Genomic DNA, 288,358 nt, shown 5'->3' with positions numbered 1-288,358 from the left:
AAGTCTGCAACACTTTGCAAATTGTTCTTGCTGGAGGTTGTACAATAACAGTGCCATTACTCAAAAAAGAAACCTATCCAAGAATATTATGTTAGACACAGGTCAGATCTCTCCACCCACAACAATATTCCAAGGGAAAAAAAAAAAAAAAAAAGAGGAAAATAAATTGTTAAACACAAGCTGGAGATGACATTGAAAAATTTACTCTTAACTATGTATATTTTTATGGAGAAAGGTTATCTATCCATCCATCATCACATACTGGTACAGGAAAGAGCCTTTGTGTATTCAGATATTTGTATCTTGCATGTGTAGTTCAAGAGAAAAAATACTCATATAGATGCACAGCTGTCTTTTCTCTCCCCTTCAGGTGCCCATCAAAACCACCGCATAATTACATTTTAAATAATAATTTAAGTATTAATTTATATAATAAATACTATTCTAATAATCTATATTAGGGGGACAGGAACAGAAGTGTCTATTTTTCTCCAGCAACAGTTCAAGGAGTCTCAAGCAACTAGTTCAAGTGTAAAAAACTCTATTATGCCAGACCAAGCCCAACTATATGTCTTGTTTTCCCCAGCTCTATAGCAGAGACAATAAACTTGCCTTTGTCTCAAGAATACGTGGGGATCTAGAGGGGAAAATATTGATGACATAGGGACATTATCTATGAAATAGGAATAAGGTTAACAATAAGGTGAGTTCATATATAAAACTTTCTATGGGATTGCAAAAAGACCAGGCTGCCCTCCATTTGGAAAATCATGTCTATATTCTCCCCATAGTGCAACCTCGATCCCTCACAAAGCATCATTTTTCCATCAGAGCTCAGTAATTTTAGAGTGGAACATTAAAGAAAAAAGATGGTTGTTTCTAAAAGCCACTCGTTGGATACTTCACAAAAACTGCGTGACCACACTCACTGCATTTACCCTGTTTTCCAGTATTTTGGCCAGTTGAATGCAACAAAAACCAAAACCCATATGAAAATTATATTTTGGGGGGGGCATTTTGCAATTTACGTTTACACAGAATCATAAAATTACAGAATAATTTGGGTTGGAAGGGACCTTCACAGCTCCCCCAGTGCCACCCCTGCCATGAGCAGGGACATCTTCACCAGCTCAGGTTGCTCAGAGCCCTGTCCAGCCTGGCCTTGAAATTCTCCCTTGCCCCTCTGCCTCAGACTACCAAACACCAATTAAATCCTTCACATGCAAGAGCAGAACGAGGATTCAGCACAGCCACCCCCCTGGAATGGGTGTTTCTCCAGTGGCTCTTGCAGAGAAGCTGCTGCTTTGGCCTGTCCAGTCCATGGGAAGCAGCTGTTGCCTCAAGGCCACACCAAGCCAGGACTTCCTGTTCCTGGGTGTGCAGCAAGTTCACAGAGCTCTGGAAAGGGGATGGGGTTGGAAAACCATAGATTTATAGAATCATTTAGGTTGGAAAAGACCTTTAAGATCATCAAGTCCAACTGTTAACCCAACACTGCCAAGTCCACCACTAACCCAGGTCTCTAAGAACCTCATCTTGGCATCTTTCAAACCCCTCCAGGGATGGTGACTCCACCACTGCCCTGGGCAGCCTGTTCCAATGCCCCACAACCTTTTCCAGGAAGAAATATTTCCTAATATCCAACCTCAACCTCCCCTGGCGCAACTTGAGGCCGTTTCCTCTGCTCCTGGCGCTTGTTCCTGGGGAGCAGAGCCCGACCCCCCCTGGCTCCAAGCTCCTTTCAGGCAGTTCAGAGATCAGAAGGTCTCCCCTCAGCTCCTGTTCTCCAGCTGAACCCCCCAAGTCCCTCAGCCGCTCCATCACACTTGTGCTCCAGCCCCTCACCAGCTCTGTTCCCTTCTCTCACCTTGCTCCAGCTGGGATCTGATGCCTTGCATGTCTGGAAAAAGACCCAACCCCTAGAAAGCCATTGGCTTTGGCTGCTGGGGATGGAAGGTGTAAGAAGGAGCCAGGGCTTGGAGGTGTCCCTGCATGTGTCTCACCCTCTGGGGTGGAGCCAGAACATCTGAAAATATAAGCCTATAATCACATGTGCCCGGGGGCTGGGTGAGACATCCCTTCCGTGCCATTACCTAAAGCCATCACCAATAAGCAGGGTGTAGGGAGCCCTCGTGGAGCATTAGTGGTTGGGTTGCTCCTGAAGAGACTCTGAGACCCCACAAAACCCATGACAGCTATTACAGATCCCCTCTAGAATCAGGGCAGGGAAACATCAGCCTCTAGGCACCCATCTACTTCAGCTCTGCACTTTGTGTGAGTTCCTACACACTTTAAAGCATTTTGAAGTCCCCGTGAGGGGCTATGGATTCAATGAGGTTTTTCTGCCTCACTGGGTTGGGTCAGAACCAGGTCCCAGGTCTTCAGAGGAGTTTCTGAGTTTTCCACAAGGTTTCAACAACATTCATTTCCTTCCAGTCAGTTTTTCCCAGTCCTTTCTGCCTTTCATACATTTCCAGGCTCTGCAGCCTCATAAAACTTCACGGGAGAATGTTTCTGCTTGGTTGGCACGAGCAGGAAATTACTGTCATTTTTCACTTCTTCAGCCCGAGGAGGTGTTCACCGGGCCCGTCACTTGTGGCCAGTTGCACACTGGCCCTTCCAGCACCATCCCAAGAGAGGTCTCAGTGCCGACACAGAAAAGCCAAGCTCTTTATTTTGACTGGCACTGGGAACACAACATGGGCATTTCAACAACACAATATCTCCAGCTGACCCCTCTGCAGCATCCCATCGGTGCAGTGAAGGCTGGAGAACCCCCCCAGCCACCTCTAAAAGTTAGCAGTGACCTAGATGTATGTGTTTATCTTAATTTTGGATGTAACACCCCCGCTGTTGTGTGAGCATTAGCTACCTCTGTGCTTTGACATTTCCCTGATGGATCTGGACCACAACGTCCCTGAGCAGGACTCCTTTAGACTTGTGTGTACAGGGAGAGTTAACAGAGACCTTTGTGGCACAACATAAATACAACAGCAGGACCTGCAAGTGTCCATCAAGCTCTGTCTTCTTCCTTCATCATTTAAGAGGAATGATAACAGGCAAAGGCCAACATGTTGGGTGGAGAACCTCCTCTCTTTGCTAAATGCATAGTTTTGTTATTTTTGTGGGTGGAAGGGCAGGGGCTGGAAGATGCAATTCTTGGGCCAAGCTCCAGGACACACTGAACAGTTGGGAAAAGCCCCGTTCTCCTTGACTGTGCAGTAGCTCCTCATGCCACGTTTCTTGGTATTTTACCCAGGACAGCCTTCAAACTTCTACCTGGTGAACTGCACCCCTTCTTTGTGGCAGGACGAGTCTGCCGTGCTCAGCTATCTGCACATGATAGCTGTCAGCCCATTTCTCCAGCCTGTCCAGGACCACCTTTTGAGGGTCTCTACTCAAGTCTGGTGCCATCCAAAAGCTTGCTGAGAATGGACTCCATCCAGGTTATCAGTGATGACATTCAACATCATCAATGTCAGTATTGATCGCTGAGGGACACCACTAGTTATTGTCTGCCATCTGGACTTGGCACCACTATCACAACTCTCTGAGATGTTTGCACCAGAGCTAGTTGCTCCCTTCTTTACCCCAGTAAGAACTAGAACCACAGAACAGAGGTTAGAAAGACCTCTGGAGGTTGTGGTCCACCCTCTGCTCACAGCAGGACCAACTCCACTGTCAGCTCAGGTTGCTCAGCCTCACCTCTATCCTGCAAGTTCACCTCTGTCTTGCTCTCACACAAAATCCCTTCATTTAGAGAGCAAACCGTGACTTCCACGGCAAAGTGTGTCCCCAGATGATCACCCCATACCTCCTAACCCCGAGCTGTGAAGGCAGGGAAAGACATATAACATGGTCTGTGGATAAATCTGATGTTCAAACAGCTTGTTCCACTGTTCCCAGGTTGTTCAGCAACATTATCCTCTTTAATTCCTAAATTCTGCCCATGTGCAGATGCACACCTGTAATAATAAAGAACCAAGGTTGCAAGTGCTCCGTGCATGGTTTTAATGTAGTAATAATCCCTGCAGCCTGAGAGATTGATATGCCAGGAGACACAAGGATTTCTGATTTTTAAACAGAAACAAGGAGAACAATCCCAGGGCTGTTCCAGTGCCTGAATTCAAGGGGAACCCTCAACCCCAGAGCCAGGGCTGCAAAAGTTTCATTCATCGAGAAACTTGCAAAGGATTTGATAAAGGATCTGAAGTATGGAGAACACTTTCCCCCTCGCTTATTTACTGTTTCACCATTTTCTCAGCCACCTGCATCCTCTTTCTCATTCTTCTTTCACATTTAGACTTCAAACTCTTTGGGGAAGGGGTTGTTTCTCCTCTGCGCATCTATGTTAAAGTCTCCACAGTGATGAAACAAAATGGAATATGAGGAACAAATTGTTGCCCTGAGGGTGGCGAGAGCCTGTCCCAGGTTGGCCAGAGAGGTGATGGATGAACCATCCCTGGAGACATCCCAGGCCAGGCTGGACGGGGCTCTGAGCAACCTGAGCTGGTGAAGATGTCCCTGCTCATGGCAGGGGTGGCACTGGATGAGCTTTGAAGGTCCCTTCCAGCCCAGATTATTCTATGATTCTGTGTTTCCATGATTGTTTTCACTGAATATGCCATGTAGATGAGATTTGAGAGATGCATATGATTAACAAGCATGAAACACTAAATCATACCATCCCAAATACTGCTGGAAAAGAGCTCTTGGAGCAAATATCACCCCCCAGCCCCAGAGTCTGGCCACACAGCCACCATCCAGCCAGGTGGGCCTTGCACTGCCTGTCTGCTTGGCACAGCACAAGGACAGAAGGCAAAACCGGTTTCTTTTCAGCAAAGGAAGATATTTCTGCTTGCTTTGGTGACTTTGCAGCTAATAATTTCCATATGTTTAACTATCCTTTGCAAACATCACTCCGACCTGGCTGCACAGCTTGCTTCCCCACTGGTTCCATCCTCATCCTTGTTCAGGAACCAGCCCTGAGAGCAGCTCAGCAACTAGGACTCACGTTGTTTCACCATCTCCTCCGTATCATTCAGGCCGTGCCCTGGGCCAAGCTCAGGCAGGATCCTGGTTAATCCAGACAGGCACCTTTTTGACTCTCGTGCTGGACTTTCCTGGCAGGCAGGGAGTTGGGGCCAGCCAGGAAAGGAAAGTTTCTAAGTATAAAACCCAAAGCGTCCTCAGCCTCGCAAAAGTGTCACAGAGGCAAGTGGTTGACCCGAACTATTTATAAACGGAGACTCAATGGAAACACGATGGAGCTGAACCAAATTCCTGTTTCCAACCCGTTGCTCTCCCCACAGGCGACTGTCACCTGAGCGGTGTGACACCAGCTAGCGTCCTTGTCTTGACTTCCCCAGAGTCAGGGTCTAAACTACAGCTGGGTGCACAAACCGCACTCCTCACCTGAATAGCAGGTCCTGGATTCCCCAAGGTATGTGGATGGTGGTCTGCAGAAAGGTGGAGATGTCAGCATGTGGCGCATACAAAGAGAAAGCTTGGCTGATCCTGTTGGGAAGAGCTTTGCCCTGTGAAGGGCTCCAATGATTTTGCTGAGGGACATAAGAGGGTGGACACTCACCCTCAATTTTTCACCCCAATAGCCATAGGGAAGGCAGACAACAAGAACAATGTGTTGGTTGTGTGTGGGAAATGCTCTGGCTCAGGAGAACCAAAAGCTCTGCAAGGTGGTAGCAAACCTCCATGTTTTTTTTTCCACCTGGGCTGAGAGGTGCAAGAGTTGTGGAGCACAAATCTTATGGAGAGTGGCTGAGGGACCTGGGATGGTTTAGCCTGGAGAAAAGGAGGCTGAGGGGAGACTTTCTCACTCTCTACAGCTACTTGAAAGGAGGTTGTAGCATGGAGGGGGTTGGTCTCTTCTCCAAGTAACAAATGATAGGATGAGAGGAAATGGCCTCAAGTTGCACCAGGGAAGGTTCAGATTGAATCTTGGGAAAAATTTCTTCACAGAAAGGGTTGGGGAGCAGTGGAACAGGCTGCCCAGGGCAGTGGTAGATTCACCATCCCTAGAGGTGTTTAAAAGATGTATAGATGAGGTTCTTATGGACATGGTTTAGTGCTAGAGTTAGGTTATAGTTGGACTCAATCTTGAGGGTCTCTTCAAACCAAAATGGTTCTATGATTCTATGATAAGACAAGGAGGGACGCAGCACCTGGATCATTGCCACCCTCTGGCACAGCAGGACTCCACATTTAGCTCACCCCGCTCCTCAAATGAGCAGCAGCTCCTCAGGCAGCGAGTGCCACCCAGGAGGAACCTCCATAGTGCCACCTTCATCTATTCTGAGTCATCAGAAACAGTCTGGAATGTGAAGATCTATGTCTCTAGGTTGGGCAGGTTTCTGTTCCTTCCTTGAAGGCATTTTAAAGAGCAAACCTTGCAAGACTATCTCGCCTATGGATCCATCCCTTGCCAAACCCCACAGCAGCCTCTTGCTCCCCAAATCCTAGAAGGAGGCTAGATACGGCCATCAGGAAGAGCCCCATCCCCTTCTAGATGAAGGAAGAACAAGGTCCTCCACCTCAGCTGCTGCTTCTAGACACTTTTGCACCACAAACACAAGCCTGTAGGAAAAGGAATCGTGTGACATTTGTCATAGCAAAAAGCATTCAAGAGCAGCAGACCATGGCAAGGAATTGTGTTCAAGTCCAGTGGTTAACAGCTTTCTTTGCAGAGCTCACGGCTGACCCTCCACAGAAGGTCCCATGCTTTAGAAGGAAACGTTACCAGATTTGTTCTTGTGCCATTGCTCTCCTCTTGCAAGTGGTAATCCTACTTTTATCACGTGTTCTTCTCACAGGAGCTATATAGGACGCTACGCTTCCAGTGATGAGCAAATTAATTGGCTTTAAGATGTGTAAAATTTAAAAACCACCAAGGGAGGAAAGAATAGCAACCTTATCCTGAGATTTTTATTGAATTCTTAGGGAATTAGGGATATGTGTGATTTGGATGAACAAAAACATGGAGCCGGAAAGGAGTTTGGGAGCCTGTGTAGACCACCCTCAGGATCACGCTGGTACAGGACTTATCTCAGGAAGGGCGTAGCTCAGGCTGGGGTCTGATGGGCTGGAGAAAAGCCATGGGGGAAAGGACCTGGGACAACAAAGACCAACCATGCTGTGGGTGGTGGTGGCAGGAGCGGAGCCAGCAAGACCAGGGAAGTGATACTCCCTCCCCAGTTAGCACTTGTCAAACTGGCACTGGGACCAGTTTGGACTCCCCAGTACCAAGCAGATGGTGAGAGAACCCCCGCTCCCAACACCCTGGCCCGGGACCCCCCTGACCCCCCCACCTCCACCAACCCAGTCTGGTCTCTGGCTGTCCATGGTGGCCGTGGCTTTCTCGGGGGCAGGGGGTGGTGGAGGCCGTGGGCGGTGGGTGAGGAGGGGGCAGCCAGGCGGGCTGGGGGTTGTGGCTGAGGAAGCCCAGTAGGGACTGAAGCTCCCGGGGGCACAGGCCATGGAGGTGATGGGGCTGATGCTGCTCTGTGGCTCTCGGGGGTTCGCAGCTTGGAGAACGTGGCCAGAGCGTCGGGGAAGTTGGGCGGCATGGCCGGTGTGTTGCTGGGGGTGCACATCTGCGGGGGTGTCAGATCGGCCATGGATGGTTTTTGGAGTCCCAATCTGCCAACCTCCCCATCACTGAAGATCTGGCTGCATCCCGCACCAGGGGACGCTCGAAGCCAAGCTCTGGCGGGTATTGGGGTACCCAGCGCTGCAGGGTCTGGGTGGCACCCCCAGAACGTGGGGGCTGCCTGGGGAGGATCTCCAGCCCAGGCAGGGCCAGCTCGGGCTGCGAAGAACAGTTTGGACCATCCAGGGTGTTCAGAGCGCTGGGGTGCAGCGGGTTTGGGGAGGGGACACTGCTCTGATGCCAGCTGCCCCGGGCAGGGAGCAGCAGGGACAAGGTGATGCAATGAGGACCAGCACGATGGGTGGGGAGAGTTTTGGGGTCCCACAGGACCCTCTTCACCCAGCTCCCTGTCCCCTGCTCCACTTCGCACCCCGTTAGGACACAGAAAGTCAGGCAGGGCCCCCGGGACACGAGGCGCTGGCCGGGCCCCTCGCGGTTCCCGGCACGGCCCCTGCTTTCTGAGCACTGAGCTGAATTTAGTGCCCTCCCCACCTCCCCCCCGGACAGACCCGGCCCTTTTTGAGGCCAATCTTGCCAAAAACCCCTGGAGCTCACGATGAAAATGAGAAGTTAAATGATTCCTCACAACACCATTCAACACAAGAACCGAGAGGTTTTTGACACCTGCTTCCTTGTAGGTGTCCTACTGAGCACTAGCACAAAGCCAAGAGTGTTGCTCAGCAGCACCAACCACGTCTGCCAGGAATTAATCTTCAACATGAACCAGGGGCAGCAGAAGGCAATCACCAGCACCACAGACAGCAAAGGAGAAGTCTGCAAGATCCCATAAGGCTGGAATAGACTGTTGGCATCTGCTCTCCACTGCAAAACCGGAGGAGAGCGTAGAGGGAAAAGAAATGAAAGTCATTGACAGTGAAAAATGCGTGGCGAAACACAGGAGGTTCTGACACAAGAAGACCCTCCCAGGAGCAAGCCATGACTTCTGGAGCCAGCATCTCTGGCCCGGGATGAACGCTTGCCCATTGCAGTGCGGCCACTTGGGGTGCAAAACTGGGGTTTGAGAGGGGCTGTTGCCCCCCGGTGTCTTGCTCTGCCTGGAGATGTCTGTGCAGAGGTCCCTGGACAGGACGCCTCTTCCTCAGTCAGCGCTGGCAAAAACCATCTGGGGACACGCTCCGTCCTCTGGAACTCTTCCTTGAGTGACTCGCAGCTCACGTGTGACAGCGCTGCTCCAAACTTGGCCATCTCTAAGGACCGGCTTTCTTTGGGATGTGGGGTTCACTCTCAGAGGAATCATGGCAGCCCTGCTTTCTGTGTTGGGGTCTCCCTTTCAGCTATGGAGCAGCTTCAGTTCGCAGTGCAAAAGGATCTTGCAATGGCTGTGTAGCTAGCAGCAGTGTTTCTGAAGCATCAGAGGAGATGTCAGAGCCATGAGGCTGAGGGACGGGACTCCCAGCACGAGATTGCCCGTGTTTCAAAAGGGAGGCAGCCGTGCAGGCTGGAGAACCTCTCTCACAGCTCCATCCCCAGCAAAGAGCTGTCTCTAGAGCAGTTTGTGCTGCTTACAGGCAAGATCAGCCTTTGCATTTGAACCACCTTCTTGCAGAGGTGGCAGGAAACATCCTCTGGTTTATGTCGTTCTAGCTGCAAAGGCCAGGGCAGTGTTCATGAGGGAGCAAGCGATGAGCACATTTCCTGGTCAGCAGCCGCTGGCTCACGCCAACAGTCAAGAGAGGCAGAAGAAATCCCTTCAGAACAGCTCCCTCTCAAAAGACATCCTTCTGCTTGATGAACCGCAGGGAAAGGCATCCTAAACCAGGCACTTTGACCTTGTTTTCAGCCCAGGTTCCCAGGTGCTGGTGCACTCGTGAGCCAGTCGCTGCACATCTGCCACCAAGGGGAATCGCCTCCGAGGCCAACTGTGCCGTGGGGAAAGGAAAGGGTGAAACGTCGGGAGAGTTTGATTTAGTGCACAACACGGATAAAGCCATTCTCTCTGCAATTAAAACTGAGGGTATTTAATTGAGTGAAATGAGATTTCATTCCCCATGACCTGTCTGATTGCACTTCGAATGTGGGCACGGGCTGCAGTGACCTGCCACAGCATTTGAGGTGTCACCAGCTGCATTGTAGGCGGTAAAGTGGGAAAGGCAGGAGGGAGCCTCAGCATCTCCCATCCCGTGGATAACTTCATCACAAAGGACCAGGGCGGCGCCCGCTGGCTCCTGGGGCGGCTGTTGCCGGGCAACAGAGACACTATATTGTCCCCTGTCACCTGTGCCCCTCGCCCATTTGGTCACTGGCCGTGGTGGGATCACTTGCCGTGGTGGGATCACTGTGGTGGTGGACTCATTTTGGCAGTTGGATCGCTTTCGTGGTGGGATCGCTATTGGTGGTTGCATCACTTTTGGTGGTAGGATCGCTACTGGTGGTTGAACCACTTCTGGTGGTTGAACTGCTGTTGGTGGTTTTATCACTTTCGGAACTTGGATCTGTTTGGCGACTGGATCACTTTCATCACTCGGATTGCTTTTGGCACTTGGATCTGTTTGGTGACTGGATCACTTTCTGTGGCAAGAAGGAGGAGGAGAAAGGCTGCTGGCTGCCCATCCCTCTAACATCATCTCCAGACAGAAGAGCTCCCGTCTTCCCACATCCAGTTCAGTGTTTTCGGGCAGAGCAGCAGTGATGGCCACACGTGGACTGCTGGAGATGCTGAACGCCGCCATGGGGACACCCCATTTGGGGGTTGTCGACTTGGTGGCACTGCACAAATTGCTGGAGGCCATCATCGGGCAGCTGGGCCAGCAGGAGCTGTCTGTCCTGGAGCCAGGGCAGAGCCTGACCCCCGGCCTGGCAAAGGACCAGGACAGCAAGGCCCAGCCTGGCCAGGAGAAGGAGGAGGACGGAGCCCTGGGCACAGGGCAGCACCTCTGGAAACCAAAGAAGCAGCTGGATGAGAAGGACACGCTGGACGGGACCGGGAGCAACTCCGAGGTCTCCTCCGTGGCCAAGGAGGCCATGCCAAAAACAACGGAAGAGGAGGAGAGAGATGTCTCCAAGGTAGATGCTCTTGCTGGTCCCTGGGTGCTCCCCCACGAGACGCCCCCTCCTCCGGGCTCCGCGCTGCCGTCGTGCCGCCCTCAGCCCAAGGGCTGGGTTAAGCCCGAGCTCCCGCGGCAGAGCACAGCGGGGCCCAGGTCCCCAGGGACCCTCCCCTGGGCTCACCCCCCACCCGCTCTCCCAGAAAAGGGCTTCGCTCCAGGACCTGTGGGAGGAGATCAGCAAGTTTAAGGAGGCGCATTCTGGCCTGGAACAGGACGTGCGGGCCATGCAGCAGGCCATGCAGGAGGCGCATTCTGGCCTGGAACAGGACATCCAGGAAGTGAAGGAGGCACATGTCGGTCTGGCAGAGGACATGCATGCCCTGCAGGAGGCGCATTCCGGCCTGGCTGAGGACATCCAGGAGATCCAGGAGACGCTTGGCCTGGTGAGTATCCCCTGGTGCCCCGGGAGGGAGCTGGGCCCTCGTCCCTCCCCGCTCCTGCTGCCCTGTCACACTGTGCCCCTGCCCCACGGCCACTGGTGTCAGCAGCGTGAAGGGCAGCAGGAGGGAAGATGGGAAGGGTGTCCCAGGAGTTGCTAAGGCACTTTTGAACTAGAGAGCCCTCAAAACAGAACCATGGGAGGGGCAGGAGGGGAGATAAAGCTCTGCCCATGCAATTCAGCCGCGGCCCCCAGGCACAGCCCTGCCCGGTGTCCCTCTGCCTCGTGCCCCAGTTCACTCGGGGATACTCTTTAAATCCTGCTCCCACATCTGAGCGGGTGTCCCTCTCCTCGCCCAGCTCCAGGGGAAGCCCCGGGACGCTGCCGGGCTGCGCAGGGACAGGAGGCAGCTGCGTCCCCCGCTCCCTCGAGGACACCAGCCCTCCTGCCTCGGGGCACAGCCTGTGGGCTGGGGTGCTGGGCAGTGATACTGGGGGTTCCATCCCAGGGGATCCCATCCCTCTGGTTCCATGGCCGGGCTGACCCCGTGATCCCTTTGCATTTGGGCTCTCGTTTTCAACACGAGTCTGGCCGTGCAAGATGGTGGTTTGGGGACGGGGACTGGGGACATGGCAGGGGGTTCTGGGGTCTGTCCTCACAGCTGCCCAGCTGCCAGTAAACCTGCTGCCTTTTGCCTCTTCTTCCCAGGAGGGCGGTGGGGGCCAGTCTGCCCCCGCTGAGCCCACCCAGGTGGCCACGGACAGCCAGGCCAGGAGGAGCTCCACACTGGGGCCAAAGGGACGTGGGACACAGCCTGGGATGGAGACCAGCAAGGGGACTGCAGGGTCTGGCTCCCCGAGGATGCAAGCAGGGACACAGGGGCAACCAGCGACCCCTGTGAAGTTGTCAGGCGCTCCCTCCATTCACACGAGGTCTATTGATGCCAGCGCCACCACCCCAGGGATGCAGCCAGGATCCCCGGGCACCCAGGCCAGCACCTCCCTGGGGACACAGCCAGGGGCCCCTGATGCCCAGGCCAGCACCGCGGGGATGCAGGCAGGATCCCCGGCCACCCAGGCCACCACCCCTGGGGTGCAGCCTGGGTCCTCCAGCTCCAAAGCCACCATCCCAGGGGATGCCCAAGAGCCGGCCAAGCCCTGGGGCTCCACCAGCACCTCCAGCTACGAGTCGGAGATGCGGGAGGTACTGTCACAGGTTGGGCAGCTCGGCCAGCTCTGCACTGGTCTGAAGGAACAGGTGGAGCAGCTTAAATCTACCAAAGCAGAAAGCGCAGATCTTGAGAACGTGCGCCGGCTCTTCCCAAAGGGAGGTGAGAGCACGGGGGGGCTGGCGGGGGTTGTTTGGTGTGGGGACACCCTGGGTCAGGGGCTCGTCATGCTCAGAGCCTGGCCCCACGGGTGAGACCCCCTCACCGACAGCACATCCCCTTGCACCACGTCCCTCTAGGCCGGCAGAGCATCACCAGCATCCTGGCCGACCTCAGGTGCCAGGTGTCCTTCCTGCAGGACATGACCAGGGCCCTCCACGGGGAGGAGGAGAAGGTGAGCCGGCAGCAGTCCCCGAGGGGCTGTGGGGACACCAGTTTGGGCAGGGAGGGGGCAGCTGAAGGCTCCCCGTGCCAGAATGACACAGGGGGCTGTGCCCTCACCCCCCCCACTGCCGTTCCCAGATCAGCAAGGTGGAGGATGCTCCCAGAAAGACGAGGGGGTCTGGAGCTGGTAGGAAAGCAGACGGCGGCGGCAAGATGACCCAACAGCCACGGTAAAAGGATGGGAGAGGGTTTCCTACCTGCAGGGCTGTGAGGGAGCCTGGGGTCTGGGAGCATCCCAGTTTGGGGGCCGAGGGACACCCCCACGAAGGCTAAGCCTGCCCCTGCCCCTGTCTCGCTGTCCAGGCCCAAGGGACAGAAGGTCAAGGCAGAGCGCAAGGAGTTGGAGAAGCAGCAGGAGCCGACCCAGGCCGAGCTGGAGCAGTTTGCGGCCAAGTACGTGAATAACTTGGTGATGGAGACAGCACAGCAGCTGCAGGCAGAGGTGAGGCCCGGGGGCAGCGCTCCCAGCCCCTGCTGGCTTGGGGCAGGTCCTGGCGGGGTCCCGGCCACGTCCCCTGGCTGGATGGGGCCATGGAGCCTCCACGGCACCTGGCCTTGTGGGCGGCATCCAGCCCAGCTCAGAGCTGATTCCTCCTCCCCTGCCAGCAGGTGGACGAGCTGAGGACGACGGCGCAGAGCGGGGGACACGAACACGCAGGGTGCCACGTCTGCAGCCCGGACACCAGGGTGCTGCTGGGGAAACTCCTCCAGCGCTGCAAGAAGCTCGAGGAGCAGGTGGAGTCCCTGGTCCAGAAGGCGGGCAGCAAGGTGGAGAGTCATCCGAAGTGGAGGAGACAGGTAAGGAGATGTGGTGTAGGGGGCTTGAGCTGCCAGGACCCCTCAGACATTTCTGCTTTGCTGTAACGTGGGGGAGCCCCTCGCTGCCCCCCTAATTGGCTTGTGAGAGTCAGCAGCACGGAAGGGAACTAAAGCCTTGGAGCAAATGTCCTGCTTGAACTGAGAGCCCGTGGCCACCAGCCAAAATACCCTGGGTCTGTCCCCGCGGGGCAGCCGCCCCCTTGCTCAGCACCACCTTGTCCTCTTAGTCCCTGCAGCAGGACGAGCAACTCAAGTGCCTCCAGGCCAGCATCATGCAGCTACAAAAGGACTATGAGAAGTTGAGCTCGGCCCTTGCAAACCTCCAGCAGGATCGCCAGGTTTCTGATGGGGTGGGGAGGCAGGGGTGCTCGGCTGGCCGGGGGGCAGCTCCGACCCTGCCGTGGCATCACGGGCTGCTGTCTGCCTTGGAAGGCTCTGTCCCAGGCCCTGGGGAGGCTGGAGAAGAAGCAAGCAGACAAGGAGCAGCTGCTGGTGCTGGGAATCGATGAGGTACGGGCTCGAGGGGCCCTGGTGCCAGCCAAGGGTGTACCGGGCAGGGTGACAAACACCCCTTGTCCCTTGGGTGCTGGCTGGCAGAACCAGCCAGGGGGAGGGAGGATTTCCAGCCTGGCTGCGGGTCCCTTGCCAGGTCCCTCTGTGGCCCCGAGTCCCTTCGGCTGGTGGGACCAACCCCACGGGGGTGATGGGGTGAACAGGACCACGTAGCCACTTCTCCCTCTCCCGTTGTCCCTGCATCCTGTCCCCACCGCTCTCCTGCCTTTCCCCGTTGCTAGAAAGCAGACAAAGCTGCCCTGGCTGACAAAGTCAGTCGCAGCCAGCTTGAGGCGTGCGAGGAGCGGCTAAACAAGATGATGGAGGAGGTGACGAGCCGGGTGACGGGCCAGGAGAAGGGCTGGCACCAGTTCCAGCGAGAGCTGCAGAGACAGATGGACTGCAAGGTGAGGGCTCGTCCCCTCCACGCAGAAGTGGCACCTTGGGGCCTGGCAGCCGAAGGCAGCATTCTTGCCAGGGTCCCCCCTCCCGGCTGTGCCCCAGGGGACCGCCATGTCCCATCCTGGGGTAGCTGGCTGAGGGTGTCACCCGTCCACAGCTGGACCGCCGGGAGCTGGGGGCGTTCCGGCAGCAGCAGGAGGAGCGGTGGAAGAGCCTCAGCGGGCAGCTCCAGGAGAAGGCGCTGCAGGCAGAGCGTGACGATGCCGCTGGGATTAGGAAGTGAGTGTGATGGGGACAGTGGTGGCTTTGTCAGTGCTGGCCCTGTTCCTGATGGTTGTCCCAGCTCGTGCCGGTGTGGTACCTGGCATGGGAGCCATGTGGGCAGCGCCCCTGGGGATGCTGAGCAAGTGGCTGTGCCTTGTGCTCCTGCCAGCTGCAGCTTCCCAGCGATAGAGGCGGCACAATGAGGGGGCACGTGTGGGAGGAGCCCTCCTGAACCAGTCTTGGGGGGTGGGTGCAGAGGCTTTTTGTGGCAGGTGTGCAGGTGGGGCTGTGCCCCCCAGGAGCTCCCCAGCCCTTTTCTCCCCACTCCAGGCAGCTGCTGCCCGGTTTCCATTGCCTGTCCTGCGACCGGCCCCTCAACATGCTGGCACCTGGACCGTGAGTAACTGCCCCCCGAACAGGGAGCACCCCCCGACCCCTCCCTGGCATCGAGTGACACATGGGGTGACACCTGCCGGGCCCTGAGCACCCCCATGTCCTGTCCCACAGGGAGCGGACGGGCGAGTGCAGATACCCCACTGTTCCGCGGAGCTGCGGGGGCCAACACACCGTCACGCCCCCGCGCTTCCAGCCCCAACCGCCCAGCACCCCACGGCCATCCAAACCCAGTGCCCGCAGCCCCAACAAGGTAGGGATGACGGAGGTGGGGAGGGGGATGCTGAGCCTGCGGGGGGATCCATCCGTGCCTCAGTTTCCCCGGGGAGAGCTGGCTGGGGGAGGGTTGCTGGGGGATGCGGAACGGGGCCCCGTGTTTGGGTCACACGCTCTCCCCTTCCCAGAAGGACGCGATGCAGCTGTCGGGCCAGGACGGCACTGATGGGAACCAGCAGGACGAGCAGCTCTCCGTGATGGGGGGCTCTGAGCTGCCCACAATGCCAAGGGCCACCCCAGAGACCTCGACCTCCAGGAACCGGCCAAGTATGGCCCTGTCAGGGCACCGGGGGGCAGAGGACACCCTGCTGTCTGGGGGGATGGGTCTGTGCCCACAGCTGGGCGGGGTGGGAGGGGGGTCTGGGGTCTGGGCTGGGCTGTGGGGGCAGTACTGGCTGCTGGGGCAGCCGGTCCTCGTGGTGGAGCTGGAGGGAGCTGGGGGCACATGGGGGGTGGTGCTGGGCAGTGTGGGACAACAGCCTGTGTGCTTCAAGGTGGGGGCAGGACCCTGTTGGTGGGTGTCTGTGGCTGACCCTGCCCCTCGCCCCCAGGCACCCGCTCCTCGCTGAGATCAGCCGTGCTGCAGCACCTACCGGTCTCGTCTCCCAGACGCTTCACCCTGGCACCGAAGCTGCTGCCCCCCATCCAGCCCCCCCGCAATGAATCAAGCCCCTGACAGCCGGGCAGGACGGGGGTCCCGGCCCCGGTCCCACCGCCCCGGGCGCTGAGCAGGCAGCGGCTGCAATAAATGGCGATGGGAAACCAAGCACCGGTGTGGTCTGAGTGGGGGTCCCTGGGGCAGGATGGCAGAAAGCCCCGCTGTGTTTGCTTTTTCAGGAGAAAAATAAGTGCTAAAAAGGCGCTTTGGGGGTGCCCAGGTGGATCCAGTTGGTATCCAGGCCCCCCCAGAAGGAGCACGGGGAGCAAACCAGTGGGCACCAGGGCAGAGCCAGCAGAGGCCCATCCTGCCCCCGGGTGGGGCTGAGGTGTCCATGGGCTTCAGAAACACCCCTGGGACTAACTGGGGGGACGGGGTGAGGGGGGAACCAGGGGGCTGTGCAAGAAGCCGGGCTGGCTGTCGGCAGCCGGAGGAGGGGAGCGCTTTGCGCTTTGCTCTGGGTCGGGGGATCCAGCACTGGGGGGACGCAGCAGCTTCGTGCCCCGCCCCGGGGTGCCCACGGCCGCCATGTCGCAGTGCTTTGCAGTCGCAGGAAAGCACCGGGCAGCTCTAGTTGATGGACGCTCTGGTCATGCCCACACCCCCCGGCTGACAGACGGGGCCCTCGTTTAATGAAACGCCTCGGACCAGAGAAGCTTCTAGAGCACTGACCATATACGGGCCCAGCTCGGATTCCCTTGGGCTTTAAAAGGAGCCTATGGGAGCTTCTGGCAGTTTGTGTGCAGGGCTGTGGGGCAGAGGGTTGTCCTCAGACAACCTCATCCAGTCAGCTGATCGGAGCCAGCCCAGCGAGAGCCGGAGCCGGCGGGGTTTCATCCGACCACGAGGTTCAGCCGAGATTAGGAAGCTCAGAGGGAAACGTACAGGGACAGCGTGATTCCCGGCGAGTCCCGATCCCCGCAGCCCCGGCAGCCATTGCGAGAGAGCGGCTGACGTGGCGGGGGGCGTTCCCACGGTGACGGTGACCGCACCCCCTCCTCTTGCCTTGAAAAAGCCTTTGGGAGGGCAGCGACTAGTCGCTGCCCACCAGGTGTAGAGAGGAGCAACCAGCTTGTGTAGCGGGTGAGTCCCACCCACACTGTGCTGCAGCAGCGGGGGTGGTAGCTTGTGCAGCAGGGTGCAGAGAGCACTTGTCGCTTGTCAGCCCCTCTAACTTATTGCCAGCATCCCAGATTGCTGACAACCATGGTCGCTTCCAGGAGGAGAGCTTGTCTCAAACAGACTGTGGCTACGCAGACTGAGGAGGTTCTGTCCCGAATGGTGGCTGTTCAGGTCTCCGGCTGCAGGGAGTACCAGAGCCTGCTGCTGCCGGGGGAGGGAGGCCAGCTCTCCACCTGTGTGAGGTGTGAGCAGGTGCAAGATCTGCTCGACATGGTTGTGAAACTTAAGGAGGAGGTTGAGATGCTGAGGACCATCAGGAGTGGGAAAGGGAGATTGACTGGTGGAATAACACCCTGACGTGCCAGTCGGAGAGGTCCCAGGGAGGTACCCCCCAAAAGGAGATGGACCTCCTGCCCTCTCGGACAGAGGCGAAGTCCTGAGACGGCCCCACCCCGTTGCTGTCAGACAGAGGTGGGGGACCTAAAAGACGATGAGGGTTGGAAGTGTATTCCAGTTCGGCATGACGGGCAGCCCCCCTCCCTGCCTGCTTTGTCCCCCCAGGTGCCCCTCTGTAATAGGTTTGAGGCCCTGGATCTTGAAGAAGAGGTAGGTGAGGAGGTGGTGCCAAGCCTGCCTACAAGATCACATAGGAAGAGGCGGTTGACTTCACAACTTAAGACTGCCTCTGATAAGAAAGAAAGAAGGGTGATTGTAATAGGAAATTCCCTTCTGAAAGGAACAGAGGGCCAAATATGCATGGTTGACCCTCATCTTAGGGAAGTTTGTAGTCTACCTGGAGCCCGAATCAAGGATATCGCTAGAGAGCTCCCCAAAGTGGTGCACCCCACAGACTACTACCCGCTGCTGGTCTTACAGACAGATGGGGAGGAAGCTGCTTCCCGTAGTCTGAGGGGAATGGAGAATGACTTCAAGGTCTTGGGAAGGATGGTGAAAGACTCAGGGGCTCAAGTGATCTTCTCTTCACTCCTTCCATCTTCAAGGGACGATGTGGGATGCAATAGGAAAATTCAGTCTCTTAATAGTTGGCTCCAAGACTGGTGCTACAGGCAGGGCTTTGGATTTTTTTATGATGGTTGGTTTTATAAGACACCAGTCCGGACAGTGTCACGCGGGAAAGGTTTATCTCGCAGGGGCAAAAGGATGCTGGGGCAGGAATTAGCTGGGCTCATTTGGAGAGCTTTAAACTAGGCTCCAAGGGGGATGGGGTTGTAGCTGGGCTTGTCCCAGTGGGGCAGCATTCTAAAACTGATGAGGACCGGGTGGCCTCCTATGCCCCTAGGGAGAAATTGGTGTGCTCTGCTCGCTCTCTGAAATGCCTGTACACCAATGCGCGCAGCATGGGGAATAAGCAGGAGGAGTTAGAATCCTGTGTTTGGTCGGGAGATTATGATCTGGTGGCAATTACAGAAACATGGTGGGACAGTTCACATGACTGGAATGTGGTCATGGATGGCTATGCCCTTTTCAGGAAAGACAGGCCAGCCAGGCGTGGTGGTGGAGTTGCTCTCTATGTGAGAGAGCAGCTACAATGTACTAAATTCTGCCCAGGAGCGGATGAGGAGCGAGTTGAGAGTGTATGGGTCAGGATCAAGGGACAGGCTGGCAGGGGTGACACTGTTGTGGCGTCTGTTACAGGCCACCAGATCAGGCTGAGGAAGTTGACGAGGCCTTCTATGGGCAGCTGAGAGTGGCCTCACAGTCACAGGCCCTGGTTGTTGTGGGGGATTTTAACTTCCCTGATGTTTGCTGGAAGGACCATTCAGCCAGCCAGCCGCAGTCCAGGAGGTTCCTCCAGTGCATTGATGATAACTTCCTCATGCAGATGGTGGAGGAGCCGACTAGGAGAGGTGCACTGCTGGATCTCATCCTCACTAACAAGGAGGGTCTGGTCGAAGCAGTAAAGGTTGAGGGCTGCCTGGGCTGCAGCGACCACGAGATGGTGGAGTTCAGCATCTTGTGTGGCAGGAACAGAATAGCAAGTGGAATTGCAACCCTGGACTTTAGCAGGGCTAACTTTGGCCTTTTCAAGCAATTGCTGGGGGAAATCCCATGGGCAAGACTGCTTGAAGGAAAAGGGGCCCAAGATAGCTGGATTGCATTCAGAGATTGCTTCTTCCACGCTCAGGATCAGAGCATCCCCACACGTAGGAAGTCAAGGAAGGGAGCCAGGAGGCCTGCGTGGTTGAATAGGGATCTGTTGGTTATGCTCAAGCAGCAGAGGAGAGTTTACAGGTCATGGAAGCAGGGGCTGGCCACTTGGGAAGAATATAAGGCTGCTGTTAGAGGATGTAGGAAGGCAGCTAGAATAGCCAAGGCCTCCTTAGAATTACAGCTGGTGAGAGGGGTCAAGGACAGCAAAAAGAACTTTTTCAAATACATAGCAGATAAAACTAACACCAGGGGCAATGTAGGCCCACTGATGGATGGGGTGGGTGCTCTGGTGGCAGAAGATACAGAGAAGGCAGAACTACTGAATGCCTTCTTTGTCTCTGTCTACTCTGCTGGAGGCTGTCCTGGGGAGCCCTGTACCCCTGAGACCCCGGATGAAGCCAGGTCAATGGAGGAGTTTGCTTTAGTTGATGAGGACTGGGTTAGGGAGCAATTAAATAGTCTGGACATCCATAAATCCGTGGGTCCAGATGGGATGCATCCGCGGGTGCTGAGGGAGCTGGCTGAAGTCATTGCTGGACCGCTCTCCATCATCTTTGCCAAGTCTTGGGAAACGGGGGAGGTGCCCGAGGACTGGAGGAAAGCAAATGTCACTCCAGTCTTCAAAAAGGGCAGGAAGGAGGACCCGGGTAATTATAGACCGGTCAGCCTCACCTCTGTCCCTGGGAAAGTAATGGAACAGCTTATCCTTGGTGCCATCTCAAGGCATATGAAGGATAAGAGGGTTATTAGGGGCAGTCAACATGGCTTTACCAAGGGTAAGTCACACTTGACCAACCTCATAGCCTTTTATGAGAATGTAACAAGGTGGATGGATGATGGCAGAGCGGTGGATGTGGTCTACCTTGACTTCAGTAAAGCCTTTGACACAGTCTCCCACAGCATCCTCACAGCGAAGTTGAGGAGGTGTGGTCTAGACAATAGAGTAGTGAGGTGGGTTGCAAACTGGCTTAAGGAGAGAAGCCAGAGAGTGGTAGTCAATGGTGCGGAGTCTAGTTGGAGGCCAGTATCTAGTGCAGTGCCTCAGGGGTCAGTACTGGGGCCAATATTATTCAATATATTCATTAACGATTTAGACGAGGGAATAGAGTGTACTATCAGCAAGTTTGCTGATGACACTAAGCTGGGAGGAGTGGCTGACACGCCAGAAGGCTGTGCTGCCATTCAGCGGGACCTGGACAGGCTGGAGAGTTGGGCGGGGAATAACCTGATGAAATTTAACAAGGGAAAGTGTAGAGTCCTGCATCTGGGCAGGAACAACCCCATGTTCCAGTATAGGTTGGGAAACTACATATTAGAGAGCAGTGTAGGGGAAAGGGACCTGGGGCTCCTGGTGGACAACAGGATGACCATGAGCCAGCACTGTGCCCTTGTGGCCAGGAAGGCCAATGGCATCCTGGGGTGTATTAGAAGGGGGCTGGCTAGTAGATAGAGAGAGGTCCTCCTTCCCCTCTACTCTGCCCTGGTGAGACCACATCTGGAATATTGTGTCCAGTTCTGGGCCCCTCTGTTCCAGCAGGACAGGGAACTGCTGGAGAGGGTCCAGCGTAGGGCAACAAAGATGATTAAGGGAGTGGAGCATCTCCCTTATGAAGAAAGGCTGAGGGAGCTGGGTCTCTTTAGTTTGGAGAAGAGGAGACTTAGGGGGGACCTCATTAATATTTATAAATATATAAAGGGTGAGTGCCATGAGGATGGAGCCAGGCTCTTCTCGGGGGCAAACAATGATAGGACAAGGGGTAATGGGATCAAGCTGGAGCACAAGAGGTTCCGCTTAAATTTGAGAAAAAACTTCTTCTCAGTGAGGGTGGCAGAGCCTGGCCCAGGCTGCCCAGGGAGGTTGTGGAGTCTCCTTCTGTGCAGACATTCAAAACCCGCCTGGACAAGTTCCTGTGCGACCTCACCTGGGCGTTCCTGCTCCAGCAGGGGGGTTGGACTAGATGATCTTTTGAGGTCCCTTCCAATCCCAAACATACTGTGATACTGTGATACTGTAATAGGGAACAGAGAACAGGGAAAATGGTTTACTCACGTCTGGGAGTCCTAAAGCAGGGGCTGACATCAAAGCCTTTAAGTTCTTAAAGGCTCGTGTGGCTTGAGATCGAGGGGTGGGCTTCACTATGGACACTGTTGTGCTGCAATTAAACAAGACAAATGGTTAAAGCTGCTGTGGGATGGAGGGTGGTGGTTTCAGTACAAATCTGGGCAGGCCTGGCAGATTGACTGGATCACACTCCCGCAAACCTGCCAGGGTAAACACGATGTGCTGACAATGGTGGAAGCAACCACCGGATGGCTGGAAAGATGCCCGGTACCCGATGCCACTGCCCGGAGCACTGTCCTGGGCCGTGGACAGCAAGGCTGTGCTCACAAAGCACCCAGAAAGAGCTGAGTCTCACAGTGCGACTCATTTCTGAAACAAGCTCAGACACGTGAGCCAGAGCGTGGCACCGCGTGGGTGGATCACGTCCCCTGCCGTGCACCAGCCTCTGGGGAATGGAGCCGTAAACTGGGCTCCTAAAATACACATGAAGGACAGTGGGTGGTGGAACCCTGAACAATGGGGTTTCCCTTGAGCAGTTGTACCCGGTTGGTGCACACCAGAGGATCCATCAATGGCTCCCGGCCTGCCCGGTCAGAACCGCATGAGCTGGGGAGGGGATCAGTCCCCGTGCTGTGTATGGAGCATGGGGCAGCTGGGGTTTAAAAAGTGGGGGTTTCTTTAAATTATTTTTCTTATTTTTGCATTAATAATAAACCTTCAACCTGTCTTGGTTGTATTTTTGTTTTCTTTTTATAAGCAAGATTGATTTGAAGCCTAAAAACCCCCCCAGCTCCCCCGTCCCCTGGGAAGGGCTGGGAGTGGCAGCGGCAGTGACGGGGGGGACATCACCTTGTAAAATCCCCCTGGGCCCTGGGGGTGTTGAGGGAGGGAGGATGGGGTGGCGGGTCCCCGGGGGGGCTGTGCAAGAAGCCGGGCTGATTTCGGGAGCCGGAGGAGGGGAGTGCTTTGGGGGCTTCATCAGGGGTCTGGGACATGCAGAGGCAGGGGGCCCAGCGGCTGTGTGCCCCCAATCCAGGGTGCCCCCATAGCCATGACCTGGGTGCCGACAGCTGCCTCCGGCCATTGATTTCTTCGTCATTTGCGTCCCCTTCGCTCTCCCGCCCCGCTGCAGCGATGCTGGTGGGAGGGGGCATTAAGAAACCCCCCCCACCCAGCACCCATCCCTGTGCTGCTGCTCCTTCTCTCTAGATTTATATACATTAAATATATATTTTTTAAAAATGAGGGGAGAAAAGACCATCTAGAGGCTCTCAAGGGCCAGTGCCCTCCCCAGCAGTGTGTGCCCCCCACCCTAGAAATAATACCTAGAAAATTCTTCCAGTGCGATTCTCAGGGGAGCCCCTGCCCCAACACCCTGGCCCGGGACCCAAACTGTTCTATGATTCTATGCGAGAGAGACATGTCCTGGTAGGAGATGCTCATTGATGGGAATAGAGTCAACAGCCCAAGTTAGAACATAGGAAAGAAAAAGCTTTTCCCCATGCAGGTGGTCAAACAATGGAAAAGGAGTCCGAGTGGGGGATCTCCATCTTTGAAGATACTCAAAACTCTCCAGAAAAAAATAAAAACAACCTGAGCAACCTTAGATCAAACTCCCAAAGTCAGCCCTTCCAGTCCTGGCTGCTCTACGTGTCTTTGTCTGTTCTCACACTCTTCAGTAGCAGAGATTAAAGTCTCCCTGTATCACCTTCTCTAACATTTTCTACTTCTATAGTTCTAAAATTTTTCTTGAGATATCCCAAGTGCACATTTCCAATATCTGCACGTATTTCTTCTCTCCACATGACAGCTGATGTGTGGAAATGAGAGCTTTCCTACTCTCTCCTATGCATCCCATCTTGCTGATGCTTTGTAAGAGATGCATCATTTTTTGTGTGTAACAGCATCGTCTCTGGTTTTTGCTCCACCTGTGATGGGGAACCCATCACCCTTTCCAACCTTTCCAATCACTCAGTCATGGAGCCTCTTCGCATTTCCTCTTTGGGACTCAGCAACATTTTTCCCCTCGTCTTATTGGAAAAACAGCTTCAAATTCCACTGGTAGTTTGAAAATCCCAGCTGAGACCCATCGGACGGAGAGAGCTGTATGTGTTTTTATAAGGTATCAGTTTCATTAAGGGGAGGAGGTGGAAGCAGAAGAGATGCTGTCCATGTGCCAGATGGGCATCGACAAGTCCCAGGCCAAGTTCACACCTCATCATAACAGCTTATTAACTGGCAGGTCAAGAGCTTGAGTAGTAACCCCGCGGTGTTGCAACCCTCATGTAGACATGGGAAGATGGGGAGATACGTCCCGCTCATGGAGGTAATCAGGGTATCTAAAGTCTTATCTGCTTGTGGAGTTTATCCTGGCCGATCATGGGCTGTTTGGGTAAGATGCTGTGCGGATTTTTCTCTTGCTCTTTAGAAGAGGCAACAGCTTATGTTCCAAAAAATACTCCGATATTTGCTTAGCCATAGGATTGTTGGTTTATCCACTGCTTTTTAACGAGCTTCCCTTGAGAGCAGCACCAATACCCTGTTTGGAAGCTGTGCAGGGCAGGGGCGTCCCCCTCCAGTCCCAAGTAACAAAGACGGATAAGGCATCACTGCACCGCACAGAAAATACAGCTCTGCTTCAGCTCCAGAACCATTTTGGCATGACTTGTTAACTTGGATTTTATCTGCAAACGTTTTCAGTCTGATACTGCTGGGAATCCTGATTTTTCCGAGACTTACCAACAGGAAATCCCTGAGCCGGAGGGTTTAACTGTAATGAACTTATTGTATATTCAAGCACTGAATGTCAATTTGGATTACGATGTCAAAAATAAGCACAGAGAGCATGCAACCGTACCCTGGGGTCACCTGTCAGGAACTTCAGACTGAAACTGGCCAGATATAGACCAGCACAGCCTTGATTTATTCTTTTCCTTGTGCAAATGCAACAGCTAAGACTGAATGAACCTACTGCATCTTGGAGATGAGCCCCCTCCTCCTCTCCCCAGCACCTTCTTCCACTTTGCACGGGGCTTCCTTGCCTGGGGATGCTTCATTAGGGGCTGCCCAAAGAGCTCAGGACTAGTCAGATGCATGGGGAGGTTAAATCCCTCTATTAGTGTGTGTCTGAATCACTGCCACTTGTGTCATTCTGGGACCCCCAAGTCCCAGGCACAATCAGGATTCATATCCTCGCAGACACTCAGCACAGGCAGGTGAAGACAAGCTCTTGCTCCCCAACCTTGGGCTAAAGATACAGAGAAATTAATCTGGAGGATGGGATGCGAGAGGAGAGGTTCACAGGGGCAGGAGGGATAATTTACACCTTTCTTTCCAGGCACGTGGCCACAGCCCCGCTCCTGTTCAGTGGCTGCAGGCAACTTCTGCCTGGGTTTCCAAGGTCCTGCACCTGGGTCGGGGCAACCCCAGTGTCAATCCAGGCTGGGGATGGAGGGATGGAGAGCAGCCCCCAGGAGAAGGACTCGGTGTGCTGGGGGTGAAAGATTGGCCATGAGCCGGCAACGTGCGCTTGCAGCCCAGAAATCCACCCGTGTCCTGGGCTGCATCCCCAGCAGCGTGAGCAGCAGGTGCAGGGAGGGGATTCTGCCCCTCTGCTCCGCTCTGGTGAGACCCCCCTGCAGTGCTGGTCCAGCTCTGGGTCCTCAGCACAGGACACACATGGACCTGCTGGAGAGGGGCCAGAGGAGCCACAGGAATGATGCGAGGCTGGAACAGCTCTGCTGGGAGGACAGGCTGAGAGAGTTGTGGTGTTCAGCTGGAGAACAGAAGCACCTGGGGAGACCTTAGTGCAGCCTTTCCGGACTTAAAAGGGGCCGAGAAGAAAAATGGGGACAGACTTTTCAGTTGCGATAGAACAAGGGGTTATGGTTTTAAACTAAAAGAGGGGAGATTCAGGCCAGACGTGAGGAAGAAACTGTTGCCCCTGAGCTTGGTGAGAGCCTGTCCCAGGTTGGCCAGAGAGGTGGTGGATGAACCATCCCTGGAGACATCCCAGGCCAGGCTGGATGGGGCTCTGAGCAACCTGAGCTGGTGAAGATGTCCCTGCTCATGGTGGGGGTGGCACTGGATGAGCTTTAAAGGTCCCTTACAACCCAATTATTCTATAATACTATCCATCCTTCCCCCTTTTCTCTACAGGCAGAAGCAGGAAGGCACGACTAGAAAACTGGGGATCTACATTAGTTTCTCATGCTCCATGCCAAGCACTCTGGAGTCAGAATTGATCTTCTTCTGCTGACCATTGCTCACTGCAACCACAGAGTAGCAACCATGGGGCGTGCAGAGCAGGTGGCATGGGCTCACCCCACCTACCACGGGGATGCCGAGAGGACGTTTAAATCCCAGGTCCAACCCATGTTCTGGCTTTTAAAGTCACTCCAAAATACAAGTTAAAATTCAGTTGCAAATACACACCTTCTCTAAATAAACAGCTTTGCTAAAGCTTCCATTAGCCAGGAACTCATGTTATTACCTGCAGCCTTGGTGTTCTCCCCATTGCATGAGATTTCCCTCTAAATCCTTCGCTGGGTGGAGAAGATCCTTGGAAAAAAGGAAGACAAAGTTAAGTTCTTCCAAACAAAGGCCAAGGAACCAGAGCCTTGAAATAAACAAATACATTTTCATTCATAAACCCAGGTCTCTGCTCTTCCCCCCATAAAGCTCTGACCAGTTTGCTGTGATGTTGTCAATGAGATTAGACCTTTATTTGCCTTGAGGAAATGTTGAGCTTCCTCTCCCTTCCACGTGCACACACACAAGCACCTGGGAGACCATGGCCATGAGACCTAGGGCAGTCATCAAGGTCAGGGATGGGGTTTGCAGGGCGCTTGAAGCCTCTTTTCCTCCCTGCAGTTGTTCAGCCACATGAGGAGCCTGTCATCTCCATCCATCCATCCATCCCTCCAGCCAGCCAGCCATCCCCCGCTCCCTCCCTCTGGCTTCCTGTGACCATTGACTGCTTGTGTGGTTTGTATTCCTGAGTCCCTAATTCAACCCACTCTCACAAACTACACCAGCACCAAAATGAAAGTAAAGGATATTGAGTCAGACTAAACCCACTACCTGATTTACATGCTTTTGTTTTTTTTTTTCTTGGGAAGAAGGTAGATCATAGAATCTATTTGGGTGGAAAAGGCCCTCGAGATCATGGAGCCCAACTGTTACCCCAGCCCTGGCACTAACCCATGTCCCTGAGAACCTCATCTCTGTGTCTGTTCAACCCTCCAGGGACAGTGACTCCACCACTGCCCTGGGCAGCCTGTTCCAATACCCGACAGCCTTTTAATGAAAGTGATGGAAAGACATGGATCTCCTCTGCTTTGGCAGGTAGAGAAGGGTCGATGGCATCTCCTTTATTCATTCACCTTATACCAAAAAATCACAGCACAGGCAGAGGTTTCTGCCTTCAGAGATGCTCGGCCATGAAAAACGCTGCTCTACTCTGCTTGACAAATACTCGCTTGAGGCAGCGACACTTTTTGTTACCGCTGGAAGCTTTGCTTTGCAGAGCAAGCCCGTGCTAATCAGCCCATGTACTCCGGTGCCTGATATCTGGCTAACGTCAGGGCAGGGAGGATTAAAGTTTCCCTCTCCGGTCGTCTGCAGTTCCCAGCAAAGCTGACAGCATCTTGGACTTCTCACCCAGGACAAATCCTACCCCGGTTTAGCAAGTCTCCTCTGTGGATGACGGCGCAGCCAAACAACCGCTCCGCGTTGTCACACCACGCGCTGTTGACAAAGTTATCGCTATAAAAACAAGCCGGAGCCAAGTCAACCGGGGCCCTCCGCCTACTCCAGCATGAGAGCATTTCCTGCTAGCACGGGGGAAAAGGTTATTAAAGATACACGTGGAGGCAAAAGTAAAGGTTGTTGCCACAGGTTGTGGAGCTGCACTTGCTGTATATCAATGTTGAGGGTCTCAGGAATCACAGAATCATAGAATAGTTTGGGTTTGAAAGGACCATCCAAGCTCCCCCAGTGCCCGCCCTGCCATGAGCAGGGACATCTTCACCAGCTCAGGTTGCTCAGAGCCCCGTCCAGCCTGGCCTGGGATGTCTCCAGGGATGGTTCATCCACCACCTCTCTGGCCAACCTGGGACAGGCTCTCACCACCCTCAGGGCAACAATTTCCTCCTCATGTCCGGCCTGAATCTCCCTCCTTTAGTTTAAAACCATCACCCCTTGTTCTATCGCAACAGGCCTTGCTAAAAAAATCTGTCGCCATCTTTCTTACAGGCCCTTTTTAACTACTTTTAAGTAAAGTGGTCTGTAAAAGGAAGGCTCCATCTGGTAGAAAATGAGCATGAAATCCAAAGGCTAGATGTTAAACCTAGATTTAGGCAGATGATAAAAAGATACAACAAGAACATGGCTGAATGTGCTTGAGCACAACTGGAAATTAAACTACGAGAATCTGTGGTTGCAGAGACGGGTTTTTAACGGCCTATTTAATGCTCTGAATATTCCTTACCTTTTCCTGACCATCCTCTTTGCTATGAAGGATTTCCACCCTTTTCTGAAATACTGTGGCTTAAACAGCAAATAATACACTATAAAACTATAAGTAAAACTCTGTGGCCCATTCTGTGTAACCGGGCAGGCAAGACTGGACTGAAAACTCAGGCCGGGCTGTTGGCACACACTCTTGTAGCAAATGCAGATGGGAAGTGGAAACACGTGTGGTGTTACATGGACTTTAAACACCCTTTCCACAGAAGATCTATGAAGCAGAACATCTCAGCACCTCTTTTCCGTTGTCCACATGCCGCTGGATCTCCTTGTTCAGCAGTTGCCCTACACATGTATTATCTGCTTTTCACAACCATGATACTCATTTCTCACCCCAGCACGAAATCTATAATTTCAGCTGATGGGAATGTGTTTAAACCTTGCTGGTGGCTTGTGGTTTGGCAAACATCAGGTAGATCCGTTATTAAGATCTGCTGGTGGGTCCCAGCAACTGCAGTGCTTGCAATTAACTGGGTTGCAAACGCCAGTTTTACAGCGCTGCTAATGGCAGGAAGAAAGGGAAAGGTGGCAGACATCAGCAAATGAAGACCTACAGAATCCATAGGGCACTCTCTCCTTTCAAGGCTATTTGAAGGTATCTGAAGTAAATTAACCTCTTTTAGAAACAAATTAATTCATTTTTTTTATTACAAATGTAACCTAGAAATAGAAAATAAGGAAAATATTCAGAAAGCCACAGCTATCGTTCTGCCTGCCAACACTGTTTTAAACAAGGGGTTCCTGGACTGCAGGAAAACACCATCCTGTTGTTTTGGTCCTTCCCTCACACAAGAATCACACAGAATCACGGAATTGACTGGGTTGGAAAAGACCTCAGAGATCATCCAGTCCAACCCTTGGTCCAACTCCAGTCCATTGACTAGATCATGGCACTAAGTGCCATGTCCAATCTCAGCTTAAAAACCTCCAGGGCCGGTGAGTCCAGCACCTCCCTGGGCAGCCATTCCAATGCCTGACCACTCTCTCTGCAAAGAATTGCTTTCTAATCTCCAGCCTCAATTTCCCCTGGCAGAGTTGAAGCCCATGGCCCCTTGTCCTATTGCTGATGCCTGGGAGAAGAGACCAATCCCCACCTGGCTAGAACTGCCCTTCAGGTAGTTCTAGAGAGTGCTGAGCTCACCTCTAAGCCTCCTCTTCTCCAGACTAAACAAGCCCAGCTCCCTCAGCCTCTCCCCATAGGGCTTGTGCTCAAGTCCCTTCCCCAGTCTTGTTGCTCTTCTCTTATCTGCACTGAATATATGAAAAAAACAGCGTTGTAACCAGGATTTTGGTTTTGAGGTGAAGGAACAGGATGTTAACCCTGTGCAGATATCGTGACAGAGCATCTCTGCCTGCTGCCAAAGTCTGGCATTCGGCATTTCAGAGGAATCCCCAACACACTTCTGGACCTGAGTAAAACCTCTGATGGGGCTCTGAGCAACCTGAGCTGGTGAAGATGTCCCTGCTCATGGCTGCGGTTGGACTGGATGAGCTTTGAAGGACCCTTCAACCCAAGCTATGCTATGATTCTATGAAAACTAGCAATTGCAAAGCTAAAAGCCCTTCCAGACCCAGAGCCGTAGCTGGCCCAGGGATCTTTTAAAACCAGGCTTATTTAATTTCACCTCTCTAAGGGACAGGTGTTAAGCTAGGGCTGGAAGCACAGTGGTCCATTGACAGGAATCCTCAACATCCTCAGGTCAGGCATCAAAACACAGAAGAACTTTGTACAAACCAAGTTAGACAGAGGTGAATCTAGATTCATATAAGAGTTTAGGGTGATTGGACCTTCAAAGCCCATCCAGTGCCACCCCTGCCATGACAGGGACATCTTCACCAGCTCAGGTTGCTCAGAGCCCCGTCCAGCCTGGCCTGGGATGTCTCCAGGGATGGTTCATCCACCACCTCTCTGGCCAACCTGGGACAGGCTCTCACCACCCTCAGGGCAACAATTTCTTACATCTATGCTGAATCTCCCTGCTTTAGTTTAAAACCATCTCCCCTAGTCCTATCACAATAGGCACCTCTCAAAAGAAGCTGAAGAGATAGATTTGTGCTGCAGAGCTTCACTGAGGAATGGCAAAGAAGTCCATGCACGTCCTTTGTTAGGAGATACCCTACAAGGAAAAGGGAGATTTTCATCCCAAAAGTGCCCCCTTTGCTTGTAGCATGTGCAAGTCTGCGCTGAAGACAGAAGCACTTGGCACTGGCAGCAATGGATTGTGCAGCTCTAGGGACGTCGCCTTCCCAAGCAGAGGAGCCCAAGAAGACTCGCAAGCAGAACAGTCCGCTGAAAGGTAGAGCTGGGATTAAAATCTAGGTAGGCGCGGGTACCCCAACCAACACACCATGCTGCTCTGATCTGCTCCTGCTGTGAGAAGGAAGACAAAGAGAGAAACTTCTCCTCAGCGGCTGGACCTATTCTCCCCTTCCTGTCCATGGGCACAGACCCCACACCCCAGCCAACGTGGCTGGCGGAAGCACAATAGCTGGGCTGGCAGGTTTCCACCTAAACCTACTGTGTGTTCGAGCTGAACAGCTTTTTGTGCAAACGGCACTTAAGTGACTGAATTACCTTATTATGCTATTTAAAACTACACGGGCATGTTATATGAAATGAATTTATATTTATATGAATTTTTTAGGCAGCTGAGACTGTTCTGTGCTGCTAGATCTGTTTATAGCAGCATTAACGTGCTACAGCGGTTCAGGAGTTGCCCATGGTTGATGACTGAGACAGCCCAGAAGGCCAAATCACATCCCGGGCTGCATCCCCAGCAGCGTGAGCAGCAGGTGGAGGGAGGGGATTCTGCCCCTCTGCTCCGCTCTGGTGAGACCCCCCTGCAGTGCTGGTCCAGCTCTGGGTCCTCAGCACAGGATATACATGGACCTGCTGGAGAGGGGCCAGAGGAGCCACAGAAATGATGCGAGGCTGGAACAGCTCTGCTGGGAGGACAGGCTGAGAGAGTTGGGGTGTTCAGCTGGAGAAGAGAAGCTCCACAGAGACCTTAGTGCGGCCTTTCTGGACTGAAAATGGGCCAAGAAGAAAAATGGGGACAGACTTTTTAGTTGCGATAGAACAAGGGGTGATGGTTTTAAACTAAAAGAGGGGAGATTCAGGCCAGACGTGAGGAAGAAACTGTTGTCCCTGAGGGTGGTGAGAGCCTGTCCCAGGTTGCTCAGAGAGGTGGTGGATGAACCATCCCTGGAGACATCCCAGGCCAGGCTGGACGGGGCTCTGAGCAACCTGAGCTGGTGAAGATGTCCCTGCTCATGGCAGGGGTGGCACTGGGTGAGCTCGTAAGGTCCCTTCAACCCAAACCATTCTATGAATCTGTCCCTGCTAAAACCAAGACAACACAGTCCAAAACGGATAGGACTGTTTTAGAAGCTGAAATTCAGAATTTCAAGTGCAAATTTAACAAAACAGCTCATTGCGAGTAACATCATGTAGTCAGATTGAAGAGTCCAACAGATTAAATATCAAGCTAGTCAATGCAGCTCATACAGGACAAACTTCATCAGCAGCTGAGCTGGAAAAAAATTTTCATATTATTTAATGAAAATTGTACAACAATGTTGCATTTAGAAAATAAGCTGATATCAAAAGAAACAGCAACTAAAAGTCTTAAGTTAGATATTTTTTTGTTTTCCTGGAAAATGATAGTCCTCTTTTCACCTGGGGTTAGAAGATCTTGCTGCAGACAGGAGGGACTGCTGCCCAGAGCTACCAGCGACACCAGATCAAGTGCAAATACTTCCATCAAAACCCACAAGCCAAGGAGAAATCTCTGGCCACTCGAAAGGTGACAAAAAGAGGTACAAAGGAGCCCAAGGTTTATCTAAATCTGTCTAGCAGCACATCCAGCTACATTTCAGTACAAACCTTCTTCTTTCAGAGCTTATTCTTTAACGCACATTTCAATAACGCCGTTCAGTGTCGCAAAACAGCTTCAAGTAAAACTTCCCTCCTGTACCTTCCCACTTCAGCTCCAGGACGACGCAGTTGGTATCTTGGCATTCTGCTTTCTGCTGACAGACAGATTGGGTGGGAGAGAATTAAACACCACAACAAAAAGAGCCTATTGCTCCGATGATTCCTGGAGAGTCCCCGTAGCTCTTGGCATTCCACTGCTTCCCACCAGCGACTCCGTGTCATGGACGTTCTCCTCCCAAAACTCGTGCAGCAGATTCCTGTTCAAGGGGAACATATAGATATATATATATATGTTTTAGGCAGACATATGTTGCTTATTAGCAACATGGAAGGTGCTAGAAGAGCAGCGATGCCTCCCCAATGATGGAACACGGTGTCGAGGGTTTAGATTGTGGGTTGACAATAAAACCGTGGCAGATGTATTGTTAGCCCCCTCTTCCCCCTTTCTAGCCCCTCCTTCTCCCCCTTTCCCACTCAGCACAGGCGATCGGGAGGGAAAGAAGGACAGAGAGAAGAGAGTTGGAAAAATTAAAAATGTTTTACTAATGCTACTAATAAGAATAGAGAAAATAACACAAAATATACAAAACCAATCCTTGAAAGGCTCAGCAACTGCAGAGCCGGCACCCGAAGTCCTGGACTGGACTCTGAAGCCAACCGGAGCTGGATTCAGTCTGTCACTAGGCCTCAGTTCACAGGGACGACTAGCAAGGTCCTCTCCTAATGTTGGCTGTAAGGAAAAGGGAAAAGGGACGAGATCCTCGTGATCTCCCACTTTTATATGAAGTATTCACGTGAATGGGATGTTATACACAGTTGGTCAGTTTCTTGGTCACCTGTTTCTCATTGCCTCTCTCGCGAGATGTGAATCTGTGTTTATCAATAAGTTTGCATTCCATTGCTATGTTTACCAAAACATGTATCTGGTTCTCCAGGAAAATGCAGCTGATATGAAGCTTTAGCTGACAGGCAAATTCACTAAAAGAGAAACTTGGTTTTTATCAAAACCGGGACACACGGCATTTTCCACTATCCACCGAAGTTCTGCAAGCCCAGCTGTCTCCCAGCCCCACCGTACGCTGTTTTTCCAGCTGCGTGCCAGCTTTTTGGAAGGAACATGAAAAATAACTGTGGTACCATCCCGTGTGAAATGGGATTTTTACTAATGAGGCAGCCAGGTCTTCCAGCAAAAACCCTCTCGCCCAAATATTCACATTTGGGTCAATATGGGCTCGATGAACAATAAAGCCAAAGAGGTTTTGGGGCTGAGGAGAAAAATTGTGGTTCAAATCAGGCTTGTAAAGAAAACAAACACAAAAGAGCCATTGAGAGAAGAGACATAAGTTGAGAGATAACTAATCAGTTTTATTTTATAAATACAGATGAGCTTTCCCGCAATTACCAACATAGTTTTAACGTGTCATTTACTATGGGATATTCTGGTTTCGCTTATTTTAAATACCTGGCCAAGCAAGGATAAGCCAATGCTGTTGTGCTCGCTACAAAAATATCGTGGGATACGATCTTCCAAAACTAATATACTCAACAATCTTAGGAATTCCTAGTGAGGGGAAAAGATTGCAATGAAATGTTTTCCGCGCTCGAAGACATTTGCAGACATTTAACAGTGTCACAGCTGTGCAGGAACTGAAAGGCTCTTGACAGTTTAAAGCAAGCTGTGATTTATCATCTCACCTTCAAACCTACTATTTGTTTCTCTCCCGCTACGCTATTTTCAAAGTAATTTACAGGGGGGAAAAGATAATAATCACAAAAATGAAAGCCATGATGTGGCTGCAGTCTGTACAATCCTCACAGCAATGAGTTTGTCAATGGTTTAATTAGCCCTATGATGCCGTCCCTCTTCACCGGGGAAGAGAAACTCGGGGACAATTTAAGGCCTCCTAAAGATACATCCATAGAAAGGCCATCAAAGCAGCTTTGTGCGACGGATGCAGAAACCAAACATCGTGTTTGACACATCGACAAGTACGGGGATCAAACAGGAGCAGCAACACATCAGGGAGGAAAACCAGAGTTCATTTGGTCGGGTGCAACCTGAGAAAACGTGCAACGAGTGAAAAACAATAATCCAAAATCCCGCTGATGCTCTACAAACCTAATTTAATGTGTCGCGTAATTGCACCGAGACGCTCCGTGTTTGCTCTACGGAACACAGCGATTTCGCAGCTACTCTTTGGGTTGCTTTGAAAAGTCACCACCGCACACAAACTAATGCTTTTCTGTTATAGAAAAGGAGATTTTCTACCAACAGGTCTGCATTGCTTCAACGTGCCAGAGCCCATGCCGCGGGGTGCACAACGTGCCCTAATTTCACCTAAAATGACGCTATCAGAAGGCGGTAAGATAGAGCACCTTATGCTTACTTTATTAATAAACGCTTGTACTTTGAGGTGTTCATTTTTCGCTTTCTACGCCAAAACACAGCGATAATTTCCTACCTATCTCTTCTCAAAAGATGCTGCAGCATTTCCTTTAGGGAAACTTTTGATGAGGTTGGAACAGAGGAGCTTATTCAGGTGAGAAGATCCTCCTGAACGTGCCCAATTTAGCACCTGGAATCATGTTCAATACACCTTATAGAATTGAGATCTCCGCTTCCAAGTGTTTCCATCTAATACATCGTCCTGGGACAGACCAAAAATAGTGAAAGGCTGTAGAGAAGCTCGATCCCACAACTTGACTGTAGACAGGTTAAAAGCGAACAGAAGAAACGTGAATATAATTTTAATACAATCATTAAGGTGTTACCTGGAAAAAATGCGTATTCTAGCACAGTGCTGTTATGCATACTGGTTCTCGCATACACGCCTCATTTTGATAGCTGAGATTACACATAACCACGGTTTAAAAAGTTAATTTAGGCTTAGCCTTATGGTGAAGTTAGGAAAAAAAGACTAGGTCATTGGTTCAAAATAAAAGCATAGACCAGGGAGGAAAAATAAAAAGCCAGGCATGATGAAGTGGGTTTTTTTTTATTCTGCTATATATTTTTATATTTCAGAGCTCATGACCGAGCCCGAATTCGTGGGTATAAAATATAGAAAGCAAGAGCAATGCAATCCAAACTGAAACAAATACCAGGAATCACAACACAGGCTGTAAATTGCTTTCCCATTGGTGCAGCCGAATACGCACCCTCAGTGAACTGCCAGTCGCTCTTCCTTCAATGTACAGATGATTAAAATGATATTAATTTAGATTAATAATGCCAGGTGCCTCTGCTTGACAGAGGGGGAAGTGATTCCCACAGATTCGCCTAATTCCAAAGCGTAAACTGCGCTTTCAGGCTGGGTTTTTAGGGAGACGTTGTCCCCATTAAGACACATTGGGAGGTGGCAGCTGAACCCCGCTTGGGTAGTGAATTCGTTAGGTCTCTACTAATGAGGTTTGTGCCCAACAAGTGGGGAATGGTCAGGCTGAGATTTTTATGCAAAACCTAAAGAGGCAATTTTAGTTCCTTAATAGGAACAGTGAGTATGGAGGGAGAAGAAAGGTATTTTCTCATTAATTAAGGAAACTGCTCATTCTCTGGCACGTTTACACCAACTGAAGACCCATCAGTGAAACTAGAACTTGAAAAGCTACAGAGAGTAGCCGAGAGAAAACTCTCCAACTATAACAAATTCATGGTATTTCTGTAACGCTGACTACATTGCTCAAACAAACACAGGAGTACATGGGAGAAGGGAAAGAACTCTTACCATAAATGTATTTTTAAATTAACTTTTTCTTTCTTCTGAGAAGATTAAAATAAATTTAACTCTAAATAATAATTAAGAAATTAATTCATAGGGGGGCCTTATCACCTGATCAGCACTAGAAGGTGTTTCCCGGAAAGTCTTTTATAAATGGATTCCAAAACCAATTTCTGAGAGATTATAAATACCAAACATAAGAGGACTGGAAGCAGAATCAAAATTTACCTGGGCTGTGAATATACCATAATCCTGTGTTACCGTGCTCAAGTCCATTTGTTTAACACCATAGGAATAGCTTTAGCTTTTTTTTTTAATATATATAATTAATATAAAGAATAAGTGCAATTTTATCTCTATTCCAGATCACCCATTTCTCCTCAATGTCTCACTTGTCCGAACTTTTACGCGGCCTGCGGAAGCTGGACATGTTTTCGTTCAGTGCATAGATCCTTCGGGAGAACTCCTCGAACTCCCCTAGGACTTGTTCGTCACACTCCACCGCCACGGCGTGTTCCACCGGGATGGAATTAAAGTCTTCGAGTTGATCTCCCGCGCTGAAGCCCGTCGCTTCCATCCCCATGATCTCCTCCGCTTGCTCCACGGTGCAGCAAAGGACGGGCCCGAGGGAGGGACGGAACTCGCAGGGTTGCTCGGCGCTCGCTGTTCCGGAGCACTCACCGTTTATTGCACTCGTATGTCCCAGGAAAGACTCCTGCCGGTCTTGGGTGTTGCTTAAGCTCCCGTTTTCTCCATTTAAACTCCCGCACAAGTCCTCGCTGCCTTTCTTGGCGTTTCCTTTCGAGGAGTCCATAGAGGTATCCAATGAGGACGATATCGGCGCGGGTTTTTTATCCACCTCTCCGACACGGGTTGTGATGGCAACAGGCTGCGTTAAAGCGGAGTTGTAACTAGGAGGAGGAGTTTTGTACTCGAGTCTTTCGTTTCCCGTGCTGGCACGTTTTCGGAGTCCTTTATCCGGAGAAGGGAGGCCACTGGAAAAGCCGACATCCAATCTGCCGAAGCTCGAGCTCTGTCTCTTTGGAACGGGAATTGCGCTGGATGTGTGGTGTCGATCGCTGTAAAAGAAGGGAAGGATAAATCACAGCTCACGAGCAACACAGATGTTTAACCAAAGGCTGAAGCAATTATTTTATCACAACTCCGGGCTCCGTTTGGCCAACTACTTGTATCCTAAAGCGCTAAAACCCCAAATGTGTTTAATGCTGTATGAAGTCCAGAACACACCCCAGAGGACGGCTTTACTGAAAACCTGTACGATCGTGGAGGAACATTTACAAAGCTCCATGGTTTGAAGAGTCAATCACCCAAGAAGCCACCACATTATGTTAATTTGTACTGTTAACACCGTTTTATAGGACCAAGCTGCACTTTATGAATTATTACTGTTGACCGTATATTTATGTATTTATGGCCTGTACTAGGCCATCATAAACTCTTCAAAAGTGAGTAATAATGGCCGAATCCTCCAAGAGCAACTTCTTCCACCGTGGACTTTCTCGACAGCTGCACAAAGGAGAAAAGTCACACTAACTTTGCCATTTGCAGAGGATTATTTTTGCCAGATCTTCTGTTTTTCTGTGCCAATCATTCCAAAACAATTTGGACAAATGTCAGCCTTGGTTTCTGGAGGACGTGAACTAAGCGAGCTTAATTTTCAAGTCTGACTTTACTATTTAACACAGTTCCACAGACCTTTCATACTGTCTCAGGGTCTATAATTTAGAACGTCCAATTTATATCATCTGGGGTGCGTTATGTGAATTTTCCTTCATCGGCTTAATCCCTACCCAAATATAATCACCAACCTATATGCAAATAGTCCATTGCATGTTAACTTAAGCAACTGGTTCATTTTCCTTCCAGATTTAAAAACACAGCTATTACTGATCTACTGAATATATAACTCCAAGATAAGACTGCTGTCACAGTACGAGTCTCCTTCATTAATTGCATTTAAAAGAAACTCCTTCTGCTCAAGGCCTGATAGATTTTGGGATGTATCTTGTGGGACAAAATCTTGGAATAGCAGTTATGAGTAATCTCTAGTGTGGATCTTTTTCCATATTATCTTTCTTCTGTTTTTTGCTCCCCTTTGTAAATAGGATGAGCTACATTGCAAAAAGTCCCTCTGTGAAAAATAAGCATCCTAAAGGGAAATAAGCACTGCAAACCGGCAGCAAAATTATCAACTTTCTTCTTGGATTTCAACCATTTCTGACTATTTTTAATGCAAACCCTGCACGGAATTCACAGCTTTTTTGCAAAGGTTTGGAGCATTCTTAACAGAGGTGACAAAACAGAGAGCAGTATGTGCCACAGATGCCAATAAGTGCTGTATATGTTGTCCAGCCCTCGAGTCCTTTCCTGACCAAATACTTTAACCAACCCCCACACAGCCAAGCATTTATTTTTAAAACGGTGTAATATGGAAAATCAGAGGCAGGACACTTGTGAATTTATGCAATGTGCACTGCAGACATATTGGGGATGGTCTGTTTCCCCCCTTGGTTCCCCCAGCTTAGTGTTTCAGCCTTAATTTAGAAAATAAATGAATACTCAGTATTATTTATTTGATTAGATTCTGTTTATCTTAAGCCTTAGACAAGAAACTTTTTCATATTACCTCTAGGTTTGTTGAATCTTCCTTAAGAAAAAACACAAGAAACAGAGTGCTATGTTGGCAGCTTTAAAAGCAAAATGCAGCAAAACAAGGAATTTTACTCCATATCAAGTTATTAGAAGCCTTACAAATAAATGGCAAGTTGTCAGTATTTACCTCAATTCCAAGTGCATATATTCACAAAGCCAAATGAGATTCAAGACATTTCTTTGGGTCCAAGGGCTCATCATCCTATGTTCGTGTGAACTAAGTCCTCACAGACAAGTAACAACCGATTACTGCAGATCACTGTTCTAATTACAATTAAGTAGTTGGTGCTTCTCAGTACAAGGCATTTAAGGTTTTGCTGCCCTTCCCATACCAGATACAGAGATGGTGCAGACCTGAACTATCTCCCTTCTACAGAATAGGATAGCACGTAACAGTGAGTTTGCAGATGACACCAAGTTGGGTGGAGTGTTGATGTGCTGGAGGGTGGGAAGGCCATACAGAGGGGTCTGGCCCGGCTGGATCAATGGGCTGAGGCCAATTGTCTGAGGTTCACCAAGGCCAAGTGCCGGGTCCTGCCCTGGGGTCACAGCAACCCCAGGCAGCGCTACAGGCTCGGGGAAGAGCGGCTGGAAAGTGCCCGGCGGAAAAGGAGCTGGGGGTGTTGGTGCCAGCGGCTGAACATGAGCCAGCGTGTGCCCAGGTGGCCAAGAGGCCACCAGCATCCTGGCTGGTACCAGCACTGGTGTGGCCAGCAGGCCCAGGGCAGTGACCGGTCCTGTGCTGGGACCTGGGGAGGCCAAGCCACCAATCCTGGGGGCAGTTTTAGGTCCCTCATGCCAAGAAAGGCCTTGAGGTGCTGGAGCGAGTTGAGAGAAGAGAACGGAGCTGGTGAGGGGCTGGAGCACAAGTGTGATGGGAGCGGCTGAGGGACTTGGGGGGTTCAGCTGGAGAACAGGAGCTGAGGGGAGACCTTCTGATCTCTGAACTGCCTGAAAGGAGCTTGGAGCCAGGGGGGGTCGGGCTCTGCTCCCCAGGAACAAGCGCCAGGAGCAGAGGAAACGGCCTAAAGTTGCGCCAGGGGAGGTTGAGGTTGGATGTGGGGAACAATTTCTTCCCCAAAGGGCTGTGGGGCATTGGAACAGGCTGCCCAGGGCAGTGCTGGAGTCACCATCCCTGGAGGGTTGAACAGACACTGAGATGAGGTTCTCGGGGACACGGGGTAGAGGTGGACTTGATGATTTTAAAGGTCTTTTCCAACCTAAACAATTCTGTGATTCTATACCACGGTGATTTGCATGTCTTACCCATGAAATGTGCCATGATGCATGTCACACCTTGAGGCACAGAATCAAGGCAAGCCGAGGCTACATGCAATGCAAGTGGGCAGGAAAGGTTTCCCTCCTCCCCTCTTCCTTCCAAATCCCAGCCCAAAGCACAGCCTGGGACCAGACTTGCTGCTAAGAGGTGTCTAAGCCTGCCATGAGTCTTGAGGAGTACAAGGGGGAGCCTCAAGACAAGAGAGCTATGAGGTTTGTGCTACAGGGGCCCTGTGCTGATCCATCACCTCGTGCCTCTAAATGCAGGAGGCTCAAGAAGAGAGAGAGAGAGGCAAAGAGGAGAGACAGGTTCTGCGCTCAGTGTAGTGTTTTCGGTTGGGAAAAAAAAACAATAAAAAGCAAAAAAACCCCTGTTGGTGAAGTTTGCTTTGTTGTGTTTGAACTGTATTGTCAATTCAAGATCCAACAAAGGGCAACACCTTTGCTTTTTTGCAGCTCTAGAATGAGCTGTGTAAGATAACACACCTAAGTCTAGACTTATTTGTCACATCAATTGTCTGTACTATTAATATAATTTAAAATAGTGAGCAGGTATGCAATTCAAAAGGGAGGCAGGGGGAGAGAGAGAAGCCATTCTCATGCAAGTTCCTTTTCAAACTCAAAGGTGACTTATTGCCATCCCTTTCCAAAAGAAACAGGCTATTCCCAGAACTGATTCCAGTATTACATCCCCTGCAGCAGGAAAGATAAAAACCAATCTATTTGGTTTCTATCAAGACGTTAGTGATGAGTCAAACAGCAATGTATTCCCACTGAACTGGAACCCAGGAGGGCTGCAGATTCCGAAGAAATAGCCCTACATATCTGAAATAAAAAGCGAGACTAGGAACAGACAGAATAACACAAATTGTACAGGCAAAAAGGGATAACTTTTTTCCCCACGTACAACAGATGGCAGATGCATCCTGTTAGTTCTGTCCTTTGACGCCAAAGCATTGGATCTGCAACACCCTGTGGAGCAGTGAGGGCTTCCTATCTCCTGGTCTGGGCACAACGACAAGAAGGGTTGATAGGAAATTCTGACGCTTCTCTGGACTTTATTCCACCATCCACAGCTCTGGGACAGGCATTAAAGAGATTAAAATCTAATCCAGGAAACAATTTCAAGCTGTACCTTGTGGATCTAAGTACAGACAAACGTTTCTCAAAACAACCACAATGATATCTACTCTTTATACAATATTTTAGTGATAAAAGCTCTTGCCTGAAATGTAAGCAGTCAGAGAGGGTCCAGACAAGTTATAAACACAGCGGCCTGAACATCAGCCTGCAGATGGGTTTGGAGTGGGTCTTCCCATTGAATATCTCACCTGGCAGCACAAGATGCAAGATCTCACAAGAGTAAGAGCTATCCCAGAGGAGGAGGATGTGCAGGGATGCAGGATGTTTGCTTTATGTCAAGCCATCCTAGATTTAATCCTTGCTCCTGAAGGTGCCAGAGACACACCAATGTGCAAAACACAAGTAATTCTTGGAGAGATCAAACCCATGGCAAAGCCTCTTCACCGTAAGAATGAATAATACCCATCATCAATCTTATTTGTTGTGTTGGACTGTGCTTCAAACTTGCTCAAATTCATTACATTTAGACCAGACTCTTTGAAGAGCGAAGTCTTAAGTATAGCATAAGACTGTCTAACTGGCAAATGAGAAATTACTGAACAATTTAGGCACGACAGCAACTTTTCTATGAAGTAGAAGAAGAAATTTAAGTGTCTGAGTAAACAAACGTGAAAATCGTGGTGTCTAATTAGCTCGAGAAAAGCAGCTTTATAAACCGTTCCGGTGGGCACGTAAATTTAAGTTCCTCCTAAAAAGAAACATGCCTAAATTCCTTTGTAAATCTAGGCCTTACAGGCAAGCGGGTGAGAAATTAATTAGTTTGCAGGACCAGGAGAGTTTTAAAAGAGCTTGTTATGACAAGGCTGTTCAAGCTAACACGTTATGTATGCCTGAACAATACCTCTTTAGTGCAGCGGCCAAAACAAATCTTCCCTTCCTTAGTAAGTTGAACTGGCAGAATGATCTATACTAAGTGATCTAACAGCCTAAAGGCAGCAGCAATACAAAGCTAATCTCCTGCGTCTACAAAATAACTTCCCGGTTTAATAGAGTACATAAGGGCTGCCCCACAGAGCAGTAAAGCAGGAACGATCTTCATTTATCATGCATTCAAACTAATGAATTGAAACAAAAAAGCGCTTGCAGCCAGGTTCCTTAAATTGTATGCAATGAAATGGACCTCGCTTAAGACGGCAAAACCAGGTTTTAAGCTGCTGGAGACACACGTGGGCAGATTTCTGAAACCGCCCATTGCTGCCAACAAATGTTAATAGGATGGGTTTAGCTTCAGCTGGGAATAAATAAAGGGGTAACAGCCCAAATGTGAGAAAGCAGGAATGAAGTCAAGTGAATGGCTTAACTGCTTATTGAATATTATCTAAGGCATTTAGATAGAAGTAAATACGGAGATGAACCATCTATGAGTTCATTGCGAGGCTCCTTCCATGGACTCTGGAGAAGTAAAATGAGCATTGGAGAGCAGGGTGGGTGACACCCTATTGAGAGACATTTATGATCAGTGGGACAGTCACCCTCTGGAGATGCCTCCTCGTGACCATAGGACAAACCTTGGCAACCAGTTCAGGCTGAGTGCCCAGTGTCTAGAAGGCAAACGTGAGAAGATGAACACCTCTGGGTATAATTTTCAATAATATTTTAAAGATTTCTTGAATATTTTCAATATTCAAGAAGCGTTTTGACAACACCCTCAGACACATGGTGAGAATTTTGGGGTTGTCCCATTGCAGGGACAGAAGTTGGACTCGATGATCCTTGTGGGTCCCTTCCAACTCAGGACATTCTGTGATTTTAAGCAGAATGATGGTCATAGTCTTGTAGGCAAGTAAAATAGAAATAAAACAGCTGTAGGTGCAATGGGTTAAGCAGTTGAGTCAAGGGATCTTTATCTGTTCCACCACCTCCCTTCAGGTGAGGATGAGAAGTCACACTGAGGTTTTGGTTCAAAAGTAATGTTTACAGAGCTCAGAAATAGAAAGTTGGTAATTAATCTTCACGAAAACATTCAGCTGAGGGAAGGTTTCTATTCCTTTTGCATCTTCCTTGAGGAAAAGGCTGCAGCGTTACCAGAATTCATAGCACTGCATTCAAGGCACAGCCCGGAGAAAGAGATGCTTTATCAGCTTCACAGCTCACAGAATTAAAATATATGTGTGTGTGTATATATATATATATATATATATATATAAAAAATCAAGTCACATGAGAAAACCATCACCCAACTGCCCAGAAACTTTAGAGATTGTAAGTTTTTGTCACCAGTGAAATGAGTTTGGCTCACAGGAGCATTGCCCTTTACTCTAAGGTGCAACCTTAACTTGCATTACTGAGGGTTGAGCTGGTTCAGCTTCCAGCCACAATGACTCGGTTGATCTTCTGAGACGGCGAACAGATGTGGACACCTGTCCAGAAAGAAAGGCCTGCGACTAGCGAAGTATAAAACCCGATTTGATGAACTGTCATCAGGCATTAATGACTTGCAGTCATCAAGTTGGTTTAGAGTAGAAATGGTTACGTATATGACTAAACTGCTATCAGGGAGAAGCTTTTCTAAATTAAAAAAAAGAAGACAGACCTCAGATTTATTGAATATTATAGATAAGAGAATTACATCACCACCAACCTATATGTTTCAATTGTATCCAAATCTCAAAAGCCAACTCATGGCTCAACTCAACTCAGCTCAACTCAACTTCAGCTCTAAGTTTTGCTGGCAGCAAAACTACAAAGTAGCTGTTTTTTTCCTCAAAATATTAGTTTTGACTAGTTAATAATTAGCCCATTTGGGCATTCTTACAGACCTAAGTCATGAGACGCAGACTGCGTGATGTAAACAGGCGATTGAAGTTGGACACAAACATTTTTGAAGTTATTTTCTTAGCAAACAGATTCTGGTTGTAATCTGCTGTTCCTTCAGTCGGATTCACTTGTGATTATTTAATCTGCCTGCAAAGGGGCTCAGAGAAACTGTAAAGCAGGATGAGAGACAGAACACAATTCACAGGCTCAAATATGTATCTTTTCCTCCCCACAAAACGTTTCCTCCGAGGAACATTACTGGATCACAGCTGGTCAAAATACTAAATCTTGATTGTCTGGCCAAAAGCCAAAATCCACAGCTCTGGCTCTTTGGTATGAGAATACTCTAAAAAAAAAAAAATAATAATAATAACTTAAACACCATTTGATCTTTTTTTTGTTGCAAACTATGACCTCATGGCAGTAAGAACGCGAAATGAAGGTGTTTAAGTTGGTTTACGGCCATCTGAAATGTTTGAAGCTCCAAGCGCAGCTCGGAGCCAATATCATGTCAACCGCGCTAAAAAGCAATGAGGGTTTCTCACCTTCTTAGAGATTACTGGTTAAATAACGCACGATAGCGACAGGGCTGCAAAAGGGAGGCTGCCAATACGAAGTTAAGGTAAAATTGCGTCTGTTGGCAGCTAAAAAATTCTGACACACGCTTTAAAATATAAAAAAAGCCTTCATAAATTAAGCTACCAGAGCTTTCTTAACTCAAACATTAAGTTATAGGCTCCTTTTGAATCTAGCAGTCTATGAATCAGGACATACCTTCGAAACATGAATTTAAGCCTTGGCATGCAAGTATTTTTGGGTAAATCTTTTAAATGCTGGCTCAAAATGATGCTTCCCTGACTATAGAAAAGACTTTCTAAAGGAATATCTCATATTTGCCAGCGTTAGATAAACATTTTCTAATCTATTCACTTATCAAGTTTGCAGCGTGCTATTTAATTGCCATTAACAATCACACATACTACCCCCCTAAAGTTACATAGAGTAAATTAAGGCGAAGAACAGGAAAGAAAATGAAAGAGTCTTGATTTAACGCAACCGCGATCTGAAGAGCCTGACTTGCGAAAGATAAATCTGAACATGCAAAAGGAATAAAAGTACGTTCAAAATCTACAGATTACATGTAAGTAAAGATTTGGTGTCTCTCAAGAGCTGCAATAAACTGCACAGTGAAAAGAATTGAAGAGGAAAAACTGCACGAGCCCTTTTGCATCAGCAAGAGCTAATCTTAAAAATGAGCTGCTTGTCTGGAAGCCACTGAGACCCTGGGACTAAAGAGCTGGAAATGGAGAGAATTATTCCCAGAAGGAAACAGAAAAGATTTGGGGGAGGACAACTGGGATGGTCTAAATCAACAACAACTTTGGCTCATCATCTTTCACCTTGAAAGTCAACATCCTGATTTGATATCAGAAAAATATGTGTTTTTTTGCAGTTCTGTAGCTTCCATAACAGTGTGTGCAGGAACTGGCTGATCCGCCTTGAATTTTGTCGACATAAAATACAAATAATATTTTGCAGTAGGGGGCAAGGGGGAGAAAAAGTAAACACAGCAGAATATAGGTGCCAGGAGAGATATGAAGAGGGAAGCAGAGCTTGTAGACCTGCGGGGCTGTGGCAATAAATCAGGCGTGTTGGGATGTGAAAACACGTATTAATCATGTTAAGTGTCATGCCTGAGAAACCAAAACAACACAAATCTCACCAGGCAGAGGGATCCAGCGGCAACGCAATTAAATAGGGATGTAAAAGCACTGGACTGCACAGACCATCTGCTGGTCCAAGAGCTGCCCCACAGCTCCAGAGACAACTACGGAGTCTCAGGAACGCCCAAAGATAACATTTTTAAGGCAAAATCGCTCTGATAAAAGTATGAAATAGGTGGCGTCTTCTACAAAAGCTGTGGGTTTTTTTTTTAGTTTGCTTGTTCTTAATTTGAAGGGGTAAAGAAACTAATTTGTACTCAAATCTAAACTGATGCTTATAGAAAAGGTTAAGCTTGAAATAATGACATATTTCAGTTTTTCTGAATAACGAGTGGACTCAATGCCATTCCAGGCTGCAGGGAGATATAGATGTCTCTAAATAAAAGCAAAAATGAGGATGACACATGGGCCAGACATTAAAACCAGTCCTATTCAAACTAAAAATAAGTATAGTGTAAGTGTTGCTTTTTACCGGTGTGATTAAGAGCTGACAGAACTTTGATTCAGCAAAACCCAGCTACAGTGCTAAGAAATGAAAACTGAACACCAGCAACAAGAAAAGCAACCAAACCAGGCGGTGCAAGTCAATCTGTAGCTAAGAAAACCCATCACCGCCTCACGTTCCTGCAAACAAAGGATAACCTGGAAATGCTTTACTGATCACGGTCTGTGGCAAAGGGTATCGGCTGACTCACCTACAGCCTCCTGAACACACAAAAAAATCCTTCAAATCTTCATTTTAGCAGCTTTTATCCTCGCTTAAATATATGCATATTATCCACAAGACTATGGGCATGGATATTCCGCGGTGTGTGCTCGACTGCAATGCCCAATTATGAAAGTCTAGCCAGTTTTCCCCTTGAGCTGGACTCCCTGCAAAGCCTCATTGCCATTTACATTATTAGCAAGTACTAAGAAGCATTGTTTAGAATCATTAGTCTTTAAAAAGAAGAAAAAAGTTAAAAATGAACAACTATTCATACAAGTTTTGGAGGCGAGAAGGAAATGAGGCATAGAGATTCATGGTGGGGGGAGAAGGAGGGAATGTGATACTCCCAGAGAACTGTGCTTAATATCCCTACATGTTTTGAAATATTATCCAGTCTTGTTAATGACTGTGTATCACCTATAGGAATAAAGAAAACCCTGATTGTATGATGGTAAAACCTTTAAGGTGTAACTAAAGGTTCTATTATCAGTTCTTCAAAGCCAGCGCCCAGGTTTTGAAAAGAATTCCCATTTAACACATCCCAGAATGATCTACTTGGGCTTACTCAAGCCTGAAGGACACATCCACAATGTGTAACCACTGATGAGTACACACCAGTGTTCCAGAAGTGTCCTGGTTTTGTTAAAAACAAGACCGGTTCTCTTTTAGTGACTTTTCTTCCAGCTCAGTTCTTCTAGGTGGCTGCACTTTGCTGAGTTTTACCTGCATATTTTTCCTAGGATGCTGCACTCGGTGCTCATAAGAGACCAAGGGAATGCTGAAGAAGCTCGTGTTTAGATTTATTACTATGGTAGCCAAGAAACACTGATAAGTTTCCGCACGTTCTGTTGTGAGAGGGGCGTGTTTGAGGAGGGGTGGATGGCACAGGAGACTAGAACTGACCAACAGAAGTATTCCATCCCATAATCATCATACCCCCTATATAAGAGGGTGATCACAGGGTCACTCTCTCTTCGCCCATGGGCGGCATCTGGAGAGGCCCCTGTCTGTCTGTCTGTCTGTCTGTGATCCTCAGGCCCTGCATCCTGCACCCAGGTTCCGCTTTGCTGTGCAGTCCCGCCCGGGACTGCCGGGGCCTGCGCTGCAGCTGCTGGAGCCGCCAGCTCCGCACCCCCAGCTCTGCTGCTGAGTGACGCCAACTCCGCATCCAGCATGAGAGACTGGCTTTGTATACTTTGTATATGTATTCTTCATTTATTAGTAGCATTAGTAAAACCCCTTAAAACTCTCCAACTTGAAGTCTAAGTCTCTCTTCCTTTCCCCTTATCTTTCTTATCATCTTTCCGATCTAAGGGAAGGGGTGGCGGGAGGTAAAGGGGATAACAGGGAGCGTCTGCCATGGTTTATTGCCGCCTTGCCTTAAGCCTTGATAAGAAGTCACAGTTTAGGTATTTTTGGTATTTTCAGGTTTGTTCGGGGGACCACACGTCATCTCAGGACTTCTCCTTGCCAGCGATGGACCACGAAAACTCACAGTAATATTTTCCCGAAGAAGAAAGCTTTTCTTTACGCATCTTGCTAAGGGATAAAAAGAAAAGCAGGGAGAATCTTTTCAGCTGAAATTACTGAGAGAATAAACCTGAACACAGGACTGAGCTTCTTTTTCTCAGGGCCCGTTTTCTTCCACTGTTTTGTTGGCCGGGTTGAATTTCCATCAGACAACACATTTTATAGTCTTGTTCAAAGATGACACTTTTTCTACTCCTGTATTTGTTTTCCTTTGCCAAGACCCCCCACCCAAAATTGATTTGGACACTAGCTTCGAGTTCACATGGATCAGCATTTCTGTGCGAGGAATGAAAGATAAAGCAGAAGAGAGACATAGAAATAATGGTTGGAAAAAGTTGTAGCATGATGTTGTCCCACAGAACTGTCACCACTGTTACCCACTGAATTTTTGCCCCCAAGGTTTGATATATTGAGCTGTTCTGCTTTGAGGCGCTAACCCTGTTTGAAGCCCACTCTTATAATTTTCAAATGGAGCAGTTACAAAAAGCCTGCTTTTCTATTTTTTGCATAAAATGGTGTGTGATCATGTACTGTCATTAGAATTGACGTGGGGTTCTTCCTATGTTCTGAATACTGCAGGAAAAAAGAGACTCTTAGAGCTCAGTAAACAAGCAAAATGCAGCACTAAGAACACTACTGGACTAATATAATCCTCTAAAGCGGCAGAAATGGGGATGGAAGTCTATACATCAGCAGAGATGGTCCACTCCCTTAATCATCTTTGTTGCCCTGCACTGGACTCTCTCCAGCAGTTCATGAGATGAGGTTACACAGGAAGGTGTCCAGGTGGGTTTGAATGTCTGCAGAGAAGGAGACTCCACAACCTCCCTGGGCAGCCTGGGCCAGGCTCTGCCACCCTCACCATGAAGAAATATCTTCTCAAATTTAAGTGGAACCTCCTGTGTTCCAGTTTGAACCCATTACCCCTTGTCCTATCACTGGTTGTCACCAAGAAGAGCCTGGCTCCATCCTCCTGACACTCACCCTTTAGATATCTGTAAACATGAATGAGTCACCCCTCAGTGTCCTCTTGTCCAGCTCCAGAGCCCCAGCTCCCTCAGCCTTTCCTCACCCGGGAGATGCTCCACTCCCTTCAGCATCTTGGTGGCTGCGCTGGACTCTCTCCAGCAGTTCCCTGTCCTGCTGGAACTGAGGGGCCACAACTGGACACAATATTCCAGGTGTGGTCTCCCCAGGGCAGAGCAGAGGGGCAGGAGAACCTCTCTGATCTACTGACCACCCCCCTTCTCATCCACCCCAGGTACCATTGGCCTTCCTGGCCACAAGGGCCCAGTGCTGGCTCATGGTCATCCTGCTGTCCCCAGGACCCCCAGGTCCCTTTCCCCTACACTGCTCTCCAACAGGTCATTCCCCAACTTATACTGGAACCTGGGGTTGTTCCTGCCCAGATCCAAGACTCTACACTTGCCCTTGTTCTATTGCATTACATTTCTCCCTGCCCAACTCTCCAGCCTGTCCAGGTCTCTGGATGGCAGCACAGCCTCTGGTGTGTCAGCCACTCCTCCCACATCAGCAGAGTCTATATCCATCACCAGAGCATCTGGCAGCAAAACCTGGTGGCATCACCTCAGATCGGATGATTTTTTCAATACTTTTGAGTATCCAGGGCACCCACATGGGGACCACACAAGAACTGTGTATCTTTGAAGCCATGAATAATCAACCTAGGGATCCTAAAATGGTACAATATTATGTTTGGGTGGGATTCAGGCACCTGAAGAATGAAGATGAGAATGAAGAACGAAATAATTGCTTAGGAGGCTGCACGAGAGCACACAATTCAAATAACATAAATTAAAAACCGAGAACACAAAGTATCTAACACCTGCAGAAATACACGTGTTAGTGAATCACCTTCCACATTTCTAAACTATCTCACTAGGTTTAAGAGAACTGGTCAAGCCTCGTGCTTATTCTACTGCGGCAAGATAAGCCTAAACTAACTTTAGTCTTATAACATAGAAACCGGTTTGCTTTGTTTTTCTGCACAGTGGAGAGTGAGTCTGGATCCTCCGGAGTGAATCAGAGTAGAAGCATCACAAATTTCCCTGGAAGGTCACTACAACCTTTAGTTACTCATTAATGTAGTTTCCCATTTAGCAACACCACTCAGCATACAACAACTATTTTCATTATACTCAAATTGTGTTGATTATAACTCACAGATCCCCACACAGCTCACCTGAATTATACATTTAAAGCAAATGGGAAGCCAGGTACTGACCAGACTAAGGCATCTTCTGCAGAAGGAAATAGTAGAATATTGTGGACATTTACATGGTCTGTATTTTGGGAAAGCCACAAACGTGCTTAACTCTTGTGAAGAGAGAAAAATACTTACATCTTATTTTTTTTGTAACATTCACCTCTTTCTTTTTAATTACCAAAAAAATAACTTACCATCTAACCATAAGCCCAAGCTCCATGAAGTTTTTCAGGTTGGGAAGAGTTTGCCTTAGATCTGGAGTACTCAGGCCGTGCTGATATCTAAGCTACAAGAAGAGAAAATAACTAAAATTAGCAGAGCTTTCCAAATCCCAGAATTCAGTGAATATAACATTATGAATATATACATTATTAATTTGTTAGTTTTTGAAAGAAAGTGTAGGATAATCAAGCAGCTCCAAGAGGTCTGTTCCCCTTAAGGAAATGTTCCATTTAACACTCATAACCTCGTATGAGCAAAACCCACCCAAGAACAGGGACACAATCATCAGTCAATCTGACTGTTAAACCTCATTACGATTTTCCATTTCCAATCTGTAACAGGAAAGCTTAATAAAAATACACACTCAAATTCAACACAACGTTCTATATTCACCGATTCAAAATATATATTTGTGTGCAAGCGCCACGTGTCATCCATAGTGTATTAATGTATGTTGGAATCACATTATTACAGCAATATCAGTTAGTAAATATATATACTGTCACACAACAGATCTAAATCTGTATTCCTTATGTATTTAAACTGCTGCTATTATTGTCATAATTAAACCCAGAATTCACATACGATGCCACGTAGCTAAGAGAAAGGCTTCAAATATTGACTTATTTTAACCCAGTATTAAGTCCTGTGTGGGCACAAACATAAATGAAAAGATTAAACACAGACTCTACACAAACCGCAACTTGTTTTTACCCTCAGATTATCAAATTAAGTACGCGTCACATAACTGTCGCTGCCGGTAATTATAAATTACTTATTTAAGAAGTCTCCAAGATAAAAATACCTCTGAAGAAAACGGCACATGGGAGGGAAGTCGTGTTTCTTTCGAGGTTTAATCTCAAAACTTCATGAAAAATTTGCAGAGAAATTTATCCCCTTGGGGTGGTTAAAATGTGAAAGAAAAATTTCACAGAATCACAAAATCATACAGAATGGACTGGGTTGGAAAAGACCTCAGAGATCATCCAGTCCAACCCTTGGTCCAACTCCAGTCCATTGACTAGATCATGGCACTAAGTGCCATGTCCAATCTCAGTTTAAAAACCTCCAGGGTCGGTGAGTCCAGCACCTCCCTGGGCAGCCATTCCAATGCCTGACCACTCTCTCTGCAAAGAATTGCTTTCTCATCTCCAGCCTCAATTTCCCCTGGCAGAGTTGAAGCCCATGCCCCCTTGTCCTATTGCTGACTGCCTGGGAGAAGAGCCCAATCCCCACCTGGCTAGAACTGCCCTTCAGGTAGTTCTAGAGAGCGCTGAGCTCACCTCTAAGCCTCCTCTTCTCCAGACTAAACAAGCCCAGCTCCCTCAGCCTAAATTCCAATATCTTTAAGATTATTGGGATGAAGCGATTCTCAGATGTTAACACCCCCTAGAAGTCAGAGCTGGACTCTGATATACACACACAGTGATCACACTAATTTGATACTGATAGAGCCACTTGCTGAAATACGGAACGATCCCACTCAAAGCTAAAATCGTGGGGTTTGGTTTGTATCTTTTTTTGGTCTCTTTTTTAAAAATTATGTTTATTATTTAGAATCACACACCTGTTTCCAGAATTCATGACGGGAAGGTGTAGGAATCCTCTAACTTAGAAAAACTCTTGACTTTTCCCAAACAAATGGACCAATCAGTTTTCCACAGAAAAAGACTCGTGAAATTGGGAATGATTTCTGTGCTTGTCTGAGTTTTCAAAACAAAATCTGCTTTGGAAGAAAATCATCCTCAGCACTGCACTGTACAACAGGAGGCCATTTATTACACGGTTTATTATTTCCATATGGACATGGTCAAGTCATACGGAGGGCTTGGCTTCATATTTTCTGCTACAATGACAGAACCTGGATTAAGACAGCCATACAATATAAATTATGAAACGATCACCACATTCTCCTGATGGGATTATGGTGGATTTGGTTAATCAAAGAACCAGCCTGCGGCTAAAGGAATAAAAAAGAGAACGAAAATATCAAACCCATGACATTTGTTCCTCCTACTACAATCAAATGTTCATGGAATAGCCCTTTTTAGAGTTATCCTTAAATTCTAAAGTTTCAAAGCATGAAAAGATTTGGATTAAGGGATCTCTGTGTTTCGAGCAGCCAAGATCTGAGGAATGCACGTGAGAGACCTGTATAGAAACATGAGCATTTCTGCTAAAACACATTTTCATATTGCAAAGAGTGGAGATGAACAGCAAGTAAAGATCTGAAACTGCATTATATTTTGGATTTGTAATAACTTAAAGTAAAATTGCTTTATGTCAAGGTTTAAGGCAAGGTGGCAATAAAGCGTGGCAGACGCTCCCTGTTATCCCCTTTACCTCCTGCCACCCCTTCCCTTAGATCGGAAAGATGATAAGAAAGATAAGGGGAAAGGAAGAGAGACTTAGACTTCAAGTTGGAGAGTTTTAAGGGGTTTTACTAATGCTACTAATAAATGAAGAATACATATACAAAGTGTACAAAGCCAGTCTCTCATGCTGGATGCGGAGTTGGCGTCACTCAGCAGCAGAGCTGGGGGTGCGGAGCTGGCGGCTCCAGCAGCTGCAGCGCAGGCCCCGGCAGTCCCGGGCGGGACTGCACAGCAAAGCGGAACCTGGGTGCAGGATGCAGGGCCTGTGGATCACAGACAGACAGACAGACAGACGGGGGCCTCTCCAGATGCCGCCCATGGGCGAAGAGAGAGAGTGACCCTGTGATCACCCTCTTATATAGGGGGTATGATGATTATGGGATGGAATACTTCTGTTGGTCATTTCTAGTCACCTGTGCCATCCACCCCTCCTCAAACACGCCCCTCTCACAACAGAACCTGGGGAAACTTATCAGTCTTCCTTAGCTACCATAGTAATAAATCTAAACACGAGCTTCTTCAGCATTCCCTTGGTCTCTTATGAGCACCGAGTGCAGCATCCTAGGAAAAATATGCAGGTAAAACTCAGCAAAGTGCAGCCACCTAGAAGAACTCAGCTGGAAGAAAAGTCACTAAAAGAGAACCGATCTTGTTTTTAACAAAACCAGGACACTTTATGTGTCTGTATCAATAGAAGTTGACGATGTATTCACAGAACAAAACTACAGGTAATTGCAGGAGCTGCCTTCTAATGACAGAAAAAGAAATTATTAAAAAAAAATAAATAAAAAATGAGTTGAAGCATCAAAGCCAGAAGTTACTTCCCAGGTTTTAGTCCAGTTCCAAAATCATCTCCTCATTAACGCAACAAGGTTGGTATTTTTTTTTGTGGTTTTTTTTGGGTAGGTTTCTTTTTATTTTGTGTTTTGGTTTGGGTTTTTTTGCTTGCTTTTAACCATAAAGCATTTCTTACTCACTTCTCCTTAAGGTCAATATTTTTTAACAGCCAACACCACACAGACAGGGAAGGTTATTCCACCTCATCCAATAAACAGCAAGACACTGAACATCACTCACCGTTCACCTGGGGCCTGTTACAGCAGGATTCATGCTAATGCCCTTTAACATCAAAATCAATTTTAAAAAGAGAAAATAATATAGGGAGAGCACAGCGGCTTTGCTCCAATGAATTAAAAAGAGCTTAAATATAGAGCTTATTATTATTGAAGATGTAAAGAAGGAAAAGGCAAGAGGAGGGGAATGAAACACGATGTCTGGGTAGGAAAACAAAAGCAGAACGAGGTGATCATTGTAATGTCTTAATTCTCCTAAAAAAAACAGTTCATGTTTCAATCGTCGCTACCAAACGTCACCCATCTCCACCAGGCTAAATTTCCAAAGGGACCACGTTATCACTTGCAAAAGCAGCATTTTATTTAAAGATTAGGTTGTTCCTTCAGGATATTACGCCCAAAGAAAACGTGCCTGTTTTAATTTCAGCACAAAAAGCGTCCAAGATCTGTGTTCACATTTATGACTGCGTGTTCTCCACGGGACTGTGAGTAAATCATTAATGATGTTCGAGTAATAAAACATTAATTGCCATTTCCTTACTAATATTTAGCTCCTATATCCAGCTTTGTTTTCCCAAGTGCTGTGTGAAATGTTACTCGATTGAACAAAAACACATATTAAAAGGTGAACTGGAAAACAAATAAGCTAAAGACATCAGAGACTTCAGACAGGAGTCTTTTCTCACACCAGTTACAGGCAACACTTACTCCAAAGAAACAAGATGCAGCAGATGAGATGCATCATATTTTATGAATAGTTCAAGACAGAACAACTTATGGGTGCTGACATGTAAAGAATAAAAAATCTCACTTTGCAATTTCTTTCAATTACACAAATCAATTCCTGCTTTTGTAAAAGCTGAGTTTTAGTTTGTTTTAAGACAAGTTCAGGTAGTATCTGTACAGAAGATTCCGAAGAAAGAGAAGATTAAACTATATTAAGACCAGCCTATCATACTAGTGGGTATTTTATATCATCTTATATTTGCTATTTATTACAACATCATAGAAAACAACACATGTTGAAACAAGCTGCATTTAAAACAAGTTCTCAGAGTGAAGAGTAGATTTATACTTAAAACTTGTATTAGGTTTCCAATAAGAGGTTTAAACACAATTTCCATCAAAGACTAAGAAAACTGCTCTAGCTCATGCAACCACAGCATTAGCTCTAGGTGAGGCACGGCAAATAAATTAATGTTAATGCACAGAAGCCCAGAATGTCAGGGATTGGAAGTGACCTGGAAAGCTCATGCAGTGCAATCCCCCCATGGAGCAGGAACACCCAGATGAGGTTACACAGGAAGGTGTCCAGGCGGGTTGGAATGTCTGCACAGAAGGAGACTCCACAACCTCCCTGGGCAGCCTGGGCCAGGCTCTGCCACCCTCACTGAGAAGAAGTTCCTTCTCATATTTAAGTGGAAACTCTTGTGTTCCAGTTTGAAGCTATTACCCCTTGTCTTATCGCTGGTTGTCACCGAGAAGAGCCTGGCTCCATCCTCCTGACACTCACCCTTTATACATCTGTAAACATTAATGAGGTCACCCCTCAGTCTCCTCTTGTCCAGCTCCAGAGCCCCAGCTCCCTCAGCCTTTCCTCACACGGGAGATGCTCCACTCCCTTCAGCATCTTGGTGGCTGCGCTGGACTCTCTCCAGCAGTTCCCTGTCCTGCTGGAACTGAGGGGCCACAACTGGACACAATATTCCAGCTGTGGTCTCACCACATTCATAATAAGCCAGGCATAATTGGTTTAGGCTCTTAAGAGAAATAGAAAATTCAGTTGCTCCCGTTTCTACCTGCATTTCCTTCTGTGCAATGGTCTGAAGTTCTATTTGAAGGAAGTTTTCTGGCCTCAGCTCCATGCTGAACATCTCTAAACATCCAAGCATCTTGCAGGTCATTTGTTTTGTCAACCCGACTGTTACACTTCATTAAAGCAATGTCAGACAACAGAAAAGCTCACCGCGTTCCTAAAGGTAACAATTCCGTGATAAAACATTAATTCTTTACATTGTGACGAGTTTAGCTACCTCATTTGTTAACTAATTAAAATACAAACCTGCAAAGGTTCAGTTTCTCTCTGATAAAGAGACAGGTATTATTAAAGGTTTTTCAAACAAGTTGGCTTACAAAGGCACCATTTAGCTATCTATTTCTAGATAATATCAGATTCCACCCAAAACCAAAATTAGGGCTTTTGCCTCTTCAGAAAAATAACAATATGCTGCATTTACGTGCAAAGAACAATAGCCCATTTCCTATACTAATTCCTGTAGCAGTATTTAATGACTAATGGTACACAAACATATACATTTAATTCTAGCCAGAAACCACAGAATAGCTGGTCTATATTTTTGGAGGGGGGGAGCTCAGAATGACTCCAGTTGCGAACTCATCTGTTCATCATTTACCATTTTGTTTTCCCAGCCATATCCATCTTGTTTGAAGACGTGGCAGCAGTCTCAGAGCTCAGCCTACGTTAATAGAATTCAAAACACTGCCACTTCACGACACGTTATGCATATTATGTTATACATACATACATGTTATGCATATTCAGTGTAGTCGAGTCTACACCGAAACCTCCATCATTTTCGCACTTTCCTTGGTCTCTGTTGCAGGCAACTGCTCCTTGATGTTGTATCTATACAAGAGGTGGACGCAACCTCTGTGCAGGCTCATGTTAAGGCAATTCAAGAGCAATCTTAACTTGTTCTTTGGAGGTTTTTCTTGATGGCATCAAGCATTTAAAAGGCCATCTGCTGCGCAAATGTGAAAAGCCGCAAACAAAAATGGAAGCAAAAGCGTTCTTTCAATCAAGTTTGCAGCATTGGTGAGAGGCCAAGCTTTTACATAAGGTTTTCGGAGGATGGCAAGCGCTGGGACAGCAAAATAAAATACAGGTTTTAATAAAATGACATAGTTAATTGTTTTACAAGATCCTGGATGACTTTTCAGAGTGCGAAGGAGCACTGGCTGGGATTCAGATGACTAAGCACTGCAATAATGAAAACAGAAAGTGTTGTTATAATGCCTGTTGCTATATAAACAACCTTGGGGGATCAGTGAAATAATGCCTGCTGCTATATAAACAACTGTGTGTGTTTATACCTTTTGGGGGAAATTATACAATTTTACATTATTTGCACTCTTAATACGTTTCTTGCCTTTGTTTTATTAAAGCTAGCGAGTTGTTCTCGCCCTGAAGACCTACATGAGTTTACCGAAAAACCCTTAAACTTCATTAGTAAATCTCACTGTGGTATCAATTAGATGATAATGATTAGATGTGGTATCTTTAGATGGCGTATCTCAAAATTAAACATTAAAAATGCACTTTCATTTTTCATATTTAAAAGACTGTCATGGTATACAACTAGCAGAGTTTGGAATTAAATGTAAGCAAAGATTTTATATATGTGTGTATATATATATATTTTAAGGCTTCTTGGGGAAGTAGGGGAGGATAAAAAGCAACGTAGCAAGTGCTGTGATTATAACAAACCTTCACGTCCTCAATTTTGCTGTCAGAAGGAGAAAATATATAGGACTGCCACAGGAGCGACAGCCCCCATCCAAACGCAAGGAACTGCTCAAATACACAGCTATTTTTATGGAAACGCTGACTTCGACCTCCATACACCAACGCCTGCCTCCCTGTCCCAAGCGGATTTCAATGCTGTTCAGAGGTCCACCCTGGAAAGCAGATGTTTACTTTGCAATTCTTCTAAGAGCGCTAAACTAGGAAGAAAAACAAGTTACAGCGACATCGTTGAAGACCCGTGTCCTTCATTAATCCACTGGGCACCCATGTTAAAGTTCCTCGAGCTGCCCCAGCGTGCTTAAATAAGGCTTTATTGAAACCATCTTAAAGGCCTCCCAGCACAATTATGATTTAGCGATAATAATTAAGGCACACAAACAGCGATCAAAACACTAACAGGAGATAACAGCTCCGCTTCATGCTGCCGCTCCACAGGCTGCTTACAATTAATACTGTTATTTTTAAAACATGCTTAGTCTAAAACAGCCCGATTTCTCCTGATTTACAAAACAGAGGTTGTTATCAATATATTTTGATCACTAACAGTCGAGACGCTGCAAAATCACTGCTCCAAGACCATCAATACTACAGTTAGGAAACATTGATCTCTACGTTATGGCCAAGTGTCTGCAGAAATTAGGTTGGTCTGGAGCTCCGATTCGGTTCTTACAAACTGCATCAAATTCATATGGTCACTTTTTCTCAGTCCCTGGATCTTCCTACCCCAACACAGCCTCTCTCCTCTCCCTCTCCTCTCCCTCTCTCCTCCTCTCCTCTCCTCTCCTCTCCTCTCCTCTCCTCTCCTCTCCTCTCCTCTCCTCTCCTCTCCTCTCCTCTCCTCTCCTCTCCTCTCCTCTCTCCTCCTCTCCTCTCCTCTCCTCTCCTCTCCTCTCCTCTCCTCTCTCCTCCTCTCCTCTCCTCTCCTCTCCTCTCCTCTCCTCTCCTCTCCTCTCCTCTCCTCTCCTCTCCTCTCCTCTCCTCTCTCCTTCCTCTCCTCTCCTCTCCTCTCCTCTCCTCTCCTCTCCTCTCCTCTCCTCTCCTCTCCTCCTCTCCTCTCCTCTCCTCTCCTCTCCTCTCCTCTCCTCTCCTCTCCCCTCCCCTCCCCTCCCCTCCCCTCCCCTCCCCTCCCCTCCCCTCCCCTCCCCTCCCCTCCCCTCCCCTCCCCTCCCCTCCCCTCCCCTCCCCTCCCCTCCCCTCCCCTCCCCTCCCCTCCCCTCCCCTCCCCTCCCCTCCCCTCCCCTCCCCTCCCCTCCCCTCCCCTCCCCTCCCCTCCCCTCCTGGCGAATTTTAGTTCACATCCATCTGAAAGGCAAGGGAAATTCATCCATGAAATTTAAGTACGTGAATGATTCAGAAGTGAGCAGGGAAACTACATTCCCTTCTGATAACAGATCAAGTTCCCTTCTACCTTCTTTGATTTCCCTTAGAACTGTATTAAGCTGCTTCTTCCCCTCGCATCCACCAAAATATAAAGTTGGATCATTATTCAAACACAGCAGCAGCCTGGACGTCAACGCTCGGCAACTTGTAATATTCTGCCAAACATTTAAAAATGAGAAGAAAACTACTTCATAAAACCGAGACGTGATAATAGGCAATATTGAATACTGGATTTTGGTTTCACAGCAATAGTGTTTATTGGAGATAGACCACAAGAAAATAAGGAAATAGGAGTACGTGTTTGAGCACATGCACAACACACTGTAGAACTAAACATTTAGATGAGCCAAAAGCCGCGTTTCCTCCAGGACTCTCTCGCTCGTATTTGTGAAACCCTTCCTGAGAGTCAACACAATTCCCCTCCGGAGGGGCCTCCAACATGAGAATTCGTTGTTCGAGCCTGGTGTCCCAGTAAGGATATGGGAAACCATCATCAAAGACAGGCTTACATAAGTAAACTATTCCTATAAAATCCAGTGGTTAGTGGGTTCGTTATAAAAATAACATATATGGGCCCCCTTGCCCATAAAGGTGCCTCTCATATACTGTGACTGTTTTATAGAAAACAACATTAAAAAAAAAAGCAATTTAGGAGATAGAGCAGTTGCTGGCTTCAGAAAAGCTTCCCCAGCGAAGCGCTCAGATTAACTAAAACCACGTTTACTGTTAATCTTGCTGCATTAGAGCTTGATGAGATGAAACTTTACAGCGTAACCTTTCCAGGTTCAGGCCAAAACTTCTTAAAACACCTCGCTATCACCAAATGATGCTTATTGGATTATAAGACACGGGCACACTTACTTCCTATGACCTCATCCATCCCGAACTTTTGTAGTAGAATAATTACACCAAGCACAGAACAAAAAGTCAGATGCACGAAAGCCAGAAGGAGAAAGACAAGTCACATTTTGTACCGACAACTTAAAGGTGATGTTTCCTTTATGTGTTTATCTCCTGAGGAGTGCACAGGTAGGTACAGAGAAATCACCCACCTTGTGCTGGCTGGAAATCAGAGTGAACACAGAACAGAGCCCAAATTTCATCAGGCTACATGGCCATATTGGGGCTATTTCATCAGTTGTTGGGGTGGACGAACATCCACACTCACCAGTATTAAGCCTGTGAACTCCTCGCTGCTAATGATGAGGTTTTGATGATAGTTGAGAGCAATACAAGAAACATTCAAATCATTTTTTTTGGAAATTTGCATAGGGTGCTACTCAACTCCTCCTCCATTTATTCAATACCTCCGCATTTTGATAAATCAACTCCAAAACCCGGCAATTTTTACACCTGGCATCCATCCAGCTTTACCTCGTACTTTACGATGTTGCAGGATCGTTTCAGTGAGCACAAACAACACAGAGTTTTGCAGCTATTTGTTCTTTTATGCCATTTTGGGAAAGTCCTTGTTTTAAAAATGGGTGAAATGGAGCTTTTGGCAGTTTTTCTAAAGCATTTATCCACTTTTGTGACACCTGCTCCTTCAAGAGAAAAGGTTCTTGCTTTGTGAAAGCATTACTCAAAAAGCACGTGATTCAGCCCATGCTACAGAGATTAAATGTAGGAAGAATATGAGGATTTTCAGCTCCCAGCCCCATGTTCTACCTATGCTGGTAGGTATCTGTATCAAAAATAGCATGGCCAGCAGGACAAGGGAAGTGATCCTTCCCCTGTACTCTGCATTGGGGAGGCCACACCTGGAGTATTGTGTTCAGTTCTGGGCCCCTCAGCTCAGGAAAGAGATTGAAGTGCTGGAGCGGGTCCAGAGAAGAGCAACAAGACTGGGGAAGGGACTTGAACACAAGCCCTATGGGGAGAGGCTGAGAGAACTGGGCTTGTTTAGTCTGGAGAAGAGGAGGCTTAGGGGTGAGCTCAGCACTCTCTAGAACTACCTGAAGGGCAGTTCTAGCCAGGTGGGGATTGGTCTCTTCTCCCAGGCAGTCAGCAATAGGACAACGGGCCATGGGCTTCAACTCTGCCAGGGGAAATTGAGGCTGGAGATGAGAAAGCAATTCTTTGCAGAGAGAGTGGTCAGGCATTGGAATGGCTGCCCAGGGAGGTGCTGGACTCACCGGCCCTGGAGGTTTTTAAACTGAGATTGGACATGGCACTTAGTGCCATGATCTAGTCAATGGACTGGAGTTGGACCAAGGGTTGGACTGGATGATCTCTGAGGTCTTTTCCAACCCAGTCCATTCTGTGATTCCGTAACCATTATTGGGCAAAGGAGATTGATTTCTAAAAAAGACTAAATTTTGAATCAAATGGGGAAACCTCTCATTCACGGAGTATAGAATCAGTATTTTTAACTAAGACTTGTTTTGTATTAGGATAACAGCCTAATTCAGTGAACACCAAATGGCACTAAAGCACATTAATACTGAAATTCTTTTCTCGTATGATGGACGATATTTCAAACTTAAAAGCTGAGGTCAGGGAGCATTAAACCATGGTCTGTTCAGCAATGGCAACCCTGAAAACAAACTAGCAATCTATATCTGCTAAATTGAACCAGAGCTAGTTTTTTTTCTATTTACACAATATTAACTTGAAAAATATCTACATGAATTACACACGAGGTGAGCAAAAAAAAAAGATACAATAATAGCTCCGTTAGTGTTTCCAGTCTCTTGAAAAACAAAATACTTTAAAGCTCTGGATTTCCAAGCATTTTGGACTGATCAAAAAGTAAATGAGCCAATACATATCAGACACTTTTACTCCTTTTGCTGGAGAACAACTTGCTCTAAACTTTGACCACAGGATATAATAAGCCTGAAAGGCATTTATGGATGATTAAGCAGCTATCATACCCAGAGCTTTCAAAACAGGATTTGTGACCTGATGTGCCAAATCTTGTGCATAGAAGAATGAGACACTCTGCCTCATGGAGCACAAAACATACATATTAAACTACACCACAGAAGAATAAGGGATGTGGGTGGATAAGTGACAACAACAGCAGCTCAGGGAAAGAAGAAATCACAGCGTGTCACTTCCTTAACGCTAATGACACATAAGAACAATCCCAGGTTCCAGTATAAGTTGGGGAATGACCTATTAGAGAGCAGTGTAGGGGAAAGGGACCTGGGGGTCCTGGGGACAGCAGGGTGACCATGAGCCAGCACTGGGCCCTTGTGGCCAGGAAGCCAATGGTACCTGGGGTGGGTTAGAAGGGGGTGGTCAGTAGGTCAGAGAGGTTCTCCTGCCCCTCTGCTCTGCCCTGGGGAGACCACACCTGGAATATTGTGTCCAGTTGTGGCCCCTCAGTTCCAGCAGGACAGGGAACTGCTGCAGAGAGTCCAGCGCAGCCACCAAGATGCTGAAGGGAGTGGAGCATCTCCCGTGTGAGGAAAGGCTGAGGGAGCTGGGGCTCTGGAGCTGGACAAGAGGACACTGAGGTGTGACTTCATTAATGTTTACAGATATCTAAAGGGTGAGTGTCAGGAGGATGGAGCCAGGCTCTTCTCGGTGACAACCAATGATAGGACAAGGGGCAATGGGTTCAAACTGAAACACAAAAGGTTCCACTTAAATTTGAGAAGAAACTTGTTCCCGGTGAGGGTGGCAGAGCCTGGCCCAGGCTGCCCAGGGAGGTTGTGGAGTCTCCTTCTCTGCAGACATTCCAACCCGCCTGGACACCTTCCTGTGTAACCTCATCTGGGTGTTCCTGCTCCATGGGGGGATTGCGCTGGATGAGCTTTCCAGGTCCCTTCCAATCCCTGACATTCTGGGATTCTGTGGGGTTTCGGGAAACAATATGCATTTTAGCATGACGTTTTTTTTCCCCACAACAACATGGCAGAAAGTGAGAAAGCTCCTGAAGGATGAGAAAGACTCAGCAATGAGGTTCACGGATTTCACAGGTGTTAACAGTTTATGTCTGAAAGTCAGGCTTTGTCTGCAGAGCACACACCCTACTCGTTAGGAAAAACTATACACCACATCTTTTTCTGACACTAACACACTGTGCCACGGCTTGATAACAGACTTCCCACTTGCCTATCTCTTCCAATTTCAAAATGTAGTGCTTATATATACTACAAAGCAGTTTAACTTGGCAAATCACACGTGTTTATGTCAGCTTAACTATATCAGGAACCCATTTTCCTTTTGATTACTACATTTTGGTTCTATTTTAAACACATACTCGTTTTTTTTTTAAATTTAGCAGGCTGACGAGTGAACGCGCAGAGATGATGACAGCTACACAGTACACAAGTGATCTAAGGCACATAGCATGCTTGTGGGGGGTGCTCCCCAAAATTAGTTTGGAGAAAGGACTCCAGGCACAGCTGGTGGTACCACCTCTTCTATTCCACCCTATTCCCCATGCTGTTCACCCCACCCTCATCTGCTCCGGACTCCGCTGCAACCCGAGCAAGAAGCACCACCTCCAACGCTGCCTGGGTTCAACCTGCAAGTCATGGAATCATAGAATAGCTTGGGTTGGAAGGACCTTCCAAACTCATCCAGTCCAACCCCTACCATGAGCAGGGACATCTTCACCAGCTCAGGTTGCTCAGAGCCCCGTCCAGCCTGGCTGGGATGTCTCCAGGAATGGCATCAATCCAGGCTGGGGATGGAGAGCAGCCCCCAGGAGAAGGACTTGGGGGTGCTGGGGGGTGAAAGATTGGCCATGAGCCGGCAATGTGTGCTTGCAGCCCAGAAATCCACCCGTGTCCTGGGCTGCATCCCCAGCAGCGTGAGCAGCAGGTGCAGGGAGGGGATTCTGCCCCTCTGCTCCGCTCTGGTGAGACTCCCCTGCAGTGCTGGTCCAGCTCTGGGTCCTCAGCACAGGACACACATGGACCTGCTGGAGAGGGGCCAGAGGAGCCACAGGAATGATGCGAGGCTGAAACAGCTCTGCTGGGAGGACAGGCTGAGAGAGTTGGGGTGTTCAGCTGGAGAACAGAAGCTCCAAGGAGACCTTAGTACGGCCTTTCCGGACTTAAAAGGGGCCGATCAGAAAGATGGGGACAGACTTTTGAGCAGGGCCTGTTGTGATAGGACAAGGGGTGATGGTTTTAAACTAAAGGAGGGGAGATTTAGGCCAGACATGAGAAAGAAATGCTTTACAGGGGGGGTGGTGAGAGCCTGTCCCAGGTTGGCCAGAGAGGTGGTAGATGAACCATCCCTGGAGACATCCCAGGCCAGGCTGGACGGGGTTCTGAGCAACCTGAGCTGGTGAAGATGTCCCTGCTCATGGCAGGGGTGGCACTGGGGGAGCTTGGAAGGTCCCTTCCAACACAAACCATTCTGTGATTCTACAGTGCAGTGATCAGTACAGGCTGGAGAGCCAAGATCTGCCCCTCCACAAGTTAACATTGGCCTTTGCTGCTGGGTACTAATTGCCTATGGGCAAGGACAGGCAGGCTTACATCTGAATGAAAGAGTGACTGTTGTTATAGCTTATCCAGTCTCATTTCAACCTATTTTATCTTGGCATGGGTGATAGGAAAGGAAAAAAAGCAAGCTTTCCAACAAATTTGCAGAAAACATACGTAAATTCCCCAATTCTAAATGATCTGGCTGGGTATCAGCCCATTGCTACCCTGGGAGACTCTCAGGAATGAAACCTCTCCTAAAAGCTTTTGGCTTTATGCAGCTGGAGAAGGTACTTTGTGGTTTTTCAGGTGCAGTCCCTTCCTCTTCACGTTAAAATGAATGCTTGGCACTTCACGAGATGAGGACTCGACTCTGGCTTCAACCTGTGCTCTTTCAAGAACACTTTTCCCTCTGCAGTTAAACTGGCCCCAAATTCAGACAGTGCATTCTTTCTGAACGGTACATTTTATGATCTGAGCTTAGGGGCCTCATAAAAGATGTAGTGTGCAAGTCACAGTATCTTACGCTCAAAGGGTCATAACCACCGCATCCACACCGATACCCACAGAACTCTTAAAGACACTTCTGCTCCGTAGTGTTTATTGCCAAAGCAAATTTCTAGCCCTGACATTTCTGCCGGTCAACTTCCCACGGAAAAGTTTAATAGTTTCTATTATAAAGTTGATTTTCTCACATGTTCGATAGTCTAATAGAGCCAGAAACTGAACATCTTGCCTCACTTCACATTTAAGAGCTGAATTTCAGCTCAGTTTCTTATACATTGCACTAGTACATAAACATTCAACTTTTATTCCATGCAGCTATTAGAAAGATATCACTATGACTGCAACTAAAATATGTCAAGAAGTATTTTGTTTTTCTTCCGTGCTTCTGGGAATGTTTCTTACCTCACGCACTAAACGAGTAACTGAACCAAAAAGCGCCATTCCCAGGAGAGCAGCAGGGGCTGATCAACATCTCTAGCAGGTTACACAAAGGATGTAAATGTTTTCTGCCACCATGTGGTCACAATAATTCTGGACAAAAGATTGTTGTGAGCGATTCCTTTTTGTATCAAACAGCGAAGTTCATCTGTTGCTAATGACTCTCAGATGAAAGCTGAGTGATCCTTCAGCCAGGGCTGAGTAAACCATGCCATTGTGAATAAGAATATCAGACTAACATCACTCAACAGTTGTCTGACAAAACAAATCAAGGCTGGATCGGAAGTGAAGCTTTGCCTTGTCAGGCGATTGTGAGCACGCATTTGATGTGAACAGAAAAAAAATCCTTAATTTATGCAGTGTAACAAATTGGAAAGATTTCACAAAAGCTGGAAGCGATGCCTGCGAAGGTCTGCTCTGCCTGACACCAACTGCAGAGCCACCAGCGATGAACTGGGGTACGATTAGACACATTCACTCCTTAGCTTCTGGCCCTGGGGAATTAAAGAGTTGTAAATCAGCCCAAATTCATTTGATACCCAGTTTTGCAAGTCTCCTTTCCACTGCCAGTAATTTAGGCAAGGACAGAACGTCGCTATTTCTGATGCCATGTCCGTCAAAGCCAGATGGAGATGGTGACCAAGGTCACGGCAGCAACAAGACTCAAAGGGTCTCACAGCAACCATAGTTCTGGCTTATGGTTCTATAGGGAAGCTGGGTTGAGTCTAAATAAGAAATCCAGAAGAGACAAATTAACTTCCACCCCTTTCAGTGGCTTGCAGAAATACCACATCATTTGATACTTAGAGCTGCAAATAAGTTGACTGTCCCAAGCAAGAACATACCTGCAATAAATCCCCATCTGGTCAGGACCAGAAGAAATTACCTATACAGCTATAAATCAATTGTTTCTTCTCCAAGCAATTTTGCAATTGGATGAGGAATAGCGGCTGTCAAGAGACAACCTCTTGAATGCCTAAAGGAATTGGAAGTTTCGTGAACGTGATGCTCATGCTCTCTTCAACAGCTACACATCATATATATATGGGTTGGAAATAATAACCAAAAAAGGAAAGAAACCATGTAATATCACCTCGTATACAACTTTGGGCCAGGTGTTCTCCAGGAGTGACACTGCGTGTTCACTAAGGACCCACCTCAAGGAGGATGGTCCCTAAAATAATCCCTTAATCATCTCTTCATATGCAGTGAAGAACCTACATTGAAGTCAGGGCCAAGCAATCAAGGCTCTGGGAATGAAGGAGACAACAAAACCAGCTTCTTTCTTTCTTTCTACAGGCCTGAGATATGAAACTCAAAGGCACTTAATTCTCACCTGCCCACACTCTAAAGTCATAAAAATTTGAAGAGCTGAAAGGAAAAAACCTGGAGCACCAAGACCACTGTTGAAGGACTTGCGAGAGCTTGGCTTAGCAAGGTCCAAGTCTATGGCTTAGCTGGGCTGCGTGCCACATGTATTACACGTTCAGAGTGATAAGAACTCTCTGAGACATGTCACCTCACCCACGCCGTGTGTTTGCTTATCACCCACAAAAAATAACCCCTCACAAAGCTTCGGCCCATTCCTAATATTCATCCACCATAAGGAGGTTTTCACGGTGTAATCTCAGCTCCTCAACTGTGAAAACTAATGCAAAACTTCATTTAATTCTCCTACTAAAGCCTCATTTTCCTCAGATACTCCACACACATCCATAATTCAGCATCTGTGGAGTTTGTGGGGCCAGTGACCTACCGGGTAATCTCCCTGTGCCTCGTGCTTTTGGGAGCTGAGCAATTCACTCCCATTTTTAGCAACTGTATTGTGCTTTACCTTTGATAATGCTCTGGAACAACAGTGATTCTTTTTGTTGTTGAAATTATTAGACATAAGTCAGTAATTTCCCTTCGAAAAAAATAACACATTTGTATATTTGTTAGAGTCAAAAAGCCGAAATCTTAACTGGAAATTTATGGTCTTACTTAATATTAGCCAACATAAAAAGCTACTCTGCAAAGGGAGGGATTCAATTTTACAAACAGAAAATATGGGGATTGAAACAATTTGTGCTCACGTACAGATGGAAGTTATTATGAACTCTCGGAATTAACACACATTGTTTTGACTTCGGAATGTAACAGCAAAGCATGTTTCTCCAAATAAATGCTCTACCAAGCTAGCGCTGAGCTGCTTCTAATTCCAGTTGAATTCTCCCGAGTGCAAGATGTGGTTTTCATTGTTATTATCCTGCTGTTTTACAAAACAATACCACTTTATCTCTGGAAGAGTTTTAATTTCAGTCATTTCACTTAATGTCGACCCAGTCTGACTTTTTCCGCACTCAGGTTTCTCCTTGACACCAGAACTCCAGGTAATCTTGAAAGGACACAAAAAGAACAACAAAAAAACCAAAACCACATATAAAAAGCTGTGAAAGCAGGGAAGCTTCTACAAATCCTTTCAAGTATTTAAGTTGATACAAGTTTTTCTGGGCTCTCTGTTTCTCACCCACAGTGATCGAGACTTGCATGAATCACTTGAGTAAGGTGATGGAGACCCAAGTTCTTTATGTTCCAGTAGAGTCAGCACAGATTCATAGAATCTTTTCGGTTGGAAGAGACCCTCAGGATCATCGAGTCCAACCATAACCTCACTCTAGCACTAAACCACGTCCCTAAGAACCTCGTCTAAACACCTTTTAAACCCCCCTCCAGGGAAGGTGACTCCACTGTTACACCTCCAGTCTTCCCACGGCACCCAGAGGGAATTAAGCAAGTGAACCTCATTAATCAAAACCATAATAAACGGCAGGACTGGTTCCTTGAATTAAGGCCAACACCTCACAGGTTGTGATGGTCCAGAGATAAGGAAGAGGCAGCTGCTCATTCTCTGTCCAAACTTAATTATTTTCAAGCATTGACATGAACTACGTGTATCTGGAAACTTTTCTTCAAGCAGCCGTAAGATCTTCTAAAAGCTGCTTAAATGCAACAGTTCCAGCCTCCAAAGGAACACACAAAGGATTCAAACAATCTCAGGTTTTTAGATCAAGTCAGCCCCTGAGTACAGAACTTTTGTGATGTGTTTCTGCACGTTATCTACCTGTTCTGCTTTCACAATGGAATTTCCTCTTGGCAGGACTATAAAAAGCTGCAATATTTGACCAAGGATATCAAAACAAAGGTGACTACAACAGTCTATACGGACTTCAGTAACACTTTCCTGATTAAATAAGTAGTAGAAGCGCCCAAAAAATTCCGATTTACTTTTATTATGTTTTTATACTCAACGGCACACAATCTCAAGCATTAACATGTGAACCACTGGTGTTGTACAAACCACTTCAAAGTTTGGCCATTGACGACTCCAGCTTGTACCAGCACCAGCGACCTCATGTAAATTTGGAAACTTTCTTTATACAAATACGTACTTAAAGTCTTCATTTACTTTTATGAGTTTAAACACATGCCGGCGAGTTCAGAAACCAACTGCAAAGGCTTGGAAGGCAATGTGGGTGAGTGACCATGTGTTCCACTGTACGTAGTCATTTAGAAATAAGACAAGAGCAGAAGCCAAACGAGAGATTTCGGCAGGTCTAATGGGGGTAACACCTCAGAGACAAGTCAAAGAGAAACACAGGAAAACAAGCAAAGTGGTGACAGTTGCTACAAAGATACTACAGGTACAAGTGCCAACTAACCTGGGCTACAGACATAATGGAAAAGCGACCAACTTGGGCTCAATGAAGAATTCATGATTTCAATCAAGAAAGAAGCACAGAGCAGTTGCATGAAATATCTGAGCAGCAAACTCCAGAATAGGAACAAAACCATGAAAGGCTGAAAAGCAAAACGAGCAGCATCACGACCCACAAATTACAGAATGAACTAATGTATTTATATAAGTAGAGATTAGGAAAGCATCAATTTGATAGTTATTGAGAGAGAAAGCTATCAAAGCATTTGAAGTAAAGAGTATTTAATCCCTTTTTCTCACTAGTCTTCCCTACCAAAGTCAAGTGTGAAGAACTGGCTGCCATTACTAATACCAGCAACAAAGAGTCACAGTCTAAGTTACATTAACAGCTTGGTTAAGTGAATTTCCAAGATTAGCCGGACTTGATTAACTTCCTCTTAAGATATTTTAGCCTTTAAGTATTTCAGAGCCATTGGAGGTTATCTTCCAAAATACACTGAGCTCGGGCAAGATACCAGAAGTCTGGAAAATGGTAAATGCAATCCAAGCTTAAAAAACAAACAACACAAAAAGACCCAGAAGCTTCACTTCAATTTGGGGTAGGGAATGGGGAGAAAGTGGTGGAAGACAGAACTGGAAAAACAAACCAAGTGACTAGAAATGAAGCATTAAAAACGATCCGATTTTTTGGGAATAAAAACTGTCAGACTAAACTAATTTCAAGCCTTACAAACAGGTTAGAAACCGAAATGTCATATTTCTGTTGGAATTTAAATAAATCTCTTGGCACTCCGTGGTGTAATATGCTCGCAAGCATGGGGGAAATGGGATATTGATGAGGTATGAATGAATACAGAGCAAGGAAATACTCTTTGGGTGCAGTTAAACAATAGTTCACTGCTGTAAATAGACGTGCTAGTGAAGCGGGAACCTGTCTGGGTTTAGGCTTCACTCCAGTTCAAAACTTAAACTGAGTGAGCTGGGTAGAGAATAAGCTCAAATGTGGATTGCACAAAGCTGAGAATAAATTCTCCACCTTTGGTTTCCCATCTTCTAGTTAAATCACCAAATCAGAAACAAGATTAAGAACAAAAAGGTGTGTCTTTAAGGACACATTTGAGGTATAACAAGTGAAACGTTGATTAAATGAGTGACCTGCACAAATTCAGAGTGGACTATTTTGTTGCTGTGCAGAAGAGACTTGGGATTGCTGGTTGTACTGAACCACAAAATTCACTGGTTTTGGTTGTTAAGAGGAATATAATGAACTGGAAAAAAACCTACAAGACCTATGAAGCATTTTTCCCATCCTGCTCAGTGTTTTGCAGGCACCAGTTGCACACTGTACACAGTTTTGGGCACTGCACTTCAAGAAAGATGTGGATTCAAATGGAGAACGGGAGATAACGAGCATGCTCAGAAATTAAGACATGACCCATGAGATAACACTTTAGAAAGAAGTTGTCATCTTTCAACGCTTAAAAGTTTGCAAAGAGGAAGATAATTAAATGAAAAGATTATTATAACCTGATGATCATAATAGATTATTATGACCCGCCCTAGGAAGAGGCAACAGTTGAAATCTCAAATACACATTTGTAAAGTTGTAAAAAGTTAAAACAACTTCTCATGCATGTGTCAAAATAAAGGATGATATTTAGAATACATAAAAGCAATGAAGTAAGGAAGATTAGAGGATTCCTTTTTTTAATACAAAGTCACACATGGGCAAGACTTTAGATTTTCCAGCTTGTTATGCTGGAACATCCTAACTATAGAGCTACAGCAAGATTTAAGACACAGCGCTGAGAATGACACGAATGAATCTTCAAGTGTGGCAGAATAAAGAGAAGAGAAAACATTGTGCACACTGTTTGGAAAATTATAAGACTCCATAGCATTTATTTGAAAGGGAAAAGATTCATCATTAGCTGGTACGCTCTTCTCCAAGCACAATGAGAGAAAGTCTCAATCACAAGGCAATAAGCGAAGACAATGATCTGAAGAACATCTCTACGAGTTCACAGGTGTTGAGAGCAGCATCACAAGACAGCAAATGCACATTAATACCACATGGACACTGAGCAGATCGTACATACTCATTAAAAAGATCCCCGTGTACCAACCTGTGCTATATTTTTGTTGAGAAGATATACTCCGTATTCAAACTGAAGCTTCTCCCCTCCTTTTGGATATAAAGGAAATCTGATGGGAAAGAGAAAAAAAAACAACATTTAAGGTGAAATTATTCAAGGAAATGCCAAAAAGCTACATGCTCCTTTTCTGAGGAGTTACAGATTTAAAAAGCCTCCTTGCTGACTTCCCCCAGGAACACCCCCAACAATTCCCTTTTGCAGCCTTTTAAAATCAGATGACAAAATTCAGCTAATGAATTGCATCAAGTATTTTAGGTTTATAAAGATGCTTTGTGACTCTTCCAGTGCTGCGACATTCCTCTCACTAAGTGAAGCATGTTTTAAGAAGCGTACAGCATAATGCCAGATCCCAATGCTATCCCGTTGTTTTCAGCTATTTGCATTTGGTTAGCTCGTTTCCAAAGAGAAATTATCTTTCAAGAGAGGTGTTCTCTTTTGATATAAAATGTTATCTTGTGATTCGAAGTGCGCTGTTCTCTTCACACACAGACAACATTTGCAGAACATTTAAATGGTACAAGTGGTTTCTTTCCTTACAAGAAGCTCCACACAAGCACCAAAGCCTCAAGTCATTTCCAGCATCGCAGGTCATTACAGCCCTTGCAAATATTCTGCCTGAGGTCAGAGAAGCAAAACTTTACTCACTGAAATTGTTTGACAATCTGCATTAAAAGAATACAATTTTATGTGTATGTTCTAGGAATCTTTGCTTAAGTTCTCAAACAGTTTTAACATTTGTACGCTGCATTCCTGAGGATTGTCTTTTAACTCTTCTTTACCATCAAGAGGTGATGGGGTCATCACGGTCAACGCAGTAATCTTAGTGCAATCTAAAAACTTACGTTTATGGGAACGCCACCATGAAATGAGCTTTTACTTTTGCAAGAACCGTATGTTCTGTAGCCCCTAATCAAGATGCTGAGCGCATTATCCGCACAAAACCCACATTACATCAGAAAGCCAAGTCTCCCTCAAATATAAGATAACAAATATAGGAGATCAATATCTACTAGAAACAACACACATTCTAGAGGGGTGATTACGCAAAGTGTATTTTATCATCAATCAGCCCCACAGTAGAGTACATTTGCAACTTTTAAGGAGAATTATATAGCGCCATTAAAGCTAAAAGGTGAACAGGTCACCGTCAGAGCAGATTGTATATGAAGCCATCAGCTTCAAGTTTTATGCTATTTTCAAACTCACTAGGTCACTTCAAGTTGAGGAATATAAAAATTGCTGTGAATAGCGTATATCGAGCTCACCTTGCTTAATAGATCTATAAATTCAACTAGTTCCCCATGCAAGAAAAGCTTTCAAAACGAACATGTGCTACAGAAATTCCACCAAGCATTATTCTAAGTGTAAAATAGTAATCAAAAGGAATTCCTGGCAATATCTACAATTACACTACACTAGAGCAGGACTTTGATTTAAAGGATACCTTTACAATTAGCAGTATAAAACTAACTCAAGCTTGACAATAAAAGCGCCATTAGGAACACAAGCCATGTTTCACAAGGAGATGGTATTTCATTAAGTACCATGTATTCTATCATTAGACACAGAGCTTTTCAATATATACAGCACAGAAAAGAGGATAAAAACTGGTTTATGGTGCTCGCTACCATCTCTCACACACAGTTTCTTTCAAGTGGTAAAGATCATGCTTTTCTGCTTATTACGTCGGTCCTGCTTATCTGCTAATATTCACATTTCTGACTTCTAACGTCCATTAATTCATCTTGAAAGACTCTAAACTATGTACATCCTCGTGTCAGCTTCCATAACATCATCATTCACATGAAAGTCTTGAAAAACGTCAGCGGATGTCTTTGTGTGTGCATATTTATGACCCGGAGAAAAATGTTACCCACTTTGATGTTTCTTTCTTTGCGCGTTATCTCACTTGCCCATTACGCCTGGTCAGAAGGAATAATGTTAAAGAAGAGGGACCATGACATTTTACATCGTGTTTCATTGAGTATAATCGAATGCAACTTGAACTGCTGACTCCCTATGCGAAATTCTTCTTGCCCGCTCCTTAGAAAAGCACGACTGTGAGCTCAACCTCTCACTTGGGCACGCTGCAAAAATGTTAACTCCGCTGTGTATGGTTTTAGTTTTATTTGCTCCAAAAATACATTTGAAAACTACTATTTTAGTATTTTTATAATCACAAAGCACTCAATAAAATTTAAAACGGCATCCGCCTGCCCATTCTAGTCCAACATGTGCCTTCCTTGTTTCCATTCTTGCTGATACATTTGGGAAAAATATCATCAAATAATATCATCAAATCGCTTAAAGCAGAACGCAGATACTTACACTACGATGACAAATTTAAAGGAATAAGTGTGTTATGCTTATTGGAAAGAATAAAAGAAAACAAACAACAAGCTACAGGTGGTCTACCTTGACTTAAGTAAAGCATTTTACACAGTGTCCCACAGCATCCTCACAGCTGAACTGAGGGAGTGCGGTCTGGATGAGCGGGGAGTGAGGTGACTGTGAACTGGCTGAAGGGAAGAAGCCAGAGAGTCGTGGTCAATGGGCAGAGTCCAGTTGAGGCCTGGATCTAGTGCAGTGCCTCAGGGGGCAGTGCTGGGGCCGCTGTTATTCAATATATTCATCAGTGACTTGGATGAGGGAATAGAGTGACTGTCAGCAAGTTGCTAATGGCAACAAGCTGGGAGGAGTGGCTGACACACCAGAGGCTGTGCTGCCATCAGAGACCTGGACAGGCTGGAGAGTTGAGCGTGGAGAACTATAATGCAACATAACAAGGGCAAGTGTAGAGTCTTGTAGGGGGCAGGAACAACCCCAGATTCCACTATAAGCTGGAGAACGACCTGTTGGAGAGCAGCGTAGGGGAAAGGGACCTGGGGACAGCAGGATGAGCATGAGCCAGCACTGGGCCCTTGTGGCCAGGAAGCCAATGGTACATGGGGTGGGTTAGAAAGGGGGTGGTCAGTAGGTCAGAGAGGTTCTCCTGCCCCTCTGCTCTGCCCTGGGGAGACCACACCTGGAATATTGTGTCCAGTTGTGGCCCCTCAGTTCCAGCAGGACAGGGAACTGCTGGAGAGAGTCCAGCGCAGCCACCAAGATGCTGAAGGGAGTGGAGCATCTCCCGTGTGAGGAAAGGCTGGGGGAGCTGGGGCTCTGGAGCTGGACAAGAGGACACTGAGGGGGGACTCATTCATGGGGATCAATATGGAAAGGGGGAGTGTCAGGAGGATGGAGCCAGGCTCTTCTCGGTGACAACCAGTGATAGGACGAGGGGCAATGGGGACAAACTGGAACACAAAAGGTTCCACTTAAATATGAGAAGAAACTTCTTCCTGGTGAGGGTGGCAGAGCCTGGCCCAGGCTGCCCAGGGAGGTTGTGGAGTCTCCTTCTCTGCAGACATTCCAACCCGCCTGGACACCTTCCTGTGTAACCTCATCTGGGTGTTCCTGCTCCATGGGGGGATTGCACTGGATGAGCTTTGAGGTCCTTTCCAATACCCAACACTCTGTGATTCTGTGTTGTGTAAGCATAAGAAGAAATCGTCTGAGAGAACTCACCAAGTTGTAGGAAACTTGTTCTGAGTAAACTCAGAGCAGAACACTTACACACTGTAAGGAAACCACACACACACCTACTGTTAGCAGGCAGGAGTTATGAATAAATCTACTCTGTGAGGCTCCAAGTGTACCCTTGTAAAAATACATTGATAATTATGACTATGGAATATTACTTTTCAATTGTGTGTAGCCTTCTTAAACACAGCCCTAATACTGTAGATATTTTATTTCTATATAAAAAGATCACAGTGCTCAGCTGACACACAGCAGTAATAATTTTAACAGTGACTCATAAAGAAGATCTTAGTTCAGAGAACATTAATTTGATGCAGGAAAAAAACACATTTAGTAACTTATAACAGGTTAACCCCATTTAGAATTGTTTCTCCACCTCGTGTTTCCACTGTACTCAAAGCTATTCTTGCTTCACTTAAGACATCTGATATGTCAGCAAACATGCTCAAATTTAAATAAAGTCCCACTCTTAATTCAGAAGGTGGAGAACACTGTGTATAAGCGATCCAAAACTGCACACCAGATTGATTTTAACCAGATGGTCAATCTGTGCCTTGAAGATCTAGGATAACATAAAGAGGATTCTCGATCTTAAAAACTCACGTTTGTTTTGGAAGTTTTCTGTTTTGCTTATTTAATCCCAAAGGTCTGTAACAAATGCAAAGTTTTTATTAATTTCTTTGAGTCGTGTGTTCTGTTTTATAGGATTCACTGGGATATAAGTCAGAGGACCAGCGTTACCCAACTGTACCACGCTGCAGGAACAGAGGTAAATCCCTAATAAACCGCAAAACATACATATACATGACATTTTCAGATGCACAGCTCAGACTTCCTTTCATGGTATATCGCTTTGGACAAAACTTGTCGTCTTCTACTTGTGATATCACAACGACAACAGTTTCTTCCATAGTGAACCAGAACATCATCGTGTTTGGAGCCACAATGCACACACGGGGCTTCGAACATTAATACGTTCAAGACTACAGTTTTCCCAGTCTCACACAAAGAGGTTTTGATTGCCATTTCTCATGGGAGACAGCATATGTGTACATACACGTATATGTATATATATAAAAAAGTCAGTTACAAGGCACTCTTTATCATCTCTGAATAATTAGAATAGAGATGGCAACTCGTCTGCCTCCACCTTACCTCTGTCCCATCTCTCCTGCTTGGAGAGTTCCCAAGAATAAGCATCTTCTCTTTACCTGTGATCTTAATTTCAACAAGTCAACATCGACTGCTTTATTTCAGCCTAACCGCTGTTAATTACTGTCACGCTTCCTAAACAGACCTCAGCTCTTCAGCTTAAACCTGGACCAAGAAAAACTGGCACGGAAGTTGGATATTAACAGCTGATCAAGAAACTCTTTATCTTCCATCAAAGGCACCTAATATTAAAATTGGATACTATTCTCAGTACCGAAATCTTCCATTTAATGCAACTGGATGCCACTAACCACAGAGCAATTCAACAATGAACTGTTGGGTTTTTGAAGTACATAGGGCAATTGATTTTCAGTCTCTTTACACGAGAGGTTTTGATCGTAGAATAATTTTGGTTGGAAAAGCCCCTCAAGATCATAGAGTCCAACTGTTAACACACCCCTGGTACTGCCCCATGTCTCTGAGAACCTCATCTATGCGTCTTTTAAACCCCTCCAGGGATGGTGACTCCAGCACTGCCCTGGACAGCCTGTTCCAATGGCCCACAGCCCTTTGGGGAAGAAATTGTTCCCCACATCCAACCTCAACCTCCCCTGGCGCAACTTGAGGTTGTTTCCTCTGGTCCTGGCGCTTGTTCCTGGGGAGTGGAGCCCAACACCCTCCATACTACAACCTCCTTTAAGGTAGCTGATCATAAACAACAAGTAAGCAAACAAGTATGAGCAGGTCAAGGCTTAGGGTACCGCTGATCTACATAACCAAACATATCTATGTGTGAGAAACTCAAATGAGACCAGCAAATTAAAGCGTGCACTCGAATATCTGAATACAGACCAGTGCAAGGCTAAGAGGAAGAATCTCTAATTTCCTTGTAAACTGCTCAGGCAAACAGGGGGGGGAAAGGAAGAAACCCCAGCTAAAAGGGGCAGCTAAGTGAAGTGTCAACATCGGTGTTATTTTACGCTGTAGACTCCATGTCAAAGTTTCTAGGGTACTAAGCCTCATTAAATCCTCCCAGAAGGGTCGTGAAAAGGGAAAAGCGAGGCGAAGGTTATGTGCTTTGTTCACATAAACTCTGCTGGGGAAAAGTAACCCCAAATCAGCCTTTTAAATAAAAAACAGGGCAGAAAGCTGACCTTTCCTCCAAGTGAAAACTATACAACCAGCACCCGACTGTCAACAATGGAATTACATTTTGAGTTCTTCAAGGATCTCACTACACTTCAACAAATGCAAAATTTTATAATAGTCAGTTTGAATTTGCAAAAGAAGCATCATGCTGATGGGTATCAAGCTTATGGGTACCCAGCTACACCACCAACAGGACTTGGAGGAAGCTGGTATGTTGGAAACAGCCTTTAGTGAGATTTTGTTTCTTCCTAATGTTATTTAGTCAAGTAGCGCAAATCTCAGACATAACAAGCACACGGCTACACCTCAAACTGAAACAAAAAGCATAATCTTAGTACAGTAAATCATATGTTTAAGGTTATGAAGAACGTAGACACAGTACTCAACTGTCAACTCTGAACTGTCAAATCTTTCTGTAAAAAAATAGATGCATTTCCAGTCAATATGGAAAACTAATGGTGGCTGGTTGACAGGATTTCCACTCCAGCTGAATCATTGAGATGCGAACAGCTCAACAGAAATAGGCTTAAATCAAGGCAAATTTCAATTTTCAGTTCAAGATGTATTCTGGAATGCATCTAAAATCACTTGTGGTCTGGGGGAAGAAGGGGATGAGCACACGGGAGTTTCAATGACCACCTTTGCCAGCTCCAGGGGCCTGAGGACATTTCTATGGGCGCTACGACCCCTCTGCAACAATCCGATCCCAAAGCTGCGGCATGTCCTGTGTCCCACCAGACATCACTCCATGTTGCTGTTCATCACACACAAGCAGATCATCTCAAAATCATAAATCTAAAGGCACAAAGAAATCAAATGCATCCTCTCCACGGTAAGTTCAAACCACCTCGTACCTCAAAGCTATGGTAACATTTCCCTCTAAATGAACGTCATCCCTTCCTTGGGTTAGAAGATTGTCAGATTTACTTTCCAGTCTTGATTTAAGCTTTATTTTTTATGATTCAAGGTATAATATAACAAAGGAACTACACTTATGTCCCACTGAAAACACCTGAGAAATTTCATGGGTAGAGACAAACAGAATCACAGAATCCACTGGGTTGGAAAAGACCTCAGAGATCATCAAGTCCAACCCTTGGTCCAACTCCAGTCCTCTTGCAATGATTTTTCTTTTTGATATTTACACTTTAAGGTGAGATGCCTCCAGTTTGGATCAATGAGGTTTGGTGCTTTTCTTTCTTATAAAAAGTATTAGTTCTTAATAAAATAAAGGGTTTTAACCCCTCTCTTACTGACTTTCGAATATATGGACTGAACCACTGGTTTGGATAAGGCAGCACAGGCAGGAACCACAACTGCTCACTAATACTAATGTATTTAAAGATAAAAAAGAATTGGCTATAGAAAAAAGGCCTTTATGTTGTCCACAGATATGGGTTCTGGAAAGCCAGAGCTCTGTTTCAAAGCTAAAAATATGATAAGCCTAATTTCTGTGTTTTAAGCGTTAGATCATCCTTCTTACACCTCAGAAATTAATAGACAACTCTAAGCACTAAGAACTTCTTTTCACGGTCCCACCTCTTCCAGTTGACCCGAGACAAGAACTTATCAGCCACCAAGATCTCATTTGATTTTATATCCTCAGCTAATCCTTCGCTGGTTTACAGAGTAACTGCAGTGTTTGATGAGCCTGCAGTAAATCACCACAGGACTCTGGGTTCAGTCAGATGGTAACTGTTAGGAAAAGCTGAAAGAATCCTTATTCCATACATTTAATTCAGACCTCAAGTATCTCTTATGAATTCAAGTCCAAACACATTTACTGTTGTGTTCTGTGATTTATGAACTCCTCTCTATCAAGAAAAATCACATATGTACTAATATATCGGTGGCCAATTTTTATTGTCTGTAGCCGCCTGTCTTTAATACAAACTATTTTTAAAGCTTAAGAAATTGCTTCATTTTTAACTGCTTTCACCTGCTTCTACTTTGGTATTACCCCATATGTTTTAAATCTTTTATTCTCTTTTCTGTTCAGATTTCTGCTATATCCCAAATTATATTAAAGTCTCAAAGTTTAATCTCTCCTTCAGAAAGATCTTTAGGGAAGAAGTCAGTAAAATAATGATTTTTACACATCAAATCTAACTGGTTTCCACAGGCTGAAGTGCAGCACAGTGTAAATAGCATATGGCAAATGTAAGTAAAATTCCAAATTCAGTTGCGAATTGTGTTAGATAACCTTAGTTTTCAAAGGGATGCAAAAATACAAGGACCGCTAATATTTGTTGCTTTGCAAGCTAAATTAACAACAAAGACATTTATGTTTTAAGGACACTGAATTACCACTGAAAATCAGACACTTAGGCCAGAGACTAAATGAAGGCGCTACCACCGTATTTGCACCATATTTGTGTCCTCCTGACTGCTTCCTGCCCAACCGCATCCACCGAATTTATCAGAGAACAAATTTGACGTGGGTTTTTCCTTCACTTTTAATTTTCAAGGACAGTCAGCAGAAAGGCCGCAGGGAGATGACGCCGGAGCAGCCTTGGCAGAATGCAGCTGAAACCCAATTATTCACTGTTATACAGATAAAGAACCGATGTGATTTCTGTGGCTGTAACAGTGACTGGTGTGATAGCAGAGACTCATCCATCAGATTGCACAACACTACTGAAAAATGAGGCCATTTAAAAAACAATGATTTTCAAGCTTAAGCCCATGGATTGAACACTCTATACGAGGACAGAACTAAACAGCCTAATCCAGATAAGATAACGACCTGAAAAAGTCACAAGTTCTTGCTTGATGTGACTGAAGTATGAGGCGTGTACAAGAAGACGGTTTAAATATTTACTGAAGTTTGAGTTATTTCAACCTCACCCCCTTTTCGGGGGCTGAAGGAAGGCAGGCAGGGGAAGAAGGAATTAGTATTTTCCCTCCAACCCAACCATGGCCTGTTTGCTCATTGTAAAGGAATGTTGCATCCAAAGGAGAAAGCTTGTATTATTTAAAAGTACTGGGACCAGGCTTGGGGCTGTGACTGTCTCCCCAGGGAGGTGTCACAACCCCAAGCCTGACAGTGTTCAAGAAGAGACTGGACATCGTCCTCAGACACACGGTGTGAACTGTGGGGTTGTCCTGTGCAAGGACACAAGTTGGACCTGGTGATCCTTGTGGGCCCCTTCCAGCTCAGGACATTCTATGATTCCATAGGAGAAGAAAGCAAACTCTGCAAGCCTTTTAAGTGAGAAGGACTACCATTGTCCAGCCAGTTCACTTGACACCGCTATTCCCCAGGACATTTGAATAAAGAATTAGGAAAAGCAGCCTGCTAAAGAGCCACAAGCACAAAAACCCCCAGCACTTCATAGAATCATTTCAGTTGGAAAAGACCTTTAAGGTCATCAAGTCCAACCATTAACCCACACCTGGCACTACCCCACATCCCTGAGAACCTCATCTCCCTATCTGTTCAACCCCTCCAGGGATGGTGACTCCAGCACTGCCCTGGGCAGCCTGTTCCAATGCCCCACAGCCCTTTCCAGGATGAAATTGTTCCCCACATCCAACCTCAACCTCCCCTGGCGCAACTTGAGGCCGTTTCCTCTGCTCCTGGCGCTTGTTCCTGCGGAGCAGAGCCCGACCCCCCTGGCTCCAAGCTCCTTTCAGGCAGTTCAGAGATCAGAAGGTCTCCCCTCAGCTCCTGTTCTCCAGCTGAACCCCCCAGGTCCCTCAGCCGCTCCCATCACACTTGTGCTCCAACCCCTCACCAGCTCCGTTCCCTTCTCTCAACTCGCTCCAGCACCTCAAGGCCTTTCTTGCTGTGAGGGGCCCAAAACTGCCCCCAGGATTCGAGGTTTGGCCTCCCCAGTGCCCAGTCCTGGAGGAAACCTCTTAGCACTCTACCAGAAGACCAAGGCACAAGAAGCTTCGGCTTCAAAAACTCTTTAATTCTCAGATAAGCTGTGCCATGGTTACATCAGCTTCAGAGCAGAGACTGACACAGATCTTAAGTAGTAGATGCAAACAGCTGAGTGCTTGTTAGAAGGAACACAACTAAAATAACAGTACAAAACTACCTTCACCACCAGATTTCTCCATTACAGAGATGCAACACAGAGCACTTTACATCCCTTTTAGATCAAGCTACCAGTTGATGGTGGAGGCCACAAATTGACCTTAGGGTGACTACCGGAATATGAGGAACAGCTAATTAGTCTGCCAGCAATCAGCATGATTGGAAAAAATTTAAACAAAAAAGTAAGAAGTCCACCTGGTAAGCAACGCTGAAATCAAATTAAAAAGCAGAAAAAAGACGATTACAAGTGTGCATTTTGCTTTGCGAGAGATGAGATTAAGACATGGATATGAATCACAAGCCACAAGTGAATTCAGATTTGATTACTATATGTTTTTCAGTTCCTACTTGAGAGAAAAAGCTACACTTGTAAAACAAACTTGATGACAAAAATACAGTCTGCCAGGGGAAAAAAAAGCATATCCTCATTCAAGCTTTACACGACACAAAGATAATTAGTTTACTGGGAAAGGAAAACATATTGGCAGCTTAACTTTCTGAAACGTATTTTCAAAATGCCTATCTGAATAGCTCAACAAGAAGATAATCGAAAGCAGAAGGGCTGCCATCTTTCTATTAAGTGTAACTGCTGTGACCTTGCTCTTGGAGAATATACAATAGCTTCAATATGTATGGGCTGTATAGAAAAAAAAAGACCCAGATTATGAAAGTCGGGCAGTTCGTGATAAGACAAGTCGCCAATTTATATCATTCAGCAAATAACGTTTTCAAACACCTCAAAAAAAAGAGTTAGCAATCCACAGAACAAGCAACACTGATGTATTTTTGTAGATTGTGCGTTTCTGTGAAGTATTTCAGCTTGAATTCAAGGCTTGCTAAATCCACGCTGTGGTGGATATCGCAAGGCAAGGACCATTTGTAAGGACAGGGCAGACGACTTCGTTATCACCACTGTAAATCTCCCTGCCACCGAAGATCGTTTTTACAACTTTATACAGGTCAAGTCGCCGCTTCTTGAAAAATGAAGTAATGTTTTGAAAAGTAATCTCGTCAGGAGTCTAGTGTTCCAATGGGAGTAAATTAAGAGCAGTGTGTCTTCACAGAAACATTTCTCAGCTGTAGATGTCTGGGGTCAGCGGTCTCATCTACTGCAGTAAACCAAATCTGCTTTTTCAGATGGGACAGGAGCATGTAAAAGCGTCTAGTTACCAGAAATAGTATTAAAGGTATCTAAATTTATTAAAGAACACCCGATCTAATTATTAATCTACGCACAGTAATATTTGCTGACTCAATGAAGGCAAAAGCATTATTTCGGTGATGAAGAATAAAAGCCTGGATTCCAGCTAAATATCCTCAAGAATGTGGAACGTAAAAATACAGTTCAAGATAAGTTCAGGGCAAACAGCGTTCTTTGAGCAATATAGTCGAACATTTAACACACACTCAATCTACCGCAAAGAATCAACTTTGCTTTGACAGCTATTAGATTTCTCAACAAACCATCTCCCTCCATCTGATTTAAGTTTGCCAAGATTTCTTCCCAAAGCAGCCATTTCATTATCTCAGCTGAAGTACCGAATATGATTAAAAACCTCTCGACTAAGTTGGAAGATGTTAATGTCAGTAAAAGTATATTCTTGACTTGCATGTGTCACGGTTTTGCAGACTGCTTTGTTGCAAGAAGCTTATCTATTACCAGGCAACAAAGCAACAACCACCTTCAGTGGTAGTAAGTTTACTACAGCTGAAACTCTGATTTTCCTCTTCACGGTAATGAGAAAAACTTTTAGACTACACTCATTCAACAGGTAGTTTCCAAATGCTCCAAAATTATCTATATGTCTGGTCAGCAACACTTATTTCTACTCACTTGCAAATCCAGCTTGCCACACTTAAAAGAACTGAAAGACAATGCATCAGTAAAAGTAATTTGGAAGCGATCTTGTAGCAGAACTGGTTTCGATATAAACTTTGCTTTACTCACAGACCTGAGAAACGAAACTTAGTTCATAACTCATGCTGTCAGTAACTCAGATTGCATGACTTAATGCTGCACAAACCTCACTCAATACAATGGAAGTTTCCTTTATCAGTGCAAATGAGTGTGTCTGAAATAGAATCATAGAATCATTTCACTGTGCCCTTGTGGCCAGGAAGGCCAATGGTACCTGGGGTGGGTTAGAAGGGGGTGGTCAGTAGGTCAGAGAGGTTCTCCTGCCCCTCTGCTCTGCCCTGGGGAGACCACACCTGGAATATTGTGGCCAGTTGTGGCCCCTCAGTTCCAGCAGGACAGGGAACTGCTGGAGAGAGTCCAGCGCAGCCACCAAGATGCTGAAGGGAGTGGAGCATCTCCCGTGTGAGGAAAGGCTGAGGGAGCTGGGGCTCTGGAGCCTGGAGGAGACTGAGGGGTGACCTCATTTACGGTGACCAATATGGAAAGGGTGAGTGTCAGGAGGATGGAGCCAGGCCCTTCTCAGTGACAACCAATGATAGGACAAGGGGTAATGGGTTCAAACTGGAACACAAAAGGTTCCACTTAAATTTGAGAAGAAACTTCTCAGTGAGGGTGGCAGAGCCTGGCCCAGGCTGCCCAGGGGGGTTGTGGAGTCTCCTTCTCTGCAGACATTCCAACCCGCCTGGACACCTTCCTGTGTAACCTCATCTGGGTGTTCCTGCTCCATGGGGGGATTGCACTGGATGAGCTTTTGAAGTCCCTTCCAATCCCTCACATTCTGCGATTCTGTGATTTCAGTTGGAAGTGGCCCTCAGGGTCATCGAGTCCAACCATATCCTAACTCTAGCATTAAACCACATCCCTGAGAACCTCGTCTAAATGCCTTTTAAACACTTTCAGGGATGGTGACTCCAGCACTGCCCTGGGCAGCCTGTTCCAATGCCCCACAGCCCTTTGGGGAAGAAATTGTTCCCACATCCAACCTCAACCTCCCCTGGCGCAACTTGAGGCCGTTTCCTCTGCTCCTGGCGCTTGTTCCTGGGGAGCAGAGCCCGACCCCCCTGGCTCCAAGCTCCTTTCAGGCAGTTCAGAGATCAGAATTTCTCCCCTCAGCTCCTGTTCTCCAGCTGAACACCCCAAGTCCCTCAGCCGCTCCCATCACACTTGTGCTCCAGCCCCTCACCAGCTTTGTCTCTTCAATGTCCTTCTTATGATAAGGAGCCCAAAACTGAACACAGGATTCCAGGTTTGGGCTCACCAGTGCTGAGTACAGTGGCACAACCACTTCTCTAGTCCTGCTATTTCTCGAAACCATCGTTTCCACTTCCAGTTCTTGAAAAAACTTTTAAGAGATGTGATATGAACGAAAATACAAACATACGACAGAAATAATTGCTCTGCATGTGCATTTCACTGGTACAGACACATGAGGGTACCAGAAATGTGATTAAACTCCAGTGAATGTTATTTTTCTTAAATGCGTATAGATAGTTCCATGCTGCCTAATGTCATTTGATTAAATGTGTGTTCTATTAAATATTCAAAAAGCGGGTTGTAGAAACATCCTGTGAAGTTTCCTTATAAAAAGCAGCAACTGAGCATAACTTCGAGTCAACAGAGACGCCAAAAGAATCCCAAAGAGATGGGGTAATGCGCTTTACTGTGGTGCCTTTAAAATTAACAAGGAGACTGATACGATTTCAAAAGATTCAGTAGCTTCCAGCCAGCAAAATGCAGACATTTAATTTGCGAGATGTTTAGTTTGTATCGGCATTGAAAGAAAAGAGCTGAGAATTATCTAAGAAAGACGACAACAGCAACAAAACCAACGCGGTCAATGGCACAAAGTACAACTCACCCCAGGCAAAATAATCCTCATTTTGCTCTAAACTGGAAGATATTCTTTATTTAAAAATCTAGGCGAAGACTAAGAGAAGCATTAAGCGCGGGGCTTGACAGATAGTGTCAGAATGTACCATAAATTGTTTAATTTCAGCTTTCTTACTATGTTTATGAGGATGTGATGAAGTGTGAGGTTTCAGTTCCACAAGAACACGTCAAAGGAATTTAGGTGGTTTATTCAACAACAAAGTTTGTTACTAGAGACAAAAACATGCTGCTGTCTTCAATTGTTCAAATTTGGGAGTTATATAATCCATCATTTGCTTTCAAATCTTTTAGATTCAGAACTTTTGAGGTTTCAGAACTTTTCTCTCTACAGATTTGATGTAGTCTGGAGGTGCTGAAATGCACCATTGAATAAGTGCCTTAATGGGATACTTAGTGAAAATTATACTCTGGCCTTCGCTTTGTGGTTCAGAAAGTCATAAAAGCAGATTTATGGGAGAAAACTTACAGCCTTTTAGCAGCATCACAACTATTTTATGGAATGCAGGAAGAGAACAGCCATTGAATAGATTATAAGTAATAATATCTCTACCATTACAAAGTTGACCATATATTAAACACCACTGGCCATTATTCTATGCATCATTTTACCTTCAGTAATGCGGCCAGATAAGTGCCACATTCTCACCACAGCCTCCTATAATAACTGAAGCAGACAAAATTGCATAGTCCTACAAAAGCCTTGAGATTTAAGTGACCAGGATCATCCAACTAAACAAACCTGAAGCAGATAAAGTATTTCCCAAGCTTTCTGAAAGCTCTCAACATATTTAACCAGCTTCTTATAAGGGCTTTAAAAAGCTGGTAAAGAAACGTGAAAGTGAAGTAACACATTTATGCAGTATAACATTAAAAACAAACGTGTACTTATTAAATTGCTTTCAGGTGAAAACATCAACTATTCCCCCAAAGCGCAATGTTTATAAACTCTTCATATGGATCTCAGGGCAACCCTACAGTTCAAAAAACACCCCAAAAACTACAAAGCCAAGTAAAATGTTTAACCTAGTCAAAAATCATGATGTTATGTGTTAAAATAAAGACTGTGTATAGAGAAAGTCTCATAGTAATTACCCAACAGTTTATATTGGAGTTTGAAAGCTGCTAAAGGACAGGTCATTGAAATCAAGAGATTTAATAATGCCTGCTAATTGCTACGTGCAATTCAGTCAGGAGCAGGTGAGAAACATGAGCTATTAGTTCAGAAAGAAAACTGCAAGTTAAGACATTTGAGGTTTTCTATAGCAACCAAAGCCCTTTGAGAGGCGGTAGGATTGACTTTGCAATAGCTGGGAAGAGAATATCTCAGGCAGGAGCTAATCCTGAAAAAATCTCACTGAACACAGGTAAACGGCCCAACAGGGATTCATCTACTTAGTGAAACTTTCTCCATTTCAGAAACCTATTGTGAAATAAAGTATTAAGTCATGAGGGTTTGGACGGCCGTGGCTTGAAGGGCTAAACCTTCCAATCTGTCTCAGACAACAGGAAATTGGTTTAATCTTTATACAACCCACACAGGCAGCTCTACAGCTCAGAAATCTGTTTTCCAGATATAAATGTTCTAGTTTGCTGCTCTTCTGAAATGGATGCGCAGCTAAACTGAGGGAGTGCGGTCTGGATGAGCGGGGAGTGAGGTGACTGTGAACTGGCTGAAGGGAAGAAGCCAGAGAGTCGTGGTCAATGGGGCAGAGTCCAGTTGAGGCCTGGATCTAGTGCAGTGCCTCAGGGGCAGTGCTGGGGCCGCTGTTATTCAATATATTCATCAATGACTTGGACGAGGGAATAGAGTGACTGTCAGCAACTTTGCTGGTGACACCAAGCTGGGAGGAGTGGCTGACACGCCAGAGGCTGTGCTGCCATCAGAGACCTGGACAGGCTGGAGAGTTGGGCGGGGAGAAATGTAATGAACTAGAACAAGGGCAAGTGTAGAGTCTTGAATCTGGGCAGAAACAACCCCAGGTTCCAGTATAAGTTGGGGAACAGGCTATTAGATAGTAGTGTAGGGGAAAGGGACCTGGGGGTCCTGGTGGACAGCAGGGTGACCATGAGCCAGCACTGGGCCCTTGTGGCCAGGAAGGCCAATGGTACCTGGGGTGGATGAGAAGGGGGTGGTCGGTAGGTCAGAGAGGTTCTCCTGCCCCTCTGCTCTGCCCTGGGGAGACCACACCTGGAATATTGTGTCCAGTTGTGGCCCCTCAGTTCCAGCAGGACAGGGAACTGCTGGAGAGAGTCCAGCGCAGCCACCAAGATGCTGAAGGGAGTGGAGCATCTCCCGTGTGAGGAAAGGCTGAGGGAGCTGGGGCTCTGGAGCTGGACAAGAGGAGACTGAGGAGCAACTCATTCATGTTTACAAATATATGAAGGGTGAGTGTCAGGACGATGGAGCCAGGCCCTTCTCAGTGACAACCAATGATAGGACAAGGGATAATGGGTTCAAACTGGAACACAAAAGTTTTCCACTTAAATTTGAGAAGAAGCTTCTTCTCAGTGAGGGTGTCAGAGCCTGGCCCAGGCTGCCCAGGGAGGTTGTGGAGTCTCCTTCTCTGCAGACATTCCAACCCGCCTGGACACCTTCCTGTGTAACCTCATCTGGGTGTTCCTGCTCCATGGGGGGATTGCACTGGATGAGCTTTCCAGGTCCCTTCCAACCCCTCACATTCTGGGATTCTGTGAAGGTGTGTGATCATACGCTGAGAGAGCTAAAGTGAAGCAAAACAGATTAATGTTCTATTAAGCTACCCAGGATGTGTTTGGACAAGTTATTAAAATGGTATCAAAATTAATTTGTGAGACATAATTATCTCTAGTCATATTTTTTTGTGTCTAAACAGGAAGATCTCAGTGAGTTTAAATCTCAAGGCGAGTTACTTCTGCTGTACCACCATGCGTCACTGAGCTTCACAAAGAAATCAGACACTTCCAAGCATCCCAATCCTCTCTCTTATGCACAATAAGCCACTTACATCTTGATATGGACTATCAGGAATTAGTCTTAAAATATTGTGATAAAAATTCTCACATCTAATCAGTGTTTCGGTCCTTTGAATCCTTCGGTTGCAGGCTACAAAGTGAAGCTTAACCAATAACTACCACTGTTATCATATTAGCACAGACAGGTGCAAAGACACTGGGGAAATAGGCAAAATTCAGGAGAAGGAATTCTGGAAGTGGATTTAAGGCCAGCAAAAGAGTTTCTTAGTAGCACAGCAACAATAGTGTAGCTACACATTGAAAGATGATGATTACAGACCAAATGAAAAAATCTTCATTGAATATTAAGTTGATTTATAATAGGTAATAGTGTTATAGTGCTCTTCTTCTGTTGGTTAAAATCCTCTGCATTAAAAAAAAGATATTTTCTCAAGTTTATCAATGAGTAACCCCTCAGGGAAGCTACACTCACTATCTGCAGTGATACAGGGAACTGACAATTAACTAACTAAAACTTAAAGAACTAACCCTACCACACATCACTAAAGACACTTAGAGAGCTAACCCTTTAACCCACATCACTATTGCCCAGCCTTGCTTAGCTCTGTGTAACTTAATGTACGAGAAACAGGACTTCACTGACGCCTTGCAAATATAATAATCCTTGGGTGCATCCTTGGGTGAACTAGATAACAGAAACTTGGGCACAGGCCAGGAGATACGCCAGTTTTAACCAGCTCATCAGTCTGAGACCCAACCAACTCATCACACTGGACCAAAGGTGACCGTGTACAGAGAAAGAGGACCCGGGTTCACTATCACTGCGCAGCTGCAACCAGGAGGAGCTGGAGGTGGAGACTATGGAAATGGTCTCCCGGAACTCACTGTAATATGAACGGCCTTCCCAGGGACAGGTTATGAATATGTATAGGCGTTCCTAAAACTTTCATAAATATGTAACACTTTACTGCATTTAACCAAGCTCACAGCTACTGTAATTTTACACACGTATTAGGTGAAACGATTCCCCGTGTGTCCAGCGTCATAAATAAATACATACCTTCCTTATAACCTCAAGGGTTGTAAGGTCATTCCACACCTCAGCAGTTTATTCCCATAGTCAGTAGCAAAACACAAAAGGCAAATTTTCCTATAGCAGCCAAAACTTACCTATAAGACACACTATCTAAGTATTTCTAGCATTATTAGAAGCCATATCGATAGTATATGTGTGCCAATGGACGCAGAATGACAAAGCTGATCTGTGTAAGACCACAGATTTCCAACATGAGAAACTCCAACGACTGTCCCACAGCTACTGAAAAGCAGCAGAAAATAACTTTAAACTCAGTGTCGCTTCAGACTACCCGAAACTGTCCAAGGGCTGGTTTGTCTGTGGTTTTTGTTTCGTTTTAGTTTTGTGTTTGTTTTTTGGGGGGGTTTTGTTGTTTTTTAGGGTGTTTTTTTTTCAGTTCTGGTTTGTTTTGGGTTTTGCTGTTGGTTTTTTGTTTTTCCATTGACTTGTTTTGAAGAAAGTACATAAGCATATTTCCAACATACTTACTCTCGCTCTTTCTCCGTCAGTTTGTCGTTGATATTGTCTTTGATCGTAGAGCGGGAGCCCTTGTGAATTATCGGATACCTGAGTGGCACTTGTAAGAAGTAGGAGATCATGGAAACCAAGTGAGCAGTGTAGCCCAGGGCAACGGCGATGCTTCCGTCATCTTTTGCTGTCAATAACAAAAACATTTCATTATTGAATCAATTAGATCTCACTGCAAGCTCAGCACAAGTTCATCTTTATTGCTTATAGAATGATATATTTAATGAAGCTATCAGAGGTTAAGTCTGAAACAACTTTAGGCTGCTTCACAATTATTCATTCCAGTATAAGTTGGGGAATGACGTATTAGAGAGCAGCATAGGGGAAAGGGACCTGGGGGTCCTGGGGACAGCAGGATGAGCATGAGCCAGCACTGGGCCCTTGTGGCCAGGAAGGCCAATGGTACCTGGGGTGGGTTAGAAGGGGGTGGTCAGTAGGTCAGAGAGGTTCTCCTGCCCCTCTGCTCTGCCCTGGGGAGACCACACCTGGAATATTGTGTCCAGTTGTGGCCCCTCAGTTCCAGCAGCACAGGGAACTGCTGGAGAGAGTCCAGCGCAGCCACCAAGATGCTGAAGGGAGTGGAGCATCTCCCATGTGAGGAAAGGCTGAGGGAGCTGGGGCTCTGGAGCTGGACAAGAGGACACTGAGGGGGGACTCATTAATGTTTACAGAACTATAAAGGGTGAGTGTCAGGAGGATGGAGCCAGGCTCTTCTCGGTGACAACCAATGATAGGACAAGGGGCAATGGGTACAAACTGGAACACAAAAGGTTCCACTTAAATATGAGAAGAAACTTGTTCCTGGTGAGGGTGGCAGAGCCTGGCCCAGGCTGCCCAGGGAGGTTGTGGAGTCTCCTTCTGTGCAGACATTCCAACCCGCCTGGACACCTTCCTGTGTAACCTCATCTGGGTGTTCCTGCTCCATGGGGGGATTGCACTGGATGAGCTTTCCAGGTCCCTTCCAACCCCCAACATTCTGGGATTCTGTGATTCTGTGTACTGTAAAATGGGTGACGGCTCATTCTCCTTCCAATTTTACACTTTCTAAGCTAAAAGTTACTCTTCCCAACATTTGGCTCTGTGGGGGGAGGGTAAAGAGATGGGAAAAGCGAAACAAAATTCCCAAGACAAAATTAAAGCCTTAAAACTTTCTGCATTTCTGAGTGGGGTCAGGGAAAAGCTGCATTCCTCCCTAACTTTTATTCATGAGTGAGATCAGTTGGAGAGGCACCGACCCCAGGGTATGAACTCTGTTCTCTGCCAACAACTGGAAGAACTTAAATTAACCCAGTGTTTTAAAGTATCATTTTCAATTTGATATTTAAGGTTTCAACCTTAAAGCTTCACCTGCCGGGAATACACAGAGGTCTTGTGATTGAAATTACATCATTTAGCCATGTAAGGGCTTCTTCCTTTTTATTTTGCTCAATTTTTCTTCTTTGTAAGTGAACACACCAATAAAAACAAGATGACAGAGCCATCTCTTCTGAAGCACAAGGGAGTCCCAGGAGATCAACTAAACCCAGAAATCCTATAATGATGCTCAGTCACAGCTATGAAATCATGCTGCGCTCTATAAAACAAGACATGATACATGGATTTTAAAGTTACACCCCTTTCAAAAAGGGTTTTGTAGAAAAGTGTCCAACACTTGCAGCAAAACTGGCTTTTTAGGGCGTAAAACTTTTTTGATGCTTCAGATTCTTGATATTTTAAAACATACTTGTATCTACTAAGGGTTTGAATTAGGATACAAGTCAGACATTTGGTTTTCAAACTGCATGTTTCACTAAGTTGAATGCTTGTACTTCTTCCTCCTAATACAATATTTCTAGAGACTTTGATAAAGAATTAGTATCTTTTTTTTAAGGAACTAATACCAATAAACTGAAAATGGACCAAGACATGCACACGACTGATTTCTCAAGAATTACCAAACTGAGCTCATTACCCCATTTAGTGCAACCAGGAAAACAAAGCAACAGACTGATTTTTGCCATAATGACAAATTAATTATAAGGATCATCCCGCCATTATTCTAGCATCCAATATATGTGTTATTAGCACATATTAATACCTATGGGATGGCTTTAAAGAATTAAGACAACGGATTGAGGTTTTTGCCCTTGCGGAGTGAACAAGGAGTGAGCAATTCTCAAGAGGATTTTAATGAAGATCCGTAGATTAATGTATGCAGTTACCCGTACAACTGTTATACAGACAGGCATATTATATACCTGCTTCTGTAACAGGATGACTGTAGAGAGTCAAAGTAGGAGCTGACTTGTAAAATACTCCATACTGTCAGGAAGCTTTAAAACCTTATTTATGCAAGATATTTACTTGGCGAGTTCAACAGCAGCTACAGCAAACTGAGTGGGGATTCGTGCACGTTGCCCCATCACGATTTATTGACTGCAAGGAATGGAATTTTAGGTCATACACAAGTATTTGCCAGGATTTCTAAAGCACCTTTGGAATTGTGTAGTCCCAGCCCACTGCTCAGAGCGGGATCAGCGGCAGCAGATTGACCCGGAGTGTGTCCAGTTGGGTTCTGAGCATCCCCAAGGATGGAGACTCCACAGCCTCTCTGGGTCACCTCCTTCAGTATTACAGTATTGAGTCTTAGAATACAGAGGTAGTTTTCTAAGAATCAACAGTAACTTCCTTTGTACTAACTAAGCAGGAATAAATAATGCACCATTTTCATAAAATCATAGATACCAGGTTGGAAGGGACCTCAAGGATCATTTGGTCCAACATTTCTTGGCAAAAAGCACAGTCTAGACATCTTAAAAGTGTCCAATGTTGGGGAATCCACCACTTCCCTGGGGACATTATTCCAATGGTTGATTGTTCTCATAGTGAAAAATCTCCCTTTTGTGTTCAGTCAGAACCTCCCCAAGAGTAACTTGCACCCATTACCCTTCACCTTTTCCATGTGACTCCTTTTCTTCTAGTCTAGACCTTTCGGGACAGAAATTTGGATCCTAAGCCATTGCTATCAAGTTTACTTAATTGTATGAAGTTTAGAAGCTGTGTCAACTGTAACAACTAAATTAAGAATATCCAGCTACCTTGAAAGTCTTCAGAATTAGGAAGCTTGACTCCACAAACAAAGTAATCCTTTTGATCATTCTGCAAGTTTAAAATCAACAATGGAAAGTGAGAATGGAACAATAATAGAAAACAGAAAGCCACACAAAATCTGATCACAACGAAGCATTCAATGACATCCAGAGCAACTTTGACATGGCGCTTAAGTTCACATTTCATGTAATTTGGAAATCAATACAACTTTTTTAAAGAAGGAAGAATGTCATCTTAATCAATTGATTAAATAAAAGGTTTTGGAGCTTGATATTTCGACATTGGTTTATGTGCACTTTGTTAAAGTTCAGCTAGCCTACTGTCATGGTTACTTTATATAATTGTAAACAAAATGGAAAGTATTCATTAAATTATGGCTACTTTTATAGTGGAGACTATTTGAGAGATGCTGGCCTAAGTCCTCGCCCCATGAGGTTTGAAATCTAAGGATCAAATCCAAGAAAAAGCTGACAAAACAGCATGAAAGAAAAACAAGTTTCATCATAAATAAAACATGATGTTTGTTCAAAGTGTAATAAGTAAGAAGTTCATTTCCCATCAAGCAGATTTTTAGAATGCTGCAAACATACCAGATCAATAGGGTAGATATAGGATAGCTCCGACAGCAACTGCTTGCATCGAATGGTCTGCTGGGCATTTGTCTTCAAAAACAGTTCTCTTTGGGGAAAGAGATCCCAAAATCATTAGTTTCTTAAAAGCTTTAAGTAAAGACATCAAGCTATCGTATCTGGAAGCATCTTCCTAAGTACCACCTCCTCTCCCATAAAAAACTGGGTGACTCCACAAAGATAACTACAGAAGACAAAGCTAACTTTCCATTTTCCCCTGTAACTCATATGATAGGCACATTTTCACTATGACAAATATTACACTAAAAAAGACCTGAAAGCCCAATCATACTCTACAAATGCATCTCTCCTCTTCTCTTCTAGTCATACCACTGTAAATTATTACTTTAGACATCTACAAAGTGTAGCAGTGATGTCTTAACAGAAGTTTTGGGGTGACATTTAGAACAATTTGGTGCCCTGAGCCCCACTTCAAATGTCCTACTCTCATGCCTGTATTCCCTTTCCAATTGCAGAAAATATATAACTCTTTTTACCTCTTAGCAGTGCATTCCTTTCTTAATTCATGCAGCGATTCGTTATGCTCTTGAAGCTTCTGGTATTCACTCTCAAATGCATTTTCTAAATGACATGAGGAATCAGAAAAAAATTAGTATCAAGCATTTTCTTAGTTATTTTAAGTTTTAACAGTAGGTACTGACAAAAATGTTGGCAATAATCCTTCATTTTCTCTTAGATGCTTGTTTTCCATGTTTTATTGCCAAAGTGGGGAACGACAGTGCAGGAGGAGCACAAGTCTTCATGCACCATAAACCATTCACCAGCCAAACACAACCAACAAAACCTCATTTTCCTTTAACCTCTGTCCCCGTCATGTCCTCAGTAACATAGTAATTCAGTTAAGTCACCTCAGTGCTTGCACAGCTAGAACTAAATGGCAAAAACCTTAATTCTTAGTAGTAACTATTTTAGACTCAACTAGATTCAAAAGTCCCACAACAACATCAAAGATCCTTGTAGCTTGGTCACTGGTGAGCTCCAAAGAGACCATGACACAGTATTTTACTAAAGAACAAAACAAGAGTGTATCCAAACCAGCGTGGTCAGCAGGACAAGGGCAGTGATCCTTCCCCTGTACTCTGCATTGGGGAGGCCACACCTGGAGTATTGTGTTCAGTTCTGGGCCCCTCAGCTCAGGAAAGAGATTGAAGTGCTGGAGCGGGTCCAGAGAAGAGCAACAAGACTGGGGAAGGGACTTGAGCACAAGCCCTATGGGGAGAGGCTGAGGGAGCTGGGCTTGTTTAGTCTGGAGAAAAGGAGGCTTAGAGCTGAGCTCAGCACTCTCTAGAACTACCTGAAGGGCAGTTCTAGCCAGGTGGGGATTGGGCTCTTCTCCCAGGCAGTCAGCAATAGGACAAGGGGCCATGGGCTTCAACTCTGCCAGGGGAAATTGAGGCTGGAGATGAGAAAGCAATTCTTTGCAGAGAGAGTGGTCAGGCATTGGAATGGCTGCCCAGGGAGGTGCTGGACTCACCGGCCCTGGAGGTTTTTAAACTGAGATTGGACATGGCACTTAGTGCCATGATCTAGTCAATGGACTGGAGTTGGACCAAGGGTTGAACTTGATGATCTCGGAGGTCTTTTCCAACGCAGTCCATTCTGTGAACACTTTCCCAGTAAAACAAAATACTGAGAAGACTGATCACTTCACCCTTCACTTACGTAATTAGCTATTAAGAGAGATTTTTGTCTTTTAACACTTAAATGGGATCCCAGTCACAGGTACAATAACATCCCTCGTGACATTAAAATGTGCCTGCGTCAAGCCACTGTTTACTGCGTTACGGTACAGTTTTTCTGATTTTCTCATCCAATTTTAATTTAGCACAGATTTAAGGTCGCTTTAGAACGGTGTCGTGTTAAGAAGTTATCTAGAGACAGGATGCCAGAAACTGCTGACCAGAATTCAGCATAATGCAGACAGTGAAGACATCATATCTGGTTGCAAATTTCAGATAAAGACACAAGAACAAAACAACAACAGCACGTTCATTTTGGTCACCATGACCATAAGCTCGGCTACTACTCTTCTACACTTACCTCTGTCATGCAAAGTATTCTTTTCCTTATGTAACAAGGCTACTTCTTGACCAAGGGCCTTCTTCTGCCTCTCCAGTTCATTACGTAGCACCAGGATCTTCAGCTGTAAACATTCACTCTCCTTTTTCTATAGGAAGAAAAATGGTTTCATGTATAAATATATACATGGTTTTGTGCACACAGTTGTATAAAAGGGGTGATAGAAGCGGTGGGAAAAATCAGACTAGCGTATCCCAGACTAAAGGCTGAGCTCATGGATTACCACAGACAATAAATCATCAAAAACCCTAATTATTTTGCTGCTTTGGAAGGACAGAAGCTCAGCGGTGTCCCACAGTGCTGATGTATCTCCTGTCCTACGCTCAGCGACACAACCTGGGCCAGGGCAGGAATTAAGAGAGGAAGGAGAGGCGGGAAGAAGGTTTCGCGGGACAACTACACGGATACTAACAGGAGAGCGCTTGTAGCACGACGAGCGTTTGTCCCCTGGCAAAGGGTTCGGCAGCAGGAGTGAGGATGAGCAATGAGGAGTGTGTACCAAATTGAGGCAGAAAGCTGGAAATGTTGTTGGAAATGTCTGAGCTGTGCTATTAGATCCGATTCCCAGCTTCAGGGTGATGAGAAAAAGAAGGGATACAAAAAGGAAAGAACACGTAGTGGGGAGCAGATTGTGTCATTACACCCAGTTATATTGGAAGGATCCCTTCTTTAAAAGTTTTAGGATTTGTCCTGTCCCTACTCTAAATCTATTCCTGTGTTTAAAAAGAATCTGTCTGGGTTTTTCTTCTTTGGTGCATTGTCTCCACTACAACATTATGCTGCGATGTGCATAGTGAAGCAGAAATTTCTATTAGAATTGGTTTTTGTTCATTTGTTTCAAAGAAATTAGATCTACCACGTTTAATAGATCCTTATTGAAAATATCTGAATACAGATTCAAAATGAGAAAGAGAATTTACATCTCTTCAGCCCAATCAGACAGAGTTCAAAGCCTGAAGCTGAAGTCATCTACACCGTGAGCAAGTCTTGTGTAAATACCACCAGACGCTGTCGCTTCGTGTAACTCTGCCAAGCTTTCACTTCTCCAAGCAGTTAATGGAGATAATGTTACTTCAACACTGCTGCCTGAAAAAAATAAAGCCAGTTTTTGCTGAACTTTTCCTTCCACTCCGTATTTGTTTCAGTTACACGTGTACGCTCAGTCTGCTGCTTCACGATTGCAGCAGGAAACATGACTCAATGTTAAAGAATGAAACTACAGTTCACACAATTATAAACAGGAATGGAAACTCAACAGGAGTTTCCACTATTGAACAAAGGAAAAGAAAAATAGGGAATCATTTCCTTGTGCTATAGATCAAGGTTTCTAAGAAGTTGCATCGCATGTACGATCACTGTCGTTTTGGTGTTTAGTGTCCTTCATATAGTTTTGCTCACATATTTATAAAGAAAAAGCCTTTGCATGGAGGGACAAGGATACCCATTACTGAAAAAATGTGGTTCAAAACCTTTCAACAGACAAGATACCAGCAGAAGGCAAAGAAGCTCTGGGCTGGGGTCACTCCCAGGAGAATGGGGTCGACTCCTATCAACGGAGTTGACTTTGCTTCTTTATCGACAACACAACCCCGTAATGAGAGCAGGTAAACGAACTCCCATTTTATCAAACTCTTAAACCAGTTTGAGTCTTCTGGAAACTCTCAACCCATAATCTACCTTACAACAACAAAGTAACTTCACAGGTTTGCTTTGTCCTGCACAAGGCACCAAGTACATGCCAGTGAGTACCAACGTAATAAAATCACCACAAGCCACTTTCTAATGTGAACTCAGTGCTTTGGAGAGAGCTCAGCCTTTCTGGGCAGAAATTAGGAGTTAATGTCAATACACTTTTTTGGAAAGGGGAAGAGAACGGGCAAAAGAAACTGTCAAAAGCTATTGCAAGATCTAATACAATTCCTGCTTAAAATGAATGTGTCAATTGAGTGACAGCTTTTGCATGAATTCTATTCGCCCAAAGGGAGCAGGGTGCAAGAAAATATAGGCAGTAGACTCACCTCACTCTAAATCCATCACAGGTTCCTGCCAAGATTTATCTAAATCATTAACAGTTTGGTTTTCCTGTTAAACTCTTTCATGGACTGGACAATGTTTATGCTTTTATAGTACAAAAGCAATTATACAAAATAAAGGTAAAAACAGGATACGCAATCTATCAATCCGAGTAACGCGCATAAATCTAAAACCTATTACATGACACTTCTCAGATGAGTTCCCATTATGATTGACAGGTTTAAATAAAGATGAAGTGTTAACAAAACAAGCGTATGGCCAACACACACCAGCCAGGTGCTTCAGCAAGCCTGCAGGATACGGTTTTAAATAATCAGAACGTACCAGTTCGTTGCTTGTAGATGTACATCTCAGCTTTTCTTCAATCTCCCTTCCTATCTTCTGAACAGTTACCTGAGTCTGTTTAATTGCACACTGGGCTCTGTGAAGCCTGTAAGGAGAAGTTACAATTGTAGTAAATGTTCCCCACACACCTCCTAATGATGAATGTACCAGTCGTCTCAAAAGCAGCAGCAGTAATATGAGTTCGGACTGTCAGCTTCTATTTTGAAATAAAAAATTAGAAGAATCACAACTTGCATAGTTTATAAATGAGTATCCAAAGCAAACGGGGATTCTCTCAATTCGATCAAGTGCCAAGTGTCCTTTTTATTTGTTAAATTCAATAGATGGCGATAAGGCAAAGCTGTAGGTGAGAGAACCGGTAGTTATAGGGATCTCATGGAACAATTAAGTTATAACACAACGTTAAGACAGATACACACACAACAGTTACTATGAGCTTTGTGAACACACAAAAATCCAAGTATCCTTTAGATAGCACACAGCTACCCAGGCCAAGAGCACAAACCACCCTTTACCATCTCCAAATATGCTACAGGCCCTTCTGTAACAACAATATGAGTTTCTTGACTCAATCAGAAGCGTGAAAAGTTGCTGATGGTATTTCTCTGATCATTAGTCCTGGCTTCAGGGTGAAGAGGGAAACCTGATTATTTGGCATGTTTACTGAGGAAATAACGTGCAGCAGAAAGCAATGGCAAAGCCAGGTCTAAGAGAAACGTGATGTTTTTCTTCGAAAGAATTAAGATGCAGTGGAAATTAACGTCTTGATTAAATCAAATGAGAGTTGGCCTGAAGACAGATCATGTATTTAAGTCATGCAAACCCAGGCTGACTTTTCCCATTCACAGGTTGGCTATGAAGGGTTTCTCCTTTATTCTTCAGACAGCTGTGCTCCTGGGATAAGCACTTAACTAAGCTCTAGTCAGAACATGGTCAGATAATCTACCATAATAGAATAAAAAGTTTAAAAAAAGAGTGTTTTGCCAGTTAAACATAACCAAGAGGCCAAAATTAAGCATTCCTATAAAAGAGGCAGAGATTTTTAATTTTACTAAAGCAAGGCTATGAGTTTGCTGCGAGCCAAGGACCAAAGCACTGGAGCACATAGAGGAGGCGGCTCAGCTCCTTCCTTTTACATTCTCTAATCTCTTCCAGATTTCTACGCAACTGAGGCATTGCTATTTAAAGGTTTTTGGCTAATACTTTTTAATGGCCTGCATGTTTTTAATGGGCTGCAGGCAGCTAGACCAAGACAACCAGGCTACATACATACTTTGGGTATGAGTAACACCAAAGTATTAATCCTCCTCGCACCATCTCATCCCAACAGCATCCGTGATAGTTTAGTTTATTCAGCATAAGGATGGCACCTAAACCACCCAAACTCTACAAACAAAAGCAAGGAGAGGAGATTATACATGAACAAGCAGCGCTAATAATATTAAACAATTCACTAACTCACTATGATTTAGGACTTTCACATTCTACACATTTTAAGTGACTGAACTTAAAGACACCTTTAGTTCCTTCGTCCCACTGTTTCTCCTAAACGACACACTAATACATTTTTGGTTTCTATGATACTGATTCCATTTGGTTTCTTTAGAGCTTCTCATAGCATACACAGCCCACGAGCCTTTTAGGGGTAGCTGTACCCTATTTAATGCCACGTCAAGCAGCACGGGGCTGATAAAGGGTGCTGAGAGCAACTGGTCTCACCCAAGGGCTCAGTTTCATGTCCCTAATGGAGCACCGAGACCTCCTGGAAACACTTATTTCCTTGTGGGAATCACTACTTACACCTCCCACCTTTCCAAATATATCTTGAGGCTGTTGGCTCCGTAATATCTGGTTCCGCGGGTCAAAGCCAAGGTTTGCTGACCATCCCAAACCTCATTCAGAGCTCTGCAGGGGCTCAGTTTCCGACTTCAACAGTTTCCAGCCTGTCCCTTTCCAAAAGCCTGGAACATTTTCTTTCCAGACACAAGAAAGGTCTTGCCCAAAGCTAAAACTTATAGGTAAAGAGTAATAACTAAGTGCCATTTCCCTCTTCTCTCCTCTTCATGTAATTTTATACTGGAAGAACATTCTTGATTTAGTCTGTTGGGGGATTAAGAAAGAAGTTCTACAAGTCTTCACGTCACACCATGTAGGAGGCAAAATCTGACTGCTGAAAGTGCTTTGCTTATTGAAAGAGTGTTTATGAAACTGATAAATTGTTAGAATGGTTATTTGCTATGTAAGTTCCTCACAGTGATTTGATCAATACTCAGCTAACAACCTGCAAATCTTGTAATAGCTTCAAGTTCTTCTGCCCACGCCCAAGTATAAGGAACAGACATTGACTGACTTCTGTAAAATACCTTAGAATGCTTCTTTAGATAGAGATTCGCCAAACTGAAGGTATATTCCTAACCTATAAAGACTGCAATACAGAATAAGTCAGTAACCAACCATGTTTTTAATAAGAAATGGTTTTCTTTTTAAGCCAAACATCATCCAGTCATTTCTTGCAATATAAAAAAACAAAACACTATGGTTAAACTTGGCTGCCTCAATGTCAAAAAGTGCCATTAACATGGAGCCAACCAGTATCAGCAAGTTTTCTTTCTTACAACCCCAGTACGTTCACCATTGTTCCAAGAACTTTAAAATGGTAACAGTAAGATCATGACCGCAACCGAAGTTGAGCTTTCCAAGACTAAAATGTTAGGGGCTTCATGTCACAAAAGCAGCAGCTATCAAAAGACATCTTTCTCCAGCCAAAAAGAGCCCCCACTTGCACCCACATGGAAATCTTTGGTCATCCAACAACGGGAATGCAAACTAAGCCATAAGAACAGGAGCATGGAAATTCTGCCCATCATTTCTGCATGCACAAATCAGACTTTGGTGGAGGCGATGATGATCGTCCCAATGAACGGAGATCAGCAAGTTGAGGCCATAAATCTAGAGGAAAATTTATATATAATGAATGGAGAGAAACTTCAACCCTAATTGACTGCATATTGTTTCCACTCCTAGACCGAATGCAAATTCAACACTACAGCCTAAAGTTAGCCCAAGTACAATCCAGCTTCGTCTAGTAATTGACAACGATGAGCCAACCGATGGCATAATCTATGCGCGACCAGCCAACACAGGATTCTTCTCAGATTATTCAAGAACTTCTTTCATTATTTCTTATTAAAATTAGCACTTGAAGAGCTAATTCAGGGCTTGAAGAGGCCACTGGCCTGCTACCAAATTTCCTTCAGCAGTCAGGAAAGCCAAGCCAGCTACAGCAGAAACTCAAACCCTTTTTAAAGAGATGGTTTAGCCAACAGTGTCGTCATCCCGCGTCTGCAGGCTGCTCTGGTGTCTCTACAGCAGCTCCCAGCCATTGTCAGCCAGCAGCAGAGCAATACAAACGTTAAATGTGAGAGATTTATTGCTGTTGCTCGGGGCCCCGAGAGCTGCGGTGCAATTGTCCAACATCAGGTGAGCCGCATGTTGCTGCCTGGGGAAGAACTGGAAAGCAAAGGAGACGTTAAAATCCCTCACCACCCCAAAAGAGTTTAGAGGTGGAGATCCACGAAGCTGTTGTTCTACTCACGTTCTCATATCACCTGCTTTTTGATGGGGACACTAAGAGGAAGCATTCCCTCTTCCTTTGGAAATTTAAAAAGACAGTGGCTTGGATACAAAAACATGAGCCATATAAGCTATGGCCAACAAAAGCTGCATTGCTAATCAATCTACAAAGAACCAACAGGCAAAATGGCAACATCTCTGCACTTACTAGTTCCCAATACTAGTTCTAAATACCCACTGTTTGGGGAGATTTCTTCAAGGCTTTTCAAGCCTGAAACAAAATTGTTTCCTTTTCTCCCCCAAAATCCACTAAAGTTACCAAGTTTTGGATTTCCTCACCATCACAGGATTTCTCTGCAACAACATCCTTGTCCTGGTCGCAAGATCAAGCACTTTTCCTGCCTTTCCCAAGACTGCACATCGCAGTGGCCCAAAAGAACCTGACTTTACAACTTGGGAATGTGCTGTAATGATACGTTCACTCATTTTCAGCTCGCAGTAGGTTTGAGGCAGTATTCAACAATTCAGTTAAAGCACTTTCCTTTAGGACACACTGCAGTATCCTGCAACTGAGATATCCCATTGGCCACGAAGCAGTCTAGTGATTTACTAGTTTATACAGCAAGTTCACTCCTGACTGTAATCTTTAAAACACTGAAAGCTGGAGTGTCATGACAGTTGTGCCTATTAAGCCAACATATGCTTATATTTACATTAATGAAAGAGTCCCAGCTTTATTAGACATTTGATACATGATTCTGTAGTTGTATCATACACTCCAAATATCTGTTTGCTTCTATCGCACACATCTGGATTTTTCATGTAGAGGATTTTAAGCCATAAATACATCAATTAATTACAGTCACATAATACAGCTACTTCTCACAAGAGAAATAAATGCCTATGGTCTCATTTGCCAGAACAACCTTAGTTTACAATGAGACTAAATTTAAACTGAGAATTACTAGCAGGGATTTAGAAAATAGAACAGAACAGTTCTGGCAATAAGCGAGATGGAGGATCTTGGAAGTAAAATACCCAAACCTGTTATTAAAGAAAAAAAAAATCCAAGACTTTCCCATTAAATGCAGAAAAAAATATGGAATGTACACTTTACTATATCAGTCCAGGAATTAGATTATAGAGAGTGCCAGCCAGCTATAGCATATTTTTTACACAGACCCTTAAACCATCATTTGCTACATCTGCTTTCCCACAAGAAAATGTTTTCTAATTTATAATCATATACTCCCTTTCCCAATTTCCTCGGAAACCTACACCTACAATTTGTCAAAAGCAGACGCAGGGTGAGAGAAGACAGTAGGGAGTAAGGAGAGAATCAAATGTAAGTCTGACTTGTTCATTTACAGCATTAAACCTCTACAAGAGCCAGTGCTGTGAGAAACTCAAACAAGACGGTGCTGCTGAAGCACAGACACTTTCCATCCTTCTTTCAAACAGTTTTGAACTGACTTACATGGGTAAGGCTCTAATTAAGTTTGCGAATAATCAGGTCCAGGTGGATACTGCAGCACTGGATGCTTTGAGCTATTTGTAAATGGAGAAGAAAACAAAAATATACACCTATCAGGCTGGTCTTCAGCATGAGGAACATTTAAAGGAGTTCACTAGTAGACAGATAACCAATGCACAGAGGGCATGAAAAAGAGAGGAGAGTCTTAATGTGAAGCACAATTTTTTTCCAGAATCACAGAATGTCAGGGATGGGAAGGGACCTGGAAAGCTCATCCAGTGCAATCCCCCCATGGAGCAGGAACACCCAGATGAGGTTACACAGGAAGGTGTCCAGGCGGGTTGGAATGTCTGCAGAGAAGGAGACTCCACAACCCCCCTGGGCAGCCTGGGCCAGGCTCTGCCACCCTCACCCCAAACAAGTTTCTTCTCAAATTTAAGTGGAACCTCCTGTGTTCCAGTTTGCACCCATTGCCCCTTGTCCTATCATTGGTTGTCACTGAGAAGATCCTGGTTCCATCCTCCTGACACTCACCCTTTAGATACCTGTCAACATGAATGAGGTAACCCCTCAGTCTCCTCTTGTCCAGCTCCAGAGCCCCAGCTCCCTCAGCCTTTCCTCACACGGGAGATGCTCCACTCCCTTCAGCATCTTGGTGGCTGCGCTGGACTCTCTCCAGCAGTTCCCTGTCCTGCTGGAACTGAGGGGCCACAACTGGACACAATATTCCAGGTGTGGTCTCCCCAGGGCAGAGCAGAGGGGCAGGAGAACCTCTCTGACCTACTGACCACCCCCTTCTCATCCACCCCAGGTACCATTGGCTTCCTGGCCACAAGGGCCCAGTGCTGGCTCATGGTCACCCTGCTGTCCCCAGGACCCCCAGGTCCCTTTCCCCTACACTGCTCTCTAAATGAAGTCACAAAACTCGAGATGTCTCCAGTCCTCTTATTGCAATTCACGGATTTGATTTCAGCATTGAGATGGATTTATGGCTTGATTTTTTTATTCAAAGAATAAAATGGCAAATAACAAAGGATGTTTCTTTTCATTCTTCGTACTCCTGCTTATCAATTTGTGACTACAGAAATCTTGTTGCCAGGATAACAGGTAAAAATCACATTCAAGACATTGTATATAGCAGAAAGGCAAATTCCCCCGCAAATCAAATTTTTGAAGGGCTTAAATATGTAAAGATGACTCCTATGAGAAGGACAGTGACAATAGTAGAATCCAACAGCCTTTTCTGACTTTTAATTTGCCCACAAATCTTAATCTAAGTTCCAGTTCTCACTCTGAGACAGTGAACAAGGCTAAGACTGGAGTTCTCCAAACAAGTGAAAAATGAAGATGCATAAGTTTGGAGTGAACGGGCTACAGGCTCCACCAAAACAAGGGAAACAACTGTTCTCAAATCGATTGTGTTCTTCCCATTGTAGTCCATGCAACTGATAAGGTGTTTGTGATAACTGAGCACAGGCCTTACCCACAGGAGGAGAAGCACCAGTTGATATTCAGGTGACTCCAATCAAAGTTTCCTTCCAAGGGAAGTGTCATTCTGCAGCTGAAGTAGAGAAGCGAGATCTCCCACCAAAGAGATGGTGGCAATGCTCCCAGGAGTCTTCTGCACATTCTCAGTCATAGGAACATCCCCCACCCTGCCTTGGTTTTAATTACTAAAGAGATTCGAGCATTCTTCCTCAATGCAAGATATTTAATCCATCCACAGCATCATTCCTACAGCCACATCTAGGACAAAGTCGTAACAAAATATAAGGAAAAGTCCCAGTGCCACTGGTGATAAAGTCCTTCTTCTTAAATGTTCTCAGGTATCTGTTAGAAAATTTAGTTAAGTGGTATGTTCTGTTTTTCATCAACTCTAATAAAGCCAGAAAATGGAGAAGGACTGGATTATGACTTCTGATCTAATTGGACATGCCTTCATCGATAGGGTCTTTTACATGCCGTCACAAATATAGCAGGACAAAGCTATTTTTGAAGTTCTGCACAGCTCTGGGTAATCTCTCTCCTAATCAGCGCTCTGAAATTGAATTTAAGAGCTAGGAACAAGCCTATCATGCTTACGTTAAAAACTTGCCACAGTAAGGATGTTTTATTCCACATGGCATATTAGGAAAGCTGACGATAAGAGCAGCAGCACAGGAAAACTACTAACCCTCCACTTAAATTAACATACAAAAAATATCCACCTCTCTCATGCTTCATGGACTGTTTCAATCTGCTCTGACCCACGCTGCTCTCTTCTAACAGATCTGGGCAAAAGTCAGGTTTGTAAATTGATTCTTCTGCTGACGGGTTAGTCTCAGTTTCCACAACACAAGTAAAATGCCCGGGAACAGATTAGTCCGAAAGTTTGACTCCATAGATCAAAATCCCCTAAAGAAACCTCTCAAAAAAATTCAGATCCCACTTTCCACCTCCGTCGCTGCTTCCCAGGAAGACAACACCCCACAATTCCAACCCACGTGGGTTTCAGGCCAAGAGACACACTTGTTTTACTGTTTTACTGTTCATCCATTGCAGGACTGCTTATTAAAGCATACAGAGGCACTCGAGAGGTCCGATTACAGTTCATAGTTATTTATTCTGGCCTTAGGCCACCTGGGTTTTCACGTCCACAGCCAAGGGGATGCCTGCCTTGTCTTGGCTGCCTGTGCGGTACGGAAAGCCAAGTCTTCCAGGTGGAAATCTTTCCTCGTTCGAAACATCAAGCCTGGCCATCGCAGGAGAACAACCACACTTATCACTAGCAAATGGAAGTTTTAGCAGAGAAACTGATTTAAGAGCACAAGTCAGGCTAAGAGGAATCCTGCTACCCATTTCACATTGGGATGGTGTATTTGCACATCCGCTGGGTGAGGGCGATGGCAGCAGGAGTAGTAACATCAGAAATTTGAAAGTCTGCAATGTGAGCCAGCAATCTGCTTGCTGAGATACTCACAGGAAAAGCCAGAACAAGGCACTGCAAGAGCACCAAATTATTGGTGGCAGCCTTTTCCTGCCACACATATGCTACCTTCTCATAGAATCATTTTGGTTGGAAAAGACCCTCCAGATCATCAAGTCCAACCATTAACCCATCCCTGGAACTACTCCATGTCCCTGAGAACCTCAGCTCCATCTGTTCAACCCCTCCAGGGATGGTGACTCCAGCACTGCCCTGGGCAGCCTGTTCCAATGCCCAACAGCCTTTTCCAGGAACAATTGTTCCCAAGATCCAACCTCATTCTCCCCTGGCGCAACTTGAGGCCATTTCCTCTGGTCCTATTGATTGTTACTTAGGATCATAGAACGTCCTGAGTTGGAAGGGACCCACAAGGATCACTGAGTTCAACTCCTGTCCCTGCACAGGATAACCCCACAGTTCACACCATGTGTCTGAGGATGTTGTACAGTCTCTTTTTGAACCTCAGGTTGAGGCCGTGACACCTCCCTGGGGAGCCTGTTCCAGCACCCTCTGGGGGAAGAACCTTTTCCTAATGTCCAACCTAAACCCTACCTGGCACATCTTCCTGACATTTCCTTGGGTTCTGTCACCAGTCACCAGAGAGAAGAGTTCAGCACCTGTTCCTCCTCCTCCCCTTGTGAGGAAGCTGTAGCCACCATGAGCTCTCCCCTCAGTCTCCTCTTCTCCAGGCTGAAGAAACCAAGTAACTTCAGCCACTCCTCATACGGTTTCCTCTCCAAACCCTTCACCAACTTTGTAGCCTCTTCTGGACATGAAGAGAGAGAAGAGACCAACACTGTGGATGCTACAGCCTCCATTCAGAATGTGGCACTGCTCCTACTGCATGAACATCCGTAACTACAACATTTAGAAAGGTTTTGGCCACAGCTCTGAGCTGGGATCCTTCCCTGAGGAAAGAGCAAGGAAGGAAAAAGCTAGAAAAAAAAGAAGACATAACTGTGAGTTCATATTTTAAAATTCATAAAATAATATTCTTTCCTACCTCCCCTTGTGTCTCTATGTGTCTACCAGCATCCTAAAAGGAACAAGGTGGCAAAGACTAACTCTGTTTTCATACAGCCAGAACTGCAGAGGATGAAGGCTGAATCCCACCTACTGCACAGCCCCAATGGGTTCCTCCTCATGGAGATGAGGATGGAAACAGAGGATCTTCAGGGATCACAGCTTTGTGTGGCTCAGCTCTGGGTCTGTTATCAGATGTTGCACAGAAAGAAGATGACGGGAGGTTTTCGTCCTGCTTTTCTTCCTTTTTACCCTACCAAATGTTTGGGAGCCTAAAGTCTGCAATTGCTGCTTATAGCAACTATATAATGCAAAGCCTGATGCAGCTACTGCCTGTCAAGATGGGACAGTCCGGCATTCTCCAGGACTGACTTATCTTGTGCTTCTCCTTAGCTGTGAACGTACCTGAGATACACCTTAGTGCAAAGTAGTTTGAGCCCATGAAGACCTTGCTCACTCCATCATTCCCTACTCAGAGAGTTTAAGAAAAACAGCTTTGAGTTTAGCATAATTTCCACCTGTTAAAAATAGCTGCCCAAAGACAAGACTACGCTTGTCATGTGTAATTCCACTGACTCTGTAGTTCCAGAGAAACTATTAATACCTTGAGCTACTAATGAGTTTTTCAACACCACAATCGCTCCCATTGACTCTGAGCTTTTGTCTCTATTTCTTGTTTCAGAGATCAACTTGTCTAAGCTCTGTTCGTTCAGTAAGACTGCAAATAAAGACAGAAGAATTTAAACGCACAAGCAATGCATCTGCTAGAAAGCTTCCTTCCCAAGATATGCAGAGCTAAACAAAACCTGATTTTATATTACGTCCCCATGTTTTAGTCTTGGTCACTTCAGACAGTCAATTTTACCAACATCTCAAAGCTTCAGACCGCAAACACTACTTCTACTTTTGTTCTTAAATAATATCTCTTCAGTGATAAGACATGCACTGTTCTTTAAATGAACAGTTATACTACACATGGCAAATCCTGAACCAAAGCCTGTCACTTGAAGGATACCCCTGGCCTGGGGGAGATTATGAAATCTGAAGGTGATGGTCTGGGATACAAGATAATTTCTAGCAACTTGTATTTCTACTTGTCATGTACCAAGATGCCCAACATTCAACAAGTTTCTTGGAGCCCCAAACACAGAAAGTAGTAATTAGTTCCTAGTTCAGAAGTTGAGCTCCAGTCCTCCTCAAATCAGTGTCTTGTCACTGGAAATCTTGGACCATTTAAAGTCAACAAAACTGGGCCACCATTGCTGGGATGTTAAACACAGGGAAATTGTTCACTTAACTGTTATAACTTAGTTTGAAAAGTCGCGTTTGCTTGTCCAGGGCACTGCAGCCAGATTTAGTTGCTTGTCACCAGAACTGCGAGAAGCTGTTGCTTTTAATGAAGGCACAGCCTGTGCGGTGCGGTCTCTGGAGTTGCTCTGGTTTTCAAGACTTAATCCACTAGATCAGATGCACATGTGGTAGTAGCAGAGGAAGCCCTTTAACACCTAGAAGTATTATTTTAAATCAACTTCAGCCGGATTAGATATTAGCAATATTACAGCAGTTGCCTGGAGCTGGGCTTTTACTCATCTCCAGCACTCAAACTGTACCAATGTCAGACTTCGTTGTTGTTAAAAACTAAGATTAAAAAAGAAAACTACAACCAAACCATTCTCAATTTCCTCTAAATACCACAAACACACCATCCCATCTGCTAAAAGAATAATTAAACAATAGAGAAAACGGTTTTGACTGCACAGAGAAAAATATAGGGAGCAAAACTTCCAACGGGCAAGTTTCACTAGTTCTTACGTTTGTCTCCAGGCAGAATTTGGGAGGATTTCAGGCATTCACATACTTAGAGGCACAAAAGCTATTAGCAGGTCAATTGCTCCAAGTGTCGCAATTCCATGAAAAGCTGCTGCAGAATACAAGATATTACTTTTTGTATTTAGGAACTGAAGTAAAATTTTAACACAGAGGATTTTAAACCCCTTCTTTGGTGATTGCCAGCATAACCAACCTTCCCAACACCACTTAATACTGAGTCTATTTTTTTTAAGTTTAAAGAACAGAAAGGATAGAAAACTAAGAGAACACTAAATGTAAACCTATTCCCATTAGTGCTGCAAACGTGCCGAGAGCTTGATTATGGAGACACGTCCAGAACATGACCTCAGATGAATTTGGCCCATCCTGAGTGTTATGTGAAAGGTGAAACGTGTTACTGTATAACCTATTACTACCAGCTACATAATATTTAGAAAGCCTTTAAGTGACCTCTTCTCAGGAAATCTGACAACATGGCCAAGGGACAAAAACCTCACAATTTTAGCTTTCCAGTTGGGGTGGTTAATTTTTGTTAGTTAGCCCGTTTAAAACAAATGGCTGGAAGAACGTTCGTCGTTTCCATATGGTGTGAACCACATTTGCCTGAGGATCTTGTCCCTGCCCCAAAACAAGAAGGTTCGTGAGCTGCAGAGGTGCTGAGAACTTCCTTGGGTAAAGCAAAGCTGCCTGGCTATTTAATATTTTCCTTCTGCTTAATTAACTTGTAAATCCATGTAATTAAGCATCTGAGCACACAGGCATTATTTTAATCCAACACTCAAAAGTTTTTCTACTGTTCACACACTCTGGGCATTCCTAATTAATTTTTTTAATTGACATAATTTTGAGCCAAGCACGTGCTTTTCATTAAGGTCTTTTCACAAGCTTCATAAGTTTTAGCTATTCACTCAATCTGAGAAAATATATATGTATATTAAATAATTTCTTCCCCGAAAAGCAGTTTTGATAGAGATCAGTCGTTCTGCAGTTTTTCAGATATCAAGGGTTGAGTTAGAACCTGTTCACTCAGTTGGTTTTCACACTGTAGAGCTGATCACAGTCGTTATTCCACACCTGGTACCATCAGAATAACTGGGATGCTGATACAATCATCACCAGGACTTGCTTCATTTTGAGAAGTTTCATCCAAACCAGCACAAGCTGTTCTCCCTATTCAGGTGTCTCCTGAAAACATTAGGAAACCACATGTGCAGCTTGTGAATTTTTACTACGGACAAATATCACATCCTGAGAAAGCCTTCAAAATGTGGGATTTATACAACCAGATGCAAATCTTTACGGTGTAGATACCTCCCTATTCTCTTTATAGAGATGGACAGAAGCGGGCAGACAGCAATTCATTTCCTCCCAAAGTACATGTCCTGTCAAACGAATCACAACTCAAATTATGTCCATCTCTCTTCTGGTCGTAAGTGGAACATGGTCACACCAAAACTATCTTTGGAAAGAGCTGCTTACTCAAGCCTGGACTGCTGGAGGAGGTGGTCAACCAGACTGCTTGTTAGGAAGAATAAGGACAAAAAGAGACTAGAGGTTATTTTAAAAGAAATAAAAGTCATCACCAGTCTTTTGAGCAAGATATCAGAGGTAAGGAGCTGTAGAGAAAGCAAAAAAGCAGAGATAAGTGAGAGGGAATAGAAAAGATTCAGGACTACACAGAGGATTTTGCCTTAGTTCCCCAAGAACTTTCCAGCAAGGGAAGTTTTATCGGAGTTGACATCTTCATTTCTTGTCAGCTTTACCACAGTCACTGTCAGAAGAAGGAGCACAGCTCAGATCAGACAGGGCTCCAGTTGGCCAAGATCATGACCAGCTGGTACAACAGTGTTTGTTTCTGGAGCGCGACTCATACTACAAAGAAGCGCAAAGGAAACGTGAAAAAAATGCATGGACAAAATAATCAGGATGACTAGCACACGTTTTCTTCCTTCTATTAAACAAAGACTTAATATTATGTAGAATAAGAGTTCTCTTCTGAGGGAGTACGCTGGAATACAACCAGAACTTTATAACACATCCCCTGGTTGTTTTCCACTAAAAGTACGTTTAGAAAGCAGCCTTTAATTTCAATATGATTTATAGAATCAAGAAACAACGCATTTAAATTTTAAGAGAGCGTATAAAATAAAGACTTCTGAATAGGCAACCTAGAGTTAACTTTTCCTACAGAACACAGAGCTATTGCTTCATACGGGCAACAGTGACACCTACTGCTAAACTACCAAATGGATTCAACTTTAACCACACTATAAAATCAAATGTATTTTTTCAAGGCCTTTTGAAAGCATATTAAAGAACTTCTTTTCAAGGGTTTCCTTTGCAACGTATCTATTGCTATTATTGCAGAAGTGAGGTTATCAACCTGTCTTGTAAAATCTTTTAAATACAAATTCCTCAGAACCAACCTATTGACAGTGTTTAAAACCTCTATTAGATTTCCCCGCAGCTAACATTCTTGAACTATTATAATTAAAGAAATCTGAAAAAGGCCTTGTTAACCTTCACACCGGCATTTTGTGGTTTTCACCACCAGAGACGCCTCAGTAACCACCCGAAAGTACAATTATTCCACTTTCCTTACACCATACATGTGTTGAAGTACCCGGGTCCTGACTAAACAGTGGATTACAAGGAAGAATTATGCAAAAGGTAAATACAACTCAGTGGTTCAACAAAACCACACATAAAAACAACCGCATATACATTAAAGTGCATAGCTGGTTTGTTCCAACTACAGCATGATTCTACCAAGTTTGGGCAAGTCTCTTTTTTTCTGCTTTGTTCTTATTTATTTAAGTGTTAAGGTGGACTGCGAACTGGCTGAAGGGAAGAAGCGCGAGAGTCATGGTCAATGGGGCAGAGTCCAGTTGAGGCCTGGATCTGGTGCAGTGCCTCAGGGGGCAGTGCTGGGGCCGGTATTATTCAATATATTCATCAGTGACTTGGATGAGGGAATAGAGTGACTGTCAGCAAGTTTGCTGGTGACACCAAGCTGGGAGGAGTGGGTGACACGCCAGAGGCTGTGCTGCCATCAGAGACCTGGACAGGCTGGAGAGTTGGGAGGGGAAACATTTAATGAAATAGAACAAGGGCAAGTGTAGAGTCTTGAATCTGGGCAGGAACAACCCCAGGTTCCAGTATAAGTTGGGGAACGACCTGTTGGAGAGCAGTGTAGGGGAAAGGGACCTGGGGGTCCTGGGGACAGCAGGGTGACCATGAGCCAGCACTGGGCCCTTGTGGCCAGGAAGGCCAATGGTACCTGGGGTGGGTTAGAAGGGGGTGGTCAGTAGGTCAGAGAGGTTCTCCTGCCCCCCTGCTCTGCCCTGGGGAGACCACACCTGGAATATTGTGTCCAGTTGTGGCCCCTCAGTTCCAGCAGGACAGGGAACTGCTGCAGAGAGTCCAGCGCAGCCACCAAGATGCTGAAGGGAGTGGAGCATCTCCCGTGTGAGGAAAGGCTGAGGGAGCTGGGGCTCTGGAGCTTGGAGGAGAAGAGACTAAGGGGTGACCTCATTCCTGTTGATCAATATGTAAAGGGTGAGTGTCAGGAGGATGGAGCCAGGCTCTTCTCGGTGACAACCAATGATAGGACAAGGGGTAATGGGTTCAAACCGGAACACAGGAGGTTCCACTAAAATTTGAGAAGAAACATCTTCATGGTGAGGGTGGCAGATCCTGGCCCAGGCTGCCCAGGGAGGTTGTGGAGTCTCCTTCTGTGCAGACATTCGAACCCGCCTGGACACCTTCCTGTGTAACCTCATCTGGGTGTTCCTGCTCCATGGGGGGATTGCACTGGATGAGCTTTCCAGGTCCCTTCCAACCCCTGACATTCTGGGATTCTGTAATGCTGTCAAGGCCCATCTCCTTGTTACCAGCAGTTATTCGGCACTACCGAGATATCTCCTTTGTACATTCCAGTCCAGAAGGGAGTTTTTTTAATATTTTTAAAGGTTTCTTCAACACACACTAAAGAAATTACAGTAACTACATAGAATACACCTAAAGTACAGGAATATTCTCAAATAACCTTACCTAAGCAAAGAGAAGACATCGTAAGAGTTACGAACACAGTTCTGATCCACCTGGAGAAGACTGTTCTTCAGGGTACCTGAGTGATCCTTAAGGCAAAGAAAGGAGATTAATTTAAGACAAAAAATTTTTCATCTTGACTAAAAGCACACACTTTTGGTAGGAGAACAAGTGATCTTGCATTTAATGTATTTTAAATCTGTCTTCATACAGTTTTATATACGGTAGGCCGAAAGAATTTAAGGCAGCAATAACACCAAGTTCAAGCCTGGCCTACAGCAGCACTTATCTAGAAATATTTTAATAACCTATCACTTTATCTCTCTTCTAGGCATGGAGTGTGTTTTCTTGAGCTTTATCAGCACCAATTTTATGCACAGAAATAGTGAAGGACGCAATTTACAGTCCTGCCAGTCTTCAGGTTCAGAGCTGAGAGCCCATTCAGTAACGTGCCCGAGATGCACAAGATCATGAGATAAAGCTCTGTGCTCTATCCACGCTGTAATCCATTTAAAAGATCAAAGCCGCCTTAGTTTTGAATGATGTGAAGAGGTTTCTGGGAGCTACAAAGAAAACCCCTGTCATTCTTAAGTGACCTAAGTGTACATTCTGCTTCAAAACAGGAACAGAGAAGCAGCAATTCTTTACATTGTAAAGGTCAAATACCAAACTTTTCCATGTTAAGCAGAGTCACATTAAGTCTTAGAAACGCCACTAACTCAGAAATGTTTCTTCACATGATAAAGCAAATTCTAAGTAGGTCAAACCATCCAGAAACTTTATGGATTGTAGGAAAAATGTATATAGTTTTAGTGTACGAAGCAGCCCCAAGTGGTGCACATGATCAGTTAATTTTCCAACAGTGACACTCCAAATACCACAACCCCCATCTATATATTCTTTCCTGTCTCAACAGGCTCATTCCCTATAGAAGATGCCGAAATGCAGAGTTACACATGAACTAACAAAACTTTCTTAGCCACAGGCCATGCAGCAGACATCCCTTTATCACAAAAATAAGGTTCCAGCTAAATAACTGTGAGATCTATACACTACATTATGCATTATATTGCAACAGAGGCACCATATCAGCAGCTGCTTCGGCTCCTCATTTCCATTCTCAAGATGTGAAATCCCATATACTGAAATCCATATATACACCCTCTAAAAAACGCCCAAATGAAAATATCTTAATTCCTGAATGAATGAAAATGGTGGGAAAAAAAAATGCACAACTACCAGTGTCACCATTTTACACCACGAAGTTGATCTTGTTTCAAGAAATACTGTCTTTGGAAAGCAAAGTGCAAATTTTTTCAGAGAATGAGTGGCCTAGAATAACTAGTTTCAGGAGGGAAAGAATTTGGAGCAACAAGATATTTTAACCTTTTCCTTTTTCCCCCTGTACTGCAGCGTGTTGAAAGGAAATTCTCAAAGAGTCAGACACCAAGAGATTGATAAAAATTGTTCCACCCTGAAGAAACTTGCAGAATGTTGGTTATTAAAGAAGTTTGCCCTGTGGAAGGGGAGTTTATCTACTTCTCTGTCACAGCACTTACAAGATAAAGGCACCTGCATCTATAAACACACACACACACACAAAAAACAATTAAATTTAACAAGGGCAAGTGTAGAGTCTTGTATCTGGGTAGGAACAACCCCAGGTTCCAGTATAAGTTGGGGAACAACCTATTAGAGAGCAGAGTAGGGGAAAGGGACCTGGGGGTCCTGGGGACAGCAGGGTGACCATGAGCCAGCACTGGGCCCTTGTGCCCAGGAAGGCCAATGGTACCTGGGGTGGGTTAGAAGGGGGTGGTCAGTAGGTCAGAGAGGTTCTCCTGCCCCTCTGCTCTGCCCTGGGGAGACCACACCTGGAATATTGTGTCCAGTTGTGGCCCCTCAGTTCCAGCAGGACAGGGAACTGCTGGAGAGAGTCCAGTGCAGCCACCAAGATGCTGAAGGGAGTGGAGCATCTCCCGTGTGAGGAAAGGCTGAGGGAGCTGGGGCTCTGGAGCTGGACAAGAGGACACTGAGGGGTGACCTCATGAATGTTTACAGATATCTAAAGGGTGAGTGTCAGGAGGATGGAGCCAGGCTTTTCTCGGTGACAACCAATGACAGGAGAAGGGGTAATGGGTTCAAACTGGAACACAGGAGGTCCCACTTAAATTTGAGAAGAAACTTGTTCCTGGTGAGGGTGGCAGAGCCTGGCCCAGGCTGCCCAGGGGGGTTGTGGAGTCTCCTTCTGTGCAGACATTCCAACCCGCCTGGACACCTTCCTGTGTAACCTCATCTGGGTGTTCCTGCTCCATGGGGGGATTGCACTGGATGAGCTTTCCAGGTCCCTTCCAACCCCTGACATTCTGGGATTCTGTGTCTTTCTTTCCCTCCCAGTCACCTGTCCTCAGTGGGAAGGGGGGAAAGGGAGGGACTGAAGGGGGGAGAGAGAGTTAACAATACATCTGCCACAGTTTTATTGTCACCCCGCAATCAAAACCCATGACAAACACAAACCCGCAGTCTCCAACAGAAACAAATAGATTCAGAAAACTGCTAAAGGATTTGGAATCTTTTAAGTCTAGGTTGACAGCTTCCAAAAATGAACAAAAACAAAATCTCAGAAGCTCGCATCTATCTTATTCCAATATTTATCCAGTTCAAACAAATTCAAGTCGAGTGTCAGTGTACGATGATTAGAAATGATGAAATTAAGAGAGGAAACAAATGCTTCAGCAGCCCCATGCCCAAAAGGAAACAGGAAAATAAATTGGACGTGGTTGTGATGAAAGAAGTAGAATCCTGCCGAAATCTTCAAGCAGAATTGCCACATAATTTACTACAAATTAATAAGAATAAAGCTTGGACAAAAACAGAAGCTGGAAGTACAATTATGTGAAAGCCAAATGTGGTTAAGAACAAAGCAGCTATATTGGCAGCACATATTTGTATTTACAGCGAGAAGAAAAGCTGAAAACATTAGAACTATTACATAAGCACTGTCAGATACCTACAGTAAAGAAGAAACTATGTTCAGGGCTCAAAGGAACACACAAAGGCTTCTGAAACGTTATTTCCCAACTTTTTTCTTGCTTTAAGCAAAGTATCCATTGCAGCAACAAAACTGTAACCTGAATATTACCCAAAGAAAATGGTTGTTTTTTTCATTGCATATCAGCAACAGCCAAGTTACTGCTGGATAGACAGAAGAAAGGTACAATTCCAAATACCTAAATATCACCAAGGATACAGAATTTAAAGGCTTTCTGACATTCAGTAGATTAAAAAAAGTAGAGAGTCATAAACAACTTTAATGCCCTGGCTATGATTCTTCCATTCTCTACCACTCTCTACCTGAAGGGCAGTTCTAGCCAGGTGGGGACTGGTCTCTTCTCCCAGGCAGTCAGCAATAGGACAAGGGGCCATGGGCTTCAACTCTGCCAGGGGAAATTTAGGCTGGGTATTAGAAAGAAATTCTTTTCAGATAGAGTGGTCAGGCATTGGAATGGCTGCCCAGGGAGGTGCTGGACTCACCGGCCCTGGAGGTTTTTAAGCTGAGATTGGACATGGCACTTAGTGCCATGATCTAGTCAATGGACTGGAGTTGGACCAAGGGTTGGACTGGATGATCTCTGAGGTCTTTTCCAACCCAGTCCATTCTGTGATTCTGTTAAGATTAAACTATAATTGCCTTGCTTACCTAGAATTTCTCCACCAAGTAAGTTTCCTGCTTTGCTCCTTTATATGACAGGAGCTTCCTACAAAGCAAGTATTTAGAGCATAAACCTGCATTTTGAAAGTTACTTTATACTAAGTGGGCTTGAAGGTTTTATAACAGCAGCTAAAGTACATTATGTAGTGAAGCTGTAACCTTCCAGAGCTTTAATTATTTAAATTAAAAACTTAGCAATTAGAATATTCCTATGCAAGCATATTGCTCTTGCTGATTTTGTTCACCATGGAGAGATGCATTTAATCAAGAAATCTACACTTTAAATCAATAAAAATAGTTGTGACAGTCCTTAATGTTCTTGTACTAATTGAGCTTATTCTGCTACAGGAACTTTCAGGTTCCCACCCCTTTAATCACAGGTCCAGTTCAGAAAATGGGAATTTGCATTTAGTTCCAAGCAATGCCCAGAACAACGTGTTTTAAAACTCTTGAGTTCATGAAATATCACCAGAATAATTTAGTCAGTTTCCAACAGTATTCTTATTTTGGCTCATAAGTGGTCTTAATTAATGACAAAGACATTTAATACACTAATAAAGTATATTAAATTTGATTGTAACACTCCATAAATCTACTTTGGCAATTTAATTTGTAGTCTAAAGAATTACTGAAGTAACAAGAGTTATTTGGAGCGACGGGAAAAACAAAAACTAAGAGTACCATAATTTTGTCCATACTGAGACGTGCAAAAACAGAGGACACTTCCAAAATGGGCTGAAGTGTCTTTGTGCACAAGGTTTTCATTAGACTGTTAGAATGATATTTGTAAGCATCTGTTTTCATAACAAGGTTGCATGTGTCCCAGAATCACAGGATGGCTGGAGTTGAAGGGAACTCTGGAGATCATCCAGTCCAACCCACCTGCTCACGCAGGGTCACCAGAGCAGATCACACAGGATCCCAGGTGGGTTTGAATGTCTCAGAGAAGGAGACTCCACACCCGCTCTGGGCAGCCTGGACCAGGCTCTGGCACCTCACAGTAAAGAAGTTTCTCTTCATATTCAGATGGAACCTCCTGTGTGCCCATTACTCCTCATCCTCTCATTGAGCACCAGTGAACAGAGTCTGGTCCATCTTCTTGACACCCACCTTGGAAATATTTATAAACATGGATGAGATCCCCTCTCAGCTTTTCCTCTCGAGGCTGAACAGCCCCAGCTCTCTCAGTCTCTCCTCATCAGACCACTCAGCATCTTTGTGTCCCTCTGCTGGGCTTTCTCCAGTAATTCCTTGTCCTTCTTGAACTGGGGAGCCCAGAACTGGATGCAGAACTCCAGATGTGGCCTCACCAGGGCAGAGCAGAGGGGGAGGAACCTCCCTTGACCTGCTGCTCACACTCTTCCTCACACACCCCAGGTACCATTGGCCTCTTGGCCACAGGGCACATCGCTGGCTCATGGTCAACCTGGTATTGACCAGAACTCCCAGGTCCTTCTCTGCAAAGCTGCTCTCCAGCAGCTCAACCCCAACCTGTACCGGTGCCTGGGGTTGTCCCTCCTACATTTGCCCTTGTTGAACTTCATCAGGTTCTTCTCTGCCCAGTCCAGCCTGTCCAGGTCTCTGGATGGCAGCGCAGCCTCTGCTGTGTCAGCCCATCCTCCTGGTTTGGGATCGTCATCGAACTTGTGTCAGTGCAAAGAAATGAAAACTGCCATTCCATCCATGAATGATCTCGAAATACTGAGGCTTATGACTAGGATGTCTTCAAGGACTATGAAGACACACCACCACAAAGAAAAAAGCACCTCAAGGGATTACAAAAAAACCCACAAGCAAGCAGAAAAGGTATTGCGTTGCCATTTCCACTGGATCGGAGCTGAACATCTCACACCAAAAAACCCTTCCTACAGAAGATTTCAGGTGGCATTTCATAAATAATATTTAATATAACCACAAAAGTAGGGTTGTGTAAAATTCGTCATTTTTCTGTCAGTGCTGGATATTCTAAAGCAAGACCAAGTAAGAGCAGAAATAACCCTTAGTTGTAAAGAGCTGCTGAGGGTTCTTGTGCCAACTAGTTGGGCTTGAATGTCAGAAAGTCACTTAAATACAAGAGGTATGTGCTGTAAAAAAGAGATTTATGTCAAGAAACTGACAAAGAAAGCACTTGGAAACTACAGAGCCAGGTGACAAAATAAATGTCTAGCTCTTGCAGCCAGAAAGAATCCCAGAATGTCAGGGGTTGGAAGGGACCTGGAAAGCTCATGCAGTGCAATCCCCCCATGGAGCAGGAACACCCAGATGAGGTTACACAGGAAGGTGTCCAGGCGGGTTGGAATGTCTGCACAGAAGGAGACTCCACAACCTCCCTGGGCAGCCTGGGCCAGGCTCTGCCACCCTCACCAGGAAGATGTTTCTTCTCAAATTTAAGTGGAACCTCCTGTGTTCCAGTTTGTCCCCATTGCCCCTTGTCCTATCATTGGTTGTCACCGAGAAGAGCCTGGCTTCATCCTCCTGACACTCACCCTTTAGATATCTGTAAACATGAATGAGTCCCCCCTCAGTCTCCTCTTGTCCAGCTCCAGAGCCCCAGCTCCCTCAGCCTTTCCTCACACGGGAGATGCTCCACTCCCTTCAGCATCTTGGTGGCTGCGCTGGACTCTCTCCAGCAGTTCCCTGTCCTCCTGGAATTGAGGGGCCACAACTGGACACAATATTCCAGGTGTGGTCTCCCCAGGGCAGAGCAGAGGGGCAGGAGAACCTCTCTGACCTACTGACCACCCCCTTCTAACCCACCCCAGGTACCATTGGCCTTCCTGGCCACAAGGGCCCAGTGCTGGCTCATGGTCACCCTGCTGTCCCCAGGACCCCCAGGTCCCTTTCCCCTACACTGCTCTCTAACAGGTCATTCCCCAACTTACACTGGAACCTGGGGCTGTTCCTGCCCAGATACAAGACTCTACACTTGCCCTTGTTATATTTCATTAAATGTTTCCCCGCCCAACTCTCCAGCCTGTCCAGGTCTCTGATGGCAGCACAGCCTCTGGTGTGTCAGCCACTCCTCCCAGCTTCAAGAACCGGATAAATTGTAGGGAAGGACAAATGAGATTATTTGTGCTCTACATAGGCTAAGACTCTGTTTGTAATTTAGCTACAGAATGTGCACAAGAACCAAAGCAGAGACATACTTTTAGACGTTATGAGCTAGGAAGCAAGTCCTGACAATAAACAACCAGGGAAGCATTACCATCGTCGAATTCAGACCCGGATTACTAATCTTCATAATATTAATTGCAAAAATTAATCACAAAAAACTAGAATTCCATCCTGCTTCAAGAAAACTGAGTTAACAGCAGCAGGAAGCAGAGTCTGAGCTGTGTACCAAACTGCCCCAAATTTGAAGAACCATCAAAATCGCAAAGATAGTTTGGAGTTTTGCACTCAGGGCCACCCTGTCCCTTGCTCCACTCCCCCCATGTACAAACAGCTACCCGTGTTGTTAATTAATTAACCAGGCTGCAGTCAAATATTGTTTGGACAAGCATAAATAATACAGCAAAGCCTTGGGAAAAAAAACATGGGGTGAAATAGTTGCAACATAGAGTAAGTCAATAAGCTTCTCATATATAAAGAACAAATCCTGGTTTTAAAAATTAGAACCAAAACTTAATGCACTTTCATATTTGATATTAAAATTAGTCTTATCAGCCATACCATTTTCAAAATGTTCTACGTTTGAATGAAGAGTCTGCCTCAAAGAATGAAGTCAAGGCTTATTTTCAGTACCCAGGCTTTTTTTTGGACTTAAAATGCTATGCTCTAAGTCCTCCCAAAACAGCTCAGATATTCATGCAACAGAGCAAGATAACAGTTCTTATCTGTCATGTCATTTCTTCTCAAAATGAAGCATTTTAACGTTCTGAGCATCCAAGTGTGAAAATTGAAGTTTAGAAGTTGGATTTCAGCTTGTCACCAGTACTAACAAGCCAGAACAAACACGAGCCACTCTTACCTTCTGTTCAAATGAAGCTCCGTAATAACCATCATTGAGGCCAAAAATAATCTCATTTGGGTTCCTTGCGTGTATCTGTAAGAAGAGAACAAGTAATTTTACGGTCAGCTTACTAGGACTTCATACAGCAAACAAGTATAAAGCATTCTGTTGGATGGTCAAATGCAGTTTTTCAGCACCTGTAATTCTAGAAGCACATGAAACTTAAGAGAAAACTGAATTAAACCATAGAAAAAGCATTTGCTTAACAGCTTTAATAAGGGGCATGGAGTATGTTCAGTCATTCTCTCTTGAAATCAGAAACACTGGCCAGAGCATCTTTCCTACTGTTGCATTTCCAGCTGAAAACAGAAGAAAACTAAGAGGCAAGGAAACTCAAAGAGAGAGTTCTCAAGAGTAATCGGCTTTCACATGATATTATCTAAAGTGATAAGCAAAATTAGGCTTTTGTGGTCATAGTACACAAAGAATTAGTGTTCAGGAATAAAGCTAATATCCTGCTATTAATGTAAAGAATGTTATTTCAAATAAAATATGAGCCAGCAACGTGCGCTTGCAGCCCAAAAATCCACCCGTGTCCTGGGCTGCATCCCCAGCAGCGTGAGCAGCAGGTGCAGGGAGGGGATTCTGCCCCTCTGCTCCGCTCTGGTGAGACCCCCCTGCAGTGCTGGTCCAGCTCTGGGTCCTCAGCACAGGACACACATGGACCTGCTGGAGAGGGGCCAGAGGAGCCACAGAAATGATGTGAGGCTGGAACAGCTCTGCTGGGAGGACAGGCTGAGAGAGTTGGGGTGTTCAGCTGGAGAACAGAAGCTCCGGGGAGACCTTAGTGTGGCCTTTCTGGACTTAAAAGGGGTCTGTAAGAAAGATGGAGACAGACTTTTGAGCAGGGCCTGTTGTGATAGGACAAGGGGTGAAGGTTTTAAACTAAAAGGGGGGAGATTCAGGGCAGACATGAGGAAGGAATTGTTGGCCCTGAGGGTGGTGAGAGCCTGTCCCAGGTTGGCCAGAGAGGTGGTGGATGAACCATCCCTGGAGACATCCCAGGCCAGGCTGGACGGGGCTCTGAGCAACCTGAGCTGGTGAAGATGTCCCTGCTCATGGCAGGGGTGGGACAGGGTGAGCTGGGAAGGTCCTTCCAACCCAAACCATTCTGTGATTCTATGAAAGCATCATGCTTAGCAGTAAAAACCAGGGCATATTATTTGAAAGACAGCTGTTCCTTGGGAACTAGCTGGGCATCAGTCTGCTGGTGGGAGGTGGTGAGCAACCACCTTTGCACTACTTGTGTTATTTCCCCCCTGGCTTTTTTTAAACATTTTCTTGTTTTCAGTTATTAAACTGTCTTTATCTCCAGCCATAAGCTTTTCCTCACTTCTCCTCTGACTCTCTCTCAGCCCATCAGTGCAGGGGCTGCTGGCAAGGATCAATACATCATGTGAAGCCAGAGAACTCCTGCCCTATTAAGCTTCCTTCCCAGACTTGAAATATCCCAATTAAAAAAAAATAATCATTTAGGGCTAAAGAAAGAAAAACTATGATCTGTTCTAAATAGATCCTGTCAATTAATAGAGAAAAAAAAGCACTCATTGGAATTGAGACAACCTGTTTGATCCAAAAAGCACCATATTTTTTGGTGTTTTTATTATTTATGTCATATGGGATTCTTTTTGAATCACTTTTACGATAAGCTCCACAATACAGAAAACACCTCACTTTTCACCTCCCTCAAAGGGCAACTAGTAAGAGACAAATAGCAGAATTAAAACAGACCTTACAGAGTAAACTCCTTGGACTGAAGACCTTTGATGGGATGTTATTACTGAGAACAGATTAAAACTGTAATATAAATATTAAGATCTGTGTTCATTTGAGTATATGTACAATCAAACTCCTATTTCCTTGAAACAAGGTGTTACAATTTAAAGCACTAAATGCTATTTAAGAGTTAACAACGGTAAATTAAAATATTCAGCAAGTCAAGACAAAGTTCTGAAATGAACACCAATCTCTGCAATTAAATTTGAAAATAAGTCCCACCTACCAATGCATTAATTTCCTTACTGTTATATATATTTGTTTGTCCAGATGTTTTGCTTCTTTAAGTAAACAGTTGAGGAAAAAAACCATACTGTTTTCACATTACCTGCTGGCCCAAGTACTTTAACCCATCTAGGTTGACCTTCCATTCGATCAGAAGCTGAAAATGCTCCTTCTTGCCACCCCAGATCCTCACGACAAAACAAGAGACAGAGGTATCAAGACGATCAGGCATTATTCCAAAGTCCAGACTCCTCCATGTCGGATTCTGCAGGTATTCAAAGAGAGGTAAAAACAACTCAGACAAGCTGACGGTAATCCTTAAATTCACAATTCAGAAAGCAGTAAATTCCATACCAAAGATGAGAAGAACCTTAAAATAATGAAGACAAGCCATTTCGAGGTTGAAGTCATAGAATCATAGAATCATTTAGGTTGGAAGAGCCCCCCAGGATCATCAAGTCCAACCATAACCTCACTCTAGCACTAAACCATGTCCCTAAGAATGTCATCAACATGTTCTGTTGCTTCTTTATTCTGTTTCCTACAGTTAATTCCTTGGTTAAAACCCGCATGCTGTAAAGTGGCATGAAGCAGAGTGGCCTCTGCTTCCTTCCATTACAAGATGTTTAAGAATTTACTTCAGAATATACTAATAAAGTTACTGATTTGGCTAAACTGAATAAGTAGAAGTAACATCCTTTTCCAAGTTAGAACTCTGATTCTGAAAGCTAGGGTATAGCTTACATTGCAAAAGTTAAGTTTAAAACACTCATCTATTTCCCAGTAATTAAGTTGGCGTAATTTGTTAAGAGGTTTATTCACATTCTTCTCCTCCTTGACTGATGCTGATGGCAATCCTCAAACATCATCACTAAGAGCTCCTCATCACTCTAAGAGATCAGACTTGCGTCTCGGCTTTACAGAAGCAGCACACATTCAGCTCAACCTCAACAATTTATTCCATTAAAGCTGTGATTTGCAAATAGAAGGCATTCCAAGAACTTGCACTCACCTCTGATAACATCTCAACTAAGGATGTTTGAAAACTGTTTTAATTGCCCCAAGCTGCAACCAAACCAAGTCACAGAATTGTAGAATGGTTGAAGGGACCTTCCAAGCTCCCCCAGTGCCACCCCTGCCATGAGCAGGGACATCTTCACCAGCTCAGGTTGCTCAGAGCCCCGTCCAGCCTGGCCTGGGATGTCTCCAGGGATGGTTCATCCACCACCTCTCTGGCCAACCTGGGCCAGGCTCTCATCACACTCAGGGGCAATAATTTTCTCCTTATGTCTGGCCTGAATCTCTCTCTTTTAGTTTAAAACCATCACCCCTTGTCCTGTTGTAACAGACCCTGCTCAAAAGTCTGCGCCCATCAAGTCAATCCAATGTTACTAGTGCCAAGAGGCAGATACCAGCTTTTGGACTTCCGCAGGTCTTGAACAGCAGAGCGCCCAAATGCAGACATGAGAAAGTATTTTATATATATTTCCCCCCTCTCTCTTGCACACAGAAATGGGAGCTCCTCCAAAATAAAAGCAAAAAGTAGGAACCCACCATCTCATGTGAGAATGAGCCTTTCATTCTAGTGCTTAAGCAGTTTGGAACAGGCCAAGCATCTCTGAACTGGTATTAGGCAGTTTAGAACAAGATGTGTCTGAAAATAAGGGAGGGGACTTGTTACCCTGTAAGTAATACAGAAGGAATGGATTAACTGAGTTTTCCTAAGGAAAATGGATATTTGGTAGCTATTCAGGCACAAAAACACCAGATCGTTAAGATATCCACAGACTATGTAGGGAATTTCCTCAGCACATCTTTTAGTTAGATTTTTGTCATTCCATTGCGTATTTCCTTTGGTTAGATTCCCTTTTTGTTATTCCTTTTCCTGATTTAGAACTGATTTAGGCAGAACTCAACATCTGAAAGTCTCAAGGAACCTTACAGCAGCCGTCCAGTGCCTAAAAGGGACCTAAAAAAGAGCTGGAGGGCGACTTTTTACAAAGGCATGGATTGATAGGACAAGGTGTAATGGTTTTAAACTGAAGGAGAGAGATTCAGGTTAGATACAAGGAAGAAATTATTCCACATGAGGGTGGTGAGACCCTGGAACAGAGAGGTGGTGGATGAACCATCCCTGGAGACATCCCAGGCCAGGCTGGACGGGGCTCTGAGCAACCTGAGCTGGTGAAGATGTCCCTGCTCAGGGCAGGGGTGGCACTGGGGGAGCTGGGAAGGTCCTTCAACCCAAATCTTTCTAAGAACTTGTCTCTTGGACAAGTTAACAGCCTTGAGGATGCTGACAGCTTCTCCTCCATTCAGGAGGGTTTTCAAAGCATTTACAGCCTCGTGTGCTATAAAAGGTGCAGTTCTACCTTATTAATTCAGACATCAAAAAGTCTGTTTAGCAGGTTTTTAAACTCTCACCCAACACCAGCAACATCCATCTCCCACAAAGAGACCTACCCCTCCTCAGTTGTAATATACAGTTCAGTTCTGGTCTGAAGTGGAACGTTCCAGGTTCCAGTATAAGCTGAGGAATGACCTATTAGAGAGCAGTGTAGGGGAAAGGGACCTGGGGGTTCTGGGGACAGCAGGGTGACCATGAGCCAGCACTGGGCCCTTGTGGCCAGGAAGGCCAATGGTACCTGGGGTGGATGAGAACGGGGGTGGTCAGTAGGTCAGAGAGGTTCTCCTGCCCCTCTGCTCTGCCCTGGGGAGACCACACCTGGAATATTGTGTCCAGTTGTGGCCCCTCAGTTCCAGCAGGACAGGGAACTGCTGGAGAGAGTCCAGCGCAGCCACCAAGATGCTGAAGGGAGTGGAGCATCTCCCGTGTGAGGAAAGGCTGAGGGAGCTGGGGCTCTGGAGATGGACAAGAGGAGACTGAGGGGTGACCTCATTCATGGTTACAGATATAAAAAGGGTGAGTGTCAGGAGGATGGAGCCAGGCTTTTCTTGGTGACAACCAATGATAGGACAAGGGGTAATGGGTACAAACTGGAACACAGGAGGTTCCATTTAAATTTGAGAAGAAACTTCTTCCTGGTGAGGGTGGCAGAGCCTGGCCCAGGCTGCCCAGGGAGGTTGTGGAGTCTCCTTCTCTGCAGACATTCCAACCCGCCTGGACACCTTCCTGTGTAACCTCATCTGGGTGTTCCTGCTCCATGGGGGGATTGCACTGGATGAGCTTTCCAGGTCCCTTCCCAATCCTGAACATTCTGTGATTCTGTGGTTTAGAAACTCTAAAACATTTTCAAACTTCAGTTTCTTAAAGCTATTAGCTTTTCAAAGAATATACATCTCTATATATGCAGGTATACGTTCCTTAATGCTCACCTGTGCAACAAAAATATCTTCAAATAAATCAGTGGTATAGTCTGCAAAACCATTTGACTCTCCCTTTATTTGGGGTGTTGCAAGCAGTGCCTCTGCTTCTACACCAAGGTTGATAAACTGCAGAGCATGAGCTTCTAATGAATCTGTACACCCAGCAAAGTAATATAGAAGTGCTCCTCGAATAGGCAATTAGCAGACATTGAAATAAAAGCAGCTATTTCTGTTGCTAACACCAGCAAGAACAGGAAAAAAAATACAATTCTCAGATAGTGAACAAAGTTAAACCAGTAAAAACCCAGCTAACATTACTTTGCCTACTTGATGTTCTCTATATTTAGAAAAGGTTTATATTGTAAAGCTTATTCACATTAAAATGCCCTATGCTAAGAGTGTTTGGTCATGGCTGCAGAACTACCAACAGTCCATCGCTCCACAACTGTTAAAATGAACGTGCATTTCTGCTATTCAATAACTCACTATTCCAACCCTTCTGAAAAGAACCTGAAAAGGAGGAGAAGAACGTGGTGGGATGCTCCTGGCAGAACTGAATAGTAGAAATATACATCTAACAGTTATGGTATTCAGCAGATAAGTCAGTATACTGCAGTAAATACAGAATTTTCAATGGGAAAGGTTTTTTTCCGTATTGAAATAACTTACCAGAGAATTCTTGATCACCTCGCTCTTATAAAATTCTAAAGAAAAATGAGTAAAAACACATCTTTAGATTAGCTTAAACACTGATACAAATCTTAGTATTTGAAATAGAAAAAGCTAAAATAAGTAACACTCGTGAAAGGTAAATACAAGTGGGTCTAGTTTATGAGTCACAGATTCACGAGAAAGACTTTCAAATGCAGTCAGGCTGTTGACTAAAAGTACTCATTCACACTTTATTATTGGCAGTAATTATTTCAATTCAGCATTTCGTCTTTATACCCAATATAATCCTCAAGATTTACTGAGGCCTTTATTTCTGGGGGAAAAAAAAGTGTGCCCCAGTGCTTTGCAATATTGGGATCAGGTCTGCAACGTGCCTGGTTTGTCACAGAACATCTTCCTGGAGGAGCACAGCACAAATAAACTAATTGCTCCGCTTTCCTGAAGAGCAAGGGTGACCTGTTCCAGATGATTAGAAAGTGAATGGTCAAATTACCTCATCAACATGCCAGGAACCCTGTATTTAAATGGAAACACGCAACTGCTGACATCACAGGCTGTGGCTTTCCCAGCCAAAAATAAGAGCTTAAAGTCTTTAGGTAGAAAGCTCTGGAAGCTGGAATACAGATTTTTGTACAATGTCTCAGTCTCTTGGAGTCCAAGGATAAAGTTTTGATGGAGTGCAGCACAGTCCTATGCACTAAATGCTGCAGAAATAGTCACCAGTTACAGGGTCACCAGCCACCACAAGAAAATCCAGAAAGCGAGCTCAAGTTATATATCCTTATCATTCTAAAAGAGCAGCCTTAAAAAAAGGTTTAACCATACCAGCTGAAAATAAAAATTAGGAGAAAAATAATTTACCTGCAAAGCTTCAACTGTTGATCGTATCAAAAGGAGCACAAAAATATATTTTAATAACAACTCTACACAATGAAGAACTACACATTGTAGTGGAAAGCAAAGCACTGAAGAGAAATAAGACCCAACACGCAAACACAGTTCTCAAAAGCAGAACAGATGCCTGGATGCTTCTTGTCATTGGTTGACAATTCTATTTTTTGAACACTTTGACAGGAGTAAATGCTTGGTTTTGCACTGTAAATAACTGGTATAGACAGAGTGGAATGCTCTCCCTCATACAAATCAATTAAAGCTCCAAACGTTTTCAAGTTTCTTAAGCGGCTGGTGGGGCAAGAGAAGAGCAACAACAAAAAGAGGCTGATTTAAGGAAAACTACCAGATCTGCCACCTCTTTTGCTGCCTTGTCTGCTGACACTGAAAGCTTTTTATGAACTCTGAAAAATAAAGAGGTTTTTTCCACTGTTAGTATACAGGATGCAAATAAGGCAGCAGGCTGTCAATGCAAAAAAAGGACAGAGATCTCGCAACATAAGAATTCAATGATTAACTAGTAAAAAGAGTTGATAGCGAGCATGGTTTACCTTTGTATATCTTGGCATTATCGCACAAGTGAAGAGTGAAGTATGTATCCAAGAGGCGATAACCATTCTTATTGATTATGTTACGGGCAGCGATATTCCGAAGATGACGAAGCCGGCGCTAAAAATGAGAAAAAAACCTAAATAATTAGAAACGTTTCTTCGATTGAAATGGAACTTTTATAAAAGCATTTTAATGATTTTCAAAGCAAAAAAGAAAATTCTCACCAAAAGCTCAATTTTCTTTGGCAAAAAGCTAGTGTGAACAAGTATTCGGCAAAGCTGTAGGAAACTGGCCGGACAAGTAACAACGAACAGCTACAAGCTCAGATTAAGCACCACTGATACCCAAAATTAAATATCCGTGTCCTTTTGTCTTGGATTGAATACACTGCAATATGTCACTGAACTTGAGTTTAAGTGAAATCATCCAACTGCAACGCTATGTTAGTTTGCTACTATATGGTATCTTGAACAAAAAAAAATCAAGAGATTTAATCAATCCCCACACAACAGCCAAATAGCTTTAATAGCTGTGGCTAAAATTCTCAGCTTCAAAGCATCCTACACCCTTTGTCTTACACAAATACTAAATATTACTGAAACAAAGAAATAAACTTAACAGCAGAGTAAATTATACTGTTAAGCGGCATTCTGTATTTTATCAGCACTGGGGAACACTGGGGATCATCCTCCATAAGAGCTACAGCACTGGGTGCTCTTGTATTGCTCATATTCACATGATTATTACATATTCATGACAATTTTTGAAAATTCTGACATACAATACACCTAAGAAATAATTGATGATAGTTATAATTGTTTAGTTTACTTACAACACATCTATTAATTATTAGTTAAATATAAACTAAGCACAATGCTTCTATACGATGTATCACCCAATGTTCTGTCTCCTCCTTGTCATGCAGAAGGGTGTAAAGCTTGGAAAATATCCCCTCGTTTTGCAGGGGGTCAGAAAGCATTTATCTTTTCGATTGGTTGATGATGGGTATCTCTTTTGCAACTTAATCACAGTAAACACGAATTTGGCAGCTTCCCTTCATTACTGCGAAATTTAACTAGTTATCAAAGCAATTTTGTAGGACTGCCCAGTCACTCTTAAACCATTGCATCGCTATGGTTCTGACTTTAATTTTGAAAATCCCAGGCTGGAGAGTTGGGCAGGGAAAAATGTAATGAAATATAACAAAGGTAAGTGTAGAGTCTTGCATCTGGGCAGGAACAACCTCAGGTTCCAGTATAAGTTGGGGAATGACCTGTTGGAAAGCAGTGTAGGGGAAAGGGCCCTGGGGGCCCTGGGGACAGCAGGATGATCATGAGCCAGCACTGGGCCCTTGTGGCCAGGAAGGCCAATGGTACCTGGGGTGGATGAGAAGGGGGTGGTCAGTAGGTCAGAGAGGTTCTCCTGCCCCTCTGCTCTGCCCTGGGGAGACCACACCTGGAATATTGTGTCCAGTTGTGGCCCCTCAGTTCCAGCAGGACAGGGAACTGCTGGAGAGAGTCCAGCGCAGCCACCAAGACGCTGAAGGGAGTGGAGCATCTCCCGTGTGAGGAAAGGCTGAGGGAGCTGGGGCTCTGGAGCTGGAGGAGACTGAGGGGTGACCTCAATAATGTTTACAGATATATAAAGGGTGAGTGTCAGGAGGATGGAGCCAGGCTCTTCTCGGTGACAACCAATGGTAGGACAAGTGGCAGTGGGGACAAACTGGAACACAGGACGTTCCACTTAAATTTGAGAAGAAACAACTTCTCAGTGGGGTGGCAGAGCCTGGCCCAGGCTGCCCAGGGAGGTTGTGGAGTCTACTTCTCTGCAGACATTCCAACCCGCCTGGACACCTTCCTGTGTAACCTCATCTGGGTGTTCCTGCTCCATGGGGGGATTGCACTGGATGAGCTTTCCAGGTCCCTTCCAACCCCTGACATTCTGGGATTCTGTGCTTAAGAGACTACCACAAACTCAGCACTCAAACTGCCACTTCAAATACATAAAGTTCTCACCAAATCCTGCAGTATTCTCCCAGTCAGTCTCTCAACCTACCAATGTCTCACCCATCCACCATGGGGGTGTTGACAAATGACTCCCGATCCTTCTTGGATCACCACAAACCACTTCCAGGCCTCAAACAACTATTTTAGTGCCTCCTTCTACCACAAAGTTCATTTTACAGCATTCTTCGTTTTCCCCAAAACCTTGTTAATTTGGAAGTCTGGATCCACCTTAAAAGAAATACTCAAGCATCAACCAAAAGCAGATTTAAAATGCTTTTGAAACCAAAAGACAACTATTCTGTTTGCAGCTCGTCCCAAAAGGCTTTTGACATGAGTTGAGAAGCCATCAGCTGTTTTGGAATCACAACGAGACACTTTATGTCACTTCAGTGATTTATTAAGTTTCTTCCCAGAAATATGTAAGAAGAATATTAAATTTCTGTTCATGTGACAGACTCAAAACCACAGGCGGATTCTTTCCTGCAAAGCCTCTTTATGAGCTAGGCTAAGACCAGAGCCTGAAATGGTATATCCAGATACCTTAACATATACATGCAACACAAAATTCAAAAGAACCCAAACCTTCTAAGCTGCATAACTGCAAAACAACATGGTCTTATTTTGTCAGAAATTTATATCAAGAATGTCAACAGAAAGATTAAGCCTCACTTAAAAAACAACAAAACAAAACACAGAACTATATGGATCTTGTGCATTATTACAAATCTACCTTTAAAGCTGTGTAGTATTGCTGGCCATTTTTAAGAGCAACCTAAATATTCCTTAAGAAATGGTTTTGAACATTGCACTCGCCATAAAAATGATCCAAGCATTTTCTGTGCCATTTCTCTCTTTTTGTTTACTTCAATACAAATATAAGTAGTATTTCAGTGGTATATCACAACGAAGCAGCCCTTCAGCAAAGTCAAAGAGGCATGTCATTTTCCACTATATGCAATGAGGTTTGGAAAAAGCTGTAGAGCATCATAACCTACACACGCACGTCTGGACAAGAGCAGAGTTTTTATTTCCACGGTTTGTGATTTCTTTGCAACCTTCAAAGTCTGGAATCTTTATCCCAAAGTCTCACTTCTCCCAAACCAGCTGGAAGAAGGACATTAAATTTGGGGCTGTGAGACCACAACACAGTTCAGGTCTAAACATGCAACAGGTGATGAATGTCTATTTATATCTCCTACTCAGTCACCACTCCTCCTCCCTTCTGTCCCATTATTTGTCCATTTAGCTGATAACTAACAAGTTTCCAATTACAGGGACGATTTCCCCATTCACATTCTTTACTATGAGGTCATGACGACAGAGAGGGACTTGGAACCTGAAAATAAACCTTTCAGTGTGCCCACGACATTGTTACTGATGTTATATTGCATTATTCAGATTTCCTCGGAACTCTATAGGGGCAGCATTCAGAGTTAATTAACCTCTCCTGACCAAAGTTAATTAGCTTTAGCCAGGAGACCACGAAGATGCATCCAAAAGACAATTCAAATCGGCTCTAAGATTTTTCATCGAGGGCTTGCAGCTGTTCTGTGACAAACAATAAGTATTATTTTAGGGAATTTTCATATCTTTATAAAGTGTTACCTCGTATGTTTCACATCTTTTGTTCAAGATATTAGAATATGTAGAACAAAAAAAGAAATACTGTCTTGTAGTTCAGCTTTCAGGCATGAGTTAAATCATCCGGCTGCATCACGTTCCTCATCTGTACCCCCATCAATAAGAACTGGTGCAGCTGCTCAGTAAATCACACCAGGGAACCGATTTGGATGCAAACGAACCGCCGCCTGCTTTTTTCTGGGGTAGTTTCACCCCATCGGTTCCTCAATATGGTTCATCATGTGGCTGTACAAGCAGCTGGGGTGATGGAAGAGGGGGGCAGTGGAGCAAAAAGCAGCCAAAGGAGACAGGAGCCCTTAAATGATAACTTAAAATATGCACGGAGATACGTACAGCTTGACGCTTGTATAGGCAAAGCGAAAAGGGGTTTACAATGATGTATAGCACATTTCAAACTGCAGAAGCAAATTATTTATGGAGAAGTGACCCCTTACACTGAATACAGCTGCAAATAATCCCATGTTCTTTCATTTCCTTTTTCTTTTAGATGAAGTGGGGATAAGCAGCCACTTCTCATTAGAGATACATGTTAGCTGTTTGCTCTTTCTATATAAGTATCAAGAAATCTTCATTGCAAGGAGGGATCCCCGCAGATGAGATGCTGTGCAACCAGAGCAGCCATTCCAAAAAAAAGGTCAGTTTAAAAATCAAAATACAAGTGCTAGAAAACATAATTAGTGCCGTAGCAGCCCCATGAGTCACATAAAACAGGCCAGCTGTGCAAACGGATAGTGCAGGATCTGCTTTCATTTAAAAAAGATAAGCAAAATATGCAGATGAGTATAGATTATTCTCTCCTCAAACAGTTGACAGTTTATCAGCAAAAAAGTACTAAAGCTCTCAGACACCACACCAAGCATTTTAATAAGATATCCTACTGCAAAAGAATAAAAGAAGTTATTTTTCAGCAGAGCACTGATTTAGGTAAGCTCCATCAAGCAGAAATGATATTAAAAGGGTTAATTAACTTTTCCAACAGCACTGAATTTCGTGCAGGCAGCCTGAACAATGGCATATCTGGATCATTGCTTAGCAGAGTAGCAGGTCAGATTTAACTGCTCATTCTAGGGGGGTTGACTTATGGAGGATGGAGGGAAGGAAAAAGTGTAACCAGCGTAAGAAGGGTGGGAAACCATCTCATACAATCGAAGCCGAAATTTACAGAAAATACTTTAAAAAGCCCAAAGTTGCCAAAAGCAAATCAGAGTTCTTACAGAGGTCTGATTCCCTGAAAAGAAATATTTCTTCTCCAGAAGATTTATTGTAGGTGACTTTCAACACCGATCACAATTTCAGCACCAGTTCTCCTTACATAGCCTTTAATGAAGCATCCTGCTTATCAGTTTTTAATATAAACATCAAGACATAATCTTCATTTCTCGACACCTCCTCTGATTTTCTGCTCTCTTCCCGATTGTTTTGCAGGAAAATACTCCATAAATTCTTTTCAGGTCAGGATCAGCTCTGACTGGTACAAGCTGGTATATATTCTGGTTTTACCTGGATTCCACATGAGTTTCCTGGCTTGTTTGTTTTATGACCCACAGGAGCTCTGGAAGAATTTCAGCAAAATCCTTCCAACTATTTTAGCATTAAAGCACGACGCAAAGATTAGTTAGCAACACAAACGTTACTACAGCAAATGGAGCTGATTCCAAGTTAACAGACCTCAGCTTGTGAGGTCAGCTATGCAGGTCTCTGAATATTTGTAATAATGAAGTCCCAGGAAAACACAAAGCTCTGTGTTTTGTAGCTGACAGCAATCAGGTTGAATATTTTTTAGAGAGCAGTGTAGGGGAAAGGGACCTGGGGGTCCTGGTGGACAGCAGGATGAACATGAGCCAGCACTGGGCTCTTGTGGCCAGGAAGGCCAATGGTACCTGGGGTGGGTTAAAAGGGGGTGGTCAGTAGGTCAGAGAGGTTCTCCTGCCCCTCTGCTCTGCCCTGGGGAGACCACACCTGGAATATTGTGTCCAGTTGTGGCCCCTCAGTTCCAGCAGGACAGGGAACTGCTGGAGAGAGTCCAGCACAGCCACCAAGATGCTGAAGGGAGTGGAGCATCTCCCGTGTGAGGAAAGGCTGAGGGAGCTGGGGCTCTGGAGCTGGACAAGAGGAGACTGAGGGGTGACCTCATTCATGTTTACAGATATCTAAAGGGTGAGTGTCAGGAGGATGGAGTCAGGCTCTTCTCGGTGACAACCAATGATAGGACAAGGGGTAATGGGTACAAACTGGAACACAAAAGGTTCCACTTAAATATGAGAAGAAACTTGTTCCTGGTGAGGGTGGCAGAGCCTGGCCCAGGCTGCCCAGGGAGGTTGTGGAGTCTCCTTCTGTGCAGACATTCCAACCCGCCTGGACACCTTCCTGTGTAACCTCATCTGGGTGTTCCTGCTCCATGGGGGGATTGCACTGCATGAGCTTTCGAGGTTCCTTCCAATCCCTGACATTCTGAGATTCTGTGATTTTTAACTTTCTTAAAAAGCATAAAATTTCTAAAAAAGAAAAATCTGTCAAAATATGGACTGTATTTGGCCAACATTTGTATTATTTATTATCATAGCTCTAAACCTTGTTACTACAACTTCCCATTTCCTCAGATTTTCACTACTTGCTTTCGCCTGTTCGTACCAGTTTGACTATTAAGTAGCAATCATATGATACGAGTTCTTGGAAGTCAGATGACAGACAAGAATTCATACTTCAATTTTATGTAAGCTTTCAAGCTGCCTTGTTTTCCAATTTAATACACTCCACTACAAAAAAAAAAGGTACATTACAGAAGGTTTGCGTCAAGTACACAAAGCTTTTAACAGCAAAGGAACGTACAATGGGAAGTTCAGATGTTTTGTCACTTAAAGCCACAGGAAGGACAGGAAAATGTTTGTACTCCAATTTACACACTTGCTAGGAAGATTTTTTTTGTACGTTTTGTAATCAGTTTTTCTCAGCTCAGCTTCTGACAGCTCAGAGTAAAGAGAATCACATGTGATTTCAGATCTACTTCAAAGCAAAGCAGAAGCATTTGATACACAGTTTTGTAGGACATACCATAAGGAATTTATGTGAAGACAGCAAGACCATCAAAGCCACACAGCCACCATCAGTTCAATTAATTGCTTGTGGATCTCCTCATAATTTTGCCCCTCTTCATATCTCAGTTTCCTTATGTCAAGGGATGGGATTTAACAGCAGTTCAGGAATTAATTTCCCTTTCTAAGGCTCAGCTACTTTCTGGTACCAGTTCGAAGATGCACAGTAAGAATGTAACTGCATTTTTTTCCTGTGAAGATGCAACATAGATACATATAACACTTTATTTCCTCACACTGCTAAAGATTTGATGCAAAGAACGAGACACATTGAATCTGTGCAGTGTGATTTACCCAGAATAAATGACCACAAGAAAAGTCAAACATGGGCTTGAAGTTTTCACAGACGTGCAATTGTGGATTTTACTTTACAGTTCCTTAAATCAACGTACTTCCTTTCCATTACACTTATGAGCATCTGAAAGGCTTTTGAAAGGTTCACTTTAGACAGAAAACACCTGTGAAACCTTCACTTGAACACATTAAGGCTCAATACAGGTTTCCTAATCATTCATACTCCACCACAACTACCCCTGTATTGCATTGAGAGTTTCAACAAGGACAGTCAGCAAATGGATTATGTGGTCCAAAAGACATGGAGTCTTCCCTAATTCATACAGGGAGAAAGTGACAGAGGAAAAACAAGGAGCATCCCTATATTTGACATGGCCCATGCAGAGGTATAAATATTCTCCAGCTACTGAGTCTTCTCTTAGCTCAACCCAAAGCTAAATAATGCAATATGTGAAGTCCATGTTATATCTAACAAAGTATGTCAGTCCATAGCACAACCTGCTCCTTTAATGCTAATTAAAATGACAGCACTAGTATCAGAAAATAATGAAGATAGCTAATTGCATAATCACTGAAAAAAATTAAAGATAGATACATATTACTCTTAATAGGTGGCGAAGTCCTTTGATCTATCCTCCTTTGTATCCTTTCTTACTACCTACCCCACTAAACTCTTTCCTCTTTAAATGACTGAATTTACACTAGGGAGCAACTCAGAACTCAAGTTCAACCTCAGAGTAATGATGTAAACAGCTGGTAACTGTTCAACAGGAGCAAGAAATCTCTTTATGCACAGAAGTACACCTACAGAAAATCTACACTGCTTTATTAGAGCTCAGAACCAACTAAACAGTCAAGATCAAAACTGATATTCAACACAAGCCCACAGTGTTCAAACTCTTCACTAATCTTCTGCATCCTCATCCTTCTTTCCACATCCAAAACTCGTGCTCACCTCTGCAGAAAGACTGAAAGAGCTCATCATTTAAAACATAATGTAGGAACAGGTACGGAAGACAGCAGTACTCAGTCTTAGGATACAAACAGCTGGTTAGGCGCAACAGAACAAGTCTCAAAACATAGAATTTACTTAAAATGTAACATTAGCAGATTCAAAAGCAAAATCATAAGCCCATGCAGTGACTTAAGCAAATCAAGTTCTTTCTGTGCATGGTTTGAACAGCTGTGTTTGGTTATGGTCACTACCACACCAAGAGTGACAGATCAAGCAAGCTGGCAAACACCTTAACTCTGAAAAATAACTGTCAGCACACCCTAAAATATTGTTCTAAACTGGGCTTAAGAAAATCTTACAAGCACTGACCACTTGCCAGACAAAGCTCCTCTTGCTAGCTGTTTATATAAGATACAAATAACAAGGAACTACATACACAGTCTGTCCATCTTTAACCAAGACCTTTAAGGCACAGCAGCTACAAATAGCATCTTTCCTTATTGACGTTTTCCTCCCAGTTCATCTAAATATTTACTCACTTGCAAGATGAAAGACCAAAACTGTAACTGCTTCTTCCATACAACATGCGAACTATGCCATGGGTAGAAAAGATCAGGGCACAAGTTCTACCCCATTAATAATGCACTATAGCAGCTCAGAGAAGTCCCTTAAGCCTCTTAATGTCACCTTGGGCAAGAGAGGTTTAGTCCATATTAGCTGTGGGAATGACCTGGGAATACCAATTAAGCAATGGAAAACAGGATGATGCTAAGAAGGAAGGACCCAAAAAAGTAAACAGGTCCTTATGGAATAAAGCATCAACAAAAATCAAAGCAAAGGCACTTCTGACTTTAAAGAATCACTTGATTTTAGGCATGCACCAAGTTACACAAGCAAACAGCAGCCACAGATTAATAACCTGAAGCATATGAATGTTTATCATGTTACTGGATGACAATTCAAGGGCAGAGCAGCGTCTCTTCATTAACAAGGAATGAGTCCTTAGTTACCAGCTACCAAGACCTTTCCTTCACTCAATTAAGAGTATTCCCCAACCCTCCACATATCTCCTGAATAAAGCATCAAAACTGATTTATTAGAGCTTTCTGACAGAACAGTCTCTAACTTATCAACAGATCATCCAGTCTGTGAATCACACTTGCATTCCTTGGAAAAAAGTACACACTGCAGAGAGAAAATAATCTAGCACCAGATTAACATCCAACCTTCTGGGCTACAATTATGGTTTGACAGCAACTTTAACAACAGTTTCCTACTAATTATCTCTAATAAGCGTTATACATGGATACAGCTGGACGTGGATACAAATGTTTTAACACTAGGTCCACATTCACATTGTGGTGCTTGACTGGAGCGGCACTTCCCTCCCCATTTGGCCTTTAAAGATAGCACACGTCAAGGAGAAGTGAAAGCAATATTCAAATATGACACTTTCCATCCGCTATTCTGATTTCCCCCAGCATTTTTAGTAGGAAAGGGGAAGTAAAATACTTAAGAATCACTCTTTGTTTTCATATTACTCAGTGGAATGTAAAACAATAGCTACATAAAACTACTTTAAGCTCTTTTCACACTGTTTTAGCTGAAAAACTAGAACACACGTACCCATGCAGCAGCTTTCTTCACTTCTCCCACACACAAGACCTCTCAAACTCATTTGCGAGCACATTTTCAGTCACCTATTTCTGTCATATTACCCAAGTTGGTGCACACATCTTTAAAGAAAGTAACCATGAAATTTTAACCTTGTTCTAACTCACCCATATTCTTCTCATCTTGCTTCACCTCTACTCACTCAGATCACCTCAAGTATCTAAGGTACTGGATGGTCACTTTCAACTCCTGAAAATATGTTTTTATTTATTATAGGAATTCAGAAGCACCTGCAATCCAAAAGTACTTTTTCTTTCCTTCCTGGAAAGGTCTTTCCAGAAGTACTTTCAAAAGAAAAAACATCTTTTGCTTTGAAGTTCACTCGTGACTTCCATTCCTTTCCATCCTGGGTTCAAACAGTGCAGCAATGCAAGTTTCTGAAGCGTGTACATTAAAGCTCGTGTCATTACTAAAACCCCAGACGCTCAAAGACTGTCAGACATTTAGTATATATTATTTCTTTAAATGTAGCTCAGTGGAACAATTTCTTACACAAGAAATTTTATAGAATGGACAGAATCTTCAATGCTATGGTCCTCAATGAGATATTTGGATCTTGCCATCAACTTCCCACTTATTTATAGGAAAGAAAATGGAATAAGAGTATAAACCTGAAAAGGACCTTCACGGTCTTTGAATTAAATATCTTTATTACATTCAACCAGTTCATGGAAGGTAAACATTACAGAGTGGATTCATGTTCAAAGTTGATTTGGGGGCTTTTCTTCCTACCACTTACGGGTCTGCTCCAGAACTTTGTTTGGTTGATAGAAGCTTTTTCAGTTCATAAATAAGATTTTCATCTTCAGTCTTCAAAACTAAAGACCTTTCCCTGCCAAAGAGGTTTAGGATGAGGACAACCTACTGTTTTGAACAGTGGTGGGACAGGAGAAAGGAGAAAACATATCCTGGCCACATAATAGTTTTACCTGGCTAATGGAAATGCCAACGTGTATTTCATAAAACCAACATGCATCTAGTCTGACAAGTCTGTACCAGCACTGAGTATAACCAAATGTCATGTTCTGCAGTTTGTTGAAGTTTAGAGTACAAAGAAACCTCACATGGTCCATCATGGAACCAGTTCAGGCCCCTTGACCTTATCATCCTAAAACTCTCTCCCACACTATGGAGCTAAACTGCTCCTAGAGTTCAACTAGTACAGAAGCCACACGAGCCACCTTTTCTAAGTTTTGCTCCTAAAAATCCATCTGAATTCCATTCTGAATCCCAGCCTGCAAGTGAACAGAGGTTACAGTGTCCTTGGAAAGTCCCACTGCTTGCTCCACCCTAAACACAAATTCTGAAGTTTGTGGCTGAAAGGTCATTGCTGCTCATTTCCACAGAAACTTCCACCATCTGACAAGAGATGAGCTGAAAGATATAGAAGATATTGGGTCATGTGGACTTCGGTCTAGCATGGCTATACAGGATGGAACAAGTTACTCCTGCCCTTCTTACCACCGCGTCCATCTTCACCAGAGCACATCTCACTCCCTTCCACATAACACATCCACAGTCTTTGAGCAGCTCATCTTGGAAACCCACGTTGGACACAACTACATGGGGCACACTGAAACACGACTGACCAACACTGAACTGGAACTAAATCCTCTCATGGAAAAGAACTAACTCAGTTTATGTCTCATAGTGTATCCCCTAGTATCTATAATACCTAGCTTTTTTTCTCCCCATTGCCCAACGTATCTCCAGTGAGCAGAAAATCACTTACATCAAGGCATCAATAATAGAGGTCCAAGAGTTGAACGGTTTCCTGGGGAAAAAAGCAGATATCGGTGGAGGTGATCTACAGTGCCATTATAGAACGGCCTAATGTACAGTATAAACATCACCTACCATTTTTTGCCTATAATTCCTGTATCAAAAATAGCATGATCAGCAGGACAAGGGCAGTGATCCTTCCCCCATACTCTGCATTGGTGAGGCCACACCTGGAGTGTTGTGTTCAGTTCTGGGCCCCTCAGCTCAGGAAAGAGATTGAAGTGCTGGAGCGGGTCCAGAGAAGAGCAACAAGACTGGGGAAGGGACTTGAGCACAAGCCCTATGGGGAGAGGCTGAGGGAGCTGGGCTTGTTTAGTCTGGAGAAGAGGAGGCTTAGAGGTGAGCTCAGCACTCTCTAGAACTACCTGAAGGGCAGTTCTAGCCAGGTGGGGATTGGGCTCTTCTCCCAGGCATCAGCAATAGGACAAGGGGCCATGGGCTTCAACTCTGCCAGGGGAAATTGAGGCTGGAGATTAGAAAGCAATTCTTTGCAGAGAGAGTGGTCAGGCATTGGAATGGCTGCCCAGGGAGGTGCTGGACTCACCGGCCCTGGAGGTTTTTCAACTGAGACTGGACATGGCACTTAGTGCCATGATCTAGTCAATGGACTGGAATTGGACCAAGGGTTGGACTGGATGATCTCTGAGGTCTTTTTCAACCCAATCGATTCTGCGATTCTGTAATTTGGAAGTAATAGATGATCTTCAGTCAAGCCAGTGGAAATCAGCGACACAAACAGACCAAACTTTCTAGCTTACAGTCAGTAAGTAATGGTGGTAGAGATGCAACCAGCTGATGAGCATTTTCCCTGCAGTTGGTGTACAGTCAAACCACTCCCAAGTGGCTGCTGAAATGACGTTTTAAAATCAGTCAAGTCACTGAAGTGCTAATACACTTACAACCTTATACTCATCTACTACACTGGCATCCACAGTGGGGTTTGTTTGCTTTTCTTCTGTCATCTATCTTTATCACAATTAAGTGATGGGGACATTTTAATAATTTTCTGACATGGTTCTAGCCATTATTTCTGAGGGATCCTCCTCTGCTTCACCCAAAACCAAACGCAATTATACCTATAGATTATTCGTGTCATGTGGACAAGGGGGATTGGACACGCTTAAACCACAGACTGACTGAAAATCATTCATTTAAGAAAAAAAAATTTATGGGCTCTTTTTCTTCATTACAACTCTTTATTCACGCACTACAGCCTGTGCTGTACAGTACGGCTGTTTGTACTGCAGTTCAAGTTCAAGCTTCAAACACTGTCTCACAGTTCATCAAAAGCTTCTATCTCATGGTGGAATTGATAGCAAAAGTTCCTCAATTTCAGCATGAAGGAAAAGTTTGCTGGAGGCGCTGTTTTTGGAGCCCACAAAGATGTGCTTTTCTGCCTCTAGAGAAGCACACATGACAATCAGCACAGGAACATTGAAAAGATCATTTGACTGCAGCATAACTGGCTCTGTCTGTTAAGATGGCATTTTTTTGCCCAACCTCTTTCATTTGGAATATGAGAGTCTGAAATGTTTGGCTTCCCCAACCCCTCCCCCCCATGGATTTGAACTGCTTATGATGACAGGACTGAGAAGTTTTGAGCATTTAGAAATCAGTAAGTATTCATGACACTCCTGGCTTTCTTGCCTCAAGCAACTAGAAAGAGATAATGCTAAAGAATATCTGCTTTTAAAGTGTAATTATTTCCCAACACATTTTTAGTTCTGTTAGACTTGCTCTTCCAGCAAAAGAAAATGACGGTCTGACACAATTACTTAGGGATACAAATTGGAATTTTATGCTTAACCAGATGCATTTATCCACAGCCATATCCTCTGTTTCTCCCACTTAAAAGGCAGAATATGACAGCAAAAGGCATTCTTAGGCCAGGTCATCCTGTCACCAACAAGCAAGTTAAAGAATAGGTTAGTCAGCCTGACACAAGTGTTGTCACAGTGGCAAAAGGTTTCAGACATGACTTTCCACTCCTGCAAATGTGTCAGTAGCAGGAACTTTGTCTTCTAGTCAATACGAATTTCACTGGAACAATTAAATCTAGACTAAACCCACATTACAGTCATTAAAAAGTCACTTCAGTCATTAAAAGCACTCACCTTAAGTTCACATTTGAGAATTTGGTCTTTAGGGAGGTTTATAGCTGTGACTCAGACCACCTTACTCTTGTCCTTATAGTCAAAAAATGCAGCATTGGTTGTTCTAGAGAAAACTGCCTACTAAAACAAATCACTGAGCTGATTTCTGTGCTGGCAGGTAGCAAATAATTACCTTGCATTATGTAGCACCACACTCAGATCAGCCAGATTTTTTGCATTACAGAAGTGGTACAATAGACTGGAACGACTTTTCATTCTTTTTCCTGATTCTGCAGTACAATATCAGCCCCTTCAAGGTAAAGTATCTTGTAATTCAGTAACAGACATTTAAGCTCAGATAAAACAGTGAGAGAGGATGATTTATTATCACTCTCTGACTGTAGTTACAGAGCTTCTTGATTTGATTACAAGCACTGACACAGCACACAGACACCTCAGCACATGGTCCTTATATTTGCAGAGCACACAACAAAACAATACCTCAGACTTTGTCCAAGGCTTACATTTGCTACAATTAATATTTCTTCAGTGCCCACCCTAGGGAACTTAAACTAAATATTTACTTGACTGGAACACAAACCGATGATTCAGTTTCTGTTCCTCAAAACTCCTACAAAAGTGTCTGCTCCTAGAAAAAATGACTGTGTTTTGGTGTCACTTTCACAAATGAAGTCCAATGACTAATAACTAAGGCTTCTCCCTGCAGCGTTCACTTGGTTCTTGCATAAGCCTGGGAAAGAATAAAACCAAAAATTCAGCAGGGAGAAGGCCTTACTTGATCTCTGGAACAATCCGCTGCTCCCTGTAAAGTTCACTCACAGTAGTGCTCGTGTTTATGTTCTTTAACATAGAACAGGCCCACATTTTAGAGTAAGTACTTGCTGTCAGATTAGGGTCAATACTTGCACAGCTCTGGTGGCCAAGAGCCGTCTCCATTCCCTCCCTTTGCCCCTAAGAGGACATCTGGTAAATCATGTTTATCCAAGGAGCAGTTATCTCTCCATTTCAAGTTGGCATCTATTGATTTTTCTCTAGGAACTCCTCATTTTCACACCTGGAAGCACGTAGCTCAACTCTGATCACTTGTCTACTTCTTAATAACATTGACTGCACCGAAGTAATGAACTAAATCTTCACATGCAGATTCAGATCTCAGAGAACTTCTACGGAAAAGCATGCCTGTGCTAAGTAATTATTCACTCCACTCCCTCACACTGCTTAAGCTGACTAGACCCATAAAATAAAAGGCACTGCATGCAAGAGGGGAAAGGGCACAGACTTCGTTTGATACGGATTGCTAAACCCTCCAGCACAGCCTAGACTTCCTCACTTAACCTCACTTCTAACGCTCTCCAAAACTAAAACACGGGACGGTTGCCCAGTAAACCAAAAGCCAACTACCAGCAAACAGGAAAAACAGTTAGCCGAAGGAAGGATGTGATGGGGAGGGAACATTACAGCGCTGTTCGGAACTCACCGTAGGTTTTATCCTCCACCCCAATTCATCAGGAGAGCAGAGGGCACCCCAGCTGTTCCCACCTCATCAGCTACCCAAGCTTAAAGCTGATTTATCTGGGTGTTATCTGTGCTGCAACTCTCAGCTGCAGTTTGCATCCAGCATCTCCATGGGCACAGGAGCAGCCTCTTGGGGAGAGGGAACCCCCTCCTTGACTCTCCAGTGCTGGCACAAAAAGGGCACAGACCACTGTCCCCATGGAAAAGGGTCCTCACCCTCTCATCTTCCTACCAGCTCAAGAAAAGGGGGCTAAAACTCCCTTCCTCAGGGACCCCACTTCCATCAGCTTGGGGACTCTGCCTCAGGCATCCCTGTATATCAGAGGCATTGCACTTTAGAGAGCACTTCTCCATCTCTTCACCTTCAGGGGGGCCCAAACCTTGGGGAGCACCCCCATTCACCTCAGGGGATGCACACATCTCAGAGCACCTCCACATCTCAGTGAGCACCCCTTTCGTGTTGGGGCAACCTATACCTCAGTGTGCTCCCCACCTTCACCACAGGGGACCCCCACATCTCAGCACACCTCCACATCCCAGGTAGCATGCCACTTTTACCTCAGGGGACCCCACATCTCAGGATGCACCCCCTTTTCTGCTCAGGGCACCCCAGACCTCAGTATCCACCCCCTCCTTCACCTCAGGAGATCCCCACATCTCAGGGCACCTTCACATCTCAGTGAGCACCCCTCTTCATGTTGGGGCAACCCCACCTTCACTGCAGGGGATCCCCACATCTCAGCACACCTCCACATCCCAGGTAGCATGCCACTTTTACCTCAGGAAACCCCACACCTCAGTGAGCACTCCCCTTTCACCTCAGGGGAACCCACATCTCAGGATGCACCCCCATATCTCAGTGAGCACCCCCCTTTCAACTCAGGGCACCCCAGACCTCAGTATCCACCCCCTCCTACACCTCAGGGGATCCCCACGTCTCAGGGCACCTTCACATCCCAGGTAGCACCCCCCTTTTACCTCAGGGGACCCCACATCTCAGTGAGCACCTCCACATCTCAGTAAACACCCCTCTTTCACCTCAGGACACCCCCAGATCTCAGTGAGCAACGCCCTTCACCTCAGGGGACCCTCCAGACCAGGGAGCAACCCCCTTCACTTCACAGGGGACCCCATACCTCAGTGAGCACCCTCACATCTCACTGAGCAACCCCCCTTCACCTCAGGGCACCCTCCCCTCAAGGAGGGCCCCTACACCTCAGGGAGCACCCTCGCATCCCAGGTAGCACCCCCTCCCCCAGCTGAGGCCGCCTCCGGCCCGACCCTCCCCTGAGGTCCCGCCGTACCTGCTGCGAGGGCAGCTCCACATGCAAGGCCCGGGTGGCGGAGCCCGGGGGTAAGGCGGCGGGGCCGGCAGCCGAGCTCATCCTCACGGTAGGGCAACGGCCGGGCAGCGGCTGCAGCGCATGAGCCCCGCGGGCCGCTCCCCCCCTGCCGCCGGGCACCCAGGGGTTAATGGCGGCAGCAGCACCGGCCCGGGCCGCTCGCTACGGAGCCATATTACCGCAGTGCTGGGGGGCGGCCGGCGGGGGGCGGGAGGGAAGCAGTGTTCCGCTCGCTCATTGGTCGCTGCTGCGCAGAGGCGGGAGCGCGGCTGCGCCCTTGAGAGGCGACTGGGTGAAAGCAACGCCAATCAACGCTCCTCTCCGCGGCCTCTGTCAAACACTCGGGACAGGAGCGGGCGCCGATTGGAGCGTCGACTTCCGGAAGGAGGGACGGCAACCAAAGGAGCGGCAGGTGATTGGAACAAGGCGGGTTTGATTGACGTCTCTCGTCTACAGTCACGTGTTGGGGGGAAGCTGTTTTTATCACGTGGTGGGACGAAAATATTTTGCTGGGCGGGTGTGCGGGGGGGACAGGGGGCGGGTGTCGCCATGGCAACGGGAACGGCCTGGCACTGCCGGGCCACGCTACCCACATCGTGTCACCTGCCCCACATGACACCAGCCAGCCCCACATCATGTAACCTGCCCCACACCAACCTGCCCCATATCATGTCACCTGCCTCACATCGTGTCACCCGCCCCACACCACACCAACATATCCCACAGCATGTCACCTGTCCCACAGCATGTCACCTGCCCCACACCAACCTGCCCAATGTCACCCCAATCTGCCCCACACCACACCAACCTGCCCCACAGCATGTCACCTGCCCCACATCATGCCACCTGCCCCACACCACAGCAACCTACCCCACAGCATGTCACCTTCCCCACACCATGCCACCTGCCCCACATCATGTCATCTGCCCCACACTATGTCATCTGCCCCACACCAACCTGCCCCATGTCACCCCAACGTGCTCCACACCACAACAACCTACCCCCCATCATGTCACCTGCCCCACATCACCCCAACCTACCCCACATCATGTCACCTGTGCCACATGACACCAACCTGCCCCCAACAGACCAACTTGTCCCACATCATGCCAACAAACTCAACATCACACCAACCCACCCCACCCCACTCCAACCCACCCCACACCATGTCCACCCACCCCACATCATATCCACCCATCCCACATCATGTCCACCCATCCCACATCATGTCCACCCACCCTACATCACACTGACCCACACCGCACTGCACCAGCTCACCTCACATGGTGCCAACTCACCCCACATCAGGCCAACCCTGATGCCAACACACGCTGAGCCCCAACACAGCCATCCCCCCAGCGCCCACCACCATCCCACCCAGACAACATCCATCCTGGCCAAAAAGACCATCCCCACCAGAGTGACACCACCCCCACGTACCATGCAGCACTGGGAGCGCCAGTCCTGTCCCCATGCCCCTCTGGGGCCACCAATGCCCACGGCACCTTCGCTGGTGTAGGTGGCCATGCTGGAGACGCTCGTCCCCATTGCATTGACAGGGACCAGCAAGGGCTGTGCCAAAACACCCATCCCCACGCCACTAGGAACACCCGTCCCACCACCCCGCAGCAGTACTGGGAACGCCTGTCCCCAGTGTGAGCCGCGACGCTGGAAATGCCTGTTCCCACCAGATCAGGTGGCTCTGGAAGGGCTGAGTGTGGCGTGTAGTGCTGGAAAGTCCTGTCCTCCTGTTCTCCTGTCCTCCTGTTCTCCTGTCCTCCTGTTCTGCTGTCCTCCTGCCCTCTTCTCCTCCTGTCCTTCTGTCCTCCTGCCCTCAGCCCCATGGAGGTCCCACACCATAGAGGACTTCTCCACTGGAAGCCCCCAAGCCTTCGTTCATGTACAGTACCCATGGTTTTGCAATATTCATGCTGTGTTGAAGTGCATTATACCAGCATTGTCTTTAGCATGTGTTTTGGTCTTGGGTATTCAACCACAAACTCATTAAAAATTTAAAAACAACAATGAGGGGAAGAACATGAAAAGTGGAGTAGAAAGTCAAGTTGGCTGGAGTTCCTTGCAGAAATCATCCCCTTCCATCCTTCTTCCCTTGCAACCATGGTCTGTCTTTCCCCAAAGTGCTTCGTAGGAGTGGAAAATGGAGCTGACAAACTCTTTCCTTTGGTTAGCAGGTGGTAATTCCCCATTTCACCTCATTGTGACAAGTTGATGTGGACTTTCTTACCAAACTGTGTGATTCTACGTGTGGGTCTCCAATAAATTCGAAACCTCAAGCTCAAGTTTTGGGTGCCGTGAGTGTGGCGTTGTGTTTGAGTTCTGAATGTTGCTGTGTCCAACCAGGGAAATTATTTCAAAGCAGTATCCTTATTATTTCGGAAGATCTTCTGGGAACTGGTGCCTCTCCATTTTCTTTCTTCTGATTAAAAAAAACCCTATTATTTCAGTATTTTCAAGCATCCAGACTTCCGAGCCACATTGTGGAGATCAGGAGGTTCAAATGCAGTAATTTTAGACCTGTTGTATCAGCTTGATTCACCTCCTAGCTTCTGGTTCATTACAATGCATGTTCTCCTTGCCTTTGAACTTTTCATCTTCACCTTAGAGTATCAAAACTTGCTTTTTAAAACAAAATCTATTTGGGTTTTGGGCAACACTTTATGAATTTGAAGCTCTTTAGATACGGCCCTTCTACGGAGCAAACTAGTTATAGCTCAGAATTGTATCTAAAACTAAAGATCACTACACAAGAACAGTTTCTCCTTAGGTAAATCACTGACAATGGTTTATGGAAACAACACGCCATGGCTTGTTTGCCCAGAACAACAAAGGATTTAAAAATAGAAAGAAAATCAATGCTCAGGTGATACGTGACTATTCTGTGACCAACTTACACTGATTTGGTGAATTTTAAGTCAATATGACACTACCGTAGCAGGATTTTCCTATTTTTCTTCATTTCTACGAGAGTAGAAGACTATCTCAAAACTTTCTTAAAATACTGGTATTTAGATGAGTCAAATGAGTTACTTGACATGGCTGCTTGCATGCCCTATATATGGAAATTGCATTTAATTTGCCGCTTAATGTATACTGGAAAATATAACCCATAATTCAGGGACTAAAAAGCAAAATTTCCCCCAGAGGATAATTCAAATATGACCCCAAATCCCAAGTTAATTTATTAATGATTTCATAGCAGCAGAACTGATATAGCACCAAAGAAGTCCCTGTAGATGTCCAGCTCGTGCTAGTTAAGGTTTCGGCCTCATACTCTAAATTTCAGACTTATCTTTGCTTTTTGTTATCTTAGCATGATAAAAAGGTTTTTGCGAGGGAATTATAAAAATGCTCATTATACACGATACCATCTCATGGTGGTATTGAGGAGCTTTTAGGGATAAGTTTCACATTTGATTTTCATCAGCTTTGAGGGGTTAAGTCCATCCCTTCGCATAGCTCACCACAGAAACCATCTAATAACCCAGATTCTGTCTGAATCCAAACCAAATAATCATCCATTTGGAGCTTAAAATAATGAGTTAATTAATAAGGATTGGCGGTTTATTTTAACCAGAGTATTTGCAGGCTGCAGCTGGGGAGGACTGTGGCTTCTTTTATCTCTGATTTATGAACAGTCGGAGCAGAAATGCTGGAGCGGTGTTGCCAATCTCAGCTGTATACATCGCATGATGTAGGGCCCTATGTAATTACCGATGCCGTAGGAAACAGTCATGTGAGATTTTTAACCACATAAAAAGGCTGGTGTTCTCTGTTATCGTTCAGAAGATCACAGCGTGACTTTTATTACATCCCTATGGATGTTCCTGCAGCTGATTATCATAAAATATGAAATTCCTGTGGCTGCAGCAAGTTCACGCAGGGTTCCCACTAGCTTGACCTGCCCGTCTGTCCAAGTTGAGTGGTGTGGGTGATGCTCTATGGGATGGGATCCACCCAGAGGGAGCTTGTATGGCTGCAGATGTGGGCTTGTGAGAACCTCGTGAAGTTCAACAAGGCCAAGTGCAAGGTCCTGCATGTGGGTCAGTGCAATCCCAAGCACAAATAGAGGCTGGGAATCAGTGTATTGAGAGCAACCCTGAGGGGAAGGACTTGGGGTGCTGGGGGTGAAAGATTGGCCATGAGCCATCAACGTGCACTTGCAGCCCAGAAATCCACCCCTGTCCTGGGCTGCATCCCCAGCAGCGTGAGCAGCAGGTGGAGGGAGGGGATTCTGCCCCTCTGCTCCGCTCTGGTGAGACCCCCCTGCAGTGCTGGTCCAGCTCTGGGTCCTCAGCACAGGACACACATGGACCTGCTGGAGAGGGGCCAGAGGAGCCCCAGAAATGATGCGAGGCTGGAACAGCTCTGCTGGGAGGACAGGCTGAGAGAGTTGGGGTGTTCAGAAGCTCCGGGGAGACCTTAGTGCGGCCCTTCCGGACTTAAAAGGGTCCTGTAAGAAAGATGGAGACAGACTTTTGAGCAGGGCCTGTTGTGATAGGACAAGGGGTGATGGTTTTAAATGAAAAGAGGGGAGATTCAGGACAGACATGAGGAAGAAATTGTTGCCCTCAGGGTGGTGAGAGCCTGGCCCAGGTTGGCCAGAGAGGTGGTGGATGAACCATCCCTGGAGACATCCCAGGCCAGGCTGGACGGGGCTCTGAGCAACCTGAGCTGGTGAAGATGTCCCTGCTCATGGCAGGGGGTTGGACTAGATGATCTTTAAGGTCTTTTATGACCCAAACCATTCTGTGATTCTGTGATTCTATGATCTTGAGTTTTCTTCATGTGAATCCAATTGGCAAACAGGGAAAAAGGTTTTCAAAACCATTGTTTGATTACTGAGCATGTCTTGTGTTCACATGTGGTCTAAACTCACACCAGCAGCTCCTCACTTTGACCTTATGGAAAGCCAGAAGTAGTTTCTTCTGGACATTCTTTTGTGGAAAGTAGAGCCAGAAAATAATTTAAATTATTACTAACAGGATTTCAAAATGCAATTTTAACGAAGTACGGTAAACAGTCTTGAAGAATAAAGCATCTTTTTGAAAATTCTCTGGAGAAAGCTGCTTGAAATAGCACTCAGGAATTGTCAGAAAAGCCATTTAAAAACTTAAGTGCCATTTCTTGAAGCATTGCTGTATCACTCTTCTTTTTGCTTCATTGCACTGAATTTGAGACCCATGGGCTAGTGTCCTTTCAAATGGCACATGGCGGAGAGATACTGCTGAGATTATTTAATAGAGTTTATTGCAAGTTTTGGCATCCTAGAATGTTTGGGAAAGGAAGCAATAACCCCGTGGCTGACAGTAATTCCTATTTCTGCCATAGATCAGGTCAAATATGCTTCTTATTGGGGTATGAGATCATTGCAAAATCACTCGCATGAGCAAACGTGCTTCAGGGATGGATGAAAGGATTCTAAGTGCCGAGCAAAACACTTCATGGTTTTGAGATATTTAAAGAAGAGGAAAAAGCTTAAGTTTTGCCACTGAATGCCTACTAAATAACGCAATTTACAGCCACAGATGTGTGGTTAAAAGAGCTTGTTTAGCTTTGCCTTTGTAGAGATGAAGCTCAAGCAGCAGAGACTGACAGAAGAGACTGGGTTTATGGGTGCAAAACCCTGGACCCTTTTTTGTCTAAGGTGTTTCTGAGCAGCTACTTAAGACTTTCTAGTCATCCCTGTGCAATACATCAGAGGCTGACAGTGAAAAGCATAATAAGGGTCACATCTTTTTGTTATAAAGGCCGTTGGCTTTGAATTAAAAGCAATATACGCCTGTTGAGCACCAGCTGAAGAGACATTAAGAGACAAGCTGGTACTATAAAAGTGCTGGTCTACATGAAGATATTAAGAAAAATGCTAAAAACGTGTGCTCAAGTTATACCACATTAAACTCCAGGGGGAGTTTATTAATTTGCAAGTAAATTGGCCAGTGTTTACACTTCACTATTGCTGCATAATTTTTTAAAAAATTGATTTAATTAATTTATCATGTTTCCTGAATGTCCCAATATACATAAACCCTTCCTCAGAAAGAGAGATTTCATTGTGTTTTTGACACACCATCAAGCTGTTCTGGTCACATTATATGCAGAGAGAAGATCCCCATTGAGTAGTAGACAAAATCACAGAATCACAGAATGGACTGGGTTGGAAAAGACCTCCGAGATCATCAAGTCCAAGTTTTGATCCAACTCCAGTCCATTGACTAGATCATGGCACTAAGTGCCATGTCCAATCTCAGTTGAAAAACTTCCAGGGTCGGTGAGTCCAGCACCTCCCTGGGCAGCCATTCCAATGCCTGACCACCCTCTCTGCAAAGAATTTCTTTCTAATCTCCAGCCTCAATTTCCCCTGGCAGAGTTGAAGCCCATGGCCCCTTGTCCTATTGCTGACTGCCTGGGAGAAGAGACCAATCCCCACCTGGCTAGAACTGCCCTTCAGGTAGTTCTAGAGAATGCTGAGCTCACCTCTAAGCCTCCTCTTCTCCAGACTAAACAAGCCCAGCTCCCTCAGCCTCTCCCCATAGGGCGTGTGTTCAAGTCCCTTCACCAGTCTTGTTGCTCTTCTCTGGACCCGCTCCAGCACTTCAATCTCTTTCCTGAGCTGAGGGACCCAGAACTGAACACAATACTCCAGGTGTGGCCTCCCCAATGCACAGTACAGGGGAAGGATCACTGCCCTTGTCCTGCTGACCACGCTGGTTTGGATACAGGACAGGACACCATTGGCCTTCTTGGCCACCTGGGCACACTGTTGGCTCCTGTTGAGCTTCCTGTCAATTAGTACCCCCAGGTCCCTTTCTGCCTGACTGACATCTTCAAGTCAGCTCACAACCATTAGAGACAATTTCCATGGAGGACATTGAAGGGGATTCCTGGTGCTTTGGAGTGCAAGTGATGCTTAGAATATCTATTATTAACATTGCGTTTAAAATAGCTGTTATTTTAACAGAAAAGCTTCATTCTCAGACTCAAATATTTATTTGAAATACATATTTTAAATGAAATATTGAAAAAATATATTTTCAATGAGATAGACTCATGAAGGAGAACAGCAGCGCTATCTCAGAACAAGGTGATCCCTCCATCAACCTTTACAAACCGTTCTTGTTCCCATTCTGACTCAGTTGTACAAGAAGTTGGTAACTTTGGTAATTTCTTTAAGCACTGAGTGTCTTTTTGCTATGTGGACTTCAGCATTTGGCACCTGGGCTTTTCCCCTGTCGGAGCCTTCACGGCACAATTGCAAAATATATAGCAACAGCCCATAAAACAAACCTAATTTCTGGGAAAACACTTATTGCTTTAAACCATATTGCTTTAAAACCACGTGTGTATTATTATTTTGAAGCCTTCAATTTACTAAAATGTTTTGGTTTGGGGGAAAGGGTGTTGTTTGTTTTGCTGGTTTTTCTGAGTAGCTTGAGGAACATGTTGGTAGACTGAAGTCATCCAACCAAGATAGGCTGAGCTCAAATCTACTGAAGTCGACAGATTAAGCATTTTTGGTGGGTTTTTGATCAAGTTTTTGATCAAGTTGATGACTCATCAAGCCATCAGGTCATGCTGGCTTGGAATGAGGTTCACCAAATGGCCAAAACATCATGACTTCACTCATTTCACTGACGAATGCCACAGCAGTAGTTGCACCCTAATTAGACTTGGGATACTTTTTTCCACCAACCTGTGATGGAATTAATCTATTCCAACCTTCTTAACTATCCTAGGAAGTTTTTTTTAACAGTAAATTATTTTTTTCCCCTGCTACCTCTAATATCTGTTACTATTTGCTTTGTTTTCAGGGAATGATGGATGTGTGGATCTAAGATTTGGCAGATTTGGGGGATATTGCGCTCAGTTTTGCTGCAGGAATCTCACCCACCGGTTAGAGCGTAACCTGAGTACGTCAATTTGATTTGGTTTTGTTGTTTGGAAAAGGTATTTCAGCATGTTTACTCCTGTGAGAGAGTTGCCAATTAGTTTAGAAGCTGAATTGGCTTGTTGAAAAATCCAAACAAAAGCTTATTGCCCAAAGGAGCCGGGGGGGGGTCAAGCAGCAGGGGGTTGTAAAAACTGCCTTCAGAAGGATGTTATTACCTCATTGCTGTGGCCATAAAGAAAAGCTTTTACTAGAAAAAAAAAAACAATTATTAAAAAAAAAACCAACTCTAACAAGTTCAATAAATGTCCAAAGAACCTCACAAAAAGATTTGGAAACAACACGAGGCGTTTCTTGACGTTTTGAGTGCGGTGAAAAGGAATTGCTGCCACGTGTAGTTGCACTGTGATCTTCCCAGGTTTCACGAATGAGGCAGAATCAGGCCTAGAGAGTTTGGGATGAAGATGTTTTAAAATGACCTCCTGGAAATGGAATTTGGGATTAAAGCCATGAGAACCCCATTGTGCTTATTCAGGGACACATCTGCACTAAACACGGGAGTTTTTGGCTTTTTGGGGACCATTTACGAGCTTGGAGTGAGGGAGTGCTTGTACCCTACTTAATAAGGCTTGGCAAGTTGCTGGTTTACCCTCTGTTACAATAGTTGGGAAAATGTTATTTTGGATCAGATAAAAAGCAAAACACCCAGTCATGAAATGTGCTGTAGAATGGAAGATGCTCTACAAATATACACGATTGCTGCATGTTCTTTGTAAGTGAATAGAGGCAGCTGAACTGATTTATTTAACCATACAAACAATGAACTAAAAGGCAGTGCAGGGAAAAAGAAAAATGAAAATTGGAGGATTAATCAGCTTGGGATAAGGAATAGTATTTTCCAAGATTTTTTTTCCCAGAGTTTTCAGCTGGTTATAGGAGAAAGACATATCAGTACTCTCAGAATCACAGAATCCCAGAATGTCAGGGGTTGGAAGGGACCTGGAAAGCTCATCCAATGCAATCCCCCCATGGAGCAGGAACACCCAGATGAGGTTACACAGGAAGGTGTCCAGGCGGGTTGGAATGTCTGCACAGAAGGAGACTCCACAACCCCCCTGGGCAGCCTGGGCCAGGCTCTGCCACCCTCACCAGGAACAAGTTTCTTCTCATATTTAAGTGGAACCTTTTGTGTTCCAGTTTGAACCCATTGCCCCTTGTCCTACCATTGGTTGTTACCGAGAAGAGCCTGGCTCCATCCTCCTGACACTCACCCTTTATATACCTGTAAACATGAATGAGTCCCCCCTCAGTGTCCTCTTGTCCAGCTCCAGAGCCCCAGCTCCCTCAGCCTTTCCTCACACGGGAGATGCTCCACTCCCTTCAGCATCTTGGTGGCTGCGCTGGACTCTCTCCAGCAGTTCCCTGTCCTGCTGGAACTGAGGGGCCACAACTGGACACAATATTCCAGGTGTGGTCTCCCCATGGCAGAGTAGAGGGGCAGGAGAACCTCTCTGACCTACTGACCACCCCCCTTTAATACACCCCAGGATGCCATTGGCCTTCTTGGCCACTCACTGCTTTGGGATTACAACAGATATAAATGTTACAGGTTTTAGCTTATGTACCACAGTGTTGATCTCTCCTGGGCCTAGCCTAAGCGGAGCTGATAAAAATAGGATGTCTCTGAAATTCCCTGTCCTAGCATACACACTCTGTCTGCTGTCAATGTTGGTTCTTGGAATGATGAAAAAATGTCTTTATCTTCTTTGTTGGTTGGGTTTGGTTTGGTTGGTTGTTTTTTTCATTATAGGAGTTGGAAAAGAAAATAGAAAAACTGTGAGAGGATCATACATTGAGCTGAAGTGTTAGCCTCATATAGCCTAAGTTCTGGCACAGAAATAACTCAAATGCTATTTTCCCTTGGGATCATTATCCTTTAATATAAAGTTTGGGTGTATCTGGCTTCAAAGGAAGACAAGCGATTGCTGTGGAGAAGGAACTGACAACAAGCAACACATTTACTCTGAAAGTAGTTCTATAATACAACCTCATATCAGCCACTGAAGCATTTTCTGTGTCAGAGGAATTAAATCAGATACAGTTTTCTGTTTGCTCATGAAACACTTAATCTGCACAGGCCGAAGTGACCTTTGGCAGCTCAGTGACCTTTTAGCACATCAAATCCACCACACCCACCCACCTCAAAGTGGTCATCACCAGTCACTGGCTCACACTGGAGACTATATTGAAAGCCCATGTAAATCAACCAAGAGATGTTTGGTTTTTTAGTTCAATGTACCACATATGAAGGCCAAAAGCTGGTGGTTCACCACTGGCTCTGCAAGTTGCTGCAAGGACTGCCTTCCAAGTAAGATCATAGAATTATAGAATCGTTTGGTTGGAAGGGATCTTTAAGATCACTGAGTCCAACTGTTAACCCAACTCTGGCACTAACTCACGTCCCTGAGAACCTCATCTCTATATCTATTCAACCCCTCCAGGTATGGCAACTCCACCACTGTCCTGGGCAGCCTTTTCTAATGCCCAACAGCCCTTTGGGGAAGAAATTGTTCCCAAGATCCAACCTGAACCTCCCCTGGCACAACTTGAGGCCGTTTCCTTTCATCCTATGGCTTCCTACTTGGTAAAAGAGACCAACACCCTCTGTGCTACAATAGGTGCAAAAAGATGCAAAAACCCTAAGCTCCTATATAGTTCTGATCACAAAATGTCCCCTGCCACATTGCTAGAAGCCCCTGAAGGAAATTTAGCTCTGAATTCTGTTGAATTAAAATCCCTCCCTTTACTGCTCCTCCATTTTCATCTTGCAACTGTGGTATTTTGAGTTTTCCACTTCATCTGATGTGTAATGGTTGTGCTTTCTACCACACAGGTGGTTGCATTTCACCAGTGGGCAAAGCAAATATTTCTAGAGGTTTTTAAGGCCCTTTGAATGGAAAGTCTCTGCAGGATGATGTGTTAATGAGTACAAAATCTAAGCATACATAAAGATTAAAAAAAAATCAATATCCACATTGACTGGAAGCCCACTGGCTGTGAAACCTCCCCAGGACAGCATTTGCACCAAAATCTTGTACTCTTATCAGCTACAAGAACCTCCAGGAAAATACAGTGCCATTATATCAAACCATCAAGACTTTCTTAATGTTTAGGTATAGTTTTAAGGTCATCATATTTTGACTGACCCTTCACTAACGAAACCTGTACATCCACTTAGAAAGAATGTGCTGGAAGTGACGTTGAGGCCCTCTGGTGTGACAAGAAGGGAAAATGGATGGGTATTACGGTTGCTGTCACTGCACAACCTATTTGATGAGATACCTCCCATACAACACGTTGAGCTACATGCTTCCTAGTGCACTTGTTATTAATTGAACAAGACATGTCTTAAGACATTTGGCAGCCCATGGTCTGGAGCACAAATGTGATGGGAGCGGCTGAGGGACCTGGGGGGTTCAGCTGGAGAACAGAAGCTGAGGGGAGACCTTCTGATCTCTGAACTGCCTGAAAGGAGCTTGGAGCCAGGGGGGGTCGGGCTCTGCTCCCCAGGAACAAGCGCCAGCACCAGAGGAAACGGCCTCAAGTTGCGCCAGGGGAGGTTGAGGTTGGATGTGGGGAACAATTTCTTCCCCAAAGGGCTGTGGGGCATTGGAACAGGCTGCCCAGGGAAGTGCTGAAGTCACCATCCCTGAAGGATTGAACAGACGGAGATGAGGTTGTCAGGGACATGTGGTAGTGTTGGGCTTCACAGTGTTGGGTTAATGGTTGGACTTGGTAATCTTAAAGGTTTTTTACAACCAGAATGATTCTATGATTCATTTAGTCAGGAATAAACCCGTGGTCAGGATGGATGAAGGTCCATGGCTCCTCATGTTCTGTGGGAATTATGGGCTTGAGGTGGAAAAGCTCATCTGACGGTAGAGAAAACTGGCATCAGCTTGATAACAGCTGTTGGTGTCTATGGTAAACTTTAGTCAGAGGACTCAATATTTGGAGATCTGATCTAGTTTCCCCAAACTCATGTTCTCAGAATGTGAGAATAGAAATAAATGTCAGTCCAGTTGTCATGTTTGATTTGGATAAGTTTATGAGACAGGAATGTTTGTATTGAGAAACCAAGAATCAGAGTGTATTGGGGATTCCACGCAATGTGAATATGAGAACTTGGCACAGGGACTAATATTTGGCTGAGTCAAACATGATGAGAGGACCATCCCGCACTGTGTGTGACCTCGATCAAAAAACAACAGAAGGCAGAGAGGAAAGCCAGGAATAATTTGGGGAAAACCTCCCGATGTGTGATCAGCCAGCAAAGGGTGGATCATTTCTGGGAAAACCAGGGAAAAAGTGAATGATCATGGATGGAGTTTGAATTCCCACCAGGCTTCTGCTACAGCCTTTTATAACCTGATAAAACATCCTCATCCCCAAGTGCCCCAGTCCAGAAGAAGAAAAGATAACCACAAAGCAGAACAGAGCTCTGCATCAGCATTTTCCTCCCTACCCTTCCAGCTGCAGAAGGTGGTCCCTTGAACCCCTGGCAGAAGCAGGTAGAAAACTGCCCATTTTTGTGATGGTCAGGATTTTTCTTTAGAGATGAAAACCTCATTTAACTGAGCTGTTGCCAAATAGCACCATTTTCTCAAGGATCATTTTACAACACAAAGCTCAGAAGGATTTGCGCTGCAGAAATTCATTTCTTATTCCACGTGGTACCGCCGCTGGGGTTAAATTGACAAAATATTTATCCAGAGGGTGATGCATCTATTTCTGCTCTATGTCTTCTCCTCGCTCAAGGCCATTCCACTCTGGGTTAGTGGTTTCTCGGCATTGCTACCTGGCATTTCCCCAAAATACATGTATTTATTTTCTTTATCATGGAGTTACAGACAGGCACCTCATGAGGGCAGTATGTCCTCTCTTCTTCTTTATTTCCACCTCTTTTATTAGACCCTGCGCAGCTTCCAGACTGAATCCAAACAACTTGCATATGCACTACAAATGGCACTATTCTGCTCATACTACTTGAATTAACGACGGTCTCAAAGCAAAACTGTTGAGCTCCCACCTCAGGAAATGCTGGTGCTGTAGAAAATGTTGCTGCCCTGCTTTGCAGATAGAAGAAAAAGAAGCGAAGTGAATCCATGTAACATGTTCAGGATGCCCTATGGCTGGCAGTCGATGAAGAAATAAATCATTGCACCCAGCTGCTGTGATTGTTCCACTAAATTAATAATGTACCTTTTTGCTCCAGTCCTGTTTGTTGCAAGGAGGGGTCTGATTTGTGGCAAAGGGAACAAAATAAGATGCAAACTATGTAAATGCATGAGGAAGAAGATGGGACAGTGGAAATTCCCTTCTTGAAGCTTGCAAGGAGACACCAACATGTACAAAAATGCATTGAAAGCCACAATAGCTACTTTTCTTCCCTTTTTAACAAGCAAGTTTATGAGCCCACTCCCAGCCAGAAAGGAGAGATGCATCTGTCAGGAAGGGGCAAATATAAGAGTTCAAGATGACCCAATCTAGAAAGTGCTGATAAAGCCCCATGCAGAGGCAGGGACGGGGTTATCAGGACCTTTTTCAGGTACAATGAGGAATGTGAGGAGGGCAGGGATGTCTTAAAGCGCTGGAGAAGTACAAATGCACTTAACATCAAGATGAATAGCAGAGGGAGGGGAGATTGCTGAGCTAAAGGCAAGAGAGGTCCACAGGAAAGCAAAGATACCCGTTTTTCAAAAAAGACTCTAAAACCAGCTTTATCAGGGCTGGTCTATCATGGGCAGGAGCCTACCTCTGTTTTTTGGCCAAAGGAAGGTGCCTGGACAATAAGAAGGCAAGAATATAGTGATAATATCCTGATGCTGTCCCTGCAGCTTGTAGGGTGGTTACTGCCAAGTCAGAGATTATAGACTTCTATTAACGTTTAGGCTATTTTACGATGCAATCTCTTCTGTTCCAAATGCTGTGTACATCAAAGTCAGCTCCTCTCCAAGAAGTCTCTGTGCTACAAAGGCAAGGGCCTAAGTAGGAAAATGTAGGTACAAGGACGGTACCTTCATTACCAGGACACCCCTAGCAAGTCTTTCGTAATCAATGAAAATCCTCAAACACCTCACAAGCAAGAGATGAACTTTAGGTAAGGCTCTTACTCCTATGTTCCTAAAGTTGGCATAAGAAAGAAAAAACAACTGCAGAAGAAAACAGCTTGGAAGGAGTCATTTGTCCATGAGCTCAGCTTAGAAGGGTGGTTGAAATTTGTATGAAACTAAGATGTCCTTGGCTGGTACCTTAGGCACAAGATGAGATCAAAAGACAATCCCCCTTTTATAGATTGGTGGAAAATGGGGAGAAAAGAACAACATTTAGTGACAATCCCATGTTAGACCCTAATTAAAGGGACTTCCAGCACAGCCAGGAGTTTTGATCAGAGCTAGTCCCACCTTGCGGTATGGTTTCTAGCCAAGTCACTGGAAACCCAACCTGTATGTTTTCTAGCAGAAAACATGAGGACCAAATCAATTTTACAAGGGGTGAAAAGACATTAATAACACAATGTTTATTGTGTGGAACAGGAGGCTTCCAAACTCCGTTGGCCAAGCCTTAGAAGGGCAAAGATTAAGTTTAGCTTTGACCTTGAAAAGCAACAGCCAGCATTGATGGACCAGTTCCATAGCTCATAGACCAGACCCAGCCCAACAGACAACAGGTTAAACCCTTTAGTTGTTACTAAAAGGGGTCACATGAACTTTACAGCCATGTGTGCTATTTCTGGAGCACTTTGCACCTCTGGTGGTGGAAGGCTGGGTGCTCTGACAGGAGCTGGAAGGATTTCCTCAGCTGAGGATCAGGGATGAAATCCAGCTCTTTGTGAGAGGCCTGTATCTAGTGGAGCCCCTCAAGGGTCAGTACTGGGGTCAGTATTATTCAATATATTCATCAATTATTTGGACGAGGGAATAGAGTGACTGTCAGCAAGTTTGCTGGTGTAACCAAGCTGGGAGAGTTAGGTGGGGAGAAATGTAATGAGATAGAACAATGGCAAGTGTAGAGTCTCGTATCTGGGCAGGAACAACCCCACGTTCCAGTATAAGTTGGGGAACGACCTATTAGAGAGCAGCATAGGGGAAAGGGACCTGGGGGTCCTGGGGACAGCAGGATGAGCATGAGCCAGCACTGGGCCCTTGTGGCCAGGAAGGCCAATGGTACCTGGGGTGGATGAGAAGGGGGGTGGTCAGTAGGTCAGAGAGGTTCTCCTGCCCCTCTACTCTGGAATTTCAGAGACATCCTATTTTTATCAGCTCCGCCTAGGCTAGGCCTAGGAGAAATCAACACTGTGGTAGATAAGCTAAAACCTGTAACATTTATATCTGTTGTAATCCCAAAGCAGTGAGTGGCCAGGAAGGCCAATGGCATCCTGGGGTGTATTAGAGGGGGGTCAGTAGGTCAGAGAGGTTCTCCTGCCCCTCTGCTCTGCCCTGGGGAGACCACACCTGGAATATTGTGTCCAGTTGTGGCCCCTCAGTTCCAGCAGGACAGGGAACTGCTGGAGAGAGTCCAGCACAGCCACCAAGATGCTGAAGGGAGTGGAGCATCTCCCATGTGAGGAAAGGCTGAGGGAGCTGGGGCTCTGGAGCTGGACAAGAGGACACTGAGGGGTGACTCATTCATGGTTACAGATATCTAAAGGGTGAGTGTCAGGAGGATGGAGCCAGGCTCTTCTCGGTGACAACCAATGGTAGGACAAGGGGCAATGGGTTCAAACTGGAACACAAAAGGTTCCACTTAAATATGAGAAGAAACTTTTTCCTGGTGAGGGTGGCAGAGCCTGGCCCAGGCTGCCCAAGGAGGTTGTGGAGTCTCCTTCTCTGCAGACATTCCAACCCGCCTGGACACCTTCCTGTGTAACCTCATCTGGGTGTTCCTGCTCCAGCGGGAGGATTGCACTGGATGAGCTTTCGAGGTTCCTTCCAGTCCCTGACAATCTGTGATCCTGTGATAGGCATCACCAAAACCCACAGTAATTTGCTGAAAGGAGCAATAGGGTATGAACTTACTTTGCTCAGTAAAGGAGGGCCAGACATGTAGGCTGCCATAGCTCCTTTCACACTGACAGCCAAAAACCCAACCTACAACCATGAAGATTTGCTTAGCTTACCATAGGTGTCCCATGCAGGGACAACACAGATTAACATGGATCCACTTCTGGACAGACAGACCAGTTTTCTCCCCATAAAAGCCAATGTACAACTGCAATCACACAGAACTCTTGTAACAAACCCCACCACCTAGCACAGCAACGCCAAAGAGACTACAGAAAACCACTGGTTTTGCCCGGGTTTATTTCTAGAAATTTGTACAAAAAAATGATACTCTGTAGTACAATAGTCTATCAAATATGACAGATGAACATTTGTATTTAGAGGCAAGATTCCAGGAATGTGAAGTACTGTCCTCTTGCGTGGAAGAAAGGCACATTTTGGAGCTCAAAATACACTCAACTGATCTGTTGAAAAGGCAGGTCAGACATGCAAGTAGTGCAATGTTTCAGGTTTATACATAAACAAGTTGTACTCTGAAGGAATCTCACTACCAGCAGTGTTAACACCCATGTAAACATTTTATAAACACTTTAAAAGCCGCTCACTTTAGATCCTATGCATGGAAAGGTTACTCCTTTACATTCACTGGACGGAATATTTAAAAGCCATCTCTTTGGGCAGAAGTTACTCTTAGCTTTCCCCAAATGCTTTTGGGATCCAAAACACTTCCATGAATAGTCCCAATTGCATTTCTCCCTACAGGCTACCCCAAGGGTCTGCAACACCAGGGCCACATGATTGCACCATCCCATTGCTCCTGGAACTTGTCCTTGGCGTTTCCTGATTATGAAGGCATCCCGTATTTCCAGCTAAATGCCTTTGTGCAAGCAGCGCCTGGGACAGACCCGCTTCTAAACCAACATTCAAAATACATTCAGTGACATTACAGCCACCAAATTATGCATCATGCTGTATGAATTGAGGTCAACCAGACTCGCAATATCCTTTGGTTTCGTGCACCATCTACAGTAGATGCTGCACCAGGGGGTTTGGCAGCCTGCTTGTGCTTTCAGAAGGGGCTTTTCCAAAGCAAGAAATGCCCTTGTGCTATCTAAGCATGTCTTAATATGACTCTTGTGCAACATGCCTGTAATACTGCTGTCTCGGTCAAACCAAACTGCTGGGTTTTTGATCAAAAACCAGTAGTATCCTACTCTCCCAAAATAGCTTGTGCTGGTGGGTACAGTAGCTGTAGGAATGCTTCTAATTCATTGCTGGCAATCCAACAGCATTATATAGCAGATTACAAAGGCAATCATTTCTCCCATCCAAATCCTCATAGCAATGGGGAGTTGTGCTCTTTTTTTTTTTTTTTTTTGAGTAGAAAGAGTTTTGTAATGGGATTTATCCAAAGTAAAACTTTTTTTTTTTTTTTTTTCTGTTTTTTAAATGGTCTAACAATACTTTAAACACTTTCTTTGACAAATACACCCACACATGCTTTCAAGTACACGATGACAGTGTGGACTCCTGGAGAAAATGTGTTGATTCTGAGAGAAGAAGATGCTGCTGCACCAGTTCCCTTCAGTTGACTTCCAAGACCTCAGTCTCTGGCAGACCAAATTTGCTCTTATACTTGTCAAAGAGTTTGACCAGGGAGTCCACATAGATGCTGTGGTAGAAGTCCACTTCCTTCTGGGATGGATTATCAATTTTGGGGATGGTGATGGGCTCCCCAACTGATAAAAAAAAATAAAATATAAAATCCACATGTTAGGTTCAATGTTCTTAGAATCATAGAACCGTTTTGGTTGGAAGAAACCCTCAAGATGATCAAGTTCAACCATTAACCCAATACTGGCACTAAACCATAGAATCTTTTCAGTTGGACGAGACCCTCAGGATTGAGTCCAACCACAACCTAACTCTAGCACTAGACCATGTTCTTAAGAACCTTGTCTAAACGTCTTTTAAACCTGTCCAGGGATGGTGACTCCACCACTGCCCTGGGCAGCCCGTTTCAATGCCCAAAAACCCTTTCCATGAAGAAATTTTTCCTAATATTCAATCTAAACCTCTCCTGGTGCAACTTGATGCCATTTCCTCTTGTGCTATTTCTTGTTACTTGGGAGAAGACACCAACACTCTCCATGTTACAACCTCCTTTCAGGCAGTTGTAGACCGTGAGATGGTCTCCCCTCAGCCTCCTCCAGGCTAAACAGCGCCAGTTCCCACTACACAAATGCCAGCACTGCAGAGGCTCTACTTCACAAGGTCATTGGGAAGTCCCACTTGCTTCTGCTTACAGAAGAGTGATAAACCCCTTCTCAGTCAAGAGGAACCAAGAATAAAAGCTGTGGTTCTTGTATATTCCCCTATACACACTGGAAAAAGCAAAACCCCACTTTTTTCTCTCCCATAAAGCCTCATTGCTTTGAGTTGGAAGACTCAAAGGCTGCTTCCAACTTCAGCCCATCAAGATAAGAGAAGGTAGCAGCTACAGTATATTTTTCCCCAAAAAGAGCTCTCTTGCAAAACTGGCTGGCAGTAGAGCATGGTGAGAGACCTGCAGCCTCTAGAAACTCTTCTAGCTCATTCTCAGATGTGCTGGAATGTTTGAAACGGAGTTTTATAGTCAAGACTGCAAGAGCAACTAGAGTAGGGGCATGGCATAGACTCAAATATGCTACTACCTAGAGAAGAACAGAGTGTTTATACTAAGTCCTTACCAACGGTGGTGATAGGCTTGGAGTAAGGTAACAATCCCCAGGTGTTGGAGGAGAAGAGGCCACGGCCATGAAAGATGCATGGAGCAAAGCCAATGTGCTTCTGAAACTTCTTCTGAACCCATCTTCCCCAGGAGCCCTCCTCAAAGATCACCTGCTTGTACACTTCGTTCTCCCCGAAGGAGTAGACAGGAACCAAGTCCGCACTAGAAAGATGGCAAGATGTTAGGAACCCACACCCCTGGTCTAGAGCACCACCCTCACTGCCATGTACTCTGTCAGGCTGCACATTTGCAGATTTTACTGCCCAGAGCTTTGTTTACAGTGCAAGGTACTGACATAAGTCAGCCAGACTTGACATGTTATGGTAGATATACTTTTAAGGCATGAAAGAAGATAACTATCCTGGCAATGGGCCATTCAAACACCACCCAGTCAGGCATGGAATATGCTTCCATGTATTGCTGGAACAAATAAAGGACTCAGAATTCCGATTCAATGTGAATCACACAAAGCCCTTTATTACAGAAACAAACCTCCTTATATACGCAGTTATTTCCTGATCATGTGTCCATGCTCCAAGCGTGCATTAATTGATTGGACATTGTCTATGTTCACAAGCTGTCCATGCACCCGAATCTCACTGCTGATAGGTCTGTTGTTTTACGTCATGTAGCTGCTCTGTTGTTGCAGAACTGTTTTACTCCCACAGCAGGTCCTGTTTACAGCTTTCTGAGGTGGCCTTGAAATTCCTTTGGGCCTGGCTAGTTCAATAACAAATCTCCAGCCAATAGAAACCCCTCCACATATTATCATCTCTGATTTTTGATGGACACTATTTCAGAAACATGGGATCTCTGGAGAACTTAGGGGCTGTGCAGGTAATGCCCCACACAGGTTACTGCCACCTGCCTCTCCTTAGCCCTGGAAGCATCCTTTGCTCTTAGACCGCTTTTTACCCCTGTCCTCTGCTCAGGGGCAGAAGACAGGACACGCACACATGTCTGATGCTAAGTAGACACCCACACAATGCACTATGACTACAGAAAGAAGAATCCACCCAAAACATCCGCTGCGTGAGGGGATATAATCAACTGTCCTATGCTAATAGTATCACTCTCATTGAGGTTGCCTCTTACCCGTGCCGTAGAGCCAGTTTCACGAATCCTTTTCGGTTTTTGAGTGTCACAGAGTTCTTCCCTGGGGTGCAATTCAGGGACTCAGCTGCCCCTCCGACCACAATGATGATGGCATTGCCGCTGCCATTCTTGGACAAGATGTAGTCTATGCTGTCACGGTTCACAGGACATATACCTGCGTATCCAAGAGACAGAGGTAAGGGTCAAGCTGCAAGATTAAGAGGATCTTAAAGTCACCAGCCAAATTTGTAGCAGGGAATTTGTGCCTTGATTGCAAGTTGAGTTGTCCACCTTCCTTGTTACCACAAAGGGTTGGGTATATTGTCAGACAACCTGCTCTTTAACTAAACAAGCAGTTAACAGACCTAGGCAGTACTAGACTTGGTCATAACAAACTCCACCCAACACCAGCTCTCAAAAAGTTGCCTTAACGTGAAATATTTCAGCAAGGATTTTCTTCTGACCTTAAACAATTGCCTTTGGCATCACTAAGACATCCTTCTTCCAAGTAAGCTTTGCAGTAGGAGCTGGTTTATCTTTACGGAGGAAGCAAAGCATTTGTGTTATTTTGGTGGATGAGGGACTGAATTTGACCAATTCCTCAGCAAAACCAAGCAGTAGAATAAGTCTTCCTTTGGGAGGATGCTTTTGTGATGCAAAAAAAGAATAGATGAGCAAACCTTCCTATGGCAGGTATATTATGAATCAATTTATTTTTCTGAAATAACATCAAGTTCTTGCAAGGCAAGAACACAATCCTCTGCTCTCCTGGGATGGAAGAGATGTATGCGACAGAAGCTCAGGTAAGTCCATACTGAGACAAGTGTGTGGAAAAGCCTTTCCAGCTATCCCACACTGGAAAGGACAGGGTTGTACTATCAGTCACAGTACTCCAGCTTTACAAAGCACTCTTTGCTCTAAAACATCAGTTTTTACTCTGGGGATCATATCCAGCCCAATGAAAGAGGTCTTTTAATTGCAACTCTATTGCTCTAAAAACTGCTAGAAAGTTTGATTCTCTGCTCCTGAAACTCATACTTTCATCCTACAGTTATTGTCAGAGCTTAATCATGCCTCACATTTTTGGCTGGGATAAGGCAAGGAGAAGCAAGATACTGTCATTTACATTCCCATCCACACATATCTGAGCTGTGCTGAGTACTTAAGGTCATTGCACTAGGAAGGGCAGTATTACACAATTTAATTTTAGAAGCTGATTCTGCACGTCTCGTGATAGCCATCACTTGGCCCAAGAACTAAGTGATGAATGAGTCCCGTGGGATTGTACAGAGCAAGTCTGCAAGCTTTTGTGTGCATCCTGAAACCCTGGGCATCAAGGTCACCAACCAATCCCAGCTCCAGACCTCACTTGAGACAAATCAGCCAGATTTGAAGACGAAAACCCCATTTATTTTGGCAGAGTTACAACTCTTCTTGACTATGTTTCCTTTGAAAGGCTCAGGCTGTACTTGCTGCTCTGCAGAACAGACAGAAGCCTTTGTACTTCTCCCATTTTCCACACCAAGGGTCATTCTGACTACATAGCTCTGGCTAATGGGACAGCACAGATTTATTCTCAGCCATTTCACACTTGTTAGCAGAAGGAGATCGTGCCTGCTCACAGCACCCATCATTGAAATCCTTCCTCCAGAAAATGCAACGAGACATGCAGACAAGTGGCAATAGCTGAATTGTGCTCTTCAGCACATTTACACAGTATATAGGATTTTCTGGCCATCCCCTCATGCCTTAAAGGTTTCCCACTGTAGCTCTAGTCTCTAGTAGGCTATAAAACATTGTGATATACAACAGTTGGTTGTAAACCAGCTAAGTGTGTGTATTGGTACGGTAATACTTGTTAGGATTTCACTTGAAGTGATTCATCCCCAAAACAAAGGATTGACTGTCAGCACTTCCCAAGTGAAGTTGAAGCCTTTGTAGTGACACCCTTAAGTTCCAGTATAGGAGAAGTGAAAATCAATGGTGGTTTTCAGAAAGTTGTCCACGAGATCACCCCTATAACCTTAAGTCCTAAATAAAAAGGAAGCAGAATTTCCGCCTGATTTAACCATAAAGCTCAGGGATGGCCAAGCCACCCTAATCAGCAGTGATGTTGCTCATGTCTGCTCCCACTTTCCTTCCAAAAAAAAAAAGAGGGAAGAAGCACTGACTGCCCACAAGATTTCTCTACCAGTCATCTTGAGCAGATTTAACATGTTTGTGTTTTTGTTTGGTTTTGTTTGTTTTGTTTTTAAATATAGAAAAGCTAATGCTCTGTGGAAACTTAAGTGACCCCATGAAATAAGTTGATAGACATCATAGACTAGAAAGAAGATCCCAGCTTCTCATGCACTGCTGTCCTGCAGAACTCCCAAATTATGGGAATTATGCACTTCACACAGCAGCTTTCTATCTGATGCAGGATGACAGAAACCAGTTTTCAGGGAAAACCATCTTTTCTGCACCGGGTCCAGGTAGTTTTCTTCTCCCTCACCAGATTAGGGCAGTAATCTTGGAAACAGTCAAACCCAGCAAGTCAGAGCCAAGTACAGCTACTCCTGTCCTCTCTCCAGTCAGATTCAGCCAAAATACTACATTAATACTATATTATATACTATACACTATATTAATACTATATTAACATACTTTTTTTTTTTTTTTTTTTAAAAAAAAGTCATTTATTGGTGAATCTGCTCCAGGAGAAGAAAAAAGGGCACTGGATTGTTCAAGTCATGGTCTTTAAACATTAGCCCTTCATTGCTACCTGACCAACAGGCATCCTTGCTCTGAAAAGGAAGACTGGGCCATCCAAGAACGGTTTATTGAGGTCTTCAACACTATTTCATCTGCCTAGTCACAACCTACAAGGTCTCTGTCACTAAAATACTGGAGTCCATTAGAACAAAACTATCAATGTCATTCAGCAAATTTATATCATGGTCTGTTCCCTGTGACTCATCTTTTCAGGGAAAGGGCTCTTTGAACAGCTGAAACCATGCAAACCTCTGCTCCCAAGTAGCAAGGGATAGGACAAGAAGAAATGGCCTTGAGTTGTGCCAGGGGAGGTTCAGATCGGATATTAGGAAAAATTTGTTGACAGCATTGGAACAGGCTGCCCAGGGAAGTTGTGGAGTCACCATCCTTGAAGGGGTTTAAAATACATTCAGACAAGGTTCTTAGGGACATAGTTTAGTGCTAGAGTTACGTTATGGTTGGACTCTATGATCTTAAGGGGTTCTTTCAAACAAAATGATTCTATTAATACCCCAGGCTTTTTACTCCTGGCAGGCACCTAAAAACGTGGCTGGGTGAAGAGGGCATCTGCCATCACCATAAGAGCTGATGTGTGACAGCTCATGTGATAATGAGCAGAGCTAATCCTGGTATTCACATTTCAAAGACTAATTAATACTTTATGTTTTCATTTGGTGTGACTTCTTCATCTACCAGTACCTCCTAATGATAACCAGGACAACTCACTCCCGTGTCTCTGTCTTCTTCACTCACAACTACAAATGTCAGATATCTTTACTATCTACACGTGAGGAAGAAATTGTTTCCCCTGAGGGTGGTGAGAGCCTGGACCAGGTTGGCCAGACAGGTGGTAGATGAACCATCCCTGGAGACATCCCAGGCCAGGCTGGACGGGGCTCCGAGCAACCTGAGCAGGTGAAGATGTCCCTGCTCATGGCAGGGGTGGCACTGGGGGAGCTGGGAAGGTCCCTTCCAAACCAAATTATTCTATAGTTCTATGCCTTTGAACAAGAGTATCCTTGAATTCAGGATGAATGCAGAGGAACAACAGCCCCCACACCCCATGGTAATCACATTTATTCATATATTCCTCTTGACAACTATACAAAAGCAACCTTTCTGTGATGCTACCAGAGATAAATGATTATGTGAGTTTCTGCCACATATTTTCACCTGAAAGAAGGGAAGACAGTTCAGAGGCAAGGGTATGAGCAGGAGGAACACAGTGTTCTTACACTTACCACCAGACATTAAGTAGTCCCTCAAAATTGGCATCCTGAAGTTTCCAGCCAGGGTAGCGAGGTATGGTCGGATCCCAGGGAATTTCTGGCCGACACCTGTGGCCTCTGTGCTAAAGTTGCAAAACGCGCCCAAGCCCATGATGCCATGTGGATGGTACCCAAAAATGTAATTCCTGGTGGTCAGCAGATTGTGAGTTTTAACCAGCTACGAGAGAACAGAGTGAGCTCACATGAAAACAGATATTTTCAGGTAACAAGGAAAAAAAAAAGAAAAAATATTAGAAGTCCCCAAATTTTGTCTCTCTCCCCACCAAGAACAGGTTAAGGGCTGGGGTGTATGGGCTGTTCTGGATCTCAGAGCTTGTGGTAAGAGCAGCCACTTAGACTTCAGTTCCCCAAGCAGAAGGAACAGAATAAACAGGATGATCTTGGACAGAAGACAACTGCTAGCCAAGCAGGAATAGGGGCTGGGTTGCAGCAGCCTGTGCCCTTCGTTTCTCCACTCCTCCCAAAAGTATTCTTGCGAGCTTCTTGCCCAAACCAACCAAGTTCTTCATGGCCGTGTTACTTCAGCTACGCCTCCTTTCAGGCCCTCTCTCACCACATTAGTGGCTCCCATCCCAGTATGAGAGGAGAAAAACGAATAAAAATCACTGTCCCATAAAAGAAGTAAGTTTGCTCAATACCTGAAAAAAGGTCCTACCACTTAATATGCCAGTTGGCCACCCTCCAAGAGAGAAAATATGTGGAATGGTGGCTTACCGCTGCAAATTATCCCTTTCAGGAGGCTTTGTTCTGACCTACATGCCAAAGGGCCAACAAGACACCTCAAGGTATCCATCGCAAGATACTCCAATTTCTGCAGGACATGCTCCAGGAGCAGTAATCAAGTTGGTCTGGGATCGTGCAATATTCCTAGCCACGTACTCATCTGTTTGTACAGCGTGGACACTTCAAAGCACAATCCATACCTGGTAGCACTCATGCCAGAGGGTTCTTGATACTATAAGTAGGAACAGCATCCCATACATCAGAACATCTTTCCCTGACAGTATGCAATCAGTCTGAGTAAGCAAACAAAAGGACTGCTGCATCACCCTGCAGAAGCAAGGATCAAATGTAATCTTTTCCAAGATGTAATGGTGCCAGGTTTTGCCAAATGCAACACCCCATTAGCTCTCAGACTGAGGCAGGACCTACAACCCCAGTTGCACCCTCAGCATGTGCACTCCATGCACCCTATCCCTCAAATTGTACATGAAAAGGTCACTGCGTATCAACTCCTATAGGAAAGAACACAGATTTCCAAGACGTCACCTCAGCATTACATACTCCACCGTCTTGGCCAAGAAGTGCTTTGGCATTAAGCAAGCAGGTCCGTTTTGTTGAATCATGCTATGGGCAGCTGAAGTGCCATTGCGACACGCTGAAGCGGCGTGCCCAGAAATTTGATGCCCTCCTCCCCGTATTCCCATCGCTGTCCCCAGACGAGGCTACAGCACTCATGTTATTTAAGACGGCAGCTGCGATACAGGCGAGACGCTGCAGCGGGTTGAGCATGTTTACAGCCCCCACCTCCATGCTTTCCTCTAGCTTTGAGGTCACAAAGGGCTCCAGCAAGCGTGTGCAGATGCTTGTGGTTGCAGCAACTCTGTAGAACCCCACAGCCTGTGTCATATCCAGTCAAACTCCCCTTTCCCTTCTTGCCCAATTAGTAGATAATTTTGCTTTCACTCCCCAGAGTGGGAGGGCTGTCCCTTGACCAGTTAGGGCAAACAGTGCTTTCCAGACTATAAACTGGAAACCAGTCTTCAGGAAAGACTAGAGGGAAAACAAATTCCATTAGCTGTGAGCTCTTGCTCAATTGTATCATAGAATCATCGAATGATTTGGGTAGGAAGGGACCTACAAAGCTCCCCCAGTGTCACCCCTGCCATGAGCAGGGACATATTCAGCAGCTCAGGTTGCTCAGAGCCCCGTCCAGCCTGGCCTGGGATGTCTCCAGGGATGGTTCATCCACCACCTCTCTGGCCAACCTGGGACAGGCTCTTGTCACCCTCAGTGTCAAATATTTCTTCCTTATATCTAATCTAAATCTCCACTCATTTAGTCTAAAAACCATCACCCCTTGTCCTATCACAACAGGCCCTGCTCAAAAGTCTGTTCCCGTCTTTCTTCTCAACCCCTGTTAAGTCCGGAAAGGCCGCACTAAAGTCTCTCCGGAGCTTCTGTTCTACAGCTGAACACCCCAGCTCTCTCAGCCTGTCCCCCAGCAGAGCTGTTCCAGCCTCGGATCATTCCTGTGGCTCCTCTGACCCCTCTCCAGCAGGTCCATGTGTGTCCCATGCTGCAGACCCAGAGCTGGATCAGCACTGCAGGGGGTCTCACCAGCACAGAGGGGCAGAAGGAGAAACTCAAGGCCTGGTGCCTACAGACACCCATGGTTTAGCTGAGACAGTTGCAGACAGTTCTTAGAGCTCTTATCAGAACAAGGTGGGAGTTTGCAGGCTCCAAGCCTCATTCATCATCTGCATGAAGCACAGCTGCTTGAAGTGGAAACTGGCTGAAACAGAGGGTTTGTCCTTGTCACTCTGGAGCACGAGATGTTTGTGAGCTGAGCTTGGCAAAGCCACTCATGTGCTCTCATACGGAAGACATGCTGTTTTCCTGCTTGTCAGCCATGACAAGCACACTGTTCCAAGCCCCTCTACCACATGCAAGGACACCTGGTTCCCAGTGGAGCCCATTGCTTGCATACCTCACACGAACCCCAGCCAAGCTGCGGCCTTATCCCTCTGTGTTTTCTTTCCAAGACCTCCCATTAAGAATCATAGAACAGTTTGGGTTGAAGGGACCTTCAAAGCTCCCCCAGTGCCACCCCTGCCATGAGCAGGGACATCTTCACCAGCTCAGGTTGCTCAGAGCCCCGTCCAGCCTGGCCTGGGATGTCTCCAGGGATGGTTCATCCACCACCTCTCTGGTCAACCTGGGACAGGCTCTCACCACCCTCAGGGGCAAAAATTTCTTCCTCCTGTCTGGCCTGAATCTCCCTCCTTTAGTTTAAAACCATTACCTCTTGTCCTGTTGTAACAAACCCTGCTCAAAAGTCTGTCTCCGTCTTTCTTATCAGCCCCTTTTAAGTCCAAAAGGCCACACTAAGGTCTCCCCGGAGTTTCTCTTCTCCAGCTGAACACCCCAACTCTCTCAGCCTGTCCTCCCAGCAGAGCTGTTCCAGCCTCAGATCATTTCTGGCGCTCCTCTGTCCCCTCTCCAGCAAGTTTAGGTCTTACAGAGACATAGGGTAGGCGATACTCACTATGTTCACCCACATCACTTCCACAAGTAGTTTTGGAACAAGATAAGGGATGTGCAGGGAACCATCTCACCTGCACATCCCATCCATGATAAGGAAAAAGGGGAATATCTGAGCAGCACTGGAGGACCAATGATGATCAAATGCTCATGACAGGGATTTACAGGTGTGAGAGTCAGCCTACCAGTCTGACCCATGCAGGCTGCCACTGCCTTCCACAGGTTGTCCCACAACAGAAGGTGAGCTTGTCTTCCTCCACTCAAGTCAAACCAGGGCAAGCAAGGACTGCCAGGTGTCAGACAGGTTTGTGTACTTATCTGCAAGTGGTGCAGGTTTTAGATCTGCTAATGCATAAACTCAGCCCTGGGTCTGACATGCCAGCAGCAAAGGCAGAGCCTTCATTGCTTGCTAAATTTAATCTGGAAGCAGCAATTTTTGAAGTGCTGTCATCACTTATTTCTAGTCTCAAGCAAGACTGAAGGTTGACCCCTCACTACTAGTTTTGTTGCACCTTCCACCTTGACAAGCAACCCCTGAGCTGCTGGGCTGCCTTATCAGGTTGTCCTAAGGAATTGCTGTAGGTGTCATTTGACAACACCACTTATGCAACTCGGTTCTGAAAGTCCAACAGGTTTTTCCTTTTGCCTTCAAGGTCTTCTCCAGTCCCATACAGCCCTCAGATCCTCAAAAGGTCAGTCTGCTGCATCCCAGCCAGGTGCTGACAGTGCTGGGACTGAAGCTGGACCTTCACCCCTCTGCACTAACACACCTGTTCCCAGCTGCTGTCTGAGACCAAACCTGTTTCAGTGGGAGCAAAGGTCCATCCATCTGCTCTAGTAATAACAGATTTATTTAACAGATCTAATTGTGCCTACAGAAGCAAAAGAGCAGCGCGATGACGTTAAAAACTAGTTAATATTTGAATGTCAGATATGTCCAAAGAACAGTATTCCCGATTTTATTTGTGCAAACAGGATGAATAAGTAGCACATTCCAGTGTAGAGAAACGGGACTGCAGAGACACCACTGCTCAGCACCAGGAGCCAAAAAACAGAATGAAAATAAGTCTAGGTGGGTGCTCAGCCTACTTGCAAAGCTGAACAGCTCTGTGACCACAGAAGTTTGCAGAAAGCAGAAAGTTAGAGCTCATCTTGCAGGATCCAAGCAGCGGTAGTCAGCATATAAGCTTGCAAAACAATGGAACAATTGCAATTAGCTGCATCACACCCAGCAGTGCTGTAGAATAAATTATCTCACTTTCCCAGTAATTCATGCCAGGACCTGAAGACCCCTCCAGGTTCTCAGTATTGCCACCACACTACACACATAGGAAACAAAAGCCTCTGTTTCCATTCTGTAAGTCATCTATACCAACAAACTAAGGAGAAGCTTCACCAGGAAGCCAGCCAAGCCACAAGAGTGCAAGACAAGCGCCGCAAAAAAGAGTCACTGTCTTGCAACAGACTGTGCTCTGGCACGCTGCTGACTCTCCCATCCTGGCAGGAGACCAAGAAGGTCTCATAGCACACATCTGAAACGCTCACTGCTCAACAAAGGTGAGCCAAAGGTCTGCAGTCCTCGCTATCTGAAGTGCTATTGCCTATGGAGATAAGCAGTAGCTGTGTTAACACGGTACGGTCATGGCTTTTTTAACTAAAAGACCTTTAGATTGTGGCACTCCCCACATGACATCTCATATGTAGCAGTGGGGCTGAGTCCAGCCAAGTGCACAGCACCATAGAACTATAGAATGTCCTGACCTCCAAGGATCGAGTCCAACTTGATGGATGTTCGTGCCTGCAAGAGCTTGGACTTTACCTGGCTGTTCAGCAGCAGGATTTAGCTCACTGGAAGCTTCCTCAGCTGCTTCAGGCACAGCTTAGCTTAAAGCACTATTTGTAAGGCCAGCCACTAAGCAGCAGACAAACTTAAGCTCCCAGTGCCCTAAAATAGCTTGTTACTGTCAGAGCAACTGCATGAAGCCCTGGTGAATGCGAACAAGCTCTGCTGTTGCAGAGGAATTGATCTGGATTCAGGCTGGTTCCCATATCCACCTGGTATTACAAAACATGACCTGGGTGTCTCCAGATACAGGTACAATAGTCCTGCTGGTGTTTCAGGATAGGAGGCACTGCTGACTTGGGTGGAGACCAAGCTTAATCACAATATGTACAGAGCCACCTTCTTGTGCAGCTACTTGATAAAAGAAGCCTGATGCCAGCAGGAAGAGCTGTGGAAAGATGCAGCAGATCCAGCTGAAAGTTCTAGCATACAGATTTGTCAGAGGTCGATACTGGTGGCATTTCTGTCTGACCAGATCCAGGCTGCAGCCACAAGACTGAGCTCACACCAGCTTGGTACAAGGAAGCCCTGGCTTTGAGATCTGCAACCACAGAGAAATCTCCCCTTCCAAAATATTTGGTGCTGAAATAGTCACCCCCTGGGAACTGGCTCCCTAATTCCTGGGGAGGTGGCCTTAGGATTTGGGAAAAAAGAATCTGCTATTCCACTTCCTATTTGTTTCCTAGAATAGGAGTAAAATCTGAGCTAATAGTCCTAATGCAAGCATTACCTGTGCTGGTAACAGTTCTACATGCAGAGCTTGCAAAAGCTGAGTTTAGCGTTACAAGCGTCCCAGTAAGATTGTCACTGCTGTGACCATGGCACAGGGTGAGGTAGAGCAGATGACTGCCCCAACAAACCAAAAGCTGGGGAGACAAACCAAACCTTGCTAAGCCATTACACAGGCAGTTCAGGACTCAGCCAAGGGGGATTTTGCAGCCAGAAGTGACTCCCCTCTAGCCCAGTCTCTCTCTTGCCTGCAGACGGGTGAATAGTTTAATAAAGGAGTTCCTGTGCTCTCAACACATTTAAGCCAAAGACATTCTGGTGGTTGGTGCCACTCCTTACAAGACATAGTATTCATGGTTCATCCTCTAAGATCAATCCTATAACTGCAAACAACCACCTCTAGCACCTCACAGCCCCACAATCCCCATAGCAGCTTTTAAGAAGCGGTCAGCCAGCTGGCTGTTCCCCCATAGCAGGTGCAGGAGTTATGCTACAGTTGTCAACCCTCATATGCTGTTCTTTGCATACCATTTACCATACCATTGCATACCATTGACAGTGGTGAGAGCCTGGCCCAGGTTGCCCAGAGAGGTGGTGGATGAACCATCCCTGGCCAGGCTGGACAGGGCTCTGAGCTTGAACTGGATGAGCTTGGAAGGTCCCTTCCAACCCAAACTATCCTATGATTTTATGATTTACTGATGGGCTCTGTAAACCTTGTACAACTCTACCCTTTAATGACAACAGAATGACAGCTACAAGGGGTTCTCACAAATGGATCATGTGAAATACTAAGTATTTACCTGAAACATCACAAGTTCGGTTTATCTATTCAATCTCATATCTAAACCTACTTGAACAACCCAGCTGTTTGACAAACTTACAATATATAGAGTGGATCTGACCCACATGGCTGGTGCAGAGCATGTTCCCACAAAGATGAGGGCTAAATACACCAAAGGAGAGGTGAAATGAGGGGACCAGCTGTTACTGGTGACCTTCTTGAACTATGCCCCCAGTAGAAACCAGCACCGTTTTGCTTTCAGCAATATCAAGAGGGCAGGGTTTGTTGGAGTACTGAGGACTTGGCACTAGAGGACAACCCAGTTTATACCCTTCAACACTAAATCATGCTCTGTTCTCCATTTTCAGAGACCTGGGCTGACCCGCCACTTGCAGCCTGTACAGTTGCAGTGTATTCTTCCATGTACACCTACATTTGCCAAGAGTTACCTGCTAATAGCAGCAAGAATATGGCAAGGGTGTTCACCAGCAGTTTGTTCAGGCAGCCTGAGAGTTCAAGTGACTTTGCAAAGGAGGAATCTAGTCTACACCAGTTTGGCTTTCTACTGGTATTTGAGTCCCTACTGTCTTTTGAGGCTGGACTACCTTAGGACAGGGTGGTTCATCAAAAGCCATTGCAAGGTCCCTCTCTTTTGCTCCGGCTGAATAAAATGTGCCAATGCCTTTACATAACAGTGCCTTCAGCCGTGTGTCCTTCCAAAGAGGATCAAGTTCCATCTCAGCTGAATTTGGCCCCTGCTCCTTTCCAAGTCCTTCAGTTAATTCTACAGTCCCCGGAGCCGACTGACAGCCCTGTCCTTCGTCTGCAACACATTTGAACTAGCAGGGAAAACACAAGCAGAAGGGGAAAGAGTTACAAGACTGAGAATTTGAGTTATTCCTGCTGCTGGAAACCCCCTTTCCCCAAAGCTGCTGGACTTGGAAGCTTGTTTCCCTGATCCCTGTGAAGTGGTAGGGTTTCTGGTGCATAGGGTTGCCAGATATTCTTACCCATTACAGTTATATCCTAGGGTATAACTGGAAAACAGACCAAAATTGAGCCAGATTTACAAGAGGGAAACAGGGTCAGGGCTTGGCACAAGACACGATTGTTACAGAACAGAAATTGGGGAGATGTAGCCTTATTGCTACAGGGCCGATCGCCTCCAGAATTCTGGTGATAGAACCATCAGAAGCAGCATCTTCTACAAATCATGATACCACCACTGATGACACATTTCAGACTTTATAGCTACAGTTGCTCCAAGCAGTAGTATGGCAATGGTAAGTAAGCCATGTCCTGCTTACAATTCAGTGTCATGTATAGACTAGTGTAGGTCCAACTTCATCTCCATGAGGGTTATTACAAGCCAGTCTAAACCAGTTAAGTTCCAATTCATAGAGTTAAACTGTTACTTACTCTTATTGGAAAATAATCCCTGAAGTACCTCCATATAGCCCAGTTTCTCACCCATTGGGATCTTCTTCCTCCTGAAGAGACAAAAATAATGTTTTTAAAGCTCTTTCTGCATGGGTGCCTACCAAGAATCCTATAGGACTCCAGTTAATTTTTCTAGCTAGACAGCAACTTATCGATTTCATTCCATTAAGGAAGTGGGACACCTGCATCTTGCACTAAAATCAGGTGAAACCATCCATACTCAGGGCTTTAGGATACTTCAAGCTAATTAAGGCCTAACAAAAAACAGAGTAGGACCTGTTGTAGTTGGGCAATGAACAATTCCAGTTAGAAGCAGCTCAATGTTAACCTCAGATTCATCTTTTGGGGAAGAAAGCCTAAGATCCTGGATGATTTCAGTGGTCTTAAAGCAATGGAGGGCGGTCAGTGACTCAGTCAAGTCCCACTAAGAAGGGAACCCACCTATTATAAGAAAGTGCTTTGTCCAAATATGAGGACAGGGACACTTCAACAGCAAAGATCTATGCTGCAATATTTACCTTTCTTTGGTGTATTCCAGTCAAATACCAGCCAGGCTAAATATAGAGCAGCAATGGCCCAGCAATCTGTGCACAGTATGTACATGAGGATTAAAGTGCAAGCAACACCTGGATGGGTCCAAAAAGATAAGAAAACAAGGTTGCGTCAGGTTTTGGTCTCCATTTACACTTGCATTAAGAGTCCCTTGCCTTTTGACCCTTCTATACTGAAGTCTTAATCTGATGTCATTAATCTTCAATGCAAACAGGTTTAGCTAAAAAAAACAAAATCCTGTATGTAGAACTGAGGCAGCTTCCTCTAAAGCTTTGAAGTACCTCAACCCACCCCTTTATGGTTTCTCCAGGTATCTCTTCTATAAGATCTCCAGGTGCGGCATCTGCTTCACCAAGCAAGATCAAGACTCCACCAACATCGACATTTCATGGCCTACACCAATGGAGTTTCTTCCACAACTACATAAACCTTCCACACATTACACCAGTCACTCCACCATGGTGCCAGAGATCCCACCCACAAATGCTACTGACATTTCAGCACAAACTAAATTGGGAAGGAGCAATGAGACTTGATTGACTGCAATCACCACCTTTCTCCAGTTTATTTATCAGCAACACTATGGAGCAGAGCAGCCTGAAGCTTAACAAAACAAAAGTAACCAGAGACAAACAGTCTTTGCTATTTTACTGGCCTAACACAAACTTCTTGCCCATCTCTGGTATCTCTTGGATGGTGACCAAGCTAAAAGTGAGGCACTCCTGTTTGCCATCAGTTGCATCAGCTATCGGTTGTTTCTAAGAAACTTCTTAGAAATTTATTCTCTCTGGATATGCCCACAAATGACTCAGGTGAGACATTTCCAGTTGCTTCCATCTTATTCGCATGGTACACATAGACATGAGCTAATCAGTAGGTCTTTCTATAGCTCCTATGGTTTTTCTAGAGCCAGGTAAAGCCATTTATTATCAAAATATCAAATGACACAATTGTGTTCTATTATACAATATGCACACACCCCAAGGACTGTCCTGCTGCAGTACACATCCAGTATTTAATACTCATGTAAAAGTTAACATTTTTGCATTACAGTTCTTTCAGAATTAAGGCAAACAAGCTTTGCTTTAGGCCAAAAGGTGTTACTCACCCATGATGAGGAAAGTGAGAACCCATTGCAGCACAGAGATGATCTGGAGTTGTTTCTCTACTTTGGATTTAGATAGCCAGAACAAATCCTGGAGAGAAGAAAGAATGTTCGACCCTGTGCCTAAGAAAAAAAGAGAGGAATAAATTTACATTTACGTATTTTACTTTGAGATAGGAGGTTTAAAAAAAAAAATGATGTTCATACAGTTTACTTTTAGAGCAAGACTTGACAAAGACTAATATTTCCCATGGAGTTTAAGCATCCCAGAAGGCGAAAGATTGTCATCTGCAAACATCCAGCTGTTTTGGGGATGCTGGAAGGGACTAATGGGCAACAGCAGCTCCCACCTGAGCAAGACCCTATTGCTTTGACCATAACACATGATCCTACCGCCCACTTCAAACTTCACATTCCTGGAAGTGGTGGCAGATAACAGGGAAATCCATGATTTCACCAGAAGATAAAGATCAGCTGTCCCAAACCACAGGCAAAGCACAAACAGGACTGTGGTCTGAACTCTTGCTCATCCAGCCTACATCGAGTCTGTTGCACAACTCCTACGCGTGTGTTCAAGGAAAGCTCTGCGGTCCAGCCTCACACAGCAGAGCTCAAGGGCTGGTTGAGCAGCACCTCAATTCATGACCCCAGGGATCCACACCTACAAGGGTAAGGAAAACGATCTCAAAAACTGCAACTGAGGAAGGAAGGAGTTGAAAGCCACTCTTAGAAGCTTAAGTTATTCAAGTGGGGAGAGAAGAAGTAAAACACCAAAGTGACTTCACTTCTACATGAGGAACCTCCTACTGCAGCATTTGCTGAAACACTCAACCACCTCAAGAAAGAAGCACTTGTAAATCAGTTTTCCTTCCCTTCTTTTCATTACTTTATTTCACAAGCACCATAATAACTGGCTAAAATGCAAATCAAGCTGCTGCCCTATGAACAAACCAGGAGGTGTGTTTAAATATTTCCTTCTCTGTTTAAGGATCAGCCTTTTATTAAAAGGGACATGATGCTGCTAAGCAGCTATTATATTGAATGGGTTCAGTCCTTGATGTTGCGGGCAAGGCAGGACTTTGCTAATGGTGATACCATGGCAAGTGCTCATGCTTAGTCAAATTGAAGGTTGATGGAGAAGAGTCTCTTCTATAGAGACAGAGTAGGTACCATAGTTTTGGTAGTTTCTACAAAGAAGGTTTCACTAATGGATCTTTTAAATATGTGAAGTATATTTAACAGTCTTTGCTGTTGTCTAACCTAGAATCATAGAACAGTTTGGGTTGGAAGGGACTTTCCAAGCTCCCCCAGTGCTACCCCTGCCATGAGCAGGGACATCTTCACCAGATCAGGTTGCTCAGAGCCCTGTCCAGCCTGGCCTGGGATGTCTCCAGGGATGGAGCATCCACCACCTCTTCGGCCAACCTGGGACAGGCTCTCACCACCCTCAATGTAACATTTCTTCCTTATATCTAACCTAAATCTCCCCCCTTTCTGTTTAAAACCATCACCCCTTGACCTATCACAACAGGCCATGCTCAAAAGTCTTTCCCCATAGTCTAAGCAATACGATTAATGCACAGCAGCTGTCCTCAAAGAGCTGTTGTATTAATTTTGCAGCTTCTTTGCTGCTCCTCTTACATACTATTTAATGTTAAGCCTGAGCACAATACCCAGGACTGACAGCTACATATGTTCCTGAGCATTTCTGCTAGTAAAGGACATCAGCCAAGAGCCACACCAGACCCTGTAGCCTAAATCTATAGCTAGCCCACATCCTGGGCTTTCCTTAGTCCATGTCAAAGGATGCAAGGGATTAGGCATTAACTACTCCAAGTAGACCAAGTCTTGGTCAAGGATAGATCAAGACACAGCAACTGCCAGCAAACTGAAACCTACAGCACTAATCCAGTCTGAAGCAGCAGCTCAAGTTGAAGGCAAGTCTTTGCAGGATAACATAATATTTGCCAAATTCACTCTTAGTACTGCAACTGTAACTCCAGTTTATGAGATGAGACAACGCAACATGTGGATGAGTGAAGCCACCAACATGCACAGATTTGCAATGCTAGGAAGACTCAGGAATCCTGTGCAGCAGCTCTTCACGTTTGACAGTAAATACTCAAATTCGGGTAAAGTGATGAATTACACTCTGTTTTTTTACCAGGTCAGAGTCATCTGTCTAAGGGTAAGAGAAATCTGTCATTGCTGCTGAGGGGCCACAGCCTCGGGGCAGTCGCTGCTCCAGCTCCAGAAACTTGTTGTCCCAAAAACCTGCTTTACTAAATCGCACATGGACAAACCTCATGTGGCCTGAGGACTGCCAGATACTAGTTTAAAGGGAGCTTTTAGCAATAGAGATATGGCCAGTGACACTGCTATAACCTCAAAATAAGTCAAAAGTCTTAGAGATTATTTGTGATCCACAATAAAAGCCCAGCCTTGTGTAACTGATCCTTCCAGCATTCGTAGTAACACTACCAAAGCATCTTTGGATTGATTAATCCAACACTCCCGCCTTGGATCAGATAAATCCCCATCCTCTTCCCCCGAAGAGGACAACTGTTGATCCCCTCCAGATGAGAATTTGTACTTCAGCATTTTCTAGATGCTTTAACAAATTGCAGGGATCACTAGCCCTGTAAATAGACCAGTATTAGGTGGCATAAGTCAACCTGTCAACTTGTTTCCCAAACTGCATTAAGACAGAGGGAAGGCACAGGTTTAGCAGGCAGCTGAGCATCTGCCCTTGGACAAGTGGTGTCCTGGGTCAGTTATTTGCTGAAAGCAAAAACATCCTTCACAGAGATCAAGGTTTCCAACACCAGAAAAGCCAGTAGTTACCATGGGATGTACAATATTAACATTTAATTCATGGTTAAGGACATAGAAGAAGTCCAGTGGCAATGGAAAGGACTGTGAGAATGGGCAGAGGTGTCACCTTTGCACCAACAACCTGCACACTCCAGATGGACCCAGTGCATCAACTGCAGGTTGAGTAATTATAGATTTTTAGTGCTGACACAGCCATTTCCAGCCAGCCTGAGCTTGTTGTTCATAGTACCAGACTTCACACCTCGTATACTCAACCCTCCATACAAGCCTTGCTTCTTTTCTCCTTCAACTGTAGTAGCCAGGAGGGATTTGGGGGAAGATTCTCCACGTTCTGGAGAACCAGGCTGGTTGCTGATGACACAGGACAGAAGAGCTTTGGAAAGCCAACAGAAACATGGCTTTATTTTAGGGTCTTTGCCACAGCAGAACACCTGAACACTGATACTTGGATTCAGTTCTTTGAAGAAAACTCTTCCTTTCAAGGGCTCACCTGTGGGCCCACACCAACATCGTTCACATATTAAAACCCAAAGGAGAATTAAACACAGAAAAGGAAATATTTCTAATTTTCAGGGAATACATTTGCCTAATAATTAAGTTTAATAAGGCTTATCACACATACCTATGATTAATTTTAAGGCAAATAATGCTGTATATCTCAGTATTTGGTGCCCATTTGTATCAGTCTTTTCCTAAGGAAATATTTTTAATGTTGGAAGAACACAAATCTCCATCTTCTACTGCTGAAGACAGTTCTTTGTGTGCTGGCCATCCAACACAGCCCCTGGAGTGTTTTCATAGAATCACAGAATGTCCCGAGTTGGAAGTGACCCACAAGGATCCCCGAGTCACAGAATCACAGAACCAACTGGGTTGGAAAAGACCTCAGAGGTCATCAAGTCCAACTTCAGTCCATTTACTAGCTCATGGCACTAAGTGCCATGTCCAATCTCCGTTGAAAAACCTCCAGGGATGGTGAGTCCACCACCTCCCTGGGCATCCATTCCAATGCCTGACCACTCAGGAATCTAACTCCTGTCCCTGCACAGGACACCCCACAGTTCACACCGTGTTTCTGAGGGTGTTGTCCAGTCTCTTCTTGAACACTGTCAGGCTTAGGGCCGTGACACTTCCCTGGGGAGCCTGTTCCAGTGTCCAGCACCCTCTGGGTGAAGAACCTTCTCCTAATGTCTAGCCTAAACCTTCCAGTTGCTCTGTTTCCCAGGGCACCTGTCCCAGGACTGGACAGCCCGGCTGTTTGGGATCACACCCTTAGCAACACATGCTTACACAGCAGAGACCTTTAGCAATAGCTTTCCTGATCTCAGATGAGATCCTGAGGCCTCCAAACTCTCACTGCAGCCCACGCCCTGGAGCACTGGTGGGATCCTGCCTGCACCAAGCCATGCACGGCTCAAGGATGCTACTTCCCAAGATGGCCAGAAGTGACTTCTCCGGGAGACCTCACCGCTACTCAGTGATAAGAGCCATCCGCAGCCTTCCAAAGAAGCTCAGTGATATTTGACATCTATTCCCAAAATCGTGATGGAGTTACTACACTTAATTCTAGCAGCCAGAGTCAAGCACAAGAGATGCTACCAAGGAGTCATTGAAGGGTTCGACCAAGCATCAGACTCACGTCTACAACACAGACTCAGCCACAGACAGCATCTGATATGCTTCCAGCACAGTTTATTTCAGATAAAATGCGCAAAAATCATGATTTACCTTGCCTAGACCCAAAGGTCCAAGGAGAAGAAATAAACAGAACTTGACACTTGGGCACCAGAAAACCCAATTCACAACACTTAATTAAGAAACAGTCAGATAAATTAGCTGAGGGGAAGTACAAGTGCTACAGATAGTTAAAAATATACTAAAAGCTTCTTAAAGCCAAGCTTCATCTGCTACCTTTTCAAGACAATTATCATGTTAATTCTGGGCCAATAATTATGCTGCATCACACAGCTTATTTAGAGGGAAACCGAATTAGATGTAGTGTAGCTGGGCCTCTCCAAAGCATAAGGTGTGAACGGACATTTTGAGCTACGCTTTTGGCATAGAAGCTGACATCGGAGGCCTATAAAAGCCAGAATAGATAAACAGACCAATTCTAGGGAACTTGTGAGGACCCAGCCTCCCATGCAAGAGCAGGAGTCTGCACGGCAAGCTGCTACGTCAGATGTGATGTCTGTAAAGCCCCTTGAGCAACACAAGTTATTCCATCTTAAGTTCACTCAGATGCCTCAGCTGCAACACACAAGCTCTCTCCACTTCCAGTTTTGCTGCTTGTGTTGCTAGATAGTCAATTACTTGTTAGAGAATAACAAATTACCAGCATGAAGTATATTTATCCTGCCCTGCACATAGCTGTATAGCAATTTGCTCATGCCCCAGGAGAGAAATAACACTTAATAATCCCATATTACCTGCAGTAAAGAATGCCTGTGACTGGAGGTCAATGACGTAGTTAATGGGGAGACATTTATTTCAGCCTCTTTAAAAAGGAGCTGGGATTCTGCATAGCAAATAAACAAATTTGTTATGACATTTATCTCGTGGTAGATCTGCATTTACTCGCAACGCTGAACATGGCCTTCGGTCTCGATGCTTGCAGCTGTGTGTTGGTTAGAGTAGTGTAATGTGAGCATAGACCCAGCTGCCCTAAACCAGCCAACGGTTTTGGATTTAAGTCAGCAAGGCTTAATAGCTCTAGACAAGAAAAAGAGAACCATCCTACTACATCTCGTCAGTGTGCACGGGGCAGGAGTGCAGGAGCTCTAAAAGAAGGGCTCAGTCATGAGGCCAAACCTCCACCTCCCAGGCAGCTTGGTCAATAGGAAACACCACAACACAGCTAACAGGGATGCTGTAATCCCAAAACAGCACCCCAAAGTCCAGCCCCAAGCAGAAGTGAGGTCTGGCAAACCTCAGGTGCAGCATAAGACTAACTCCGAGGTTAAGATGAGAGAAATTATCTTCCTCACCCCGAACTATTCTACAATTTTATTCCATATTGCTAAAGTTTAATATTGCTTTTATAGCATCCTAGAGGCATTTAGGTTGGAAAAGACCCTTAAGATCATTGAGTCCAAATGTTAACCCAACACTATCAAGCCCAACACTAAATCATGTCCCTAAAAACCTCATCTACGCATCTTTTAAACCCCTCCAGGGATAGTTACTCCACCACTGCCCTGGGCAGCCTCTTCCAATGCCACAGTCTAGCCAAAATAAAGGAGACAAAGAACTTCTGCAAGATGAAACAAGATAAGAGGAGATACTTCAAAAGACAGCCCTTAAATGTCCTGACCACACCATCATCCTTCCTCGGGAGAGCTGAGCACCTCCCTGCTGCCCTGCCAAACACAAGGAGGAGAATACCTGGCCAGCACATGGCCAAAGTGAGTCAGGTCAAGATGAGGAGATGACAAACCCTTCCACCCAAAGCATCTCAGCATCTCAAAGCATCATCCAGCCCTAGATATTGGTTCAAGGTCTGTTCTGATCTTTGCAACACTGGGTTAGCATCCAAAACAGAGTTCTCCTGCATACACACAGGGATGGTCAGAGAGGCAGATGTCTGCACCTTTTCTTGTTTTTAATAGGATCAGACTTTCAGACAAATTCAGCCAAACTTAACAAGCACTGGGACAAAGCCAGGTGTCAGGCAAGTATGAAGGCTGGAGGCTAAAGGACAATATAAGCCATTCAGACTCTCACTCCACATAAATCAGCCCTTCACACAGGCAAAATACTCAGAAAATATAGGGAGAAAAGAAAGTCTAGTGGATTTGTTCTAAATATTCTACATGGGGCGGGGGGGGGGGGGGGCAGATGTTATCTAACATGATTAAGCAGCACATAAGGTCCCATGCATGAACTGCTACACCACGTCACCTTTGCCCACCTTTGACCTGCAAGGTCCCACGTCATCATCCCCAAAGCCCAGCCTGAGTCTGAGCTCCTGGCTTTGGACCGGCAGGCTTTGAAGCTGGTCCTGTGTTTTCTTGCCCATGACAGGCTACAGAGCTGGCAAGGGGTTGCGTTGGTGGATGCTGCAGTCACCAAGGCAACATCTCACATCTCCCCGGGCAGAAGCACGTGAAGAAATGAGTAAGGAAACAACAAATATCACTTCAGGACCCCCACGAGGTGCCTCAGAGGAAAACTGACCTGAGGAGTGTTAAGACAGCTTTCCATTGCTAAGCAGGATTATCTAGAGATGAGGCCAATCACTGTCCCTAAACCACACTCCATTTTGAATTATGCACGTGTCCTAGATCCATCATTAGCATGTCAATGCCACCAAGGTGGCCGCCGAGGTCTCAGGTCAGCCCTGCATATTTTATAGGTCTCCTGAATGATTTATTCTCTGGACTTGGCTTGCGGTAAACTCTCAATTTGACAGTTCACATGCTGTTAATTCAAATGACCTCTCATCTTAAAACATCACTTGGCATTGTGCTAGTTGTATAAGCAAGCTAAGATACTTTAAGGACCAGAGCTGAGCATGGGAAACACATGCAGATTTTTTTTCCCAATCCCTTCACAACTGATCCTGCAGATCCATCCCCAACATTGGCAGGTGCCACATCTTTCTCATGGAGATGAGCACCAGCAGCTCTGCATGCAGGACACAGTGGGAAAGCAAGAGCTAAGGGGTTAATTCACCAGGTTCAGGGTCTTTTAGCTCTGCTAACGATTTGCTTAATCAAAAAGCCATTTCAAAGGTCTCTTCAGCCCAAGAGGAATTCACAGTGTGCTTTTGCAGGGCAGAAAGCCTTTTGCAACACAGAGCAATCACTGAAGGACCCTCCACAAGGCACGGGGCAAATCATTGTCCAAGTGCATTTTCCTGCAAAACCCCCACTATTTGCAAGCCCTGACACTTCTCAAAACAAGCACCCTCACAGGAGGGTTAGGAGGCTCTACCAAGCAACATATTTAGACTTGCTAAATTTATTCCTGTGAGATACCCAGAGCTGCTTTTACAAGCACACGAGGGAGGTTGCAAACTGAGATTTCCCATATTGTCTCTCCAATATGTTTATAACCTACGTGTTTCAGCCTGCAGCAGGAAGCGTTCGCCGTCCGCAGCTCTGCCCACGATGGGTGTCAGCCATGGATACCCAACCTGTTCCTCTCACCAAGGAAGTGACTTACCAGCGCAGAGCATTGCAAAAGCGAACTCGGACGTAGTTCCTAATGTAAAACCTTGCTCTGACACTGAATCTTCAACTCCCCAAGATAATACAACAAAAAACAGCAGCGCTCTTTCTATCTTCTCCTCTGTTGATGTAGGTGTGGGCGACACCATATTACAAAATAAGGCTGCAACAGTGAATTTTTACCAGCCACGCAGTGTTGATAAAACTACTACACTTCCCTTCCTACCATCACAAGGAGAGAGAAATAAAATAAAATAAAAGCTCGTTCCTAAGCAAATGCCACACGCCCACATATCGCCAGGGCGCAAAGTCGCTTAGATAAACCTGAGCCGTTTGCAACAGCTTCAGAAAATCAGCCCGACCCTCCAAGCTCACTTAAAAGCAAAACCTGCGTAGAGAGCTGCAATCCTCACCGCTAAGAAAAACCACAGCCAGCCTCCCCGCCATTGCGTTTTGCTTTTTTTCCACCATCCTCCCCCCTCTTAAACAAGTATTCCTCCAGGCAGGAAGAAAAAGGGGAATATTAGAAATTAAGCTAAGCGTTTCTGTGTTGCTTCTGCCCAACCCTGCACCTTGAACCGCTGGGATGCTGCTCCCACACCGCAGCATCCTCACGGTACCGGGACGCTGCATCCTCACGGTACCGGGATGCGTCTCTACGCCCCCAGACCCCCCCGGTACCTCGCAGCACCCCGGAATAGGCAGCGATGATGGTCTTCATTGCGGAGGGGGGGGGTCAGGTCCCGGCCAGGGCCATGGGATGGAAAAAAGGACCCGGCTCCGCAGCCCCGGTGCAGCGAGTAGGGAAGGGATCGGCTGCACATCCCTATATAGACCCGGGAGGAGGAGGAGGAAGAGGGCGGGGAGGGGCGGCGCTAGGCAGGACGCCTGGGTCCCTCAGCCCGGGGTGGGGAGGAGGGGAGCTCTTGGTCTAGGTGATCCAACTTGCTGCATGGGGTGGGGATTTGGGGAGGGTACTGGGCACTGGGGAGGCCAAACCTCGAATCCTGGGGGCAGTTTTGGGCCCCTCACACCAAGAAAGGCCTTGAGGTGCTGGAGCGAGTTGAGAGAAGGGAACGGAGCTGGGGAAGGGGCTGGAGCACAAGTGTGATGGGAGCAGCTGAGGGACCTGGGGGGTTCAGCTGGAGAACAGGAGCTGAGGGGAGACCTTCTGATCTCTGAACTGCCTGAAAGGAGCTTGGAGCCAGGGGGGTCGGGCTCTGCTCCCCAGGAACAAGCACCAGGAGCAGAGGAAACGGCCTCAAGTTGCGCCAGGGGAGGTTGAGGTTGGATGTGGGGAACAATTTCTTCCCCAAAGGGCTGTGGGGCATTGGAACAGGCTGCCCAGGGCAGTGCTGGAGTCACCATCCCTGGAGGGTTGGACAGACAGACATGAGGTTCTCAGGGACATAGGTTAGTGCCAGGGGTGGGTTAATGGTTGGACTCAATGATCTTGAGGGTCTTTTCCAACCAAAATTATTCTATGATAGTATGGCAAAGCAGCCCCCACACCCTCTGCAAGGTGTTTCCCTCCTTATTCTCCTTCCCCTCAACACAGAGCGGGGGAAAATCCTCCCAAGTCCCCACTAGTGATGAACATTTTAAGGTACTGTGGTCTCTTTCCTTCTCAGATGTTCTCCCACCCCACTCTTGGCTGATTTTAGCTTCCCCAGTGGGATCTGGGAGATTCAGATTCCTAAAAGCATCACGACGTTAAGAGGAAAAGGTAGAAAAAGTAAAATTTTATGATTTTTTTTTTTAACAGAAGCTTTAATGGTTTCTTTAAGTTTCATTTTCACAGAATAGAAGAACCATTTTGGTTGGAAGAGACCCTCATGATTATTGAGTCTGGCCATCAAGATAGCCTGTAGAAACCACTGACCAAGCTTCATTTTCTGCTCCTGACAACGTCTACAGATCTGTTCTCAAGAACCATAAGAAATGAGGTGACATTTAAGTTTTTATCAGGGTTTTAACATGGCTGCACTTGCAAGAGATTTTTACAGATAGGGATAGATGCATTTGCCCCAGATCCCAGAATATTAAACCAGATTCTTTAAAACGGGGTAATGTCTGGCCCTATTGTTAAAGGGGGGGGATTTTGCTACACCCCTGGGCAAAGTATCAGGCCTCTCCTCCTTCCCTAATCTCTGTTTCATCTTCTACAATTTGGTGAATGTAAAAAGATAAACACCTTGAGATCCCGCAGGGAAAAGCCCATTGAAAGCAAGGAACATGCAGAGCTGCCTGTTTGTGGAGAGCAGGTAGCAATCACCACCAAAACACCCTAAAAAACTCCTCAACTTTTGCCTGGCTTTTAGGGTGGGAGGAGGATTATGCTTTGCTGAGCCAGCAACTTTTTTTCCTATTGATCCTGGAGATGCTGCTGCAATGTCCACTTTTTGGCCCAGACACATGTGTATACCAGTGTGTTTCACAAAAAACCAACAACTTGTATTTTCAGCTGTTTGGAGCTTAAATTAGAGACTCAGAGGTGAAAGAGTGATTTGTTTTTCTTCTCAGTCCTCTGAGGCATTCCCATACCCAACTTTTTGAGTCAAACTGGCACCAGGGCTTGTTGGGTCCCCATTTGGCCAAAGGTCCATCTTCCAACAGTTGTAGCAGCCTGTTGAAATACGTATAAAAATGGAAAATTGCAAGAGCATGTCTGAAGAAAGGATCTTGCCCAACAGCTCTTGGATAAGACCTCCAAAAGGGAGCTCAGAACAGAAATAAATCACCACTAAAATAGTGCTGAGTGAAAGGGGAATGGTTTTCTGCCTGTGTCCCCTGTTGACTTAGAGTTATCTGCAAGCGAAGTGAGGAAAGAAGTGTCTCTTCTTATTGTAACTAGGATAAAAACCTGTGAAAAATTATACTGCCAGGTTGTGACGTGAGACAGAAAAATATTAGTGTTCTGGGACCTCCATCTGTCCAGATTCATCATCTTTCTATTGGCCTGTATTCACCTTTTTTATATATTTTGTGGGTAAATTCTCTGAATCATAGAATCATAGAATTGTAGAATCATAGAATCATTTTGCTTGGAAGAAACCCTCAAGATCATCAAGTCCGGCCATTAACCCACCCCTGGCACTGTCCCATGTCCTGAGAACTTAATCTCCATCTGTCCAACCCTCCAGGGATGGTGACTCCAGCACTGCCCTGGGCAGTCTGTTCCAATGCCCCACAGCCCTTTGGGGAAGAAATTGTTCTCAAAGTCCAACCTTAGCCTCTTCTGGCACAACTTGAAGCTATTTCCTCTGGTTCTATTGACGAGAGAAATCCTGATCATCTTCTTGCTCTGTAGGCTGCAGTGGGGTCCCATCCTGGGAGAATACATAAATAAAATGAATTCTGAAGATTAATAATAAATAAATACATTCTGAAAATCAATAATAATTAAAACCTCAGTGCTCAATGCAGCATCACAACTTCCAAAGTAAAGACACAACCGCCGTGGCCCCAGGCCGAGCAGCAACTTGCACGTGTGACTTGCAGGTGCAAGTTGTGACACCACATTTCTTGGGAAGAAAGAGAAGTCGAGCCCAAATCCATGACAATACGCCAAGGCTGAGCAGCAGCTTGAATGTGTGACTTGCAGGTGCACGTTGTGACACCACATTTCTTGGGAAGAAAGAAAAGCCAAGCCTAAATCTGTGGTGGTACGACCGAGCCCCGGGACACACTTCATGTGACTCGAGCAGCGACAGGGACCTGGCTGCCACCCAGTTCCCGTCTCACTTGTTTTACCAGTACTTGTCCTGCAACTTTACTTTCTTCCTCCCTCTTTCCTCTCCTGTTCAACCCACTGAAAATCAGAAAACAGTCCAAAAGAATAGATTAGAGATCTCTTGGCTCTGTTCCCCGCGAGGATATGTTTTCCCACCAAGAAGCCATGCGTCGCTATGCCGGTTCAATAGATGTTTTTGGAAACGTGCGTGGTTTGTTTTGCTCGGTGCTTGCGTTGGCGCAGGAGATATACAACCCTGTCTATTATTAACCCGCGTGGCTGGGACGATTATTCTAGAACAATAACATCCTTTCAAATACCCTACTATTACCGAAGCACCGGAGCCTGAAAAACACGGGTTGTGGACGGAATAACGTGGGCAGGAGCCAGTCTTGCAGCTCTCTGCAGCCAAGAACAATTCACAATACTTTTAAGCTCCTTTATTTCTGTTTTGTTATAATTTCTTATCAGCAGTTGAAGCTCACAGCAAAGCAGCAATGCACCCTTACACAGTCTTTTTTTATGCACATATTGAATTTTTAGGGTGATGCCTATCAAATAAATCTTTTGAGAACACATTTATTTTCATCTTACCTCTTCTGTTCAAGGACTTGAGAGCTGTTTGTTGGGCATGGGGCAGGTTTGCAGTACCTTGAGTCAGCTGTCTGCGTACAGCTTGTAGCCTTTTTTTTTTCAATACAGTTATTTAACAGCAGAAAATGCCCTATTTTCAAAGACTCCATGTTCAGTGTCTTCACCCAGGTGCCAGGTGGTTGGATGCATGTATGAAACTGCCTGTAATTGGCATGTTGGGACATACACTCAAGTCAAGCTTATCCTTCTTTGTAACTCCCCTTCTCTGGCTTAAAAACAGAGAGTCATTTCCCTGCCTGTGGTTAACCCTCTGTTTATCAATGTTTAAGTTTTCTCTTTCCAAGAGTATTATTTTTAGTAGGTTTTTGTTTCCAAGCCTTAAAACACAAAGGGTTTTACTGCTGCCAGGGTTGTCTATTAATCCAACCATCTTTGTCTGCAGTCTGCAACCACAGCATCTGAAAAGGACATTTTCTCTCTAGTTTTTCCCCCTGAACCCACCAAGAACATGATGGGGCCAACTCTGCAGCAGACACCATATCTCAGGTTCCATCATCAGGTCCAGGTTACTGTGTATTTCTTCTGCTGCCTTCAGCATGATGAATTCAGGTTGGAAATAAGATGTGCTCTCGTGTTGCACGAGGACCATCCTCATCCTGTTGTGATAGGACAAAGGGTGACGGTTTTAAACTAATGAAGGATAGATTCAGGCCAGACACGTGGTGACACCCTGGCCCAGGTTGCCCAGAGGGGTGGTGGATGCCACATCCCTGGAGACATCCCAGGCCAGGCTGGATGGGGCTCTGAGCAACCTGAGCTGGTGAAGATGTCCCTGCTCATGGCAGGGGTGGCACTGGGGCAGCTTGGAAGATCCCTTCCAACACAAACCATTCTGTGATTCTCATGGAAAGAGAAAGCCTTGCATGGAGCAGGACGACTTTACAAGCACCGAAAGTTTGTGCTGCCAAATTGTGCCTCAACGAAGAGCTCCCACCAGACCACAGGAACCCCCAGATCACTTCTGCTTTCACTCCTACATCTTCCTCTGAGCCATAATCATCCCCTCACCGCGAGTGATTCAAGGCTCATCATGAGTGATGTAAACGACAAACGAGATTATAAGAGCTGGGATTTAATGAGGAGTTTGAACCCAAGTCAGCCAGCGAGCAAGATTTGCTTCATCCAATTACCAAGCAGGCAAAACAGAGACAAAACCCTTTCTCACTCCTGCAGTGGTTATTTTCGTACTTGCCGTAAACATGATTTTGGCCGTGCCTACGTAGCGTTGTGTATCTCCTATGGCGTTCACTTCTGCAGCTCTCCGCTCTCCCTCCGAGGCCTTGTGTCCTCATTCTTTGCCAGTTATTCAGCCCAGGAACTGCTCACATGAGCCCAAAATGTAACTTGAGCCTCAAGGTGCCACTTGGGAGGCTCTCACAAGCACCAACGCTGGCAAGACGTTACTTTGTCATCTGCACTCGCATTGACGAAGGTCGATCCATCACCTCCCCGAGGGTATTTTTAGCATTTTGTACTGAGGTATCAGAAAGTCATGGGAGGGTTCATCTTCCCTTCCAGCCTTTTTCCTGCCCTGTTGGGAACAGTTTGCAGTCCAGGTAATATTTATGGAAGTGTGCTTTTGGCTCATACATCGCCCGAGTGCTGGATCTGAATTTTGAGCTAAGGCAGAAATTATTTATTCACATGTGGCCTGCTTCTCTACAGACCTTCAAATAAGCCCCAAAGCCGTGTAAACCTGAGTATGGAGAAGGCAACTGAGGCACAAGCTTGCTGGGGAGCTGAGCTGTCATACCCCTCTGAAGAAGCATTGAAGATTTAGGTAAATCAAGGCCAGGCTGGACAGGGCTCTGAGCAACATGATCCAGCTGAAGATCTACCTGTCCATGGCAGGTGTCTTGGAGCAGATGACCTTTGGAGGTCCTGTCCAAACCAAACTGTTCTATGATTCTATAATCCTAGGTAATTGTAGGAATTTCATGTTTGGTCATTCACCCCTTTCCTTAGTCTGGAATCCAACAGCTACAAAGCTCCCCTAGGTCTCTCCTGCTTCCTGGCTGTGACTTCTGGTGGGATCCTTCAAGTTGTGTTTGCAAATGTGTGTGGGGAAATGTTTTGTCACCCCAGATGCACAGCAGTGCCTGGATTTGATTTTCTGTGCATGCTTTTGAGTTAGGTGTTATGATTTTAGGAGTCAGGACTGGTCTTTTCCAGTGCTCCACCCCCAGAAAAGTTTTTTCTGAATGGGCAGGAACCAGCCACACTTCAAACATACAGAATAATTGTCTACAGGGGTATCTGTAAACCTACCAACAAACTTCATGGCCTGTCCCTCATTGCACAGACGACAACCGGGGGTCATACACTTGCCAACTGGAGCATGACAGGACAATGTGTTACAGATGCATAAAGTCACTGTGGGCAAGGCCACCTGCATGGTTCAGTGATGCTGACTTTTTTTTTGCCAATGTGCAAAGATATGCACCCCCATGTCCAGAGCCAGAAAGAGCTGAGTGAGCAGGGAGCAACACCTCCCTCTCCAGGAGAGCTCAGTGGAGCCCATACTGAGATACCTGCGGATGTCTGAGCATCACCATGGTCATTGCACCGGTTGGCCTTTGCATCTGCAGCTGGATCATAGAATCATATAATCATAGAATAGTTTGGATTGGAAGGGACCTTCAAATCTCATCCAGTCCAACACCTGCCATGAGCAGGGACATCTTCACCCAGCTCAGGTTGCTCAGAGCCCTATCCAGCTTGGCCTGGGATGTCTCCAGGGATGGGGCATCCACCACCTCTCTGGCCAACCTGGGGCAGTATTTTTCCACCTTCATTGTAAAAAATTTCTTCCTCATGTCTAACCTGAATCTCCCCGCCTTTAGTTTAAAACCATCATCGCTTGTCCTATCGCAAGAGGCCCTGCTAAAAAGTCTGTCCCCATATTTCTTATAGGTTCCTTTAAAGTTCTTACGATCCACCTCATGTGGCAAAAGATGTCTCCTAGCCCCCACCCCACAGTTTGATTTTCAGCCAAGACGTGCTTTACACCCTCCCCAGACTTCCGTGTCACGATGAACTGTTATCTTGCAGGTATTTATCAGGTTTGTCCTTCAAATAATTTGCTTAGGAAGGGGATGTTTGCAAGGCAGAGCGAAGCCTTTCCTCCAGAGGGGTTTCTGCATATAGCATGGGCACCTCAGGTGTGCATCGACACATCCCTGGGACTTACTCATCTGGACATTCCCAGGAAATAAATAAATAAAGAAAAATAGTGCAGCCAGTGTGGCAAAGTTTACATTCATCCAGACTGTGTTAAAATCAGATTTGAGTGAAGAGCATCCCATCAGGGAAGGGAAGGGGAAGGGGAAGGGGAAGGGGAAGGGGAAGGGGAAGGGGAAGGGGGAGGGGAAGGGGAAGGGGAAGGGGAAGGGGAAGGGAAGGGGAAGGGGAAGGGGAAGGGGAAGGGGAAGGGAAGGGAAGGGAAGGGAAGGGAAGGGAAGGGAAGGGAAGGGAAGGGAAGGGAAGGGAAGGGAAGGGAAGGGAAGGGAAGGGAAGGGAAGGGAAGGGAAGGGGAAGGGGAAAGAGAAGAGGATCAAAGGCCAATAGGCATCCCACCAGATGTTATATCCACCTGTAGGACATATGGTCCTGTATCCTTTCTGATGTCTCATCATAAATTAGGTGCAGTCTAGGGTAGGAGAACCAATGCTGCAAACCCTCATCTCACATTCAGTGGAGACACAGACACTATTTTGGGTAGTATTGGGGCAAAGAATATGTCCTCTGCTACTCACTGTTTAATGGTAAAACTGCTTTGGAGCCCAAAGCTGGAATCAGCTATTTTCATAGCACTTAGGTTTTCTGTTCATGGAGTTAAAAGTCATTTAACATTACAGAGGTTTTGAAATGTAGCTATGTCTTGTCATTTTAAGCTGCACTTACACCTCTTTTTTTCACAACTGGAAGCAAAGTTCAGGCCAAAACTGTGAGAGAGACTTCAGAGCGAGCTTTGTGCTGGAGGGTATTAAAACCAAAATAAAATATATAAATATATTATATAAAAAAAAAAGCCCAACCCTTGCTTTTCACCACCAGACAGATAGGAAGATTTATGCAAGTCACTGAGCAAAGCCAGATTTTGTCTGCTGGCGGCAAGTCAGGGTAGAGCTGCCTAGATACAGTCTAAAATTAGAGCACTTAAAAATTAACTGTATAGCTAAAGAACTTTGGTCCCTGCATAAAATCAGCACTGGAGAATTAGTAATTAGCAGTTAACCAGCTACACTTTTAATCCAATTGGAAGGTTTTTGCAAAACAAGATTTGACACCATAAAAAAAATAGGGAGGTTTAGTATTTTTCTCAATTATGTTTGCTGCTTGCAATAAGAAGGGTGTTGGGAATGAGGCATAGGAAATGTTTAAATATAATAGGCAAAAAATGGTTCCCACTTGTTGAAAGCTTGCAGGCTTCCATGTTCTTTTAGGAAGCATCACATTAATCTTGTGTTATACTTCTCCAAAGTAAAATTAGCATTTTCAGCTCTCCCCCATGATAAAGACTGCATTTTCCTAAAAGTTTCCCTGTGAACTCCTCAAAACTCTGTGTTTGCACTCAGACAAACCTGGAACAGCACCAGCCTCCCACCACAGGTGGGGAAACTGAGGCACAAAGCCTGTGGGGTGACCATCCAAGCCCAGACCATGCATTTCTAATGACACCAAGGCAAGTTCTCCTCCTCGCCTCCCCACCTCCATCCCAGCTCTCACGCCAAGAGAATCCCTGTTGAAAGCCTCTTACACCCTCCATCCCCTGGGCTTGTCCAGGGCCAGAGAGGGAGGCTGTAATGCTATTATTAGCCCAGGCTGTCTGTCCTCCCTTGACCTTGTAGCCAGGCCGACCTCTCCAGGGATCTCCACCACCATGGGCAGGACAGCCCTGGTCCCAAATCCTGTGCAGGTTCCATCAGTCCCAAAACGATAACAAAAAGCGGATGAAAACAGGAGAAATCAGCCCTACAAATGACCCTCAATTTGCTTGGACATAGCCAAGATGCTCCCCATGGGATCTACCCATTTATGGTTGTTTCAATCTTCTAATGATTTTACCAGCCATAGCAAAACTTTCCAAGCCCTTTGGGCACATTTGTGCAGCAGCACTCTCATTCTTCATGCAGAGAAAAGCAGACTGTGGGGAAATCCTTCATTTGCTACAAAATCCTGCAGTCGTCCCTGAGAGTTTCAGCCCTGCACACAATGTGGGACCTCTTCTAATATGGGAGTGGAGAAGAAGATGCACCCCATCCTTGCACAGTAACCTGCTGAGAAGGGACCACCTTTCTACAAAGCGAAGAGGTGAGTTAACCACTTCTTCATGGTTATTTGGTTTCTCGAGGCTTAGCCATACCATATTCTCAGTGCCTCTGGTCTATGAGAAGAGGTTTTGGGTTGTTTCCTGGGAGACTGTCTCCCTCCAACCAGAGGATCTCTGTTCCGCGTCATGTGTCATCTCTTGGACAGAGAAAAGCTGATGCTTTTTAGTAATTTGGAGTATGCTGTTGATCTTTCTAAGATGTAAGAAAGGGCTCCTTAGGATTGCAAACTGGGAGGTGTCAGTTTGGAGGCAATAGGTGTTGCCTTGATGTTAAAACTATGTACGTATCCATATCCAGGGATTTGTCTCAAGGAGAGGAGATGAAGACTGCCTCCCCGTGATGATGAACAAAGAAGGATGTTGGCATAGAAATTTGTCTTTGAATCTCTCAGCCTTTCATGTGAGGACAGGCCAAGAGAGTTGGGGTGTTCAGCTGGAGAAGAGAAGCTCTGGGGAGACCTTACTGTGATGTTTGCATATTTAAAATGGGGCTTACAAGAAAGATGGGGACAGACTTTTGAGCAGGGCCTGTTGTGATAGGACAAGGGGTTATGGTTTTAAACTAAAGGAGGGAGATTCAGGCCAGACATGAGGGAGAAATTGTTGCCCCTGAGGGTGGTGAGAGCCTGTCCCAGGTTGGCCAGAGAGGTGGTGGATGAACTGTCCCTGGAGACACCCCATGCCAGGCTGGATGGGGCTCTGAGCAACCTGATCTGGTGAAGATGTCCCTGCTCATGGCAGGGGTGGCATTGGGGAAGTTTTGAAGGTCCCTTCCAACCCAAACTATTCCATGATCTTCTTCCCTCAGGAAGTCAACTGAGCTACATTATCAAATCATTACTACCACATTCTGCAAGGTGTACAGGACTTCCCACGTGAGGTTGTCTTTCGATTGCTCCTGGCTCAGCCAATCTGAGCAATAACGTGAGCTTTCCCAGCGTGTTAGAATAGCCTGCAATTTCTGTGCTATAGATAGTACATGATTTCTGTAATATTTGTTACAGTCCTGCAGTTGCAGGGCTCTATTTATAGATCACGTGTGGTGGATCAATGGACTAGAGGCACCTCAGTCCCCCGTGGTGTTAAATTTAGGGGGTTGCATCACTGCCATAATATAAAATATCTCAGAATTAACCAAGTCTGCAGGGAAAAGGTACCAGGCTCATTTCACAACTCCTGCTGGTCCCAACGAAGTCATTGCACAGATGCATGTGGGCAACAGGCACCAGACAGACCAAATCTGGCAACCCTTTACTCACCCAGGGAGTCATGCTGACTGCAGAATGTTTCTGCAAATGTTCTCTGTGCACTTCGCAGCTGCAGGATCAGGCCAGGAAATACAGTGTACGGGTGGTACTTGCTGGTGGCATCTCCAAGCTGAAGGACAAAACTTGATCTGGTTACCTGAGGTTGTATTTACTCTCTATAGAGCCTCTACATGGCTCTTCATCCCATCCTATAATGCTGGAGTGTCTAAGAAGGGTTTCCAGGAATACGTATAATATATAGAGAGAAGGAATAATATAAATCTAGGAAGAAATAGGCCAAACAGGTTGAAATTACAATTGTTTTAAAGGAAGCAAGTTGGAATTACTGATTATTTTAAAGCAAGCAAACAGAATTGCTAAATTCACACTTAAAAATCAGAATTAAAGAGGTTATCATAGAATCACAGGAGGGTTTGTGTTGGAAGGGACCTTCCAAGCTCATCCAGTGTCACCCCTGCCATGAGCAGGGACATCTTCACCAGCTCAGGTTGCTCAGAGCCCTGTCCAACCTGGCCTGGGATGACTCCAGGGATGGTTCATCTACCACCTCTATGATTATTTGACAGGTATTTTAAGTATGAAACTGGTTCCCTTCCTTGCAGAGTGGAACACAGATAAAGTAAAAGTCCTCTCCATGTTAGCCTTGTGGCTCAATAGTTCCTGCAGATCCATGTCCTCTTTTGGTGACCATATCTGTTAGTCTGTGTTTTCTCTCTCATTCCTTTTAACATGTCAGTCCAGTTGACATCAGCTCCCTTGTAGAAACACTTAAGAATCCTGTTGTACAAGACCTCCTTGTGTCCCGGATGTCCACATCCTTTGGCCAAGGACTGAGATGGAATGGATTTCACATTTATCTGAGAGCATGTGTGCAGCACAGAGGTCACTGCTGTCCTTGTACATGACATTATTGATGCCAGGACGTGCTGCTGGAATTCCCTGACCTGTGTCTTCAGACACAATTGCACATTATAAGTTTAAATACAGGGGCAACTGAGTGAAAGGTGAGATGTGGAAGATCATAAAGCCTGTGGATTTCATTATATTTCCCAGATATTTTCTTTCCCCTTCGCTCTTCTATGGGGATTAAAAATTTTACTTGGTTAATTCTCTTCCACTTCTCATAATCTGGGTAGGATTTCAAGCTATCGATTTGAAGTCATGTATATATGAAGAAGTTGTTTAATCTTGTGTGGGTAAGAAAGAGGACAGATGACTAGAAACTGAGAATTTAAATTGAGACAGTTGTGCAAGGGTTGTACATACTGCACCCCAATTCTAAGGGGTTGTTTTGATGTTAGATCATCTCTATTTGATTTCATCTGCTACTCTTCAGAAGGAGTTTAAGCCACTTTTTAGAAAACTTACAAAAGTAAGGATGTTTCTTTGCTCACATGTTCCTGCATAGCTCAAGCAGCCAAGTGGTGATGGGATCTGAGCAAGCAGCTGGTGTGTTTGCTTCAGCATTTTGAAGGACACGGGAGCTTATGTAGGTTTTGGGTGTCAGTTCGTGTCCTGTCTCTTCCTATGGTCAACAGTGAGACTCACAAAAAAGAGGAACACTGATATTGCTGTAATTGTCACTCCCAGGAGAGCAGGAGATGGTACTTTAGGTGTTGCTTTTAGGAGTCCACTGGACTTATCTTCCACATTTTTTCTGATTCTTCTTGAACCTGCATATTTTGGCCACCCCAGCTCATGCTGACAGTGTGTTCCAGAAAAAGGGAAAACAAAGGAAAACTTATTTTGATTTTCTTCAAAACTATCTGTGCAAAGATTTCCTTGGATGTTCCCTATTTCCTGAGTTCCAAGAGAAAATTTCTTCACCACCTTCTGCTCTCCATTCACAGTTTCACAAACTGCTGTTGTCATTCCCTCCATCATCTCTTTCCCGGGCTGAGGACTTCTACCATGTGTCTCCATCTATGGAAGAGGTTTGTAGCTCTGATTATCCTTTTTTGTCATCCTCAGACCAGAACTTCACTCATTGCTTGAATATTGACTCACATCATGAGTTCATTCAGTTGTACAGAGGTGCTTTCATTTTCATTCTTTATTCCTTTCCTAAATAATTCATATCATCTTATTTCCTTTTTTTTAGCCACCGCTAAGAAAGAGCCCACCTTTTCAGAGGACTACCCTCAAGGACTCCAAGATCTCCTTCCCATGTGATGAAACAAATTTGAAGTCCAGGTGTGTGAAAGTTTCTAACTTTGGGAATAGTATCAGCTGTGAAGATTAAAGGTTTGGGAAAAAAACCTTCTGAGGGAACTGGGCAAAAGCATTCATGGGATTTACTGTTAAATATAAAGATATCATGTGGTGAAGAACACCCAGATTGCAAATTGGTGGGATCTGGGAAAGTCTTACGGAGGACCTCTACCTTGTGCTTGTCCTATTCTTCTCAGGCATCTTCTGTTGGTCACCAATGGAGAAGTCCTACTGAAGTAGCCTGGCCTTGCTCTGAAATAATAAAACTATTCTATCTTCTTAACCTATGTCTGGGAGGAGATTTGTGAGGACAAAGTTGAAGCTGGAAATGCTCTGCACGTGCTGGAGAAGTAGCATTTGAGTCAGTGTGGCCTACCCACAGCTCACCAGTGTGGGGAGAAAAGAGATCTGAACCCCAGACACTTTCTCTATGGTGTTCAGAGAGATGAGCACGAGAACACAACTCTGAAAGTCTTAAGACAGAGCCAAATCCTAGGGCCAAGAGCTGGAGAAATGAAGACAGCAGTAAGACTCCAAAGCCAGCTGCCACCACATCCCACACCAAGGGACCTCAGTCCAGAAATAAACTTTAAGTCTTCGCTGAAAGCTTTATTTTAGTAAAGAGGCCTCCTACCACCTCACTTTCTTTTGTATTGACCAATGCAGAGCAGTAGAAGCAATGAATCCTGATAATGGGCAAAAACTTTGGACACTGCTGTCAGTAGGAAGGAACAGGTATTGATCACTTCCTAGCAGGTCACGCTAAACCTGGCCTCATGAAAGATCTGCCGAAGCCTATTAGCTAAGGCACATCCTGGGGGAATCCTCTTAGAGCAGTGGAGGTGAGAATACAGATGATATTACTGTTCCCAGCACTGTAATCATAGAGAAATAGGGCTGGGAAGGGATATTAAGAGGTCGGCAGGGCCATACCCTTGATCTCCAGGGAGGATCAAGTCCATCCATGTCATACGTCACCAGGCAGACACCGTGTTAAGGCGCTCTTAAAGACTCTCCATGATGAAGATGCCATAACCTTTCTGGCCAATCTGTTCCTAACCCATATTTTCCTGACTGTAATTAGGCCCATTGTTTTTAACCCCATCCAGTATGTGCATGAAGACATTATTCCTTTCTCTGTATCTGTCTTCTATTATATGTCTCTTATCAATCCACACTTCTGCAGACTATACTGTATTAATCCATTCAGCTGGATCCAGCAAAACCTCCATAATCATCTGTACTAGTATGTGTGCTCGTGTGTATGTACATAGTTTTGAATTTCTGAATTTTGTTTTTGTCTTATGAAGGGACCTGAGTTGGACTCAATGATCCTTGCAAGTCCCTTCCAGTTTAGGACATTCTATGATTCTATTATGTATATGTGTGTGCAATTATCTATATTTTGATTCTCATCTCAACTTTAAGAGTTTGAGAACATGGGGTTATCAGGATTGCCGTGAGTCTGAAAGTGTTTGCAACAGAAAAGTGCTGTTGGAAGTTGGCCTATGGGAGGAGTATTTCCTTCTTCATATTTACACCCCAAAGCCATTGATTTGTTCTTGGGCACCCCCAAAACACCGGTCCATTTTCAGTCAAGGAATTTCTCATATTTCAGATCACTGAAAAGTCCTGCAACTTAAACATGCAGATGACAGATTCAGGAAGTGATCAGGTACACAAGGTACTTTTCTGCTTCTTTTCTTCGTATGTGTTTGTGAGCCAAGTCCATCCCCATCCCCACTTAGAGCATCCCTGAGGTTTCTCTGATGTCCATCCTGTTCTCCCCAGGTCTTCTCCAGGCCTGAGGAATCAGAGAACAGCCGAAGCACAGGCTGCTCCAGCTTTGTTATTCACCTCAAGGGACAACCTACTACGAGTAGAGGAGCCTCATTATTCAGAAAATTACCATGAATTAACCTCCATCCTGATTAGCTCGCAGTGACTGCAACTCACATTTAGTCAATAATACATAATGTGCAACCCCTCTGTTTTCTAGTGGGACAGTCTCTGTCCTCAAAGGTTTTGTAGTGCAGTGGCTGATTGCCCCAAGGCCAATGTCAGGACCAGCCTCTGAATTTGTCTGTAAATGAGAGGTGGTGAGTAACCCAGGGTGGAACAAGCCCTTTGTGCAAACACTACTTTATTGTGCTTTCACTGAAGAAGATAATTTTGCTCCGGAGAAGTGATTTCTTAATGTCTTGAGGCGGGATAATCCTCTGGCTCAGTGGTCAGAGTCCTATAGCCAAGACCTGAAGCAGAACTCAAGCTGAGACTAGAAATGAGAATCTAAACCAGGAGCAAACCAAAATCAGTGATAAAATGAGACAGAAAAAAGAGCCAGGAGAGGACACCAAGCCTTGAAGTGCCCAAGTCACCCACGGAGAACGTCAGACTGTACTTGTTCCCCACCATACTGGGATGAAGTACCTTACAGATTCCCTGCTTCTATGGGTATGTCCTCCGCATCTATTCAACCCCTCCAGGGATGGTGACTCCATCACTGCCCTGGGCAGCCTGTTCCAATGCCCCACAGCCCTTTGGGGAAGAAATTGTTCCCCACATCCAACCTCAACCTCCCCTGGCGCAAGTTGAGGCCGTTTCCTCTGCTCCTGGCGCTTGTTCCTGGGGAGCAGAGCCCGACCCCCCCTGGCTCCAAGCTCCTTTCAGGCAGTTCAGAGATCAGAAGGTCTCCCCTCAGCTCCTGTTCTCCAGCTGAACCCCCCAGGTCCCTCAGCTGCTCCCGTCACACTTGTGCTCCAGCCCCTCACCAGCTCCGTTTCCTTCTCTCAACTCACTCCAGCACCTCAAGGCCTTTCTTGGAGTGAGGGGCCCAAAACTGCCCCCAGGATTGGTGGTTTGTCCTCCCCAGGTCCCAGCACAGGGATGGTCACTGCCCTGGGCCTGCTGGCCACACCAGTGCTGGTACCAGCCAGGATGCTGGTGGCCTCTTGGCCACCTGGGCACACGCTGGCTCATGTTCAGCCGCTGGCACCAACACCCCCAGCTCCTTTTCCGCCGGGCACTTTCCAGCCGCTCTTCCCTGAGCCTGTAGCGCTGCCTGGGGTTGCTGTGACCCCAGGGCAAGACCTGGCACTTGGCCTTGGTGAACCTCAGACAATTGGCCTCAGCCCATCGATCCAGCCGGGCCAGACCCCTCTGTATGGCCTTCCCATCCTCCAGCACATCAGCACTCCACCCAACCTGGTGTCACCTGCAGATTACTAAGGGTGCACTTGATCCCCTCATCCAGATCATTGATAAAGAGAGTAAACAGAACTGGAAGGAAGGGATGGGAGCCAGGCTGTGCAGCCACGACCAGGATAAGACCTTAAAATGGCAAATTGGCAAGAGTGGCATCAAGCAGAGGGCATTTAAAAGGATGCATTGGTGGCTTAAATAGGTCAGATATCTGCCCTCAATCTTGTCTTCGAAGCTTAACTATAAGGGGAAAGGCAGTGTTGTGGTTAAGAGCACAGGACACGGGATGGGGATTCAGGTCTCAGCTTTGCTACAGACTTCCTGTGACCTGCAGCAGATCAGTTGGGTCAAGATGCAACAGAGATTTGGGCCACAGGGTCATGCTTATTCTTGTTCTCTGGCCCTGTGATACTCATGGTCTCAGGCTGACCGTAGCCCAGCATCACCACAAGGGTTAAAGGAGCTCCTGCTCCACCTCTCTGAGAATTATGAACCGTATTCACTTGTGAAGTGCTTGACAGTTCTTGGAAGCAAGGCACACCATGGGATTTGTAGGCAATGTCATGGGACTGTTACGAAATATAGCATGGAAAAACCCGTAACTCAGCTCATTCCTTCATCTGAGTGACACACCGTGACTCCAGGCCAATTGCCCGTAGTGATACCAAGTCTCTCAAGTCAAGATTTCATGTTGCTGATGAGTAAAATGAGGTGCTTAGCCTTGCTAGGAGATCCCGCCATGTGGCAGCTTAAAGGATCTCATTTTCAGACAGTAGAAGCTAAGCACTTTCTAAACATTTCTGAAAATCCTGACATTATTGTATCCACTCAGTTGAAGAGTCCTATAGCCATGTTTACATGCTTTTGGCAATGCAGAGTTGCTTTCTCAGTTCAAAGAACTTCGTGATGTGGAGGTGAATTCCTTTGGCATCCACATGTACCTTTGGCCATGAATTGTTTGCAATAAGCAACTGAGTTCTCTGCTTGCTGACAGTGATGAAGACAAAAGCACTGCTGCTTGCATTTGTCCGCCTTCAATTCCAGGTGATCAGAACAGATCAGTAACCCAGAAAACTGTCTTTCCCAATAATTAGGTGTGCATTTTTTTCTGTGCATTATTTTATTTTCTGTGCATTATTTTATTTTCTGTGCACATGCTTCTTTTTTCTACGCATGCACGGTTTTCTATGCACACATGATTTTCTGTCCATGAATTTTCTGCACACCATGATTTTCTGCACATGCATTTTTTGCAAGCATTTCATAAACCCAAGTGTTTTCAAATCATTTCCATAGTGCTTTCTGTATTTAATTTTCAGTGCCTCTTGAGTTGCTCATTGAAAACATGTTTAGGCTGTTTTTTATTGGTCATACGACCTAATAAAACATGATTCCATTTAGCTCCAAGGCATTATTTTATACCCTGACATCCAAAATGCTGTCTCATGACTACCTGATTTTACAGACATTTCCCCTCCCCAGAAGCGCATGCTCTATTTTGAAGATCTTCTGCTGTCTGAAGCACAAGAAATCCCCCATGATATGTTTGCTTAGAAGGTTAATGGTTTAGCATCTCTGAGTAGGCTGAGGATGGGACACGTGCAGGAGCGAGGGTAGGAAAGAGCTTGAAAAAATGGATCAAACACACCCAGTATTTCCTTAAATCCATTATATACCCTCCTGCCTTGTGTGGCGTGTTGGTCATTGCAGGTTATTTCTCTGCTGGTGGGTTTTCATAATCTGAGAAAGGTAGTCTAACAAAATCCTATATCACATGGTTCCCTCCAGAAAGGCTGTGTTGAAAGGTGAGCTCAGGTGATGGGAGATGCAGAAAAGCGGCTCAAGGGGTTCCAATCAGAGACAACTAAAAAATTACCAAAAATTAAAAAAGGGTCCATATTCCTGCGAAGACCTGTGGTTTTTAAATACTTTACATGGTTTTGAAAGCAAAGTGATGGGTTTCAGACGCATTCGCAATTTTATTTCCTTTCTTGAAAAGAAAATCTATTTCCTTTTTTGAAAAGGCTCTGTGGCATGAGGGAGGGATATTTAACACACCACATTTCGGAGCTTTATTGAATTAAAAGCAGGAAATCTTTCCCTGAGCAGAAAACCACACAGTATTTCCAGCTGCTTGCCACAAAAGCAAACAAGCTTTTAACCCCATTCCCAGGGCAGTAAAACAATTTTGCGGGACTAGAGCTACAGAATGGCAAAACAAAAGTATTTCACTTGGCTTTCCTCCTCTTGCGCAATTAGTCCGTATTTTGCATTCATCAGTCATGAGAGGTTTTCTTCTGAGCCTCATGATCTGAACCCGCTAAGTAAGGCAAATCCAGATTAGAGCCTCTCACAACAGAAATACTGGAGAGATCATGAGGGAAGCGGTTGAAGGAAGAGACAGGCAGGAGGCGAATACTGAATCACTACATCTTTATTTTTTTACCGTATTTTCCAACTTGGAATTTCCATAGAAGTCCCACAAAGGCTGAAATTTGAAATTTCTGCAAGAGAGGCAATGAATTTATCCCTTTCTTTGGGCTCGTTTCTCAATTCAGAGCCAGTCGTAGAGATAAAGGGTGGACGTGCTGGAAGGAATCCTGCTGTACTGTTTTAGCTTTAAATGGTCCTTATTTTGGGGTGACAGCTTGCATGTCCCCCCAATCCTAGCACTTGTGCCTCAAACTGAACCAGTCCTGAGCCACAGAGTCCAAATTCAAATGTAATTTGATCTGACTGGCTGATCTGGACACTCTTTTGTTATGGTTTCTCCTGCCTTGTGTTGGATCAGAGGCTTTTTAATCCTCCAGACACTTCTGTGCAAAGCCAAAATAGCACAAAAGCTTGTCGTCTTATGGTGGTTTGCTCAGAGACAGCTCTGGACTCTTGAGAAAATGAGACCTCACATTGCTCTGAGCCCCCTGAGTAGCCCTGCCCGCAAGGACGCCTATAAATTATTATTCTTAATGTTATATTTAACACGAGCCTAGGCACTGACCCCTCCTGGGTTATATAGGTCCCTGAGGGATCGAGGACATGTTCCGGTCTGTGAGATAAAACTGACCTCAAAGGATGGCAACTATATATAGCAAACGCACTCCTCTGACCCCTCCTCTCCAGCACTGCGGTCTTCTTTTGCTGTTGGGTCTTGCGTGTCCCTGACCGCCCCACAACCCTTCAGACAGCTCCAGCATCCTCCTTCCCATTCCTCCATGGGATTTTTTTCCTGACCACCCCTCTTCTGCCTTTTTTCTCTTCCAGGATGGCATCACCAGTCCAGAAGGTGATGGGCCATCTCACCTCCCAAGTAGGTGCATCTCTGGCATTGGAGGCATCACCATGTCAGGTTCCCAAGTAGGTGGTCCAAGGCTTGGGAGAACATCTTCTAACATGGCTCCTCCACCAGGCTGGGGCAGAATGGTGTCACTCCTACAGACCCAACCCCTCTTGCCTGTACCAACACTCACCATCCTCGTCCATCCCATGGACTGGACCTCGTGTCCTGCTGCCTCGCCATTTCCTACATCCCTACAGTATCACCAAATCCATCCACCCATCTGATATCTCCCCAAAACCATTATTTCTTGTGCAGTGCTGATTCTCACCCCAACAGCAGCACCTTTAATCTTTTTCCCACTGATTCAAGATCTCATGGCCTTGTCCGTCCTCACCCCTGGAGATGCTCCCCACCCCCACAGCACCCCACGCTGTGACCCTGGGGACATCCCCATCACTCCCCTTCAGCATTGATACCCATTGGGATATTTGCAGACGGTCATGGTGACTTTTCGTGGGATCTGCCAGTGGCACAGCCAATGGCAAAGAAGACAGAGGAGAGGAGAGGGTAAAGTTTGGATGGTGATGAACATCAAAATAAAAGGGTGGGAGAGAATTATTTCTGTTTTCTCAGTGCATATATCTTCCTCCTGCTCAGGCACCTGTGTCTTTAATTAAGGACAAAATGAAAAGTCTATTAATAGAAAGCAAGCAAGAAATCATAGCAGGTGACCTGCTTTATTTGACCGGATTAAGTGTGGTATTACAGGAGTGCTTAGAAATGTCGATGTGAGCTCGATCAAATTCTTCCCTATTGCTGCGTGTTTTCTGGGAATAAGAGGGATTTGCAGCTGGTCATTCATTAAGAATACAGTGGGTTAATTTTATCAGGGTAGGAGAAAAGGGAAAAGAAAACAAAACACAAGGATGGACCTGATCTTGTCAGTTTAGAAAGAGTTCTGTGTGTTTTCCTTGTTAAATGCAATTCTTGCAGCTGCAGTAACAAAAATCCTGGTTGCATGAAGTGCAGGAGCTGTGTAGGATTTTTGGTGGCTCCTTGCAGGTGGGGAGTGGGACATGGAGAAAAGAAGGAGAAATTAAGTTGAAGAGAGAAGGTGATGCTATAAAGGCTCTATAGGGGCAATGTAAAGCTCATTGGAGCAGGTGGCTTCCTGCCACCTAAAACTTCCACATTGCGAAATCCCATTAAGTGCAGAGTTTGATAATGTTCTGGATATCAAGAAGCAGCTTTTTAAAGACTTGATCATCTGCCAAATGTGGCTTTATGAGACATATTTCCTGTCCCAAATGATTTTTCTCTCCTCCCACCTCCTGGCCATGCATTCTCTTTCGAAAATTGCCTCATTTGTAAAATGAAATGCACAGTGACAGTGCTGGTGACTAGTCCAAGGTGTGTCAATGAAGGGATGTCTGGGGTTAAATCAGTAGAATTCTAAGCAGGACTCTTGGAGCTCTGGTAAGGTGAAACCTCCAGGTGAGCCCTTGCCCTTTATAAATGTTTTATTTCTTTTGCTCCAGTGGGATACAAACTGGAACAATGGGTACAAACTGGAACACAAAAGGTTCCACTTAAATTTGAGAAGAAACTTGTTCATGGTGAGGGTGGCAGAGCCTGGCCCAGGCTGCCCAGGGAGGTTGTAGAGTCTCCTTCTGTGCAGACATTCCAACCCGCCTGGACACCTTCCTGTGTAACCTCATCTGGGTGTTCCTGCTCCATGGGGGGATTGCACTGGATGAGCTTTCCAGGTCCCTTCCAATCCCGGACATTCTGGGATTCTGTGATATGGCATTGTGTTGCTGCTGAGGGTGCCCAGCACCATGCTGGGAGTATGAGCTTTCTCATAAACTGTGTTTCAGTTGGCGAGAAAGAGCCCAGAACAAGCAAAGACTTGAAGAGCACGAGGCAAACAATGATCATGTGTTGATCTAGACAAGTTATATTTAAAAAAAAAAAAAATGGATTAAACAGAAATTATGGCTCATCATCCCATTTCTGAATGGAAATAATGCAAAGGGAACTTTTGATAATTCATCTCTGCCTGGAAATATCTTGAAAAGCTGACCTTCAAGCCAAACTGGAAGTGTGAGTTTTCTGCTGTGGAGTTTCAATACCACTGAGTTGGTCAGATGGGATTTTTCTCTTCTTCTTATGTTTTTTATGTGTCCTACAGGGACCAAAACTGAAAACTCTGTCCCTAAATCCATGCAAATACTGGGAAAATCAAGTCCATCTCCCTACACTGTTCAAACCACATGTTAACTGTGACTAAGTGGAGGTTGTGAAGTATAATAGTTCCAGAGATACGGGAGAAAACTTGAAGCTTGATCTCCATGGTTTCACCTTGCTTGAGAAGCTCTATATAAATTCCAGGTGTCTGTCCTCTGGGATGTTATATTTCGCTTTGTGCTCCTCAAAGAGCTTGCACAATTCATTTAGGTATTTCTGATGGACTTCGTCAACCTCTTCCTCAGAGGGTCTGTACTTCTTCTGCACTGGAATTGGCTTCCCAACTGGAAAAAATAAAAGCACAGGTGTTAGGATGAGCCAGTGTCAGGTCCCTTTGGACACTTTGCATTTCTCAGCATGGAGCTGGGGTCCACCTCCCCAAGGATGTGGTGGATGGATTGATATGACCAGTCATGTTCTGGGGTTTGGGAGGTAGCACAGCCAAGAAGGTTGGGAGGTGGAGGTAGGGAGACGTCCTAGGTTGCTTCTTTCCTTGCCTCAGTTTCCCCATCTGCAAAGCTGGGTAATGTCAAAGACCCACTGTGTAGCTGTAGTGAATCTCAGTGCAGTCCCTACAAACATCTCAGATCTGCTGTGGATAAAGACAACATCATCCTAATACTTGGGATGGACTTTCCAAACTGTTCTCACATGGCCCTAGGAATCTCCATTGCAAAACTGAGGCACAGGGAAGCCCAAGACTACCTAAATACACTAACAACTGAGGTGCTTCCACTTTGCTCAGGCCAAAACCTCAGTGAAACCTCTGATTTTTATTAGGAACCAGGTAACCCACTTATCTTTAGAAAATCATCCTGTTTTTCAAGGGCAAATCTGATTAATTCCATTCCTAGTACTAGAGGAAGCCCCTTCCCATCTCCCAGAGCCACGAGCAGCAGGATCAGGTGCCTGCAACGGACAGGAAAGTTCATGAGGTATTATATATCACATGATATATATAATATAGACATTATATATTATTATTTCATATAGTATATATTATATGACATATAATTATATATGACACTACATGTTATAATTACAATATAATATATAGCATAGAATATTATCATATATATAATTATAATATATAATGTTATTATATATAATACTTCTCTTGCTCTGATCTCTTACTCAGATTGTGTTTGTCAAGTGACAGAGAGTTTCATCACCATGTAATGCTGTTCCTCATCAGACTAACGAAGAGCTCTTGTGATACTGCACAGCTCATAAAACCATTGAGACAATCCAAACAGGTTGTAAAACAATTAGAAGTAATTGCTGGCTGTCAAACTTAATCAGAGGGGTGAGCTCAGACCTTGCCAAACAGCCTCTTTAATTAGACCAATTCGCAGAGCACCAGCCACGCTGGTGGGCCGAACATGGAGTTGTTGAAACCAAGGAAAACTTCTTCAAAATCAGACTTTTTTGAAACCTATTGTCCTGTGGGCATGGTTTCTGATCAAAATGATTTGCCTCGTTCACACACAAATAGGTTGGGATTTGTGGTTGTGTCTGCATGGGACACCGAGCAAACCTGCAAGCTGCTTAGGTGTTGTCCTACTTGTGTCTGTAAAATTGTCTTGGAAGAAGTTTAAGCCAGTACTATTGCAGTGTTTCATGCTGGCATTGAAGTTGTCTGCATCCCACAGGGGTGAACACAGAATCATAGAATCACAGAATAGTTTGGGTTGAAGGGACCTTCCAAGCTCATCCAGTGCCACCCCTGCCATGAGCAGGGACGTCTTCACCAGCTCAGGTTGCTCAGAGCCCCGTCCAGCCTGGCCTGGGATGTCTCCAGGGATGGTTCATCCACCACCTCTCTGGCCAACCTGGGACAGGCTCTCACCACCCTCAGGGGCAGCAATTTCTTCTTCATGTCTGGCCTGAATCTCCCTCCTTTAGTTTAAAACCATCACCCCTTGTCCTATCACAACAGGCCCTCCTCAAAAGTCTGTCCCCATCTTTCTTATTGGCCTTTTTTTCAGTATGGAAAGGCCACAGTAAGGTCTTCCTGGAGCATCCTCTTCTCTAGGCCAAAGAATGATGGGGTGGCCATGTTTGCTCCAGGGCTTGTCCAGCACAGCCCAGATGACCAGGGCTCTGTTTTTAGACTAAGCCAGAGTTCCAAACCAGTGTGCCAAGGAAGGACTTACCCACAGTGTAGATGGGCCGCCGGTATGGTATCCACCCAAAGCTGTACTGGAAGATGCCCCGTGCATGGAAGAGGGGAAGGGAGATGCCCATGATCTGCTGAAGCCGGTGCTGGATCCAACGCAAGCAGGAACCCTTGGGGTTGTTCACCTGATCGTAAAGGTCATTCTCACCAAAGGAAAAGCAGGGGACCAGCGGGGTGCTGTGAGGAGTTGAACCCAGTTAGGGGCACGAAGATTAGAACCATAGAATCATAGCATCATAGAATTGTAGAATGTCCTGAGTTGGAAGGAACCCACAAGGATCATCGAGTCCAACTCCTGTCCCTGCACAGGACAACCCAACAGTTCACACCGTGTGTCTGAGGACGTTGTCCAGTCTCTTCTTGAACACTGTCAGGCTTGGGGCCGTGACACCTCCCTGGGGAGCCTGTTCAGTGTCCAGCACCTCTGGGAGAAGAAGCTTTTCCTCATGTCCAACCTAAACCTCCCCTGGCACATCTTCCTGCCATTCCCTTGGGTTCTGTCATTGGTCACCAGAGAGAAGAGATGGACACCTGTCTCCTCTCAGTCTCCCCTTCTCCAGGCTGAACAGACCAAGTGACTTTGTGCCCTCCTCATGCGGCTTCCTCTCCAAACCCTTCACCAACTTCATGGCCTTCCTCTGGACACTCTGGATTAGCAAAGCCCACCGCAAAACACCTTCCCTTCCTTCTCCAAAATCAGCAGGAACACCCCATTAACCAGCCCCAGATGCCTCTTGACCCCGTCCCCTGCGTCACCCGTGCTCGATGGCCAGGCGGACAAATCCCTTCCTGTTCTTCAGCAGCAAGGTGCAGGATCCTGGCCGGGCATCCAGGGCCTCCTGAGCCCCACCAACGATGATGGCCAGCAGGTTCCCACCCTCTGGTTTCTTCAGCACATAGGATGCGCTCTCCTTGTCAGAGTTGACCAGGCCTGGGGTGCAGAGAGGAATTAAAAATGAGCATCTGTAAAATCCACACGAGTGTGGTTTGCTCTGTACCTTTTTTTCCCTCCGTTATCCAGCTCCTGAGGGGTGCTAGACACTTTATTTTCAGAGTTTTCCTACACTTTGGCAATCTCAGGCCAGGTCCCCTGAAAAGTGCTGGATTCATGAACATATCTGTTGTGTGAATATACAATTATCCCTTTGCTGTCTGACCCAGAAGTGAGAAACAGAAAAAAATGTTAGGAAAAAAAGTAGACTGAGAACTAGCGGCACTTAAGCCTCAGGGAAATCTGTTTTGGTTTGTTGTCAGATGAAACCATGTCCAACCCTGAATAATTTTGAAGGCAGTGAAACATTTGCTTAAGGTCAAAACACACACAAATTTCACTGGATGCTGCTTATTTAAAGTGGAATTTAATGCAGAGCTTGGCCCCTTGTTATTTACTTTCAAAATTTAGAAATCTTTAATTCAGAAATGACAAAGGAATTTTGTTCTGATTTAAAAAATAAAAAATCCTGTTTCTGGTGCTGAAATAATTTGTAAATTAAAACCTCTTTGTCACATGGATTCAATCGACCTGAAAATGAGCTATGCACCGAACTCGCACATTACAGCGATTAAAGCTTCTTTCAGCTGGGCCATAATTCTCTCATATCTCACTGTTATGATTCCTCACTCTCCGTGTAAATATTTTTGCAGCAGCAGGAGCCAGAGCTTATGTGGAAAACAGGGTGATGAATGCCCTGGTGTATCTCAGATGGAGCTGAACGCCTCTCTTTAGTCTGTTGAATCCTGCCCATGACATGAGCCTATTTGGATGGAGAAGCGGCCATTCCCCAAGCCCACCGGTGGGTGATGGAAGTCATCTCCTAATGGTCTCCAAAAATGTCTCAGGACTCCCTTTCTCCTCTTTTCATTTAATTTTTACCTATTCTATTTAATTTCTTCTACTCTTGCCATGTGGTTTTGAAGCAATGTGAGCTGCTATTTGCATCCTCTATCCCCAGATGCTGTTTCCCTGCAAGCAGCACCTTTGAAAAAATAAGTTTACTACTTCTTTCAGTGGCAACCACATTTTCAAGCCTGAATATTGTTTTCATGGAAAGAAATACAGGATCAGTTTGCCATGGTGGTCTCAGCATTTCAGCTCATGACTTGCTCTGCATTTTGCTGTTACACAGCACCTGGTGCAACGATGCCCTGAGCTCTATGAAGTTGAACAACAAACAGCTAGAAGGGTAATTTTAAACTTCAAAGAGTTTTTGGGTGCCACCTCCAGTAACTGTGTCCATGTGTGTGATCCAATCAGCCACAGATGGGGACAAACAGATCCTTGACTCATCTTCCCCTGGTGTCTTCAGTCTCTGCTCCCCAAAAAATCACCCACCCATCTCATCACTTGCCAGAGACACTGGCCCACGCTGTCGCTCTTCTTACCTCCACTCATCAAGTAGTCCCTGAAGAACGGGACACGAAACCACAAGCAGAGCATCATCAGGTGTGGGGTGATGCCCGGGAAGAGCGTGGAAAAGCCCGATGCCTCTGTGCAGAAATTGATGAAGGCTCCAACTGCCAGGACCCCATGGGGGTGAAATCCCACCAGGTAGTTCTGCCGAGGGTCCAGTTCTGCCGTCTTCACCAGCTGGGCACAGGGATGGAGCCAAAAAAGGGGCCATGAGTTAGTGCTGTCACTGTGGGAGGATGGAGCATTTGCTATGGAGACCAGATCAGGGATTTCTGTAGGGGGGTCCCTAGCACCCACCATGCATTCTGTTGGAAAAAGTCAACTGGAACAACTCAATCATTTTTCACTGAGATGTATTTCATTGTCTGTATTTCCATCTCCTCCCACCCACTGGCCCAATGTGTTGTTTTCCAATGACAGAATTCCTTGTGTTGCCTTGAGCTGGCCTAAATGCTTTTAGGAACCTACTTTGTTTAAAACATCCTCCAATACAGTTTCTAATACGGGGAAAAACAAACAAACAAACAAACAAACAAACAAACAAACAAACAAACAAACAAAAAAGCAACAACAACAACAACAAAAAGTGAAAAAAGGGTGATTATTTCTGTCCCAGAACAGCAAAGGTAGCAAAGAATTGCTCTGGTAACCATCACATAAAAGCTACTGTCTTGTGCAGGGACACATCCCTGCTCAACAGCACAGTGTGGACCAAGGGTTATCCACTTCTGAAGCTCATGTCAGGAGATTTGAGGATGCTTTTGTACATGGTGGGGTGAGATCCAGAGCCCAGGCATCTAACAGAGAACAAGCTGATGGTTTTCTTTGCCTCAAGGAAAGCCTGCAAGAATCGAGCCTGTGCCTAAGTGCCCAGGTAATCTGTGTGTCCATCAAAGAGCAATGGATATCTGCCCAAGGTTGCTGTAATTTTACTGAGAGGAGGGAATGGGAAACGTCTATGTCCAGCCTTTAGAGATGAACAGCATGGGTTGCAGATACAGTGCAGCATGTGGCCAGTCCTTGAGCACTGGCTAAACAACCAGCTGAAATACTTGGCCAACCTGAAAGTGGGTTTGGAGGCTGGAAGATGCTATAGAAACAGATAATAATTTTGGTTGGAAAAAACCTTTCAGATCATCAAATCCAGCCATTAACATGGAAGACTGGGTCACAACAGGAGAGAGGTCGATTAAAAGGACATAAGGGACAGCCAGGATTTGGACTCTGTGGGTTACACTGGCTATGGACCACCCAGAGGAGAGTGGCTGGTGTGATAAACTCACCCTCCAGCTCTGTCACCAGGAAGACCCTGCCATGCCAACATCAGCGACCACATGAATAATGATAGAATCTTAGAATGTCCTGAGTTGGAAGGAACCCACAAGGATCATCGAGTCCAACTCCTGTCCCTGCACAGGACAGCCCCACAGTTCACACCATGTGTCTGAGGACGTTGTCCAGTCTCTTCTTGAACACTGTCAGGCTTGGGGCCGTGACACCTCCCTGGGGAGCCTGTTCAGTGTCCAGCACCTCTGGGTGAAGAACCTTCTCCTCATGTCCAACCTAAACCTCCCCTGGCACATCTTCCTGCCATTCCCTTGGGTTCTCTCATTGGTCACTAAAGAGAAGAGATCAGCTTCTATCCCTCCTCCTCCCCTTGTGAGGAAGCTGTAGGCCACGATGAGGTCTACCCTCAGTCTTCTCCAGGCTGAACAAACCAAATGATCTCAGCAATAACCCTAGTAAAGCAGTCAATACTGAACACTGATGCCTCTGCACTTTTCTGTGGGTACCAAGGATGTTCACATCACCATGAAAGCATGAATCTTCTCAAGGTTACCCACCACAGAGCCATCGTGAATTTCCAGGCAGCTCAAAGGCACTTGTGCACTAAAAGAACCCAAGACCCATGGCGCATCAGCCTTCTGAGAACCCCACTCCTGTCCACACTCAGGGAGCAGCTAATGGTGCATATTTTTCCTAGAAGCAGCCAGAACCGCAGGTTAATCATGAGGGTGTATTTTACTTTCTTACATCATGGCTAATTTCCCGTCTGTCCTAAGGCACTGTTGACTGTACACATGTGCCCATTCAAGCGCCTGCTCCTAATGAGGGGAATGGACAAACAAGAGTCCCACCGCTGCCCGGGTGCAGAGGTGCCGCGGCACAAAGAGGGACAGATGTTTGAATTACTAAGTGCCCAGGGCACCTGCCACCATTTGCTCATTTTTGAGTAATCTCAGCTTGCATCAATGTTTCCTGCATTCATCTTCGGCTTCCAAATAGCCTTTCATCTTCACGTGATTTATAAGCAGGGAGGCGAGATGCTCGGGTGTGTTGGAAACCAGTAAATCTCTGGCCATGTGTGCATGGGGTGACAAGAAGGTGGGGGTGAGAACAGTCTCAATGCTTGGGTGCACCCCAAGATCACACTGCCCTCCTTGCTAATGAAGAGCTGAAGTCAGGGTATCCACTGAGCTGTGCAAACTGCTTCTGGGAGACAGTTCACCTGTGTTAAGATTCCAAACATCCATAAAAACACTCCCAGGAGACATTCAGCTGCTGCCTTGGTGCTCACCACAATGAAAGGAGAGGAAAGAATGAAGAGTAGGGCTTGTAGCAATAGGACAAGCGGTGACAGTTTTAAGCTAAAGCAGCAGACATTCAGACTAGATGCAAAGAAGAAATTGTTGCCCCTGAGGGTGGTGAGAGCCTGGCCCAGGTTGGCCAGAGAGGTGGTGGATGAACCATCCCTGGAGACATCCCAGGCCAGGCTGGACGGGGCTCTGAGCAACCTGAGCTGGGTTGTTTATGCTCATGGCAGGGGTGGTGGATTAGGTGAATGTTAAAGTTCCCTTCTAACCCAAATCGTTCTATGATTCTATAATGAGAAGTGAGGGAAGATAAGAGGGAGGTTGTGTTCCCTTACAAAGGACTGGACATCCACCAACCAGCAATCTTTCCAGCTCTGTTTCTGGTTGTTCACATTTTCTCTTGATGTTTTCTATGAGATCACCTTGTGATTTATTTTATTTGTTGTAGTGTGCACCTATTTTCAGATACTGCATTTTTCACCTTGCTTTGCATTAGCGCATTATAGAATCATAGAATCATGGAATCATTTTGGTTAGAAAAGCCCCTCAAGATTATCAAGTCCAACCATAAACCACCCCTGGCACTGCCCCATGTCCCTGAGAACCTCATCCCCACGTCTGTTCAACCCCTCCAGGGATGGTGACTCTACCACTGCATTTTGGAGCTTGACCATGATTTGTATATCTGCTTCTACGTATCTTATGTATCTGACTGACAGGAACCTCATGAAGTTCAACAAGTAAAAGGAGAAAGCTGTGCACCTGGGGAAGATCAACCCTAAGCACCAATACATACTGGGGGCCACTCAGCTTGGCAGAAATGGGCCTGGGGGTCCTGGTGGACACCAATTTGAACATGAGCCAGCAATGGGACCTTGCAGCAAAGCAGACAAATTGCATCCTGGGCTGAATTAGACATATTGCCAGCAGGTGGAAAGAGGTCATCATTCCACTCTGCTCAGCGCTGGTGAGGCTACACCTGGAGTGCTGGCTCCACTTTTGGGCTCCTCAGTACAAGAGAGACACAGACATACTGGAAAGAGCAAAGGAACCACAAAGCTAATAGAGGGACTGGAACAGCTTTGCTATGAGGAAAGGCTGAAAGAACAGGGACAGTTCAGCTTTGAGAAGAGACAGTTCAGGGGGATCTCATCAATGTATATAAATATGTGAAGGGATGATGCAAAGAGGATGGAGCCAGGCTCTTGGCAGTGGTGGCCAGTGACAGGACCAGAGGCAAAGGGCACAGATGGAAACACAGGATAGTCCCTCCAAACATCAGGAAACACTTTTTCACTGTGAGAGTGACTAAGCACTGGCACAGGTTGCCCAGAGAAGTTGTGGAGTCTCTATCCTTGGAGATACTCAAAAGCCATCTGGGCATGGTTCTGGGCAACCAGCTCTAGGTGGCCTTGCTTGAGCCCAGGAGGTTGGACCAGATGACCTCCAGAGGTCCCTTCCAGCCTCAGCCAGTTTGATTCTGTGATTTGTGTACCCCTGCTCTAAGCCATGGGCAGCTAGAGGGTAGTTGTCTGGTCACTCAGGAGTTTGTGGATCTGGTTAACGTTTCTGCAAGAACTGTCCCCTGTGACAGCACTGACCACATCTTAGTGACTTAGTTGAATTATTTGCCTCTTTCAGCTTTGTAGACTGGGCTCCTTTCAGGGCAGAAGCAAAGGAAGGGAGAGAAGGTCACTGTTTTGTCACAGCGTCTGCTCACATTTGGATGATTTGGCCAGAACTTACAGAGAAACCAAAGACAAGACTGAGAAGAAATCTGTAGCAGAGGAGAGACTTGGGCAAAGTTTCTTATGCCATAGGTCAGGCCCCTGGACTCAAAACCACCCTTCTTCTGGAAACTGTTTAAAGCAGAAACTCAATCCCCCCATCTGGATTGTTCCCACTGTGTATTTGTTTCTTCCCCCTCCTGCCAGAGGTCAATCTCAGTTCGCAGGCTGCCAGAAAAGTTAATACCTGACTCTGCACCAGCCCAGTTTTCTCCTGTACTCCAGCCCCGAAGTGTTTAATGGGGCCTGGGTTGAGGTACAGAGGGGTGGGATTGTCCTCCCTCCTGCCTTGGCCAGGGTATCATTTCCACACCCACTGGATAGCATTTGCTGCTTTGGTCTTTCTGGATGAGTTGAACCTTTAATAATTGTCTAAGGACTTAAGGGTCCAGCCAACCCAGTCTGTGCGTAAACATCTAAGTGAGACAAGGGCTTCATCAAATGTTTTCTTGGTAAGAAAACATCAGATCCTCATCTCAGAGGTCTGAGGGGTGCCAAAGTAATGTATATGACCTGTGGTCCAAAGGGAAAGAGCTGTTATCAGCTCAGGATAGTGGTCTCCAAACCAAGCCATGGGTTTGTCTTCCCTGAGCTTCCCCTTGGCATGGCTGTGATGCTGCTTGGGGTCTTGACCACTGACAGTGGTAATGAATCCTTGTCAAAAGTGTTATGAGGCTTTCTAGATCCCAGATCTGGGGTGATCATAGAATCATAGAATAGTTTGGGTTGTAAAGGACCTTCAAAGGTCTTGGCCTTCCTGACAAATTAACTTATATTTGTGTTTTGAAGGGTGAGGTCTACTTAAGACTTCTCCTTCATGGAGAAATATCTTGGTAGCTACAGCTGCTCAGTGCTCACAGTGATTATTCTGTAGCACTAACCTCCCTTTATTTTATGTCTGTGGGCCTAAGACATAGGTAAAACCCTGTCCCAGTTCTCCAAGCTCCCATAGAGATGTGGTGAGACCTGCTCCACGTACTGTCAGCTGCGTTAGGGAAACTCACACACAGACTTTCAGGAGCTCTAATACGAGCCAATGTACTGGCAAGGATCTCAAGCAAATTAATCCAAATTGATTTTAAACTGGATTAGTTAAACTGTATTAACATCCCAAGTACATGCTCTTAGCTGGAATTAAAGTGGCCTTCACTTGGTATTTGTTTTGGTGGGGGTTTTTTTGTTTGTTTTGTTGTTTGATTGTTTGTTTTGTTTTAAGTTAATCTTGGAATAGAATTAGGCTAATTGGAATTAGGGTTTCTGAGACACTATATCAGTCCAGGAGTTCAGCACTGGTTTAACAAGGCTGCTTTAACTCCTCAAGATGTGGCCGGGGTTTCCTGGTGGTCCCCTATGGACTAGACTGTCCTGCCCCAAAACCATGGGAGGAGGGACGATGGGTGATTCCCCATGTGATGCTGGTGTGCTAAAGCTTGAAGAAAATAAAACTCTCAGTGAGTACAAAGGGTTGGAGAGCTGGGTGCTCCAGCACACCCTGTAGATAAAGCCCTACCCAGGTCCCAGACAGCACTGTTTGCCCAGAGCTGAAGGGATTAAAATGTTGTTAAGTGAGTAATTAGATGAAAACAAGTTGAGATGAGTATGGGCACTGCACGGTGCTTTCTGTGCCAGGGGACATGAAGTCAGGGAGGGCACTGACATGCCGTGACATCGCATCCTTAGAGATGGATGAACATGTGATGGGAGATGCGGACTTGCATGGCATCACCCCCACAGCCATTCACAGAGCAGAGGAGGTTGTGTTCAGGAAAGCTGGTCAGAAAGCGTCTGCCTTCTTCAAGTCTCCCAAATTGAATTTTTATTGTATTTCTAACCTTCTCTGCCCCCAAAATCTGTTTTCAATGATGTTAATTAACATAGATGAACATAACATTAACAAGGGTGAACAAGGATTTTATTGTTCATTTGGACTGGACTAGATGACCTTTGAAGGTGCATTCCAATCCAAACTATTCTATGATTCTGTGATTAATCCTCTCTTAAGTAGGACAAACCTCCTTTCGACTTTATCCTAAGCAAATCCTCAGGTGCCTTGCTGTCCACCCAGGCACCTCCAAAGAGCACCTCTTCCAGGAGGAAACATGCAACCAGATTCTCTGTGGGATGAAACCCCACAGAGAAATCCAGAAGCCTAGTGAGATCCAAAGAAGGACAAATCATGCCAAGGCAAAGAGAAATGGGAAGTCCACACCAGAGTGTCTGGATGGGAGACGAAGGGAAAACATCTGAGCATTGGCAGCAGCTGGGAAAGTTTTAGGTCCCAGCAACGGTGAGAGTCTGAGAGGGACAGCTGGAGAAAGAGGACTTTGGGCACTGGGTTTTTCTCCAGGTGGCCCAATGCCAGGTCAGAGATGGGTTTTCAGCAAGTGTCAGGCAGTCTAACCAGCCAGGTGGGTTTAAATTGAGTTAGGATAGGACTTCATCACCCTAATTCAAAGCTGGATAAACATGACTGCTCCAAAACACCTGAATCTTCTCTTGTTCTTTTGTGTTGCTGCTTTTGGGGACTTGTAGGACTTTGGGCCATTTAGCCATGTCTTGCTTTTGCCCTAACAACTCCTCTTCTCTCCTAGAGCCAAGAGAAGGAAGCAAAGTGAACAGCCAAGACTGCTAGAAATCAGAAATTATATTTAATGTCATGGGCCATGGCACAAAATCCCCAGTTACAAATAATACCACTCTTCTATGGAAAGCCCTGGTAGGGCTTGATTCATGTGAACTTGGGCTGTTCCCTCTCTGCAACACTGTACATCCACAGAACCACAACACACTCAAATAAGTCCCTTCATGATTTATGTAATTATGAGAATGAATGAGCTATGGGATGGAGCCATCCCAAATCAGAGCTCCAAGGGATCAACTAATTCTCATTTTAGTTATTCTAACAACAAAATATAACTCCAGCAAGTCCTCAAGCACAATGACACCTGCTGAGATGGTGCTTGCTGGTGTTGTTCTGAATGATGCCAAAACCTGAAGACAAGATTTGTCCCTCTAAGACCTCAATTTTAGCTTCCTGCTGCTATATTTAGCTTGTAACACAGGTTGTGTGGTCTAAAGATGAAATATCTTGTCTAAGCCAAGCATCCAGCCCCAGTATATAGTCAGGAAGAAAAACCAGTGACTTCTGTTTGAGGACTAGAGATGGATCTTGTCAAGCTTATTCTTTCCCCATTTCATGCCCCTTCTCACCTTCTGCAGATCCATGGTGCTCCTCAGCTGATGTTACCAGAGCACCTTGGCTGTATGAGGGATGTTGGTGACAGCAATCTTACAGTGGCAGGGGGGACGGGACTTGAGGGGGACGGAGCAGCAAAGATGTGCATTCTCTTGGCTATGCAACAGAGACATTTGTTTTTACTGTAACGCTGGGTGTATCCTTCATAATAAAGATGTGTTGATAAATGACCATGAATAAACTGTGTGAACGGCCTCAAGTTGTTCCAGGAAAGATTTAGATTGAATATTGGGAACAATTTCTTCCTGGAAAGGGTTGAACAAGCTGCCCAGAGCAGTGGTGGAATCACCATCCGTGAAGGGGTTTAAGAGACGTGTATACAAGGTTCTTAGGGACATGGTTTAGCGCTAGGTTTAGGTTATGGTGGAGTCAATCTTATGTGTTTTTTCCAACCAAAATGATTGTATTATTCTATGAATGAAAATAAAGGTTTTGGTAGAGACCTGGCAGTGACAGACATATTATTGACTTTTGGATGAACATAGTATAGGTAGAGCAGTCCAAGGTATCCAAAATGTCTCTGGAGGCAACATCAACTCACAGAAGACATCATTGCATATCTGTTCAACCACAGCCTGCCCCAAAAGATTAATTTTGCACCTTTTGGTATATTTTCCACCACTATTAAGACCCAGCTGAACGCAGGCATGTATTGCAGGCCTATCAGGAGGATGTATAAAAAAGAAGGACTAGAATAAGTTTAAAATCCAGGGGAGTAAAGCAGAAATAACTTTCCTGGGCAATGCACTGGACATTATCTTAGATTCTCAGTGCTTTTCCCTCAACCCTCTTTTAAAATCACCCAAACTCATTCAGCTCATGCCTGACCCTATAGTTCCCAAACCCCTAACTAAAATACACTTATCTCCAAGGGGAATCAACCGAGCAGCAAAGTGGTGCTTGTGCAAGGCTGATATCAGCAGAGGGTGCTCCTTGCATGCTTCATAGAGTCACAGCTCAGAGCCCAAACATTTCCATGTACCAGACGCTCGCTGCAGCAAAGTGCAAATTCACACTGCCCAGATTCCCGGAAAACAGATGCTCATCTCAACCTTTCTTTGCTTCTGCCACAGCTAACATGCCCATGGATGCTTTAAAAGCCGCATTTAAAGCCGATCCCTAAAATAAAATAGCAAGCAGCTCTTCCTGCCTCTAAACGCTGGTACTTGGCCACGCTAAGTTTGTTGACAGGATCTGGGAGGATTAGGAGTCACATTTAATCTTCCCAGAATGACTAATCCTGCAGGGTTGAACAAACTCGATCTACACACAAATACAGCCCTGGGGTGCTGGGTGTCCACCTTGTCTGTCACCCCAAATCTCACTTCTTGTGCCCCTGTTCTGGCTGGAGCTTTGGGCGAGAGGTCCATGGGACCACCAGCCTTGCATGCTCAGACCAAAAGCTCAGCTTAGTTTATCATGAGTGCAGTTTACAGGACAGTTAAAGCAATATTTACAACACTTAACTTCCACTTTGCTAGGAACAAAACAGCCCATATTCTGCAGTATAAAATTAAATACCTTCAGTTCAAGGAAGTAAACACATTTGGATTTATTTTTCAGGTGGGGAAATAAGCTGGCAGATGGGGGATATAACAGAGTATAAAACCTGGAGTGGCATGGCTAGGTGGGACAGGATTTGCTTGGGCTAACCAGGGAGTTTCTAGTGAAATGAGCAGGGTAATCTTCACACTGTGTGGTTCAGCTGGTGAGCTCCTTGCTGTGGGATGCTGGGAATGCCAAGTGTTCTTCCACACTCTTGGACTGACAAAAGGTAGCAGAATCATTCAGCAAGAGTGGATAAATTCTATACTCTGGCTTGTAAAGTCCTTGAGCAAACTAATGTTGAAAACCGAGAAAATATTTTAGGGAAATGATATTATGTGATTGCTTGGTTATAATACCCTTTTAATTATATTTTTGTTTTCCTCTGTCGTTTTGCAGTGCCCCCTCTGACTTCTCACAGCCCAGTGGGGAGAAAGGCTCCGTCCAACCCTCCCTGTCTTAACCCAGTTTGCTGCAGCCAAACCCAGTATACATGCTCCCTCTACTGGTCTTACTGGTCCTCCTGTCAGGTCCTCACTGCCTGACAGGGGCACCCAGGGAAGGGAAAGACAGACAGACAATGCAGTGTGGCATTCGGGGGGAGGGTGCATCGCCTTACAAAAGGACGGGAGAAGTGTTACTGGGCTAGCAGCTAAGTTTTAGCAGAAGGGATGGTCCAATGCTGCTCAAACAGTGGCTTATGGCCAAAAATAATTTACAGGATATATATTGCATATGATCATCACAGCCACATTAATAGCTCATAGCAATTCTAGTGCTTTCTGAGGCAACCTTGAGAATAATTTATTGGGAACCCACTTGGTTTTTCCTATTAAACATCATAAAATATTAGCTGTCCTTCATGGTAAAACTCACCACAAGCTCTCCTGGGATGTGTTCCCATTCCTTCCCAGAAGACTATTATATACCTTCTGGGGGCCTTGCTTTGAAGTTCATCCAGAAGCCCTTAAATCACAAATTAAGCTCTCAGAGTAGCCATAAAATAACTCGTGGTGAGTTCTCAGCATCACTTTCCACCATGCCTTTGGGCAAAGAAACTCAATGGTGGTAGAATGCATACAAGGTGAACATACTCTGATGGATAGTCTGGTAGAGAGGCAACTTGGAGATGCAGTTCCCATAGAATGGTCTACCCTAGAAACTCACTCCTTTGCATGGCCCATGAACTCTTCTGCTGCATTGCTCAGATTTGTATTGACTCATGATGGCTCTGAAGCAGGATTTTGTACTGGTCTGTGCATTCATGCCGTGCCAAGGGGATACCAGATAAAGTCAGGTCAAGGACCTGCTGTATTTAGAGCACAAGTCTTATGAGAGACAGCAAGTAGCTGAGGGACCTGGGGGGTTCAGCTGGAGAACAGGAGCTGAGGGGAGACCTTCTGATCTCTGAACTGCCTGAAAGGAGCTTGGAGCCAGGGGGGGTCGGGCTCTGCTCCCCAGGAACAAGCGCCAGAAGCAGAGGAAACGGCCTCAAGTTGCGCCAGGGGAGGTTGAGGTTGGATGTGGGAACAATTTCTTCCCCAAAGGGCTGTGGGGCATTGGAACAGGCTGCCCAGGGCAGTGCTGGAGTCACCATCCCTGGAGGGGTTGGACAGATGGAGATGAGGTTCTCAGGGACATGATTTAGTGACAGTGTTGGGTTAATGGTTGGGCTCAACAATCTTGAGGGTCTTTTCCAACCAAAATGATTCTATGATTCTATGATTAAAGGAAATCTGGAAATGTCACAGATGTCCTTCTCAGTGGATCAGAAACTCTGTGAGACTGCCCTGTAAACACCCAGCCAGACTCTTCCTGAGCAGAAGGGGATGCTGACTTAACAGGGCACCAGAACCATTTGGATTTTGGTCAAAACTTGGCTTTGTGTCTGCTGGGCAAACGCTGAGCAACCTGAAGAGCAGAAGTGTCACAGTATGCACATGGGAAAACAGGCAAGGGGAGATTTTTCTGAACTGCTGGAATGTACCAATATTAAATGCATGCATGAATTCAGATGGTTAAAGAATGTGGTTGTGAAAATGGTGGGTTTATATTTTTTCTGGGTTTTGCAGTAATCTGAGAGCTGGGAAGACCAGCCTGCCTCAATCCTTCAACACTGACGTCCAAGCACCCAATGCCACAACCGCTGGCCCCAGACCTGCCTCCAAACAGCAAGTTCAAAGTTGGTCCCTGAATATCTTAAAAGCCAATGGGATCGGTGGCACTTACCGTGACGGGGAAGTAGTCCTTCATGTACCTCCAGACCACGCTGTTCCGCATGGCATGGATCTTCCTCCCTCCCCTTCTGGGTTGTTCCCTGTCTAGGAACCACCATGCAGCGTAGAGGACACTGAGCAGCCAAAATCGGGTGAAGAGGAGGGCGATGAAGGCAGCGATGCAGCACTGTGCTGAGAGAAAAGCCAAGAAGTGAATTGGTAGTCGGGTTAGGTGTGTGTTGGGATAAGAACGATTCAACTGAAGGGACTCGGTCTGTTTGGACCTGGGATGGACCCCAAGGCTTCACTGGGTTTGCTGCTGAATTATTTCATCACTGTGAAGATACCTTTGATGTAAAGAGGTGGTTTCTCTCCTATCTGTCCCAGGAATCTGGAGAGCAACCAGGCACTATCCTTGCAGCAACCACCTTTTTCTACAAAGGCCACCATGTCCCCCTCTTCTCACAAGATTCATGGACCTCAATACATCCAGAGGGTCCTCATTGATTTCTGTCCCTTTGCTGTCCAGCTTTTCTCTGGAGTCAGTCTGACCTCTGCAACCATAATGCCAGTATTCTTCCCCAAAACTCCTGTTAATACCCCCTGATGATAACCTGGCATTTTGCAACATCAGCAAAGTGAGGCGCTATACCCTGTATGCGCAGTCCCTGATAGCTTTGTCTTGAGCTATCGATTCCCCATTTTAATTGTGCCTTGGATTTTTAATTTTTTATCTTCCCATATATAAGATATTACTCTTTATTGAGTTTTTCTTTTTAATTGATTTTGGACATTTTCCTCCATTTCTCGGGTCCATTATCAACAATAATCTTGGCCTCTAGAGGATTTTCAGTCCTTTCAACTCGATGTCATCACAGATTTTATAAGAATGCCCTATTCCATTCCCTAAGACATTAATGACTTGGGACATTCCCAGGTAATTAAAGACTTTTCTAAGCTGCTTCCAGACAGTGCTCAGCTTTTCCCTCCACCTCCCATCTCCTTCATGCTCTGTGTTTTGGCACGGGAACAAGAAAAGAAAAGTCTGTGTGCAAAGAAGCATCACTTGGTACATCAAATCCCATCCTAGCCCAACACTGTCTACAGACTGAGAAGCACCAATGGCCACCAAGCTGTCACCTGGTGAAGCAGATGCCCTCTAAAGTGCCTGGGAAGAGTTGTGTCCTCTCCATCTGTCCCTCTGGAAGCCTTGGTGTTGTCTGGGATGGGGGAGACTGAGCTAAAAAAAAAAAACCCACAACAATTCATCCAAGCCCTTTGTCTTCTGCAGCTTATGGTGTGATGAGCTATATATTTTCTTCTTCTCTGAGTCTTTATTACAGATCCAGAACCCAGGGCTTAAGGACATGAGGATGGAGATGCCCTGTTCAGCTTCAGCTCTGAGATAGATACATCCATGCCTTCATCCTCTGAGACCTGGATTTTCATCTTTGGGAGTCACTTGGCACCTGCTCATCTCCAGCTCATCTCAGCTAAGGGCTATCAGAGGGGAGGTACACGATGCTCTCAGTTAAGACCTCTTTGCACCTTCTGTTTTCTTTTACTTAAGGACATATAAGTAAGTCTGGTTTGTAGTCAAGATCTATTTCTATTCCTGAAAATTCTGAGTCTTTCCTGAACCCACACTGGAGGGGAACACACGATCCCCTGCTCTGAACTTGCTCCAGCACCTCAAGGCCTTTCTTGTTGTGAGGGGCCCAAAACTGCCCCCAGGATTTGAGGTTTGGCCTCCCCAGGTCCCAGCACAGGGACGCTCACTGCCCTGGGCCTGCTGGCCACACCAGTGCTGGTACCAGCCAGGATGCTGGTGGCCTCTTGGCCACCTGGGCAAGGCCTCTGCCCATCAATCCACCTGGTTCAGATCTCTCTGTAGAGCCTTCCTGCCTTCAACTAGATCATGCATGGGGAAATGCTGCAGCTTTCTGCAGAGCAACAGGTCAAACCTGAAGCACATCCTCCAGGTCAGAACAAACCACTGCTCGTACCTCATGCTACTCCTTTCAAATGCCACAGACACGGCCTTTAAAACTCTTGAGGAAAATAAGATTCAGCACGAAATGAAGCTCCAGGGTCCACATGACACATAAACACCACTTGAGGAACAACGCAGAGGTTGCAATTTTATTGCACCTGGGAGCCAGCTCATCAGGTCCTCTGCAAAACTGTGCAACCCTTAGTTCTCTTTTTTATCATACTGTGCAAAGCTCAAGGTACATTCTACAAAAGGAAGGAGTTGTTCTGGTCCAAATCCATATACTTATCATCCAAGTGAGGCTTTATCTTGCAATAATATAATTATTAATTACTCCTTTGATTCATTTCCAATTCAGCTTTTATTTTGCCAGGCAGAATTTGCATACAGTGAACTTCGCTTAACCTTAAGACTTTTTCTTTTGTAAAATCTGACAGTGTGCTGGTTTCTGTGGGAAAGAAGCATATCTGTGTTCTTGTGTGGATCCTCAGTCTCAAAGTTTCTATGAATGGGACTAAAAAGACAGGAAACTTCCAGAAAGTGTACAGTTAAATTATGTTCCCCATAATTACTGCTGTCTTCCCTTGAGGGGGATCCCAAGAGGAAATGAGGAACAACAAGGGCTTCTTGCCTGTCCCTCCCTGGACTAGAGATCGCCTCAGAGCTGCCCAGATGAGGTCCATATTTCCCTCAGAACCTGCTCTGCCACAAATAACTGTTCTTTGGGCTACCTGCCAGGCAAACACTTTAAAGGATATCATAAAAATGGCATTGGGCATTTGGCCAGGGAACCTCAGCAGATATTTCCATTCTGGGGCCAAACTCCACCCTACCTACAGATCATTGTGCCCACAATCTGTGAAGTATTGTCAGGTCTTGGAAACACCACTGGAAGAGATGGCAGTCTGTATCTTGATGGGGACAGGGGTAAACATGAAAGTATCCACTTCATTAGAAACCCATTTTTGAACCCCACTGGCTACTGGGGCTCTGCAAAGCCAGACAAGCTCTCCAGCTTAGAATCACAGAAAGGTGTGGGTTGGAAGGGACCTTGAAGGCCATCTAGTTCTAACCCCCAGCTTGGATAATCTCTCCATTGTGAGGATGGGAACTGCAGGCACATCAGACACAAAAATGGCATTGAGATGCGATTGTAAGATGGCTCTGCCTTGCTGCATTTATAGTATTCTTTAAGGGAAAGGAGGGGGGAAGTACCTTTAGTATATTGGCCCAGATTGCCCAGAGAGCTGGTGGATGCCCCATCCCTGGGGACATCCCAGTCCAGGATGAACAGGGCTCTGAGCAACCTGAGCTGGTGAAGATGTCCCTGCTCATGGCAGGGGTGGCACTGGATGAGCTTTGAAGGTCCCTTCCAACCCAAACTGTTCTATGATTCTATGACTCTATGATTCTGTGGCTACATGTGCTTGTACATTCAGGAGGAACAAACAGGTTTGGAGATGCAGTTGCAAACAGATATGATCTTTTCTCTCTTGCATATCTGGACCCTTGTGAGGCAGCCCAACTGCACATGCTAAATTGTTATAAAATGGATTAAACCCTTACAAAGTGCCCTTTCAAGGCAAATATCACCATGGGCTGCAGGAGGAAATCTAAGGGCATCATGCATGTCTTTGCTGTCACATCATTTCAGTGATCTGAAAATAGCCAGAGAATACGGGGCTCGGCTCAGATTAGCTACTGTGCTGTCTACTCATGGAAAATGAAGAGAGACCTTTTCAAACTACAACCAAACCCACAGCACGCTTAACAAGAAAGGAAGATCCATACAGATCCTAAATCAGGGGTGTCAGACTAATTTTCTCCAGAGAATGTCTCCGTGTGGATGTGATGGCTTCCTTTGATCCCCTCTCAGGCCAAGTGGCTTCCTGGGCTGGGGTCCCTCAGAGAAAGAGCAAAAATGGTGTTTGGTGGTTGGCATCTTGTGTTAAGTAGCTTTTTTGTGAGCTGAAAGTCCCTCCCTGGATCAAAATACAGGCATATCATGGAACACATATATGCCACAGGCTCCAAGTGAACCGCAGACTAGAAGTGCACGGAGAACTTTTCTGGTCAAGTCAAAACAGGGACCATGTCCCACCAAAGTGCTGCAGTGGCCAACATTGCCGCCAACCCAGCATTTTCTCATTCAACCTGAAATAAGGAAAACAGCAACCTTCAGAAATAGATTTTTGATATCACAGCAGGCCCAGAGTGAGTCAGACTCGTATTGCAGCTGTCAGGAGGGTTTGCAAGATGCACGTTGTTGAGGTCCCCAGTGCCAGCCCAGTTGCTTATAGTGACAGCCTGCAGAGATCCTGTGCCAAGCCAAGCCTGGCAGCTTGGCCAGGCTATCCCAAGCTGTGGACTACGCTCATCTGACAAGGGGACCCGACTCACGTTGGCACCATGTGCCCTTTGAGCCAACCTTGCTGATTGAAAGGGTTCAACGGCTGGTTGGAGTACGCTGGATCTGCGGAGGTGGCATCCATAGGGCTCCTGTCCTGGCAATGGGATTGTTTGCAGGGGTTCAGCCCTGCACTTATTGCAGAATCGTCATAGAACCATATCATGGTTTGGGCTGGAAGGGACCTTGAAGATCATCTAGTTCCAACTCCAAGGATATCATGGGGAACACTGTCAAATGTTTTGCACTAGTGGTAGAATCATAGAATCATTTTGGTTGGAAAAGACCCTCAAGATCATCAAGTCCAGCCATTAACCCAGTTCTAGCACTAACCCACGTCCCTGAGAACCTCATCTCCGTTTGTTCAGCCCCTCCAGGGATGGTGACTCCACCACTGCCCTGGGCAGCCTGTTCCAATGCCCAACAGCACTTTCAGCAAAGAAATTGTTCCACAGATCCAACCTCAACCTCCTCTGGCACAACTTGAGGCCATTTCCTCTGTTCCTATCACTTGTTCCTGGGGAGCAGAGCCCGACCCCCCCTGGCTCCAAGCTCCTTTCAGGCAGTTCAGAGATCAGAAGGTCTCCCCTCAGCTCCTGTTCTCCAGCTGAACCCCCCAGGTCCCTCAGCCGCTCCCATCACACTTGTGCTCCAGCCCCTCACCAGCTCCGTTCCCTTCTCTCAACTCGCTCCATTCCAGAGAGGTGGTGTCAGTTGCCCTTCCCTTATCTATTAATGCTGTAACCCCATCATAGAAGGCCACCAAATTTGTCAGGTACAATTTGCCCATAGTGAAGCCATGTTCACTGTCATCAATCATCCCCTTATTTTCTATGTGCTGTGGCATAGTTTCCAAGAGGATCTGCTCCCTGATGTGGGCCAGGCACGGAGGCTAGACTGACTGGCCTGTAGTTTCCTGTGTCTTCTGCATGGTGTGTCTGGATAGATGCACATGCTGAAGTCCACATAGAACAGGAATGAGAGAGGCAGCAGGAAGCAGTGTAGCAGGTCTGGTCACCAACTTGCTGATTTTGTTGCCCTGCAGAAGCCTGACTCCACTGCATTAGAAGGGCGCATTGGTCAGTACTGTGGTCCTGCAATAGAGTCCTTAGTCCATGCTTTGCAACCCATCCTTTGATTCTGCCCCTCTGCTCCGCTCTAGTGAGACCCCCCTGCAGTGCTGGTCCAGCTTTGGGTCCTCAGCACAGGACACACATGGGCCTGTTGGAGAGGGGCCAGAGGAGCCACAGGAATGATGCGAGGCTGGAACAGCTCTGCTGGGAGGACAGGTTGAGAGAGCTGGAGTGTTCAGCTGGAGAAGAGAAGCTCCAGGGAGACCTTAGTGCGGCCTTTCTGTACTTAAAAGTGGCCAAGAAGAAAGACGGGGACAGACTTCTGAGCAGGGCCTGTTGCAATAGGACAAGGGGTGATGGTTGTAAACTAAAGGAGGGGAGATTTAGATTAATTATAAGGAAGAAATGTTTTCCCCTGAGGGTGATGAGAGCCTGTCCCAGGTTGTCCAGAGAGGTGGTGGATAAACCATCCCTGGAGACATCCCAGGCCAGGCTGGACGGGGCTCTGAGCAACCTGAGCTGGTGAAGATCTACCTGCTCGTGGCAAGGGTGGCACTGGGAGAGCTTTGGAGGTCCTTTCCAACCCAAACTATTGTATAGTTCTATAATTCTATGATTCTATTCTACACTTTGCACTCTCCTTCCAGCAGCTGTCAGCATCTCAAGCAAATGGCACTTTTTGTCTCATTGCCCTTGCCAGGAGCATCCTCAGGAAAACCAACAGTGTGGACAATGCCTGCCTGTTGTGAGAGATGCTACAGCAGAGCCCCTGCCAGCACCAGGGTCGAGCTGCCGCATTCATCCAGCGCCCCGTGGAGAATGAATGAGCCCCTCGCCTGGCGCTTGGCTTCTCGGGAGATGCATTTGCACAACCATAGCAACAGCTGCCTGCCACTGGTCTGTAAATGTCTGGCAGCGGCTGATCGTGTGTTTTTGGGAGCCCTTTTCTGGCAGCAGAAGTACAAGGCTGTCTCAGAGAAAAAGAAGCAGCTGGCAGGCAAATCCTGGCCATGGAAGGTCTGATCTCTGCTCCCGAGGTTTATACCCAAGTGTGGGATGAGGTGTTTGGCAGCTTGTGGGGTGAAATTAAGGGTGCCCCTTGGCATCAAGCTTTCACAGTTGTTAAACTGGGAGTTTTTGGGTGGAAAGTTAGGCTTAAAGAAACTTTGTAAAATGAATCAAATCAGCTGGAATCACTCCACAAGGTTTGATTATCACCTTTCTAATGCTTTTCTTATAGCAATTCTTAACCGTTTTCAGTTTCAGATTGTACCACACACACACACAAAAAAAATCAAAGTAAAACTGTTCCAGGAAAAGACTAATGTCTGGAAGGCCAGTTATAGAGGAGGTGTGGGTTTGGGTCTCATCCTCATTCAGAGCAAATTCTATTTCCCCAGAGGAGGCAGAGCCTGCATTTGGAATAGCTCCATGTTACCATCCGACTCTGGCATGAGCCAAACCCATGGACCAAACATTAGGAAAAGGTTCTTCACCCAGAGGGTGCTGGACACTGAACAGGCTCTCCAGGGAGATGTCACGGCCCCAAGCCTCACAGTGTTCAAGAAGAGACTGGACAACGTCCTCAGGCACACGGTGTGAACTGTGGGGGTGCCCTGGGCAGGGACAGGAGTTGGATTCCGATGGTCCTGTGGCTCCCTTCTAACTGAGGACATTCTATGATTCTATAAATGGTGTGATTTTATTAAGCCTATGCCAAGAAGCATGCAAACAGCTTCACCATCTGGAACAGTATGCCCCAGTGTTCCAGCCCACCAGGTACTAGTGCAGAGGTGGCCACTCAGCCCCAGGTCTGTGGCGAAGTTTGGATGCAGACATCTCAGAAACTTAACAAAGCTCTGAAGCACAGCCTGTCATTTCTTTGTAGGTATTTTTTTGGAGATGCTTATGTGTCAAGACCCGTATTTACACAAAGATCTGCTGCCTTTGTGTACTGGGTCTAGCCAACAGCTGTTCTGCTACAATAAAGCAGAAGCTTTGCAGGGATCCCATCTGAGATTAAGAATTGGCATGACAATGGCAGACTTGGCTCCTGATGGGCTGTAAATCACCCAGGACAGTTTGCACTCTCAGATAACCTGCCTCTGGGTCTCAAATTTCCTTATTTACCAATGCATCCTATCCAAAACTGCATGTCTCTCATTTCCACTAGCACCCAATGCCCTCCGCACAGTAATCAGTTTGTCTGGCTCCCAGTTTACTAATGTGTTTGTTCCCCAACCCACTTGGGTTTTCCTGCAAAAAAACGCCTTTTTGGGGGGTGTGCAGGAGCATCTCTATAAAGTGAAATGCATGTTCCTAGGGTTGCAAAGCAGAGTCCTCCATGCTCGTCCCATCCTACCACCCCTCACGCATGGGAATGGCATTTCTCATGAAAAATGCTGAGCAGGACAGCACCTTAGACCAGGAAAACACTAAATCTAAAGAGCAGAAGAGGCTGAAAGTGGCTTTAGCAGAAGTACCCAAGCACAAACACACACACATGCACTTCCCTAGTGTCACCGTGTTCAGATTGGCTGGTGAGAAGAAAGCAAAGCAAAATGAAAAAAATTAGAAAAAAATGGAAAAAAAAAGAACTGCTTTAGTGAGTCAGAGCCTCCCACACTGCTGTTCATACAGCGAGACAAACAGAGATCTGTCAGTGCAATGTCTGCTGCTAATCACTTGTCCTAACGTGGCCTGGGATTCACTGCAGGCTCCCAGAACATGACTTTAATGCCACTTTCTTTCAGTCCTAGACCTTCAGTCCCAGGTATTCCTTGGGGTCAGGGAGAGGAGAGGTTGGCACAAAAGCTGCTCTGGCTTTTCTCATTCAGGGAAAGGAGAAGTCTCTTACCTAGACATAGGAAGCTGAAGACCCATTGAGCCACCGATGCCGTCTGAAGCCGTCTCTGCAGTGGTATGGAGAGAGGAGCAAACTCGACCATCTTGGGCTCTGCGTGTGTGTCTCGAAGGGAGAAGGAAGCTCTGCAAGTGGCGAATGCAAAGTACAAAGTCATTGGTCAATATTTACCTTACAGTATAGGGGATTGTGCAAGCTACAGTGGCAATGGTGGCCGCCCGCAGTCACCTTTCCGTATGCGGAGGAGAAGGACGCTGCCAGGAGGTGTCACCAGCTTTATGCCAATGTGACTCAGCACACAGTTAGATGGTGAGGATTTCATGCTTCTACCACCCAAGTCTGGGAGGCAAACTCCCTTCAGGACCCAGCCACAGAATCATAGAATCATAGAATCATAGAGTCATAGAATCACAGAACAGTTTGGGCTGAAAAGGACCTTCAAAGGTCATCTAGTTCAACCCCTCAATCCTGACTTCAAGTGCCTGTCTCTCAAATTTTGCAATATTTTGATGTTTGCAGAGAGGATGAGGCATTTTTGTGTATGAGCCAGGCATCACCACACAGGGTTTATTTTCTCCCCTTTCCCCTGCAAACCACCCTGTGCACGGCAAGAAGGGACAAGCACAGGGAGGCCACTTGTATTTTCAAGTGATATGGTGTGGATGAGTCCCAACCTCAGTCAAGAAGGTGGGTAAAAAACACAAGGGTGTTTCACTGCTGATCAGGGAGCTACAGGAGCAACCTCACACCTCTGCCAGGAGATGGGTGGATGGATGGATGGATGGATGGATGGATGGATGGATGGATGGGGCAGAAAAGTGTCTATGTGCATCCTCACACATGTTTATGTGTGTATATGAGAAAGGAAATACTACCTCCCTTTTGCATTTCTGCCTCCAAGTAGAATGGTCTGAACCTCAGCCTCATCACATGCAAAGAGCTGCAATTTACTGGATGGAAAAAAAATCAGAAATTTGGAAGAAAAAAACCTCCTCAGGGAACTGACAAGCTGCTCAGGTAAACAAAGAAACCATCTCGTGAGAGGCCTGAGAAAACCAGGGGTCTTGTTGTAACCAGGATACAGAATAATACCGTGAACAGACTGAATTAAACAATAAGCCGATCCACTGCTCAAGCACCGGCACACATACAAAGGCGTCACTTGCTTGTCTAAGGGGTATTTCAAATCCCCGAGGTCACCGCAGCCAAGAATTACAGAACAAAACTAAAAAAATATAAATGGTAAAAGCAAATCAGAGGTGTTAGGCTGAAAAATAATCCCCCTTCTTTGTCACGCCTTAAGAAGACGCTGGGCTGTGAGGAATTTATATATTTCCATTTTCCAGAGTCACTAGAAACAACACAGCTCTTGTGAAACCCCAAGGGCTCTTTCCTAAAGACACTGGTTGCTTTAATTGAGCTGAAACTGGCTTAGATCTCACTTGAATCTCTCCCTGTCCTTTGTCTTTTGCTGTAAATGTCCGGACCCTGTGTGCTTTGAGAAAGCAAAGGAGGCTTTTAACGCTTTCGGCTCTGTTGCCTGGAGACGGGATGTTTCCTGGGGAGAAACAACCAGCAATTTCGGAAATGCTGTGAGGAGATCTGCAGGTCCAGGGGTCCTGGTCTTCCCGGGCTGTGCAAACTCCAACACAGTCAAGGAGGTGCATGGTGGGACCAAGGAGGGGAAAGTCCTTGCAGGGACCTCCCTGGTCAGGAGATGATGTTTCAAGGTGTTTTTCAAGGTGTTTTCCATCCTGCAGTCTTGTCCTTGTTGGAGCCCAGCCATGCCTAGGAGCTCTTTTTGGGGTTTTGTTAGTGCAAAAGATCACACCTGAGCCTTGGGGACACCCAGACATATGTGAAGCATTTTCTGCTCCCAGGAATTTCAGCCTAAGTCATGGAGTAGTCGTATTGGTGGTTCCCTGATTAGTTGTATTGCATAGAGTTTCAGATCTTTGCTTTTTATGACAAGGAAAGCCCCGTGTTCTGGATTTATTATGTATGAGTCGGCCCCTTGGAAGAGCTAACCAAGGAGTGAAGCAAGGCTCAGCTAGGTAATAAATATTTATCTCCTGCTCTGCTGTGGATATTTCATTTGCTTTTTGTCTTTCCATTTGCTTAAATCAGGAGAGAAAAACACCTTCTTATGGAGGGCTTTGAAATCTCCTGCTGAAATTGGAGGGGGATCAGAGATTTCCAGACAGTCATGAAGAATCAAGAGAGATGCATTTCCTTGTTGTGTGTGGATAAAATGTAATCTGCAGCTTGCTATAGGGGAGAGGAGAGTCATGTTTCTGTAGAATTCAACCAGCCAATGAGTAGGAGACATGTCCAAACATCGACCCTGATTTCTGTGGACCATGTCCTGATACCCAGGTGCACATAGTGGTCTTGGTTACCAACTGATGGTTGATGGTTGAATCAAGGGGTAAAACTGAGTACGGTCAAATATCCTGAAACCATTCAGGCTCCACAGATGTCCTCCAGCCTCCAGTTGTTCTTTCACCCCTGGGAAGCATTCAAGGTGTCTACATCCCTCTAAGCCTCCTCTAATGTTTTGGAAACTAAGAAGAAAGCAACCATGGTCAACATATGGCCTCGAGAACCTCATGAGTCTATTGTGTTCAGTTTTGGGCCCCTCACACCAAGAAAGCCTTTGAGGTGCTGGAGAGAGTGGTCTCACCAGTGCCCAGCACAGAGGGACAGTCACTGACTTAGTCTCTATGTACCTATATTTCTCCTCAGTGACACCTCTGCCTCTGTGTCCTGGCCATGGCAGGGTTGTTCTGGGCTCTCACACAGCTTTGCAGGCACCATCTCTGCAGCAATGATGCTTCTCTGTATTGGTCTCATCCCCAACATGTATCACCAGGGACAAGGGAACATGCAACACTGCAGGCGGCAGTTTACAGGGGATTTTTAGTGACCTCTCACATTTTAAATCATTTAATAATCACACACAACCGCTGCGGATGAGGAGCTGCCTGGGGTGTTCTTGTTTCCCTTGTCAACTTTGTTTATGATTCATGTATGTTGGGAGGGTGCTTCAAGGCCGAATGGGATGGGAGCCAAGGAAAATCCATAATGGAGTGCTGCATAAAGAGGATAATTCAAGTCCATGAAAAGAAGAATTTGAATGTTAATTCAACTGCGCAAAGGGACATTAAATTCTGTAATGGAAATCACCGACGTAACACGGGCTGATTTCAGAATGAGTGATTTTGCAACAAGCAGAAGAGGCAGTAAAATCTAAAGGCTTCATTTTGAAAGAATTTGCATTTAAAAAATAGTAGCAGGTGGAAGTGGGATTCTCTCACACCGATGCTCTTACTCAGAGCTGGGGATGGACAAAGAACAAGCTTGGTGCAATGGTATCACACAGGTTTGGTGTGATGGGAAGATCCCACACAAGAATGACCATATGTGGTGGTGGCATGATGGGCCGGGATGGAATGGGACTCGCACAAACCACTGGACAACTTCAAAAAAGACACATTCAGTTTCCTCCTGATAATTTTGCCACTGGAATAGAAATTATGTTGGTGGGAAACTCTACGTGTGCATATGAGTGGCTGAGAGGCTCTAGAGAAAATAAGAAGGTTTATCTATGATTAGAAGAGCAGTGATCTGGAGAAAGCTTCTAGCTTCTCTGCTGGGACACCAATCCCACAGCGTCTACATGTGGTGGACCTTCAACAAGGGGCTCAACAAGGAGCCATAAGCAGCTTCTTCTGGCAAGGCGAAGTGGGACATCTACACAGCATCTCCTCATGTCTCCTACAAGCCACTGCATTGTCCCTTGCATGTATCTCTTCAGGTCCTCCATGTCAGGCATTCTCAGCCCTGATCCTGGAACACGGGCAAGTCTCCATGTGCAACCTGCTCCACTTGTGAAGTCTCATGGGCATGTCCCACCACGCTGACTTGCAAAGTCTGGTGACTTGCAAAGCCTATATCTTGGTGACACGGGGCTTTATGGTTCCTCCTCGTACTCAGAGATGGACATTGATCAACTGAATTACAAGGGCTGCTGATAAAAGGATTACAGGGGACAATCCACTGAGGGATTAAACGAACTTAATGTTCCCAGGCTCAACGCAAGCCATAGGAGATCGGATAAATTACTATAAATACCTGGGTAGGAAATAGCCAAGGAGAATGTAGTTCAGGATTCCTCTATAATTGAGGAGAAAGGCTCCTGACGAGATAGGGGGCTTATAGCAGGCCCACCTTGTTATAATTTCTTTTCTTCATTTGCACTGTATTACAGCTCTAATCGGTGATCTTCTGTGAGCAATGGGACGAGGCACCATTCCCTTCCTCCAAGGCTGGTGATTAGTTGGGAGCCAGGTGCCTCCCTTTGACATGGTTACCACCATACAGGGATTGTTAAAAATACGAGCACCTTCCCCTCCTATAGTGTATTGCACTGAGATTTTTCACAGTGTTCCTACAATGCTACATCGTTATTTCCTACAAAAACTGGTGTATACACATGTACAGGGCACAGGACAGACAGCACAAGAGGTCAGCTGGTGATCTGAGAAAACAAGTGATCCCTCTCCATCATCAGGTCCAGCAGAGAACATAGAGCTGAGTGAGCTCTTATGGTGGCATTATCTGTTCACATCATGAAATCACAGAATTATTTCGGTTGGAAAAGATTTTTAACATCATCAGCTCCAACCTCAAGATCATGTAGCTGGTGAGCATGCTCTTTGTGCAGTCACGAAAAGCAGGAGAGACCATCAGACCTATCCCAGGATGGTTTCCAGTAGGTTAAGTTTAACTGAAAGGCATCCCAGCTTCATATGAGGACCCCAGGAGAAGAAGCTTCACCAGGTCCTCTATTAATCAGTTCCCAAAATATCTCTGTTATCTTTTCCTGGGGGATGCTTGGAGCAATTCCCTGCCTCCATACCAGTGGATCCCATCATGGATGGGACCAGGAACCACTGTCTGGGGGTCTACCCAAAGTCAATGTTGATTTTTGGGTGCTGCAAAGTATCAGGCTTGCTCTGATTTACACCCCACCATGGTGCCCTTAGCATCGTGCAAACTTTTGGGCAGGATTGTGCCCCAAACTGGCACAGTCCAATGCTGAGTGACACCCATGTCCTTGGCCATCCCCAAGACTAATGTCTTGCCACTTGGTGTCACGCTCGGCCACAGCCTTTTCCCAGAAGAGGTTGGAGAAGGAGAAAGCTATTCCTGCTTTCAGCCACAGTGGCTGTAATTTAAACACAGAAGCATTTTTATTTATTTAACTCCCATCCTCTCTGAGGGAGCTTTGCAGCCAGCAAATCCATTCGGCTGATTAGAACTAATGGATTTTACCTGACGTAAGTGATTAAATTATTTCCATAGCTGATTCCTGAAAGTGAATGAGCGGCCATGCTTCAGGATTTATATAGAACTATATATTTCACTGCAGGAGATGCTAAGCATTTTTTTTTTTGCATTCTGCAGCTTCTAACTCCATCCAGGTCCTCCTGGTATCTGTAGAGCAGCAAAGAGTCTCCTGATGCTGCAAAATCTCCCAGAGCAGTTTGGTGAGTGTCTATTCTTACAAGAAAAGAGATGGGTAGTGCATGACCAAGCGTTTCCATGTGAGATGAGCCCAGGCTCATTGCAGGTGAAGAAAGCTCAGAAAAGGGTTCAAAATCACTTTGTGCACGTGGTCCCCAAAATGAGTGTGAGGTTTTGTGCAAACCCCGGTGCGAAGGCACTGCTGGGTGCAGAGCTGGGACACCCTGTAGCTCCAAATGGGAGCTGTTGCCAAGGGTTCTCATGGGCTTACGCCCACCAGGAACACACTAATACATTACTTCCATGTTATACTAATGGCAATTAATTACACTAATAGCTTTTAGTGCAGCAAAACCCAAAACAGCAATGGCAGATGCAATTCAAAATTGAAAATATTTTCTGCGGGAGGCACCCAAGCACATGCGAGTCCTTTGTGAGCATCAGATCTTAGACCAAGATGGGTTTACAGCCTCATGAATCACTGTGGCGTCTCTGAGATAAATGAAATTACAGAGAAGATCTAAAAATAAGCACATCTGTGAGGTTCACCAGCTGAAACATCAATCCCACCATAGTCTTTTGATGGCACCTCTTCCTCGCAGACCTGGGGTCACCATCATAGCGTGATGCTTTTCTCCTTTTCCTCATTGCTGTTCCCATTTATTTGTATCTTTTTTTAATACCACAGCCCACTGGATGCAAAAAGCTGTTTGCCACCATTCTTTGCAGAAAGCAGCATGTTTGGAAATGCAGGGTTGGGGTTTGACACCAGCAGTTTTGGAATGAATCTCCCATTTTTGATGCATGACCTGGATAAAACAGCGGATTCATCTTCCACAAATGGAAAGTGCAGTGCAGTGAGAGTAACATGCCTTTATAATGTTGTTTTTAAAGGCAAAAATCAGCCTAAAAAGTGATTAGCACTTCTATCATGGGTGCAAAGGAGCATGCACCATACTTATTGAGGTCCCAGAAATGTTTTGCTTGTTCCCAGTCTGGGAGATACTGAGGAGCTTCCTAAATCCTTAACTGTAATCACCACTTTTAATTGCACTGGTTGTAAAAGCAGGGACGATATAATCCTTGTTGACAAAGCAATTGCCTGGATATAGACACCTCTCATTGTAATTTATTTATATTTTTTTCCAAAAGCTGCACTTTTCATTCAGCCATCCCTATCAGCGAGAGCTCCGGTCCCATCTGTAAAATGGGTCACCACAATTTGCCTAAAGGCAAGAATGAAATTGAGCAAATCAAGGCAAAGATAAGCAAAAAAAAACCCAAAACCAACAAAACAAAAACCAAACCTCAGGGTCTAAGACTCAATAAAAGGATGCAAAGCATTGGATAAAAGAAACAATCCTGGCAGGAATAATCCTGCTTTTCGCTTTACTCCCAGCAGCTGCAGTCGCTGCCTGGTGGGAATTGTTTTCTGTTGTTGTAATTCAGTTTTTGAGTGCGTGGATTTCGGAGGCACCGGGATCACTGGTTTTATTGGAATTGTGTTCCCAGTGGAAATAATGGCAGTGCAGCTTTGTTGATAAAGCCCCAATGGCTTTGATTGTGGGGTCTTCTTCATGTGGTTAGATGAGACGGTGGATGCAGTTGGACTGAAAATGGACTTTATTGGGTTCGGAGAATAAAGAGTAAGATGCAGGCAGAGAGGGAAGCGTGGAGGGATGAAGGATGGAGGGATGGAGGATGGAGGAAGGAGGGATGGAGGAAGGAGGGATGGAAGGATGTAGGGATGAAGGAAGGAGGGATGGAAGGATGGAGGGATGCAGTGAAGAAGGTCAGAGAGAATGCGAAGGCAAGTTTGGAAAGGAGGGTAGGGACTGGAGGATGGGGTAGGATTTGGGGTTGCAAATTTCCCCTGAGAATAAGAGTTAAGAGGCAGCCAGCAGCCGGCCTTGCAGCAGAAGGGTGTTCAGCAGGGGAGCTGTTTTGGTTTGGTTTTGCAGCTGCAGGTCCACAATGAAATGTGAAAACCAGCTAAAATAAAATCATAAAGTTTGTGTACGTGCATGGCTGCGCACGTGTATGTGTGTTTGGTTTGGTTTTTATACATAAAAGCCTCACAATAAGGGGAAATGGATTCCCAGCAGCTCATTAAAGACCTATATGTGCATTTGTGCACACATGCGTGTGCACATATGTATGCAGGGGCTGTATAGGTGTCCAGGTCTGTGTGCACACATGTGCTTGCATATCTCTAAGTCTGTGTGTGCGTATGGGTATTGGTGTATCTGTGCACACAAGTGTGTATGTGCACATATATGCATGTGCTAATATCTGCATGCATGTCTGTATGTAGATAGGCATAAATACACATGCAAGAATGTGCGTGCATGCATGTCCATGCATGTGTGTGTGCCTGTGTGTCCATCTGTGTGCAAGCATGCATATGTATGTGTGTTATGAGGGCACATCTGTATGCAGGTGTGTGTGCACGCACCAGGGTGTGTTTGTGTGTGCAGATGTATGGCTGTGCATGTTGCACGTGTGTGTGTGCTGGTGTACACGTGAATAAGTGTCACTGTGCATGCGTGCATTCCTGTTTGAATGTGTGAGTGCATGTTTGTGCAAATGTGTATGTACATGTGTGTCTGTGGGTGCGTGTACGTGTATGTGTGCATGAATATGTGTGTGCAGGTGAATGTCCACACGTGTGTGCAGGTATGCAGCTCTGTGTGCATATCTGTGCATGTACATGTGTGTGCATGCCTGTGTGTGTCTCTGTACTTGTGTGCACACACTTGTATGCATGTGTATGTCACATTTGTGCATATAGATGTGCATATATTGTGTGTGCATGCATGTCCATGTGTGGGTTCACACGTGCATGTACATGCACGTGTGTGCATATGTTCATTTGTTCATACGTGTGTGCAGCATGCACGTCTGTGCCTGCATATGCACATTTGTGGGCATGTGTGGTGGGACATGCATGTGCACAGGTGTGTATGCATGCAGATGTGTGCATCTGCGTGGATGTATGGATGCACATGTGTTTGTGTATATATGTGTGTAAGTGTGAGCGCAGCTCTGCGTATGGATAGACTTGTCCAGTTTTGTATGTATTCACATGTGTGCATATTTGTATGTATGTCTGTGTGCATGTCTGCGTGCATGCATCTGTGTGCACGTGTGCTTGCATATGTGCATGTATGTGTGCATGTACACACATGTATGTGCATGCAGTTGTGTATACAGGTGTACAGGTGCGAGTGCACATGTGTTTGCATGTGCATATGTGTGCATACCTATGTGCAGGTGTGTGAGTGTGCATATGTATGTACATGTACATAAGTGCACACGTGTGAATGTGCATGCTGACAAACACGTGTGCATGCATGTACAGTGCGTGTACTTCTGCAAGTGCACACCTGTGGGTATATGCACATATATATGTGCATGTGCACGGACGGAGATGTATCTTGTGTGTTTGCATTTGTGTGTGCGCAGGTGTGAGTGTGCACGTGCACAGATGAGATGCATGTGTGTCTGTTTACATATGTCTTTGCATGTGTATTGTATAAATAGGTGCAGGTATGTGTGCGACCACATACGTGTGTGTTTGGAACATGTACACACGCGTGTGCAGGCACGTGTGCACGTTGAGTGAGCATACGTGTGAACGTGTATGCATGTGGATGTGTGGCCACGTGTGCTGGCTTGCATTTGCATGCACACAATTATGTCTACATCCATGAGTGCGGCGATGAGAGACGATGCACACTGGGATGCAAAGATGCACACACAGGCAGAGATCTTGCCCAAGAGGGAGCGCAGAGCCGGGCAGAGCAGAGAGCTGAGCCAGGCTGAGGCCCTCTTTATTAGCCATTGACAGTTTATAGGATTTACAGATATGGGCCTGGATTAAGATATTTTATCAATAATTGTTATTAAAAACACACCACACTCATGTTATATCTGTTTCAGTTACGTTCCCACTCATTCACAGACCAGGCCCAATGGCATTCACACATGACATGTACTTGGGAGCGGTTATCCGGTCCGAGATACCATTCTCATTAATCTGGGCTATCACCCTTTACAATTATGAGAAACATACTTCAGCACAACCTGTCCAAGGCCCTTTATATTTTGACTAGTTGCTATAATCTGATTATGTCAGTACTATTTCTTCTTCGACCATCCAGATCACAGAATCACAGAATGTCAGGGGTTGGAAGGGACGACAAAAGCTCATCCAGTGCAATCCCCAGCCCCAGAGCAGGAACACCCAGATGAGGTTACACAGGAAGGTGTCCAGGCGGGTTGGAATGTCTGCAGAGAAGACTCCACAGCCCCCCTGGGCAGCCTGGTCCAGGCTCTGCCACCCTCACTGAGAAGTTTCTTCTCATATTTAACTGGAACCTCCTGTGTTGCAGTTTGCACCCATTGCCCCTTGTCTTACCGTTGGATGTCATGTTAGTATTGATCTTCCTTTATCATCCAGGTGGCTGGAACTGCACATCTCGATTTCCCACGATTGCACACGCGTGTGTGCACAGCTGCACGGGGGTGCGTGTGCGTGTCGGTGCACGCACGGGCGTGTCTTGCGTGCGTGTGCACAGGTGTGTGCTCACACGTGTGTGCACCCCCTCCGCCAAGCCCCGCCCTCCCCCCGAGTCCCCGCCTCCTCCAGTGCAGCGGGGGGCGGTGCGGCGCTGCTCCCCCGGCCGCTCCATCGCTCCGTGCGGCAGCGGCGCGGAGCGGCTGCGCTCCTTGCGCGGGTGCGCTCCTTTGCGCGGGGTGGTGGTGGTGCGGGGGGCCGCCATGGCGTGGCCCTGCATCACCCGCGCTTGCTGCATCGCCCGTTTCTGGAACCAGCTGGACAAGGCGGATATCGCCGTCCCTCTCGTTTTTACCAAATATTCGGAGGCCACCGAGCATCCCCTCGCCCCCGCTCCTCCCCCCCGCCCCGCCGCCCCCATCGATACCCAGCCTGGCGGCGAAGCGGCGGGTGGTGCGGGGGGGGAACCGGCTCCCGGTTCGACCCGACCCGGCCCGGCTCCGCACTCCTCACCCCCGGCCGATTCGGTGATGCGACACGACTACAAGCCCTGGAAGGTGCAACGACCGGAGCCGAGCTGCAAACCCAAAAGCGAGTATCAGCCCTCGGATACACCCTTCGAGAAGGAGACGCAGTACCAGAAGGATTTCCGTGCCTGGCCCATCCCCAAACGGGGTGATCATCCCTGGATTCCCAAACCGGGACCTTCCCCCGTCCTCGCTTTGGACCGCGGTTCCCCGGAGAAACCAGCTCAGGAGAAGCGAAGGAAGGTGCTTCCCGGTGCCGAGAAAAAGGAGGAAGACCCCGAGGTGGAGGATGAGCATCATCCCAAAGCGGTGCGGGCCGGGGATGGGCGAGAGAAGGGTCGGAAGAAGGCGGAGGAGCCGGGCGGGCAGCAGCCGGACGCGGGCAGGGGCAGGGCGGCCGCCGATGCTCTCAACAGGCAGATCAAGGAGGAGGTGGCGGCGGCGGGGATCAGCTCGTCCTACAGGTGAGATCCCCCCCAGTCCCCAAATCCCGACCCTCAACCCTTCTCCTGTCCCCTCTTGTCCAACCCCGGGAGGTGGGGGAGTGAGGCTTTGAAGCGTTTTTGGGGGTGGTTTTGATGGTCTCCTGCCTTGCGGGGGGGTTCTTTAAAATTCCCCACCTCTCTGGGTGGCATCGATGGGGCGTGGGTAGGTGCTGTGCAGATAGTGAATCCACGGATCTTTTTTACCATGTGGGTTTGGAGCAGCTTCGTGTGTTCCCCAGCCCGCCACAGCCCAAAATTCAAAGGCACCCACCACCTTGGAGAGGTTTGGGTCGCTTCCCCGGGATGTGCAAGTCTCCGCTGGTCCTTTCCAAGTGCATCCCTGGCTAAATAGATCCAACCTAAAGGACCAGCATCCCAACCACATCACTGCATCCTGGGGGTCTCACGCCCAGGAGGGTCCCACGCAGCGCGCCGGGCCCGTAGCATCCCCGAGACAAAGCGTCCCAGGGACACGGCGGGATGCGGGTGACGTGCATCCTAGGCCGCTTGGGTGGGGCAGCCTTTGGATGCTGCCATGTTTAACGCAGCGCGGCACGGGGAGGTGGCACATCCCTCTGTCGTCCCTCCCCATCATGCCCCCACCCCGGGCTAAAACAAGGGTGCCCTTATTTCACCCCAGAAGAGATCTCATTTGGGATCCGGAGCGCAAAACTCCTTGCCGAGAGATGCTGTTGTTGTTGTTTCTCTCCTGGTGAAGAGGGGTTGGATGCATTACGAATGCAAAACAAAAGTGACAGGGTGGCTGCTCCACTCGTACATTTGTAAGGAGGATTTGCTGTGACTGTGTTTTCCAGAGCTTTCTTTGGCAGAACCCAGTGCTGCCAAGGCCGGGGTGGAGGTGGCAGAGAGCAAAGCTGGGGTTTGTTGTGGCAAAAGTGTAATCGCCGCCTTTTTGCTTCTCCCCGTACCCATAGGAATGCCAAGGTGTTTATGCTATTGCAAGAATGATTTTTCCTCCTCAGGGGGGTTTAGAGGTGACACCCTGCCATCAAAAATGTAGTAAATTCATGCAGATTTAAAATGCAGCTGGGTTTTGACTCCTGTGTCCCACTGGTGACTGTGTGGCATGGCAGACCTGGCAATCATCTTCTTTCCCATGTCCCTGAGTGGGAAACGGTTCAAGCAGTGAGATTTCTATTTGTGCTGTAGTTCGGTGTATTCTCTTGCTAGGGATGTGAGTGATGTTGTGGGCTCAGGTGCATCCAGGTGTGACAGTGGTTGGCTGAGATACAAGAAAATGGCCAGGGATTGTCAGGATCTGTTTTGCAGGGGTGGAGGGTGTGGGAAAAGGGTTTTCCAGAAGTGAAACAGTCCTTTAATGTGTTTTGACCAGCTGTGATCTTACACTCCATTTTTTTGTCTGCTCATCTTGCAAGGTCTCATGTTGGTGATGGCAGGACTAAAGAAGTCCTGGAGAGGGAGAGCTGTTGTGTTGCTCTCTTCCACTGGTGCAAAGGATAATTAGCCTTATTTACTTGCATATTTAAATGCAGATTGCTCGCCCTCCCATCCCTCCACGTACCATCCCTCCTGTCTTCTCCAGCAAATCCATTCGACCACCGTTGCAGCAGGCTGGGCTGAGTTGGGTTTGCTGCCCAAGCAAAGAGGTTGGGTTGGCTTAGATGTTAAACCCAAGAGAAACATGAAGGCTTCTGCCTTCCTTGTGTTGTTCCTCATTTTTCAGGACACCCTTAGGTCTTGTCCTTGCCCTTGGATCCTCATCTGCTCTCCCACTTGCATATTTTTTCCTTCCTTGCAGCGTATTGCAGGAGAAGTGTTTTGTTCTGACGCTCAGCCCTGGGACATAAGCGCCTCTTCATTAATGCATAAGTGATGTTGTGGCTAATTGTTCTCATTTTCTGTTCAAATTAGGTATCTTGTAAGTGCTGTTTATTGTTTGGGTTCTTTTGAAAAGCCAAATTTTCGAAATCCCTAGTAGTTTTGGGAATCTTGCTGCTCACAGAAGTCCACAATGGAAACATCTCCAACGATGGAGATATTTGGGCAAGCTTTTGGGCTCACCCAGCAGCCAAAATTATTTCCTAGTGACCTTTTACTAGAGAGGAGCAAGGATGGCTTGCATGGGCTTGTCCTCCATGGCTTTTGCTGGGCTTGTGCATGGATGAAAGTTCTCCAGGAGCAAGGGGAGATTTCCTTACAGCCCTCTGCCACTGCTGCAAATCAGCGTAATGTGATACTCCAGGGCTGGGAAACAGTCCCTTGGAGAAACCAAAGAGCACACCAGGAGTGGTTTTTAAAATCGCTCTGTCACCTTTAATACTATTTCCAGGTGAGGAAACAGACCATGGCATAGTGTAAACAACTAGCCCAAGGTCATCAGGGAAGTCCATGCTAAAGGGGGAAATTCCCTTTTCTAACCTCTTCATACCAAGACAAATGAATATTGAATGTTACCTGGGGGTGTTGGTGACAGCGGCTGAACATGAGCCAGTGTGTGCCCAGGTGGCCAAGAGGCCACCAGCATCCTGGCTGGTACCAGCACTGGTGTGGCCAGCAGGCCCAGGGCAGTGACTGTCCCTGTGCTGGGACCTGGGGAGGCCAAACTGTGAATCCTGGGGGCAGTTTTGGGCCCCTCATGCCATGAAAGGCCTTGAGGTGCTGGAGCGAGTTGAGGGAAGGGAATGGAGCTGGTGAGGGGCTGGAGCACAAGTGTGATGGGAGCGGTTGAGGGACCTGGGGGGTTCAGCTGGAGAACAGGAGCTGAGGGGAGACCTTCTGATCTCTGAACTGCCTGAAAGGAGCTTGGAGCCAGGGGGGTCGGGCTCTGCTCCCCAGGAACAAGCGCCAGGAGCAGAGGAAATGGCCTCAAGTTGCGCCAGGGGAGGTTGAGGTTGGATGTGGGGAACAATTTCTTCCCCAAAGGGCTGTGGGGCATTGGAACAGGCTGCCCAGGGCAGTGCTGGAGTCACCATCCCTGGAGGGTTGGACAGACGGAGATGATGTTCTCAGGGACATGGAGCAGTGCCAGGGGTGGGGTAACAGTTGGACTTGATGCTCTTGAGGGTCTTTTCCAACCAAAATGATTCTGTGATTCTATGATTGTGGAGATCGTGGTCTTCTCAGACTTACAAAGCAGATGTGATACCCAGTGGTGATGTCCATAGAGCATGGAGACTACTCCCAGCCCGAGGGATGGACAATTTGTTTGCATTAGTGTTTGAGCCCAGAAATCTTCAGTGAGGCTGGAGCAGCAATGTCAGGGCTGTGCACGTCTGTAAGAGACTGCCTGTTCCCAGAGATCCCGCAGAATAAACAGCATTTATTTACATTATTTATTTACAATATTTGTAGTATTTATATTTTTATATTTCCTTCATTTGTATTATTTGTATTTATATATCTCTATATTTATATTTTTTATATATTTACATTTTAGCTATTTATGAAATATCTATTTCTATATAGGATTTATTTATGTACTTATGCACAAATAAATCCCCTTGGCAAACCAAGGGAAACAACGACAGGACATGCTCATTCCTAATGGTCTCCAAAAATTAAGTGGCTCCCAGGGCAACTCCACCAGTAGCAAGTAGGTTTGAAGGTGACCAAGGTGCACATGATGGCAACTGCTCACTAATTAGTGTCCTGTGACTATTCCTCTTTGGCTGTGGGGAAACTGAGGCAGGGGAGCTGAGTGACCTACCACTGTGCATCAGGACTAGAGCTGGGGTCAGAGTACAGCTCCAGAGCATCATCCTCCTGTTTGCTGTAGTTCTTCTGAGGTCAAGGTGCTGGAAGCCACCACTGTGACCAGGTGTGCTCTGGTGTGACACAGGTTCCAGCACTGAGGTGCTTCTTGCCTCAGTTTCCCTCCCCAAAGCTGCTCGAGCAACACTACAGGAGCAGGTTACATCTCCCTTCGCTCCCTCTTCATTCCTGCTTCTGGTGGTGGCCTGAGGGACCAAGTAAGGACCAGGGCATCCTCCAGCGAGTAGGAACACCAGGTTGATGTGGTTGCCTTGCCTTGTACATAGGAGTCAGGAGCCAGCCTCGTGGCTTTCCAGCTCCTTGGAAAGCTGTTGCTGATGGATGGAACCCTTCTTCAATCATCTGGTGTCCCATTGGAGGATCTGGTGGCATCATTGAGGGTTTGGTCTGTATTGGGCACAGAGGTGGTAACTCTGGTACTTGAGTATTTCGGGGGTGATTTTGCCACCTGAACTCCTGAAGGGATGAGCAGAGCTTTTCTCTTTGTGGCACTGAAGGATGGAAGGGATGGGGGTTGACCCTGTGGGTCTGGGACCAGAGGGAGGAGGTGATAAAATGTGCAGACAGTGGCATCTGTTGGTGGAAGTGGGACAATTAGAAGCACATTTGACAAAAATGCAAGAAAGAATGTACGTTTTCCATTTTTGTTTGAAAATGATGGGGAAATGTTAAAATTTAGTGTTTGCTGGGTATTTTTTTTCCTCTTGTCTTGCATTCTTCTCCTTTTGTTACATGTTTTCCCTGAGGAGAGAAAGATGGAAAGGGAAAATTTCACCCCCCTTGCAGACTGTCAAAATGAGTAGCAAGGCAATTAATTTTCCCCAGAGAATATTGCAAAACCTGTATTTCAAGTTCTTCATCAAAAATGTATATTTTTTTTTAACCAAGGCAATTATTTCTTTTCCCCATCAATTTCCTTTCCTATCAGAGGAAACAAAACAAGAAAGAAATGGAAAATTTTGGACTGCCTCTAGTATTAATGAATTGCCTGTTTCTAGTGTTACTGTCATTCATCTCAAGCCCTGGAGCTACTAAAGATACAGAGCAAATGAGAATTTGTAGTAGCTATAGAGATGAATGAGTCAGTACTGGAGACTTGCTGTGTATTTTTCTGAGATAGAGCGGAGCTAAATTTGGGAGGGATGTCCATGCAGGAGGGCTGGAGGAGGCTACAGATTCACTACAGGAGATTCAAGCCAGATGTGAGGAAGAAATTGTTGTCCCTGAGGGTGGTGAGAGCCTGGCCCAGGTTGGCCAGAGAGGTGGTGGATGAACCATCCCTGGAGACATCCCAGGCCAGGCTGGACGGGGCTCTGAGCAACCTGAGCTGGTGAAGATGTCCCTGCTCATGGCAGGGGGGGCACTGGGGGGGCTTTAAGGTCCCTTCCAACCCAAACTATTCTATGATTTTATCTAATGTAATCTTGAAAGTCTCCAGTGGAGCACAAGTCCTATCTAAGTGAGACACTTGGTAACACTGGCTCGTGCTGTCAGGTTTGCCAAACTTGGTGGGAAATTTTCCATTTCCTTCTGAAAATTCTGATCAGATCCACAGGCTGGGTCTGTCCTGGTAAATTAAACAGTTCCAGAACACGTTCCTGGGCATGGGGACATGGTCATCTACACTCTTCAGTTGTTGAAACACGCCCTAGCACCCTTCCCAGGCTCATTCGAGAGTGGGGACAGACCAAGAACTGATCCCAACGAGCAGCTTGAGCACAAACACCTTGTTTTGGGTGCTAAGGGGGTCTAATAGTGTGAGTGCAGAGAACATTCCTGGGCGAATTTCATTTCCCAGTGTCATTTCAGTTATGAACTCCCAAATTGGATGAAAGTGCCATTAAAGTAACATGTACAAGCAAATGGATCCAATTTTGCCCTCATCTGGAAGGGAAGGGACAAGATGTTTTCTTCCATCCGGAAAAGGCTGTTCAGATAGATGTTTGGCAGCTTTGGCTAAGGCTGAGCTCTGGCTCAGCTGTTACTTGATACGCACCTTCAGCAGCAGGAGGAGACACGACATCTGCTGATACCGCAAGGACCGGTCGTATGAGTATGTAACAACCACGGGTGGAGGAAGCTCTTGTATTTCCTAAAACATGAAGAGGATGGAGATGGGTGTTGCAGACAGGCAGCAATCCTGCCACGCTCAGTGTCTTGATCTCCTTTGGATATAGTCCACCAGCTGAGAAAGGCTCTTCACAGAATCACAGAATGGTTGAGGTTGGAAGGGACCTCTGGAGATCATCCAGTCTAACTCACCTGCTAAAGCAGGGTCACCATAGCAGATCACACAGGTGTCCAGGTGGGTTTGAATGTCTCAGAGGAGGAGACTCCACAACCCCTCTGGGCAGCCTGTTCCAGGCTTCAGCACCTCAAAGGAAAGAAGTTTCTCCTCATATTCAGATGTAACCTCCTGTGTTTTCATCTGTACCTGTTGCCCCTCATCCTGTTGTTGGGCATGTGGTCCACCCTCTTGACACCCATCCTTGAGATATTTATAATCATAAATAAGGTCCCTCTTAGCTTCTCTTCTCCAGGCTGAACAGCCCCAGCTCTCTCAGTCTTTCCTCATAAGATGCTTCAGACCCCTCATCATCTTTGCAGCTCTCCACTGGACTCTCTTCATTAATTCCTTGTCCTTCTTAAACTGGGGAGCCCAGAACTGAACATACTGCAGATATTTGGTAGTATCTCCAAGCTGAAGTATTTCCCAGCATATTCCCTGCAATCACATTAAGGTGGACACTATCCAGCCCCAAAAGCCAACTGGGAGCTGCTCAGCAGTGTGGGCAATACTGAATTTTGCTGCTTTGACTGTGTGCAAGGTGGACCTGGGCTGTGCATGCCATAGGACAGGCTTGAGGAGGTGGAGGTGGCATCCAGGTGACAGGCTCAATGTACCTGAGCAATTTTTGCTCTGCTCCTGCTCCGATGTGTCACCTCTGCAGGGATCTTTAAGCACTCAGGACTGGATGGGACCATCTGAACCAGTAAGTCCAATCATAAGCACCTCCTTATTTAGTCTTTACAACTAAGCTCTGAGGCTCTGCCTCAGAAAAAGCAGATTTTCAGTTGCACAATGCCAGCTGGAAGGGTGTGCCTAGACCTCAGTCTCCCATGGTTTGCAACCATCATCTCATTTCCAGTCTGAGTCAATGGAGAGGTTATATTTTGCTGTTTCATTGGCACTGCGTTGCTTAGTGCTTTTCTCCTATCTGGAGGTCACTGCTCAGTGTCTCCATGAACCATGTCCACTAGCAAGTTAAAGTTTTTTGGTCTCCTTTTTGATCCCTGTATTGACCATTTCTGTCCAGCTCTTCCTAGATGAAATCACACTTTTTTAAACACAGGTGCAAACTGTCACCCTTTGGAGATGAGATCTCCATTTCTGCTGAGACTCCCATGTCATATTTGTGGGCATTACAGGTACATCAGGAATCCCTCACCCCCTCTTTGATAACCAGGACCTACACATCATTCTCCTGCTTAGGCAATTCCAGCCATGAAGCTCCCATCTTATAGCAAAAAATCTTGGTGATTAGCACCAAGCCTAGAATTTAGAACTAATAATTTTCATCCCATTTTGAACACAGCAGTCAAGGTCAATCCCTTTCTTCCTCTGTGATATCCCGATCCTCCTTCGTATCGGTGCTGCCTACAACATCGTGCCATTAGGAGGTCTCATCAGTGTTGTCCTACTTTCTTTGTGCCAAAGCCAACCTTAAAAACGTTAAACACTGCTAACCTCCTTCAGGCTGCAGCTCAGCCTTCCAACACTCATCATTGTCATTTCCCTTGCCCAGTTTTCCCATTCTGCTTCATGTTCACTGGCGTAATTAATGATTTCCCACGTGGCCCTGTAGCAAATGCTTTACTGAAACCAGGTAGATTCTCACATTTCTTTTGTCTGCTAAATCGGTTGTTCTATCAAAAGACATGCCAAACACTTCTCCTTCTCCCCTCCCAGTCACTGCCATGTCTGTTTAGACCACCAGCTTCTCCTGGATGCAGGAGCAGATGCCGCAGAAGAGACTCGAATTTCACCTGACAGCTTCAAGATACCACTGTAACACAAACACTAAATAAAGAGGAGAGGGATCAGCTAATTTAGACAGCAGGACTTTCACTGTCCTTCCTTTGCCAAATAAATCACAAACAGCTGTTGTAAATTTGTCTTCTCTCACATTTAGAGCCTGATCTTTGCTTTCCCCGTCTCCTACCGGCTGAACAAGCCTTCACTTTCTAAGCACTTCTTCACTTTATCCTACATCAATCTCACTTTTCTTTGCTCTTAGCTGAATGTGTTCATAGCACTAATGCTGAGATCTCAAATAAACTTCACTGCACCAGAGCAAGAGCATGGATGCTGTCCTGCAAGCCAGGAGGGAAAAAGGCTATTTTAGGAAAGTTTCACAGAATCACAGAATGTTAGGGATTGGAAGGGACCTGGAAAGCTCATCCAGTGCAATCCCCCCATGGAGCAGGAACACCCAGATGAGGTTACACAGGAAGGTGTCCAGGCGGGTTGGAATGTCTGCACAGAAGGAGACTCCACAACCTCCCTGGGCAGCCTGGTCCAGTGTTCTGTCACCCTTACTGAGAAGTTTCTTCTCAAATTTAAGTGGAACCTCTTGTGTTCCAGTTTGAACCCATTACCCCTCGTCCTATCATTGGTTGTCACCGAGAAGAGCCTGGCTCCATCCTCCTGACACTCACCCTTTACATATCTGTAAACATTCATGAGGTCATCCCTGACCAACTCTCCAGCCTGTCCAGGTCTCTGGATGGCAGCACAGCCTCTGGCGTGTCAGCCACTCCTCCCAGCTTGGTGTCACCAGCAAACTTGCTGACAGTCACTCTATTCCCTCATCCAAATTGTTGATGAATATATTGAATAATATATTCAAAACTGGCCCCAGCACTGCCCCCTGAGGCACTGCACTAGATCCAGGCCTCAACTGGACTCTGCCCCGTTGACCACGACTCTCTGGCTTCTTCCCTTCAGCCAGTTCTCAGTTTTATAGGATGGAAATTTTATTTCTCTTGATTTATAGCTCAGCATTCTGTTTATCCTTCCGATGTCATATATATATATATACACATATGCACATAAAGAAGCCAAGCTGTTCGCCAAGTTACTGCTTTAACCTTGAACTCATCTCTCCTCCCCAAGTCCAATGTTGTGAGTGTTATATCGCAAACACATTTTGCTTTCTATTAATAACTCCTTTCGCTCAAACGGTGCCTTCACCTGAAGGGACCTCGCAGCACTTTGCAAACATGGTGTGAATACAGAGCAACTCTTGCTGCTTTGAGGACCCAGCTGCAAGTTGTGCTGCTGAGGCTACAAAACAGGGTTTTTTGGTGCTGGAAAGGTGGAGAGGCTGCTTTGTATACATATATATATATATATTTATTTTTGATGGAGATCTAATTCAATTTTGAGAAGGAGGATGCGTTTGAGGGATGTTCTCAGGTTGATGGGTGGGTTGTCTTAAACAATGTGCTGCTCATGCTTGGAAAGAATGGGACTGGCTCCATCTGTAAAAATCACTGCAGCTCCTGTAACACCAGCAGAATTACCTAGGGGAGAGGATATGACCTTTGGGCAGCTGCACAAAAAGACACCGTGAAAAGGGGAAATTTAACCAGTGGTCCTAGGGTAGCAGCTTGTTTCAAAAAGCATTTTACACCACTATGCATTGGAGCATGAAAGCAAATATTCCTGCATCACGACACGCCTGTGATTTGCAGCTGGGGACGATGCTGCATGGTGTAAAACAAGGGGGTGATGAGCAGGGATGAGCTGGTATTGGGGTACAAGCCCAGGGACCCCAGCATCCACATCCATCTGCAGAGATTCACAAGGGTCTACAGGCTGCAATTCAGGAGCACAAAATAATATGCTCAGCAGGGATTTTGATTAATAATTTGGTTATTGTGAAGGCACCTCCCAGGTTGTCATTGCTGCCAGCAAACTCGTAAAACCTTGCTGTTTAGCTGCTGCGTGGCTGCTTAACACTAGGCTTTACATTCATCTGGTTTTAACCCTAAAAATACCACCACAGAGCTGTAAACAAACCATTTTGGCATCGGTTACTCCAGATCCACTGTACAGGCAAGGAAATTCAGGATGATGTGAGCCATGGGCTGGCTCCCGGCATCCCCGCATCTATTCGTAGGACTGCAGTCCGCTTTCTCCTGCATAGCAACATCCTCCTCATGTCAATTAGATCTTGCATGGTGTTTATCCACCTAACCTCGCAGGTGCTGTCTCAGAAAGTGTCTGGAGATTTCTCACCATAAGATTTTGCAAGGTCGCTGATGTTATTTGGCTGCTGCTTTACTTTTCTTGCTCTTTGAAAGGACTGAAGGTATGTGAGGCTATGCAGGTGCTTTGCTGTGTATCTAGCTCAGAGTGAGAGAAAAAAATGAAGGTGTTTTTCAAAGAAAACAGTGGGCTTCTGAAGTGAAGCGGTGCTAGATATTAATTGCAAAGGGCAAGGTTATTCTGCTCATAGAAATCAATAGATGATCAGAGAGCTGGAACAGCTCTGCTGGGAGGACAGGCTGAGAGACTTGGGGTGTTCAGCTGGAGAACAGAAGCTCCGGGGAGACCTTAGTGCGGCCTTTCCGGACTTAAAAGGGGCCCACAAGGAAGATGGGGACAGATTTTGAGCAGGGCCTGTTGTGATAGGACAAGGGGTGATGGTTTTAAACTAAAGGAGGGAGATTCAGGCCAGACATGAGGAAGAAATTGTGGCCCCTGAGGATGGTGAGAGCCTGTGAGGCACGGAATGACCTTACAACCATTGAAGTTATAAGGAAGGTATGCATTTATTTACGACGCCGGACACACGGGGAATCATTTCATCTAATGCGTGTGTAAAATCACAGGAGCTGTGAACTTGGTTAAATGCAGAAAAATGTTACATATTCATGAAAGCTTTAGGAACGCCTATACATATTCATTACCTGTCTCCTAGAAGGCGGTTCTTATTACAATGCGTTCCGGGAGACCATTTCTATAGTCTCCACCTCTGGCTCCTCCTGGTTGCAGCTGCGCAGTGATTGTGAACCCGGGTCTTCTTTCTCTGTACACGGTCACCTTTGGTCCAGTGTGATGAGTTGGATAGGTCTCAGACTAATGAGTTGGTTAAAACTGGCGTATCTCCTGTCCTGTGCCCAAGTTTCTGTTATCTAGTTCACCCAACGATGCACCAAGGATGCACCCAAGGATTACTATTTTTGCAAGGCGTCAGTGAAGTCCTGTTTTTCCTACAATAAGTTACACAGAGTTAAGCAAGGCTGGGCAATAGTGATGTGGATTAAAGGGTTAGCTCTCTAAGAGTCTTTAGTGATGTGGGCTAGGGTTAGTTCTTTAAGTATCAAGTGTTAGTTTTTAAGTGTTAATTAGTTAATTGTCAATTCCCTGTATCACCTGTCCCAGGTTGGCCAGAGAGGTGGTGGATGAACCATCCTTGGAGACATCCCAGGCCAGTCTGGACGGGGCTCTGAGCAACCTGAGCTGGTGAAGATGTCCCTGCTCATGGCAGGGGTGACACTGGGGGAGCTTTAAGGTCCCTTCAAACCCAAACAGTTCGGTGATTCCATGGTCTTTATTTACAGATTATATAAATAAGTTTTTTTGCTCTTTCTTCATAGATTTCATTCATGTAGACTCACCCCATACTCACAGGTACTGAGATGTCCATGTTCAGGTGTTCCGGCCAGGTTCACTGAGAGGCAAAGAGACACCAGCTTTTGAATCCTCATTTAACCTCTTAGCTTTTTCTTGGCTGGTGACTACAGACTCCTTTTTGGACAGAACTTTCACATCACTTAGGTGTTACCATATTCAGAATCAGCCTTGATGGAACTCTTTGGAGCTCTAGAGACATCTCCCAAGAGCTTGATCCAAATGTTGGTAGAATCAATGAAAAAAACCCCTATATTCAGCTTGCAGCATCGATCCATTTCTGCATGAAGATCACATTTCCAGTGAGCAATACCACTCACTTGGCTCCTGCATCACACAGACCCAGAATTACCAGGTCAGAGAAGGGCTGAGGTTCAAGCTCAGAGGACAGTGGAGAAAAGAAGCTGTTCCATCCCTTTTGTATAGGACACAACCTGCCTTAGGTATACCACATTTTAAATTTACAGCACTACTTTCCTGCCATAGTTGTAACTGGTACTTTATTGCAGTTAAGAGATATTTTAAGGGCAGAAGGAGGCATTAGGACCATCCCATCTGAGTGCCTGTACAGTCTTTCACAGAATCCCAGAATGTCAGGGGTTGGAAGGGACCTGGAAAGCTCATCCAGTGCAATCCCCCCATGGAGCAGGAACACCCAGATGAGGTTACACAGGAAGGTGTCCAGGTGGGTTTGAATGCCTGCATAGAAGGAGACTCCACAACCTCCCTGGGCAGCCTGGACCAGGCTCTGGCACCCTCACCAGGAAGAAGTTTCTTCTCAAATTTAAGTGGAACCTTTTGTGTTCCAGTTTGTCCCCATTGCCTCTTGTCCTATCATTGGTTGTCACCGAGAAGAGCCTGGCTCCATCCTCCTGACACTCACCCTTATATATTTGTAAACGTTAATGAGGTCACCCCTCAGTCTCCTCTTCTCCAATCTAGAGAGACCCAGCTTGCTCAGCCTTTCCTCATAAGGGAGATGCTCTACTCCCTTTCATCCATGTAATCTGGTGCTGAGTCCTTCACTTGTGTTCGGCTAAAGCATTTTGCATGCTGGAATTGGAATTCAAGGACATCTTGATGTATTGGAGTAACAGCCTGAAATAAGTAAGAAGCAATTCAGGAAAGATATAGGCAGGGTATGACATCAATGTGGGATTCATCAGTGGTATCGGTGCAGACAGGAATGGCTGGTTCAGGAACAGTTCTGCAGTAAATCACAAATCACATGTCAAGAGCGTTATTGCATTGAAAAAAAAAAAAAAAAAAAGGACATTGACCCACAAAACCACTCAAAAAATACTAAGATGTATGTAGAGGAATTTGACATGTAAAATGTGACATCCTTCCACATTAGTAAAGCCTTAGGTAGCCTCTTTTATTCAGGTTTTGGTTTTGTATCTCAGCACAGCTGCAGACCAGAGAAGGTCCTGTGGACACCCATGAGGGGTGCAGAAGACAGTGGTCATTGCAAAATCCTGGGATGGTTTTGGATAGAGAACAGAGCCCCACAGAGAAGTGGATAATTGTCTTTGTGTATATGAAATAAAATGGTCCATTGGGATGCTCGAACCCACTGTAGTCACAGTCAAGAGTAGCAAGACTTGGATGTTGAAAGTTAAAAATGTACTAAAGTGCTTTGCTGGAGCAAGTCCGAGGGATATTGTGCATCCCTGGAGATGCCAGCAGGAAATCTCCACAGTCCTTCTGTTTGAACCTAGGGAAAACAAAGAAAAAGTCATTACCATTCATTCCCTGCATTGATTTTCTGTCTGCAGTGACCTTGGTGCCGCTTGCTTTTCTTTATGCTCCCCAGGGCATGGGTTGGATCAAGCAATTATAGTTTTAATAAAAAGTGCCTGGGTATACGCATGATGACTTTTGATTCATGTTATCTCAATGGCTTCTGCTGATCCTCAATCATTACCCACCACCCCCTCTCCTCCCTGCCACGCTCACAGTCCTTTATCCCATGGTTGGATCTGACTGTTGTAGTCTTGTCCCATCTTGGACCTTGGGTGTCTTCACAACCAAGACCAAGTAATCCATTAGCAGGCTCCAAACCTGCTAATAAGAGTGCATAGCGGATTATTTGAAGTAAAAACCCATCATTGCTTAACAGAAGAGGTTAATATGAGACAAATTTCAGCCCCGCCTGGCTGATCATTCGTTGGACTCAATTATCTTGAGGGACTTTTCCAACCAAAATGATTCTGTGATTCTATGAAAACCGCCGCATAGGGAGATCTTGCACAGACACAAGAGCAGGTTCCATGTGGATATCACAAAGATTGATTGGAAAAAGCCTGTAATTTGGGACAAGATCAGGATTTCATCTAACAGAGCGGAGGGAGCATCGAGTGCAGCTGAGAATTACCCCTTTTAACTGCTTTAGCTCTGCTTTTAGTAAAGAAAACCCAATGTGACAGCTTCAAGGCAATAATTTTCCTTGCCCTCCTTCAGGTTGATTTTTTTTCCTCTTGGCTGGAATGTTAGTTATTTTTTGTAATGTAATATTTAATTATTACTTAATATAAACATTTTATGAACTGTTACAAGGGGTGAATTATTTATGGGAGGGGAAGGAGTGCTTTTTTCTGAGCCTTTCTGCTCTGTTGGTTGCAATAAATATCAATCTAGGAACGTGTTTAAAACATGCATGTGCTGCCTGGGAGACAAGAACAGTGCCGTCTTCTCTCGTCTCTTCTCTCAATTAAGTACCTGCTTAATACATTTGTCCCTAGCATGTTTTATTTCTCGATTAAGCTTGGAACAGCTCCAAAAGATGAAATATTTGCAGACCGTCTCATTTCCAAATACACAGAATTTACCCAGTGGATGCAAATGCCTCAGAGAGCCTGTAAACATTTGCTGGGTATGCAAAAGTGCTTAGTAATAACAAAACCTCCTTCCAGTTACTTGCAGAAGAGTTGTAAAGCTGGAGCTTTTAATTTTTAGTCCCCAAATTTACTTTCTGGGAGCTTTTTTTACTCCTTTTTTCTTTAGCAAAGGGATTGCAATGCACAGTTTTGTGCGCTGGCAGCTGGGTTGGGGTTTTGGCAGGTAGGTCTGTGATTGTGGATGCTTGCAGAGCGTGTGCAGTGGAGGGGTATATTTATTCAGTCTTATCCTTCTTGGGAAGTGGGTTTCCATGATCCAGACATATTTTTAGGGATATTTATGGCCACATTACAATGTCACCATCCTCCAGACTGATTGTCTGTGGACACATGAGCATCCATGCAGGTCTATGGCCAAGCAAGTGGTCCATTTGCAACCTCCTCCAGATGCTCTGGGCTGGGTCTGGAGGTGCCAAAAGACCCCAGGACATCAGACCCCTGGGTGATAACATCCCATCAGCTTCCAAAATAATGTCAATGCAAGATGCTCCTGAAAATGTGAATGGTGTCTGAGTCTTTAGGTGTTTCTGGGTGTTTGTCGCAGCCTCTGTAGCTCTTGGGGCTTTGTTTTCTGCGCAGAGCATTTCTAAATCCCCTTTGCTGGCACAGGCAGCCGTGTGCATCCCTTAGGATTTTCTTTCATCTCTTTGTGGTTTTAGCTCCCCGCCTCATGCTACACACAGGCTCCTTGCATCTGGAAACAGAAAACCATGTCTCTACTCTATTTTTTACTCCAAAAGGACTAAATCCTACACTTTGCCTGCTGCTTATTGCTGTGCACCATGCCTTTAGGTTGCAGATGCTCTGATTTTGGATCTTCTTTTGGCTTTACGCCTCTCCTTTGGAGCAGAGCACCAGCCTCAGTAGCACAGGGCTATCACGATGTATTTCCCCGATGGTTTCAGTGTGCACTAGAGCGATGCTTTTGGCCAAGAACAGAGAGGAGCTTCTGGACCTGAGCACCTTTGATGTAAAGACACAAGTTGTTTTGTCTGTGCTTCACTTTCAGGGCTTTCCTCTCCTTGCAAGCGCTGGAGGATCCCTTGAAAACAGACATTTCATTATAAAATAACCTTCTTCCAGAACCTACTTTCTCACCATTTCCCACGTAAAGCTTTCCAAGAGTCCTTTTATTTTTCATGACAGCCTTCATGTGGACGGCACAGTACCAACAGTGACCAGTAATTGCTTTGTTCACTCACATAGGTCCTTGTTTTACTTAATTAGGAGAAGAATTCACAATACAGCCATCTGCTCCAGTGCCTCATGCTGCCTCTTTCCTAGACTCCCCCGAGACAGCTTTGATGGTCCCAGTATTTACCAATCAGTTATCGTGGGACTAATCCAGTTGTTGGGGAGCCAGCGTCAGCGCATCCCTCCCATTACATCGTTATTGATGCACAAGCGATGCTGATGGTTTCCTGAGCTTGTGGAGTTGGGAGAGGGGAAATAGAGAGTGGTTTTTACATTAATGTTCTTATTTCCTACAATTGATCTATGTTTGTGCTTCCTGCATGGCTTCTAAAGAAAGATGGGTCAACTTGAGGCAGTGTGAACTTGTGTTATTACACTGTTAAAAGTACTTTAATGGACCTAATTCTGCTCCCTGTTACAACCGTGACTTGTGGTGGTGTGTTTTAGGGTTTTAAAAAAAAATACATGGGCACATTAAGCCATGTCATCTTCCAAAAGAAGCCTCCCAGTTCTCCCACACTGTTCTCCTAAATTGTCTGCCCATCTCTTGAGCCCAGGTTAGTCTTTTAAAACAACCTTCGTCCACAGCAACCAGGGAAATTTCAGTGTCATCTCCCCTTGTTTCCTCCCTAGTAATTCTACATATGTAATGGAAACTCCAGAGCAAGAGCTCTGCCTTACCGACCAAATTAAATTCACATCTAGACTTTCCAGCCCCTGAAATAAGACAGTATTAAGGATAAAGATGGGAGGGGGGAATCTGATTCAGTCTTTGATTGCTTTCCCTTAGCTCACTAATCCTTTATCTTAAGATAAGCCTCAGCTTCCTTCTTTCATCTATGTAGTTCACACCCACTTCTATTATGGTTCTTCCAGTTGAAGAAGAATTACAACCTCTTAATTTCAATTAAATAAATATTGAATAGGTACATTGCAGAGGAAGGCGTAAAATGGAAAGCAGAATTCAGCCCTGTCTGTCACAACCAGCAACTGAATTGTCACCTTTACATGCTAAAAAATACTTCAGATTCCTTATGTATATAAAATCTTGTAAAGAAATAACATGATCTCAAATACACACACACGAGTGCAGCAGAAGCAAGTGATGGGACTAAATGTAGGTTAATTTTGCATTCATCCACTTTCTGTATTGCATTATTCGAGGCCGTGTGGTTACCACACTGCATATGTCGTGTGCAGCACATCTCCCTATGCCTGACTTGTGTTGCACACTTGGGACATGGTGGAAATGCAGCTCGTCAAGCTGCAGAACCATTCATTGTGAAATATTCATCGTGTTGAATCTGGTACCTCAACTGATGGATCCAAGGGATTTCTGCCTGTGTAGTTTTATAAAGAATATCCCCACTGATATGTGGGAAACCACAAATGTGTGTGTGGTGGAGATGTCACTTGCAGATGTGCATCGTGAATGAATGATGTGCAGTGTCACAGATTTTAATTCTCATTCCTTTTCTGAGAAGAAGGCATTATGCATCCAAAGCATGTATATTTAAGATGTTTGGATTATATGTTCTGGGCTCCCTAGTTTAAGGAGGACAAGGAATTACTGAAGAAAGTCCAGTGGAGAGCTACAAAAATGCTGAGGGGTCTGGAGCATCTTTCTGATGAAGAGAGACTGAGAGAGCTGGGGCTGTTCAGCTGGAGGAGAGAAGCTGAGAAGGAACTTTATTTATGATTATAAGTATCTGAAGGGTGGGTGTCAAAGGATGAACCAGACTCTTTTCAGTGGTGCCCAACAATGAATGAGGGGCAACGGGTACAGACTGGAGCACAGGACATTCCATATGAATATAAGGAGAAACTTCTTTGCTGGGAGGTGCCAGAGCCTGGACCAGGCTGCCCAGAGCGGGTGTGGAGTCTCCTTCTCTGGAGACATTCAAACCCACCTGGACAACTTCCTGTGTGATCTGCTCTGGTGACCCTGCGTTAGCATGTGGGTTGGGCTGGGGGATGTCCAGAGGTCTCTCTCAACCCCAAATAGTCTGGGAATCTGTTATTTGCTATATTTTACTTCATAGTCTTAAATAGGATAGAATTGTGTGTCTTTGGAGCCTAAGCAGGTGTGTGTGCTTTGCTTTCACAGGCAATATTTTAGCTTGAAGGCTCTGAGCCATGGAAGTGTAAGATCAGTTAGGAGATACCTGGTTGTTACAACACCCACGTTTCAGTGGTCTAACAGAAAACAAGAGGCCATCCTGGTTGTTTGGCCTCTCAGCTGAGCTGCAAGCTTCTCTGTCCTGTTGGCATCTAAGAGACATCTCCATTGGTGTGAGCAGCAAGTGAGGCCATGAACTTGTACCAGTATCTCCATCAGCTCTGTAGGATCATTGACAGTGAAGGGTATTTAGGAAAAATATCTTCACTGAAAGGGTTGTCGGGCATTGGAATAGGCTGCCCAGGACAGTGGTGGAGTCATCATCCCTGGAGGTGTTCGAAAGACACATAGTTGAGGTTCTCAGGGACATGGTTTAGTGATAGTGTTGTGTTAATGGTTGGACTCAATGATCTTGAGGGTCTTTTCCAACCAAAATGATTCTATTATTCTGTGATCTCCCTTTTCCTAGCATTTGCCTTGTTGCCATCTTGGACATGTAAACCTTTTGAAATCAAGTGACAAGGTCTTCTATTAAAACTCACACCAGAATTGCTATCACATATGAATTGAAACTCAGACTGTGACTAACTAGGCTCTTCATATTTCATGTTTGTGATTAGGTTTTAGGACACCTGGTTCCCAATCAGCATATTTCAGATACAGTCGTATAGTAGCTACTACAGCAAGGAGCAAATAATGTTTCAAGTCATCAATAGAGTGGCAAAATAATAGCTGTTATTTAAGCCTCACTGTGTTCCTCCTTTACCTGCTTTACTGCTGAATCTATTTCTAGTCCCATGCCAGGATGAGCAATTACACTGTCATGCAGACTAGAAATGAAATCAAAGAGCAATACTAATTTTGAGCTGCATTAGAAACACAGGAAGAAGAGAAATAATAATTCCCTGAAGGAAGGAGAAAAATGCAGGTAGTCAAATAACGTTGCCACAGCGGAGGAGCTTCTATTTCATGTCAAACAGCTATTTCCTGACCTTTCTTCAGAGAGACACATCCTTAGAGTCTTAGAATCATAAAATCACAGAATAGTTTGGGTGGGAAGGGATGTTCAAAGCTCATCCAGTGCCCCCCCTGCCATGAGCAGGGACATCTTCACCAGCTCAGGTTGCTCAGAGCCCCGTCCAGCCTGGCCTGGGATGTCTTCAGGGATGGTTCATCCACCACCTCTCTGGCCAACCTGGGACAGGCTCTCACCACCCTCAGGGCAACAATTTCTCCCTCATATCTGGCCTGAATCTCCCCTCCTTTAGTTTAAAAGTACCTCTGTTATTTGCCTCAAGGGCAAACCTTGCGGTTTTGATGCAGGTGAACTGCAGTATCACTAGAGCATCTCCAGGTTGGAGAAGGGCCAGGATCCTGGGAACATGAGCTGGCAATGAGCTCAAGCAGCTTCACACCAGAGCTTTCAGGAAAGTCAGGACAGGGTGGGCTTTCCCCAGCAGCCCCTGTGCAGATCTGCGAGGGTAAATTATCTGCTCTGGGTGACCCTGCTTTAGCAGGTGGGTTGGACTACGTGATTTCTAGTGGTCCCTTCCAACCCCAACCACACTGTGATTCTGTGGTTCACAAGAACCCCCAGCAGTGTGGATGGAGCAATTTGGACCAGAGCTGTTGTCAGCAGTGCTGGTCAGTGAGATGCTCCATCCTTCATCTCCTTGGGCAGCAGCCCCTCAGTTCTGTCAGAGTGTGGCCTGTTGTTGCTGAAAGATTACGTCTTTGGGTTCCCTTTGCAGTTGTGCTGCTGGTTCTCCGGGGAGGGCTGATTCTTCCATGAGTTTGTGAAACATAATTGCTTCATTTGACCTACAAAGCTTAATCTTCCCCAGCCTTAGTTAGCACATCTTGCTGCTCCAGATTCCCCCTCTGAAAAATCACATCGTAGATTCATGTATAGCTTTTGCAGTGTGGTCCACCAAGCTCTGCTTCAGGAAGTCATTTATGTCCATATTGACATATAAGGAGCAGCCAAGAGCTACTGTGCGTGTGCTGAAGTGTTTTGCTGAGCTGAAATAATGCATTTTTAATGCATTTATGGTTTATGTCTTCAGACGCTTGAAATGAGGTACTGAAAACATCTCTCCACCAGGAATCCCACTGGAGCCAAAGGCTTAGGAGGCCACCACCCAAGCACAGCTGCTGTGTCTCATCAGATGTTTGAATAAGTTTGTTGCACTCATCATGAATTGCACTGAAAAGCCTTTGCACTTGAAGAGCAAAATTTAAAATATTGTGTTTTCTTTACAAGTTCTTCCACTTTTCCTACTATGAAGGTTTCTTCTCAAGTTGTTGTTGTTTGTTTGTTTGTTTGTTTGTTTTCCCCTGGGACTGTACCATATGTTACTGGGTAAGCCTTGTTAGTTCATGTGTCCATACCTTGATGGTACCCATGCCATTGTGCACATTTTCTTGAGAAGGCTTCAAATACATTATGCTCTTTGGCTCAGTAAACTCTCACAGGAGCACTTTGGGTCTCCTCGCCCTGTTCAGGTTTCTGCAGCCCATCCAGACCTGCCTGGGATGATGCTTTTCTCAATGCCCATCTTGCTACATCACCCTGTCAATAAAGGAGATTTTGTGTCAAAGCATCCATGCCATGAGCTGTTTTGTTTGTTTAACCTGCTCTTGCTCCAACCAACTGGAGAATGAACTTATAGGCCATTAAATGGGATGATAGTTCAGCTTCAGCCTGGCCCTGACCCATTTTTCAGGGGTCAACATGGCATTTACAGGTGGGTTGTGTCTGCAAGCAAGCTCAGAAATGTCAGGCTGTGTTCCGCATGGGAGCTCTCAGGGTTCATCATCTGGCATCATTGGTGGCACCAACATTGAATTCACTGACTTTACAGGCTTGAACATGTCTGAAGACAGCATAGCAGCTTCTGTATGGAACGCCCAATGTGTGTTCCTTCCTCAACAGGACCCATGAGCTTATAACATCAAGAGAAATTCAGAGAGATATAAGATGGCAAATCTCCATGAGGTGATGATTCATACCAGGACGGTTCCTGAGGTCAAGGTCTCAATTGCTGTTGGCTTTAACCTCTTCAGATCTCCAGATGGACCTTTCCTTGGTTTCTGGCATTTCTGCTGTGGGATCTCCCAGTGTTATCTAGCCCAGAGTCCATGCTTTACCCTTTGGTGGGTATTCAGACACCAGGAGGTGAGGAGGACCTCAGGCTGCTGGGCTGTAGCTGATGCTGATAGATATCTTTTATCTGGCCCAGAATCTGCTTTTCCCATGTCTGGCTGAGCACAGGGACTTGGAGGAATAACGCAGAATTAAGAGTGGGCCTAAGGTGGAGGTAGTACTAGAAGGAAGGAGGTGATCTCAGGGGGGTTGGTGTTTACCCCGAGGTCCACAAACAAGTGGACTTTGGGTGTCAAGGGTGGCCAGATCACAGAATCACAGAATGTCAGGGATTGGAAAGGACCTCGAAAGCTCATCCAGTGCAATCCCCCCACCGGAGCAGGAACACCCAGATAAGGTTACACAGGAAGGTGTCCAGGTGGGTTTTGAATGTCTCCAGAGTAGGAGACTCCACAGCCTCCCTAGGCAGCCTGTTCCAGTGTCTGTCACCCTTACTGAGAAGAATTTTCTTCTCAAATTTAAGTGGAACCTTTTGTATTCCAGTTTGAACCCATTACTCCTTGTCCTATCATTGGTTGTCACTGAGAAGAGCCTGGCTCCATCCTCATGACACTCACCCTTTATGTGCCACCTAGTCTGAGTGTGGGGATCTATCTCGCCCTTTCCTATCATACATGGACCTTTCTGTGCTGCTCAGTATCCCAGTGCCTGGCTCAGATGGTCCTCAAACCTTATAGTTCCTTCTGCTGAGACATGACCATTGGCAGGGCTGTTGATCTTGGGGTTGCTTTCCCACAACTACTTTGCTCTTTGAGCTCCTGGGCCCTCAGCAGTGTTCACCATCACCATTATTCATGTATTTGTGACATTTTGGACATGACAGCATGGGCAACGATTTTTCCTCCTTAGAAGTCCATGCTCCATGGCCCTCAGGCAATTAAAATATCCGTGATTTGTGAGCTGCTGACTCAAGCAACTTTTATAAATGGGTTGCAGCATGGTTCTGCTCTGCCAAATGACTTGACTTCATCTTTTTCAGTACATTAGTTATATCTTATTCATAGCCTGCTTTCAGTCCGTGCTGAAGTCACCCTGTTGTAGCCTCAGCACTTCCCTCCTCTTTTGTGCCAGTGTTGTACTTGATGAGCCCTAACCAGAGATGCCCACAGACAGTGGTCCCTCCCCAGCCTGCTCACACTTACTCCATTGTGCATTGTCCAAGCCTCAAATTTGCGCATTAATGTATCACATTGTTTTAGTCACGCACAATTAGATATCGTCTTGACCAAACTGATTTGCTCTTGTGTACATACATATATGTGCGCATACGTCTATAGAGGTTGATTATTAATGTTGGGGGAAAAAATAATCTCAGGCACCAGGAGCTTCATTATACCATTCACAGTCTCTGTGCAGCTTTACAGTAAATTATTGTGCACAAGATAATAGCGTGGGCATTGGAGGATAAAGCTGTAATTAAGCATCACGTAGGAGTAGGAGACAGGGCACTTGATGCAGCAGACAATGAGGGGGTAGTTCTTGCACTTGTGGTGGCGAATTTTATATGTTGACAAGACCATTGCAATAGGAGTTGGTTGGAATTGACCATTTAAGCAAAGGCGGCTGAGGTGGGAGGTAGGATGAAAGTGCTGAGGTCAAGTGTCTTGGGGTGCAGTAACATGTCAGGCTGACAGAAACAGTAAGGAATCATCCAGTTCCAGGACTTTAGAGTTATTTATCTGGAAGGCAAGAACATGTCATGGTGTTTACTATTGCATGAGGGACCTCAGAATGGGCCATTGTTCCTTTATTGCTGAAAATCATGTTTTGGCTTTTGCAGGACAGAAACAATTGGGCTTATCTTTAAAATTAATTGTGTTTGCAGAAGGATACAGAGCCTGTTTATACTGAGTCCAAATGGAGTTTTTCTGTTCTCATTAGAAAATAATACAGTTTTAGGATCAAACATGTGTGCTTCTCATGTGAGCAATTCTTCGTGAGCAGGATTTGCTCACAGTTCAGCTTAGTTCAGTATCTTCTGGCTGATCACAGCCAGGACCAGACAGCTGGAAGGAGATCAGAGGAGATTCCTACGGTGTTGAATAGCTCAAGTTTTGGCCCATAGTTTGTAGAGGACAGGTGAATGCTGAAGAGTGGTGTTAATGATTATTACGATGTGTTGCTGAAATTTCCTTTGATAACGCTGAATATTCTCAATTTCCATCTAAACAGCCATGACTTAATTAAATCTCATTATATACTGGACTTCAGTGACCTCCTTTGGCACTGAGCTCCAGAGTTCGACCAGCCATTATCATCGATTTTTGGCTTCCCACTCTTTCGTTTCACTGAACATCTCTCTTCCTGCATTAAGAAGGAAAAGGGAGCTGGAGAATATTTGGGAGCAAATGATACTCTATTCCAGAAAGGCAAAATAACTTGAAAATATCAGACAAATTTGCTGTTTAGTTTCACGAAAATGTGTATTTTTTTCATTGTTGTTCTGCTTAGAGAAATGTTAAAGAGAAATGTGATATTCTGAAATATTCCTTGTGAAACAGATTGATGTTTTGCTTCATAAAGGGATCCATAGTTCTTTCATATTGTCTTGAGTAGAATAAGGGAAAAAAATGGGATGGAAAATAAGTAAGGAAAATGAAAAAAAAAAAAACCACAATTAATTAAACATTTCAGACTAAACATTTCATAATTTTTTTTCCTAGTGAAAAATCTGAATATTTTTCATTTTTGGTTGATCCATAGCTTTCTAGGTTAAGTTAGAAATATCCCTTCTGTGCAGGACTCCACTGTGTAGTTGCAAGTCTCCCTTTTCTGCACCATTCATTATTTCATGCGTATGCATGGGTATGAGGGAATTGGGCTGACTCAGTGCCAGTAAAACTGTCAGCAGAGTAAATTTAGCATCCTGTGCTGATTCTGAACAAATGTAACTTCTCTTTAAAGTCCTTCAAAGTAGGTGGAAGCTTTGAAGTGGTTAAACCTGGCCACATCTGCCCCTCCTGGGTTTGCTCTGGCATCAATAGATGAAGTTAATCTAAGCCTATGTGAGTGTTGGTAAGCATCTCCAGAGATGCCTGCATACCATAGTTTGGAGCTCATATCAACCCCATGTCCCCTGGCTGGGGTGGAGAAAGTTCTTCAAGTCACCTTCATGTGCAGCCTCCTTTAGCAATCCTCAGCCAAGAGGAAAAAGCAATTAAAATAAAATAAGCAGGCTGGATGAAGCCCTGTGGAAGGGCAGTGTGGTGGATGCTGATAGATGTAGAGAGCAACTCTTGGCTTTAATGGATATTTATCAGGCCACCTCATCCCCAGGCTACTGTCATCTTATAAGATGATCTGCTGCCTATTAATTTGCAAGACATCTGTCCCATCCTGTGCAGCCCTATATTCCTATTAGGTCTATAGATGGCTATCGGGGTCTCTGAGCAACCTGGTATGGGTGAAGATGTCCCTGCTCATGGCAGGGGTTGGACTAGGTGAGCTTTGAAGGTCCCTTCCAACCAAAACTATTCTATGGTTCTGTGATTCTGTCTTCACTGGCAATTTTTCCTGATGCACTTGGCTTACAAAAGGTCATCTGATTGGTCATATATTCATTTTCATTGAGTTTCATTTCAGTTTCCATTTCAGGTCAGTACTGAGTTCCCGACTGTTTCTAATTACTCTTTGCAAGACTAGGAGGTGTGTAATTTACTGCTATTTCAGTTCACCCCCTCCATTTCATGCCAAGATTGCAATCCTTAAATTTTTCAGCAAAATTAATGCTGTTCCCTTAGATAAAGGATTACAGAGCTAGACTAACCTATACCTGTTGGATATGTCCATACTGATGCTATTCCATGCCTGTGACTCACCTGTGTGGTGTGAACAAAGGCTTTTGCTCAGGTTTTAGGTGAGCTTTAAGGCTGAGCTCTTTTGGCATGGCATCTAAGATGCTCCTGAAATACTTCCAGAGCTAATTTTGTGTGGAGCCATCTATGGTCATCCAGATGACACTGTCACCTGCTCTCAAAGCAGGGAGAAATAACATTTTCAGGATACATTTCAGATTGCAGCTGGAATTTGCAACTTCTGGGCACCTTCATCACAAATTGGTGTAGGGATGTTAAGTAGTAAGGAGGGATGTCTCAGCACTGCATGGGCTTTCTAAAAGCCAGGGTTAGTTTTAGCATTACTGGAGCAACTGATAAGATATATTGGATATTAGGAACTTTTTTTTTCATGGAAAGGGATGTTGGGTATTGGAACAGGCCGCTCAGGGCAGTGGTGGAGTCACCATCCCTGGAGGGGTTGCACAGATGTGGAGATTAAATTCTTGGGGACATGGTTTAGTGCCAGCATTGGGTTAATGGTTGGACTCAATCATCTTGAGGGTCTCTTCCAACCAAAATTATTCTATGATTCTGATACTTTGGAGACCAGATATTTTCACTAGTCCCAGAGAACCAAAAAGAATCAGCTCTTAAAGCTGCTGCTTTTCTTCTCACTTATTTGCTCACTGTTGGGACAACATGAGCTCAAGATGACACGGGACCATATCAGACAGACATTAGATGAAGAGTCACCAGACCTGAAAGGGGGATTCACAGAATCAAAGAATGGTTGGGGTTGGAAGGGACCTCTGGAGATCATCCAGTCCAACCCACCTGCTAAAGCAGGTTCACCAGAGCAGATCACACAGGATCACATCCAGGTCGGTTTGAATGTCTCCACAGAAGGAGACTCCACAACCTCTCTGGGCAGCCTGGTCCAGGGCTCTGGCACCTTCAAAATAAAGAAGTTTCTCACCATGTTTATGTCTCATTAGGATTTAAGTCACCTTCCTGAGACATTCCCCCATGCCTACAACAGAGATGCAGACTCCAAGCAAGGCACCTCCCTCTTCATTTATACTTTGCATTAGTAAATTCAATGTGTCTGGCACTCAAGTGTGATGATTCATGCTGTGAAGCTGCTAGCACACTCCTGCCTACAGTTTTTGGCCCAGGATAACTAGTACTTTCCCAAGTAATTGTTGGGCTGTGTTCAGGAGCTGATGTATTCCAAGGGCAGATCCCAAAGTGCTGTTTTCCCTCACTTATCTGTGGTGTAGACGGAGACATTTAGGAATTAGCACTTTCGTGCTAATGAACCATAGTAACCTGTGGTTTTGGGCATGGACACAGCCATCACAGACTAGCATGTGTCTCTTCTGATAACTCTTTTTTACAGTTTATGTGTTGCCTGAATGTCAAAAACAGGAACTGAGATCAGCTTGCTAGGCCATGTGTAGCTGTAGGAAATGGTCTGACTTTCTCTCCTCCTTCCACTGCTTCTGCAAGCTCTGGATAGCAGAAATGTAGAATTAGGCACACTGGGTGCTTGAGCATAGTCATAGCATGAAGTGGCTGGTCCATCCCCGGTGTGGTAGGACTCCATACAAACGTGGCCCATGCTCTCTCGCATGCTTGAGGGGACCGACCCTACTGTAATAGCTGATGATGTGATATCCTGCGTATTTGCCCGAAAAGGGATTTAGAATCATGGAATCATTTCAGTTGGAAGAGACCCTCAGGATCGTCAAATCCAACCATAAGCTAACCTAACTCTAGTACTAAACCATGTCCTATTTAGAATAGTATCATAAAGGTTAGAAGAGACCTTAAAGCTCCCCCAGTGCCACCCCTGCCATGAGCAGGGACATCTTCACCAGCTCAGGTTGCTCAGAGTCCCGTCCAGCCTGGCCTGGGATGTCTCCAGGGATGGGGCCTCTGCCACCTCTCTGTGCAACCTGTTACTTCTAGATGTGCATTGAATCCACATGACATACCTGGTATTTACAACTCCTTTGTCAACACTGTGAAATATTTCGAGAGCAATAGCCTTCTATCCTCCATTTCCAGAAAAGATCATGGGTGAGCAGTTTCAGAGCTGGTGGACGTGCATCCACCTAAGAGCAGCTGTTGGTCTGTCCTTTGCCTGCAAAACCAGGCTCATCTTGGGAGATACAGGTTACTCCAGGGTCTTGTCTCCAAGCACAGCAGAGCTGAGTACTCCCAGAATTGTTACATCTGCTTTAAAGTCCAGCCCCTACGTGCACAGTACTACAACCTCCATTCTTTGCCTCTGGTTCTGTAGATGCAAGCCGTGCTTAGGTTTGCGGGTTGACCTGGTGGTCCATGTGGGTTGTTTGGCCAGCTGGCCTTGCAATAAGTAAGAAAATGAACTTTACTTGCCTGTTCCTCAGTTGCAGAGCACTGTTTGGATGTTCCTCTTGTGCCCATCCACTGCTTTTGGGGAAACGTTGTAACTGTCACGTCTGAGATTTCTACCTCTGCTATAAATAAGATAGAAAACAGCTAAAGGGTTCAGAAGTTGCTAGGGACCGATCTGAGTGACAGATAGACGTGGACAGAGAGAATTAGTGCACGATTTTATTTCCTTTGGAAAGTAATAATAAACATAGAGTCTTCTTATGGAACAAAAGGAGATCCTAAGAAGAAACCTTTTATCTTCTGAGGAACTTTGGGTCAACTTTGAGTTTGTCAGTAATGTATTAACATCTTTAATCCAGTTCTTTAAAGATGCTTCCTCTTCCTTTCTCTCAGTTCTTCATGCAGAAGGAATATTTTAACAATGGACAGCAGAGAAATATCTGTGGACAAAGGGATGGCATTCACTGAACAGGAACCAAGGGGACACAAATGAGCCCATTCATATATTGCTCATGCAGTGGAATGGTTTTGTGGAGAATAACATCTTTCAAACAAGCAGTTTGACAGTATTATCCAATCCCAAGAAGAGCTGAATAATGAAAGAAGTGAAGAGAAATGAAGAAATACAGGGAAAAGAAAAAGCAGGTGCAGCTGGAATCAACAATAAGACAGCATGGAGAATTGGCTTGGATTTGGCTCACGGATAGGATTTGGCTCATGGGTTGAGATAGTTGCATTTAGGGGTGTATGGTGTGAAGGTCTCATGTGTGCTAGATGTCTGTGTTCCTATTAGTGGAGATCTAGATAGTCAACAACAGCTCACAAGGAGTTAGCTCATCCTAAAACAGTCACCTATCTTTGGCATAGTGAAGAAATGGTTGCCCTGAGGGTGGTGAGAGCCTGTCCCAGGTTGGCCAGAGAAGTGGTGGATGCCCCATCCCTGGAGACATCCCAGGCCAGGCTGGACGGGGCTCTGAGCAACCTGAGCTGGTGAAGATGTCCCTGCTCATGGCAGGGGTGGCACTGGGGGAGCTCAGAAGGTCCCTTCCAGCCCAAACTATTCCGTGATTCTAAGGGTTCTCCAAACTCCACTGACCACATTGACCAGTCTGTGTAAGTGGGAAATGTAGGACTGGGTGGGCAGGGAGCTGCACTGATCCTGCATGTGAAAGCATCATTTGCTATGGGTCCCTTGGACAACAGATGACCTTCTGCAGTCTAGCCTCCCTGCCTAAGTGGGTTCTCTGATGAACAAAGAAATGTGTGTGCATGTCCATTCTGGAGCTTTCTTGCACCTTTGGACTCAGTCCATCTGCTTATCTTCATAAAAATAAAACCTGATTATGTCCATGACCATTTGTCAAATTTGGCTGATGGTGATTAAGATGTTCAAAGCTATTAAGGGAAGGGATTGACTGGCAGATATATAGTACCCTCCACTAATTTCCCTAATAAACCAGTAACACAACCCAAAGGTAGGCGAGTAGAACAGAGCAAAAGGGAACAAGGTTTCCAACGTAGAGGTCCCATTGCCTCAGAGGTCCTGAAATTGCCACAAGGGCTTTGTTTTCTATGGAAAATTTACAAGTGGGGGGCTCATATCACCACCATTAGGATAGCTCCTGGATTACATTGCAGTCTTCAGAATCTAAACACTGCCTGGGACTATGTCTGAGCGGGACCCATCTAAGGTAGCAACACACTTGGGGTTTCTCTGTCTTCATTCTCAGATTAATGGTGATTTTTAGATAGAAAATGAAATTATGGGAACTGGAATGTGTCCAGCAGATGCTAAAAATATTTTGAAATGTGTTTATTTGTTTTTTCTCAAGAAAAATAACAGCTCTGTCAAAAAAAAAATAAAAGATGATGTTATTTTTTTCCAGTAACTCAGGAATTCGCCATCACCTAATATAGAGAAGCCATAGCTCACAATACCTGATAAACTGTGCATTTCCAACTCTACTTGACCTTACATCAATTACTGCTTTAACTTAAACTATTCTTTTATGGAATTAATAAAAGCTGTTGTGCATAATTTGGTGCAATATGGGAAGAATGATACAATTCACTACTTACAGCCACGGGTAAGGGGTATCTGTAGAAAATCCTGTTTCCTTACATTTCCAAATGACCCAGCTAGCTTGCCTGCAGGGAAGCTTGCTGAGAAGTGTGTGTCCTGTGTTGAGTTGCAGAGCACGAATTTTGGTGTTCCTTTCCAAGTATTCTTTTCCACCCTAACTGCAAGAGTCAAGAGCTGCTTGCAGGTAGCTCCAGTGCAGAGGTGAAGCTGTAGAGACAAAACATTATCTCTGTTTTTAAAATTAAAAAGCATCACAGCCAGCTTTTGATAGGACACGTCACCATTGTCACACAAGTAGCAGGTAGTCTGATGCCCAGGACTGGCTGATTTTAATAGAGGAACTTTCTTTTGAGCTTTTGCTAATGTGTTGGTAGGTTTTAGATGAGGTAAAAAATGAGCTGTTGGGAGCCAATTTCTTAGTAAACTTGACTGGATGTACATAAAAGCCCTTCCAAAGAGACCTTACTGAGCAATGAGGGATTCCATCCCCACATTCCCACTACTCTCCTGTTGAATTAATTCCTGAACCCCTTTCTTTTCTTTTTGATCTTCAGAAATGAATTCAGACCCTGGATAGACATCAGGCCTGCGAAAGCTATGAAAGCGAAGTCCCAGTACAAGCCGCCAGAGGAGAAAATGACCCATGAAACCAGTTACAGCGCTCAGTTCAAGGGGGAAACCAATAAGCCTTCTCCAGCCGATAACAAATACCTGGAGCGCAGAAGGATACGCACTCTCTACAGTGAACCCTACAAAGAACCGCCAAAGGTAAGAAACGCATTGGAAGAGACCCAGGGCCACCACTGCTCCTGGTGGGACATGTCCAGCACAGTAAGGCTGGGGTGAATGCTGCCTGCTCACATTCCCTCATGTGGCATCTTAATTTCTGACCAGCAGCTGCATCTGTGGATCCACCTGTAGATGGTGGTGGATGAAAAATAGAATACGAGTGAGCAAAGTGCACTCGCAGCCCAGAAAACCAGTAGTATCCTGGGGCTGCATCCCCAGCAGCGTAAGCAGCAGGTGGAGGGAGGGGATTCTGCCCCTCTGCTCCGCTCTGGTGAGACCCCCCTGCAGTGCTGGTCCAGCTCTGGGTCCTCAGCACAGGACACACATGGACCTGCTGGAGAGGGGCCAGAGGAGCCCCAGAAATGATGTGAGACTGGAACAGCTCTGCTGGGAGGACAGGCTGAGAGAGTTGGGGTGTTCAGCTGGAGAAGAGAAGCTCCAGGGAGACCTTAGTGTGGCCTTTCTGTACTTAAAAGTGGTCAAGAAGAAAGACGGGGACAGACTTTTGAGCAGGGCTGTTGTGATAGGACAAGGGGCGATGGTTTTAAACTGAAAAAAATGTAAATTTTTGTTAGATATTAGGAAGAAATTCTTTGCTGTGAGGCTAGTGAGGCACCGGAATAGGTTGCCCAGTGAAGTTGTGGATGCCCCATCCCTGGAAGTGTTCAAGGTGAGGCTGGTCGGGGTTCTGAGCAACCTGGACTAGTGGAAGGTGTCCCTGCTCATAGCAGGGAGGGGTTGGAGTAGATGATCTTTAAGGTCCCTTCCAACCCAAACCACTCCGTGATTCTATGGGCTGTAGTATGGCTTGATGCACTTTGGAGATAATAGTACCCTATGTCAAACTGTAAAGACATGAGGATAGGGCCCAGATGAAGAGGTTTTTGCATTGTCATTCCCTAGAGTATTTTCTAGACCAGAGGTGTCAAACTCATTTTCACCAACGGCCACATCAGCCTTCTGGTTGCCTTCAGGGGGCTGAGTATAGTTTTAGGACTGTACAGATATAGGAGTAGTTACATTTATGCAGTCCTAAAATTGCATTCAGCCCTTTGAAGGCTACCTCAATGCTGATGTGGCCCATGGTGAAAATGAGTTGGACACCCCGATCTAGACACATTTCTCTTTCTCCTTCCAAAGCCGTAGACATCCCACCTTACCCTCTATCCCAGGAAGAATATGGTAAGAGCCAGATCTTCATCTACGATGGATTCAGAATGTTCCACAGATTTTGACAGCAAGCACTTTTGGCTTTGATGATATTGAGAAGGGCTGAGGCTAAAATGTCTTCCAGCCTTGTTTTCTAGGAGCAGCGGAGGGTCTGAAAATAAATGGAGTCAGCCTGTGCAGTTTTAAACCCAGGAGCATAAGTCTTTCCCAGTGTTTACATTTATGAGGTCTCAGGGGGATGGCAGGGCCAGCATGGAGGAGCTGAAGGCTTCTGTTCATCCTTAATTTTGAAGATGTCCTCCCTATTCTGGGGGCTGTAGAAACAGATGGATGCAAGACACTGTCGTGGACTTTGCTTGGGTGCCAATCTTGCAGCCTAGCTGCCCCCAAGTAATTTTCCTCCATTGTGGCAATCTATTAAGGGACAAACAGACTGAGGAATCATGTCCTGCAAGAAAGCTCTTTTCAGTGATAACTCTTTTTAGTGGTGCCCAATGACAGGGTGAGGGGTAACAGGCACAGACTGAAACACAGGAGGTTCCATCTGAATATGAGGAGAAACTGCTTTACTTTGAGGGTGCCAGTGCCTGGACCAGGCTGCCCAGAGAGGCTGTGGAGTCTCCTTCTCCAGAGACATTCAAACCCGCCTGGACACATTCCTGTGTGATCTGCTCTGGTGAACCTTCTTAAGCATGTGGGTTGGTTTGGATGATCTCCAGAGGTCCATTCCAATGCCAGCCATTCTGTGATTCTGTGGAAGGTGGTGGCTTGTAGGAGCCTCTTTGCCCTAAGCATCACTTCTCCACTTTTAATCTAGAGGGAGACAACCACCTTTTGGCTTGCAAAGCCCCTCCTGAAGTCAGAGAAAGATGAAGGAACTGATAAAATGTTGATAATATTCCCTCTTCTATTTACCTGACTGTGCATTGATCTAGATACAACGGGATCTGTTGCTTCAGGGCCATTGTGACTTCAGGGCATCAACACCATGAAAGGATGTGGCCAACTCAACATGCACCCAGCTGCTCCCCTCTCTTCGTGGCAGGGCATAGCTGATTAGATAAGCAATATTCATGCCCTTTCTGACCTAAATCCTATTTTCCACCTGTCCTTGTGTCTCTCTTTCTCTCTCCATCTCTGTGTTGTCGTTTTGCATGTCGCCCTCCATGCAGGTGGAAAAGCCTAGCGTAAAGCCTTCCAAACCAAAAAAGACCACAACAAGCCATAAACCCCTGAAAAAGGCCAAAGACAAGCAGATCGCATCTGGCCGGGCTGCCAAGAAAAAGAGCGCCGAGACCTCCAACACAGCAAAGCCAGAGGACAAGGAGAAAAGTAAAGAGATGAACAATAAACTGGCTGAGGCAAAAGAGTAAATGTCACTGCACTTTCTTTTCTTTCTCTTTTTTTTTTTCTTCATTTTCTTTCTTCCTTTTTTTTTTTTCTTTGATTAAATAAAGGCCACAAAATTAATTAGAGGCTTCTAATCTGCTTTTTGTTCTGATTGTATTAGAAGCTTTTCTGTTTTATTTCCAAGGAGGATTAGGGAATCCTTGTTTGTGAGGTCAGATTGTTCTGCTTTGCCTGCACAACATGGCTCTGCACAGAGTGAGGGTCGTGGGAATGCACAAACGAGGTTGCAGGAGATGAAGGTGATGGATCAACTGTTGTTGTGTCCAACAGCTTGTCCCTTTCCTTGGGCTTGGTCCTTCAATGGCATGTAAGTGCCTGTTGAGCCATGGAGGGGTTGTTCTCTCATCATGAGACCCCCAGCCCCTTTTGGGGTTGGCCATTCTTTGGTCATCTCCCACGGGTGTCAACAGGTGGAAAGGTTTTAAAGGCAGAGAGGATCAAAGGTTCATTCATGGTGCTGTGGATCTTCTGTAAACCCATTAGAATCAGTGGCGTAGCCAAGAGTGATTTCCCCTGGTGATACCAGTGGGACTTTTGCTCCAAGAAGTGATGGGAAAGGAGATCCCTTGCAAATAAAGGGCCAAATCCTCCCCCAGGGTAGCTGGGGGGTAGGTCTAGCTGAATCAAGGCAGCTTTATCCATCAACATTACCTGAAGGCCTTGATTTTCTTTAAAAAAGGAATGAGGGAAAGCGCAGAGAGCAGTGAAGACTTCCCAAGCATGTGGCAGGTCAGATAGTTTATCAGCAGGCTGTTCTTCCCTATTGTTTCCCGTAGGTTATGGATCTCTTTAGTTATATGTGGTTTGTTTTGAATCTTGGTCTGCTTTCTTCACTTCTGGGGTGCCAGTAAACAGAGCTAGATTACAGAAATAGGTTTAGTTTGCAGATGTGACCTTCCAAGGGGTAAAAATAAATGAGTCAGCAAGGTTGTCTAGAGCCGTCAGCCCCCATTGTTTTGACTCTACCAGCTGTTGTAGTTCATATTGGCTCACAAGCATCCTAAGAGGTCCGTAAACCAGTTGCTGGGACCCCTAGACTCCCTCCAGGCAAGATCTCAGGGTTTCAATCCTATTTACTGTGCTCTTACTCTAGGAGATCCCCATGCACTGCAAGTCCAGTTGGGAAGCTGTAAACAGAGCAGGACCATTTGTCAGTGAGTTTGAACTGGCCCAACAGACTGGCATTGCATACCCAGGAATCTGGGTTGCTGAGTCAATGGGGGCTTTGAGAGGTAAGGTCCCAATCTGAATTTACATGTCTGACTCCTGGATTGAGTCCTAAATACAGAAGAATTAATCTTGATCCCCCCCAAACTGAGCTGTGAAATTGTCCCATAGCAGAGTAGCCGCAAGTCAAGGTGCAGGGTTCTTCCTTATTTTTGCAGCTCAATATTTTTATCCTAACATGCGGTCCAGCTTGAAACTTTCAGAGAACAGACAATTGGGAAGAACAAAGTGAGACATGGAAAGCAGGGTAGGGAGGTATTGCAAGAGGAGAGTATAAGGACTGTGTTGCTGTAGAGGTGTTTGAATGAGGGAAGTCTTGCTGCTAGGATATTTTAGAGATCTGAAACTATTGAACATAAAAAGGGATGGGCCAGGAGGGTGAGGAGTCCCATTTTTGGGATCTCACCCCATTAGAATTGGGTCTTTTGGAAACATAAATAAGCGGTGGGCTACAAGGCTGAGAGAAAGTTTCCAAAGAGGAGGAAAGCTCTGTGGTATGCAGATAGTGACATTTGCTGGCCTTAGTAACGAATAAATGCCAAGTTCATTGTATTGTGTGGTGTGTCCTGTTTGCCTTGCGCTAACAGCCTAAAGCTTTGACTATAAGTACGTGTAGTGTTCTGAATTCAGTGGTGTATTTCCAAGCTTAGCTGTGTTAGAACTGTGTGCTATGAGCTAGTCAGGTTGTGTATGTGGAAAAATATATATTCATATATAGAAATATATATATTTAAACCTCCAACGTTTAGGAGGAAACCAGGGAAATCCTCCAGGAAGTAAAACTGTGGAAATCTTTGCGAATGTAGTGCATTTTTCGATGTGCATGCTCCATGGAGATGCTGACCTGTCCATTGCTTTTCTGAGTGCTCAAAAGCTCCTGCAGCACCTCTGGAGTGCAAAGCTCAGCTCTATCTCCAGCACAGCTCGGCAAAAGGCTTGTGTTGAGCTGGTGGGGAGAAGTGCCGCTCACAGCTCTTTCCACGCCATCGCACAAGGGACAACTGGCCAGAGAAGCCTGAGCTTCCAAGACTTGGTGTGATTCCTTGGCATTTAAATGCTTCATCCATCTTCACACTCCTCAGTAACAACCTCTCCTATGGCAGGATATAGCAACAGCCGTGAAGATGACGTGTCACAGCAGGCAGAACATGGCGGGAAGACACGTAGACAGTTACCAATAGCCCAACGCACCAATCTCGTACATAGGGAAAGACCATGCCAAACAATTCTCCCAATTATTTTATGGCCCAAAGCTTCACATTCAAGCAGACAGCATGCTTGCCACCATTCCACCTTGAATTCAACAGGAATTTAGCCCTTGACTTCAAGGGTAACCAAATTTTGCCCAAGGAACATCATTAAGATGTTCAGACCACCTGAACCAAGCATCTCCATGACATTAGACCAACTGCTCATCATCTAGCGCTTCAGGGTTGCTTCTTCTCGATGAAGAGCATCCATCGCCGTGTTTGAATGAAAGGTGCTCAGTGAGTGGTCAGAATACGGCCTTATGTTTCCGTAATACATGAAGTTTTTGGTGGCATCTAACTACAAAGCTAGGTATGAAGTGCTAGTCAGTGGTCTGAATTCCCTCTCTACTGAAGAAACCTTCCAAGAGCCATTGAGCTACCTATTTTGGACACCTCTCTTTGTGTGGGATGAATGACACTTGGAAGGTTTCAATCTTTTCAGAAAGAGTCTAGGAAACTGGTAGGGCCTGGGGACCTCCCTCTCAGACAGCAACAAAACAGGGATATAAATCCCAAAATAGGGATATAAATGCTGACATTTGCTCCACATGTACCAGGTCCTCAGCACACATCCAAGCACACAGTTTATTGCATTGAATGCCAGGAACTGCAGCAGAGTCAGGTCTCAGGGTGAAATCCCGCACTGCTCTCCCTTCCGTAGACTTTACGCCCATTTGACTCACTCAGGTTTATCAGAAAGGAGACAAAAATCTGCTGTTTCAAGTTCACTTTGGACTCTGAGCTTGTCGATCCCACTGGGAAAGAGTGCTCTGCTGTTCTGTTTCCAGCTACCGCAATGCTGATTCTGTTTCGCCGCTGATTTGTAATACGTTTTGCTTTCCTTGTAAAAAAAAAAAAATGTTTTTTGCTTTTTACCCTGTCAAAATTCCTCTGCTGTCTATTGCTTGCTTTCCCATTTTCACTGTATTGTACTGTTACTCCTTTCTGCAAAATGGTGCTAATTGCTGTCTGAGCTCCTGTTTTCTGACTGCTTTGCACACCGATCACCTGCTTCTTCATTTGCAACGCGTCCGGCGTAAAAACGTGGCTCCCATGAATTCCACAAACTCTTGCCTCTTGGAGGCAGATAGGAAGTGTCTAATTAATATTTTGTGGCCTGGGTTTGGTTGCATATCACAAATTGTCTCTTGTAATGTGTTAAGCACACCTCCTCGTGGTGCTTTTTCATTCTTGCTGTTCTGATGAGAATCACACACACACACAAACACACAGAACACACACACAAATTAATGTATAGCCAATTGATTGTGACGTGCTTGTGATCTTTGCTTGCTCAAAGGGTTCTTTTTTTTCCAATGATAAATAAATGCTAAAGACGAATACCACCTCCTTGATCTTGTTTTCTCGATAAGAAGCACAGTTAAGCAAAAGAAACACCCTTCCAACCGTAATCAGGTTTGTGTTGCTTAGAAGCCACCACCAGTTCCATGATGCCATAGGGACAACTGAGCTGTCACAGTCCCCTTTAGATGGCCGCTAACCTCAGACTAGCCTGACGCAAGAGCTAAGCATTTGCAAATGTGAAGATGGACAGTGAATTCATGTGGACGGAGCAGGTAGTTTGCTTTTATTCTCTATATATAGTGTCTCCAGCAGAAGGTTGGTTCAGTGAGTGCCCTGCATGCAAAATGCTGCTGCTCCACCTTGCTGGTGTCCACGTTGCATTGGATCAGAAAGGAGAAACCGAGTCACATCAAGAGCTGGAGGGAGGGGAGATGCTGTGGATGAGCTCGCTTAATTACACACCCTTTTCCAAATGCCTACAGCTTTTGCTTTGGCCCAAAACCACCTGAAAGGCCCATGGGGTGGGTCAAGGGGCTATAAATCCTCATTGAAAGGAGGTGGCAAATTCTTGGGTTGAGCACTTCCAGCGTGCTGCAAGCCCAGCTGCCGCTGAGCACGTGTTTGGCAGTGTCTGTGGAAGTGCAAAGCACTGATTTTATATTAATTAAAGAGTTTGCTATCTGGAAAAAATGATGCCTGAGAAGAAAGCAGAGCTGAGGGCACAATTTTATTTTAAATTATGAACCCTGATCTTAGTTTCATCTCTTTTTTCTTTTAATTAATTTGTAAGCTCCTACCTGCAATTTTTACTTTTAATCACAATTTTCTTTTAATAGCTATTCCAATAACAACCCCACCAACCTGGGGAAGTTTGTCTTCATTGGGTTTTGTTTTGAAATCTCTCCTCCAGTGTAGCTCTTCTGACTTCCAACCCTTTTCTGCCTTACTGTTTTTGGGTGCTATTTCTCATCTCTGCCTGGTTTACAAATCTCTTTCTATATTTATCTCATCTGTAACTACATGCTAACAACAGTGCTGCTTTCTGATGTCCTGCTGTATCACCCTGCCTTCCCTCTCCCTTCCCTACCAAATCCATCTCTTCATCCATCATGCATAACTATATGATCTTTAAAGTGTTTCAGCTGAGCTGTAGGTCCCGGGGTTTATCTTGTCACCCGTCCACAGCTCGTACTGCAGAAAATGTTCATTGTTAAAAGACTGATCATTGATGGGGCTTATCTGTGACAATCCATGTTGGCCAGCAAAATGTTTCTCCCATGACATGAATGTCTGGGTTCTGTTCCATGGTGCAGGATGGGGTATACCATGCACCCATGGATGGGTGTTCCATCCGATCCCATCCAGTTGCCCACACTCATTGCTGGAAAACGTGTCCTTGCTGTCCTGTTTCTCTCCAAACTTGCTCAACGTGCTTTTCTAAGAGACAGTAGGACCTACTGGGCTGATTACATTTATGGGGACCTGGGCTCCCTGGTCTTTAACCATCACTGTCTGAACTCACTGCTACCAACTTGCTTCTTAATCTTTGCCAAGTCACTAGTGAGAGGCACTTCTCACATTTTTCCAAGGGTGGTTGTGAGAGTAACATCTGTGCAAAGCGCTGGAGGTGGGTTACTAAAAATGAAATGCCTTGTTTTATAAGAGCATTTAGTGTGGAGACACTGGCTGGAGTAAAAATAGTCCTAATTGTCAGTGTTGGTGTCTGGTGAGGGGACAAAGAGGGGAGAGAAAATACTGACATGTTGAATTTAAAGAGTTGAGTCTGCTTCTCACACTCTTAATAACGGAGCATCCGAGTGCAGCTTTGCAGAGATGTTGTTTTGATTGCGCAGGGTGTGAGCAGTCCAATCAGGGGAGGCCATCACGTTTCTGATTTTAATCACTTGCTTTGAAATACATCATGTGCTAAGGGCTTCAGCACACACCCCCAAAGACTTGTGCATGGGTGGATGAAGAGGCCTGACGGTCTCCATCTCTCCATTCCTCCCTGTGTCAGGCAGGAGCTTAAGTGCCTTGGGCACAGGAATGAGTTTAACGGATTTTGCCATTTGCAAATCTCTGAGCTTCCTTTGAAAACCAGAGCTGTAATTATTACATCCCTGACTGGTAGAGCAAGGTCAAAGGATGAGTACGGATATTTGATCAGCTGACATGTCAGCCCTTATACCAATGCAGCCTCTTGTGTCACAACATCCCTTGGATTTAGAGCTTAAAGATGTACTGTTGTAGGAGAGAAACGGGCCTTTTAAGAAGATGTCTCTGTCATAGCTGGTACCTCTTAATATCCAAGGAATAACCACCATTCCCAACAGCAGCAGCAACGTCAAATAAAGAGGAGCGGTGCAGGAAGAAGAAATTCCCCAGAATGAATGTGATACCATGGCTGTGTTCAGCGCTAAGAACAGTATCTTTTGCACAGCTGGAAAATATTGTGATGTTCAGACATGGGCTTCAGCTCTCCTTGTTTCCAGCAGTGTCATGGTAAGTTTGATCCAGTTGGGGATTTGACTACCCACTGCCACTTGCCCTTATTTATGTGGACTTTTTTGGGTTGGGAGTAATTGCACTAGTGCCACTGGGTTAACTCATAAGCTCAGAGGTCTGCAATGAGGGTTAACACAGCTCTGAATACTTCAGGAGTGGTGGTTTATCATGAATTGTGAATCACTTGTGAACAGTCTGAATTTCTGTTGCAGGGTGCCTTGGAAACAGCTGCCTAATCATGCCTGTCGAGTGGAGGAGATGTGAGCCAAAGGATGAAAGAAAAGCCTGCTAATGGATCGAAGGCATCTTTATGCTTTCTAAAATGCCAGCTTTCCCTGCAAGGAGTCTGCTCCCCGGAAATCAGCAGCAAGGACCAGCTGCCGGAAAAATGATGGATTAGGAGTGGTGACAGATCTTAGTGATATGTGAGAGCGCTGAGGGATGAAAACCATTCCTTCAATGTCGGCCGCTCAACAGTGTGAGAAATAGAAATGGGGAAACATTTCTAAAACCCCCTTGTTGTCATCTGCCCACCTCCCACCCCAGCCCAAGACATGCAGCAACCTCAAGCCCCTGAGCAAAGCTGGGTCTTTCTGTATCTCCTTGGTGAACCAGAGACCTGCATGTCCTGCCTGACTCTGTGAGAGGTCTGGAGAGCTGTGTCACAGCAGAGGGTGAGGAGCACCCTCCATGGCATGTGGTGGAGGGGATCTCACCACACAATGGCTGGAGCTGGTGGGTCTGTCCTCAGCAGTTTAGCAGCACCCAGGGGTACTTGATGGTACCAGTACCCAATGGTCAAGATAGGGAAATCCTGAGATCAGTCCTTGGTCATTGGACTGACTTGCCCCTTGGCCTGGTTCAGAGTTTAGTACCCAACTGAGGACTAGTTCAGCTGTGGCCACCTCATCTGGAGCCAAGAAATTTATCAGCAGGGACAGGAGTCAATAAGGCATCTTTAATTTAGTGAAGTAGATAGTGCTTTGGAGTTGCAGGGCAGTGAATGCCCTTGCCCACATTGCTACTGCTCCCTCCCCTCTCATAGAATCACAGAATAGTTTGGGTTGGAATGGACCTTCTGAGCTCATCCAGTGCCACCCCTGCCATGAGCAGGGACATCTTCACCAGCTCAGGTTGCTCAGAGCCCCGTCCAGCCTGGCCTGGGATGTCTCCAGGGATGGTTCATCCACTGCCTCTCTGGCCAACCTGGGACAGGCTCTCAACACTCTCAGGTCAACAATTTCTTCCTCATGTCTGGCCTGAATATCCCTCCTTTAGTTTAAAACCATCACCCCTTTTCTTACCGCAACAGGCCCTGCTCAAAAGTCTTTCCCCAAGTCTCATTGCTGATTGGACTTCTGTGTCCCTGTTGGCTCCTTCCCACGCAGTCTTCAGTGTCCTCAACACCCCACTGTGTCCCTGTTGGCTCCTCCCCACGCAGTCTTTAGTGTCCTCAACACCCCACCAGACCCCATCTACCCAGCACACTGCTATTCCCTTTTGCCTTCAGAATCATTTTCCCTCCATCTTCCCTGCCAGATTTCCATGTCTGTCCCACAGCTGCTTCTCCAGCCCTTTGCTTTCTCCCACCTCTCCCCCTCCAGCATCTTTCCCTTCCAGGCCATCTTAAATACCCAACTCTACCACGGACCTTCCCCCATCCTCCCCAGGTTACTGTCTCATGTCCGGTCTTGTCTCTCGTGGACTGTAAGCCTTTTCCTTTGCCTGTACAGTGTAATAATGCTCACTGCTTCAAATAAATAATACCTCACCTACTGACTGCCCTTTCATTTCTTGGTGTGGCTTCAGTAGATGTGTCTGCGAGTGCACTGTCTGTCTGTCCTCGTGGCCAGTTCAGCAGCAGGTTTTGCTGTTGCAGCTCTATCTGTAGTCTTTTGGGTTGACCCTGCTGTGTTTTTGTTTCCTGGTACCTTTATTTTTTTAGAGCCACAGAGACAAGCTTTGATGTCTATGTAGGAGCCAGGCATATTCAGAGCTGCATGACCTTCTGTCCTTTGCAATTCTGGTGCATCTGATAAAGAGCTTGGCCTTTCTCCAACTTCATGCAGAGATGTCCTGGGCTGGCAGGTGGCTCAGCAAATGCAGCAACTGAGGAGAATGAAGGAGAAATCTTGTAGCCCAGAGCAGAAGCAGCTGATGTTAAAGGAACTTCATTTCCCGGCGCAATACAGAAAACTGCGGGTTGAAGTGTGTCAGTGGAAATTCAAGCAGATGTCCCTCTCAGAGGAAGATGCAGAAGGTGGCTTATCAGCAGGACATGGTTCAGTGATGAATGCCCAGGAGGCTTCTCGTGGTTCAGAAGGTGCCCTGAACATCTGTGTCCTTCATCCCATGCTAGGACTAGACCTGCCTGTGGTCCCTTCAGCCTGTGAGTACAGCAGAGACCCAATTGTGACTAAGTCCCAGGTGGCTCCTTTCTCCCTCCTTGTCCTAATTTATTGCCTAAAAGTGCTGTTTTGTTTTGTGCTGGCTGGAGCTATGGAGGTGATGCTTCCTCCCTCCACACATGGAAAGATGCAGAAGCAGCTCAGTCCCTCTACCCTTACTGTGACCATCACTGCTAGTGGTGTCACACCACCCTGACGGGACGCAAAGGAGCCTCCTTGTCATGTTAAGTGAGCAGCTGAGCTCATAGCATGGCCATCCATCTGGTTTCATACACCATCTGCGAAAGTTAGATCTGAAGACCTAACTCAAGGCCAAACTGAAGCTGGTTGATGGACATGGATGGGAGAAGCATCAAGCAGTGCTCAGTCCCGTGGGCTTCTTCAATGCCTGTTCCTGTCCTTGGGTGTGCAGGAGGACACAGAAGAGTTGAAATGTGTAAAGACCTCCAATCCTTCTCAAGGAGGAGCCTGGAGATTCCATGTGGGACAAGCAAGATCTACAGCTGGGTTGTGCTTGACTTCTCCAGGCTCTAGGGATCTCAGTATAGATACTGGAAAGAGGCAGTGAAAAAAAGAAGATCCCTTGGTGTAGGTAATATCCTGCATCCTTTCCTACTCCAAGAGTGAAGAAGCACTAGAACAACCTAAACCAGCAGCCAAAAATCTCAGCTGCACAGTTTTAGGGACCAAATGGTATTTTGGACAATATTCCTGCATGCCACTGAAGACCCTAGCTGACCTTGGGGGTACATTGGAGTCTTCTAACATCTAAATTTCTGCTAGCAGAGCTTTGTAGGTGTTTGTCTACCTGCTGCTTTGCAGGTGGGCAGTTGTTTGAAGTGCTGAGCTCCTTGCTGCTCACTGCACACAAATTTCACAACCAGACATTTTCTGTTCATTTAGCCCTTTCTGGCCCCAAACTGGTGAACATTTCCATGGCACACCCATGTTGTGCAAGCAATAGCAACCTCTCTGCTTGCTTAGATACAGACCCAGGCTGATATTCTTCATTTTCTCTGCTGTAGCTTACAGCTTTAGCCCCACTATTTGATGCAGTTGCCTTTTCCAAGGAATGTGACTGAGGCCAGATATTGAGTACGATATTAAGGCCATTTTTCAGGACAAAGAAGACTTGTGTTTTCGTTGCTGTTATCACAGACAGCAAACTTTGATGCTCAAACACCCACAAAGCATTCAGCAGTGAAAAGTGATTCGCCATGTGCTGTAACCTAATTGGTAATGGCCTTTGCCCAGGAATCGATGGGTTTGTATCTTCTGAGGAACATGAACTTGCCACTGTCCTCCTGGGTGAGGGCCCTAACCAAAAGAACAGGTCCTCCACAGAAGACAGTCATCTCTTCACCTGAATTCTCTGGGACAGAAAGGCCTTATTTCATGGTTCTTTGAAAAAAAATGCCCTCCAGTGCCAAACTTCACAGCTATATGTGCCTGGAGTTGTCTTGCTGCTCCTGAGCCACCAAGAGAGGATTCCTGTTGCTTCTAGTAGCTCTTTCCATGTGCCTGGAGCTGACGCTGTCTATACAGACTCATAACAGTTCCCAGATAGTTAAACTGCTTTCAGTGAAGATAATTTTGCAGCAAAAGATAAATGTCATCAGCTCTGTTTTGATATAAGGCCACCAAAACACTAAGACCTGAATCTGCAGAGGAACAGGGTTGATCCATGAGTGGGTCCTCCACATCTGTGAAGAACAGGATAACATTGCTGGAGCCCAGCGCCATCAGAGGCAAGTTTAGACCCTAAGTCACAGGAGCCTAGCTCCCTGCTGTTACACCAGGACTAACAAAGAGGAGACCATGCTATATGTGTTTGTGGTGGTCATCCTTTCGTTGTTAGGTGCTGCCTCTGGGAAATGAACCTCTGCTGAATTTCATACTCTTTCTGCATCTCTCTCTCAGCCATAACTTGAGTAATGATCTGTCACCTCCAGTCCATCTCTTCTCCATTTCTCACCTTGTCACATCACATAATTAACTTCTCCTGTATACAAGGGTTTCACCAGGCCGTGGTTTGCTACCAGCAGCCCTTGTGAGGGCAAAGATTTCCAAACTTCTTTCCTCGCTTGACTAAGACAATGATCAGTTATAAATGTTGCTGTTTCTGTGTTAGATTTCATTATTTTCAGGATCAGGGTTTCCTTTCAACCCTCCAAATTGCACCCTCCCAGCTCACTCTTCCCAAGGCTGGGGTGTTCTTCTCCTGGTGAGATGCAATGCAATGCTGTGTTCTCCCTGGGTACCAATTCCTGGAAAAAATAATATCATTACCTCCCCCTCACACTCCTTCCAGTTTAAAACAGGTTCTGAAAGAGCTTAACTGGGAAGGACAATCACACAATTATCTCTATTTGATGCAAACAAGGAGGAAACCTGGAGATGGTGTGGGACACAGCTTCTTTCTCCTCCAGAAGGCTGGGTCTTAGCCAGCCTGCAATACGTGGCTGCGGGATGCTCACACCCATGAGAAAAGAGCCAATGCATTAAAAGGAAGAAGTATACACCATGCAAACATGTGCCACAAGCACCAGTTTGCATGGCTGCCTCAACAGAGAGGTACCACATCAAGGCTGAGAAGGGTGAATTCCCCTGATGATTCCAGCAGGGGCTGAGGGAAATGTCAATGGAGGGCAGTTTCAAACAGTTTGTGTTGCTCCAGGGAGAGATGATGTTGGCTTTTAAATCTATTTTGAAATGCAGGACAACAGCAAGAGCAGCGTGACACACCAAGCCCAGGGAAGAGGTGGGATTAGTCTGGCATTGACCCACCTACAACCTGGAGCATCGCATGAACACTGACACAGGAAGACCTGAACTTAGGCCCCATAGTTGCTGTGTCCTTCCTTACCAGACCAGATGTGAAGATGTGCTTGGAAGAGGTGGCTTGACATCTGGAGTAGCTGCTGGCAGCCTTGGGCATGCTCTCCACTGGCAAGGACATGGAGGCATCTCCAGCCTTCTCCAGAGACCAGGCAACAGGTCCTGTCCTAGCAGATGTCTGTGCATCAGCAGTATGGACCTCATCTGTCCTGACAGTTGAGCATTTTTCCAATGAAGAGCTGCTCTGCATTTTTACCAAATCCCTTGATTTACAGTGCTGGGTTTACCAGATTCCCATAGGAACCAGTAGGTTGGAAGGACTCAGCAGTTTTCCTATACTGGGGACGCAGGGGAAAGAAAGGCCATGCTGACCTCTGCCAACAGCTTCTGGCAGCAAATGTCTCTTCACTGGAAATACAAAGGGCAGGACAAAGGTGAGTATTTGAGCCAGATCTGTCCTGCCAAGCCTCTCCACATGTTCCTGCCCTACAAGTTTCTCATACAGAGATGGTTGATCTCACGTGTCCAGGTTGGGCTGGTTGCATGGGCCAAGGAGTGGTAACTAGCACCTCATCATTGGCCCTGGTGTCAGCATCTCATGCCCTCCTTTAACTGCAGACTGGAACCTACACAAAGCCAAAGTCCATCTGGGGGACAAAGGGGATCTCCACAATCCCTTGATACAACCACTGTGCAAATTCGCCCATCTTAAAGCTGATTGGGTTTCTCCTGCCTCTCCATCTGCTTTCTGCAGCCTCACAGGTTCCTCCTCATCCATCAAACATCTCTCCTCGACCCTGGAGATCCTCCTTCTCTTTCTCTGCTAATTAAGATTGATTCCCCATTCCCTGCACGTATTTCCTTCCCCATCTCTCCCTCTGCACTTCAACAAGATCCAACCTTCACTCCAACACCCATCCAGAGCTTCTCCTGGCATCATCTACCCTAACTCCCAGGCTTTGTTCTCCTATGCTCCCATCCAAGACTACCCTAGGTACAAAGATGGCCCCAGAGCTCATGCTAACAAACATCCAATGTGTTGGTGCCACTGTCACCTCCTGGTGTTACCTGGGGGCATTGAGTAGAAGAAGTCTTCTCAGATTTGGGATAGCATGTGTTAGCTTGGCTGACTTTCCTGAGGACCAAAAGAGCTCAACTCCTCCACGTTACAGGGCTTTCACCATCCACCTTGAGGGAAAGAAAATGCTTCTTTGTGAGACAATTTTACAGAGAGGTGCTCATTCAATGCAGGTTATAATCAATTGGCAAGCATTTTTTCACAGCTGATGGGTGGGCCTGATCCTGGTCACTGTTGAACTGGGGGCAGGTCAAAAGAGCAAGACCTCCAGCCCTCTCCCAATTTTGTGGACAACCATGGGTTTTGGACCAGGACCAGGCTCACCAACCAGCCTGAGGACACATCAAACATGTGCGGGCTGCTTGGGGAGCGCTTTGCAGAGCCGCTTTTCACGAGGCAAATTCCAACTCAAGGGTGGCATTTTGTTGTCGTGCTCCAGCCAATTTCTCTGACAGCTTTGCAATTATTCTCTTTCTCTGCTTCCAGGACCCCTGAAAAAAACACTGGTGCTACAGACCAAGAACCAAGTACCTTAGTGCAGGACCAACCCACATGAAGTCGAGTGCTTTCTTGTGAGCGGCGGCTGGAACAAACGTATAGTCTGCATGAAATGTGTATTGTCTGGCTGGTATATAATAAAGCTGATGATCAGAGCTGAATGACAATTCCTCTTGTCTCAAGCACTGAGAAGTTATGGTCACCTGGATCTGTGTAATGCAGTTAGCATGTCTGTGCCTTGATTTATACTCAGTAAAGTCAGAGAAAGAAAATGGGTCCAATTCTCCCTTTATTCACAGCTGTGAAATGGCACTGGTTTCAATATTCTTTCTAATTTGCATGGTAATACAGGGGTCAGATTTACATCCATAACTCATGAAAGTATCATATTGGATTTCGGAGATTACCCTGGAAGCCTAGCGGCTCTTTTCAAAAATCCTTGTAAGAGTTAATGCAC

General features: G+C 45.6%; 5 protein-coding genes and 1 long non-coding RNA gene across 14 annotated transcripts; 3 read left to right on the top strand and 3 right to left on the bottom strand.

Moving 5' to 3' along the window:
* Nucleotides 1-9,760: 9,760 nt before the first annotated feature.
* Nucleotides 9,761-16,817, top strand: LOC135580094 (glutamine-rich protein 2-like). Its single transcript, XM_065071963.1, has 15 exons — nucleotides 9,761-10,690; nucleotides 10,875-11,117; nucleotides 11,822-12,443; nucleotides 12,581-12,675; nucleotides 12,804-12,895; nucleotides 13,029-13,167; nucleotides 13,332-13,523; nucleotides 13,772-13,882; nucleotides 13,977-14,054; nucleotides 14,339-14,503; nucleotides 14,656-14,777; nucleotides 15,093-15,158; nucleotides 15,270-15,408; nucleotides 15,560-15,698; nucleotides 15,983-16,817. The coding sequence occupies exons 1-15, from the start codon at nucleotides 10,316-10,318 to the stop codon at nucleotides 16,105-16,107; spliced, it is 2,703 nt and encodes a 900-aa protein (XP_064928035.1). The 5' UTR covers nucleotides 9,761-10,315; the 3' UTR covers nucleotides 16,108-16,817.
* Nucleotides 16,818-33,254: 16,437 nt separating this feature from the next.
* On the bottom strand, nucleotides 33,255-145,003 carry UVRAG (UV radiation resistance associated). Of its 6 annotated transcripts, none has more exons than XM_065071472.1 (15): nucleotides 144,883-144,995; nucleotides 127,026-127,143; nucleotides 125,581-125,615; nucleotides 121,688-121,849; nucleotides 119,542-119,616; nucleotides 111,863-111,948; nucleotides 96,924-97,029; nucleotides 94,527-94,653; nucleotides 92,963-93,047; nucleotides 92,427-92,514; nucleotides 91,824-91,884; nucleotides 88,708-88,873; nucleotides 70,426-70,504; nucleotides 49,865-49,956; nucleotides 33,255-36,708 (listed from the first exon to the last, which is right to left on the bottom strand). In XM_065071472.1, the coding sequence occupies exons 1-15, from the start codon at nucleotides 144,988-144,990 to the stop codon at nucleotides 36,018-36,020; spliced, it is 2,079 nt and encodes a 692-aa protein (XP_064927544.1). In that variant the 5' UTR covers nucleotides 144,991-144,995; the 3' UTR covers nucleotides 33,255-36,017. The 6 variants fall into 6 exon arrangements, with proteins under 6 accessions (XP_064927544.1, XP_064927622.1, XP_064927706.1 ...); XM_065071550.1 differs by lacking the exon at nucleotides 144,883-144,995 and adding an exon at nucleotides 143,404-143,652; XM_065071634.1 differs by lacking the exon at nucleotides 144,883-144,995 and adding an exon at nucleotides 133,725-138,383.
* A 14,691-nt stretch (nucleotides 145,004-159,694) lies between these two features.
* Nucleotides 159,695-185,880, bottom strand: DGAT2 (diacylglycerol O-acyltransferase 2). Of its 2 annotated transcripts, none has more exons than XM_005500604.3 (8): nucleotides 185,724-185,880; nucleotides 177,040-177,159; nucleotides 175,898-176,005; nucleotides 175,359-175,429; nucleotides 167,272-167,476; nucleotides 163,277-163,451; nucleotides 162,141-162,343; nucleotides 159,695-161,150 (listed from the first exon to the last, which is right to left on the bottom strand). In XM_005500604.3, exons 1-8 carry the CDS (start codon nucleotides 185,761-185,763, stop codon nucleotides 160,996-160,998), a joined length of 1,077 nt encoding a protein of 358 aa, XP_005500661.1. In that variant the 5' UTR covers nucleotides 185,764-185,880; the 3' UTR covers nucleotides 159,695-160,995. The 2 variants fall into 2 exon arrangements, with proteins under 2 accessions (XP_005500661.1, XP_064927413.1); XM_065071341.1 differs by lacking the exon at nucleotides 185,724-185,880 and adding an exon at nucleotides 185,615-185,690 and having other exon boundaries at nucleotides 160,802-161,150.
* Nucleotides 185,881-194,319: 8,439 nt separating this feature from the next.
* Nucleotides 194,320-205,297, top strand: LOC135580043 (uncharacterized). The gene is made up of 6 exons (XR_010474119.1): nucleotides 194,320-194,742; nucleotides 197,880-197,963; nucleotides 198,131-198,222; nucleotides 199,859-199,924; nucleotides 200,032-200,694; nucleotides 204,703-205,297. It is a non-coding gene; the product is annotated as an uncharacterized LOC135580043 (long non-coding RNA).
* A 139-nt stretch (nucleotides 205,298-205,436) lies between these two features.
* On the bottom strand, nucleotides 205,437-241,442 carry MOGAT2 (monoacylglycerol O-acyltransferase 2). Of its 2 annotated transcripts, none has more exons than XM_065071086.1 (7): nucleotides 241,238-241,442; nucleotides 231,283-231,413; nucleotides 222,966-223,144; nucleotides 211,527-211,731; nucleotides 209,901-210,075; nucleotides 209,122-209,321; nucleotides 205,437-207,249 (listed from the first exon to the last, which is right to left on the bottom strand). In XM_065071086.1, the coding sequence occupies exons 2-7, from the start codon at nucleotides 231,371-231,373 to the stop codon at nucleotides 207,095-207,097; spliced, it is 1,005 nt and encodes a 334-aa protein (XP_064927158.1). In that variant the 5' UTR covers nucleotides 231,374-231,413; nucleotides 241,238-241,442; the 3' UTR covers nucleotides 205,437-207,094. The 2 variants fall into 2 exon arrangements, with proteins under 2 accessions (XP_064927158.1, XP_005500682.2); XM_005500625.3 differs by lacking the exon at nucleotides 241,238-241,442 and adding an exon at nucleotides 231,517-231,678.
* Nucleotides 241,443-241,476: 34 nt separating this feature from the next.
* MAP6 (microtubule associated protein 6) lies at nucleotides 241,477-288,056 on the top strand. 2 transcript variants are annotated; one of them, XM_065070968.1, is made up of 5 exons: nucleotides 241,477-242,327; nucleotides 271,978-272,191; nucleotides 274,555-274,751; nucleotides 281,292-281,557; nucleotides 287,890-288,056. In XM_065070968.1, the coding sequence occupies exons 1-4, from the start codon at nucleotides 241,600-241,602 to the stop codon at nucleotides 281,341-281,343; spliced, it is 1,191 nt and encodes a 396-aa protein (XP_064927040.1). In that variant the 5' UTR covers nucleotides 241,477-241,599; the 3' UTR covers nucleotides 281,344-281,557; nucleotides 287,890-288,056. The 2 variants fall into 2 exon arrangements, with proteins under 2 accessions (XP_064927040.1, XP_005500662.3); XM_005500605.3 differs by lacking the exon at nucleotides 281,292-281,557.
* Nucleotides 288,057-288,358: the final 302 nt, after the last annotated feature.

The sequence above is a fragment of the Columba livia genome, chromosome 1 (assembly GCF_036013475.1).
Source record: "Columba livia isolate bColLiv1 breed racing homer chromosome 1, bColLiv1.pat.W.v2, whole genome shotgun sequence".
In the NCBI taxonomy this organism is placed as follows: Eukaryota; Metazoa; Chordata; class Aves; order Columbiformes; family Columbidae; genus Columba; species Columba livia.
The sequence above is the reverse complement of the archived record's forward strand: the minus strand, read 5'-3'. Positions and strand labels throughout refer to the sequence as shown.

Coding starts and splice junctions, on each gene's coding strand:
- LOC135580094 (XM_065071963.1), top strand. CDS start 10,316: ATGGCCACACGTGGACTGCTGGAGATGCTGAACGCCGCCATGGGGACA. Junction 15,409..15,559: donor GTGCCCGCAGCCCCAACAAG/GTAGGGATGACG, acceptor TCCCCTTCCCAG/AAGGACGCGATGCAGCTGTC. Junction 15,699..15,982: donor GACCTCCAGGAACCGGCCAA/GTATGGCCCTGT, acceptor CCTCGCCCCCAG/GCACCCGCTCCTCGCTGAGA.
- UVRAG (XM_065071472.1), bottom strand. CDS start 144,990: ATGGGGACGAGCGTCTCCAGCATGGCCACCTACACCAGCGAAGGTGCC. Junction 121,850..125,580: donor AGGTGATCAAGAATTCTCTG/GTAAGTTATTTC, acceptor GAATACCTGCAG/AATCCGACATGGAGGAGTCT. Junction 97,030..111,862: donor GATGTCTTCTCTTTGCTTAG/GTAAGGTTATTT, acceptor TTCTCCTTACAG/GCTTCACAGAGCCCAGTGTG.
- DGAT2 (XM_065071341.1), bottom strand. CDS start 185,675: ATGCAGCGTCCCGGTACCGTGAGGATGCTGCGGTGTGGGAGCAGCATC. Junction 167,477..175,358: donor GGGATTATTTTCCAATAAGA/GTAAGTAACAGT, acceptor GTTCTCTCGTAG/CTGGTTAAAACTCACAATCT. Junction 161,151..162,140: donor CAAGCCTATCACCACCGTTG/GTAAGGACTTAG, acceptor TTTTTTTATCAG/TTGGGGAGCCCATCACCATC.
- MOGAT2 (XM_065071086.1), bottom strand. CDS start 231,373: ATGGTCGAGTTTGCTCCTCTCTCCATACCACTGCAGAGACGGCTTCAG. Junction 209,322..209,900: donor CGCCTGGCCATCGAGCACGG/GTGACGCAGGGG, acceptor AACTCCTCACAG/CACCCCGCTGGTCCCCTGCT. Junction 207,250..209,121: donor GCGGCCCATCTACACTGTGG/GTAAGTCCTTCC, acceptor TATTTTTTCCAG/TTGGGAAGCCAATTCCAGTG.
- MAP6 (XM_005500605.3), top strand. CDS start 241,600: ATGGCGTGGCCCTGCATCACCCGCGCTTGCTGCATCGCCCGTTTCTGG. Junction 242,328..271,977: donor GGGATCAGCTCGTCCTACAG/GTGAGATCCCCC, acceptor TTTGATCTTCAG/AAATGAATTCAGACCCTGGA. Junction 274,752..287,889: donor AAACTGGCTGAGGCAAAAGA/GTAAATGTCACT, acceptor CTCTGCTTCCAG/GACCCCTGAAAAAAACACTG.